Raw genomic sequence first — 261441 nt, forward strand, 5'->3', positions numbered from 1 at the left:
TGTTATGAAAAAGAAAACATCCTTGTTTTTTTCATGAAATACCCTAGTGTGTGTAATGAAATCTTTAAATGGTATGAGAGCAGAGGAATGTTCAGGATGTTAATCGTGCTAACTAGTGACATTGGGTGCTCTCCCTTTATATCACGTGAATAATATAAGCAAAAATTGACCAAAGAAAAGTCAAAAGTTAATGTCACCTTTGTCATCTTATTAACTTGAAGTCAAAAGGTTATAAGTTTTTTTTTTTTTACTTTGTTCCGTCTCCTAAAAATCGGAGTATCATTATAAGCATTGAACATATTTCAAGTCGACTAATCGCTTCATGTTGAATTTGGCCTTCTTCATGTTCGGATTATATCTTGGTCCTTAGTGAATGCCAATTAAATGTCGTTCAATGCTTATCATTGACAATTTATAACAAGTTTACAATAGAAATCCAAGAGATTTTGCATCTATAATGAATAAAAAAGATTACATTATCATTAAACAGACTGAATAGCCATTCTCTGAAGCATTGATTCTTCCAGTGATCAATGTGCACCATTTTCTGAAAATCACATAGGATTTATCTGACGTCCTAAAAGAGGTTGGCATTTTATAAGAATGATGAATGCCAAACTAACCATGGTAAGGGCTGCAAGTGAAAATTTACTGCGTCGCATATAACGAGAATGCCACTTGCCATTTAATTGTCGCTAGCGTTTTCAAGAATACTCAATATCCTGCATAAGCCACTAAAAAAGGACTAACATTTACTTTGTTTCAGTTATAAGGTATGGCTTGACTGGGATTTCATGGTTGTGACAAAGTGGGTTAAAAGTGTATCACAGGCATATTACACATCACAAGCCCTTCACCTCTGGGTAGTGAGTTAGCAATCACTTGTAAAGTCTGCCAGAATACTGACTGCTGTGTCAAAAGGTGTTTCTTCCCAGGTACTGAGACTTTTCTCCACCATCTAAACCTTGGACATCATCTACATGAACCCTAGCATGTTTATAAAAGGATCATCATAAACTAATCAAACCAAAGATTTGACTCCAATGGGTTAAAGGAAGGGAATTTGAACTCTAATTTATCAAAAGTTGTACATAAAATAAAACACAGTTTTCTTCTTTGGTTTATCATCTTGTATTTTGAATTCAGCTGATATAATTGTTGGTCATTGCACAAGGACAAATTATTTATATTGATATATGTAGTACTTATGTACAACATATATTAAATTCACTATAATGACAACAGTGATTATTAAACACTTAAAAAGCATAGACTAAAAAAATCCATATTTATTTCTCGGCGGAGTAAAGAAAATTTTTTCTTTCAACTGTTGTATTTTAGTATAAGACAATGTACTACCCGTATTTCTTTATGATAGCCCGTAATTACAAGTAATGTAGATTACTATTCGTAACGTAGCACTGCTTGCAATAGCTGAACCTCAGTAAAGTAAAGAATGCGGAGCTTTATCCTTCCAAACATCAATCTTGGAATGAATAAGAATCGGTTTGTCCGTAAATCTATAAAAAATAATTCTGACTTAATAACAATTGACAATATGTTTTCTTGAATTATTTCTGACCTTTTCATCTATTGGCAATTTAATTTATCACAAAAATTCATCTTTCTTTCTTTCATTATGATAATAAATAAAGTTTCCACGTCAGTTGAATAGAAGTATTTAATTCTAATTAATACCTGGAATATATAATTAAGCACTGTGCACCACACTATCGGCAGTAATACACATTTGGTTTGGTTTTACAAACAATCAGTTGTGTGCACAGAGTATGAAACTCCCTATCCTCTGCTCTGTAATAATGATTTATACAATTGTAAACATAAAAAAACTACCCAACAGCAAACTACAGTAGAAAGCACCAGTGATAGTAACAAGCCAAAAACATTATTAAATCTAGGATTCCTTGATAAGTACAGTCGGCATTAGGAAGTAATCTTAAAACAGATAATTGTATAGTAGGGCTATATCAATTAATAAACTGCGAATTAAACTACTTAAACGCGTTATTAAAAAATTTTTTTTTTTTTTCTGATATAAAGTTTGTGTCTAAATCTTAACCACGATTTCCAAGAATATTAAAATGGGATGTTAATGTTTACAATGTGATGTATATATTTATTACACCGTGTATATAACAGTAGGTAAATGTAAGTTGGATATGTTTGCATTATTACAAGGTATTCGGGAATTGTGTAAGAAGGAAAAACAAGCTTTGCTTTTTATCTCGACCAAACTAAATAGAAAAGGAACGTTTTTGAACAAACTAATTGCTCACAATTGTCATTCATAAGCATGGTCACTCCACAACTAGTCTACATATAAACAAGAACATGGTCTCTTTTAAATCACTTAATAAAATATATTTGGGAAAACTGAAGTGTAAGCAAGATATAAATAAATCAAGATTACATTATCTCATAAATATACTCAACCTCCGCCTATCTTACAAATGAATGAAAATAAATTTTATGTCATGATAAATATTCTCTCAACCCTAGATATTGTTTGAAAATATGAATACCTCAACATTGCGATGGTGCAAACAACTTATTATGTTTTAAATGTATGGGATAAAACAAAAAATGAGATTACAAAGATTACTTAAGGAAAAATGCCAAGATACAAAATTCTTTTTCATATCCCATTTTCATACAGCTTGACACAGGAAACAGTGTTATTTGTTTGGGGCACTCATGAAGGTGAGAGTAGCAGAAGGTGGAGTTGTCCATAAACAAAAACAAACTTTAACACTAAAGCATCATTCGGACAGATCGTCACCATACAAACGAAAACTACCATCATACATAAACCTGTAACCATTGAATATGTCACTATGACATACTTGGCCATAGTCGCCAGTCTATAAGAATGAATAATATATAAAGATATCTTTTAAACGACATCATGACTTTGTAACGATGACTGTTTAAAGCAGACAAAAAGTTTTAGAGTGCGACCACAACTGCTGTGTAGATACTTTTAGTGACACTAACACTATATAATCTTTAATCACCTAGTTTTGTTTTGAGAAGCCATGTGTTAATTTGTATTAGTGTCTTGTATTGACTTGGAAATACCAGTAGTATGTTCTTGCAATATTTTGGAGGATAATATTCTTCATTCTACTTCATACAGCACTTTCCCAAGGCCCCATTATTTATTAGACGCACAAATACACACCCCATACTATCCTATCATATCCTTTAACACAAAAATCAAAATGTGTTTGCATACTTATAATAATTAAACCAACACACTTACACATATTTCCATCTTTAAGTTTATTTCCTTCATCAGCTTTGAAAAGTTACTTCTTTAATAAATCAAACTATATTATATCTCACCGCAAAGTTTCTAAAAGTATAAAATAATTGATGAATTGTGTGTGTCCTTTAAATGGTTTTTTTTTCCAATAATTTTATGAGATACATGTATTACCTTACATCATTTAAGAATTAGTTATGGCATCAAAGAAATAGATATTAGAACTCATATTGTTTTACACTATAAGGGGAGGTAATTCTTACTTACACATAAATATCTTCTCCTCTGTCAACCCCTTAAAACAACATTCATCTAAATTACTTAAGTCTCAAGTTCTATCTGACGACATTAATCAGGAAAAATCATGCACTATTTCACATTTTTTGTTGAGATACAACCATCTTGTTGAAATATTGTTTGGGAGAATGAAAGACATGTCAATCATTCACATTTAATGAGATGCAAACAGCAGAGATCACAGCAACACAACATCTATCACACACTAAAGTCCATTTTTATATTTAGCAAAATTACATTTTTTTTTTTTCAAAGCTAGATCCACTTTGATTGATTCACAAAGCAGCACACAAATTCGAAATCGCATCCTTACATGACTTTTTTTTTTCGTTCATTCGCTTCATCCGTTCTATTAAATATACATACATAAATTTAAAACACATCACCACGTGTTGGTGGAATGATAAATCAAAAAAACCTCCTAGAAATGAACATGTTCTACATCATTCTCTCAGTCCATCACACACACACACCTTACAACGGTCATCGACATAGTCAAATTCTAAACAGTAAATAACTGTGTATTTTGATAAAGAAAATTAACCTTTTTTATTTTTCTTTTTCCCTTTTAGTACTGGCCTTTATTATTTTCTTTAAATATTCTGAGATCTTTTTTATTTCTAATTGTTAAAAATAGCCAAAAACATAAAAATATTATTGTATCAAAGTATTGTTAAAAAAATCATTGTTATTTTTCAAATTTGAATATTATTGGAAAATGGTAACCCTAGATAAGTATTTAATCTATCATACAAATACAGTAATTATTATATACATGAACATATTACTGAACTTTTTCTCGCTTTATTTTCATTTAGTTAAAATAAATAAATTAGTTATATTGCTGTCAAAATCCACAGGCATTCACTGGACCAATCTACTACTATGGTGGCCCTAAAATACCCGAGCAAATCCTACTCATATATCTTTCTGGAACTTCACAGTTGCATTGCTATTGACGTCAATACCAATAAAAACGCCACTTAAATCTTCATCTGTCTTTCTTACAAAATTCCTTCAAGGTCATTTGGACACAATACAGTTCTTATAGTCCCTGACTTAGAATGCTTGAATTAACCACTGTAATAGTTTATATCTGCAAAGAGAAGAAAAAAAAACAGGAGATAGTAGTTTTTGTTTCATAATAAAACAGATGAGTTTTAACATCAATAGGAACCATTCATCAACTATATTATATCAACATGACATATTGGTTAACATTCAATCCATGATAATCTGAAGAAATATACATACCATATTTCTTTCTTGTTTCTAATTACAGGATATTGAATAACAACAGATCTCCCTGTCCTTGAATGGGCAGACAAGTTCCCCTTGAAAATAAATTTATGTGTACATAAATACTCAAGAAATAAAATCATCATATGGTAAGATTAATTATTGGGTATTATTGGCCATGATGCGATGGAAATGGTAATATATAGTGGTAATTTAAAAATAATAATAATATGTAAATGCCTTGTAAATTTTGTGCTTATCCATCCTTGATCCTTTCTGAAAAAAGCTTTCCTTTTCATCATCAAGGGCAACCAGAAGAGGTCTCTTTATTTGTTACCCCATCCAGGACTAGCCACAGGAATGCCCTGAAGAACTCTGAGGTTTTTCTAGCAGGTGATGTAGTTCACATTTCCTAGAGGGGCTCAATCTTGTCTTGGTCAGCCTGCATCTACCATGTATCTGTAACAGAAGCGCTGATATACACAGCGTAAATTTATTCACTATCTCTGCCAGGATTTGAACTCAGGACTCCTCTGGGTTACTATCCGTCTGACTCAACTCAAACTGATCGAGCTAAAAGAGAAGGTCTCTCTATCCGAGCAGTATATTGCAGCTAGATATTCACCAGGGTTACACATCTGTTGAGATAAATGAGGTCTAATGAAAAGTTACCACACCCTCCCTTAATAAGATAATTATAGCTGTACATTATATTTAATCAATTATTCTTTGTACATGTATTTTAAAACAAGAAATTCAAGAGGGATCTTGGTGTACCACCAAAGATTGATCTATGTCTGAAAATACAAAGAGGGATCTTTAAATGCTTTTCAATTACAATTCTTATTTCTGCTTTTCAAACTTAAAAATATCATGTACAAGAATATCGGTCGCAAATTACAATAGGCAGAACTAGGGTCCTAGTGGTAACATTCATATGATATTTGAGAACCATCCCTTCAACATTTTATTTGAAATAGCGGTTACAAACTTGATTTATCATACCATGATGGCCACGGTGAGGAATCTTGGTTCGACCGATCATGTCCCAATATGCAATATTCGAACAACTGGGGTCCCTAGGGGTTTTTTATATACATATGAGAAAGATTCCTTCCGTGCTTTTAGCAATGGCGTAACAACTCTTATACTATCAAAATGCAAGATAGCTCCATGGCGGCCAATCTTGCTGACGATCAGTCCAATGCAATCTGACAAAATGGGGGCCTAGGGTGACCCTACATATGAAATGAGAAAAGAATAGCTGATTGGTAACAAACTTTAAATATCAAAAATCCATGATGGCTACTGGGGGACAATCTTGTTGTAAGGTCCCAAAATGCAAAGACTACTTGGCGTCCTACGGGTATAATATGAATTTTGAGAACAATCCTTCAATAATTTTTGAGAAATAGCTGTCTTATAACTAATCATCCTACGATGGTGCTGTCGCCATCTCTGTTGACCGTTTCAGTTGTAATATGCCTAGGGTGTATGTAATTGAACATTCATTCAATACTTCTGAGAATTAGCGTAAAAACTTTAAATATCAAAATCCAAGAATCGGCAATCTTGTTGATTAAATGCAATGATGCAAAAATAGGTTCTATGGGGGGGGATAAAATATGAAATTTTGAGAAAGGATTATCAGGAATGATATAGCGGGGTAAACAAACGAATCCAAATGGCTGCCTGGTGGCCATATTCTTGACCGACATCCCAAAATATTGCACAAACTAGAGGCTCTTAGCGGGAATACATATGATATTTGAGAAAGACTCCCCCTTCAGTGCTTTTGAGAAATAGCCCGCACAGGTAACACTTTAACTATCTAAATCAAAGAGGCTAATGGCGGCCATCTTGTTGACGATCTGTCCCCAAAATGCATTATGCACTCACAGCGTGTCCTAGGGGGAACCTACATATGTATTTGAAAGAAAGGTATTTCAGAGATTTAGCCGTAACAAACTTTAACTAATCCCAAGTTGGGAGGCGCGGTCGGCATCTTGTTGTCGAATCCCAACAAAAGACAATTGCACATAGGGTCCTAGGGGAACATACATGATGAAATTGAGAAAGATCCCTTCACTGAGAAACTAGCGGGTAACAATACTTTAACTTATCCAAGATGGCTATGGCGGCACTTCTTGTGACGGATCAGTCCCAAAATGCAATATGCACTTCTAGGCGTACTAGGGGAAATCCTACATATGAACTTGCATTCAGCTGATAATTAGCCGTAACAAACTAAACTACAAAATCCAAGATGGGGCTGGACGGCCTCTGTTTTTGACCGATCAGTCCCAAAAATGCAATTATGCAACTACTAGGGTTATAGGGAGGAAACTACATATGAAATCTTCGCGAAAGATCCCTTCGTATTTATGAGAAATAGCTAGGTTAACTAACTTTAATATCAAAATCCATGATGGCTGACCTGGAGGCACTTGTTGGAATCGTCCCAAAATTACAATAGTAGAGGTACGTAGGGAAGCTTACTTTATGGAAATTTGAGAAAGATCCTTCTGTACTTTTAGCGAAATAGCGGTAACAAGAATTGTTACACGGACGGACGGCACGGTACAGGACGGTAGGAAAGGTGGGAAACGGGACGGACGGACAGGACGAAGTGCGTTTTGATAGCCCAACATCTGATGTATGGTGGTTGGGCTATACAAAAAACTTAATGCCATTAAATCCATTAAAATTTAATTACAAAAATACTAAATAGATATTGCAGTGGTATACATGTTTACAATAACTTTTTTTTTGGATTTTGAAAGCATTTACTTACAGTGCTGAAGGAATTGCGAAGATGGGCATTTGTTTTAACTGGTGGTTTTTTTATACATTGTAATTCCTTCAGATTGCATTTGCAGGACGTAGCCTTTGTGGAAAATCATTTATCTCATTTGTAAATCCTATATTATCCTAATGTACTAAATATAATTAAAGCCTGAGGCCTACGCATTATTACGGCCTGTAGCCTCAAGATAGATTTACTATAGCTCAAAAGCTCTCTAAACCTGGCAGTTATGCGTTTAAACATTGTATTCCGTTATCAGTCAATACAGTAAAGAACTCACTGCGAGTCGCCACTATACTCACACAATAGCATTTACTCCTCTAGCAGTATCTTTCCCACATTGTTCTAAAAAAACGACGATGCTAGTGTCGACTGGTATTCATGCTTGGCCGGGTGGCCACACCAATATCCCAAAAGGCTGTGTGCATATGTGAAAAAAAAAAACAAGGTAGAGCTTCAGTCTTCGAGAAATAGGAAATAATTATAAAATGGAGTTCAAGCCCAAATTATGGAAATAACATTTCTTAGTACATTACCCATGAATTATTTCACATATAAAATATCTTTCAGGTAATTTTTTCAGAATGGAACAAATAAACTTGTCAGTTGTTGAGATATGCAACAAAAACAAAAGCAAACACAGCGCAAAAGCAGCATTTTAGTTTTTTTTTTTAAAATTCAATTCTCCTCAATGATCGACACACATTATGACAAAAATATATCATGCTGACCAACTGATACATGAGGCTATCATATATATCACCATTAGCTGTGTGGCATTTACTACCAGAACAAAAAGAAGAAAGCAAAGTGCAAATCATGATGGGGCAGAGGTGATATATTGTTTTACATAATAACAGATATTTGGCAGATTTAGAAAACAACTGAATGATCAAAGTACAAATTTGTACTTCATATAATACTTCATATGTATATAAAATCTTATTTAATAGCATCATTTAAAGATGCTCTCACCGCTGGCGACCCACAGAGCCATGGACAAATAAATGATTCATGATATTTGAATAAATAATTGGTGTTTTTAATGGTGTATAAAATACAACTGTATGTCTAATTAAACACAAAACATAATATAAAAAATAAATCATTTTGCCTTTGGTGCATTGCACAATCAGTACTACTTTTTTCATTCCAAATCCAAATAAGGATATAATGCCAACACGGAATTTTTTTTTGGGATGTGCAATTATTTTATTTTTGATATTTTTAACTTCAAGTAAAATGAGAAGCTCAAAAACTTTTCAAATGGTAGCTATATATATTTATATATAGTAATCTATAGTAATGGTTTAAAGTAACTAAATTTTCGTAACTGAAGAAAAATACATAATCGTCTGCTTCCTGTTTTTGATCGTGAAAAAAAATACCTATTTGGTCAGCGATTGAGCATCTTTAATATTACAATATTTAATGTTCATATTAAATAGTTTGCACACCGGCTGAAAAATCAAGTTAAAACCTGGACAACTTCCATAATTACCTTATTTTGTGTCGATGCCTTTGGTAATCTTCTTCATGTTTAAAGCCAACATTTGGAATCAATATCTTCACTAAACTGGCCAGACCTGAAATAGAAAATCATTAATTTATGATTAGATGGCAGATTGTTTTCGTCATATATAACAACAAGACCAAAAAGCCTTATGGTACTAAATATATACAATCTGTGCAATGTCACTGTTGTGACGTATAAATGTGACAATCAGGTTTATAATCACAAATTCTCAAAGATGGAAGATTAACGTTTGATTTATAGAATCAGTGTATGTATGTACTCCACAGCACAATTACGTAACATGAACAATGTGTATCTTCCCCATATAACATCTAGCTGTTAGATTCACGGGATACTTTCTAATCCTTCAACATTTTTTTTTCATTTGGGACCAGGCATATTTTTGTCACCCCTCAATTTACAGCAACAATGTATGATCCACTTAGAACACACAGGAGTTTGACGTTTCTGGTCCAATATTAAAAAGTACTATATTTAATATTATAAAAAATACCCTTTATAGTACCTATATATGTGTTTCTTATAAAGTATATAGGGTGTATTTATTTTTCTTATATTTCTTTCCTATATATCATTGACAGAACGTCAAACACGTGTGCTTTATAAGTGAGAACGGTCTCCCTATAGGTCTGGTGTGCTCTCTATATCATATGTGGTGTAAATGTGTTCGTTTTGGGGAGTATGTGGTACCTCCGTGCTGTCTTAGACCACATTGTTTCTGGGTTTGACTTTATAACACCATCAATGTGATTCACTGATTCAGAAGGCCTAAACTTTGGTTAAAAAAAAAGATGTAAAAAGTTACTGGCAAACTAGTGTAAATAACCTACAAGTTTCTATTTGTAAGGCCACCATTCTTTCTATGCTGTCAGATTTAATTTGCTTTGGTAAACGTTGATGTACGGTGTTCGGAGACGGGGAGGGGGGATGATAGAATGGTCAGGATTAGGAGGAACAACGAGACTGACTGTGAACTGATTCTACACATAATTGTGCATATACACAAACTCACCTATCTATAAAATTTTCTTATGTCCGTTTTTCCTTCCCTTTTCCAGGAATACTGTAGCCCTTCCAAAGAGATGTTTCACATATCTTCTTGCAGGACATGGGCTTGTATAACACTTGTCCTAGGTTTTCTGTGGACAATACGGCGAACATGCTTTGGTGTATTACTAGTTTTGTCCCGTCTCCTTCACTTAATTTCTAAATAAGAAGGACTAACAGACAGACATATAATCACATGATGTCTTTGATATTAACAGTGTTCATAGGGATTTATAAATATTACAAAATCGAATTTTAGTCACAAAACAAACGAACCTGGACGTTATATATTTTTATTAAACTCCAAAAACGATTTCAAAATCAAAAAACGATTATATTTTGATATCTTAATCCTCATACAGCAAGTATATTGCGGATTTTAAAAAGTTATGATATATTTATTACGTTTAATTTTATCGCATATTGAAATAAATAATCCAAAAATCTTTGATATAAAGTTTTTTATAACAGTTCAAGCTTATATAATATTCTTAAATTATTTTAGCAAAATGACGATGCATGTGTTTTCGACGCATTGCAGTCAGTACAACATCTATGTGGCCTATGTGACGATCGCCCGTCGCTCTCCCGGCCTTGACAAGCAAACACTTTCGTCCAGAGACAATGGAGTTACTATTTCGGTTTCCGTGATATTTGTTTTCACACATATGGTCTAGGGACTCGCAAAAACGCTAGACACCACCTGCCAAATGCTCGAATGATGAAAAACGCAGGAAAACAATGTGGTCTGTTTATTTCAAATTCGACAAGCTTTACTGAGCAGACAATAAGTTGGAGCTGCCACAGAGGCATAGCAGGTGTGTTAAAATATGCCTAGTTTTTTTTCTCGTTTTATTTAGACCTTTGTGTAGGTCTAAAGATAAAGAAAAGTCATAACCATATAATATATAAATAACAATATACACATCCTAATCAACTGCCAGTGGTGTTCAATCTACTAATAGCTTGTGTACATGTACCATGTACAGTAATGTTGGCAACGTATTTTTTTTTCGTTTATTTACTGTATTGTATCGAGTACTTTTTATTTATTTATTTATTTTGTAAAATTACAATACAAAGTTAAATCAGAAGTTGTAGGCCCTATGCTATAAGTAATGATTTAAATTTTAACAATGGATTTATAGGCCTACATTGTGACAAAAATATTATTGGACTTTCACTATAGATTTTAGAAAAAAACGAATAGAAGAAAATTCAAATATAAATAGAATTAGATCTACAAATAAAACCATTTTATTTGTTTGTGTTTCAAATTTGTATAAGGAAATAAGGAGTAAATGATTTTTTCGATGATATTAAATGCATGCAGTTTGATTTAATTTATTGTCACACTCTTAAAACAATAAGTTTGAACACAGAACATATTTTAGTTGGCATATTGTGATTTTTCTGAAGTAGATACATGTTATATATGTGCATTATAATTCAAATTCAAAAACTTCTTCTTGATAACCAATGCAAGAGGCCAATGCAGATACCATAGATAAATATGCATTCTAGGATTATAATTGAAATAAGTTAATTAGGTAAAAAAAAAAAATGATTGTTTAGGGTTACATTGAAGGGAAAAAGATAGGGTTGGTGGGTAGGGAGGAATTTTTTTTTAGTGTCTTTCACTCTAAAATCATTGCCAGAACCGGAGTCTGAGATAGAAATCCCTAATTTTTAATGTTTTTTTTTTAGAATAGTGGAAAAAATTAGGGTCAGGGGTAAAACAATAGGGTTGGTTGGGTAACCCTAAACAGACATTTTTTTTTTTTTTTTTTTTTGGCCTTAAAAAGGAAATTAACAGGGCATCCAGTAAAAACCTGCTGTTATTCTTTTTAATTAAGCAAGACTTTCAAGGCCCAGCTATAGGATTTGAATTGAAGGTAAAATGCTCATATGATCATGACAATGTAATTTTTTCCTAGTAATGACACTGCCTTCATTTATTGCATCATTGTGTAACCATTATTCCAACTACCTGGTAAGAGTAAAAAAAAAATATATCTTTTTCTCTTTTTTTTATTTTTAGAAACAGTTTCTACTTTGACTGTAACCTTGCTGTACCCAAATGAGGCTGTTGATCAGTTTGGTAACAAAGGGTTTTGGACATTAATTTATAACCAGGTAAATGTGCTATTATTCAGTTATTAAAAATGGAATGATATCTGAACAGACTAGACTAGCATTCTATAAGTATTATTGCCCCTTCCAGAGGGAACTGTTATATCTTTACTTTGGTTTGGGGGTTTTTAACATCTTAATTAGCAATCATTTATGGATGCATCAGTTTAGATGTTCGGGATATATAGCTGTAGATTACCAAGAGAAAAACTACCGACCTGCAATCAGTACCAGCTGCCCATATGAGATTCAAAATCACGAACTAAAGGCTTGTAGTAATATGTCAGGACATTTAACCACTGGTCCACCACAGTTCTTACAGACTATCAATTAATTACATATAAGGATAGAGTGATAGTGTCACTCAAAGCAAAGGGTAATATTTTGATATGGGCTGTTGTTGGAATGAACGTGATTTGTTTCATCTGTATCACAAAAAGATGCGAAGGGTTAAAGTTGTTGTTTTTATTTAAAAAAGGGGGTAATGTTTGTCGTTTGCCATTATGAATTAAAGTGTTTTGAATTGAGTTTGATAAGATGTGAAAGAATGTTATCATACTGATTGATAGTGCTTTTCAATAATACTATAACTGTCATATTATACATGCATCATCTGATATGATTCCTTTTACTGATATTTTCTCATTGTTTTCACAGGGATTTGAGGTGGTGATAAGAAATAGGAAATACTTTGCGTTTTCAATGTATAAACAGGATGGTAAAAATGTGACAAGTTTCTGTGATCAAACTTTAAATGGTTGGTCACATGACACGTCTGACAGAAACTGGGCATGTTATTCTGGAAAGAAGATGGAACAACTTAAGCCTAAATACCATACAATACTTCCACCAAAGTAAGTCAAAACAAATCACAGTTTTGTTTACATAATCTAACTTTAATCATGATACCTTGGTAGGGCTGCCGCGGTTCACCGGTCTATGGTTATGAAGATGTGATTATTGGTCAAATTTTCAGTTTTAATGATTTATCTATTAATTTTATTAATTTATCAGTCTAATTAATAAAATGATTTGATGATCTATTAATCTATTTTAAAGACCTCTGATTATTAAAGGTAAGAGTTGATTATGAAAGGGGAGATAATTCATAAACGTGCAATGCACTGTCTGTATCTTTATCTTCAATAACTTAAATTCTTATTGCTTCTGTTTCATGTTTTTATAGCACGTTCAATTAAAAAAGGAAAGGAAACTTTTTAACGTCAGTTAATTATATATAAGTAACATCTACTATAGTAGGTTGTTTCATTATATGATTTTACAAAGAGATTCCAAACCCTGACAGGATTATATAGATACCTGAGGGTTATGTAGGCAATCAATGCGTGACACGTGATACAGAATGAGTGAAATGAAGGGAGTTAACTCTGTTAACATTAGAATACTGATTAGTTGAACAGTTTAACATTGTTTTTAAGAATATTTGATTTGTTTTATGTTTTATAAGACTAGACTTGTCATTTGATTTGTTTTCAGACCTACACCAGTGTAGCGGGACTAGACTGGGTCAGTCCTACTCCAGTGTAGTGGGACTAGACTGGGTCAGTCCTACCCCAGTGTAGTGGGACTAGACTTGGTCAGTCCTACCCCAGTGTAGTGGGACTAGACTGGGTCAGTCCTACCCCAGTGTATTGGGACTAGACTGGGTCAGTCCTACCCCAGTGTAGTGGGACTAGACTGGGTCAGTCCTACCCCAGTGTAGTGGGACTAGACTGGGTCAGTCCTACCCCAGTGTAGCGGGACTAGACTGGGTCAGTCCTACCCCAGTGTAGTGGGACTAGACTGGGTCAGTCCTACCCCAGTGTATTGGGACAAGACTTGGTCAGTCCTACCCCAATGTAGCGCGGGACTAGACTGTGTGATGTCCTACCCCAGTGTAGTGGGACTAGACTAGACTAGTGTCCAGTCCTACCCCAGTTGTAAGTGGGACTAAACTAGGTCAGTCCTACCCCAATGGAGCAGGACTAATCTGTGTCAGTCCTACCCCTGTTTAGTGGGACTAGACTGTGTGGAGTCCTACCCCAGTGTAGCGGGACTAGACTGGGGTCCCTATCTCAGTGTACCGGGACAAGACTAGTCAGTTCTACTCCAGTGTAGTGGGACTAAACTGTGTCAGTTCTTCTCCTGTGTAGCGGGACTAGACTGGGTCAGTCCTACCCCAATGTAAGTGGGACTAGACTTGGTCTAGTCCTACCCCAATGTAGGGGGACTAGACTGGGTCAGTCCTAACCCAATGTAGCGGGACTAGACTGGGTCAGTCCTACCTCAGTGCATTGGAACACAAGACTGGGTCAAGTCCTACCCCAGTGACAAGTGGGACTAGACTGGGTCAGTCCTACCCAGTGTAGTGTGACTAAGACTTGGTCAGTCCTACTCCAGTGAGTCGTGGGAAATGGGATAGGGGGTCAGTCATACACCAGAGTTGTGGAAGTCTTGCTAGGGTGTCTGTCAGTTCCATATCCTAAGTTGTATTCGGGACTAGGACTGGGTGCATAGCTCCTATCCTCCTGTTGTAGTGGTGCTGGAATAAGACCCTAAGGTCGGTTATACTCCAGTAGTTGTTGGGGTCCTTGGGAATAGACTGTGGTCAATCCTAACTACAAGGAGTAGGTGGGAACAAGGAATATGTTGTCAGTCCTACCCACAGAGTAAGCGGGAACATAGACTGTGTCTGTCGCTAACCCAGAGTAAGTAGGGACATAGGACTGGGTAAGTCCTTACCCAAGTTGTAAGTAGGGAAGAGGTCTGGGTCAAGTCCATACCACCATAATGTTTATATGGGAAAAGGACTTGGGGTCACGTCAATACTCCTGTGATTGCGGGCACTTGATCTCGTGGTCCACAGGCACTACTACTGTGGTTGCAAAGGGGACTGTAAGGATTGTGTCTGTCCTTTACCCTGTTGTATTTCAGGACTTGACTTTGGGTCTGGGTGTTCCCCAAATGTCAAATTGGGAGAATGGACTTTACTGTGTCTATGTCCTACACAAGTTTTGGTCGGGGACATTGCCGGTGTCAAGTACCTACCACAATGTAGCGGGGGACTAGACTGAGGTCAATCCTTACTCCAGGGTGTTAACGGGAATTCAAGTCTGTGTGTCCAGTACTTACTCCACAGACAGTAGCAGACGACAAAGGACTAGGTCAGTTCATTACACAGTGTTTGTGGGAGTACATAGGATCTGTGTCTGTCCGACCCAAATTTGTAGCTGCGACTTAGGGGAATAATGTGAGTCCTACTCCCAGTTGGTTGGGGACTAGACTGGGTCAGTCCTACAACCTGCTGTATGGCGGACAAAGACTGGGGTCAGTCCTGTTCCCACCAGTGTATCAGGGGACAGAGAACAAGGTCAGTACGTACCACCAAATGTAGCACGGACCCTAATTATATGTGTCAGTCCTTCTCCCAAGTTTAGTTGGTGACTTAGACCTGTTGTGAGTCCTACACCCAGTTCTGATAGAGGGGGACTAGACCTGGGTCCTGTCATTTACTCCAGCTTGCTAAACGGCGACAAGCACTAACGTCCAGTATTCTAACTCCCAGTTGTAGTGGGTCTAGTCATGTGGTCAGTTTCTTCTCCAGTGTAAGTTAGCGGGCGACTCAGACTGGCGTCCAGGCACTACTAACCCCAGTGATAATGTGGGTTCTAGTCCTATGGGTTTACGTACATTACCCCAATGTAGGGGAGGGACTAGACTGGAGTCTGTCCCTACACCCCATGTAGCGAGGGGGACTAGACTGGGTCCAAGTCCTTACTCAAGTGCATTGGAAAAACAAGATGGGTCAGTCCTACCCATAAGTTGTAGTGGGACTGAGACTGGGGTTCAGTTCCTACCCACTAGTGTAGTGGGACTAGTACTTGGGTCAGTACCTACCCCTAGGTGTAATCAGGACAAGAATTTATGTGAGTTCCTGTCCCCACGGGGTATATGGAGTTTTATATAAAACCAATCAAACCCCATGTGTAGTGGGTCTAGAACTGGGTCAGTTCTACACCTGTGTAGTGGGATCTAGACTGGGTCAGTCCTACCCCAGTTGTATGTGTGGGACTAGACTGGGGTTCAGTCCCTACACCAGAGTAGCTGGTACTAGACTGGGTCCTGTCCTACCCTAAACAGTATATTCAGTGATCTGTTAGGGAACACCACACACTCACCTTGGTCATCTGTCATGGGGATATCATAATAGTGTTATATAGGGCACTTATGGCTATTACTTATTATTCTGTGTCTGACCTGTAGCAAATTAGGAACTAACACTGGAAATTCTACCAACAAGTTTACCATGTACTTAACTACACTTTAGGAGTCAAGTCTACACAAGTACTTTGGGACTAGAATGGGTCTTAAACAGTCCTAGGGTCTCCATAATACCAGTGTAGTGGGGACTAGACTGGAGTCAGTCCATTAACCCCAGAGTAGGCGGGACTAGTAATTGGTCAGTTGCCTACTCCAGAGTTAGAGGGACAAAAGTACAGGTCAGTGCCTACCCCAGAGTAGTGGGACTAGGAACTGGGGTCACTGGCCCAACCCCAGAGTAGTGGGACTAGAAGCTGGGTCAGTCCTACCCCAGTGTAACGGATTGACTAGACTGGGTCAGTCCTACCCAGTGTAAGTAAAGGGACAAGGGACTAGGTCAGTTCTACTCCAGTGTAGTGGGACCAGACTGTGTCAGTCCTACTCCAGTGTAGTGGGATAAAGACTATGTGAGTCCTACCCCAGTATAGCTGTGGACTAGACTCAGGGGTCAGTCCTACCCCAGTGTAACGGGACAAGACTGGGTCAGTCCTACCCCAGAGTAGTTGGGACTAGACTGGGTCAGTCCTACCCCAAATGTAGTGGGACTAGACAGGGGTCAAACCTACACCCAGTGTAGCGGGAATAGACTGTGTGAGTCCTACCCCAGTGTAGCGGGACTAGACAGGGGTCATGTCCTACCCCAGTGTAACAGGACAAGACTAGGTCAGTCCTACCCCAATGTAGCAGGAAACTAAACTGTGTGAGGGTCCTACCCCAGAGTATAGTCGGGATACTTACGACTGTGTGAGTGCCTACCCCAGTGTAGCGGGCACTAGAATCGGCGTCAGTCATAATGCTGTGTAACGGGGACACAGACATACTTCTTGTGTTTCTACTCCAGTGAGTAGTGGGACTAGACTGTAGTCAGATTCCTTCTTCCTAGTGTTTTCAGCATGGGACCTATAGAATGGGTCAGTCCTACCCCAGTGTAAGGTTGTGGACTTAGACTTGTTGATCAGGTTCCAATAACCCAATGATAGGGGCTACTAAGAACATGGGTATGTCCTTGTACCCCAATGTAGCCGGGGTACTAGACTGAGGGGGTGTGCAGTGATTCCTACCTCAGTGCAGATTGGGAACAAATGAATGGGGTCAGTTCCATACCCTATGAAGTAATTTGCGGGACTAGAGAATATCTAGTGGCAGAGTCCGTACTCCCATAATTTGGCCAAGTTAGTGGACTTGAGTCGTGGGTCAGTCATCTAACTCCAGTGTTATGGGGGACATAAGTATGGGTTCCATCGAGAAAAATTCCGCTATAACCTCTGTGGCGTGACGGTGGAGTTTACTTAAGATATAGACTTAACGTATGAAAATGACGGGGTGCATAGGTCTATAAAATACGGGGATCGGACCGTCGCCTGTCCAATATTACTGTACCTACAATTTTTAAGTAAATAGTATGTTTATTATATCACAATCACCTGTATTAGGATATGGTTAATATGGGTAATTGACTCTAAATACTGTCAGACCAGGATAATATCTATCATTAATTTGTGGTATGATGATACAATAGGTAGATCTTGCCGTATAGAAATGATCATAGGTATCAGAAAACATGGATAAATGGGACCATCCATTTGCCTAACGTAGCCCTTTGAAATTTCCGATTGAAAAATTTATGTCTCTAGCCGCCATGTAAGTATGTGTGCAGTAGATTTGTTTTGTCGGCGTTGATTGGCTCTCGAAAATTAATTGACCAATCAACGCCGAGAGAAAACAAATGTACTACACACATATCAAACTGACGGCTAGCAGACACACATTTTTTCAATCGGAAATTTCAAAAAAGGCTGTATTGAGCAAATGGATGGTATATAGATAAACACTAACATACCGGTAAGTTTGTTTTTTACCAAACTTTAATTCCTATGAAGCTGAAATGTTGATATGCAGTGGTTTTTGAGCTACCCATTAGAGCCCTGGCATGTTTATCGGAGGACACCACAGTGTCCGACCAGTTGAAATCTGGCTGTTTTCCGATGTTTCTGGATACCTAGTGACATTTATACGGCGTGATTTATATTGTATCATATACCAAATTAAAGATAAATTATCTGGCTGTCGATTGAGAGTATTCCTATTATCATATTCTATACGGTTGGATAATAAATCATACTTTTTCTGAAATTGGGTAGTGTTATATGGCCGGACGGACGATGATTAACCCCGAGCCGAGTTATAGACCTTGTTAGGAAATTTAGGCTTCTTATATTTAGAAACGAGCGTCACTGGTGCTCCTTATACCATAGTGGATATACATGAGTAGACATATAGGGGAACACGCACTGCTTCAACTGAGTCATACTTGTCGATGGGTGATTGTACAAAGTTTGGTGTTATCACTGGCCAATACACGTGCTTCTAAGTTAAGTCTGTTCGTGACCATAGAAAAGAGATCATATAGGGACATAAAATGTGGAATCTTACAAAAGTTACCGTTACTGCTACTTGTTATTACTACGATTGAGGTCAAAGTGCGAAAGACACAAAGTGTACTATTAGGGGACTAGCAACTGTGTCAGTCTTACCAAAGTGTATGTGGGAGACTAAGACTGGGTCAGTTCCTTACGAACCAGTGTGTAGTGGGGAGATTAGACTGTAATGGTCAGATTCAGGCTACCCCAGTGAGGTAGTGTGGGACTGAAGACTGGGTCAGTCCTACTCCAGAGTAGTGGGACAAGACTGGGTCAGTCCTACCCCAGAGTAGTGGGACTAGACTGGGTCAGTCCTACCCCAGAGTAGTGGGACTAGACTGGGTCAGTCCTACCCCAGTGTAACGGGACTAGACTGGGTCAGTCCTACCCCAGTGTAAAGGGACAAGACTAGGTCAGTTCTACTCCAGTGTAGTGGGACTAGACTGTGTCAGTCCTACTCCAGTGTAGTGGGATAAAGACTATGTGAGTCCTACCCCAGTGTAGCGGGACTAGACTGGGTCAATCCTACCCCAGTGTAACGGGACAAGACTATGTGAGTCCTACCATAGTGGGACTAGACTGGATCAGTTCTACCCCAATGCAGCGGGGACTAGACTGGGTCAAACCTACACCAGTGTAGCAGGACTAGACTGTGTGAGTCCTACCCCAGTGTAGCGGGACTAGACTGGGTCAGTCCTACTCCAGTGTAACGGGACAAGACTAGTTCAGTTCTACTCCAGTGTAGTGGGACTAGACTGTGTCAGTTCTTCTCCAGTGTAGCGGGACTAGACTGGGTCAGTCCTACCCCAGTGTAGTGGGACTAGACTTGGTCAGTCCTACCCCAATGTAGCGGGACTAGACTGGGTCAGTCCTACCCCAATGTAGCGGGACTAGACTTGGTCAGTCCTATCCCAGTGTAACGGGACAAGACTATGTGAGTCCTACCCCAGGGTATTGGAGATATATAAACAATCCAACCCCAGAGTAGTGGGTCTAGACTGGGTCAGTGCTACACCTGTGTAGTGGGACTAGACTGGGTCAGTCCTACCCCAGTGTAGTGGGACTAGACTGGGTCAGTCCTACACCAGTGTAGCGGGACTAGACTGGGTCTCTCCTACCCATGAGTAGTGGGACTAGACTGGGTCAGTCCTACACCAGTGTAGCGGGACTAGACTGGGTCTGTCCTACCCATGAGTAGTGGGACTAGACTGGGTCAGTCCTATTCCAGTGTAGTGGGACTAAACTGGGTCAGTCCTACTCCAGTGTAGTGGGACTAGCCTGGGTCAGTCCTACACCAGTATAGCGGGACAAAACTGGGTCAGTCCAACCCCAGTGTAGTGGGGACTAGACTGGGTCAGTCCTACCCCAGAGTAGTAGGACTAGACTGGGTCAGTCCTACACCAGTGTAGCTGGACTAAACTGTGTCAGTCCTACCCCAGAGTAGTGGGACTAGACTGGGTCAGTCCAACCCCAGTGTAGTGGGACTAGACTGGGTCAGTCCTACCCCAGAGTAGTAGGACTAGAATGGGTCAGTCCTACACCAGTGTAGCGGGACTAAACTGTGTCAGTCCTACCCCAGAGTAGTGGGACTAGACTGGGTCAGTCCTACCCCAGTGTAGCAGGACTAGACTGGGTCAGTCCTACCCTAATGTAGCAGGATTAGACTGGGTCAGTCCTACACCAGTGTAGCGGGACTAGACTGTGTCAGTCCTACCCCAGTGTAGCGGGACTAGACTAGGTCAGTCCTACACCAGTGTAGCGGGGCAAGACTGGGTCAGTCCAACCCCAGTGTAGGTGGACTAGACTGGGTCAGTCCTACACCAGTGTAGCGGAACAAAACTGTGTCAGTCCTACCCCAGAGTAGTGGGACTAGACTGGATCAGTCCTACCCCAGTGTAGCAGGACTAGACTGGGTCAGGCCTACCCCAATGTAGCAAGACTAGACTGGGTCAGTCCTACAGCAGTGTTGCGGGACTACACTGGGTCAGGCCTACCCCAGTGTAGCGGGACAAGACAATGTGAGTCCTTCCCCAGGGTATTGGAGCTAAACAATCCAACCCCAGATTTAAATGGAGCTGGAAGGGGTGTCAGAGTCCTATATCTTTTATATTAAAGTACAATGTAGGATTATTTTCTACTTCAAAATAAAAGCATTGCCACATTTGTTAATGTTTATTATAACCATTTGCTTTCTATACTCAGTGTTCTGTTCCATAAGCCAAATATTCCTCTTTATGATTAACAACATGGTGAAATTGATGCATATCATCAAATTACTTTATCCTACACGGAAAAATGTCTATATATAGTCACTGGCAGTATCTAGTTGCTGAGTATAGTTTGGCATTAACACTTGTATTAAGTGATTTGAAACCAAACTCTCCCCAATGGTGTATATTGTTTACCCTCTAAGGGAAAGTAGTGAGACAGTTATCTGTCAGGGTGTGATCAATAGTGTTTATAATCCATAATGTTTTTGTCACTACGTATCTGGAGTTTGTATGGGGAACTGTTGTGTAGAGAGAGACAGTAGCTTGAGGTAATAACAGATTATGTAGGGATTTGACATATGCATCAGTAATTTATTCAAACTGTGGTAGGTGAATATATTAACTATAAGGCATGTATCAAGTATGAAGTTGAACCTCATTAACTCGACATTCACCCCTGAAGACACATCTAGATTCTTCCAAATCAAGGACTTGAACAGTCCATTGTAAAATTTCAGGGGTGAATGAGTTACATGTAACTCAAACTTTTTAAACTCTATTTAGCACACAAGCAAGAAGTGCTCTACACTCTCCCTCTTAGTTGTAATTAGTTAACTTGATATTTATGAAACAATTTAACTATGGGACAAAGAAGTAATTCCAACCATGTGGACAAAAAAATTGTCGAATGTTGGAGACGATCTGCCCCTTTATCAAGATACACAAAATGAACACAATAACATATGATACATATACAGTAATACGGGACAATGAAAGTAGAATGAAAGTAGACAAATAAATAGCAGCAAAATGGAGCGCAATTAACCCTTTGGCAAGTGACAGCCGAAGACCGGATCTACCAAAATGTAGCCATGATGTTCAGCATGTTGGTTTCACCGCTCATATTGTAGCGTTCTGCCGAATATTTTTATTCAATTTTTTTAATACTTGAATGTTAATGTTCATGAACTTGTTGTAAAATGGAAATAACAATATTGAGTAGTCATGAAAGATGTTTGGTTCTAATACAGTCATTTGCCAAACAATGTTGAACCTTCCAAAACATACAGACTTTCACACACACAGCAGGGGAGGTTGTCCTCAAATTAGCTTAATTAGTTGTTGATGAAATCAATCAACCATGTACCTAATCAACATGTTATACTGTCATAGCAACAAATAGTAACAAACATCTAACGGATTACCTTCCCAGCTTATTTGTACAGAGTAGATGCTTTGTAAATCCTTGGGAAAGATATTTAAGTTTTTAGTTAACCCATTTGATCAAGTGTACCAGAAATCAGTATCATTATTTATTACCTTTTGGTAACATTATATTATGTTTTATCTGCTAGGATCCATGAAATTGCTTTTCTGCGTGGGAATGCATTGGAACCAGTGTGAAAAGGATCATGTTGGGCCTAGATTTCCACTATGGTAATGTATTAATTCTCCAGAATGCTTTCTAGGTCTTTAATTTGCTTTTACATCCCTATTTAAACAGCCAGTTTATTAACCATTGATTGATTGCATGTCACTATGAAATTTATGGACCTTTCGTGCACCTGGAGTATTACATGGTCATGATGATGACCTCTAGCTCTCAACTCTATGAGTTTTTCTGAACAATATTTTCTAATAAACCAATATATATATACAGGTATCTCAGCAAAAATGTACTGAACTTATATGATATAGTACATGTTTACATAGATACCTAGAGTAAACTTTGCTACGAACCTAGGGTTCCTGGTATTCAATATGGTCCATCTCAACCTAATTTTGATATGCTTCAATGGCTTATTTATCTAATAAATTAACTTTAATATAGTATTTATCTAATAAATTAACTTTAATATAGTTAATAAACTTAATTGATTTCTACTGGATATGTATTGTAACACCAAGGAAATTGAAATTAATTTTATCTGAATTATTTTCCAGTTGCCATATTATATGGATGACGATGTGAAGATGACCCAGAGTAATACTATTGTTAGGTATATCGCTGGCAAATACGATCTCCGTAAGTATCAACATTCACTATATGTACCTGGTATATATTAAGAGCTAATAGATTCACCTTCATTAGTATCAGTATTGACTGTCAGAGGTGCCATGGTGGCCCAGTGGTTAAGGTGTTCCAATATATTTCAACTAATCCTCGCTCTTTGGGGCTTGTGGTGGCCGTGTGGTTAAAGTTTAATTACTAACCCTCAACCTTTGGGGGCCATGGTGGCTGAGTGGTTAAGGCTTAATTACTAACTCTCAACCTTTGGGGGCCTTGATGGCTAAATGGTTAAGGTTTAATAACTAATTCTCAACCTTTGGGAGCCATGATGGCTAAGTGGTTAAGGCTTAATTACTAACTCTCAACCTTTGGGGGCTATGGTTGCTGAGTGGTTAAGGCTTAATTACTAACCCTCAACCTTTGGGGGCCATGGTGGCTGAGTGGTTAAGGCTTAATTACTAACTCTCAACCTTTGGGGGCCATGATGGCTAAGTGGTTAAGGTTTAATTACTAACTCTCAACCTTTGGAGGCTATGATGGCTAAGTGGTTAAGGTTTAATTACTAACTCTCAACCTTTTGGGGCCATGATGGCTAAGTGGTTAAGGCTAAATTACTTACTCTCAACCTTTGGGGGCCATGATGGCTAAGTGGTTAAGGTTTAATTACTAACTCTCAACCTTTGGGGGCCATGATGGCTGAGTGGTTAAGGCTTAATTACTAACTCTCAACCTTTGGGGGCCATGATGGCTAAGTGGTTAAGGTTTAATTACTAACTCTCAACCTTTGGGGGCCATGATGGCTAAGTGGTTAAGGTTTAATTACCAACTCTCAACCTTTGGGGGCCATGATGGCTGAGATGATTAAAGTTTAATTACTAACCCTCAACCTTTGGGGGCCATGGTGGCTGAGTGGTTAAGGTTTAATTACTAACCCTCAACCTTTGGGGGCCATGATGGCTAAGTGGTTAAGGTTTAATTACTAACCCTCAACCTTTGGGGGCCATGATGGCTAAGTGGTTAAGGTTTAATTATCTAACTCTCAACCTTTGGGGGCCATGATGGCTAAGTGGTTAAGGTTTAATTACTAACTCTGAACCTTTGGGGACCATGGTGGCTAAGGTTAAGGCTTAATTACTAACTCTCAACCTTTGGGGGCCATGGTGGCTAAGTGGTTAAGGTTTAATTACTAACCCTCAACCTTTGGGGGCCATGATGGCTAAGTGGTTAAGGTTTAATTACTAACCCTCAACCTTTGGGGGCCATGATGGCTAAGTGGTTAAAGTTTGATTACTAACCCTCAACCTTTGGGGGCCATGATGGCTAAGGTTAAGGCTTAATTACTAACCCTCAACCTTTGGGGGCCATGATGGCTGAGTGGTTAAGGTTAAAATTACTAACCCTCAACCTTTGGGGGCCATGGTGGCTGAGTGGTTAAGGTTTCATTACTAACCCTCAACCTTTTGGGGGCCATGAAGGCTGAGTGCACTTGGTTAAGGTTAAAATTACAAACTCTCAACCTTTAGGGGTTGTGGTGGCCGAGTGGTTAAAGTTTAAATACTAACCCTCAACCTTTGAGGGCCATGATGGCTAAGTGGTTAAGGTTAAAAATACTAACCCTCAACCATTGAGGGCCATGATGGCTGAGTGGTTAAGGTTAAAATTACTAACCCTCAACCATTGAGGGCCATGATGGCTAAGTGGTTAAGGTTAAAATTACTAACCCTCAACCATTGTGGGCCATGATGGCAAAGTGGTTAAGGTTAAAATTACTAACCCTCAACTTTTGGGGGCCACGATGGCTAAGTGGTTAAAGTTTGATTACTAACTCTCAACCTTTGGGGGCCATGGTGGTTAAGGTTAAGGCTTAATTACTAACCCTCAACCTTTGGGGGCCATGATGGCTGAGTGGTTAAGGTTAAAATTACTAACCCTCAACCTTTGGGGGTTGTGGTGGCCAAGTGGTTAAGGTTTCCTGACAAATTAATGCTTCAAACTTATGGAGAGCCCAAGGTGGCAAACTTGTTAGCTCACCTGGTCCAAAGGACCGAGGTGAGCTTATGGGATACCGCAGCGTCCGGCGTCCGGCGTCCGTCGTCCGTCGTCCGTCAACAATCGACTTCTTCTCCATAACCGCTGGTCGGATTTCAACAAAATTTGACTGGTAGCATCCTTATGGGCTACTAACTGAAAATTGTACAAATGATGGGGCTGACCCCCCGGGGGCCTGAGGGGCGGGGTCAAATGGGGTCAATTTGGCTATTTCCATATAAACGACTTCTTCTCTGAAACCAAGCATGGGATAGCACCCATAATGCAATGGTAGCATCCTTATAGGGTGGGGATTCAAAATTGTGCAAACGATGGGGCTGACCCCCCGGGGGCCTGAGGGGCGGGGTCAAATGGGGTCAATTTGGCTATTTCCATATAAACGACTTCTTCTCTGAAACTAAGCATGAGATAGCACTCATAATGCAATTGTAGTATCGTTATAGGGTGGGGATTCAAAATTGTACAAATGATGGGGCTGACCCCCTGGGGGCCTGAGGGGCGGGGTCAAAAGGGGTCAATTTGGCTATTTCCATATAAACGACTTCTTCTCTGAAACCAAGCATGGTATAGCACCCATAATGCAATGGTAGCATCCTTATAGGGTGGGGATTCCAAATTGTGCAAATGATGGGGCTGACCCCCCGGGGGCCCTGAGGGGCGGGGTCAAAAGGGGTCAATTTGGCTATTTCCATATAAACGACTTCTTCTCTGAAACTAAGCATGGTATAGCACCCATAATGCAATGGTAGCATCCTTATAGGGTGGGGATTCAAAATTGTGCAAATGATAGGGCTGACCCCCTGGGGGCCTGAGGAGCGGGGTCAAAAGGGGTCATTTTGGCTATTTCCATATAAATGACTTCTTCTCTGCAACTAAGCATGGTATAGCACCCATAATGCAATGGTAGCATCCTTGTAGGCTGGGGATTCCAAATTGAGCAAATGATAGGGCTGACCCCCGGGGGCCTGAGGGGCGGGGTCAAAAGTGGTCAATTTCCATATAAATGACTTTTTCTCTGCAACTTAACATGGGATTGCGCTCATAATGCAATGGTTACATCCTTATAGGGTTTGGATTCAAAATTTTGCAAATGATGGGGCTGAACCCCTGGGGGCCTGAAGGGGTCAATTTGGTTATTTCCATATAAACGACTTCTTCTCTGCAACTAAAAATGGAAGAGCACTTATAATGCAATGGTAGCATCCTAATAGGGTTGGGATTTGAAATTGTACAAATGATAGGGCTGACCACCGGGGCCTTAAACGGCAATAGATGCGAGGTCAAAAAGGTCAATTAGGCTACTATTTTCATATAAATTACTTTGTCTCTGAACCTATGTATTGGATAGCATATTTGTATGGTATCAATAGCATCATTGTATGGTTGTGATTCAAAATTAAACTTTGGGAGTCAATTTTGCTTATTTTTCTAATTGTCAGAGTATTGTGATAATTACTAACAAAAAACCAGGTGAGCGATACAGGCCCTCTGGGCCTCTTGTTAAAGGTATCCTGACATATTACCATTAACTGTCAATCTCCAGGAGGAGGATGGGGGCGACGGTGGCAGACTTGTTAAGGTATCCTGACATAAGCTGTCAATCCCCAGGAGGAGGATGGGGGCGACGGTGGCAGACTTGTAAAGGTATCCTGACATAAGCTGTCAATCCCCAGGAGGAGGATGGGGGCGACATAGGCAGACTTGTAAAGGTATCCCGACATAAGCTGTCAATCCCCAGGAGGAGGATGGGGGCGACGGTGGCAGACTTATTAAGGTATCCTGACATATTACCATTAGCCCTTAATCTCCAGGAGGAGGATGAGGGCGATGGTGGCAGACTTGTTCAGGTATCCTGACATATTACCATTAGCTGTCAAACTCCGAGGCGACGGTGGCAGAGTTGTTAAAGTATCCTGACATATTACCATTAGCCCTCAATCTCCAGGAGGAGGATGGGGGCGATGGTGGCAGACTTGTTAAGGTATCCTGACATATTACCATTAGCCCTCAATCTCCAGGAGGAGGATGGGGGCGACGGTGGCAGACTTGTTAAGGTATCCTGACATATTACCATTAGCCCTCAATCTCCAGGAGGAGGATGGGGGCGACGGTGGCAGACTTGTTAAGGTATCCTGACATATTACCATTAGCTGTCAATCTCCAGGAGGAGGATGGGGGCGACGGTGGCAGACTTGTTAAGGTATCCTGACATATTACCATTAGCCCTCAATCTCCAGGAGGAGGATGGGGGCGACGGTGGCAGACTTGTTAAGGTATCCTGACATATTACCATTAGCTGTCAATCTCCAGGAGGAGGATGGGGGCGACGGTGGCAGACTTGTAAAGGTATCCTGACATATTACCATTAACTGTCAATCTCCAGGAGGAGGATGGGGGCGACGGTGGCAGACTTGTAAAGGTATCCTGACATATTACCATTAGCCCTCACTCTAGGAGGAGGATGGGGGCAACGGTGGCAGACTTGTTCAGGGTATCCTGACATATTACCATTAGCCCTCAATCTCCAGGAGGAGGATGGGGGCGACAGTGGCAGACTTGTAAAGGTATCCTGACATATTACCATTAACTGTCAATCTCCAGGAGGAGGATGGGGGCGACGGTGGCAGACTTGTTAAGGTATCCTGACATATTACCATTAGCCCTCAATCTCCAGGAGGAGGATGGGGGCGACGGTGGCAGACTTGTTAAGGTATCCTGACATATTACCATTAGCCCTCAATCTCCAGGAGGAGGATGGGGGCGACGGTGGCAGACTTGTTAAGGTATCCTGACATATTACCATTAGCCCTCAATCTCCAGGAGGAGGATGGGGGCGACTGTGGCAGACTTGTTAAGGTGTCCTGACATATTACCATTAGCCCTCAATCTCCAGGAGGAGGATGGGGGCAATGGTGGCAGACTTGTTAAGGTATCCTGAAATATTACCATTAGCCCTCAATCTCCAGGAGGAGGATGGGGGCAATGGTGGCAGACTTGTTAAGGTATCCTGACATATTACCATTAGCCCTCAATCTCCAGGAGGAGGATGGGGGCGACGGTGGCAGACTTGTTAAGGTATCCTGACATATTACCATTAGCCCTCAATCTCCAGGAGGAGGATAGGGGGGCGACGGTGGCAGACTTGTTAAGGTATCCTGACATATTACCATTAGCTGTCAATCTCCAGGAGGAGGATGGGGGCGACGGTGGCAGACTTGTTCAGGTATCCTTACATATTACCATTAGCCCTCAATCTCCAGGAGGAGGATGGGGGCGACGGTGGCAGACTTGTTCAGGTATCCTGAAATATTACCATTAGCCCTCAATCTATAGGAGGAGGATGGGGGCGACGGTGGCAGACTTGTTAAGGTATCCTGACATATTACCATTAGCCCTCAATCTCCAGGAGGAGGATGGGGGCGACGGTGGCAGACTTGTTCAGGTATCCTGAAATATTACCATTAGCCCTCAATCTATAGGAGGAGGATGGGGGTGACGGTAGCAGACTTGTGAAGATATCCTTACATTTTTGTTCTTCATCATTAGAATTTTAAAATATGTCATGAATTATTTTTTTAGTGGGAAAGACTAAAGAAGAAAAGGTAAAATGTGACTTGATGTTGGAAAATGCTATGGACTTCAGAAATGGAACTGTTCGCCTTTGTTATAATCCAGACTATGTAAGTTAATACTATCATAGATAATAGAATTCACAGTTCTCCTCATTTAGATAAGTAATTAGTAATACATATTAGCAGTAATCATATTTCAGTGCTTCTCGCATCAAAAACATTACACTACAATATGATTGTGCTTATTGAATTTTCTGTAAAATTGAATATGTAACCCTGGTGAATACTCTGAATATATTTGGCTGAGCATTAAGAAAAGTGAAACCAGAGATTCCAAATTTAATACCTAACGATGGCAATGATTAAAATGAAAAAATCTGTGCTCTGTCACATTAATTTTATTATGCTATGTACTGATATTATTACACTACCAGGTCTTATCACTCCCAGGAAATTTTAGATACCAGATTAGATGATTAAATGCTGATTTTCATAACACAGGTTGTCTTATACTTCATGGTGTCGCCCTAATTACCACACAGTCGTTAACTATATCATTATGCTACAAGTCAATACCGTGAAATAACCCTTCATTTTTTATACAGATTGACACGAGAATCTTGTATTTATTTGATGTTGTAAATGTAACTCCATTTTAGGCCAGAAATACAAATGTTCATTCATATATAATTGTTATTGATAAACTCTGAATTTTGTTTTAGGGACATCGTAAGCTTTTAATGTACATGTTGATCCATATAAACTACCTCTTTGTTAAAACTATCCTTGTTTTCCAGGATAACCTGAAAGATGCCTACTTTGAGAGACTTATGAAAGTTGTCTTTCCGGGTTTTGAGAAATTTCTGGGTGACAAATCCTGGTTTGCTCATGGAGAAGAGGTATACTAGCTAGATTAAGAGTAGTTTACATATAACAAATGTGTTTATTGGCATTTACTGAGAAATCTTTAATAAATTTGACCTTTTGATATATATATGAATAATTTAAGAAAGTGCAGATTGATACTTTCATCTCTTCAGCTTTATCTCTTTCTGTCGGTAATACCTATAAAATGCTTGTACATGTATATGAAATATATATCAATATGTGCTGTGAATATTGAAGTGAGGAAACTCCCATGTGATAGCTTAGAAAATTGATGTAGATCTTTGACATATTTACTGCAGTATTATATACATGTATGAACCATTATACATTTCATATGTATTGTATTTAGACTGTCAGACATGCAGATATATTTTTATGGTACAGTTAAACCTCTGTATCAAGACAACCTGCTTAATAAGACTACTTTCTGATGGCCCAATGCAAATGGCTTTTATACATTGTACCATTGGACCCATGTGTAAAGACCAGCTGACTATAAAGATGACTTTCCTTGTTCTTTGGGAAATATTTATAGACAGATTTGATTTGAGTGTATACAGTAATATCAATGAATGCCATGAAAAGTATAAAAATAACATAATTCATATAAGTTATTTTACCTTCAGGTAACGGCATGTGATTTCCCAATGTACGAACTTCTGGACCAGCATCTCCTTATGAAGCCTGGCTGTCTCGATGAGTTTCCCAAATTGACGGCTTTCCATAAACGATTCGCAGAGCTACCAAAGATCAAGGCTTATTTAGAGAACCCCAGTTATAAACCTATGCCAGTCAATAACAAGGTGGCTAAGTTTAGGTAGACAGACTGAACCAACAGCTCAGAAATATTACAGTCTCTTACAATTCATATATATTTCTCCTTTTGTGGAACTGTATTTTTGTTTCATTTTCTTGCAGACATGTGGTGATATGTTTGCCATATCATTAATATGGGTATAATCAAAAGTCAATGTTATGCTTATTGTACACGTCAACCATTCCTTATATATATATATATATACACTGTACCGTATTTATCAGGCAATAAATGCATTCTCTATATCAGCACTATGAATTTAACAACGAATTTTTTCTAGTCCTGTAATTATGCACGTCATACGTATGATCTACATGTATATCAGGGATAAATGACTCTTTAGTGTTATTTTTTGAAAAATACGGTACTTAACTTGTTATATATTACTGTATAACTGCACGGTAAACCGGCCAATTTTCGCTATGACTAATATTCGTGTTTTTATACTGCACAACTTTTTTTCTAATTTCGCGATCGAGGCGTATAATGTTCTACATTACCTTTGTTTGAAAACTGTGGCAATATATTTTCTCAATTTATTATTGTCCACAAAATACACGAAATTTAATAGCTCACGAAAATATGTTGGTTTACGCGAACTGTTTGTTGGCAGAGCTTAAACTATTTAACAAGGTGCTAACTTGTCTTGTTCATTACCGCAGAGGTTTGTACATTTTACTTGTGCTTGGGTTGCAGGGAAATATTCAGTTTGTAGTTTTTATATTATTTTGATTAGACAATGTTTGATTTTAGTCTTTACATAGAGTGATGTCACAAAGTAAATTTATTTGTTAGTAATATCTTGACAGTGGTTGTAAGAGGAACTTTATTGTACATGTATTCAGATCCTTGGTTGTAAAATTATTGTATTTAGTATTTGGATCAGCAGTTGTTATTGTTTTACGAGATACATTATACATGTATTTGATTTAAATTCCTGTGCTCATATAAAATGAAATGTTCCAATCTCGACCAAGTGTGCACATTACAGGTTAACAACAACGATTTGCCTGTATTAATACATATTAATTTTACCAGACATGTATTTCAATGACCAAATAAATTTGTTTCAGAAGCCTATTTGGCAACTAGATGTTTTCAAAATACTGCTTACAACTGCACATGAGTTATGGTTTCACAGAATGTTTTCGGTTTTTTTCAGTTTTCTTTAGTTTTGATGATGAACTATTTTTTGGATTCATAAAAGCTTAACACTGTCTGTTACCAGAATTTAATAAAGTTGTTATGAAAAGAAAACATCCTTGTTTTTTTCATGAAATACCCTAGTGTGTGTAATGAAATTTAAATGGTATGAGAGCAGAGGAATGTTCAGGATGTTAAGTGCTAACTAGTGACATTGGGTGCTCTCCCTTTATATCGTGAATAATATAAGCAAAAATTGACCAAAGAAAGTCAAAAGTTAATGTCACCTTTGTCATCTTATTAACTTGAAGTCAAAAGGTTAGAAGTTTTTTTACTTTGTTCCGTCTCTAAAAATCGGTGTCTCATTAAGCATTGAACATCTTTCTGTCGACTAATGCTTCATGTTGAATTTGCCTCTTCAGTTGGCATTTATATTGGCTGTGAATGCCAATTAAATGTCGTTCAATGCTTATATTGACATTTTATAACAAGTTTACAATGAAATCCAGAGATTTTGCATCTATAATGAATAAAAAGTTTCATTATCATTAAAAGACGGAATAGCCATTCGAGCAGTAATCTTCCGTGATCACTGGCACATTTCTGACATCACTAGGATATATATGACGTCATAAAAAGTGGTTGCCATTTTATAGACTGATGAATGCCAACTTCACATGGTAAGGCTGCAGTGAAAATGTACATATACAGATATGCACATGCCATTTAAATGTCGCTAGCATTTTCATGAATACTCATTATCCTGAATAAGCCTCATAAAAAGGATACATTTACTTGTTTCAGTTATAGGCATATTGCATGACTGGGTTCATGGTGTGCCAAGTGGTTAAAATGTCCAGGCATATTACCACAAGCCCTTCACCTCTGGGTCGTGAGTTTGAATCACATGTGTTGCCAGATACTGACTGCTGGTCAAAGGTGTTTCTCCAGGTACTGAGACTTTTCTCCACCATCTAAACCTTGGACATCCTTACATGACCCTAGCTGTTAAAAGGCCATTAAACTAATCAAACCAAAGATTGACTCCATGGATTAAAGGGAAGGAACTCTAATTTATCAAAAGTGTACATAAAATAAACACAGTTATTTTTGTTATATCTTGTATTTTGATCTGCTGATAACTGTTGAATGCACAAGACAAATATATATATATATGTAGTACTATGTACACAATATAAATTCACATAATGACAACAGTGAGTATTAACACTAAAGCATAGACAAAAATCATATTTATTTTCTCATTAAATAAATTATTTCTTCACTGTTGTATTTAGTATAAGACATGTACCCTATACTTATATAGCGTAATACAAGTAATATATTACTATCTAACGTAGCACTGTATGCATAGCTGACATCAGTAAGTAAAGAATGCGGAGCCTTATCCTTCAAACATCACAAGGAATGAATAGAACAAGTCTGTCATAAATCTATAAAAAAAAATTCTGACTTACAATTGACAATATTTCTTGAATTATTCTGACCTTTTCATCTTATGGATTAATTTATCACAAAATTCATCTTTCTTTTTTCATTATGATACTAAATAAGTTCCACGTCAGTTGAATAGAAGTATTAATTCTAATGAATCCCTGGAATATTAATAAGCACTGTGCACACACTAGCGGCAGTAATACACATTTGTTTGTTACAACCATCAGTGTGTGCACAGAGAATGAAATCCCATCTTGGCTCTGTAATACTGTTTATACCTTGTAAACATAAAAATAGCCCAACAGCAAACTACAGTAGAAGCACCAGTGATAGTAACAAGCCAAAAACATGATTAAATCTAGGATTCAAAGATAGTACATCTGCATTAGAATTAATCTTAAACAGATATTTTATAGTAGGCCTATATCAATTAAACCTGCAATTAAATACTTAAAGCGTTATTAAAAATTACTGATAAAAGTTTTGTCTAAATCTCAAACATGATTTCAAGAATATTAAAATGGATGTTCATGTTACAATGTGTGTAAATATATATACACAGTGTATATACCATAGGTATATGTAAGTTGGATATGTTTGCATTATTACAAGGTTTGAATTGTGTAGAAGGAAAACAAGCTTGCTTTTTACTTGACCAACATAATAGAAAAGAAGTTTTGAACACATAATGCAAAATGACATTATAATCAGGTCACCCAAAATAGCTCATATGAACAAGAACATTGTATTTTTAATTCATAATAATTATATTTGGGAAAACTGAAGTGTAATCAGATATATATAAATCAAGATACATTATCACATAAATATCTAAACACGCCTTACTTACAAATGAATGAAAATAAATTTTATGTCATGATAAATATTCTCTCACCCTAGAAATGTATGAAATATAATCCACATCATAGCCATGGTCAAACAACATATTATGTTTAATGTATGATAAACACAAAAAATGAGTTTCAAATTACTAAGGAAAAATGCAAGAAAAAATTCTTTTCATATCCCATTTTCATACAGCTGACACAGGAAACAGTTTTAATTGTTTGGCCTCATGAAGGTGAGAGTAGCAGAAGTGTCATAACAAAACAACTTTAACATACAGCATCGGACAGTGTCAACATACAAACAGAAAATACCATCTTACATAAACCTGTAACCATTAAATATGTAATTGACATATTGGCATATCGCAGCTTTAAGCAGAATTTTATAAATATATCTTTGACACGAATCATGACTTTGTCACGATGAATGTTAAAGCAACAAAAGTTTTAGGTGTGACACTTTTAGTGACACTAACAATATATAATCTATAATCACCTAGTTTGGTTTGAGAACATAGTATACTATCTTAGTGTCTTGTAATGATTTGACATACCAGTAGTACTGTCATGACTATATTGAGGATACTATACTTTATACCTATACAGCACTTTCCCAATGCCCATTATTATTAGCCACAAATCACACCCCATACTATCCTATCATATCTGTACCACAAAATCAAATTGTGTTGCATATCTTATAATAAACCACATACACATATTTCCATCTTTAAGTTATTTCCTTCATCAGCTTTGAAAAGTTACTTCTTTAATACATCAAATTATATTATAACCCACGGCAAGTTTTAAAAGTATAAAATAATTGATGAATTGTGTGTTTTATATTGTTTTTTCCAATAATTTATAGAAACATGAACCTTACATCATTTAAGAATTAGTATGGCATCAAAGAAATAGATATAGAACTCATATTGCACTATAAGGGGAGGTAATTCTACATACACATAAATATCATCTCCCTGTCAACCCCTTAAACAACATTCTAAATTACTTAAGTCTCAAGTTCTTCTGACGACTTAATTCAGAAAAATCATGACTATTTCACATTTTTGTTGAGATACAACCATCTTGTTAAATATTGTTTGGGAGAATGAAGACATATCAATCATTCACATTTAATGAGATGCAAACAGCAGAGATCACAACATCTATCACACACTTAAGTCCTTTTTATATTTAGCAAAATTACATTTTTTTTCAAAGCTAAATCCACTTTGATTGATTCACACAAATTGAAATCCATCCTTACATGAATTTTTTTTTCGTCATTCATCCGTTCTATTAAATATACATACATAAATTTAAACACATCAACGTGTTGGTGGAATGATAAATCAAGAAAAACCTCCTAGAAATGTTCTACATCATTCTCTCAGTCCATCACACACACACCTTACACCGGTCATCGACATAGTCAAATTCTAACAGTAAATAACTGTGTATTTTGATAAAGAAAATTAACCTTTTTTCTTTTTCCCTTTCAGTACTGGCCTTTATTATTTTCTTTAAATATTCTAGATCTTTTTATTTCTAATTGTTAAAAATAGCCAAAACATAAAATAACTTGTATCAAAGTATTGTTAAAAAAATTATTGGTTATTTTTCAAATTTGAATATTATTGGAAAAGGTACCCTAGATAAGTATTTAATCTATCATACAAATACATGTATTATTATATACATGAACATATTACTGAACTTTCGCTTTATTTTCATTTAGTTAAAATAAATAAATTAGTTATATTGCTTCAAAATCCACAGGCATTCACTGACCAATCTACTACTATGCCCTAAAATTCCGAGCAATCCTCCTCATATATCTTTCTGGAACTTCACAGTTGCATTGCTATTGACGTCAATACCAATAAAACGCCACTTAAATCTTCATCTGTCTTTCTTACAAAATTCCTTCAAGTCTTTGGCACACAATACAGTTCTTATCGTCCTGACTTAGAATGCTGAATTAACCACTGTAATGTTATATCTGCAAAGAGAAAAAAAAAGGAGATAGTTTTTGTTTCATAATAAAACAGATGAGTTAACATCAATAGAACCATCAACTATATTATATCAACATTCATATTGGTTAACATTCAATCCATTAATCTGAAGAAATATACATACCAATATTTTCTTTTTCTTTACAGGATATTGAATAACAACAGATCTCCCTGTCTTGAATTGCAGACAAGTTCCTGAAAATAAATTTATGTGTACATAAATAATCAAGAAATAAAATCTCATATGGAAGATTAATTATTGGCCATGATGTGATGGAAATGGTATTATAGTGGTAATTTAAAAATAATAATTATATGTAAATGCTTTGTAACTTTTGTGCTTACATCCTTTCTATAAGCTCCTTTTCATCAAGGGCACCAGAGAGGTCTCTTTTGTTACCCAGGACTAGCACAGGAATGCCCTGAAGCTGAGGTTTGTCTAGCAGGTGATGTAGTTCATTCCTAGAGGGCTCAATCTTGTCTTGGTCAGCTGCATCTACCATGTATCTGTAACAGAGCGCACGGTAAATTTATTCACTATCTCTGCCAGGATTTGAATTCAGGACCTCTGGGTTACTAGTCTGACACTCAACTGATCGAGCTAAAGAGAAGGTCTCTCTAGCCGAGCAGTATATTGCAGCTAGTATTCACCAGGGTTACACATCTGTTGAGATAAATGAGGTCTAATGAAAAGTTACCTCCCCTTATTTGTAATATAGTGTACATTATATTCATTATCAAATATTCTTTGTACATGTATTTTTAAAAAATACAAAAACTTAATGCAATTAAATCCCATTAAAATTAATTACAAAATATCTCCTACAATATATATAGTGGTATACATGTTTACCAAAAACATTTTATTTGAAATTTGAATGCATTACATACAGTGCTGGAAGGAATTTCGAAAATGGCATTTGTATTAACTGGTGGTTTTTATATACATTTGTAATTCCTTCAGCTTGCATTGCAGCTATACAAAATGAATAGCTCCTCGCTAATCATTATCTCTGTTTTTTTAAATAATGGAACTGTGAAACAGTTACCTCCCTTTGTCAAATATGATTATATACTATTATCAATGTACTAAATAATTAACAGCCTGAGCCAATGCATGGTTATGTAAGGACGGCCTGTCGCCTCTCATGTACGCATTATATCAAGATTACTATAGCTAAAGCTCTAAACTGGCAGTTATGCTTTAAACATTATATTCCATTATCAGTGGATACAGTAAAGAACTCGCTGTATACTCACACAATAGCATTTACTCCTCTACAGTATCTTTCCCACATTGTTCTAAAACGAGGCTGGCCACCAATATCCCAAAGCTGTGTGCATATGTGAAAAAAAAAAAAAAAACAAGGTAGAGCTTCAGCCCAAATAGGGAAATAATTAATTTCTTATCATTAGTACATTACCATGAATTATTTCACATATAAAATTTTTCAGGTAATTTTTCAGATGAACAAATAAACTTGTCATTGTTGCAGCATTTTTTTAAAATTCAATTCTCTCAATGATCGAAACAAATGACAACAATATAAAGCTGACACTGATACATGAGCTATCATATATCACCATTAGCTTGTGGCATTTACAGAAAAAAAAGAAAGCAAGGCAATCATGATGGGGCAGCATATAGTGTTTTCATAATAACAGATTTGGCAGATTTGAACAACTGAATGATCAAAGTACAAATTTGTACTTCATATAATACTTCATATGTACATAAAATTTATTTAATAGCATCATTTAAAGATGCTCCACCGCTGACAGAGCATAAATGATATTCATCATTTGAATAATAATTTGTGTTTAATGGTGTATATACAACTGTATGTCTAATTAACACAAAACATAATATAAAAAATAAATCATTTTGCCTTTGGTGCATGCACAATCAGTACTTCATTCCAAATAGGATTTAATGCCACGGAATTTTTGGGATGCAATTATTTATTTTTGATATTTTTAACTTCAAGTAAAATGAGAAGCTCAAAACTTTTCAATGGTAGCTATATATATATATATATATATAGTAATGGTTTAAAGTAAGTAACTTTTGTAACTGAAGAAAAATACTAAATCCTCTGCTCCTGTTTTTGATAGTGAAAAAAAAAATACTAATTGTCAGCGATTGAGCATCTACAACTTAAAGTTCAATTAAATAGTTCACACCGGATAAAAAAATCTGTTATACCTGACAACTTCATAATTACCTTAATTGTGACGTTGCCTTTGGTAATCTTCCTCATGTTAAAGCCAACAGTTGGAATCATATCTTCACTAAACTGGCCAGACTGAAATAGAAATCATTAATTTATGATTAGATGGCAAATCGTTTCATATAGAACACAAGACAAAAGCTTATGTATAAATATATATACTATGTGCACTGTTGAGACTATAATGTGACTATCAGTTTATAATCACAATCATAAAGCTGAAGATTCAAGTTTGATTCCTAGTCAGGGTTTGTACTCCACATCACAATTACTGTACAGAAATGTGTATCTTCTCCATATAACATCTAGCTGTAGATTCAGGGTACTTCAAAATCCTCAACTTTTTTTTTATTTGGGCCCGGCATATTATTTCACCCCTCACATTTACAGCTACAATGTATGATCACTTAGAACACAGAAGTTTGACGTTCTGTCAATAATATAAAGTAATATATATATAAAAAAAAATACCCTTATATACTACAGTTGTTACGGCAGTAGCGGATCACTTTGCATAAAATCGCTGCAATTTTCGTTCACAAAACTTTTCATAACATAAACCATATATTTTCATAAAGAACATTTAAATGTCTATCAGATGTTAATAAAAAGAATTCATAGGACTGATCATGCAAAACGAAATACGCAAAATAAAACCTACCGAAAATTCGGCTATAGCGTATCAGTACGGCTATAACGGATCACGCCCCCTGGAGGGCCTCTCTGTCATGATTTAAGCGACAAGGGTCGTCTCAAAACCTAATTTTAAAGAGTAGTTATGACTGTGAACCGTTATTATAATTGCAAACTCGCTAAAACTGCAACCGGTCTTCATATGACAATCCTGAAAGGACGCATACAACGAGCAGCCAAACAGATGCGTGAGTACATTGAACAGCTTATATATGTGTTTTTATATAGTATATAGGGGTATTTATTTTTCTTATATTTCTTACTATGTATTATTGACAGAACGTCAAACTCGTGTGCTAAGAAGTTAGAACGGTCTCCCTATAGGTCTGTGTGCTCTCTATATCAGTATGTGGTGTAATGTGTTCGTTTTGGGAGGTTGTGGTACCTCCGTGCTGTTTAGACCACATTGTTCTGTGTTTGACTTTTAACACCATCATGTGATTCACTGATACAGAAGGCATAACTTTGGTTAAAAAAGATGTAAAAAGATTCCAGACTAGTGTAAATAAAATACAATATCTATTTGTAAGCCACCATTCTTTTCATGCTGTCAGATTTAATTTGCTTTGGTAAACGTTGTGTACGGTGTTAGGAGACGGGGGAGGGGGGATATAGAATGGTCAGGAGGTGGAACAAGAGACGACTGTAAACTGTCAAACACAAAATTGTGACTATACTCACCGCTATAACATTTACAAATGTCGTTTTCCCGGAATACTGTAGCCCTACCAAAGTAAGTTCCATCTCTTCTTTCCAGAACAGGCTTTTAAACCAGTCTAGAATTCTGTGGAAAAACGCGAACATCTTTGTGTATTTCTGTTTTGTCGTCTTCCTTATTTTCTATGAGGACATACAGACAGACATATAATCACATGATGTGATATCATCGTTCATGGTTTATAAATATTACAAATCGGATTAGTCACAAACAAACGAACCAGACGTTATATTTTATTAATCAAACGATTCTAACGTTTTATAAGATATCAAAATCCACACAAGATATGTTTACATTTTAAAAGTTATGATATTGTTACGTTTACTTTTATGATATTGATAAATAAATCGAAAATGTTTTTTAACTGTTCCGCTTTAATTCTAAATGATTTTGCAAAATGACGATCATGTGTTTTCGACCATAGCAGTCGACAACAACTTTGCACATGACATCGACTCGCCTCCCGGCTTGACAAGCAACACTTACGTCCAGAACAATGGAGTCTATGTGGTTTCTGTTATTTTTCACAATATGGTTAGGGACTGCAAACGCAGACACACCTGCCAACTGCACGTATGATGATATACGCGGAACTTGGATGTTTCAAATCGGACAAGCTGACAGCACAAATAAGTTGGACTGCACAGTGATGCCAGGTTGTTAAAATATGCCTAGTTTTTTTCCCGTTTTATTTGACTTTGTGTAGGTCTAAAGTAAAGAAAAGTCACACCAATAATATATAAATAACAATATCACACTCTAATCAATGCCATTGGTGTTCACTCTATTAATAGCTAGTGTACATGTACAAGTACAGTACATGTTGGCAACGTATTTTTTTTCGTTTATTTACTGTATTGTATCGAGTACTTTTTATTTATTTATTTATTTTGTAAAATTACAATACAAAGTTAAATCAGAAGTTGTAGGCCCTATGCTATAAGTAATGATTTAAATTTTAACAATGGATTATAGGCCTACATTGTGACAAAAATATTATTGGACTTATAGATTTTAGAAAAAAACGAATAGAAGAAAATTCAAATATAAATAGAATTAGATCTACAAATAAAACCATTTTATTTGTTTGTGTTTCAAATTTGTATAAGGAAATAAGGAGTAAATGATTTTTTCGATGATATTAAATGCATGCAGTTTGATTTAATTTATTGTCACACTCTTAAAACAATAAGTTTGAACACAGAACATATTTTAGTTGGCATATTGTGATTTTTCTGAAGTAGATACATGTTATATATGTGCATTATAATTCAAATTCAAAAACTTCTTCTTGATAACCAATGCAAGAGGCCAATGCAGATACCATAGATAAATATGCATTCTAGGATTATAATTGAAATAAGTTAATTAGGTAAAAAAAAAAAAATGATTGTTTAGGGTTACATTGAAGGGAAAAAGATAGGGTTGGTGGGTAGGGAGGAATTTTTTTTTAGTGTCTTTCACTCTAAAATCATTGCCAGAACCGGAGTCTGAGATAGAAATCCCTAATTTTTAATGTTTTTTTTTTAGAATAGTGGAAAAAATTAGGGTCAGGGGTAAAACAATAGGGTTGGTTGGGTAACCCTAAACAGACATTTTTTTTTTTTTTTTTTTTTGGCCTTAAAAAGGAAATTAACAGGGCATCCAGTAAAAACCTGCTGTTATTCTTTTTAATTAAGCAAGACTTTCAAGGCCCAGCTATAGGATTTGAATTGAAGGTAAAATGCTCATATGATCATGACAATGTAATTTTTTCCTAGTAATGACACTGCCTTCATTTATTGCATCATTGTGTAACCATTATTCCAACTACCTGGTAAGAGTAAAAAAAAAATATATCTTTTTCTCTTTTTTTTTATTTTTAGAAACAGTTTCTACTTTGACTGTAACCTTGCTGTACCCAAATGAGGCTGTTGATCAGTTTGGTAACAAAGGGTTTTGGACATTAATTTATAACCAGGTAAATGTGCTATTATTCAGTTATTAAAAATGGAATGATATCTGAACAGACTAGACTAGCATTCTATAAGTATTATTGCCCCTTCCAGAGGGAACTGTTATATCTTTACTTTGGTTTGGGGGTTTTTAACATCTTAATTAGCAATCATTTATGGATGCATCAGTTTAGATGTTCGGGATATATAGCTGTAGATTACCAAGAGAAAAACTACCGACCTGCAATCAGTACCAGCTGCCCATATGAGATTCAAAATCACGAACTAAAGGCTTGTAGTAATATGTCAGGACATTTAACCACTGGTCCACCACAGTTCTTACAGACTATCAATTAATTACATATAAGGATAGAGTGATAGTGTCACTCAAAGCAAAGGGTAATATTTTGATATGGGCTGTTGTTGGAATGAACGTGATTTGTTTCATCTGTATCACAAAAAGATGCGAAGGGTTAAAGTTAATGTTTTTATTTAAAAAAGGGGGTAATGTTTGTCATTTGCCACTATGAATTAAAGTGTTTTGAATTGAGTTTGATAAGATGTGAAAGAATGTTATCATACTGATTGATAGTGCTTTTCAATAATACTATAACTGTCATATTATACATGCATCATCTGATATGATTCCTTTTACTGATATTTTCTCATTGTTTTCACAGGGATTTGAGGTGGTGATAAGAAATAGGAAATACTTTGCGTTTTCAATGTATAAACAGGATGGTAAAAATGTGACAAGTTTCTGTGATCAAACTTTAAATGGTTGGTCACATGACACGTCTGACAGAAACTGGGCATGTTATTCTGGAAAGAAGATGGAACAACTTAAGCCAAAATACCATACAATACTTCCACCAAAGTAAGTCAAAACAAATCACAGTTTTGTTTACATAATCTAACTTTAATCATGATACCTTGGTGTCTATGGTTATGAAGATGTGATTATTGGTCAAATTTTCAGTTTTAATGATTTATCTATTAATTTTATTAATTTATCAGTCTAATTAATAAAATGATTTGATGATCTATTAATCTATTTTAAAGACCTCTGATTATTAAAGGTAAGAGTTGATTATGAAAGGGGAGATAATTCATAAACGTGCAATGCACTGTCCTGTATCTTCAATAACTTAAATTCTTAATGCTTTTGTTTCATGTTTTTATAGCACGTTCAATTAAAAAAGGAAAGGAAACTTTTTAACGTCAGTTAATTATATATAAGTGCATCTAGCTATATAGGTTGTTCTCATTATATGATTTTACAAAGAGATTCCAAACCCTGAAGGATTATATAGATACCTGAGGTTATGTAGGCAATCAATGCGTGACACGTGATACAGAATGAGTGAAATGAAGGGAGTTAACTCTGTTAAATTAGAATACTGATTAGTTGAACAGTTTAATATTGTTTTATAAGAATGATTTGATTTGTTTTGACAGTGATCAGTTGATATTTCTATGTAGACATCAGTGACAATATTATGGTCACAAGGATGATGATATCAATAGCCTCATGTACGTCACTGTGACATTGTTAGTTAATAAGTACACACAGAGCTCTTAATAAGCTCTTCCAAAAACATCAGTACGTAGACATTGGTGACGATATCATGGTCACAAAGATGATGGCATTACTACATGTAGCCTGATTTACGTGTTGGTTGATGAGTACAAACAGAACCCTTAGCTAGCTAGCTCTTCCAAAGACAAAGCTAGTTTAGACTTGTGTTTGATCGCTTATTTCAGTTCCATCTGAGGTCTGCGTTAATATGAACAAAAGTTAAATGGACATCATCGACCATTATCACTGTTCATGTTAGTTTTCTATATTTACCAACACAAGATGGTTCTTTTTCAGAGTTGAGGGAGGAAAATACTATACCACTGACCATGACATGTTGTACAACATCAATTCTAAACAAAGTTCATGGAAAGCCGGTGCTTATCCACACTTTGAAAAAATGACCATGGATGAAATCATTAGGATGGCAGGTGGGAGAAAGTCAAGAATTCATGGGTAAGTGTTGCTGAGTAAGAGTCAAAGTACATATACCTCATAAACAAATTATGAACAAATTCTGATGTGTGAGCAATCTTTATCTATTTGAGAACTTATAGATATTGCCCATGCTAAAATTGCAAGTAAGTTCCATTACCATAAGACTAAATGGAATAATTTAAAGAAATATGAACTCTAACAGTAACAATAAGCATTCATAATTATTATATATGTTATTTGTGTAAGTAAAGACAGATTCCAAGGAGAGTTTTTGTATTTGTACAATGAGAAATGAAAATTTCTGTAAAACCTATGATTTGTAATGTAATGCCTAATATTTGGTTTTACCCCAAAAAAGTCTGGACCATGTTTGAACTGACAAAATTGTAACCAAGGTTTTAATTCTATGTAAATTAAAGGCAACCAAGAGCTACACGGCCAACAGATAAAGATTTAAAGAGCACCACTGGATATCCAGAGTCATTTGATTGGAGGGATCACATGGGACAAGACTTTGTTTCTCCAATTAGGAATCAAGGTATTTGTTTAAAAGGGGACATGTCTTTGTAAACAAAACAATTTTAGCGATCTTAAAATGTATTTACAATTAACCATTATTTATGAGGGGAGATAACTCTAATTCATCTTGATTTTTGAAACTCTGAAATGTTGATTAATTAGGGCTTTAGTTTCATTGAAGAAAAAATTATGATAAAAGTATTTTTCAAGTGACTATGATTTTAGTTATATACAATCATGTTTTGGCTAGCGTTAACTTAATGGGAATGTACAATACTTGGATAAAAATATTGTATTTAATTGAGAGTTTGTTCAAGTGACATTGAACTTGTTTACAGAATCGTGTGGCAGTTGTTATGCCTTTTCCTCGATGGGAATGCACGAGGCCCGTGTACGTGTTATCACCAATAATACACAGCAGCCGGTCTTCTCTCCACAAGATATCGTAGACTGTAGCGAGTACTCACAAGGTATGGATTGATGTCTAGATGTCTATCACCTTCCTAACTCTATTGATCATAGTTATTTTAAAGGATTGTAAATTGTTGTTCTGACATATATATTGGTATTTTAAAATTATATGTGAATTATATGTGAATATGATAAGCAAATATGTTTAACATACAATTTCCAGTGTGAAAAATAAATGTGTCGTAACAATATTAATTTGCATCATTATCGACTTCTGAGATATCTTTTCATAAATAATAACTTTATACTGTAGCAAAATGCTGTTGTTTCCTTATATCATAAACAACACACTGTTTCTAATTTCTGTTCCCTTTGTAGTATGTAGATTATATTTTGTATGCTGATACAAAATTTGATGTTACTTTTCCTGTTTGTGTCTGTTGATAAGGCTGTGAAGGAGGGTTCCCTTACCTGATTGCTGGAAAGTATGCAGAAGACTTTGGTATTGTCCCCGAGTCCTGTAATCCTTACAATGGAAAGGACTCATCCGTGTGCCATACAAAGACCTCCTGTACACGGATGTATGCTACCGATTACAGCTATGTAGGGGGATATTACGGAGGGTGAGTAGGAATTATCTCTATGTCAAAGGTTCATCAAAGTAATATTCTGTTGTGTCTGTAGCAATAAATGAAAAATATAAGACTGGAACCGTTCTTTATGAATCTTTAAAGATGCTCTACCACTGACAAATGGTATTTTTTCACTATCAAAAACAGGAGCAGACGATTAGTATTTTTGTTCAGTAACAAAAGTTTCTTACTTTAGACCATTACCACCATTGAAAAGTTTGAGCTTCTAATTTTACTTCAAGTTAAAAATAATTATGAAAAACAATTAATTGCCTCCCGAAAAAATTTCATGGCACTATATCCTATATGGAATGAAGTACTGATTGCGCATGCACCAAAGGCAAAAAATAAATTTCATTTTATTTTTTGTGTTAATTAGCCATATATATACACGATTAAACACCAATTATTACCAGTTAACTTAACTGCATTTGTATTAGTTAACAACCTCTGCATTACAGATGTAACGAGTACGCCATGATAAATGCGCTGGTGAAGAACGGCCCGATGTCAGTTTCGTTTATGGTGTACAACGACTTCCTGCACTACAAGAGTGGCGTCTACCACTACACACAACTGGAGAACAGCTTTAACCCATTCGAGATCACCAACCACGCTGTACTGCTGGTGGGGTATGGGTCAGTCGAGGAGACAGGCGAGAAATACTGGATAGTGAAAAATAGCTGGGGTCCAACCTGGGGCGAGAGTGGATACTTCAGAATTAAGAGGGGCAATGATGAATGTGCTATAGAAAGTATAGCTGTAGAGTCGACTCCTATTGTATAGATTTACAGGTGTCTCTCTTGATACAATCAAACTTACTTATTTTACAACCGATTTGGCGAAATTATATCAAAATCTTTCAAATAGAGTTAAAAAAACTTGGATTATGTTTGTGAGTAAAATAGTGAGTGATAGAGTGTATTATCCACAAAACCATCCAGGAAAATAAGATTTTATATGTATGTATTGTTATGTGTAACATTTTCAGTCATTTAATCACCAGAAGTCATTGGTCCATCTTCAAATAGTTTGTCCCAATTATTTTGTGTGATAGACAACAATGCATGTGATACGTACTTGTTAGATAAATTAACACAAATAATCAACACCGCCCCCCCCCCCCCCTCCCTCTTAGGACGTGATTCCTGTTGTTTGTTGATTATTTATGTACAGTATAACTTGCCTTAGCGACTACCTCTGTATAAAGACCACCTGGCTATAAAGACCATTTTCCCTCTGTCTCTTGGGTGGTCTCTATATAGACAGGTTTGACTGTTGATATATTTAGAGAATTTATTTTGATATTTGTGATAATGATGAGTCCTCCATAGACATTAATGTTGACAACCTTTTCCATTCCTTTATAAACATGCATGGTTGTTGCTGCATAAACTTTGTATTACTGTATACATGTTCTTTGATATGATGTTAAGTGTGTTTTGTAAGAAACAGAAATACAGTTGAAAAACTGTAGTCTGGATCCAACAGCAGATTTTGATAAAAAAATGGGGGTTATTTAGAGTCTTACATGTAGAGCTATAACACTTAACCAGCCTTTAGGCATGATATCATTACATTATCAGGGATTGGCAGTATGAAATTAGTCAACTGTGGTTTTGTTATACATGTGTGTAGTACATGCAACATTCAACTTGATTTTGGATCATAAAAGCAATTTTGATCTCTAAAAACCCAATCAAGTGCTTGTGAGATAAATCCCAAATAAACATTGTGTCATAAACCTGATTTCTGTTATATGGATATACATTGTAATAGAATATTTTATAATGGAAAATTAACTTCTTACAATATTTATTGATTTACAAATGTTGTTATTGACTATATTTTCTATAATATTTTTCAATGTATCAAATAGCTTACTACATGTACACGTATGAATAAGTGCTATGCAAAAAGTCTTACATATTATAAAATTGAAAAACTGTTGATTTTTATATTAATCTATATTGTCACATGCGACTATTGATAAAGTTTATAAAACCAATAAATTCACAATAATTTGATTAACACATTTATGTTCTTTTATTTATTTATTAACTCAAAGTGATATCTGCAATGGTATAGAGGATACATGGTTGGTATCTTACAGTACAAGATTTATTTTGGTGCGAGACTTAGGAAAGTCCAAATGAACAAGCTTTCCCTTCATCTCAGTATCTGTGTCCAGCAACAAAACAATACTTTGATTTGGTTCCGTTTATTTGGTTTAACGCCTATCAACAACGAGAGTTAATTGTTGATGTGCCAGATTTGGGAGGTAGAGGAAAGCAGAGTACTTGAAGAAAAATCACCAACCAGTGGTGAGTACCTGGCAACTGTCCAACAAGGGATTCAAACTCATGACCTAGAGGTGAAGGAAAATGTATAATTAACTACAGCCATGCGACATGGCAGACAGTAGGGGAATGACATGTAGACTGAACAAGAAACTATAGGTAAAGATAATATATAGCCCGATATACTCTGGCTCTGACACCAGATTTAGACTGGTTTAAACCAGACGGTTTCAATCATCTACCGGTTTCAATCATAATATCGTTTGGTGTCAGGGCTTTTGAAGAAAAAACATTTGACCTGTCTTTGAAGCTTAATGTACGATCTCTCAGGATGTTTCATAGTTGTTTCATTGTTATATGCGTTTGTTTGATAATTCACACCAAGAAAGATACCATAGGAATCTACAGAATATTTCAATATATCAACAGAAACATATTTTACGAGTATTTTACGAGTCAAATACTAGCATGTCGTAATTAAAAAATAATCACCAAGAAAAGATGTAATCCTGCGATAAAGAAATTCCGCTATTACTTACTGTATCTTTCTGCAGATTCAATTTTTACCGAAAATATCGTCCCCACAGAAATTACTTGCTTTGCTATATTTTTAATTAATACACGGTTGGTAGCCACAATAGTGCACATTTAAACACGAATAACACCAATTTATCTAAATTTCGCTTACAACGAGAATTCGCGAAAATTAATGCTGCAAAAATATTTCCAAATATAGGAAGTCGCCGCGAAAAAGTCGTTATGTATTAAAACACGAAATTAAGCCGGGAAAAGTCTCCAGTCTTTAAAACGCGAAATTAAGCTGGGAAAAGTCTTGAGTATTTAAAACGCGGATTTAAGCTGGGAAAAGTCGAGTCTTTAAAACGCGGAATTAAGCCGAGAAAAGTCTTGAGTCTTTAAAACGAGGAATTAAGCCGAGAAAAGTCTTGAGTCTTTAAAACGAGGAATTAAGCCGGGAAAAGTCTTCTGTCTTAAAAACGCGGAATTATGCCGGGAAAAGTCTAGAGTCTTTAAAACGCAGAATTAAACTAGGAAAAGTCAGTCTTTAAAACGCGAAATTAAACCGAGAAAAGTCGAGTCTATAAAACGCAGGAATTAAGCCGGGAAAAGTCTTCCGTCTTAAAAACGCGGAATTAAGCCGAGAAAAGTCTTGAGTCTTTAAAACGAGGAATTAAGCCGGGAAAAGTCTTGAGTCTTTAAAACGAGGAATTAAGCCGGGAAAAGTCTTCAGTCTTTAAAACGCGAAATTAAGCTGGGAAAAGTCTTGAGTATTTAAAACGCGGATTTAAGCTGGGAAAAGTCGAGTCTTTAAAACGCGGAATTAAGCCGAGAAAAGTCTTGAGTCTTTAAAACGAGGAATTAAGCCGGGAAAAGTCTTCTGTCTTAAAAACGCGGAATTATGCCGGGAAAAGTCTAGAGTCTTTAAAACGCAGAATTAAACTAGGAAAAGTCAGTCTTTAAAACGCGAAATTAAACCGAGAAAAGTCGAGTCTATAAAACGCAGGAATTAAGCCGGGAAAAGTCTTCCGTCTTAAAAACGCGGAATTAAGCCGGAAAAAGTCTTAAGTCTTTAAACGCCGTATCTTTAGCCGGGAAAAGTATTGAGTCTTTAAAAACGCGGAATTAAGCCGGGAAAAGTCGAGTCTTTAAAACGTGGAATTAAGCCGGAAATAGTCTGGAGTCTTTAAAACGCAGAATTAAACTGGGAAATGTACCGAGTCTTTCAAACGCGAAATTAAACCGAGAAAAGTGGAGTCTTTAAAACGCGTAATTAAGCTAGGAAAAGTCTTGAGTCTTTAAAACACGGAATTTTGGAGTCTTTAAAACGTGAAATGTCGAGAAAAAGTCGTTAGGCATAAAAACGCGAAATGTCGTGAAAAAAATTGTAGGCCCCAAAACGCGAAATTAGGTCGCCGGGACTTTACACTATAATATGCTATAAACATTTACATATATTAATATGCTATAAACATTTACATATATTAATATATGTGTATTTATACAGCGCTGTAGAATTGGTCGCAAATCCCAGAATGAATACATGCAGGGTGTGTTATGTGAATATCCGATCTTAACAAGTTAATCGTCTTTGAAATGCAAAAACACAGGTTTAATCGACAATTTAAAGTACACCTCGCTGTGAAATGGCTTGTGTATTTAAATAGTAAGAAGGCCGTAATCTTAGCATTTGTTCCACTAACACAATAAATATCCCGGCCAATTTGTACAAGTGATTATATTTAATAATACATAATCGTATTATAATATTGTCCACTACAGTCGTTCACATTTTATTGGTCAAGGCGAGAGCAAATTATTCTACAGACACTGTTACCGGTAGTAGGCTAGACTAAAGTACATGTATTTACATAAACAAAAAGGCATGTATTGATATTTAGGAGTGAAAAGAATATGACCATTTCATGCTGTTTGGATATCAATGCGCTTAACACATTTTTAAGCTTCATTTTTGTAAGAGGAAAACATATCAAGTACTGATTGACTCAGAATATCTTCAAAAATTTGATCTTTTGAGTTGGTCTTAACGGAAAAAGTTAACCTGTTTTAAATGCATCTTATTATCAGCTTCCATTAGAAAGCATTTGTCGGCGACATACGTGTTCAAATTCTGCGTTTCTTATTACTTGTTGTCTTACAAGCTTACTGTGGCGGAGGTTCCCTACAAGAACCACATAATTAGATTGGCCCGGCCGAGGTCTTAATACTTTTAATCCGTGTAACGTTAGGACTTCGCACCTCTCACATATATAAGATATATTGGTATCCTAGACCTTGACATATACCATGGACAGTCCGTGAAAATGTGGCCGAATCGCCGCCAAAACCCGCGGGCCCTACCAAGTATATCCGCCGGATATCATTTCCAGGGATACATTGGGGACATCAGGAGCCTGGCCAGGAGAACGCTTCCAAGAAACCCACCAAATAATCTACTGAGTTTCTTCGACGGTTCTGTAACCTCTGTATCATGCTCGGAATTGACCTTATCGCCCGCCAATCTGCTAAAGGATTCAAAATATCCACACACTATTCCGGGAGGGTTTCGAAGTGATGAGGACGGAGGCGAACTGGATGTTCTCCGGGACGGATCCGAACGATCAGCTTTCCAATATTTCCCATTGTCAGCACGAGTTGCATTACATAATGTTGTACCTCCGCCTCCAGCCACGGACACACCCAAACGCAGATGCACCAAGACCAAGATGGTTTTGGGAGTGTCTTTATACTTAGCTCTGATCGTCCTTGTTCTCATCATCACTGTTGCCATTCTGGCGTCGTCTTTGTCATCCGCCGCCGCCGGGGTATGTATATAAAGACAAATACTGGAAACTAATTTTATAGATAAGCATGTCATGCTAAACATGCACGGGTTATAATTCAACTTAATTTTCAGATCTAATTGCATAACCCAGTGAATCTTTATGTTTTATTTAGATAAATTTTGTAACGCTCTGAGATTTATCATATTTTGCCGAAGTGAAAATCTAACCGGTCCATGTTTTGTCTTTGATCTCCGAGTATATAATGTTCTCATATCGTCTTTCTTATTATTCCAAGCCAGCCTCATCCGTAAGTGCAATATCCGAGAGTACAACAGTTCCCGGTGATCCTCCGTTATCTACCCCAGTTTTACCCGGTGTGACCAGCCTACCTAACACAGCCCCTCCTATGTCATCAGTGACCTCAACACCCTCATCTGATACTACCCCGAAACATTCATCTGTACAAACCACCACTCCAGTTGTTCAGACGACAGCCATTGCATCAATCACGTCCACGGCGGTAAAGTCTACGGCGATGACAAAACCAACGACAACTGTAAAACAACTAACCACCACGGAAGCAACAGTAACAACGGAATTAACAACGGTCACCAAGCATAAAACGACGATACAAACAACAACGAAAGCGCCAAAAATCACAACACAAACAACTTATACTACTACAACCACGACAACACCAACAACCACAACACCAAAAACAACAACAACACCAATAACAACCACAACACCAGAAACAACAACACCACCAATAATAACCACAACACCATCAACCACGACAACATCCACTACAACACCAACAACCACTACAACAACAACAACCACTACAACACCAACCACTACAACACCAACAACCACCACAGCATCTACTACAACACCAATAACTACCACAACACCAATAACTACCACAACACCAACACCCACTACTACACCAACCACTACAACACTAACAACCACTACAACACCAACAACCACTACAACACCAACAACCACAATACCAACAACTACTACTACACCAACAACTACAACACCAACAACTACAACACCAACCACTACAACACCAACCACTACAACACCAACAACCACTACAACACCAACAACTACAACACCAACCACTACAACACCAACCACTACAACACTAACAACCACTACAACACCAACCACTACAGCACCAACAACTAAAATAACACCATCAACCTATACAACACCAACAAGCACTACAACAACCACTACAACGCCAACCACTACAACACCAACAACCACTACGACCACAAAGTCACAAATATCGACAACTACTAAGCCCATAACCACTCCAGTACCTGTATGCGAGACAAGTCAGTGCTTCTCTGTGGGGTACGAGATGTGGTCTATGATTGATGTGAACTCTGACCCCTGTGATGATTTTTACACCTTCGCGTGCGGCCAGTGGATTCGCTCCCGCCAGGATCTGATCAGTGATGGATACGTCGACCCATCCGACACAGCGTACATCAACCCTGTCGACAGGAATAATCTATACCCTAAACTCCGAAGTAAGTAGAACACGTTCTTACATGTTTCTGTCCAGCTGAAACTCTGCAACGGAAGCACTGACAGACTACTCTTTCAGAACTATTGTCATTCAGAACTCACATCAACTGAAATATTTAACATCTAGCGATCCTTCCAATGTCGACGCTACAGTGGTCCGTTCATAATTGATAGTGATTATGCCTCACAAAGATAGTAATGATTCATACAAACTCCTTTTTCTAATCATGTTTTTTATCGATGCCTTATCTACACTATGAAGTCATGTATGTTTAAAGCCTCTTTATAATCCTTTTTACTGGCGCTCCTGAAATTAAGGATAGGGTTGTGTGATTTCTTAATCCAACATCTACTGAACACAATCCGGATGATTTGACATGATTACTTTTAATTCATCATTTTAGGACTGCTTGAAGATCCTTTGGAGCCGTCGATTGACAGCGTCTTTGCGAGGGCTACCAAACAACTGTACATGGCATGCATGTCGTCCAGTACTGTCACAAGTGATGAAGGTCTGTACTTATTTAGTGTATGTTTTACTACACAGACCTCATATGATATAAGGCTCAAATGATATTAAATAATGAAGATGAAACACCATTTTTCATGTATAAACTCACTTCTTCTTTACAACATGAAGGTTTTAAGTAATATATGAACTAGAAACAATGGTACCACTTAATTAGTGAAGTTAATCTCTCTTTTACAATATGCCACATAAGTTGATTTTTTACTTTTGATTGTAGTAATAAATACATCTTATTAACATTTCCCGCTGTACTATATTATGTGTTATTATATGCATTCATTACATATCCTATTTGTTAATTGGCTTCTAGGTTGTTGTATTGTAAATCACTAGTAATGTTCCTCGTCACAACGTCGATGAAGATCCTGATGTATCGCAACTCTGTTAATATTTAGTAATTGCTCTACCTTTTACACGACTGACTGACTTGGCATCTGCAACACACCTTTCATACTTCACAAAGTCCTCCACAAACAAATAACATTCCATCCACAAGGCCCATCCTCGACAATCACGGTCGTTATGTCTACCCTGGAACTATATGGCATATCGAAACTGAATTTACTTCAGAAGAAAACAAAAGTGACCGATCACATGCTAACAGAGACGCTACCTTTGAATGTAACAGTGAACGACCTCCAACTTCAATCCATACAGTGTACCGTTATTTAATTTTTCGATGTACATCAACGGGCCAAATAATCTGTCACATCTGTTGTCGCACACAGAGTCTTTGATTCAGTGTTGCGGTGTTATAGTTCAGGGTGGATGTAACGACAATGATCCATTATCCTTGGAATATCGATGATGTATCAGGACCTAAAACCAGTATTGCAATGATGCAAATATTTCAGAGCTTACAAATTCTTTCACATCGTTTCGTGTTATTATCCCACAGCCCTGACGGAGTTGCACAAGATTTTGGACCCCCTAGGACTGGACGAGACATTGACGACCGTACTCAGTCTGGAAGCTCTACAGAGATCTGCTGTGACGTCATTTGGTGTCGGAGCTCTGTTTGGTTCCTCTCTCCAGCAGGGGGTCATTGACGGGGTCAATACCCACATATTACAGGTACGTCAAACGAACTTGGTAGGGGTATCTATACAAAAAGCTTATGTCTTGTATCAGACTCTTTAGAGTGTGAAGAGAAATTAACATCATCCGCATAATTGATCTTAATCGTCATGCTTCCACCTCCTAGTTTAATGAACTAGAATTTATTTATCTTATAATTTTAAGTTGGAGCCGCCGACTCTGTACTTTACAGCAGAACAATATCAGAATCCAGTCCCACAGAACAAGGTAAGCCAAACTGCAAGAGTAACTACTTGTCTAAACATCAAGATGAAATAAACAGTTACTAGTGCATATTGCAACTACATGTAGTATTTAATCCGTCCCAAGCGATTTTCTTGTCATCCTAAGGCCAACTATGCATTGTATTGCACCAGTTGCTTCAAATGTCCTTCATTTGGAAATAAATAAAGAATAATACAAAGACAACATAGCAAAGTCAACAACACTCATATTGAAATTATCACTGTTCTTCTGAATTATGTGATGTTTATGTATTTCTATGGGAACTATGAAAACTATATGTTTCTCTACTAGATATTTGTTGCTGTCCTAGGTCCTACAGAACTACATTATACGCGTAGCACAAGCCTTGAATGTGTACTTCACTCCTTTGTCTGATTATGGCGACTATGATTACTTACTTGATCTGAAGAGACGTAGGAAACGGTCATATCACCATACTTATGATGTCGACGACGACGAGATATACGATGATTACAGTGACGACTTTGAAGTAAATAAGGGTAGACGACTTCTACAGGATGGTGGTGAGTTTACATATGAAGTACATAAGGGTAGACGACTTCTACTGGATGGTGGTGAGTTTACATATGAAGTACATAAGGGTAGACGACTTCTACAGGATGGTGGTGAGTTTACATATGAAGTACATAAGGGTAGACGACTTCTACTGGATGGTGGTGAGTTTACATATGAAGTACATAAGGGTAGACGACTTCTACAGGATGGTGGTGAGTTTACATATGAAGTACATAAGGGTAGACGACTTCTACTGGATGGTGGTGAGTTTACATATGAAGTACATAAGGGTAGACGACTTCTACAGGATGGTGGTGAGTTTACATATGAAGTACATAAGGGTAGACGACTTCTACTGGATGGTGGTGAGTTTACATATGAAGTACATAAGGGTAAACGACTTCTACAGGATGGTGGTGAGTTTACATATGAAGTACATAAGGGTAGACGACTTCTACTGGATGGTGGTGAGTTTACATATGGAGTACATAAGGGTAGATGACTTCTACAGGATGGTGGTGAGTTTACATATGTAGTTCATAAGGGTAGACGACTTCTACTGGATGGTGGTGAGTTTACATATGAAGTACATAAGGGTAGACAACTTCTACAGAATGGTGGTGAGTTTACATATGAAGTTCATAAGGGTAGACGACTTCTACAGGATGGTGGTGAGTTTACATATGAAGTACATAAGGGTAGACGACTTCTACTGGATGGTGGTGAGTTTACATATGAAGTACATAAGGGTAGACGACTTCTACAGGATGGTGGTGAGTTAACATATGAAGTACATAAGGTTAGACGACTTCTACAGGATAGTGGTGAGTTTACATATGAAGTACATAAGGGTAGACGACTTCTACAGGATGGTGGTGAGTTTACATATGAAGTACATAAGGGTAGACGACTTCTACAGGATGGTGGTGAGTTTACATATGAAGTACATAAGGGTAGACGACTTCTACAGGATGGTGGTGAGTTTACATATGAAGTTCATAAGGGTAGACGACTTCTACAGGATGGAGGTGAGTTTACATATGAAGTACATAAGGGTAGACGACTTCTACAGGATGGTGGTGAGTTTATATATGAAGTTCATAAGGGTAGGCGACTTCTACAGGATGGTGGTGAGTTTACATATGAAGTTCATAAGGGTAGGCGACTTCTACAGGATGGTGGTGAGTTTATATATGAAGTACATAAGGGTAGACGACTTCTACTGGATGGTGGTGAGTTTACATATGAAGTTCATAAGGGTAGGCGACTTCTACAGGATGGTGGTGAGTTTATATATGAAGTACATAAGGGTAGACGACTTCTATAGGATGGTGGTGAGTTTACATATGAAGTACATAAGGGTAGACGACTTCTACAGGATGGTGGTGAGTTTACATATGAAGTACATAAGGGTAGACGACTTCTACTGGATGGTGGTGAGTTTACATATGGAGCACATGAGGGTAGATTACTTCTACAGGATGGTGGTGAGTTTACATATGAAGTACATAAGGGTAGGCGACTTCTACAGGATGGTGGTGAGTTTATATATGAAGTACATAAGGGTAGACGACTTCTATAGGATGGTGGTGAGTTTACATATGAAATACATAAGGGTAGACGACTTCTATAGGATGGTGGTGAGTTTACATATGAAGTACATAAGGGTAGACGACTTCTACAGGATGGTGGTGAGTTTACATATGAAGTACATAAGGTCAGACGACTTCTACTGGATGGTGGTGAGTTTACATATGGAGTACATAAGGGTAGATGACTTCTACAGGATGGTGGTGAGTTTACATATGTAGTTCATAAGGGTAGGCGACTTCTACAGGATGGTGGTGAGTTTATATATGAAGTACATAAGGGTAGACGACTTCTATAGGATGGTGGTGAGTTTACATATGAAGTACATAAGGGTAGACGACTTCTACATGATGGTGGTGAGTTTACATATGAAGTACATAAGGGTAGACGACTTCTACAGGATGGCGGTGAGTTTACATATGAAGTACATAAGGGTAGACGACTTCTATAGGATGGTGGTGAGTTTACATATGGAGTACATAAGGGTAGACGACTTCTACATGATGGTGGTGAGTTTACATATGAAGTACATAAGGGTAGACGACTTCTATAGGATGGTGGTGAGTTTACATATGAAGTACATAAGGGTAGACGACTTCTATAGGATGGTGGTGAGTTTACATATGGAGTACATAAGGGTAGACGACTTCTACAGGATGGTGGTGAGTTTACATATGAAGTACATAAGGGTAGACGACTTCTACATGATGGTGGTGAGTTTACATATGGAGTACATAAGGGTAGACGACTTCTACAGGATGGTGGTGAGTTTACATATGAAGTACATAAGGGTAGACGACTTCTACATGATGGTGGTGAGTTTACATATGAAGTACATAAGGGTAGACGACTTCTATAGGATGGTGGTGAGTTTACATATGAAGTACATAAGGGTAGACGACTTCTACTGGATGGTGGTGAGTTTACATATGAAGTACATAAGGGTAGACGACTTCTACATGATGGTGGTGAGTTTACATATGGAGTACATAAGGGTAGACGACTTCTACATGATGGTGGTGAGTTTACATATGGAGTACATAAGGGTAGACGACTTCTACATGATGGTGGTGAGTTTACATATGAAGTACATAAGGGTAGACGACTTCTACAGGATGGTGGTGAGTTTACATATGAAGTACATAAGGGTAGACGACTTCTACAGGATGGTGGTGAGTTTACATATGGAGTACATAAGGGTAGATGACTTCTACAGGATGGTGGTGAGTTTACATACGAAGTACATAAGGGTAGACGACTTCTACATGATGGTGGTGAGTTTACATATGAAGTACATAAGGGTAGACGACTTCTACAGGATGGTGGTGAGTTTACATATGGAGTACATAAGGGTAGATGACTTCTACAGGATGGTGGTGAGTTTACATATGAAGTACATAAGGGTAGACGACTTCTACATGATGGTGGTGAGTTTACATATGAAGTACATAAGGGTAGACGACTTCTACATGATGGTGGTGAGTTTACATATGAAGTACATAAGGGTAGACGACTTCTATAGGATGGTGGTGAGTTTACATATGGAGTACATAAGGGTAGATGACTTCTACAGGATAGTGGTGAGTTTACATATGAAGTACATAAGGGTAGACGACTTCTACAGGATGGTGGTGAGTTTACATATGAAGTACATAAGGGTAGACGACTTCTACAGAATGGTGGTGAGTTAACATATGAAGTACATAAGGGTAGACGACTTCTACAGGATGGTGGTGAGTTTACATATGAAGTACATAAGGGTAGACGACTTCTACAGGATGGTGGTGAGTTTACATATGAAGTACATAAGGGTAGACGACTTCTACAGGATGGTGGTGAGTTTACATATGAAGTACATAAGGGTAGACGACTTCTACAGGATGGTGGTGAGTTTACATATGAAGTACATAAGGGTAGACGACTTCTACAGGATGGTGGTGAGTTTACATATGAAGTTCATAAGGGTAGACGACTTCTACTGGATGGTGGTGAGTTTACATACGAAGTACATAAGGGTAGACGACTTCTACAGGATGGTGGTGAGTTTACATATGAAGTACATAAGGGTAGAAGACTTCTACAGGATGGTGGTGAGTTTACATATGAAGTAAATAAGGGTAGACGACTTCTACAGGATGATGGTGAGTTTACATATGAAGTACATAAGGGTAGACGACTTCTACAGGATGGTGGTGAGTTTACATATGACGTACATAAAGGTAGACGACTTCTACAGGATGGGGGTGAGTTTACATACGAAGTACATAAGGGTAGACGACTTCTACAGGATGGTGGTGAGTTTACATATGAAGTACATAAGGGTAGACGACTTCTACAGGATGGGGGTGAGTTTACATACGAAGTACATAAGGGTAGACGACTTCTACAGGATGGTGGTGAGTTTACATATGAAGTAAATAAGGGTAGACGACTTCTACAGGATGGGAGTGAGTTTACATATGAAGTACATAAGGGTAGACGACTTCTACAGGATGGTGGTGAGTTTACATATGAAGTACATAAGGGTAGACGACTTCTACAGGATGGTGGTGAGTTTACATATGAAGTACATAAGGGTAGACGACTTCTACAGGATGGGGGTGAGTTTACATATGAAGTAAATAAGGGTAGACGACTTCTACAGGATGGTGGTGAGTTTACATATGAAGTACATAAGGGTAGACGACTTCTACAGGATGGTGGTGAGTTTACATATGAAGTACATAAGGGTAGACGACTTCTACAGGATGGTGGTGAGTTTACATATGAAGTACATAAGGGTAGACGACTTCTACAGGATGGTGGTGAGTTTACATACGAAGTACATAAGGGTAGACGACTTCTACAGGATGGGGGTGAGTTTACATATGAAGTACATAAGGGTAGACGACTTCTACAGTTTGGAGTGAGTTTATATACACAAATCGTTGTAACAACAAAGCCTTCGCAGCATGCATATCATTTGTCTTTAACGTCTACAAATCAAGCTGAAAGATCGTGTATGTCTAGTCTATCATAAGTGTGTCCCAGTTGTTACCGAAAGCAAGCTGAGACTATTTGAGAAAGAATTGTACAGGTTAATCTGAAATGGATACTAAAGTGCCACATCTAGACATGTTTGTTTTCAATGTTTACTACTCTCTCCCGTATTGTTCTGTATTTATTACTGCCAAATCCAACTTGTAATTTCTCCGTCTTTTATTTTTTCTAGATAGGGATTGGATTCCGTTTTTATGTTAACCATGCTTGTATGGAGCAATTCCTCTAAGAATATATTCTATGGGGCGCGTTAGCATGTTTACATTTGACATCCATCATTTTTAACAAAAATGAAAGCGCTGCACGTCGCCCCGGTCGGGATATTTTTTCCCGTTTCTTTATACACATGTTCATTTAAAAAATGTTTGTATCATATATAAATATAAAACATATATGTATTGTTTACATTTTCCCAAATTCTATGAAAAACAGCAATATACACGTAATGTTACGTCAAAATGTAAACAAAGCCATGTGTTTCTTTAAAAAAAAAGTAGCCCCTTTAAGTTGCATAGAACATTTTTATACGCAAGTTCAAAGTTCAATGTTACCATGCAGTTATGGAAAACAAAATCGGCTAGTACTTGCGTATAGTGAACAAGCCTAGCAAGTGTAAATATATAATCATGCGTTGATTAAACTATAGATCTATAACAACGAGGTTCCATTTGCTAGTTTTCATCTGAAGAAGTGTTTTCATGTTCATGATCTTCTTGATGTAGCCTTTTTCCTTATTTGATCTTTGAGCCTTGTTGTGCCACTTCTTGAAGGTTATTTTGTCTTCAACACTCTACGTTACTTGTTGCAGTAGATAACACAATTGCGTCGTTATAATTGTTACATCAAACTGTTTACAGATCATTTCATCTTGTTCTTGTCTTGTTGCTTATATTTGAAAATAAAACAAAATAATTCTGATCTGTCTAAAGCAAAAGATTAAACATCCCTGATATGATATTCCAGTTTACTCTTAAAATCATTTTACTGTTTGCTTGGTTAAAAAAAAACTTTTAATGGGATGTTCATAGATTCAGTGTCCTCCATTTTGATCTCCTTACGTAATGCTCTACTTTTTTGCTTCTTTCGTTGACTAAGATCCTACATGATTATACAATTATTAGCGTAGTCGAGACAAGGATTATCAACCAATTTACGTTGTCTGAATCCACCTGTAGTTGAAAAGTACAAACATATCATTTAATTTATATTTAAATAAATAAGTTCATTTTTTCTTACTCGGATTCAATGGTCATTGTATCCATTGCCATCAAGAAGATCGCCAATGGTTGGCGTCCGTTAATTATTCGCCTTTTCCACTACGTACATACGGTATATTTCGCACCACGAATCCGTCTATTCATGATATGAGATTAGATGTAATATGATATTCTTCCATAAGTCCGTGTACGTATACCATATCTGTCTCAGCGAGTGCAACTTTTCCAATACATTTTGATGGTGAGGTTTGTCGTTGAAGCAAACACTGCTTATTCTGTTGGACCATTAATTCTGTCCCTTTACTTTTTTTCTAAAACTATACATATATCAATATTTTGTTAATAAATGTCCTTGCTTAGTCATTTCGATAACGTTTTTATGCTGTTATTTGTTATTAGCAATAACTATAGAAGTATGTGATCCCAACTAATAATTATAACAAATATTTAAACTTTCAACCGAATTTGATATGCACAATAATCAGTTCTGACTTATTTCCACCGTAATTGTTTTTATTTATTGTTTAGTCTCAGTACCGTATTTAATAATTGTACATTCTTTAACCCTACCTTTGCTAAATTCCTTTATATATAACTGTGTAGGGACGACTGATGACCTGTACAGTAGACTCACGGCTTTACTCACTACCACTGTGGATATTGAGAGGAAGCTAGCCACAGTAAGTAACGCCATGCTAATACCACCAGGGGCCAGCAGCACTCGGTATCAAGGGAGGATGGTAAATTGTACTAGAAAAAAAACAACTAAATACTTTTACATATACCACAGTGTTAAAGTATTATTAAAACAGCTGAACATTAGTCAGTTATTGTGTTCTATTATTATTAAAGTCTAGGTTCTCATATACTAGATATAAAAAGGTTTGGTTCCTTCAGCTCAAAAAAACTAATATTGTAATTTGTTTTCCTTATTCATCATCAAATTAATTTTTGAACCTAAATTTCAATCTGGATTTCAAAATTCATGTAATTGATATTTAGGAATAATTAATTATGTCAGAAAATATGTTTACTTTAAAATTGATAATTAACCAGCCAATCAGCGGCAGGGTCAAAATTCTATCCTGGGCTCAATCTTCTATACACAGGGGCCATTTCGAAGATCTATTTTTCATTTAGGTGATTGTTCCCTACTATACCCGATACACAGCTCAAGACGAATAAATTCTTCTGTGTTACACCTGTTATATTATAATTTACATGTGTATAATAGTTAATTGATTAAGGTAAAGATGCTCCACCGCCGACAGAGCATAAATGATATTCATCATTTGAACAATAATTAGTGTTTAATCGTGTATACATAAGTCTAATTAACACAAAAAAAATAATATAAAATAATTTATTTTGCTTTTGGGTCATGCGCAAACAGTACTTCATTCCATATAGGATATAGTGCCACGGAATTTTTTCGTGATGCAATTAATTATTTTTTTTATATTTTTAACTTGAAGTAAAATTAGAAGCTCAAACTTTTCAACGGCGGTAATGGTGTAAAGAAAGTAACTTTTATAACTGAAGAAAAATACTAAATCGTCTGCTGCTGTTTTTGATAGTGAAAAAATACCATTTGTCAGCGGTGGAGCATCTTTAAGATAATATATTCTGTAATGTAGATGGGTGTATCAGGGTCGGTTGAATGACACACAAAGCCCTTCTTAACAAAGGGGACATGCATATGAATATTATGCAATGCAGAATGTTCTTAATTGTTAAATAAAGGCCAGATTAACTCGATCCAGCTTGCTTCAGATGTAAGACATGTCTTTCTTCTATATGTAAAACCAGACTCAAGATACGGTCAACAGGTTAAACAATTAAATCCTGTTCAATTTATTGGATTTTTCATCCAAAACATAATAACGATATGTGTATGGATGGAAATGCAAATGGCCTAATTAGGTAACCATTCAAATGAACATAACTTAGTTGATAATGGGGACGTATAGAACAAACTTAGTTATAAGTACTTTGCAAGCACACCTTCCTCAGTTCAAAACCATGTATCATGAAGAGGTCGAAATCGTGCAGGTTCTATAGATAACAAAACTATTTGCAATGTTAAAATTTGTCACATGTATTTCACTTATGGCAATTTTTGTATATGTACCATAATATTAAATATAAACACACCTTGTAATGACATTAAGACACCAAAACTATACAGGTTATTAGCCAAGATTCCTCACCGACCGTACAGTTTACCATTGAGACATTGTCTGCACGGCTCCCAAACATCCAGTGGACTGAAGCTACCGGAGTCACTTTATCTGACCAGGTTCTCATCAAACACTATGGTTACTTCGAAATCATAGACGGAATCGTGAGAGACACGGACAAAGATGTGATTAAATTCTTCATCTGGATACAGGTCAGCCCTTTTGAACTCAATTTTATCAACATATCTTAGTTAAAATTCTCCGTAGAAAAAAATATTTCAAAGGTTAAGGGAAAATCTTAAGGACATTTCCTTCAGTGTTGCTTTCCAGATTTTATATGGAAACAGGTTAGCTGTTATATGAGTTCAGACGATATTTCATATGGATACAAATTAAATTTTACATGGAAACAAATGCATGGTTTCATATTGACATAATGTATATGTTTTTGACGTAACAGATTTCTTTTGACGTTTACTTTTTACCATCAATCAAGTCAATAGCAAAATAATATGAAAGTAGCACATGATACTCTTTGTGCAAGAATTATAACGTATATACATTAAACAGATTCTGTTGTCCGGGATATGGAAGCTCCTTCCTTCTACGCTCCGAGTATCCCTGGACGGCCTGGGAGGACGGAGGGAGCGGAACTATAGCTGGTCAGACTGTATAGACTTCACCATAGATCTGTTATCACGAGAACTTCATACCGTCTATACCGACATGTATTTCCAAGAAATCATTCAGTCAGAGGAATATCTAGCTTCGTTGGTGGGAAACATTACATCTTCTCTTGAACAAGCCACGTCTCAATCCAGTGTTCTGTCCGACAGCACGAAGATGGTCGCTACTGAAATCCTCGGTGTTATTTCCACCAAAATGTCCAAAGTGGAAGAGGTCCGTGATGTTAACGTTCTGATGTCCAACGTACAAGTAAACTTCACTTTTCTACAGCTCGGACATAGGTACAGGGTGCGTTCTTATAGACGTGACGTCACGGATAAATTGCATACGGAAGTGACGTCACAGGAGCCTTTCTGGTACACGTCACAGCCTTACTACGACAAGAACATGGATTCTTTAGGCAAGTAATCCGAAACTGTAATATCCTAATGATGTCATCCTAAGCACTAAGATTTCTGCTATGAATTTTCTTGGTAGTATTAATCATAGAACAAAGTAACATTACAATTGTATCTTTATGACAGGTAGACGTTATGTAGTTTCCCAGTACCTTACCCTATGGATAAATTAAGCCTAACTAATCTTTTTATAAACATATTATGATATTAAAAAACTTGTTTGAAATGCACATGATGCATATTTTTTTCTTTACTATGTATTTGACAAGAAGGGGATATATCTTTGTTTTTCGAGGAATGAGGGGTATTTGACGAATAACAATTCGAGCTATCCGGGGTTTCGTTACATATATGGGAACATGATCAGGACCATACAATCATTTCGTCGAATATAGGGAGAATTTGAGGAAGACTAGGTCGAGGGGTTATACTATAATTGTATATTTTCTATATGTGTATGTTTTAATAATCCTAATACTACATTGTTTCATTAACGTAAACATTATTGTTTAAATATCAACGCAAATAATTACGCAAATAATTCATATTTTATCGTAATACACCCATTATTATTAAACCTTTGTATTCTTACTTAATATATTTCTGTTTATCAGTTCTGCCAACAGCTCTCACGGCTCAGGAACTACCACAGAAGCCACAGTTCTTTGTGTACAGTACTCTGGGCCGACAGATAGCCACCGAGCTTCTTATACCAATTTACAGTACGTAGTTGTATCGTGTGATAGAATTCTTCAAATAATATAGAACATAACATTTAAGAAGTCTCCTTCTTTAGTATATAAGACCAGTCCGTCAATACTGACGTTTTGTGGTGGTCTGGGGTTAGGACCCAGTGGTAATATACAGTGAAGGGTTTTTACTTACGTTACTTACTGTAAATGTACAATTTTAAGCAATAAACCTATTTTCCGCAAATTTCGCGCTTGAAATGCTGCACTAAAACACAATTGCTTTAACTGTACATTTTCTAAATATTTTCTGTAAATCGTATTTTTCCGTATAATAAGTACGTTTATATTAATTACAGTGTATCAGAAAGAAAAAAATAACTATTAATATTCGAAACAGTTCAATTTTCATTAATTTTTATAGCTAAATCACCTGAAATTACCTTGTAATCTCTTGATCTATCTTGATAAAAATGTAAATGATCCTTCGAGTTATTACCAAATTACCTAGCGGTGTACGTTCCTCCTATAATTGTCTAATGCCCAGTGCCCATACAACAAAAACATTTATAGCACAAGCGAGATAACCACCTAAAAATGTTACCAAACCAAAAACAACGTTTTTTAACAAACAAAAACTAACAGAAAAAAAAAGAGGAAAAAAAACACAGAAAAAAAAGCAAAAAAATATTGTTTGAGCGGTGTAAATAGTTTGTTCCATTAGTCCCATACAAATTTCCGTTCCAAACACCGTTTCAAGATGACCATATTTCAGGTACATGTATGTCCACTTCAAAGGATGAACAGTTGTGTTGCTATGCTGAATTGTAGTATGTCATTGTGATGACACTATCTGGTGCCTTAATCAACAATATCGTCTGACATCGAGTTCAATATTAATTTCATCCATCAAATCCTTTTTGAGCATCCATAATAACACCAGGACATCTGCTGTGCTGTCTTTAGATTATAAAGTGCTTTGCCACTTACGAAGAAGTTAATTTCGTTAACACATTCTTGTAAATCTGTATTTTGGGTATGCAAACTTTTAGAAAATCATGACTCAACTCAAGCGATATTGTTAAAATAAATCAATAATGTTATGGTATTAGTATATTGATATCGTCCGAGAGGAGACACAAGTTAGCAGAATTTATGTATATCTTATATATCAGTTTTCGTTTTAATTTATTTTTTATGGACATCTTAATTCACTTCTTGAAAATAAACAAAAAACAACAAATACAACAAAAAATATATTATTAATAATAAAAAAGAACAAGAATAAAAGAAAAATATGTGTTTTATGGGCACTTTACTTCCTTACAAATGAATTTAAAATTGAAAACAAAAAAGACTAAATGAAAAGAAAGCTTCTGAAATCAATTGGACTTTCCCCATATTCACTACAAAGGTCTTTTAATTCAGTAAAGGGAAATTCGGAAATCTTTCATTTGTTTGCATATAAATTGTCCATTCTGTGTCTATTTTTTTCTGTTTCATGAATTGCACTTTTTTTTAGATAATATGAATGTCACAAACATGACCTTGACCTGGTGGGATGACGTATCTATATTAAATTTTGAGGACGTTATGACGTGCTTCTCTAATGGAGTCGCTGATATAGGGACCGTAAGTTTTTTATGTAGATAAAGTACTTCGTTTGTGTAAAACATGTCATTAATGTAAGTAATTGTAAACACCTGTATTCAGTGATATATTCTTGGGTGATAGTGGAATGTGGCTGGTAAGGTTGTCACACACATTTATATCCTCTTGGTTTATATCTTTGTCATTATACTATGATGAACTAATTGGACAATACTGAAAATTAAAATTTGTGAAAGAGAAAAAAGGTTAAATGAACTTCTTCAAGTCTATATAAGTACATGTACTACTACATTTCTGAGCCTCAAATGCATCCTCCAAAACCCTACGGACATTCACACATTGCACACATAGCATGCCGTCCTTAAACCTTATAAACAATACCAAATATTCAATATTGCACTTCACAGCCCATTTGCTGAGAATCACACTTGACTGTTGTGAATAAGGTTATTAATTGATCTGTGATTTCTCCATTTTGCAGATGAACACAGACGCTATCACAAGTCTGATCGCTAAAACCCATTCAGCTTTAAATATAACGATGAAGGTTTGTAGCGACATTAACTACAGTATACCTGTTCTGTAATGTCTTAATACATAGTTAAATATATTTTTTACTGGATACTGTATGTCCATGATACAGGTATTGTGTCCATTGACGAAGACAGACTATCTGTAACAAAAGGTAAATGTATTTTAAAGTGCTCGGCATTACTATGTCAATATTTTGTTTGCATAGCTCTGTTGCAAATATTCGCAAAATTGTGGATTTTATTTTATATGATTTCCTAAGAGAAAGTTTTTAGACTAATTGTATTTTTGATAACTTCGAAATTCCATTGTGGTAAGCATGCGTCAGTGAATACCTGATGATTTATTTTCCGATCGAGATAAGCACATCAATAGCTAATAGTTATATAGTATGATTGTTTCTTTTATTACGGCAGGGGTATGACTGGAAGACATTGTCCAACAGCTACCGTGTCCCGATGTTAGACTACGTTTCAGAACAGCTACAATACATAGCGTTTGCCCAGGTATGTGTAGTCTTTATTGTACCACATACTTAGTAATCTAACAATTGTGAATAACTAGGTATCAATTACTGAATAATCCAAAACCATCTGATCAATTCTTTTTATGTACATAGGTAATATTATCATCATCTGTTGAGATTTGCGTCCAACTAACTATACATACAAGTCCTTACAATGGCTTTGTCTTAACCCAAAACAAGGTATATATCTTCCAAAACAAACTTTAAAGCATTAACAACATCAACACACATTTATTATACATACAAAAGAGACGTCAAGAACCGCGATATTGGATAAAGTGCATTGTTGTAATGTAAAGCATTGTCTACCTGTGGTTTCAATGGAATATTTCAAAATGTGACAAACAGTTTGCGATCAACTTCGAGGACGAAAAGATCATGGGAGGTAGCTATATAGCTCTCTACCACATTTTATCTCAAAGAGTTGTACAAAAGAAAAACAATCTTTAAGCAAACGTTTACTTAAAAAATGTGTGTCACATAGTTTGTGTCACCTGCTCGATATCCTTTGATGATTTATGCACTGATTACCTACATATATGTATGAGATAAAGTCGTAATCTTTTCCTCCTTTGTATACATATTGTAAATAAAGCTACATCATATTGAAGATGTTTACATGTACAGTTCATGTTAAAGATATTTACAGTTTCTATCGGAGATATTCTACATAGCTTTTCAATTAATTTGTATAAAAAACAGACGGACATTACGGGAGCTATTTATAAAACCTAAATGATACACACGTACATAGTGACAGGGGGATGGAACAGTTCCTGTTATGCATTTGTATACTATCCAGAGGAGTGCCGTGATACATGTATCTGTGTTGAATGTGACTAGTATTCATCTACTCCGGTTACTAGCCGACAGTATTTAAATATATCCGGAATACACAAGTAGATATTATAAATTGTATATGCACTCCAAAACACTCACTATGTTTACTTTAACAGTCGCCTGTTTCCGTTGTACATAGTGAACACAATACATAGTAAATTGTAATTGATCATAAGCGGAGCATCCTGTTGACAATCATATTGTTCATCCTCCGAACTGCTTTCACTTCCCTGTTTCTTTAGATCATTTACTGTGTGCTCTTGGTTCATGACCCATAGTTTTCATACGACCTTGCTTGTAGTTTTCCTCCTCTTAATCGTTGAATGGGTGTTTCTGAAATGTTCAAGTGGCACTTATGATCACTGTTCTCTGAATCAGTTTCACTTTCTGATAGCTCCAGTATGCTTTTTGGTTCATTTGTAACAAATCGAATGATTTCTTGTCTTTAATAGATCGCCCTTTTTGGTACTCTCCAAACTTTATTGTTCCGCAATCTTCCCATTCTCTTGGATCTCCAAGGTTCTGTTATGTTTCAAACTGTTTTGATATATTGGACGTGGTGTGAATTGATCAACAGATGGTTTTTAATACCATTTTTTTTAATATGACAGAAAAAAAATCTATATATAATTAAACCTACAAAACAAGTGTATACAATTAACAATCGCATGATTCATGGTCTTTCTAAAATTGTCCGTTTTTGTTGTTCTCCAAACCAAAGTTATTGATTTATAAATCCTCCCAATAGTTAGTCTCTTTGTTCAATAATTATGTAGTTTGACACACGTTAGACAAAGTTCTATTAAGTTTCAAACTGTTTTGAACTTGACTCGTGTTGACGTACAGATGGTTTTAATATCATTAATGGTTTGCCCCTTAGACAGAAAAAATATACATGATCAAACCTATGTACAAGACACGTGTATACAAGTGTAGCTAAATAATCCATGAATGATGTCTTAAGTATTTTAAAAACGTGTTTATTTGAATGTTGAATTATTCATTGCGGCATGTGCTTGACTGCAGAGTTTAATATTGCCGTATGCATTTTCAGGAAGCTAACAAATGAAGATGTCATTTTGTTTTTGTATTTGTTTTTGTACATTTGTATATTAGTTATGGAACGTGTTAAATGTAATCATCGTATACAGCTAGTGTTCTATAGTGTGCTCTTGATCTTGCGTTCTTCTTGGAATTAACTACGTATGTATACGCCCGTGATAGTATATGGTACTGGCGTAAAACAATAGATATCGCTAGTTCTGTGTTATTTCTGGATATACGACCTTTCAAGCCGGATATATGACACTTTACATCACGTGGGCTTACCTATAAGGGCATTGAGGTATATAGGGTGGCATTTATATATCTGCGTGACTCTCTTACTATCATGGGTCACTGCATCTCTCGACTTCTAAATAGCCAAAAAAGCGTCTGAATGCGGATATAGTCAAGCGTCGTGCGATTCAGACACGCCTATATCTGGGAAACATCTTGTCTGTGCAATAAGGGGGATTTCCTGTGAACTGCTACTTCCTTGTCTGAAAAACCAACACAAATATACATATACATATCATGTTTCTATATATGCAGTATATGATGCATTTTGTGTAACACAAGATTTGATAAACAAGATTTTATAAACAAGTACTCTCTCATGCAATGTAAAGTAATTTTGCAAACCTTTGTTGAAGTGTAACAAGCTACCATATCTTTTCAGAGTTATGCTCCTTTCGTATAAGCCTACAGTTCAGTTCTTTATCATTTGACCATCACTACTGGGATTTCAAAGAAACTTGGTTGGAATAAACCTGTTAATACAAATATAGAATGGCCACCATGCAGTCTCTAGAATATTGAAAAAAAATCACTGAACTATAACTTGATCATATCTTTGTCTCTACTACAACTCTGATTCTAGAGCTTCAAATTAGGGAGAGATAATATAGTAAAGAGCTGAGAAAGTCTTAACGACTTAGGGACTGTTGGCCAGTCTATTCCGTATATAGAATGAGTTACTACCCTGCCTGTTTATCAGAGATATGCCCCTAAGTTTTAAAATGGTCGACCGACTTGTGAGGGTGGGTTAAACTTTAATCTCTTGGCCCTAATAGAGAATGAAAGGATTCTGATAAGATTATGAAACGCCGTCCGAAGCGTGTACTATATATCAGTGAACACTAGACATGATGGTTGGTGAAAGTCAACAATCGAACTCTAAGTCCGTAACGAACATAAAGAAAAGTTGATACAAAAGGCAAAATTATTCCAGGATAAAAGAGCATGTAGGATGTTTTTGAAATATTGCCAAAAGCATGAAGAACAATCAAACTATTAACCAAAATTAATAAGAAAGAATTTTACCCTAAATATGATGAATATATTAAATGATTTAAAAAAAATCATCGAACGAACTATCAATGTATGAGAAGTATGAGAAAACTTGTTGTACGTTGTCGAAAAGAATTTTTACAAAAAGCAAAAAAAAAAAAAAAAAAAAAAAAAAACCATAACGTCCACAACGAACTTAAATAAAAGTATTTTACAAAATATCGAAAGATCAACAAGAGAATGGAAACCCACTATCGGAATTCAGAACCACTATATGAGTTTTATACACGTATAATATGTAAATCGTTATTAAAATAGTCTCCTAACTACCTTTCCGAAACAAACATAAAAGTTTCTTAAAATAACAGTAAAAGTATATCAGTGACCTAAAATGAGGTTTAACACCCAAACAAATGCAGGATTTCCTGTGTAACTAATATTACTTTAGTAACAATAAAGATTAATTTCCTGTTTGTCATCTGGCGCAGTGATAATCAAATAATACGCGGTAATTAGGACGACGGTTGGAAACATAAGACTATCCGCGTTATGAAAATCAACATGTGATTTATTTTAATTGAATTATTCAAAATGTAATGTTAAGTGTAGTATTTACGGTTAATTAATAACTTTTGCGATTCTACAAAATTATTAATATTATTTTACATTCCAATTAAAAAAAAATAAATAAATAAACGCCGTTTCGGTTTAGGTATATATCCTTTAATTAATGATTGCTGGCCTTATGTAAGGTACAAGTTGTTTGACCAACTTTAATCATGTTTATGTCTCGTCAATCAATATCTGTACTCAATGTTTATTGTCCGTTTCGCCATTTTGTTTGTACCAAACAAAGTTAATGCTTGTTTAGTGAAATGAATACCAGCACACGAGGAAACATCAGCAGTAAAACTAGTGACGGGAAATTTAGTTTCTGTGAATGAGGAAGAATTTTTTTATTTCTTCTATACACATATAACGATCTATAACCACTTATTACTTATATTTATATTTTGCAATGACATCATCCAAAAATAAACATTTTTATCATAAACGATTACAAAAATAACAATACAACATATGATAATCTATAAGAGTAAATATTGATACCAGCACGATGTTTATAATAAATAAATAAGCAAGCAATTAAGTTTGATTTAAAATATGATATACTGTGATTTTCCTCTCAGACAGATATGTAAAATGTCATAATCTTACGCTATTTTGGAATATACAAAGGGTACATAAGAGAATATATTTTGCAAAATGTTAAACTCAACAAGGCAATATACCTGAGATATGTATGATATACTGTATAATTAATATTCATATTTCAGAACTTCTGTGAAATCCAAAGCACGGAATCTGGTCAGGTGTCGAGGAAAGTGTAAGTACCAATAATGAAGTTATCATAACTTGTCTCAGTGAAATGTTATTGCGAAGCGCTGCTGCAGACAGCTATAATCTAAGTGTACCAGTGTCGAGTTTTAATTGATAAATGATCCATGTTCGTTTGAATATGTGAATTCAAACATAAACTGTTGCAATAAATTGAATATTATGTATGGCAAGTTGGATATCTTTCTTCTTCAAATAAAGCCTATCACATGGTTTAAATGGTTTCATTTTTCAATTTATTAAAATTACATAATGTTTCAGTTTTTTTTAATTTAAACTTAATACATTTTTCTTAACTGAAACAATGTTCCACTTAATGGTTGATAAGTAGTTTCCAATCAATCCGACGTTTTATTCTCTAACATTTTGTTACGTGATCCCCATCATCACCAACATAATTATGAATATATAATATAGAAGGCAGTTGTGAAATACTGGAATTGAACACTTAAAAAAATGAAAAATAAATAAGATTGTATTTTGGTGAGACGTGTTAAGATACCTGGGGAAAACTCTAAATGCAAGCAATATCTGCAATACAAAAATTATAGAAAACTCATGATCAGAAGATTCAATAGCGATATTAAGATAACTAAGAAAGTTATTCTTTAAAAATTTATAGTTAAAAAGGGTTAGATTATGCAACAGATATTCCACACTTAAGTTTGAAGATTTCTTTGAAAATTTTACAATGGGACTAGTTTTTGGAATATCAGAGTTTGAAAAATGTTATTTGTTATTGTTAAAGAATTATCAACAGGCTATTTACTCTTCTTAACATATACCAATACATCTCAAATTAAGCTGATATTGTTTAAACAAAGAGGTTATGATAATAACACCATTAACAATCGATTTATACATGTATCTATGGCTCGAAATAAACAAAAAAAATTTTTTACATTTATAAAGATGAAATGGAAAAGATTTATAAACTCACTTTAAAGACCCGAACCAGTTTTTAACTTCAATGATAACAATATAAAATAAATCTAATGCTTACTACCAAAACATTCTTATTAACAATTGACTAATTGGACAACACTCTATGTACATTTAAAAAAAACCCATTATATTTGGACGACTGTGAAAAAGTATCCAACAATCGAACTAAAAATGACTATGGATTACTATAATCGATATAAATTTAGGTACCAAGGTGTAAGATTCGAAAAACAGGAATATGCTTTTGGCAAACACGATACAAAATATACAGTACTAGATTTCATATTGAAAATTTACAACTTCTAGTGAAAAAATACTGTTACACCTCGAACAAACGGTCTAAAACTCGTAACAAATGAACTAGGAGCTCACGAGATTATAATATCTGATACTAGTATAAAGTGTTAATTAGACTAAAAGTAGTTGCAGATAATTAATAAGTTAATTAATAAGTCAAATATTGAAATTTAAATTTAAAACATATCTGTGACTTATAAGATTACCCATTTCGTCTTTTTCATCTCTACACAAAGTAGTAAACTGCCACATGATCTTTTGAAATCAGCTAGTGTTTCGGCATAAAAGTGGGAATATGAGACGTCTTAATCTCAATGCCGAGTGATGTTTTCTAAAGTGCTGATGAGCTATTTTTGTTTTTGTAAGTTATCGTAAACTACTACAATTATTAAAGTTATTCGACTTATTTAACATTTCCAGGGTTAACGATGCCATCAGCAATACATTTGGATTTTCCGATCACTTCGGCTGTTTTTCACCATTTCTAATGGACCGACAAAACAAATGTTCGGTGTTTGGGTGATGAGATCCATATGGACCTGTCATGGACACTACGTGTGATTCTAAGACAGAGCACGCCAGACAACGTCACCTGAAATTTCGTGACGGTACACGTGTCTGATATCGTCACTTGTGGCTTTTGGTTTTGTGACTGCATCATAAGACATCAACAGTCACGTAATTTTGTGACTGCATAAGACATAAAATGGCACGTGACTTTGTGATGCATCATAAGACATGAAATGTCACGTGGTTTCGTAACACTACATCATACATATGTAAGACATCAAATATCTAGTGATTTTGTGACTGCATAAGACATAAATGGCACGTGACTTTGTGCTACATCATAAGACATCAAATGTCACGTTATTTTGTGACTGCATACCGAACATCAACTATCATGTGATTTTGTGACTTCATAAGACACAATGTCTTTGCGACTATTGGCAGCGTCAAGTCGTGTGTGGAAGTTTAAAGAGACAGCAGGACTGGTTTTGTGACGGTGGATTATGACGTTCTCATTAAAATCTTCAGATAATAAGTTGTCATTTGGAAATTATTTAAGAAGTGTAAATTACACATTTATTCTGATAAATGTATACGTCTGAGTGTGTCAAGTGGTGGTACGTATGGGGTGTTATAAGATATAATAGGCATTGTTTGTATAGAATCATTTCGTTTGTTGTTTACTTCAGCTATTGGTTGTACTTATGTCTTTTTATGATAAGGTTTTCTGGCTTTTCTCCAGTGTCAATGTACAAGGGAAACGGGAGTAAGCCTGTACTATATATATTACATTGTAATAAATACATGGATTATCAGACTGCGGAGTTGTGTTGGTTGTCGCGACATTGTTTTATTATTGTTAGTCATAATCAGTACAATGTCCAATGGTGCTGTGTACTTAAAAGTTATATGTGTCATAACTGACGACAATTCTGTCTTGTTGTCTTCTTTATCTATTGAAAACCATAAGATTTGATGCAGTATGTTTTGAAAATTATTCAAATGGTCAGAAAAAAATGTATGATATCTTATTAACACGTAATTTATGCATTGTGAAAGTTCTTGTTTTATGCCTTATTCAGGTCTACATGAAAACATACCTGCAGAAGTCACTTTCCAATTCCCAATAACACTGTAGAAATATAAAATGATATTGTAAACCACAACGTGACTTCATGTTATGACCGTAAGAACCCATTTCATTGCATTGTAGACTTAAACACATTTGTATAATGATTTTGGCAGTTGTCAAAATTTGGCAGTAGTCAAAATTCATTTTCAACTCTTCTTTGTACATGTAAAATGAACACCGATGATATGTAAGTATTGTATTTCTTTAGTGGTGTATACCATATTAAATGCTGTTCTTAATAATTGGTGAGAGTACGAAACTTATGGCAGATTTAACTTTAAAATGTTTTTTTTTTAACTTAGGCATTTGACTTTTGAAAACGTAAACTAGTCTGCTGTAAATCAATTAATAATGTTGATAAATAATATATTATACATTTAATTTTAAAGCATACTGGAAGAGATTTCACAAAAATCCAAATGATTTTGAAAAAGATTATATCTGTAATGCACGTTATAGTCATATATCATTTCTGATGTTTTAATAGATGAAATTGTTGTTTATTTACATCAGCTGGTTTAGAGTACATGTAAATGTCAGATACGAACTCGAATGAAAGCGACCGTACACCATATCTATTTATCAAATAAAACTGCATGCATACATGTACAGTAATTGTTAGCTTGCTTGTCACAACATGCAAACAAAGTTAAAGTCATACATTTCTAAAATTGATAGAACTGTCTTACTTTCCGCATCGGTTCGAAAGAAATTAGAAGAAACTTTGTTCTTAGGCCTTATTAGGCCTACACATTTACCCATAACATCGGGTCAAAGTACTGTTAGTTACTGAGGACGTACGTCTCTGAAATGTCAACTCTTATCATACAAACGAAACGAGTTTATATTGTCACATGATACGGTACTTTAACACTTTGAAGCTTATTTTTTCGTTTTGTACGTATATAACTTACATTGTATTTCCACATGAAATTAATATAATTTCTATATCCTATCATGGAATCAGTGACGTACATAAATATTATACAAGTAGTCTGGAGTGACTTTCAAAATAACTACAAGTAGTCTGGAGTGACTTTAAAATAACAAATAAAATTTTGGGTTTAACCACATGATAACGCACAGTGGCATATATGTATAAGTATGCGATGGTTTAAATTCAATGATCCGTTAGGCCTATTGATTCTGTCTATATGAAAGATAATCTAAACAAGCTTCTGTGTGACTAAGATCCTGTCACTTTCAGGTCGATACCGTCTACCCAATACACGTGAGGTGCTCTGTCTTCCTGATCCAGGTAAGTCTGATAGATAAGTAATCAAAACACATATATAACCACCATTGTTACATTATCAGTCGTCCACTGTCTATAATAAACGTGTTTAAAAGTAGTCTTGATACGTGTAGATCTCCTAAACGCTTGAACGTTACACAATATCAACAGCAAAGTTTCGAATACGCAAACAGGCCTACATTAATGAAGCTAAGATGACAGATTTAGGGCAACTGCAGTTTAATACTAGATAATAAAAGATGAAGATGATGAAAAACGCATTTAAATCGTGCTACAATTAATGTATCTGATCGTAAATTGAAGGGTATGTTTCTAACAGGATGCAACAAAATCCCTCTCTAATCTATGAACATGTAGCACGATTCACGCACGTTTTGCCATCTTGGATTTTTTTAAATTTTTTTAATTTTCAAACAGTTTACACAGTATATATAAATGGACACCAACACACAAACACTTGCATACGCACTCACTCACAAAACTTAAAAAATCAAGTTGTACGTTATGATACATCATATATAAAACATTACATAGCATGCCATGGTGTTAGGACCTACCCTGCAAGTAATAAGCATGTATGTGTACTAACATGACACAATACACACACATGCATGCAAACTTACATACATACGTGCATGCATGCATAGGTACATGCATACAAACATACTCTAACAACACATGTGTACACAAGCATACACATCTACATATGCACATATGTACCTATACATGCATATGATATATACACTACTGCATGATGTGCATGTATACATAATGCAAAACATATGTGTACATATATATGCATAAGCGTCATGGCAGTGGCATTGCATAACACACAAATACTTAGCATACCAGAACATATATAGCACCATAACATATATACATTTACACTTATAGATATATCCATAAAAACATTTTGTAAATATATTCACAACTATCTTCAGAGTGGTCGGGTCAATTGCAAAGTCTTTTCATGTAAATGGACAATTCAGTTTAAGAGAACATAAAAATTTGCATATATTTATTATATATAACAAACCAGTTCTAATGGAAATTACATTATTTGGTTTTACTGTGATGTGCCAGAAAAGCCCACTGTAGTGAAATGTATGTGAAATGATTACACATTGTGGGCGGACGTCTTGTATGTCGAACCCTAGCCCTTGCTAGTGTAGTAAAGAAAGTTTTGTCTAGAACTACTCAAATCACTCTTACAGTAGTGTGTTAACGTTATTAGCTGCATAATCTCGTCTTAATGTAATTTCACCAACTCCACAGTGGCTATATGTAATGTATTTTATTAATGTACGTGACTTTCGCTGCAGTATGGGTACAGCATACATGTTTTACCTGCTTAATCGTATTGATCAACGATTTGGAATGTCAACGGTATCAATCTTAATACTGAACAATGTCGTGGTACATTTGTATTTGTCAATATTTCTTGTTATATGTTTCATAAGAAATATAGAACAATACATTTATGTCATGTTTTGCTTTGTGGCTATGTAACATAATTAGTCTCATTGCATTGTCCCTTTAACTATTTAGGAGATAAAAGAAAGAACCAAAATATCTAAGCTCTCTTACGTGCAGTGAGTCGTGCACGATTTCGATTAGAATCAAATATATATTTGATAAGTTCGTGTTTTAAGATTATTGGGTCAAGGTCAAAGTCACTGTTATTGTTTGAAGAAAAAATAAAAGTTGTAAATGTGTATGTATACATAATCAAATATCTTGATAAGTTCAAGTTTCAGAGTAATCGGGTTAAGTAAAACTTCTCTGTAGAAGTATTTAGATAAAAAAATAAACAAAAAAACAATTTCGTTTTAATATGAATCTTAGAATCCACTGATAATAAAGAATCAAAATATTTTGATAGGTTCGAGTTTTAGTGATTGGGTCAAAGTCGGGTTTAGAGCCACCCTTACCCTTTCAATGAAAACATTTATGTATAGAATATTTTACAGCGCTTATTTTGGCTCAATGTTTTTATTGAATATCACTATTATATAATATACTCATCACATGGAAAGAGATTCAAAGATATCGGAGACGTTTGAGTTGTAGGGTTATCACCTGAATTGAAATTCAAAAGATATACGTGTATAGTTTTGAATTTGAATGATCGTAATGGAAATATAAACAATAAACTGTTACCAGATTGGACATACAGTTGATATATATGCATCCCATTCATCAGAAAGGTAAATACATGTATTCATGGCGCCCTAACGGGCGCCATTCTATTTATCTTCCTTCCAGATGGGGTTCATATCCACTGTATGTGATTGTCCAATCTGGTAACAGTTTATTGCTTAAATGTATTACATATATATAGAGAGAAAATATCTTTAGAGCCAAACGCCTGTGGTACAAGCTTAAGATCGGATCAAGGTCAAGAATTACAGTATTTCATAAAAGAAAGCAATGCCAACGCTCTCACAGCTTTATTTCTTCATTGATTTCCACCTACATTTACTTTACGTTGATATACAGAATCAAAACGTCTTGGACAGGTTCTATAGTCACCGAGTCAAAGGTCACTGTTACTATTTTTGTCTTATTAAGTCATGGTCACAATCTTCTCTGTTTTTTCGTCAGTGTTATCTTACGTAGGTTTTATTACAGCAAGTGTTCTTAATCAATTTTCATCAAAATCAATTTATGAATCGACCGATAGGGGAGCAAGTTTAGCATTATGACTGCACGTCCCAGAGTTTACAACGTAGTATGTAATTGATTTCTGGATAAGAGATCGGTGACAAATTGTATTTTTGTTATTTTGAACCCGGATCTGTCAGCAAACTTTACAACTCCACAGTCTGCACAACCACGCATCTTTCATGTTTGACATTAGATATGATTAATGTTACGCAAGACCGTGTTACTAATGCGCGCACTATAGACTCAAACTGTTTTTAATTCATTAGCATATTTCTCATAAATATTCCTGATTCATTTGTGAATTTCTTAAAGAAAAATGATCAGCCCAGTTTTACATTAAAAAACACAAAATGTTGAATATTCATTGTCGCTAGTGAAAACTTCCTTGAGGTGGAATACCTAACGATAGTTAATGTCGCTAAAGTTTTATCAACTAAAACATACATGTATTTCTCTCATACCTACTCGTGTATGTCGTGTACATGTATTTCTCTCATACCTACTCGTGTATGTCGCCTGAGGCTGTATTGCAATGGCTATCCATGCAATAAAGCCTCATGACGTCACAGCGTTAAAAATACTATTTTTTGGGTAAACTTTTAACAACATTTTTCAGAAACTAAGCTGGATTTACTTTAAAAGATAGACACAATAGGAATTGAGTTGAAATTATCACTCAATTTTCATATATGGAGAATTGCCTTGCAGTCCCGTTTTCTTTCGAATTGATTTCAAAATGGCGGAAAATCACAGTAATAAAATTGCAATAAAACGTCGAGGTATGAGAGAAAAATACTCTTTCATACATGGATATGAAGGATAGGGATATTTTACCTGACAAGCCTTGGGTTTTACAACATTTTGTGACCCTCGGGAAGAATATCCCTATACTTCATATCCACATATGAAAGAGTCTTAATATATATATTAATTGTTGGTTAAATCTCGTACCAGGTCCCTGTGGTTCTTATGAATGTCCTTATTTTAGTCGTATAAATGGATGTACGATTTATAATGTAATTATATCACATATGCAAATAAAAACAAAACTTTTTCCTTAAAACAATCGGATACAAAGTAAGATAGTTCATGGCATAAATACACTAGAATAAATGCGTTAAGTTAAATTAAATTTAAAAATCAATCATTAAAGATGTTCCACCGCTGACAAATGGTATTTTTTCACTATCAAAAACAGGAGCAGACAATTTAGTATTTTTCTTCTGTTACAAAAGTTACTTACTTTACACCATTACCACAATTGAAAAGTTTGAGCCTCTAATTTCTTCAAGTTAAAAATATGAAAAATAATTAATTGCATCCCGTAAAAAATTACGTGGCACTATATTCTATATGAAATGAAGTACTGATTGCGCATGCACCAAAGGCGAAATAAATTATTTTATATTATGTTTTGTGTTAATTAGACATATATATACACAATTAAACACAAATTATTCTCGAATGACTAATATCATTATGCTCTCTCGGCGGTGGAGCATCTTTAATGTACAATATACTTTATTCTTTTTCTGCCAAGGTTACTAGTTCGTGGCGATATGACGGAGGGACACTTACTTAGCGGTTCCCGCTTTGATCTGTACGTGAAAGCGTCAAGTGATGGGACTGGTCTTGGAGACTGTCCGTTTTGCCAGTATGTGCTGATGTATGCCAAAGCTTTAGGCATCGGGGACGGCAAGTTCAATGTACATTACATCGACACTGGGAATAAACCCGAATCGTTCACCAAGCTCAACGACAAGGGCACCGTGCCGGTTCTGGTAGACAACCACAAAAAGCAGACACTTACAGATTCCACGGAGATCGCAAAATATCTACGGGAACAGTTTCCTGGCAACGATCCACTCTCTGGTTACAGTGGACCAGACAGAGCTTTCTTTGGTGCTGTTCTTCCTAAACTCGCCAAGCTGTTGAAAAACAAGGATGAAAATCACGATTCTGAACAATGTAAGGCTGAACTCATTGATCAGCTTAAAACAATAAACGACTACCTGGAGCAAGCCTCTCCTGACAGAAAGGGTAGTTACATTGCCGGCAAGCACGTGAGTGAGCTAGATTGTGTATTTATGCCAAGGTTGCGCCATCTGGTGGTGGCGGGTGGGCACTATGAAGGTGTCGGTATCGAGGGTTTTTTGGCTTTGAGGGATTATTTTGACAGTGCAATGTCCTGTAGTGAATTCACGTCCACGTGTTGTGAAGAGCAGGAGATCGTCAAGGGCTGGGCACGTCACCGAAAATAGGATGCCTGGGCACGTCACCGAAAATAGGATGCTTGGGCACGTCACCGAAAATAGGATGCTTGGGCACGTCACCGAAAATAGGATGCCTGGGCGTGTCACCGAAAATAGGATGCTTGGTCGCGTTACCGGAAAAGGATGCCTGGTCACATCACCAGAAATAGGATTCTACATAAGCGTCAGAAATCTGGGAATTTGACGTGAGAACGTGACCGAAAATGACAAATGAAGTAGAACCATTAATAGGAAACCATTTTTCATTTATTCTTGTAACTTGCACTATGGTAGGCCGATATGCAATACAGCGTCTAGAGGACTCGAGAACGCAGTTGAGCATACATAATGACTGTGTATTGAGGTGGTCGGCTTAAATTGATGTTTATTACTTAGAATTAACTGTAACACTTGATTAAACTGTTTTATATAGATTAACAGCTTTATTGTCTGTGTTTGTATTCAGACAAACGACTGTCTCCTGCCAGTATAAGTTTGTTCCATATCACATTGGAAATAGGATCCCACAGAGAATCGTTAATGAGAAAAGATTTTGTATTTATTCCTTCAACAGGTGTAGGCTGATATATGCAACATCTTAAATAGCTGAACCACAGGGACTTGTAACGTAGGTTGTGAGAAAGTCTGTTGTGTATACATGTGTACTAGGCCTATATACTATATAAAATGACCTTTTATATAGTATATAGGCCTAGTACACATGTATACACAACAGACTTTCTCACAGCCTACGTTGCAAGTCCCTGTGAGCTGAACATACAAAATTAATTACTATTGACGAGGTGGTCGGCTTTAATTGACGTTAAAATTTATTAGAACAAGACCCCTATGGTCTTAGGGCACTCTGGTGGGCCCATAATTATATAATATGTAACTTATTATTAGATCCCGAAGTTTAGGCACACGACTACATATGTTACAACTGTCTTGTCTACATTAAAGTCTCTTTCCAAAACTCAAAACATATTTTCCATTGGTGATAAGAGTCTTTTTAGATGTGACGTCATCTGGACATTATTTAGGCCTTTCCGAAATAAAATAAAAATCTCTTAGAAACAATAATGATATAAGAAAATATATATTGATGTCTAAGATGAGGTTACAATACCGAACAAATATCAGATTTCCTGCGTAATATCATGTTAACAGTGAAGATTCATTTCACTGGTTTTTTTTTCGTTTGGCACAGTGAAAGTCTAACACGCAGTAATTAGAACGACGACGGGGAACATAAAACGACCTGCGTTATGAAAATAAACATTTGAATATATATATCTTCATTAAATTGTTCAGAAGGTGATGTTAAATGCAATACATAAGTGCTGGGCTTATTACTTTTGCCACTCTACAAAATTGATTGACAATCTTGTTTTACATTCCCATTTTTAGATAAAGGGAATTTCGGAAAGGTAGTGGGCCTTTAATTAATAATTAGCCGGAATGTCTCATACGTAATACAAGGTACACTGTACACACACAGAAGGAGTTGGTGCATTTTAATACTATGTTAAGTTACGCAACTCGTATGGATAATTTCACAAAACATCACCAGAAACAGGGGCCAACAAACGGCCCAAATGGTATACACGACTTCTTCCCTGAAAGCTATGGATGGATCTGGCTACCAGACTCGAGAATAGTCAAAACATCATTAAACTTTGACTTGGTAATTTTGTCTCTGCGACACGTCTGATTCTAGATAAAGAATGTAGGGTTCAATTTACATGTAAGTTGGTTGTAACGAGTTTAATTCATGATCACCGTATACTATTTATACTAATATTTTATCAGTTCTGAGACAACCACCATTGTTGAAAAACTCTAGTGACAATTTTCGTGATTTCTGATGAGAATAGGTAAATTTTCCACTTCGTGTTGACGAACAAAATACGACATCTTTCCTGATAAGTAATCAACTTTTCTTGATTTGGTCGAATATAGTCGGAAGTAGATAGAGGAGAGTGGGGATAGTTGAGCCATTTTATGCATTTTAAAGCTCTTCGGAAAAAGAACACCGGGAAATATATCTATTTAATTCTATCTACAATTTGTAGGTATGATATCTTTATCCGTAGGAAAATCACAAAGAGACTAGCAGTCCCAGATTTGACCTGACCCCAAGTTTTAAACCAGGGGATATACTCTGAGAAATCTTATCAAGAACTTCGGTCTGGTGGCAGTCCCCGGGCCTGTGGTCCTGGATTAGAATTCTGAATCTTTAGAAGGCGGAACTTTTTTCTTTCTTTTTTTTTGCAAACAGCATCGATGTGTTTTGAATAAGCGTACAGTGTGAGCGTTCTCCCAAAAATTGCATTTTTTTCATAACCAATGTAATTGACATCAATGCTTGTAATTAATTTAATAATCTAGGCCTATTCGATAAAAATACATGTATGTTTAAATGTACCATTCTGGTGATTTTTCAAGGGATTCTTTTTCCAAAACAATACGCAATGTCAATATCTCTATTGTGACGTCACGATAACGTTGGGGGTTCGCAGCGTTCTCGGATTTTGTTTCATAGTTGTACATGATGTATGCAAAAAAAAAAAAAAGGTTTTGGCCAATCAGAAAGCCAGATTTAGTATAAAAACAAAGAAAAGTAATTTTAGTGGTATGAAAAAAAAATCGATTGATGTCACTATTTTTTTAACTTCATCTGGGCATGAAAGAAATTTTTGCAAACTGCGCGTAGCGGATTCTCATAAAAGTTTGCACACAAAATTTATTTCAAAACCAAATGGAGTTAGAAAATAATGACATCAATGCCTATAATAAATTTTTCAGACTATTTGATAAAATAAAATACGTTTAAACGTACATGTAAGATTCTTTTGATTTTCCAATGGATTATTTTTTCTAAATCAATACGCAACGTCGATGTCTCTATTGTGACGTCATGATTACGTCGGTTTTTGCGCATTCTCGGATTTTTCTTCATGTTATATCTTTTCGCCAAAAAAGACGTAAAAACAAATTTAAAATATTCGTCTTTCAGAGAGTCGTACGGTGGCGACGAAAAGTTTCGAAAAGTCAAACACGAAAAGACGAAAGTGAAGCACTTAATTAGCGCTTTTAATTTTCGTCTTTTCGCCTTCAAAAATCTCGTCTTTTCGCCCCGAAAAGACGAAAGAAAATTGAAGCACGCTAATTAGCGCCTTAAATTTCGTCTTTTCGCCTTTTTCGTCTTTTCGCCTTTTCTCTCCGAAAAATTACAAATTTCAAATATTCTTTTTCATCTTTTCGCCTTTACGACGGAAAATTACAATTTAATACTTTGTCATCTTTCATAATGTACGGAGATTATAATGTAATGTACAATTATGATGAAGACCATGTCATGTATGTAGTCAAAATGTCTTTTCAAATAATATACAGTACATTGTACCTACTGATTGACTGTTATAATTAACTGTACTTGAGCAATTTCTTGTTACAGTCCTTCCTTTAAACTCAAATCTTCACGAGTTGTCTTTCATAAAAATATTTTGTTAACAAGTTGATCCGTGGTTCAAACGCTTTCAAATATTACCCGCCGACAATTTTTTTTTCAAGTTGTGTAGGGAAGGCGACTCCTGTAAGTACTATGTTTAGCATCTTAAGTTCATTATGTCCTAACATATACATGATAAGCGTAATTGCTAAATAGGGCGATTAGAACACAAAAAAATAAGATATTAATTCATTTTAGAAAATGTATCAATCACGCTAAAAGATTTGCGGAATGATGAATCTGTTAGTGGCACGTGGCATATGCCACGTTAGCTGCAATATTGTAGCTCAAAAGACTTTTAGACAGAAAATGGTGTCGTCTTTAGAGCTCCAATTGATGCCTATTACTGCTAATGGAGCAAATTAATGATCAGGCAAACCATTATAAAAAGTTTGTTGGCATTTTATCGTACTTGTTTGATATCGCCAACCTACTAGGCAATAAAACTGAACCACATAAAATATCAAATTCTCATCGAGGCATTATTTTTTTACATAATACATATGGAGGTCTTTCTGAAGGGTATTTATACGGCAAGTCCACAAATTGTGAATTTGACGTCTTGTGAGCGGTACGGTAGATATTAAGAATGGTAGTTATGTTTGTTTTGGACAAAAATAATATGTAAATGCATGTATACGCATAAAATAATTGGAAACCTACAAAAAAGTATAGAAAACTGTGCCCGAGTGATTTTCGGAGGCAGTGCTCCACTACGACACATAGGGACCAATTCGTACCCGGCCGAAAGGTATAGTTGGCCGGGTACGTATATTCGTTCTAATGCCATGTGTGAGAAATCTACGTAACTGCTGTAAACATACATGTTGACTTATGTTTTAAAACTTCTAATCTTAGTTATTGATGAAGATACTTGTAATACTATCAATTTAATAAATCGATTTTTAAACTACTTTGATGCTTCCGTATTGAACAATTAAGTCAATATTTAGATAAAAAGATTTAATAAATGACTTCGCCAGCAATGGAAAATTAATAAATCGATTTTAAACTACTTTGATGCTTCCGTATTGAACAATTAAGTCAATATTTAGATAAAAAGATTTCAAAATGACTTCCACACCGGACCGGAAGACGAAAAGACGAAATTTAAGGTTTGTTAATTTTCGTCTTTTCGGGGCGAAAAGACGAAAACACGAAATTTAAGCTTTGTTAATTTTCGTCTTTTTGTGGCGAAAAGACGAAAAGACGAGATTTTTGAAGGCGAAAAGACGAGAATTAAAGTCGCTAATTAGCGTGTATCACTTTCGTCTTTTCGTGTTTGAGTTTTCGTCTTTTCGCCACGAAAAGACGAAATTTAAATTTGTTAAATTTCGTCTTTTCGGGGCGAAATTTAAATTTGTTAAATTTCGTCTTTTCGGGGCGAAAAGACGAAATTTAAGGTTTCTTAATTTTCGTCTTTTCGCCCCGAAAAGGCGAAAAACACGAAAAGACGAAATGGCACAAATCAGCCACCGTAGAGTCGGATTTAGTATGAAAAATAATAAAAATAATTATTCAAAAGTACATACATGTAGGTTTCAGTAATACACATACAGTATACGTACATACATGTAGGTTTCAGTATTATACATACAGTAATTTATAAAACCTACATGTATGTACTGTATGTGTAATACTGAAACCCCGTATTATATACATGTAACTATAAATTGCAGGGTACTGTACTCTTGCTTTGAAAAATATTTTGTAATTGATTTTTGTGGTGAACTTACGGACCATCAGTTTTATTTATCATCCATGACCACTATAGGAATAATATATATGATTTTTATAGTCATCTAGGTAGCAGGATCGTGAAGTCGTATTTCGTTGAAATTCACTTTCCCAATTCCAATTTAAATATCGCATATACATGTGATTTTATTTTGGCTCTCGTAAACTACAACATGTACAGTGCTTCAATCACGTACCAAATTTACACCGTTCACAAACTTTCCAAAATTACTTTCACTGACTGCAAATTGTTCTAGCTAGTATGCCTAATATTAAATACGGAAATTGCCTGCCCTAGTTAATAGTAATACATTTTATTATAACTTCGCGCTAAATTCTAATATACCAGGTCTTCGTTTTCTAGTCAAATTTTGTCACAGAAATGGTTTTCCCCCCTGTGTTTCAACTAGCTCAAGGACTCACACTTACAATGTTACATGTATGTGTATACAACTTTAAAGTGAATAGTCGGGCAAAGAAAACCAGTCTAAATGCGTTCATTGGCCTTCCAAAAGTTCTCACATATTAATACGACGGTCAAGTTCTGCTTAGTTTACCAGTTCTGACCATTAAAGCAAAGAAAAGTTGAAAGCATTGAAAGCGAGGCTACGTGGAAATGTAACCACGGACATAGTGAGCCGGGAGGACGTTTTAGAATTTCCATACTTTAAAATCAATTTCTTCGTACGCAGACAGATTTTGACGAGAGATTTTATTTTTCCATTTCATAAGAAATTATACCGGATACATTCACACCATTTTTACCGACTTCAGCTATCCTTGCCCGACTGTTCAACGTATACTATATTTATTTGTAACAGTTAAGGAAACGTGTATAATTTGACCAACAAAATTAAGTGTACGTAGTGAACGTGGTATCCCAGCACCGGTCATCGTATAGACTTATAGGGATGTGATTTAGTGGAGCATAACATATAGATATAGGGTATAAAAGCGGTAGGGCTAGTTAACACATGTGTAGGCCTACAGCATAGGACAGTAACTTTTCAAACAAGAGGATGTTTCCTTCTCAGTAACTTAATAGGCTAGGGTAAAGAGCTCGACTGATCACGATAAAATCATATGTGTGAACATATGTGTGTGTGTGTGTGTGTTTTTGTGACAGAAATAGGTACATGTACTACAGTCTTACAAATGAAATATTAACACAACAAGAGGTGTTGGTCTGGTGCACAAGTTTAGGCGTCGACCCGGAAATGTGTGAACGGTATATTATTTTGACTCCCGACCGACAGATGTCGCCCGCTTTAGCAAACCAGGAAGTTTTTTCACGACAATTTTGGGAAACACTTTCGGAGAATTCTCTAATGGCGAAAGTATAGTTTGTTAAGGTAAGACCCAAAAAGTGTATTGTGTGTATATGGCAGATACATTTTCATCCACACGGCGACAAGGTAAGTAACAAAATATAAAAAACTTAGCCAAAGGGAAACTGTATCAAGCGCACGTATACTGTGCAATCTGGCGACACATATTATGATATATTGACAGGTGACATCAGTATCACTGATTAGTGACATCAGTATCATTGATTAGTGACATCAGTATCATTGATTAGTGACATCAGTATCATTGATTAGTGACATCAGTATCATTGATTAGTGACATCAGTATTACATTGATTAGTGACATCAGTATCATTGATTAGTGACATCAGTATCATTGATTAGTGACATCAGTATCATTGATTAATGACATCAGTATCATTGATTAGTGACATCAGTATCACATTGATTAGTGACATCAGTATCACATTGATTAGTGACATCAGTATCATTGATTAGCGACATCAGTATCATTGATCAGTGACATCAGTATCATTGATTAATGACATCAGTATCATTGATTAGTGACATCAGTATCACATTGATTAGTGACATCAGTATCATTGATTAGTGACATCAGTATCATTGATTAGTGACATCAGTATCACATTGATTAGTGACATCAGTATCATTGATTAGTGACATCAGTATCACATTGATTAGTGACATCAGTATCATTGATTAGTGACATCAGTATCACATTGATTAGTGACATCAATATCATTGATTAGTGACATCAGTATCACATTGATTAGTGACATCAGTATCACATTGATTAGTGACATCAGTATCACATTGATTAGTGACATCGGTATCATTGATTAGTGACATCAGTATCACATTGATTAGTGACATCAGTATCATTGATTAGTGACATCAGTATCATTGATTAGTGACATCAGTATCACATTGATTAGTGACATCAGTATCATTGATTAGTGACATCAGTATCATTGATTAGTGACATCAGTATCACATTGATTAATGACATCAGTATCACATTGATTAATGACATCAGTATCACATTGATTAGTGACATCAGTATCATTGATTAGTGACATCAGTAACACATTGATTAGTGACATCAGTAACACATTGATTAGTGACATCGGTATCATTGATTAGTGACATCAGTATCATTGATTAGTGACATCAGTATCACATTGATTAATGACATCAGTATCACATTGATTAGTGACATCAGTATCACATTGATTAATGACATCAGTATCACATTGATTAGTGACATCAGTATCATTGATTAGTGACATCAGTATCATTGATTAGTGACATCAGTATCATTGATTAGTGACATCAGTATCACATTGATTAGTGACATCAGTATCACATTGATTAATGACATCAGTATCATTGATTAGTGACATCAGTATCACACTGATTAGTGACATCAGTATCATTGATTAGTGACATCAGTATCACATTGATAAGTGACATCAGTATCATTGATTAATGACATCAGTATCATTGATTAGTGACATCAGTATCATTGATTAGTGACATCAGTAACACATTGATTAGTGACATCAGAATCATTGATTAGTGACATCAGTATCATTGATTAGTGACATCGGTATCATTGATTAGTGACATCAGTATCACATTGATTAGCGACATCAGTATCACACTGATTAGTGACATCAGTATCATTGATTAGTGACATCAGTATCACATTGATTAGTGACATCAGTATCACATTGATTAGTGACATCAGTATCATTGATTAATGACATCAGTATTATTGATTAGTGACATCGGTATCACATTGATTAGTGACATCAGTATCACATTGATTAGTGACATCAGTATCACATTGATTAGTGACATCAGTATCACATTGATTAGTGACATCAGTATCATTGATTAGTGACATCAGTATCACATTGATTAGTGACATCAGTATCATTGATTAGTGACATCAGTATCACATTGATTAGTGACATCAGTATCATTGATTAGTGACATCAGTATCACATTGATTAGTGACATCAGTATCACATTGATTAGTGACATAAATATCATTGATTAGTGACATCAGTATCATTGATTAATGACATCAGTATTACATTGATTAGTGACATCAGTATCATTGATTAGTGACATCAGTATCACACTGATTAGTGACATCAGTATCATGGATTAGTGACATCAGTATCATTGATTAGTGACATCAGTATCACATTGATTAGTGACATCAGTATCACACTGATTAGTGACATCAGTATCATGGATTAGTGACATCAGTATCATTGATTAGTGACATCAGTATCATTGATTAGTGACATCAGTATCACATTGATTAGTGACATCAGTATCATTGATTAGTGACATCAGTATCATTGATTAATGACATCAGTATCATTGATTAGTGACATCAGTATCATATTGATTTGTGACATCAGTATCATTGATTAGTGACATCAGTATCACATTGATTAGTGACATCAGTATCACATTGATTAGTGACATCAGTATCATTGATTAGTGACATCAGTATCACATTGATTAGTGACATCAGTATCACATTGATTAGTGACATCAGTATCATTGATTAGTGACATCAGTATCATTGATTAGTGACATCAGTATCACATTGATTAGTGACAACAGTATCACATTGATTAGTGACATCAGTATCATTGATTAGTGACATAAATATCATTGATTAATGACATCAGTATCATTGATTAGTGACATCAGTATCATTGATTATTGACATCAGTATCACATTGATTAGTGACAACAGTATCACATTGATTAGTGACATCAGTATCACATTGATTAGTGACATCAGTATCACATTGATTAGTGACATCAGTATCATTGATTAGTGACATAAATATCACATTGATTAATGACATCAGTATCATTGATTAGTGACATCAGTATCATTGATTAGTGACATCAGTATCACATTGATTAGTGACATCAGTATCATTGATTAGTGACATCAGTATCATTGATTAGTGACATCAGTATCACATTGATTAATGACATCAGTATCATTGATTATTGACATCAGTATCATTGATTAGTGACATCAGTATCATTGATTAGTGACATCAGTATCATTGATTAGTGACATCAGTATCATTGATTAATGACATCAGTATTACATTGATTAGTGACATCAGTATCATTGATTAGTGACATCAGTATCACACTGATTAGTGACATCAGTATCATGGATTAGTGACATCAGTATCATTGATTAGTGACATCAGTATCACATTGATTAGTGACATCAGTATCACACTGATTAGTGACATCAGTATCATGGATTAGTGACATCAGTATCATTGATTAGTGACATCAGTATCATTGATTAGTGACATCAGTATCACATTGATTAGTGACATCAGTATCATTGATTAGTGACATCAGTATCATTGATTAATGACATCAGTATCATTGATTAGTGACATCAGTATCACATTGATTTGTGACATCAGTATCATTGATTAGTGACATCAGTATCACATTGATTAGTGACATCAGTATCACATTGATTAGTGACATCAGTATCATTGATTAGTGACATCAGTATCACATTGATTGATTAGTGACATCAGTATCATTGATTAGTGACATCAGTATCATTGATTAGTGACATCAGTATCACATTGATTAGTGACAACAGTATCACATTGATTAGTGACATCAGTATCATTGATTAGTGACATAAATATCATTGATTAATGACATCAGTATCATTGATTAGTGACATCAGTATCATTGATTATTGACATCAGTATCACATTGATTAGTGACAACAGTATCACATTGATTAGTGACATCAGTATCACATTGATTAGTGACATCAGTATCACATTGATTAGTGACATCAGTATCATTGATTAGTGACATAAATATCATTGATTAATGACATCAGTATCATTGATTAGTGACATCAGTATCATTGATTAGTGACATCAGTATCACATTGATTAGTGACATCAGTATCATTGATTAGTGACATCAGTATCATTGATTAGTGACATCAGTATCACATTGATTAATGACATCAGTATCATTGATTATTGACATCAGTATCATTGATTAGTGACATCAGTATCATTGATTAGTGACATCAGTATCATTGATTAGTGACATCAGTATCATTGATTAGTGACATCAGTATCACATTGATTAATGACATCAGTATCATTGATTATTGACATCAGTATCATTGATTAGTGACATCAGTATCACATTGATTAATGACATCAGTATCACATTGATTAGTGACGTCAGTATCATTGATTATTGACATCAGTATCATTGATTAGTGACATCAGTATCATTGATTAGTGACATCAGTATCATTGATTAGTGACATCAGTATCATTGATTAGTGACATCAGTATCACATTGATTAGTGACATCAGTATCATTGATTAGTGACATAAATATCATTGATTAGTGACATCAGTATCATTGATTAGTGACATCAGTATCACATTGATTAATGACATCAGTATCATTGATTAGTGACATCAGTATCATTGATTAGTGACATCAGTATCATTGATTAGTGACATCAGTATCATTGATTAGTGACATCAGTATCACATTGATTAGTGACATCAGTATCATTGATTAGTGACATCAGTATCATTGATTAGTGACATCAGTATCACATTGATTAGTGACATAAATATCATTGATTAGTGACATAAATATCATTGATTAGTGACATCAGTATCATTGATTAGTGACATCAGTATCACATTGATTAGTGAGATAAATATCATTGATTAGGCATTCCCTTATTTTTTCAATATTTTAAGCACCCTGTATATCACAGAAGGCAACGGTGGGGAAAATATGAATAATGCTAGAAAATGAAGTACATGAGGAAATAAACATTGCCCTCTCATTTTACACGCTGATAACATGTTAGCAATGTCCTAGCTTTACCAGGAAGGAAGAACACTTAAGTTAAAGGCCATATTGCTTTCACAGAATACATATTAGGTAGCAAGGCTAGAAGTTGTTCTAGTGGTACCCCAGTATTTACCTGTGTTATCAAATGTTTGTAGTGTTAACCTGGTATCTATAAAATTGTAAGTAAATTCTTTTGTTATATTAGGATACATTCCACACATATCCATATATAATACTTAAAATTATATGTGCTGTAAATTTTCATACTCATGAATCAAGAAAAGCTTGAAATAAGTAATTTACAGTGTACCACCAAAAGTTAACAAGGTATAACGTTAAAGATAATGACTCATGATTAATATATTATTGCTTATAAAATATATCAAGGCTCTTGAATAATTGTGACTTTGACCTTGATGTATTTGGGTTTTAATTTCAACTGTGGGGCGCTGGGGATTATGTCATGCTTTGCGGCTCCGTGTTATTAACTCATTTTGGGTGTTTACGCATTAAAAAAAAATTCAAGTTGGACCAGGAAAACCGTTTATCAACGATGATGTACTCCACAAGATGGAACAGCCATTTTGACGTGATCAGCTGATGTTAACTTGTCAACATTAGTAATGGTCATGACTTCACTTTGGCTTGATCAGTTTATATAGTAGAAGTGACATGGTGAATGTAAATATTGATGGGTATTACAATATCATGATGTTGTTTTTATTTTTTCAGATTTTCGGCAAATTATCTTACTGGAGCTGAAAGGCATACAGTACAGTATGGATAGCAATGTCATCATCATCTGGTGAAGTGGACCTTTTAATGCAGCTTTAAAGCAGGATGCTCATCTTTGTCTGTAAAAACGTCATCCTAAATGTGAAAACTAAATATCACTCAATTACAGGCGTACATACAAAGTATCTAAACTGAGAATTTGTCGTGAAATTTGGTTATCGTAAGTGAACGGTTTTGTTATAGATCATGGCATGTTCTTGGTTCAGGACAAGTTTAGCTGTGTTCATCCTGTATGTTGAGTTTGTTTGCTGTATTAGAAGATTTATACCTACAACATCTGATACCTCAGAGTTTACCAAGATAGCGGTGGACAGTACTGGTGAAAATGTCTATGTCGGTGGGAAAAACATCCTATATCATCTGAACGCTGACCTCACGGAACAGAGAGGATTCATTGAAACTGGGCCAAAGAGAGACTCAAAGATTTGTAGGAAAGACCAGGTGGATATCAATGATGAGAACTGTGATATTGACAAATATAATGATTATATCAAGTTGTTACAGGTGTATGAGCCTAATATACTTGTGACATGTAGTACGCTGTTCCTCGGGCGATGTGTAGGTAGAGACCTCCAGAACATCTCTAGCCTTGTCTATGTTAGTACCGCCTATGTGGTTGTAAACACTGAGGAAGCAGACCCTACTGAAGGTGTAATAGTTAGGGTCGATACGAAACCTGTCCTCATCATCGGCAAATCTTATGTTCAAACATCAGACTATCTGGAAAACAATGAGAAAGTACGAAATATTCTTTATGCAGGACAACTGGACAAGGATGATTTTATGGTGTCAGCCAATTTCAATGAAAATGATAAAAAATTTAGTATTGAAGCCAAAAAAAATGAATATGCATTTGTTGTGAAAGGAATCTTTTATATGAGTAGTTCTAATTCTGTGTACACACTCATGCAGATAATTACAAAAGCAACAAAGAGAGCAGTGTCTAAGGTTTCTAAAATGTGTGCTAATGTTACAGCAGCACCAAACACCTATCAAGACATTCCGATAGAGTGTAATGGTTTCTCATATATCCAGGATGGAACTGTGGTTCAACATGACCAGGGCCAAGTGCTTGTGGCACTCTTTTCAGAAACAGAGGATGTCACTGCCTCCACACCATGTGCTGTATGTGTTTACACAGAGGACGAACTACTGGAAGGATTCAGAGAGTCACGGATAAGGGCTCCATCATGTGGTAATCCAAAGGAATATCCAACAGATTACCTAAAGACTAGCAATGACAGACAGTGTCCAAACTGTATGGTAAGGAAAATATCTATGGGTGAAGAAGAGGCATCAATGATTTAGGCAGTTTAATGTTCACTCAGTGATAAGCAAAATATTTTTGCTTGAAAATACCTTAGGCCCAATTGCATTATCTATTCAAAACATCCAATTTTTCTGGGCTTATAGTAATTTCAGAGGTCAAAGATCAAACAGCAAAAATTGAAACTTCAATCGAACCAAATATTCCACACCACATCAAAGTTGATTATGTTTTAACTACATATGTATAGCTTATGTTTGGGTTTTTTTCGCCATGCAGGCTGATAAATCAAAAGGATCGGAAACAAAAAATACTGTTGCCCAATTAATAATTTTGCTATGTTTATTGTGAGACCTCTGTTCCATACAATTCCATATTATTATTTTATTTTTAGGACCCTCAGGGACTGTGTGGTCAATTAAACGAGACTAATTATTGCAGTGCCGTTAATAGCAATACTTTTTCTAACATGGTTGGAGTGGTACCCCTGAAGAAGACGCCATTGTATCATGAGAGAGGCCTAACAAGTGTTGGTGCAGGTTTCAGAAATGATCTTACAACTATCCTGGTGGGCACACAGTCAGGAACTCTTCGGAAGGTAAATCAAGTCATCATTGAGCTTTTATACATTTTTTGCTTCAATCTGATTAAAACACATATCCTTATAACCACTCTGTTCAATAGAGGATCTGACAATATCCCATAAGGGGTCACGTCCAGATGACCTTTACACCACGTGTACTTCAGAACAAATGCAGTTTCTACACCTTGCAACATCAATTGAAAACGTCTTTTCGCCCCAGTATACATACCGATACAATTAGCTTTGTTGTGCACTTCAGGCGAGATGACTACATACACGAAAATAATTTGGACAGCTTTTTCAAACTATTTCATCCCCAGTCAAGATTCTGGCAGTGCCAATTTGATTAGCCATTTCAAAAGGTCATCTTGACGTGACCCCTAATGGGATGTTCTCAGATCCTCTTATCCAATGGATCTGTATTTTAATCAGATTGTTTTTGCTTCCTCTGGCTTTGACTTATAAACTAAGTTGTATAAGCCAAGTCTCATTTATTAATTGAGAAAAATACAACCAAATTACTGTATAAGACCCAGGGCGCTTAAAACATTGACAAAAAATAAGGGTGCACTTATTAGAACCAAATTTGGACCAGCCTGTCATTAAAAATAATATTGCAGATTAAGCCATAAATAAATTTGCAAAATAAATCAGATGAAGAAGCCTAAACAATTGTCATATTTTCAGTCTGTATTTGATTTGAGGTACGATAAATTGAGATTTCAACAAAGGGATGGGGGTGCTTATTGGTTCGAAGGCAAACAGCTATTTCAGCATACCAAAAATGAAGCTAAAGTAACAAAGCTTACTAACAGCAACACCAGCAAAGGATTCTGGTCTTTCACCAAATCACTTTTTTGGGAAAAAAATCTTGTCACTTAATTCCATCTTTGAACAAAAACAATAACACATGTATCAACAATAAAGAAAAAGCAGAAGTATTCACTGACCAAAGTGCAAGCAATATACAATACGCCTATTCCGGGATACAAGGAACTCTTCTGGGTGGGAGGTAGAAAACGTTGATTTGGTCATGTGACTGCGAAAAATTTAGGGCAGAGAATACCAATGTCATGGCGGTGACACTTTTAGGGCAGAGAATACCAATGTCCGGGTAAAGGTCATAGTCGGTAATACTTGCTCGATAACGGAACTAAGATAAACTGTTATGTTCTGTGTTTCTTATTTGTTATTGATTTTTGGGAAAATGCACCAAGGTAAGTTATGAAATATTTGTGAGTGAGACGTCAGATACCGCTGATTTCCAACTGTTCAATTTTCGTGCATATTTAGATTAAATTTAATACAATATGTTCCCATAATTAATGTTAATTGTTCTATCATGATATGTAATTTTCCACCCGTGTTCAATCATTACATATGCCGCCATTTTGTTTCAAATGTGCCCTTAATTAAGTCACATGGTGATGAAAGTCACATGACTAAACTGACTGAATGTTGTATCCCGGAATCGGTGTATTAATGTTGAAAAATCAGTAAAACCTCCCAACAATAAACATGTGGTAATTCCTTGATTATAAATCATTATAGGAGCATTTGTCATGGCCGGTGCCTTGTCCGTATGTCAACATTTCCTTAGATTGCTACTAGTCATAGAGTTCTACATGGATTGTAACCAAATTTGGCCAGAAACATTCTTGGGAGAAGGGGAACAGTTGGTGTTTGGGTAAATTTTTGCTCTAACCTCTAGGGGCAAGAGGGGCAGGCCCAATAGAGAAAATAGAGGTAAATCTTTTAAATTGATACTAGTGATAGAGTTCTACATGGATTGTAACCAAATTTGGCCAGAAACATTCTTGGGGGAAGGGGGACCGGAGTGTGTATAAATTTTGGCTCTGGAGAACAAAGGATGGGGCCAATTGGAAAATTAAAGGTAAGTATTATTTGGCATTATACAAACCAGGTGGGTGATACGTACAGGCCCTCTGGGCCTCTTGTTTACACCCCCAGCCCCAGCCCCATTTTTCCCTTCCATTTTCTCTCTTTTCTCTTTTGTTTGTTTTTGTTATAGAATGTTTGTGCGTGTGTGTGTGTTATTCTAATGTATTATCTTGTATATAACGTATTGTCATATGTGTTGAGGAGAGCATCTAGTAGCCCTAGGGCTGTTTGCAATCCTGGTAAAACAAATATGAAAATAAGAACATATCTACCAATTAATAATTGAGCCATGAAATTATCAATGTTGACACAATAATTGTTTCATTGGGACGCCTGTAAATCCGCTGGTCAAGTACTGACTCCAGGTTGTAAGTGGGTTGTGTTGTAGCGCTTAGTTCCTCTCGAGGGATCACACAGTACTGGTGACAGTGTCAACTGTATTTTCGACTGTATTGTACTTTAAGGTCAACTTCTCCACGAATATAAGTGCCAACAAAATAGTAAAATTTTGTAATCCACGAAAATTGAGCGCAACCAAAATAAATGATTTCACAGACTATTACATCAATAGACCAAATTATGATCTTGTTTAACCCATATAAAAAACTTAGAGACATGCAATAAAAACTGGATTTACATATACGTAAAATATACGTACATATATGTAAAAAGAATGGTTTTCTATGATGCACTGTATACCAAATATAAGGTACGTAATAAGTGTTTCCAGTGTCATAAATCAAAATCTCCACACACACCCTTCACTACGGTGAATATTTTATGGGAATTGGTCCTATTTTATGTAACACTATACAGACAATCATAGTAATGCCATTTTCATGTTTTCTGCTTATAAACCTTTACCTCAATACATTATGTATATTGATTATTATTGATATTCATGATTTCAACAAAAGATAAAGTCATTTGTGTTTACTGTCATCAGAATGTGTTTTATGTTTTAGTCTAAAACTTAAATTAAAAGAAAAAAATATATGACCAATGAGAAATCGTGTTGCAACCAACATTAAATTGTTCATATATTTTTAAGATATCTTATATAATTTGAATGTATTTGACAACTTTGCATCATGAATTACCATGCTTGACTTTTAGATTCAAAGACTTGGCCACTTGATTCAAGCTTCTGACGCATCCTGACACCAGATTTGAAGACAATGATAAATTTCTGGCCTCTCAATTCAGATCTTAAGATTAATTTTTAGTAAAATCATGTTATAAAGGTAACCATTGTGGGACTCTCAGATTAAAAAAAAGTCTGAAGCATATGTAGATCAACATATCCAGGCCATGTGGTTAAGAATTGTTCCAATATTTTACAATAAGCCCTCCTGTGACCCCTAAGTTTCAAACTCGAAACCTGTGTACATGTAGGGCACTTACTAAGGTACTGACTGTAGGTTTGTGGGTTTTCTCTGGATATTCCGACTTTTCTTCACTTCCTAAGCCTGGCACATCCTTAAATGACCCTGGCCTTTAGGCCATTAAGCCAACATATCAAACCAAAAATATTCGATTGTTTTCAAATTATTACTGTTATAAAATGGTAACAATTAGTTAGTTTTCATGTCATCAAAAAAAAAAAAAAAAAATAGATTAAAACCATTTTCATTCCACTCCTACAGCTATACCTGAAGTCACCTGATAACATCCGTGTTTTGACAACAATGGGATCTGTGAACATGCCTATCAAAGACATAATAACAACTAGACAGAACAAGACCTACCTCCTGACAAAGTACAGTGTAAGTGTGTACCTGGTCATCAGATACAGTGTAAGTGTGTACCTGGTCATCAGATACAGTGTAAGTGTGTACCTGGTCATCAGATACAGTGTAAGTGTGTACCTGGTCATCAGATACAGTGTAAGTGTGTACCTGGTCATCAGATACAGTGTAAGTGTGTACCTGGTCATCAGATACAGTGTAAGTGTGTACCTGGTCACCAGATACAGTGTAAGTGTGTACCTAGTCATCAGATACAGTGTAAGTGTGTACCTAGTCACTAGATACAGTGTAAGTGTGTACCTGGTCATCAGATACAGTGTAAGTGTGTACCTGGTCATCAGATACAGTGTAAGTGTGTACCTGGTCACCAGATACAGTGTAAGTGTGTACCTGGTCATCAGATACAGTGTAAGTGTGTACCTAGTCACTAGATACAGTGTAAGTGTGTACCTAGTCATCAGATATAGTGTAAGTGTGTACCTGGTCATCAGATACAGTGTAAGTATGTACCTGGTCATCAGATACAGTGTAAGTATGTACCTGGTCACCAGATACAGTGTAAGTATGTACCTGGTCACCAGATACAGTGTAAGTATGTACCTGGTCACCAGATACAGTGTAAGTATGTACCTGGTCACTAGATACAGTGTAAGTGTGTACCTAGTCACTAGATACAGTGTAAGTGTGTACCTGGTCACCAGATACAGTGTAAGTGTGTACCTGGTCATCAGATACAGTGTAAGTGTGTACCTGGTCACCAGATACAGTGTAAGTGTGTACCTGGTCATCAGATACAGTGTAAGTGTGTACCTAGTCACCAGATACAGTGTAAGTGTGTACCTGGTCATCAGATACAGTGTAAGTGTGTACATCAGATACAGTGTAAGTGTGTACCTGGTCACCAGATACAGTGTAAGTGTGTACCTGGTCATCAGATACAGTGTAAGTGTGTACCTAGTCACTAGATACAGTGTAAGTGTGTACCTGGTCATCAGATACAGTGTAAGTGTGTACCTGGTCACCAGATACAGTGTAAGTGTGTACCTGGTCACCAGATACAGTGAGTGTGTCTTCACCAGATACAGTGTAAGTGTGTACCTGGTCCCAGATACAGTGTAAGTGTGTGTGTCTACTCACCAGATACAGTGTAAGTGTGTACCTGGTCACCAGATACAGTGTAATGTGTACCTGGTCACCAGATACAGTTAAGTGTGTACCTACTCACCAGATACAGTGTAAGTGTGTACCTGGTCACCAGATACAGTGTAAGTGTGTACCTGGTCACCAGATACAGTGTAAGTGTGTACCTGTCACCAGATACAGTGTAAGTGTGTACCTGGTCACCAGATACAGTGTAAGTGTGTACCTGGTCACAGATACAGTGTAAGTGTGTACCTGGTCACCAGATACAGTGTAGTGTGTCTATCACCAGATACAGTGTAAGTGTGTACCTGGTCACAGATACAGTGTAAGTGTGTACCTGGTCACCAGATACAGTGTAAGTGTGTACCTACTCACCAGATACAGTGTAAGTGTGTACCTGGTCACCAGATACAGTGTAAGTGTGTACCTGGTCACCAGATACAGTGTAAGTGTGTACCTACTCACCAGATACAGTGTAAGTGTGTACCTGGTCACCAGATACAGTGTAAGTGTGTACCTGGTCACCAGATACAGTGTAAGTGTGTACTGTGTCACCAGATACAGTGTAAGTGTGTACCTGGTCACCAGATACAGTGTAAGTGTGTACCTGGTCACCAGATACAGTGTAAGTGTGTACCTGTCACCAGATACAGTGTAAGTGTGTACCTGGTCACCAGATACAGTGTAAGTGTGTACCTGGTCACCAGATACAGTGTAAGTGTGTACCTGGTCACCAGATACAGTGTAAGTGTGTACCTGGTCACCAGATACAGTGTAAGTGTGTACCTGGTCACCAGATACAGTGTAAGTGTGTACCTGGTCACCAGATACAGTGTAAGTGTGTACCTGGTCACCAGATACAGTGTAAGTGTGTACCTGGTCACACCAGATACAGTGTAAGTGTGTACCTGGTCACCAGATACAGTGTAAGTGTGTCTTCACAATACAGTGTAAGTGTGTACCTACTCACCAGATACAGTGTAAGTGTGTGTACCTGGTCACCAGATACAGTGTAAGTGTGTACCTGGTCACCAGACATACAGTGTAAGTGTGTACCTGGTCACCAGATACAGTGTAAGTGTGTACCTGGTCACCAGATACAGTGTAAGTGTGTACCTGGTCACCAGATACAGTGTAAGTGTGTACCTGGTCACCAGATACAGTGTAAGTGTGTACCTGGTCACCAGATACAGTGTAAGTGTGTACCTACTCACCAGATACAGTGTAAGTGTGTACCTGGTCACCAGATACAGTGTAAGTGTGTACCTAGTCACCAGATACAGTGTAAGTGTGTACCTGGTCACCAGATACAGTGTAAGTGTGTACCTGGTCACCAGATACAGTGTAAGTGTGTACCTGGTCACCAGATACAGTGTAAGTGTGTACCTGGTCACCAGATACAGTGTAAGTGTGTACCTGGTCACCAGATACAGTGTAAGTGTGTACCTGGTCACCAGATACAGTGTAAGTGTGTACCTGGTCACCAGATACAGTGTAAGTGTGTACCTGGTCACCAGATACAGTGTAAGTATGTACTACTGGTCACCAGATACAGTGTAAGTGTGTACCTGGTCACCAGATACAGTGTAAGTGTGTACCTGGTCACCAGATACAGTGTAAGTGTGTACCTGGTCACCAGATACAGTGTAATTGTCTGTGTACAGTGTAACTGGTCACCAAGATACAGTGTAAGTGTGTACCTGGTCACCAGATACAGTGTAAGTGTGTACCTGGTCACCAGATACAGTGTAAGTGTGTACTCACCAGATACAGTGTAAGTGTGTACCTGGTCACCAGATACAGTGTAAGTGTGTACCTGGTCACCAGATACAGTGTAAGTGTGTACCTGGTCACCAGATACAGTGTAAGTGTGTACCTGGTCACCAGATACAGTGTAAGTGTGTACCTGGTCACCAGATACAGTGTAAGTGTGTACCTGGTCACCAGATACAGTGTAAGTGTGTACCTGGTCACCAGATACAGTGTAAGTGTGTACCTGCTCACCAGATACAGTGTAAGTGTGTACCTGGTCACCAGATACAGTGTAAGTGTGTACCTGGTCACCAGATACAGTGTAAGTGTGTACCTGGTCACCAGATACAGTGTAAGTGTGTACCTGTCACCAGATACAGTGTAAGTGTGTACCTGGTCACCAGATACAGTGTAAGTGTGTACCTGGTCACCAGATACAGTGTAAGTGTGTACCTGGTCACCAGATACAGTGTAAGTGTGTACCTGGTCACCAGATACAGTGTAAGTGTGTACCTGGTCACCAGATACAGTGTAAGTGTGTACCTAGTCACCAGATACAGTGTAAGTGTGTACCTAGTCACCAGATACAGTGTAAGTGTGTACCTGGTCATCAGATACAGTGTAAGTGTGTACCTGGTCACCAGATACAGTGTAAGTGTGTACCTGGTCACCAGATACAGTGTAAGTGTGTACCTGTGTACCTGGTCACCAGATACAGTGTAAGTGTGTACCTGGTCACCAGATACAGTGTAAGTGTGTACCTGGTCACCAGATACAGTGTAAGTGTGTACCTGGTCACCAGATACAGTGTAAGTGTGTACCTGGTCACCAGATACAGTGTAAGTGTGTACCTGGTCACCAGATACAGTGTGTCACCAGATACAGTGTAAGTGTGTACCTGGTCACCAGATACAGTGTAAGTGTGTACCTGGTCACCAGATACAGTGTAAGTGTGTACCTGGTCACCAGATACAGTGTAAGTGTGTACCTGGTCACCAGATACAGTGTAAGTGTGTACCTGGTCACCAGATACAGTGTAAGTGTGTACCTGGTCACCAGATACAGTGTAAGTGTGTACCTGGTCACCAGATACAGTGTAAGTGTGTACCTGGTCACCAGATACAGTGTAAGTGTGTGTACCTGGTCACCAGATACAGTGTAAGTGTGTACCTGGTCACCAGATACAGTGTAAGTGTGTACCTGGTCACCAGATACAGTGTAAGTGTGTACCTGGTCACCAGATACAGTGTAAGTGTGTACCTGGTCACCAGATACAGTGTAAGTGTGTACCTGGTCACCAGATACAGTGTAAGTGTGTACCTGGTCACCAGATACAGTGTAAGTGTGTACCTGGTCACCAGATACAGTGTAAGTGTGTACCTGGTCACCAGATACAGTGTAAGTGTGTACCTGGTCACCAGATACAGTGTAAGTGTGTACCTGGTCACCAGATACAGTGTAAGTGTGTACCTGGTCACCAGATACAGTGTAAGTGTGTACCTGGTCACCAGATACAGTGTAAGTGTGTACCTGGTCACCAGATACAGTGTAAGTGTGTACCTGGTCACCAGTAGTACAGTGTAAGTGTGTACCTGGTCACCAGATACAGTGTAAGTGTGTACGTACTCTGTCACCAGATACAGTGTAAGTGTGTACCTGGTCACCAGATACAGTGTAAGTGTGTACCTGGTCACCAGATACAGTGTAAGTGTGTACCTGGTCACCAGATACAGTGTAAGTGTGTACCTACTCACCAGATACAGTGTAAGTGTGTACCTGGTCACCAGATACAGTGTAAGTGTGTACCTGGTCACCAGATACAGTGTAAGTGTGTACCTGGTCACCAGATACAGTGTAAGTGTGTACCTGGTCACCAGATACAGTGTAAGTGTGTACCTACTCATCAGATACAGTGTAAGTGTGTACCTGGTCACCAGATACAGTGTAAGTGTGTACCTGGTCACCAGATACAGTGTAAGTGTGTACCTAGTCACCAGATACAGTGTAAGTGTGTACCTGGTCACAGATACAGTGTAAGTGTGTACCTGGTCACCAGATACAGTGTAAGTGTGTACCTAGTCACCAGATACAGTGTAAGTGTGTACCTGGTCACCAGATACAGTGTAAGTGTGTACCTGGTCACCAGATACAGTGTAAGTGTGTATCTAGTCACCAGATACAGACAGTGTGTATCTGGTCACCAGATACAGTGTAAGTGTGTACCTGGTCACCAGATACAGTGTAAGTGTGTACCTGTCACCAGATACAGTGTAAGTGTGTACTGGTCACCAGATACAGTGTAAGTGTGTACCTGGTCACCAGATACAGTGTAAGTGTATACCTGGTCACCAGATACAGTGTAAGGTGTACCTACTCTTCAGATACAGTGTAAGTGTGTACCTGATCACCAGATACAGTGTAAGTGTGTACCTGGTCACCAGATACAGTGTAAGTGTGTACCTACTCACCAGATACAGTGTAAGTATGTACCTGGTCACCAGATACAGTGTAAGTGTGTACCTAGTCACTAGATACAGTGTAAGTGTGTAGCTGGTCACCAGATACATTGTTAGTGTGTCTACTCACCAGATACAGTGTAAGTGTGTACCTGGTCACCAGATACAGTGCAAGTGTGTACCTACTTAACAGATACAGAGTAAGTGTGTTCCTGATCACCAGATACAGTGTAAGTGTGTACCTGGTCACCGAATACAGTGCAAGTATGTACCTACTTAACAGATACAGAGTAAGTGTGTTCCTGATCACCAGATACAGTGTAAGTGTGTACCTGGTCACCAGATACAGTGTAAGTGTGTACCTACTCACCAGATACAGTGTAAGTATGTACCTAGTCACCAGATACAGTGTAAGTGTGTACCTAGTCACCAGATACAGTGTAAGTGTGTACCTGGTCACCAGATACAGTGTAAGTGTGTACCTGGTCACCAGATACAGTGTAAGTGTGTACCTAGTCACCAGATACAGTGTAAGTGTGTACCTGGTCACCAGATACAGTGTAAGTGTGTACCTGGTCACCAGATACAGTGTTAGTGTGTCTACTCACCAGATATAGTGTAAGTGTGTACCTGGTCACTAGATACAGTGTAAGTGTGTACTTGGTCACCAGATACAGTGTAAGTGTGTACCTGGTCACCAGATACAGTGTAAGTGTGTACCTACTCACCAGATACAGTGTAAGTATGTACCTAGTCACCAGATACAGTGTAAGTGTGTACCTAGTCACTAGATACAGTGTAAGTGTGTAGCTGGTCACCAGATACAGTGTTAGTGTGTCTACTCACCAGATATAGTGTAAGTGTGTACCAGGTCACCAAATACAGTGCAAGTGTGTACCTACTTAACAGATACAGAGTAAGTGTGTTCCTGATCACCAGATACAGTGTAAGTGTGTACCTGGTCACCGAATACAGTGTAAGTGTGTACCTACTTAACAGATACAGAGTAAGTGTGTTCCTGATCACCAGATACAGTGTAAGTGTGTACCTGGTCACCGAATACAGTGTAAGTGTGTACCTACTCACCAAATACAGTGTAAGTGTGTACCTAGTCACTAGATACAGTGTTAGTGTATACCTGATCACCAGATACAGTGTAAGTGTGTACCTGGTCACCGAATACAGTGTAAGTGTGTACCTACTCACCAAATACAGTGTAAGTGTGTACCTGGTCACCAGATACAGTGTAAGTGTGTACCTGGTCACCAGATACAGTGTTAGTGTGTCTACTCACCAGATATAGTGTAAGTGTGTACCTGGTCACTAGATACAGTGTAAGTATGTACTTGGTCACCAGATACAGTGTAAGTGTGTACCTGGTCACTAGATACAGTGTAAGTATGTACTTGGTCACCAGATACAGTGTAAGTGTGTACCTGGTCACCAGATACAGTGTAAGTGTGTACCTAGCATTTTTTTGCTCAATTTTCATTGGAAACGAGTCAAACTTTGTTAAAAATTTGAGCCTGAGATAGTATTTTATCATCATATCCATATTGGACCTGGTCTGCCCACTAGGGATAGTGAAGTGGGGCCAAAATGAGGTCAAATAGGCTAAAACTTCAAAAAAAAATATTCTAAAATTCTGGAAATGGTAGAATCAAATACTTTTTATAGATGGAATGGTCTTAAAGTGTTTTATAAAAATTGTGTGATTTATTTGACCCTACATGGGTCTCACCTATCCCCAGGGGAGGGGGTCAAGTTTACTTTTGTTTATATAGAAAAAACACATTTATAAACATTATTTGCTCAATTTTCAAAGGAAATGAGACAAACTTGATTAGAATTATTAGCCAGAGATATAGCATTTTAACATCTATATCAGTCCTCGCTGACCCCATGGGGGACCAGACGGGCGGAGCCAAAAAGGGTCAAAATGACAAAAATTTCAAAAAATCTTCTTCTGAGTTCTCAGGTTTGATGGAACCAAATTTTCATCATTGATTAAAAAGTCAAATCTATAAAATCACTGACCAACTTCAATGGCCAGTATATAGTGTTTATATGTCTTTGTTTCATTCTATATCTGAACTCAGGTGACAGTTAAAGCTCTTGTTATGTTATAGGTGGGTGTAGTGGATGATCATGGAGCCTGTACAGGGAATACTTGTGGGGATTGTATGAAGAATGAACACAGTAAATGTGGCTGGTGTGTCCTACCAACAGGACGGTAATTATCAACTCTTTCTACCTGTTACCTGTTACCTCTTCTTAGACACCGTAGTTAGCTGGTTCCAGCTAGTTGTGGCGCGTTTTGTTCATTTACTAGATTATTGTCCGGTTGTGCCATATAAAAACTGGGGTAAAATTTACATGGTACTGAATTCCAGTGAGTGTTCAGTCGGTTTTTAAACGAGTTTAGAGTAGGGGCTTCTACTACGAAGTTTGGAAGGGAGTTCCACAAATCTACCACTCGCCGACTAAATATACTTTGTGTGACTTTAGTCCTGCTCTGTTTTTTAAAGAGTTTTAAACTATTACCTCTAGTACTAGCTGAAGACATTGTAAATAGCTTGTTTTTATCTAGTTTATCTATTCCATTCAGCATTTTATAGACTTCGATCACATTGTTCCTTTTAGGTCTATATTCTAAGGTGGGAAGTCCCAACTTTTTAAGTCTTGAATGGTATAGTAGATTTTCAATAGAGTGAATTCTTTTAGTGGCTCTTCGTTGGACGTTTTCAAGAGCGATCTGATCTTTTTTTAGCAGTGGAGACCATACCTGGGTTGCATATTCTAAGTTAGGTCTAATTAGGCTTTTGTACAGGGTTAAGAACATAGTCATATCTATATAGACAAATGTCCTGAATATTAGCCCCAGTATGCGATTTTCTTTGTTAACTGCTTGACTAACATGCTGACTAAATTTAAGTTTGTTGTCGAAAAGTACACCTAAATCTTTCTCACACTGTACCTTCTCTATTTGTTCATTTTGTGGGAAGGAATAATGCGTGTCTTGTTCTAGATTACCTATATTGAGGTGTTTGCATTTTTTAGTGTTCAAGGCCATTTTCCAGTCTCTAGTCCAAGTGACTACACTGTCTTATAAGTTTGCTTGAAGTTCTTGAGACTCGGTAGGGTTATTGTCGTTTCTGAAAATTTTAGAGTCGTCAGCAAATAATTTTATTGTGCTATGTTGGACCACTTCGGGTAGGTCATTGATATATATAATAAATAGAACAGGACCTAAGACACTACCTTGTGGTACACCACTAGTCACATCCACTAGTCCAGAAGTTTCACCATGAATAACAACTCGTTGTTGTAGGTTGGATAAGAAGTCTTCTATCCACTTCAGTACTTTTCCAGTGATACCGTAACCCTTTAGTTTTTTAAGTAGATGTTTGTGAGGGACTTTATGGAAAGCTTTACTGAAGTCAATATAAATTGAATCGACATTACTCCCTTTGTCTATGGCTTCTGCCCAGTGTTCAAGGACCTCCAATAGGTTGGTAGTACACGATTTACCAGATCTAAAGCCATGTTGATGTTCTGTGAAGAGATGATTCCTGTCTATATGATCTACGAGCTTGTCCCTAATGATTCTTTGGAGAATTTTGCCTGGGATTGAAGTCAGACTTATTGGACGGTAGTTCTCCACTTTGTTGTGATTCCCACTCTTGTATAAAGGAGTCACATTTGCAATTCGCCAGTCGTCTGGAATTTTTCCTTCGTCTAAAGATTTCCTGAATATAATTTCCAAGGGTTGTGATATTTCATTTGAAGTTTCAACAAGAAGTTTAGGATGAAAGATGTCAGGCCCTGGAGATTTATTAGGGTTTCATTTCTTTATAAAGAATTTCTAATAAGTATATGGACTAATAAACATTTATATCATATTTTTAAAAATTTCATTGGGGTATGAATAAATTTATTTGCAAACAAAATCTATTATATATCTCAATGAAATCATCAATTAATTGATTTTTCAGACTATTAACAAAATAGAATATACATGTACTTAAATGTATGATTCTATTGAATTACAAATCCTGTATGCAACATTAACGTCTCTATTGTGATCGTCACAATCACATGTATGAAAAAAAGAATTGACCAATCAGAAAGTATGAAAAAAATTAATAATTGACTTTTGCAGTCATCAAATTACCTGCTAATTTCTCATTAATCATACCTGTGATTGTAGCTATGGCCTCATTTATCATACACATCTCTACAACGTTTATTTATGTCTTTATTCTTCTGACCTAGCTGTACACAGAAGAATGACTGTGACCGGGAATTCTGGCTGCCCTCTGTTGCTGGAGAATGTTTGACAGTTCAAACAGATCCTCCTGGCATCAAAAGCTCTTTTAGTGGATCTCAAGATGTAAGAATTTTATGTTTTGTTAAAAAACTTATTATCCCCCGCCCAACGAAGTTGGCGGGGGATATACTATAAGACTCTTTCATATGTGGATATGAAGGATAGGGATATTCTACCCGAGAGTCACAAAATGTAGTAAAACCCGAGGCTTGCCGAGGGTTTTGCAACATTTTGTGATCCCGAGGGTAGAATATCCCTATCCTTCATATCCACTTATGAAAGAGTATTTTTCTTTCATACCACGACGTTTTACTGCAATTTTACAACTATAATATCCAGCCATTTTGAAATAAATTCGAAGAAATCCACGACTGGAAGTCAATTTCCATACATGAAATATTACGTGATATTTTCAACACAAATTCCGTTGCTTGCATCTTTTATAGTAAAACCAGTCAATTTTGTGAAAAAAATGTTAAAATTTTACCGAGGAAATAGAGATTTTGTTGACGCCGTGACGTCACGAGGCTTTATTGCATGGGTAGCCATGCAATACAGCCTCAGGCGACATGAGTGTATTGCCCTAGACCAGCCAGTATTACACGTGTAGGTATGAAAGAAAAATGGGTTCCGTCTGTCCGTCCGTACGAATGGTTTCCGGAGCATAACTCTAAAACCAGTAGAGATATTTCCACGAAACTTCATACACAAATTGGTCTTATGGTCTAGTAGTGCCTTTTGCTATTTTAAGGTTTTTACTTTTTGTACTTTTTTCTGTAACCATGGAAACATTGCTGAAAATGGCAGATTTTTGTGTAAGATTCGTTTCCGGAGCACAACTCTAAAACCAGCAGAGATATTTCCATGAAACTTCATAGACACATTGTTCTTATGGTCTAGTAGTGCCTTTTGCTATTTTTAGGTTTTCATTTTTTGCACTTTTTCCGTAACCATGGAAACATTGCTGAAAATATCATATTTTTGTACCAGGTTCGTTTCCGGAGCATAACCCTAAAACCATGCAGGAGAGATATTTCCTCGAAACTTCATAGACACATTGTTCTTATGGTCTAGTAGTGCCTTTTGCTATTTTAAGGTTTTTACTTTCTGTACTTTTTTCTGTAACCATGGAAACATTGCTGAAAATGGCAGATTTTTGTGTAAGAATCGTTTCCGGAGCACAACTCTAAAACCAGCAGAGATATTTCCATGAAACTTCATAGACACATTGTTCTTATGGTCTAGTAGTGCCTTTTGCTATTTTTAGGTTTTCATTTTTTGCACTTTTTCCGTAACCATGGAAACATTGCTGAAAATATCATATTTTTGTACCAGGTTCGTTTCAGTAGCATAACTGGAAAACCGGTTGAGATATATGCACGGAACTCCATATGCACATTAGTCTTATGGTCTAGTAGTGCCTTTTGCTATTTTAAGGTTTTCACTTTTTGTACTTTTTTCTGTAACCATGGAAACATTGCTGAAAATGGCAGATTTTTGTGTAAGAATCGTTTCCGGAGCACAACTCATGAATGAGACATTTTCATGAAACTTCAGACACATTCTTTTTATGGTCTAGTAGTACCTTTTGCTATTTTTAGGTTTTCAGTTTTTGCACTTTTTCCGTTACCATGGAAACATTGCTGAAAATATCATGGTAAATGGTAAATGTTACTTTGCAAAACTCCACCCATCTTTGTGTATATAGTCTAATATAAATGTCAAGGCTGTATACCTGATTCAACAATTGCAGCCCCGCTCTACTTGAATTATACTCCATCTTTCTTTAGCTCAACTTCCTTCTTCCTGTTTTTTTTTCATTCACATAAGTCTCCACAATCAAACTTACTTCAGCTTTGATATCTCCATTGGCGGGGGATCTGAATGACTATGTCCTTGTATTAATTTTAATTACTATATTTAAATCACCTTTCCAACAATGGTCTGTCATCCATCTGTCCTTCCATCTGTCGATGAACAAGTTAACACTTTTTCTTAGAAAGTACAGGGGTCTTTCTTCAATTTCATGCGTAGGTTTCCCTTGGACGCTTGTTGTGCAATAATATTGCATTGAATAAATAAGACAATAAGATGGTCATTTAATAATTTATGTTTTTAGCTGACCTGCCCAAAGGGCAAGTGAGCTTATGCTGTGGTGCGGCGTCCATCGTCCGTCCATCCGTCTGTCCAACGTCATCTTTTCCATTAAAACAATTTCTTCACCAAAACTTGGAGACATGAGTCCTGAAAATTGACTTATAGCATGCTGGGATGAAGGGCTACCAAGTTTGTTCAAATGAATGACCTTGACCTTCATTCAAGGTAACGGGTCATATAGGTGAAAATATTTAACAGACTTCTTCTTAAATAACCAATGCAAGAGGCCTAGAGACCCGGTATTGGGTCTGTGACATGCTGGCAGGAAGTGCTACCAAGTCTGTTCAAATGAATGATCTTGACCTTTATTAAAGGTCACAGGTCAAATAGGCTGAAATATCTTGATACAACTTCTGCTTAACAACCAAGAGGCCTAGAGACCTGATATTTGGCATGTGGCATGCTGGGATGAAGGGCTACAAAATTTGTTCAAATGAACGACCTTGACGTTCATTAAAGGTCACGGGTCATATAGGATAAATCTTCAAATGCTTTCTTCTGAATAACCAAGAGGCCTAGGGGCCTCTAACGTGCTGGGGCATGATTTAAATTCTTTTTTTTTTTTTTGTAATTTTTTATTTTTTCAAATTTTGTAACACATTATACATGACAAACGAGGACACTTTCATTCTTCACATACACACACATACACCTTATACTATCAAATATACACACAGAGAGACGAAAGACAAAAACAACACAAAAGAAAAACAAAGAGAAAGGAATGAAAGATAGAGAGATAGAGGAAAAAAAAAGATAGATAAAGGGGAGGGATAGACAGAGAGATGGTATTTAGAGTGGCACGTACAGTAAGTGAAGATCGAAGAAGTAAAAAGTTATATCGGCAAAACCAAAAAATGACAATAATGAAAAAATAAATAATTAAAAACAAAGAACAAAAAAAATCTAAATATATAAAAAAAAAAAAAAAAAAAAAAAAATTGTATACTTCAAGATGAGGTGTACGAATAAAAGATTAAAGTTTAGCTATTTTTTCCCATTTTTTCCAGTCTTTCTCAAATTTAATTTTTGCTCTTTCTCCTTGGCTGTAAGCTATATATTTCTGAGTATTATAATAATCTTTTAAAATATTGACAAGACTATTAGTACTGAGTGACTTATGGAGACATCTCATTCTATAAATATACTGTTTTATAACTAGCAGAATTTCATTGTCAGCTTTGAAGGAAATGCAGTTGGAGGAATGTAGACCAAAAATAAAAGTTTGTTTATTGAAACCAAAAGGAATGAATAAAACATCAAGTAGAGCTGTGAAACAATCTAAAAGATTTTGTACTTCTTTACACTCCCATAAGATATGAGTTATTGTTTCATTTTCAGAATTACATAAATTACAGTAAGGAGAAACAGAAAGATGTGCTTTAAAAAGAAATGTGTTTGTTGTTAAGATGTGGTGATTTATTCTGAACTGTAGCCACTGTAACTTTGTATTCTTAGTAATATGGAATGGAATTTTGTAAATTTTAGACCAAGTTGCATCATCAAGATCAAAGTCTTTGTTCCACTTAACTTTACAACAAGGCACAGCTTCGTTATGTATTAAAATATTATAAAAATCTTTAGTACCTTTTCTTTCCTTTAGAAAATATTCAACGCTAATTGGTACAAATGGATACTGAAGTTTTGATTGAGGAATTACAGCCGATGATAAGAACTTTTTAACAGCCGATATGATACTATGATAATGAAGAAAGTTGGTATTTACATTGTACCTGTGAAGAAACTCATTGAAAGTGTAAAAACTCTTTGTAGTACTGTCTCTTAATAGATCATTGATTGTAATAACATTTTTTTCAAAAAGATTTTTATCATAAATGAACTTCTTATCAACAGTTATATTTTTATTAAACCAAATAGGGGTTTTCAGAATAGATACCTCTGTAGTAATGTTCTTATCATTCATCTTGATCAGTGCATTCCATGCTTTAAAAACATCAATCCAAAATTTATTGGACATTTTTTTCTGGCAAATTTGTAAATATTCATTTCCACCATTAACTAAAATATCTACATTTACCAAACTCTTAAAAACAATTTGCCATTTAGCTGTAGTTTGAAAAAATCTTCGAATCCAACCAAGTTTTAAAGAACACAAGTAAGCTTTCAAATTAATCATTTTCAGGCCACCATTTAAAAAATCTTTAATAATTACATCCCTTTTAACTTTATCAACCTTGCTGTTCCATAAAAATTCAAAGATAGTGGTATTCAGTTTTGAGATAAATGATTCATCAGGATTTGGCAATGCCATAAACAAATGATTAAATTGTGAAATCAGTAAGGATTTGATTATCTGAATTCGTCCTATTGGAGTAAGTGATCTTCTTTTCCAAGTTTGTATCAAAGACTTCAGTTTTATCAATTTTTTGTCATAATTCATTTTTGGCATCTCATGTAAGTTAACATGGAAGTCAATACCTAATAGAGTAAATCTCTGTTTGCCCCACTGTAAGTTCAACTCTGGGAGATAAGTGTCTTCAGAGAATTTCTTACTGCCAATCCAAATTACATTTGTTTGAGAGACATTCATTTTTAATCCAGATATTCGTTTATAAAAATTAAGTTCAGTAATGGATTCTTTTAGTGATTGTTCTGAACCATCAAGAGCGAGAGAAGAATCATCAGCATATTGTGACAGAAGAAGAGGACAATTATTAATTTCAATACCTTTGATATTACTATTCTGTCTTAATCTTAAAGCTAAAATTTCAGCACAAAGGATAAAAATGTAAGGTGCAATAGGGTCCCCCTGCCGACAGCCTCTTTGTACCTTAAAAAAAGTTGAAAGATTTCCACCCTGATTGATTGTTGCACTAACATTACTATGGAAAACTTTTACCCAATTTATAATATCTGAGCCAAAACCAAAAAATTTAAAGACCTTTTCAATGAAATTCCAAGACACTGAATCAAAAGCTTTCTCAAAATCAATTAACTAAAGCATTCAAGAACTATTTTTTCTTCTGTGAATTGCATTAAATCATAAATCAGCCTTGTGTTTTCCCCAATAAAATGTCCAGCAAGAAAACCAGTTTGATCTTTATCTATAATCTTATCTAATACAGTTTTTATTCTACGAGTTATTGTACCTGAGGCAATTTTATAGACAACAGTGAGCAGAGTGATAGGTCTCCAGTTTTTGATGAAGTGTCTTGGTTTATCTCCCTTAGGTATACAAGTTATAATTCCACGTCGTTGAGAAATAGAAAATTCACCATCATAAAACCCAGAATTGATTGATCTAACAACAAAGTTACCTAAAAATTTCCAAAAACATTTAAAAAATTCAACTGTAAAACCATCAATACCAGGACTTTTGTTATTTTTCATATTTTTCAAAGTTACCCCTGCTTCGTGTAAAGTAATTAATCCTTCCAATTTTTCTGAGTCATTTTTATTAATTTTGCAAACATCATAATCTTTAAATACATCATTCAAATCAATATCTTCCAAATCAAAATCAGGGCTATAGAGATTTTTATAAAAATTTTGAACCTCATGTAGAATTTCTTCTTGCTGTGTAATAACCTTTCCATCATCCAATTGAAGTTTTGGTATTATTTTAGAAGTGAAGTTCCTATTTTCTAAGTTAAAAAAATAATTTGTGGGTTTTTCACCTTCCTCAATCCATTTAGCTTTAGATCTTATTAGACTGCCCTTAACTTTTTGTTCTCTTATTTTCTCGAATTCTTTCTTTTTTGCTTCAAGCTGAACTAAATTAATATTATTTTCCTGCTCAAGTTTCATGATATCATTCTTAAGTTCATCTTCAATCAAATTTTTCTGTTTTTTCAAGTGAGATGAGTATGATATTGTTTTACCCCTAATGTGTGCAAGCAGAATCTCAAGAAAAGTAGGATCAGAAATAGAAAGTTGAATATTCTTATCTTCTATAATGTTGATGTTATCTAAGTTATAAACTGGAAGACAAAACATTGTCTTATACTCTGTAATACACTCTTTTACTAATTCTAGATAGTTCAAATCTTGTAATAAACTATTATTGAATTTCCAAACACCTTTTCCTGCCTTAAAATCTGTTAGTTTTAGAGATATACTAGGGAAAGAGTGGTCTGACCTGTAGCCAGGCTCAATATTTGACTTAACTACACTGGAGAGAAGATTATCTGAAATGAGGAAAAAGTCAAGACGAGCCTGTTTAAGCGGATTACTTTTTCTCCATGTGTATCTTTTCAAGTTTTCATGATGCTCCCTATAAATATCAATAAGTGCAAAATTCTCTATAATTTACAATACCTTATCTCTGGCATCATAATTATTAATTTTCTTATAGCTATTATCATAATCTTTTTCTGGATCTAAAACCAAATTGAAATCTCCACAGACAAAAACATCGTTATTTCCAAATTCTTCTATAGTTTCAGTCAAAATATTATAAAAATCTGGATTGTCATCATTGGGACCATACAAGCTGATAAGTGTGACGTTATGAGATTCTAATTGAATTTCAATTACTAAAAAATTACCATCAGGCTCACCCCCTTTCTTCACTTTGATAACTTTGAACTCAAAATTGTTCCTAAACAAAATGGCCACACCCCTGGAATTGGATTTAAAGGAATTAAAGAAACACTGAAAACCCCATTCATTTCTAATAACATTTTCATTTTCTTTTGTGAAATGTGTGTCCTGTAAACATATAATATTAGTTTTCAAAACTCTAAAATAAGAGAAAAGATATTTGCGTTTTAGTTTTTCACCTAAACGACGACAATTTGCCGATATAATAGAAATATTATTATTTGTCATAATGGAAATAGTATGGAGTGAAATAATTGAAGTGAGATAGTACATGTGCCGACTCGAAAAGATAGGAAAGGAGCGGAAAGGAAAAATGTGTAGATAGAAAGAGAGAACATTTAAAACAAATAAACATAAGGTCACGATACTCGTGAACACTGTCAACCAGCACACGTACCCTCGAAGACATACCAATACAGTAATACTGTTATAATAGAATATAAACATGCACGAATCTGCAATAATCTCATACGGGAAGTAAATAACAGTAGTATAAGTGATAGATCCATATCCGACCTCAAGATCCGGAATTATATCAGTATATATATAAAATATGAAGCAACACATGTATACATTGTCTTAGTTTTCTAGTAAGTTAAAAGGTTGCCGAACTGTTGAAATTATTGAAAAGATTTAATCACTTGCAGCAGTAATATTATCATATTACATATAGAGTATGTTATAGTAGTTAAGCACGTAGAAAATCTACATGTACGAAAAATTTAATAAATAAATATATTAAACATAGAACAGATCAAGTAGTAATGCAGTCATATACAAGTATGAAAATCGATATAAATTAATAAAAAAAATAAATGAATGAAAAAATAAATAAATAAATAAATAAATAAACTCTTACCTGTAGTATGGAAATATTTAAATCCCCAAAATCACTTTCAATCATAACACTGACACACAAAAACGAAGAATTAACACACAGAAAAAAAACCTCATAATAGTTAAAATTTCGGTATAATCCAGGAAAAAAAATCCTGGTGGCACCATAGTGCCTTGTCACTTTACCGAAATATCAAAAAGCACATTGTCCTAGAAATTGGAGTCATTCATCAGGTAATCCTCTGTGAGTGGGGTGTCAAACAATAGTTTTCTCTTTTTACCATTGATAAGAATAGCAAAAAGTTTCCCATCCGTGCTATAGGTATTCTTCACACATGAAAGTTTGTAGGCAACATGGAGTATCCTCTGATTGGCTCTGGTGAGATCCTCAAACACCGTAAACTTCGATTTCTTCAGTTTGGAACGGGCTTTGATCACTTCCATCTTCTTACGTCGCCGAACAAACTTGACGATAGTGTTCCTAGGTTTGTCACTCTTGAAGCGTCCCAGTCTGTGGGCAATGTTGATGTCATCTTTACTTATCTGGACGTCCAGTTTCTCCTTTACAAATTTTACAATGATATAATGATATAAATTCTTATTCACTCTCCTATTTGTTAAGTATGAACCATGATTACCAGATAGCAGGTGAGCGATTCGGGCCCATTGAGCTCTTGTTTACTATTCTCAGAAAGCATTGAAGGTATTTGTCAGAAATTTCATATGTATTTAAGGCTCGGCTTGGTTTCTAGTTGCTATTGTATTTTGAGACCGATCAGTCAACCCACACTTGTACAGCAAGCTATACCACTAAACAAAAGACAAACATGAATTTTGAGTCAGTATTGTTACGAATGAGAAAACAAGGAAGATTCTGAAATTGTCACACATCTTTTTTAACAGCAGTTTGTTCTGCAAGCAATGATCAGAGTATAGCAACATGAGCCTCATTCGATGATGGATGATGTTAACAAATTGTGACGTAACAATGAAGGTTGGGTCAAAGTCTCGACCAATCTAAAGACTGGAAGGTGGTATTTCACTAGTGGAATATCAATATAATTATCAAACACCCAGTACATTTATACTATGGTCTGAGATTGGAATAACACAACGTATTGTGTTAGAAAATTATAACCCTTACTGTATATGGGTTATTCCCCTTTATTGAAAATATATATATATATTGTGAGAATATTAAGGGGAGATGTATTGTTGTTTTTCTGACCTGCAACAACAGCAATTATATGCCCTTGTGGGTATGTAGCACTATGTACTGATATATTACATAATGTTTTTAGCCAAATATAGCTAGTTTGTGTATTTCCCTATAGGTGGAAGTGATCCTCAAACCTCCTATACCTATCAATGTCAGTGACTGGCAGTGTCAGTACGGCAGCACAGAGTGTAAACCTGGTGGCATTCCATGTAATGGAACCCTGTCCATAGATGACTCGGTTATGAGATGTAAAATTACGACCAGAGGAGGTAATCTACTTTCCTTTTCATTTCAACAAAAATTGACAAGCTGTTAATTATCTTTGATAATATTATACACCAAGAAATTTATTCAAAATGCAAACTCTAAACTCAGTTTTTATTTTCCATTTGTGACCCTGGTTCTCTCATGTTAAAAAAGAATATTATCTACCAGTAAACCATGATTAAAAATTTACACACACATGTTATAGCAACTGGTACTTCTGAGGTCATTTATACAATAACTCTCGCTTTTTTCTCTCTCATACATGTACTACCTCCTTAATTTATATACATGTATATAAGAAATAAAAACAACAACAACTGACTAGTTATGAGAGCTCTAATTAGCCCCATCAGGCATCCCATGAAGAGCAGTGGTAGCGCTAGGAAAGACAGATTTGTTTTGATATTCCTTTTAACCCCACCATCATCAGATACCAGGTATCTGTAAACAAAAAATAATGCTTATTGGTCATGGCCACCAGAGGGCCAAAATTGACACTCATCCTTTCACAAGTAGATTCCTCTATGACCCTATTAGTTGTGCATATTGCATTTTGGGATTGATCGGTCAATAAGATGTGGGCCAGGTAGCCATCTTTGATTTTGATAATTGAAGTTTGTTACCGGTATTTCTCAGAAAGTGCTGAAGGGATTCTTCTCAAATTTCTCATGTAGGTTCCCCTAGGGCCCTAGTTGTGCATATTGCCTTTTGGTATCGTTCATTGAACGAGATAGCCGACAGGACGCCATCTTGGATTTTAACAATCGAAGTTTGTTACCGCTATTTCTTAGAAAGTACTGAAGGGATCTGTCTCAAATTGCATGTGCAGGTTCCCCTAGGGGTCTAGTTGTGCATATTGCTTTTTGGGACCAATCGATGAACAAATTGGCCAACAGGCCGCTATCTTGGATTTTGATAGTTGAAGCTTGTTACCACTATTTCTCAGAAAGTGCTGAAGTGATCTGTCTCAAATTGTATATGTAGGTTCTCCTAGGACCTTTGTTGTGCATATTGCATTTTCGGACTGATTGGTAAAAAAAATGGCCGACAGGTAGCCATCTTGGATTTTGATAATTGAAGTTTGTTACGGTTATATATCTCAAAAAGTACTCAAAGAATCTTTCTCAAATTTCATATGTAGTAATATGTAGTAAAAGTTGGAAAAGCAGAGAAAAGATCCCTCCTTCGTTTGTCGGACATAGATCTTCCTTAGGTGGGTGCCAAGATCCCTCTACGATCTCTTGTTAGTATTTAAAATAAATTGCTGCAGTGCATATGGTAAGAGCAGACTTTCAAATACAATCGGAAATTATTATCATATAAAATATTACACTTTGATTATACTGTTTTAATAGTCTAGACTACAGTATTTGAAATTAAATTATCAATTGTTTATTATTGTTTTGATTGATTATTATATATAATATTGATTGTTTGTTGTAGCTTTTGTAAATGCAATTAACAGAAAAGCAGATTTTAAGATTGTTAAGAAAAGTTCACCAAGTACAGTGTTGGCTGAAGGCTTTACATTTCTTTTCTTTCTTTGTGAAAGTGGATTCAGCACGTAAGTGTAATTTCTTCTTAGAAAATATACATGAATAGATCCTTACAACTAAGATATTTAAACTCAAACGAAATGCTTTGCAGAATTGAAAATCAACTTTCCTCATCGAAAGTATATACAAAGCTTGCATAGATATGTTCCTATGCCAATACAAATTAATATTGTACATACATATATATTTGTAATTTTGTAAATAAACACTAATTGTATACTGTACTGTGATATTATGATTTATGTTTAATTTTGACTGTTTAAAATAAATATTTAGAAAAAAAACCTCATTAGAATGACATCAAGGTTATATGAAACTTCACTATGTCCTGTCTGTATTTACCTTCCCTACCAAAAAACTGGCAGGGAAATACCATGAAATCTGGCTAAAATTGCAAATAATCATGAATTTCTGTGAAAAACTATGAGAAATATATGAACAAGGTGTGTTTACCAACATTAAAAAATAATATTTACAGTTTACACTGACATGGATTCAATAACCATGCTTTCTAGTATTATCATTATCAGTGTATAATGATAGTACAACATGTGCGGATATTCTATTGTTACTGGAATTGTCGCTGGCGTAGCAACATGGGGTCATGACTCCACTTTTTGTGGGAACATATGAATGACCTGATTCCAATCAGCTTATAATTCAATCAAATTAGTTGACGATGACGGGAGAGGGGGAAATATGGGTATTTTAATAAAAAAATATGCAACTGTCGCGAGAATGAGTAATATTCATATGCGAGAAAAACTGTAAATATAAGGAATATATTTTGATTTTGTTGAGGTTATGGGGGTATAATGATAATGGAGCCTGTATAAATTTACACGTACTCCATTATCATAAATTACCCTCATAACCTCAACAGAATAAAATTATATTCCTTAAATAAAATATAGATCTGAACTATAATCTTACCAGCTATTTTAAAGAATGTCAACTTCAAAATTGGCGCAGGCTGAACTCTTTCCAATTCGTCGGTACAATATCCGGAATAAAAACCGTTTTGTATGTTAGTGCCTGACTTGATCACATGATCAAAAAGGGGAGTAACTATTTATTTATTTCCACTTTGAAGCAAATATTGCATTCGAGACATACAGACGATAAGTCATTCATGAATCACAACTGTTTAATTAGGTCATCTGACTCCATCTTGGATTTTTCGGGTCGATCCAAAATCCAAGATGGCCCCCACAGCCGCCATCTTGAAAAAACATTTTGAATTTCTTCTCAAGTTCTACCGGTGCAAATTGGCTGAAACTTGCATGAAATGATCCTGACATGGTCCCGACAAAGTGTTGTTATTTTTCGGGTCGATCCGAAATCCAAGATGGCCGCCACAGCCGCCATCTTGAAAACACATTTTTAACTTCTTCTCAAGTTCTACGAGTAGGATTTGGCTGAAACTTGCATGAAATGATCCTGACATGGTCCCGACAAAGTGTTGTTATTTTTCAAGTCGATCTGAAATCCAAGATGGCCCCCACAGCCGCCATCTTGAAAACACATTTTGAATTTCTTCTCAAGTTCTACCGGTGCAAATTGGCTGAAACTTGCATGAAATGATCCTGACATGGTCCCGACAAAGTGTTGTTAATTTTCGGGTCGATCCGAAATCCAAGATGGCCGCCACAGCCGCCATCTTGAAAACACATTTTTAACTTCTTCTCAAGTTCTACTGGTGGGATTTGGCTGAAACTTGCATGAAATGATCCTGACATGGTCCCGACAAAGTGTTGTTATTTTTCGGGTCAATCCAAAATCAAAGATGGCCGCCACAGCCGCCATCTTGAAAACACATTTTGAACTTCTTCTCAAGTTGTACCGGTGGGATTTGGCTGAAACTTGCATGAAATGATCCTAACATGGTCCCGACAACGTGTTGTATTTTTCGGGTCAATCCAAAATCAAAGATGGCCGCCACAGCCGCCATTTTGAAAACACATTTTGAACTTCTTCTCAAGTTCTAATGGTGCGATTTGGCTGAAACTTGCATGAAATGATCCTGACAAGGTCCCGACAAAGTGTTGTTACATCTCTGGTTGATCCCAAATCGAAGATGGCTACCATGACACTATATCTAATTAATTTCCTATATGATTATTGCCAAGTTAGTCAGATGACCGTTTAGGCCCTTGGGCCTCTTGTTATCAGAGATAATCGGGGTGTGTGTATTTTTCTTCCGTCCGTATTTATAACCAGGACTTACCCTAGTCTAAATCTATTCCACTTCATGTCTGCCTGTAGTATAGTACACTCTGTGTCTACTTGTAGTCTTAATCTAGTGCACTCTGTCTACCAGTAGTCTAAACCTAGTTCACTCTGTGTCTATATGTAGTCTAAACCTAGTGCACTCTGTGTCTACCTGTAGTCTAAACCTAGTGCACTATGTGTCTACCTGTAGTCTAAATCTAGTGCACTGTGTGTCTACCTGTAGTCTAAACCTAGTGCACTCTGTGTCTACCAGTAGTCTAAACCTAGTTCACTCTGTGTCTATATGTAGTCTAAACCTAGTGCACTCTGTGTCTACCTGTAGTCTAAATCTAGTGCACTGTGTGTCTACCTGTAGTCTAAACTAGTGCACTGTGTGTCTACCTGTAGTCTAAACCTAGTGCACTCTGTGTCTACCTGTAGTCTAAACCTAGTGCACTTGTGTCTACCTGTAGTCTAAACCTAGTGCACTCTGTGTCTACCTGTAGTCTAAACCTAGTGCACTTGTGTCTACCTGTAGTCTAAACCTAGTGCACTTGTGTCTACCTGTAGTCTAAACCTAGTGCACTCTGTGTCTACATGTAGTCTAAATCTAGTGCACTGTGTGTCTACCTGTAGTCTAAACTAGTGCACTGTGTGTCTACCTGTAGTCTAAACCTAGTGCACTCTGTGTCTTCTTGTTGCTCACACTGTGTGCACAATTTGTAACTTTTAATCTGCTACTAACTGTTATTTATCTATTGTTGAAATAACAAGGATTAGGTTTAAATATGGTCTGCAGCATCCTTGATTGAAATGGAACCAATTTTGTATAAAGCACTTGTCTTGGCCCCTGGGACTATAGGCTAAATTGATTGGAAATTAATACAGCAAACTAAGAAATATAAACATTTAAACTGTACTCCTACTTAACAAGTCAGGTAAGCTCTACAGTCCCTTTGGGTCTTTTGTATGGAGTTACTATCCTTGATACCCAGGATAAGTGGACTTTTGTAAAGAATATATGTCAATGTCTTCTGATCTTATCTTGAAGGTGCCTTGATTGTCTCGGAGATAAAACTAAAGGACGATGTCATTGGCTCACCACTGAGGCTAGGTGTGTTAATAATCCGGAAAGTCAAAATACCATATCATATCAGGTAAGATGTACAATATATCTTTATATCTATATTTTGCTTGCAATATATATACATATTAACTACAAGGACTAAAAGTATTGATGTATTAAATTCTTATAAATTGTCTGCATACAGTAGTATTGACAATTTCAAACAACACTTATAAAGCAGTTCTGTCTGTGATATGTGTATTACAACAGTATTAACTAGTAAGCCTCATTTCAGAATGTTCATTCAAAACTTAATTAAGCAGTGCAAAACCATGTCACCAATATAAAGCACATCGAAATTTATTCTCACACTGGTCAGAGGTCAGTGCATGACCCAGTATCTTCATTGAGAAATGATCAGACAAGTGATTGGAGTTTACTAGTCTCATTGAGGGGGAGCAAAGTAAAAATGTAAATATTTACCAATAAATCAAATGAGATGGCTTTAATGAGCTTATTATATTAAATGTTATACTTATAGAAGTAAATGGAACAGCAGGGCTAAACAGGTTTACTTATAGTATAGGATGAAATATATATTTTTCATTGAAGTATTTGTTCCAGAATTTTCATTTGATACATTATTCCCATATGTATAAATTGTGTTACAATTATGTGAATATGTCGCAAAATACTTGGATTGCTAATCCCAATCTCATTTCTGTAACATTAATACATATATAATACATAGCCATTCTTTTGAACCTTGATCAATTAAGCTAACTGAAACTGTTGAGTGAAATCCACTCTTTCAATAGTTATAGACTGTACTTTAATTGTTTCATTATATATCTTGGTTGATTAAAGATAGGAATACAGTTTAATAAATTAAAGTTTTTCTCATTTTGTAACTGTGAATAATTTCTCATTACGGTATGTAGCTTAAATGGTCAAGAGGGCTGGCTAATTGTGCATGAGCTTCAATATATAAGTATGCCTTATATGGCAGCATCTGTTGTCCTTCGATCTGTCTGTTGTCCATCTGTCCGTTGTCCATCTGTCTGTGTCTATCTGTCTGTTGTCCTTAAATCTGTCTGTTGTCCATCTGTAAGTTGTCTTTCTGTCTGTTGTCCATCTGTCTGTTGTCCTTCTGTCTGTTGTCCTTAAATCTGTCTGTTGTCCATCTGCCTGTTGTCCATTTGTCTGTTGTCCATCTGTCTGTTGTCCATCTGCCTGTTGTCCATTTGTCTGTTGTCCATCTGTCTGGTGTCCATCTGTCTGTTGTCCATCTGTCTGTTGTCCTTAAATATGTCTGTTGTCTTTAAATTTGTCTGTTGTCTGTTGTCCATCTGTCTGTTGTCCATCTGCCTGTTGTCCATCTGTCTGTTGTCCATCTGTCTGGTGTCCATCTGTCTGTTGTCCATCTGTCTGTTGTCCTTAAATCTGTCTGTTGTCTTTAAATTTGTCTGTTGTCCATCTGTCTGTTGTCCATCTGTCTGTTGTCCATCTGTCTGTTGTCCTTAAATCTGTCTGTTGTCCATCTGTCAGTTGTCTTTCTGTCTGTTGTCCATAGGTTTGTTGTCCTTCTGTCTGTTGTCCATCTGTCTATTGTCAATCTGTCTGTTGTCCTTAAATCTGTCTATTGTCCATCCGTCTGTTGTCCTTATGTCTGTTGTCCATCTGTCTGTTGTTCTTCTGTCTGTTGTCAATCTGTCTGTTGTCCATCTGTCTGTTGTCCTTATGTCTGTTGTCCATCTGACTGTTGTCCATCTATCTGTTGTCCATCTGTCTGTTGTCCATCTGTCTGTTGTCCTTATGTCTGTTGTCCATCTGCCTGTTGTCCTTATGTCTGTTGTCCATCTGTCTGTGTCTATCTGTTTGTTGTCCATCTGAATGTTGTCAATCTGTCTGTTGTCCTTATGTCAGTTGTCCATTTGTCTGTTGTCCTAATGTCAGTTCTCCACCTGTCTGTTGTCTGTCTGTGTCCATCTGTCTGTGTCCATTTGTCTGTTGTCCTAATGTCAGTTCTCCACCTGTCTGTTGTCCGTCTGTCTGTGTCCATGTGTCTATTGCCCATGTGGCTGTTGTCCATCTGTCTGTGTCTATCTGTCTGTTGTCCTTCTTTCTGTGTCAATCTGTCTGTTGTCAATCTGTCTGTTGTCAATCTGTCTGTTGTTCTTATGTCAGTTGTCAATCTGTCTGTTGTCCTTATGTCAATTGTCAATCTGTCTGTTGTCCATCTGTCTGTGTCCATCTGTCTGTTGTCCATCTGTCTGTTGTCCTTCTGTCTGTTGTTCTTAAATCTGTCTGTTGTCCATCTGTCTGTTGTCCTTAAATCTGTCTGTCGTCCATCTGTCAGTTGTCTTTCTGTCTGTTGTCCTTCTGTCTGTTGTCAATTGCATCTGTCTGTTTTCCTTAAATCTGTCTGTTGTCCATCTATCTGTTGTCCATCTGTCTGTTGTCCATCTGTCAATTGTCCATCTGTCTGTTGTCCATCTGTCTGTTGTCCATCTGTCTGTTGTCCATCTGTCTGTTGTCCTTCTGTCTGTTGTCCTTAAATCTGTCTGTTGTCCATCTGTCTGTTGTCCTTCTGTCTGTTGTCCTTAAATCTGTCTGTTGTCCTTCTGTCTGTTGTCCATCTGTCTGTTGTCCTTCTGTCTGTTGTCCATCTGTCTGTTGTCAATCTGTCTGTTGTCCTTAAATCTGTCTGTTGTCCATCTGTCTGTTGTCCTTCTGTCTGTTGTCCATCTGTCTGTTGTCCATCTGTCTGTTGTCCATCTGTCTGTTGTCCTTAAATCTGTCTGTTGTCCATCTGTCTGTTGTCCTTCTGTCTGTTGTCCATCTGTCTGTTGTCCATCTGTCTGTTGTCAATTGCATCTGTCTGTTGTCAATCTGTCTGTTGTCCTGAAATCTGTCTGTTGTCCATCTGTCTGTTGTCCATCTTCTGTTGTCCATCTGTCTGTTATCCATCTGTCTGTGTCCATCTGTCTGTTGCTTTAAATCTGTCTGTTGTCCATCTGTCTGTTGTCCTTATGTCTGTTGACAATCTGTCTGTTTTCCATCTGGCTGTTGTCATCTGCCTGTTGTCTGTCTGTCTGTTGTCCATCTGTCTGTGTCCATCTGTCTGTTGCTTTAAATCTGTCTGTTGTCCATCTGTCTGTTGTCCTTATGTCTGTTGTCAATCTGTCTGTTTTCCATCTGTCTGTTGTCAATCTGTCTGTTGTCTGTCTGTCTGTTGTCAATCTGTCTGTTGTCCTTATGTCGTTGTCAATCTGTGTCTGTCTTTGTCATTGTAATCTGTCTGTTGTCCACTGTCTGTTGTCCATCTATCTGTTGTATCTCTGTCTGTTGTCCATCTGTCTGTTGTCCATCTGTCTGTTGTCATCTGTCTGTTGTCCATCTGTCTGTTGTCAATCTGTCTGTTGTCCTTATGTCAGTTGTCAATCTGTCTGTTGTCCTTATGTCAATTGTCAATCTGTCTGTTGTCCATTGTCTGTTGTCCTGTCTGTCCATCTGTCTGTGTCATCTGTCTGTTGTATTGTCTGTTGTCAATCTGTCTGTTGTCCATCTGTCTGTTGTCCAATCTGTCTGTTGTCCTTGTCTTGTCCATCTGTCTGTTGTCCATCTGTCTGTGTCCATCTGTCTGTTGTCTTTCTGTCTGTTGTCCATCTGTCTGTTGTCCTTAATCTGTCTGTTGTCCATCTGTCTGTTGTCCTTCTGTCTGTTGTCAATCTGTCTGTTGTCCATCTGTCTGTTGTCCATCTGTCTGTTGTCCATCTGTCTGTTGTCCATCTGTCTGTTGTACTGTCTGTTGTCATCTGTCTGTTGTCCTTATCTGTCTGTTGTCATCTGTCTGTTGTCCATCTGTCTGTGTCATCTGTCTGTTGTCCATCTGTCTGTTGTCTCTGTCTGTTGTTATCTGTTGTCCATCTGTCTGTTGTCCTTATGTCTGTTGTAATCTGTCTGTTGTCTGTCTGTCTGTTGTCAATCTGTCTGTTGTCCTTATGTCAGTTGTCAATCTGTGTGTTGTCCTTATGTCAATTGTCAATCTGTCTGTTGTCCTCTGTCTGTTGTCCTTGTTGTCCATCTGTTGTCCATCTGTCTGTTGTCCTTCTGTCTGTTGTCCTTAAATCTGTCTGTTGTCCATCTGTCTGTTGTCCTTCTGTCTGTTGTCCTTAAATCTGTCTGTTGTCCATCTGTCTGTTGTCCTTAAATCTGTCTGTTGTCCATCTGTCTGTTGTCTTCTGTCTGTTGTCCTTAAATTGTCTGTTGTCCATCTGTCTGTTGTCCTTAAATCTGTCTGTTGTCCATCTGTCTGTTGTCTTTCTGTCTGTTGTCCATCTGTCTGTTGTCCATCTGTCTGTTGTCCATCTGTCTGTTGCTTTAAATCTGTCTGTTGTCCATCTGTCTGTTGTCCTTATGTCTGTTGTCAATCTGTCTGTTTTCCATCTGTCTGTTGTCAATCTGTCTGTTGTCTGTCTGTCTGTTGTCAATCTGTCTGTTGTCCTTATGTCAGTTGTCAATCTGTGTGTTGTCCTTATGTCAATTGTCAATCTGTCTGTTGTCCATCTGTCTGTTGTCCTGAAATCTGTCTGTTGTCCATCTGTCTGTTGTCCTTCTGTCTGTTGTCCTTAAATCTGTCTTTTGTCCATCTGTCTGTTGTCCTTCTGTCTGTTGTCCTTAAATCTGTCTGTTGTCCATCTGTCTGTTGTCCTTAAATCTGTCTGTTGTCCATCTGTCAGTTGTCTTTCTGTCTGTTGTCCATCTGTCTGTTGTCCTATCTGTCTGTTGTCAATTGCATCTGTCTGTTGTCAATCTGTCTGTTGTCCTGAAATCTGTCTGTTGTCCATCTGTCTGTTGTCCATCTATCTGTTGTCCATCTGTCTGTTGTCCATCTGTCAGTTGTCCATCTGTCTTTTGTCCTTAAATCTGTCTGTTGTCCATCTGTCTGTTGTCCTTTGTCTGTTGTCTCTGTCTGTTTTCCATCTGTCTGTTGTCCATCTGTCTGTTGTCCATCTGTCTGTTGTCCATCTGTCTGTTGTCCATCTGTCTGTTGTCCATCTGTCTGTTGTCCATCTGTCTGTTGTCCTTCTGTCTGTTGTCCATCTGTCTGTGTTTCTGTCTGTTGTCCATCTGTCTGTTGTCCTTCTGTCTGTTGTCCATCTGTCTGTTGTCCTTCTGTCTGTTGTCCTAATCTGTCTGTTGTCCATCTGTCTGTTGTCCATCTGTCTGTTGTCCATCTGTCTGTTGTCCTTATGTCTGTTGTCAATCTGTCTGTTGTCCATCTGTCTGTTGTCCATCTGTCTGTTGTCCATCTGTCTGTTGTCAATCTGTCTGTTGTCCTATCTGTCTGTTGTCCTGTCTGTCTGTCTGTCTTCTGTCTGTTGTATCTGTCTGTTGTCCTTCTGTCTGTTGTCCATGTCTGTTGTCTCTGTCTGTTGTCCATCTGTCTGTTGTGTTGTCTGTCTGTTGTCCATCTGTCTGTTGTCCATCTGTCTGTTGTCCATCTGTCTGTTGTCCGTCTGTCTGTTGTCCTGTCTGTCTGTTGTCTGTCTGTCTGTTGTCCATCTGTCTGTTGTCCATCTGTCTGTTGTCCATCTGTCTGTTGTCTGTCTGTCTGTTGTCTGTCTGTCTGTTGTCAATCTGTCTGTTGTCCATCTGTCTGTTGTCCTTATGTCTGTTGTCAATCTGTCTGTTGTCCATCTGTCTGTTGTCCATCTGTCTGTTGTCAATCTGTCTGTTGTCCATCTGTCTGTTGTCAATCTGTCTGTTGTCCATCTGTCTGTTGTCCATCTGTCTGTTGTCCTTTCGTGTCCATTTGTCTGTTGTCCTAATGTCAGTTCTCCACCTGTCTGTTGTCTGTCTGTGTCCATCTGTCTGTGTCCATTTGTCTGTTGTCCTAATGTCAGTTCTCCACCTGTCTGTTGTCCGTCTGTCTGTGTCCATGTGTCTATTGCCCATGTGGCTGTTGTCCATCTGTCTGTGTCTATCTGTCTGTTGTCCTTCTGTCTGTGTCAATCTGTCTGTTGTCAATCTGTCTGTTGTCAATCTGTCTGTTGTTCTTATGTCAGTTGCCAATCTGTCTGTTGTCCTTATGTCAATTGTCAATCTGTCTGTTGTCCATCTGTCTGTGTCCATCTGTCTGTTGTCCATCTGTCTGTTGTCCTTCTGTCTGTTGTTCTTAAATCTGTCTGTTGTCCATCTGTCTGTTGTCCTTAAATCTGTCTGTCGTCCATCTGTCAGTTGTCTTTCTGTCTGTTGTCCTTCTGTCTGTTGTCAATTGCATTCTGTCTGTTTTCCTTAAATCTGTCTGTTGTCCATCTGTCTGTTGTCCATCTGTCTGTTGTCCATCTGTCTGTTGTCCATCTGTCTGTTGTCCATCTGTCTGTTGTCCATCTGTCTGTGTCCATCTGTCTGTTGTCCTTAAATCTGTCTGTTGTCCATCTGTCTGTTGTCCTTATGTCTGTTGTCAATCTGACTGTTTCCATCTGTCTGTTGTCAATCTGTCTGTTGTCCTTAAATCTGTCTGTTGTCTGTCTGTCTGTTGTCCATCTGTCTGTTGTCCATCTGTCTGTTGTCCATCTGTCTGTTGTCCATCTGTCTGTTGTCCTTCTGTCTGTTGTTCTTAAATCTGTCTGTTGTCCATCTGTCTGTTGTCCTTAAATCTGTCTGTCGTCCATCTGTCAGTTGTCTTTCTGTCTGTTGTCGATCTGTCTGTTGTCCTTCTGTCTGTTGTCAATTGCATCTGTCTGTTGTCAATCTGTCTGTTGTCCTGAAATCTGTCTGTTGTCCTTGCATCTGTCTGTTGTCCATCTGTCTGTTGTCCATCTGTCTGTTGTCCATCTGTCTGTTGTCCATCTGTCTGTTGTCCATCTGTCTGTTGTCCATCTGTCTGTTGTCCATCTGTCTGTCTGTTGTCCATCTGTCTGTTGTCCTAATGTCTGTTGTCATCTGCTGTTGTCCTCTGTTGTCTGTCTGTCTGTTGTCCATCTGTCTGTCTGTTGTCCTTATGTCTGTTGTCCTTATGTCTGTCTGTTGTCCATCTGTCTGTTGTCCTAATGTCAGTTGTCCATCTGTCTGTTAACCATCTGTCTGTGTCAATCTGTCTCTTGTCAATCTGTCTGTTGTCAATCTGTCTGTTGTCCTTATGTCAGTTGTCAATCTGTGTGTTGTCCTTATGTCAATTGTAAATCTGTCTGTTGTCCATCTGTCTGTTGTCCATCTATCTGTTGTCCATCTGTCTGTTGTCCATCTGTCTGTGTCCATCTGTCTGTTGCTTTAAATCTGTCTGTTGTCCATCTGTCTGTTGTCCTTATGTCTGTTGTCAATCTGTCTGTTTTCCATCTGTCTGTTGTCAATCTGTCTGTTGTCTGTCTGTCTGTTGTCAATCTGTCTGTTGTCCTTATGTCAGTTGTCAATCTTGTGTGTTGTCCTTATGTCAATTGTCAATCTGTCTGTTGTCCATCTGTCTGTGTCCATCTGTCTATTGTCCATCTGTCTGTTGTCCTTCTGTCTGTTGTCCTTAAATCTGTCTTTTGTCCATCTGTCTGTTGTCCTTCTGTCTGTTGTCCTTAAATCTGTCTGTTGTCCATCTGTCTGTTGTCCTTAAATCTGTCTGTCGTCCATCTGTCAGTTGTCTTTCTGTCTGTTGTCCATCTGTCTGTTGTCCATCTGTCTGTGTCCATCTGTCTGTTGCTTTAAATCTGTCTGTTGTCCATCTGTCTGTTGTCCTTATGTCTGTTGTCAATCTGTCTGTTTTCCATCTGTCTGTTGTCAATCTGTCTGTTGTCTGTCTGTCTGTTGTCAATCTGTCTGTTGTCCTTATGTCAGTTGTCAATCTGTGTGTTGTCCTTATGTCAATTGTCAATCTGTCTGTTGTCCATCTGTCTGTGTTCCATCTGTCTGTTGTCCATCTGTCTGTTGTCCTTCTGTCTGTTGTCCTTAAATCTGTCTTTTGTCCATCTGTCTGTTGTCCTTCTGTCTGTTGTCCTTAAATCTGTCTGTTGTCCATCTGTCTGTTGTCCTTAAATCTGTCTGTCGTCCATCTGTCAGTTGTCTTTCTGTCTGTTGTCCATCTGTTTGTTGTCCTTCTGTCTGTTGTCAATTGCATCTGTCTGTTGTCAATCTGTCTGTTGTCCTGAAATCTGTCTGTTGTCCATCTGTCTGTTGTCCATCTATCTGTTGTCCATCTGTCTGTTGTCCATCTGTCTGTGTCCATCTGTCTGTTGTCCTTAAATCTGTCTGTTGTCCATCTGTCTGTTGTCCTTATGTCTGTTGTCAATCTGTCTGTTTTCCATCTGTCTGTTGTCAATATGTCTGTTGTCCTTAAATCTGTCTGTTGTCCTTATGTCTGTTGTCCATCTGTCTGTTGTCTGTCTGTCTGTTGTCAATCTGTCTGTTGTCTGTCTGTCTGTTGTCCATCTGTCTGTTGTCCTTATGTCTGTTGTCCATCTGTCTGTGTCCATCTGTCTGTTGTCCATCTGTCTGTTGTCCTTCTGTCTGTTGTCCTTAAATCTGTCTGTTGTCCATCTGTCTGTTGTCCTTAAATCTGTCTGTCGTCCATCTGTCAGTTGTCTTTCTGTTTGTTGTCAATCTGTCTGTTGTCCTTATGTCTGTCGTCAATCTGTCTGTTTTCCATCTGTCTGTTGTCAATTTGTCTGTTGTCCTTAAATCTGTCTGTTGTCCATCTGTCTGTTGTCCTTATGTCTGTTGTCCTTATGTCTGTTGTCCATCTGTCTGTTGTCCTTATGTCTGTTGTCCTTATGTCTGTTGTCCATCTGTCTGTTGTCCATCTGTCTGTGTCCATATGTCTGTTGTCCGTCTGTCTGTTGTCTGTCTGTCTGTTGTCTGTCTGTCTGTTGTCCATCGTTCTGTTGTCCATCTGTCTGTTGTCCGTCTGTCTGTTGTCTGTCTGTCTGTTGTCCATTTGTCTGTTGTCCTTATGTCTGTTGTCCATCTGTCTGTTGTCTGTCTGTCTGTTGTCCATCTATCTGTTGTCCATCAGTCTGTTGTCCATCTGAATGTTGTCAATCTGTGTGTTGTCCTTATGTCTGTTGTCCATCTGTCTGTTGTCCATCAGTCTGTTGTCCATCTGAATGTTGTCAATCTGTCTGTTGTCCTTTTGTCAGTTTTCCATCTGTTTGTTGTCCATCTGTCTGTTGTCCATCCGTTTGTCCTTCTGTTGTTTGTCTGTCTGTTGTTAGTCAACTTTTTTATCTAAAACTTAATCCATTGGCTTGGGACTAGACTGGGGACTAGTCTCTAGAATATTGAAAAAATCACTAAAGTTTGGCTTGATTATATTTGCCATTACTACATGTCGATTCTAGAGTTTCAAACTAGGGGGAGATAATCTAGTAAAGAACTTTGCTGAGAAAGTTTTATCCACAGTTAAAGGTCTGGTTGCTTGAGTCAAGTCTGGAATAGCCCCTAAAAAAAGTTGTTTTTGGTATTTGGGTCACAAAAAGTTTGGTGGTTAGCTGTCAGGGAGTCACTGTTGTTTGTTTAAAGACAAGACTTTGGTTACAGTGTCTATTAGTGTCTATATCCCTCCTGCTTTCTCAACACGGGCTTCCTGGGACCAGATACGGTGGAGTCGCTTAATTCAAGTTATGGATATAGGGATATGTGCATGCTCTCCCTTACAGAAAGCTTAAGTGTGCAGCAATATTGCTGCAGTATAGCAGCTATATTGCAGCACACTGATCTGTGTGCAGCAAGTTACTGCAGCAATTGAGCAGGTTAGTGCAGCTAGCCGCACCGTTCTGGCACTATTGCCGCACTAACATTTTGTTGCAGCTATATTGCCACAATATTGCGGCTTTTGTGCAAGAAACTTTTCTTTAAAAACCTGTGTGCAGCAATAGTGCTGCAAATTGTACTAGAAGCATCCTACACAGAAAACTTTAGGAAGGTTGCCGCAATATTGCAGCAATATTGCTGCTATATTGCCGCAGTATAACAAAGAATTATGGGTACTCCCATAATCCTTTGCTAAAGGTTAAAATCAGTTGACCTTCAATTCAAACATTGATTCAAGAGGCTGTGGTGTATAAAGGACAGAGGTAATGGAAACTTCTTCCATTATGATAAGTTACCAGTGGATGTAGTCTGATAGTGTCATTGGATTTGATAAGGTTTATTGGTGAAATTTAAGCAATATAATTGTTTTTATTGGTTTATAGTCATTTCATGTCACAAACAAACTCATTTGCATAAGTATGTATTGCAGCAATATTGCAGCAATATTGCCGCAATATTGCTGCAATATTGCTGCAATATTGCTGCAACTGTGTGCCAGAGGCCTTATATTTCTGTAAGGGCTATCATACATTGCTGTTTTTACTTTTGTTATAATAGCAAACACATCAGTTATACTGGATTTCGGTTGATTACTGGATGGAAACATGAGGCAATTCCCAGTCTGTAATCTATATCTGAAACAATATACCTCCAGGTTGTGGGTAGGGGTATCAGTTGGTCTCCTGGAAGACAGTTCTAGTTTAAAACACATAAAAGAACTTTAACCTGCCAGGTGAGCAATACAGATCATCTGGGCCTCTTGTTTATCAGGCAATGCATAAATGTGTGACGATGACATATATCACATAAACAATTGAAACGTACAGAGATATGACCTTAAAATATACAATACACAAAAAAATTAATCTATATACATGTTTGTTATTTTTTAGGATCGGGATAAACTATGTCCAAGACTTTTGGAGGAGCCAATCAAGCTGCCAGTAAATAGACAGACAAATGTTTTAATTCATGCCGAAAATCTACCAGCCACCAGTATGGTAACAACAGTAGCTTTTCTTAATCAAATTAAAATTGTAGGAGTTTGATGTTTCTATGAATGCAATGCAAAATGTTGAAAATTTCCCATGAAAGTGCCACAGTATACCTGTGCTCAGTTGGTGTATTATTACGAATCGACAGCATCCAAGTCCAGACTCGATCCTCCCCTGGTAATATTCATTGACTAAAATGAAAGTGATTATGTCAATAACTAATGCACCACAAAATGATGGACCAGGTACCTAATGGCTCATGCTTGTTCCTGAATAGATATAAACTTATTATAAACAAATAGTCTTTTTAAACTTCAGCTAGATTGAAAGGCTGTACAAAACACTGACGATAGATGCTTGATTCCATAAATACATCAATCAGTCTGAACACAAGTGGAAGATCAAATGTTGACCGTCCTCGCCAAAGTAAAAACTTTCACAAATTTATTTGGATCGGGAAATTTGTGAAAGTATGTTTACAGTATATAGGGACGGAGTTCTGACGTTTAATTAGATTTACAGGGTCTTATAATAATATAAAAAGATAAAACAGCAGAAAAATTCAGACTAAACTAAATAACGTTTCACTTTGTGCTTATAAGACAGAGTACAGATTTAACAATATTCAACAAAAATCAAGTTAGCATTATCTCATTTTGAGAGGGTATACAGTACAAAGATTTTTTTAGGTCACCTTAGACGAAGTCTCAAGTGACCTATTCTAATCGCCTTTTGTCCATCGTCGTGCGTCGTCCGTCGTGATCCGTCCATCCGTCGTGTGTTCGTAAACAATTTACATTTTCGACTTCTTCTCAAAATCTGCTGAAGCATTTTCAATGAAACTTTGCAGAAACCTTCTAAGGCATAAGGCCAATCAAAATTGTGGATGATATTATCCACATTAAAAGGGGTAAAATTGACTAAAATTTCATAAAACTTCTTCTCCACTCACAGATGTGGTAGACTCAAATACTCTTCATAGATAGATAGGTCTCAAGGCCTTCTACAAAAGTTGTGAAATATATAACCCTGGGGTCTCAGCTTTCCTCTTGGGGAGGGGGTTAAGTTTACTATAGTTTGTATAGTGAAAACACATTTTGGAGCATTATTTGGCCATTTATAATAGGAAATTAGTCAAATGTTGTCAGAATTATCCCTATGAGATGGCCATTAAATCCTATTAACAAATTTTGAATGACTGACCCGCTGGGACCTTAGGGGCGGGGCCAAAAGGGGTCAATAGGCTAAAACTATTCGATCTTTTTCTTAAATTCTGGAACTGGTAGAATCAAATACTCTTCATACGAGGGGTGTTCCAAAATTATTGATACTTCGGTGATTTCTCTTTGATAGAAGTAATTCTGATCATTTTACTTTGCCCTGACCCTTGAACTACTCCCCCTCTGCATTTATGCATCGTTTCAACCGATCGATCCACTTTTGGAAACAGTTTTCGTACTCTTGAATTGGTATACTCATAAGATACTGGTAAATGGCAGAGCCAAGGGCATTTCTTGATTTATATTTTGTTCCAGAAAGGTGAAATTTTAGTTTGGGGAACAAGAAAAGTCACAGGGGGCCAAGTCTGTTGAATATGCAGGGTGGGGGAGGACAGTGACCTTTTCTGCCTTCAAAAACTCCGTTACAATGCGCGCCTTGTGTGCTGGCGCATTATCATGTAAGAGCCTGAGGTACTTCAAACCTGTCTGTGGGCGGTGGCGTTTGTAGACTTTCTTAAGTTTTCGAAGTACTACTTCTCTATAATACTTCGCTGTGACAGTTTTGCCTTTTGGAACAGGGATTTGAATGATTGGACCCTTGTTATTAAAGAATATGACATACAAAACCTTCCTCATGGTGCGTATTCTTTAAGCAATGCTAGGGCGCCTGGCATTTTTGCTTGCCCAGATTCGATTAGAGCATTTTCTTTTGGGTTCGAAAAAATACACCCATGTTTCATCACCTGTGACCAAATTATCAAAAGCCTTTTTGCTGTATTTTGGGTATTTCTTCAATAAGGATTTGGCCTTGTCAACCTGAGGGACCTCTTTTGGTTGTCAGTTAGTAAATGGGTTATCCACCTGGCATTGATCTTGCCCAGCTTAAGATGTTTCTTTAAAATGCAATGAATACGTGCTAAAGACAAGCCTGTCATTTTAGCTAACTGCCGGACAGTGTACCTTGCATCTTTTTCAAGGATTTGCTGAATTAGTTCAATGTTATGCTTTGTTGTTGTTGTTGCAGGGCGACCTATGTGGGCAGCATCTTTAAGCTGCTGGTGTCCCGACTTAAATCGAGCAACCCACCTACAAATAGTCATATATGACATTTGACCCTTCCCATATATATCACATACCTCATGATGAATATCCACCGGCTTTAAGCCAAGGAGAGACCTACCTTTAATATAGGCCCTAATTTCAATTACGTTTTCAACTCTCTTGCCAACCATGTTTGTATAGAGTGTAACGAGTGCGCTACAAAACATTGTACACAGCACCAAGGTCAGTGTAATTGTGAGCGAGATATTTACCTATATCACGCTTCAGATATCACACTATCGCCACGAGGTAGTTTTAAGCCCATTTAGCACGATTTCCACGAGATATTGCGCAAGTAACATTAATTTCAGAACATCCCTCTTAGATGGAAAGGTCTTCAAGTCCTTTTACAAAAATTGTGAATTATATGACCCTGGGGTCTCGTGTTTCCCCCTGTAGCAAATACACATTTATGAACATTATTTGCTTTGTTTTCATAGGAAATAAGTCAAACTTGGTTAGAATTATTAGTCTGAGATAGTATTTTTAACATCATATCCATATTGGTCCTGGCCGACCCCCAGGGCCCAGAGGGGCGGGGCAAAAAAGGGTCAAATTAGCTAATTTTTCAAAAATCTTTCTTCTGAATTCACAGATTTGATGGAACCAAATACTCTTCATAGGTTGAAAGGTCTTAAGGCCCTTTACAAAACGTGTGAATTTCATGGTCCTTGGATCTCAGATTTTCCCCTGGGGAAGGAGTCAAATTTACCATAGTTTATATAGGAAAAACACATTTATGAACATTATTTGCTCAGTTTTATTGGGAAATGAGTCAAACTGGGTTAGAATTATTAGCCTGAAATAGCATAATACCGTATCCATATTGGTCCTGGCTGACCTCCAGGGACCAGAGAGTCGGGGTCAAAATTTCAAAAATCTTCTTCTGAATTCACAGGTTTGATGGAACTAAATAATCTTCTTAGATTAAAAAGTGAAATTTATAAAATCACTGACATTGACTGACTTCTAGTTTGGTTTTGTTGTTTAACATTAGCAAAACAAATTGGATTTTTAAGCATAAGGTTTGGTAACATAATACACTAACTATCAAAATAAAAAACAAAAAATAAAAATTCTAATACGAAGGTTCATCTTTAAAGTTTATTCTAATTCGTAAATCCTTTTTGTTTGAACCAACTTTGCAATGCTGTTTCTGTATCAGCACTCAGGTGACCGTCAAGGCCTCTTGGGCCTCTTGTATGAAAGTGAGCTGTAGAAATTGTAAGTACAATAAAATAAAGAGTTCTGTGTGATACTGCAGGAAATAACACAATGTCTTAAAGGCAAAAATGATATGTTATTCTAGTATGTAAAATAAATATGTAATTAGTAAATAATTATTGATTTGCTTTTCCATCAACTGTCCCTGAACTGTTAGATGTGACAGGTCCTATGTGCCTCTTACTGTGTTTTTCTGTAATGGCATTTTTTTTTACTTTTGATAATACAGTCAATGTACAGATGTTCAATCACTGATGTAAATGGTACTGTTGTCAACGTCACCAGCAAGAACATCACTTGTGAGATAAAGGTAAGTCAATACATTAATGTAACTATTGATCAGTCTCGATCATCTCAATTCTAAACATACACCTTGAGATTCTTTAAGGACTTAAAGGATTTATCCCTTATAGCTGTAAACCTGACTACTTCTCTCCCCTTTAATGCAGAGGCAATACATAATTAGATCATCCCATTTCCAATACAGGGATGTCGAGATTCCAAAACCACCTAGGTAAAGTACAATTTACCATTGATAATTAGTCACACCTTCCAGTGATTATGACGTTAATTTTTATGTGATTTTTGTGACATCATGGTAAGGTGAGACTTATATATAATCACATAAATATTGAGGTAAAAATTAAACATTTTTCAGTTTTATGAATTTCAAGGTTGCTGGAAACCAACTGATTTCCATATCGAATTGATTATTACATATTTCACAGAAGAAGGACTATTGCAAAGTTCTTCAAATCCCATGTAAGGTAAAATCGTAATAGTCTATATATCTATGTTGTGAAATTGAATTATCGTAAATAAGTCATTGAAGTGTTTGCCTCTTGCGGAAGCTAAAGGCTCTGGGGTCTGTCCCCTGGCCGATACACACAATAGGCTAAAAGTTAAAAGTGGTGGTTTCCCCTCCTACCTGGTACCCCCATAAAGGCAATGGGACGTTTGGTTTGCCTGTTAATGTCAGTATGTATAATGTGACCAGTGTAGAGGTCATTCTTTCCCTCTCTGATAGTTTAATTCCCCGGAGAAAGAATAGGTTAGATGATCCTCCCCCCTACTTATCTTTTTACTCCAGGAAAGGATTGCCTAACTGATTCTGACATACCTTACATTAGTATAGGAGATGGGAGGGTGACATCCCTAACATTACTATAGGAGATGGGAGGGTGACATCCCTATCATTAGTATAGGAGATGGGAGGGTGACATCCCTAACATTAGTATAGGAGATGGGAGGGTGACATCCCTAACATTAGTATAGGAGATGGGAGGGTGACATCCCTAACATTAGTATAGGAGATGAGAGGAGGGTGACATCCCTATCATTAGTATAGGAGATGGGAGGGTGACATCCCTAACATTAGTATAGGAGATGGGAGGGTGACATCCCTAACATTAGTATAGGAGATGGGAGGGTGACATCCCTAACATTAGTATAGGAGATGGGAGGGTGACATCCCTAACATTAGTATAGGAGATGGGAGGGTGACATCCCTAACATTAGTATAGGAGATGGGAGGGTGACATCCCTAACATTAGTATAGGAGATGGGAGGGTGACATCCCTAACATTAGTATAGGAGATGGGAGGGTGACATCCCTAACATTAGTATAAGAGATGAGAGGGTGACATCCCTAACATTAGTATAGGAGATGGGAGGGTGACATCCCTAACATTAGTATAAGAGATGAGAGGGTGACATCCCTAACATTAGTATAGGAGATGAGAGGAGGGTGACATCCCTATCATTAGTATAGGAGATGGGAGGGTGACATCCCTAACATTAGTATAGGAGATGGGAGGGTGACATCCCTAACATTAGTATAGGAGATGGGAGGTGACATCCCTAACATTAGTATAGGAGATGGGAGGGTGACATCCCTAACATTAGTATAGGAGATGGGAGGGTGACATCCCTAACATTAGTATAGGAGATGGGAGGGTGACATCCCTAACATTAGTATAGGAGATGGGAGGGTGACATCCCTAACATTAGTATAGGAGATGGGAGGGTGACATCCCTAACATTAGTATAGGAGATGAGAGGAGGGTGACATCCCTAACATAAGTATAGGAGATGGGAGGGTGACATCCCTAACATTAGTATAGGAGATGGGAGGGTGACATCCCTAACATTAGTATAGGACATGGGAGGGCAGGTGACATCCCTAACATTAGTATAGGAGATGGGAGGGTGACATCCCTAACATTAGTATAGGAGATGGGAGGGTGACATCCCTAACATTAGTATAGATAGGAGATGGGAGGGTGACATCCCTAACATTAGTATAGGAGATGGGAGGGTGACATCCCTAACATTAGTATAGGAGATGGGAGGGTGACATCCCTAACATTAGTATAGGAGATGGGAGGGTGACATCCCTAACATTAGTATAGGAGATGGGAGGGTGACATCCCTAACATTAGTATAGGAGATGGGAGGGGTGACATCCCTAACATTAGTATAGGAGATGGGAGGGTGACATCCCTAACATTAGTATAGGAGATGGGAGGGTGACATCCCTAACATTAGTATAGGAGATGGGAGGGTGACATCCCTAACATTAGTATAGAGAGATGGGAGGGTGACATCCCTATCATTAGTATATATAGTGAGATGGGAGGAGGGTGACATCCCTAACATTAGTATAGGAGATGGGAGGGTGACATCCCTAACATTAGTATAGGAGATGGGAGGGTGACATCCCTAACATTAGTATAGGAGATGGGAGGGTGACATCCCTAACATTAGTATAGGAGATGGGAGGGTGACATCCCTAACATTAGTATAGGAGATGGGAGGGTGACATCCCTAACATTAGTATAGGAGATGGGAGGGTGACATCCCTAACATTAGTATAGGAGATGGGAGGGTGACATCCCTAACATTAGTATAGGAGATGGGAGGGTGACATCCCTAACATTAGTATAGGAGATGGGAGGGTGACATCCCTAACATTAGTATAGGAGATGGGAGGGTGACATCCCTAACATTAGTATAGGAGATGGGAGGGTGACATCCCTAACATTAGTATAGGAGATGGGAGGGTGACATCCCTAACATTAGTATAGGAGATGGGAGGGTGACATCCCTAACATTAGTATAGGAGATGGGAGGGTGACATCCCTAACATTAGTATAGGAGATGGGAGGGTGTGACATCTCTAACATTAGTATAGGAGATGGGAGGGTGACATCCCTAACATTAGTATAGGAGATGGGAGGGTGACATCCCTAACATTAGTATAGGAGATGGGAGGGTGACATCCCTAACATTAGTATAGGAGAGGAGGGTGACATCCCTAACATTAGTATAGGAGATGGGAGGGTGACATCCCTAACATTAGTATAGAGAGATGGGAGGGTGACATCCCTAACATTAGTATAGGAGATGGGAGGGTGACATCCCTAACATTAGTATAGGAGATGGGAGGGTGACATCCCTAACATTAGTATAGGAGATGGGAGGGTGACATCCCTAACATTAGTATAGGAGATGGGAGGGTGACATCCCTAACATTAGTATAGAGAGATGGGAGGGTGACATCCCTAACATTAGTATAGAGATGGGAGGGTGACATCCCTAACATTAGTATAGGAGATGGGAGGGTGACATCCCTAACATTAGTATAGGAGATGGGAGGGTGACATCCCTAACATTAGTATAGGAGATGGGAGGGTGACATATCACTAACATTAGTATAGGAGATGGGAGGGTGACATCCCTAACATTAGTATAGGAGATGGGAGGGTGACATTCCTAACATTAGTATAGGAGATGGAAGGGTGACATCCCTAACATATAGTATAGGAGATGGGAGGGTGACATCCCTAACATTAGTATAGGAGATGGGAGGGTGACATCTCTAACATTAGTATAGGAGATGGGAGGGTGACATCCCTAACATTAGTATAGGAGATGGGAGGGTGACATCCCTAACATTAGTATAGGAGATGGGAGGGTGACATCCCTAACATTAGTATAGGAGATGGGAGGGTGACATCCCTAACATTAGTATAGGAGATGGGAGGGTGACATCCCTCATTAGTATAGGATATGGGAGGTTGACATCTCTAACATTAGTATAGGAGATGTGAGGGTGACATCCCTAACATTAGTATAGGAGATGGGAGGGTGACATCCCTAACATTAGTATAAGAGATGGGAGGGTGACATCCCTAACATTAGTATAGGAGATGGGAGGGTGACATCCCTAACATTAGTATAGGAGATGGGAGGGTGACATCCCTAACATTAGTATAGGAGATGGGAGGGTGACATCCCTAACATTAGTATAGGAGATGGGAGGGTGACATCCCTAACATTAGTATAGGAGATGGGAGGGTGACATCCCTAACATTAGTATAGGAGATGGGAGGGTGACATCCCTAACATTAGTATAGGAGATGGGAGGGTGACATCCCTAACATTAGTATAGGAGATGGGAGGGTGACATCCCTAACATTAGTATAGGAGATGGGAGGGTGACATCCCTAACATTAGTATAGGAGATGGGAGGGTGACATCCCTAACATTAGTAGTATAGGAGATGGGAGGGTGACATCCCTAACATTAGTATAGGAGATGGGAGGGTGACATCCCTAACATTAGTATAGGAGATGGGAGGGTGACATCCCTAACATTTAGTATAGGGAGATGGGAGGGTGACATCCCTACTAACATTAGTATAGGAGATGGGAGGGTGACATCCCTAACATTAGTATAGGAGATGGGAGGGTGACATCCCTAACATTAGTATAGGAGATGGGAGGGTGACATCCCTAACATTAGTATAGGAGATGGGAGGGTGACATCCCTAACATTAGTATAGGAGATGGGAGGGTGACATCCCTAACATTAGTATAGGAGATGGGAGGGTGACATCCCTAACATTAGTATAGGAGATTGGAGGGTGACATCCCTAACATTAGTATAGGAGATGGGAGGGTGACATCCCTAACATTAGTATAGGAGATGGGAGGGTGACATCCCTAACATTAGTATAGGAGATGGGAGGGTGACATCCCTAACATTAGTATAGGAGATGGGAGGGTGACATCCCTAACATTAGTATAGGAGATGGGAGGGTGACATCCCTAACATTAGTATAGGAGATGGGAGGGTGACATCCCTAACATTAGTATAGGAGATGGGAGGGTGACATCCCTAACATTAGTATAGGAGATGGGAGGGTGACATCCCTAACATTAGTATAGGAGATGGGAGGGTGACATCCCTAACATTAGTATAGGAGATGGGAGGGTGACATCCCTAACATTAGTATAGGAGATGGGAGGGTGACATCCCTAACATTAGTATAGGAGATGGGAGGGTGACATCCCTAACATTAGTATAGGAGATGGGAGGGTGACATCCCTAACATTAGTATAGGAGATGGGAGGGTGACATCCCTAACATTAGTATAGGAGATGGGAGGGTGACATCCCTAACATTAGTATAGGAGATGGGAGGGTGACATCCCTAACATTAGTATAGGAGATGGGAGGGTGACATCCCTAACATTAGTATAGGAGATTGGGGGTGACATCCCTAACATTAGTATAGGAGATGGGAGGGTGACATCCCTAACATTAGTATAGGAGATGGGAGGGTGACATCCCTAACATTAGTATAGGAGATGGGAGGGTGACATCCCTAACATTAGTATAGAGAGATGGGAGGGTGACATCCCTAACATTAGTATAGGAGATGGGAGGGTGACATCCCTAACATTAGTATAGGAGATGGGAGGGTGACATCCCTAACATTAGTATAGGAGATGGGAGGGTGACATCCCTAACATTAGTATAGGAGATGGGAGGGTGACATCCCTAACATTAGTATAGGAGATGGGAGGGTGACATCCCTAACATTAGTATAGGAGATGGGAGGGTGACATCCCTAACATTAGTATAGGAGATGGGAGGGTGACATCCCTAACATTAGTATAGGAGATGGGAGGGTGACATCCCTAACATTAGTATAGGAGATGGGAGGGTGACATCCCTAACATTAGTATAGGAGATGGGAGGGTGACATCCCTAACATTAGTATAGGAGATGGGAGGGTGACATCCCTAACATTAGTATAGGAGATGGGAGGGTGACATCCCTAACATTAGTATAGGAGATGGGAGGGTGACATCCCTAACATTAGTATAGGAGATGGGAGGGTGACATCCCTAACATTAGTATAGGAGATGGGAGGGTGACATCCCTAACATTAGTATAGGAGATGGGAGGGTGACATCCCTAACATTAGTATAAGAGATGGGAGGGTGACATCCCTAACATTAGTATAGGAGATGGGAGGGTGACATCCCTAACATTAGTATAGGAGATGGGAGGGTGACATCCCTAACATTAGTATAGGAGATGGGAGGGTGACATCCCTAACATTAGTATAGGAGATGGGAGGGTGACATCCCTAACATTAGTATAGGAGATGGGAGGAGGGTGACATCCCTAACATTAGTATAGGAGATGGGAGGGTGACATCCCTAACATTAGTATAGGAGATGGGAGGGTGACATCCCTAACATTAGTATAGGAGATGGGAGGGTGACATCCCTAACATTAGTATAGGAGATGGGAGGGTGACATCCCTAACATTAGTATAGGAGATGGGAGGGTGACATCCCTAACATTAGTATAGGAGATGGGATGGTGACATCCCTAACATTAGTATAGGAGATGGGAGGGTGACATCCCTAACATTAGTATAGGAGATGGGAGGGTGACATCCCTAACATTAGTATAGGAGATGGGAGGGTGACATCCCTAACATTAGTATAGGAGATGGGAGGGTGACATCCCTATCATTAGTATAGGAGATGGGAGGGTGACATCCCTAACATTAGTATAGGAGATATGAGGGTGACATCCCTAACATTAGTATAGGAGATGGGAGGGTGACATCCCTAACATTAGTATAGGAGATGGGAGGGTGACATCCCTAACATTAGTATAGGAGATGGGAGGGTGACATCCCTAACATTAGTATAGGAGATGGGAGGGTGACATCCCTAACATTAGTATAGGAGATGGGAGGGTGACATCCCTAACATTAGTATAGGAGATGGGAGGGTGACATCCCTAACATTAGTATAGGAGATGGGAGGGCAGGTGACATCCCTAACATTAGTATAGGAGATGGGAGGGTGACATTCCTAACATTAGTATAGGAGATGGGAGGGTGACATTCCTAACATTAGTATAGGAGATGGGAGGGTGACATCCCTAACATTAGTATAGGAGATGGGAGGGTGACATCCCTAACATTAGTATAGGAGATGGGAGGGTGACATCCCTAACATTAGTATAGGAGATGGGAGGGTGACATCCCTAACATTAGTATAGGAGATGGGAGGGTGACATCCCTAACATTAGTATAGGAGATGGGAGGGTGACATCCCTAACATTAGTATAGGAGATGGGAGGGTGACATCCCTAACATTAGTATAGGAGATGGGAGGGTGACATCCCTAACATTAGTATAGGAGATGGGAGGGTGACATCCCTAACATTTAGTATAGGAGATGGGAGGGTGACATCCCTAACATTAGTATAGGAGATGGGAGGGTGACATCCCTAACATTAGTATAGGAGATGGGAGGGTGACATCCCTAACATTAGTATAGGAGATGGGAGGGTGACATCCCTAACATTAGTATAGGAGATGGGAGGGTGACATCCCTAACATTAGTATAGGAGATGGGAGGGTGACATCCCTAACATTAGTATAGGAGATGGGAGGGTGACATCCCTAACATTAGTATAGGAGATGGGAGGGTGACATCCCTAACATTAGTATAGGAGATGGGAGGGTGACATCCCTAACATTAGTATAGGAGATGGGAGGGTGACATCCCTAACATTAGTATAGGAGATGGGAGGGTGACATCCCTAACATTAGTATAGGAGATGGGAGGGTGACATCCCTAACATTAGTATAGGAGATGGGAGGGTGACATCTCTAACATTAGTATCAGAGATGGGAGGGTGACATCCCTAACATTAGTATAGGAGATGGGAGGGTGACATCCCTAACATTAGTATAGGAGATGGGAGGGTGACATCCCTAACATTAGTATAGGAGATGGGAGGGTGACATCCCTAACATTAGTATAGGAGATGGGAGGGTGACATCCCTAACATTAGTATAGGAGATGAGAGGGTGACATCCCTAACATTAGTATAGGAGATGGGAGGGTGACATCCCTAACATTAGTATAGGAGATGGGAGGGTGACATCCCTAACATTAGTATAGGAGATGGGAGGGTGACATCCCTAACATTAGTATAGGAGATGGGAGGGTGACATTCCTAACATTAGTATAGGAGATGGGAGGGTGACATCCCTAACATTAGTATAGGAGATGGGAGGGTGACATCCCTACTAACATTAGTATAGGAGATGGGAGGGTGACATCCCTAACATTAGTATAGGAGATGGGAGGGTGACATCCCTAACATTAGTATAGGAGATGGGAGGGTGACATCCCTAACATTAGTATAGGAGATGGGAGGGTGACATCCCTAACATTAGTATAGGAGATGGGAGGGTGACATCCCTAACATTAGTATAGGAGATGGGAGGGTGACATCCCTAACATTAGTATAGGAGATGGGAGGGTGACATCCCTAACATTAGTATAGGAGATGGGAGGGTGACATCCCTAACATTAGTATAGGAGATGGGAGGGTGACATCCCTAACATTAGTATAGGAGATGGAGGGGGTGGAGGGTGACATCCCTAACATTAGTATAGGAGATGGGAGGGTGACATCCCTAACATTAGTATAGGAGATGGGAGGGTGACATCCCTAACATTAGTATAGGAGATGGGAGGGTGACATCCCTAACATTAGTATAGGAGATGGGAGGGTGACATCCCTAACATTAGTATAGGAGATGGGAGGTGACATCCCTAACATTAGTATAGGAGATGGGAGGGTGACATCCCTAACATTAGTATAGGAGATGGGAGGGTGACATCCCTAACATTAGTATAGGAGATGGGAGGGTGACATCCCTAACATTAGTATAGGAGATGGGAGGGTGACATCCCTAACATTAGTATAGGAGATGGGAGGGTGACATCCCTAACATTAGTATAGGAGATGGGAGGGTGACATCCCTAACATTAGTATAGGAGATGGGAGGGTGACATCCCTAACATTAGTATAGGAGATGGGAGGGTGACATCCCTAACATTAGTATAGGAGATGGGAGGGTGACATCCCTAACATTAGTATAGGAGATGGGAGGGTGACATCCCTAACATTAGTATAGGAGATGGGAGGGTGACATCCCTAACATTAGTATAGGAGATGGGAGGGTGACATCCCTAACATTAGTATAGGAGATGGGAGGGTGACATCCCTAACATTAGTATAGGAGATGGGAGGGTGACATCCCTAACATTAGTATAGGAGATGGGAGGGTGACATCCCTAACATTAGTATAGGAGATGGGAGGGTGACATCCCTACTAACATTAGTATAGGAGATGGGAGGGTGACATCCCTAACATTAGTATAGGAGATGGGAGGGTGACATCCCTAACATTAGTATAGGAGATGGGAGGGTGACATCCCTAACATTAGTATAGGAGATGGGAGGGTGACATCCCTAACATTAGTATAGGAGATGGGAGGGTGACATCCCTAACATTAGTATAGGAGATGGGAGGGTGACATCCCTAACATTAGTATAGGAGATGGGAGGGTGACATCCCTAACATTAGTATAGGAGATGGGAGGGTGACATCCCTAACATTAGTATAGGAGATGGGAGGGTGACATCCCTAACATTAGTATAGGAGATGGGAGGGTGACATCCCTAACATTAGTATAGGAGATGGGAGGGTGACATCCCTAACATTAGTATAGGAGATGGGAGGGTGACATCCCTAACATTAGTATAGGAGATGGGAGGGTGACATCCCTAACATTAGTATAGGAGATGGGAGGGTGACATCCCTAACATTAGTATAGGAGATGGGAGGGTGACATCCCTAACATTAGTATAGGAGATGGGAGGGTGACATCCCTAACATTAGTATAGGAGATGGGAGGGTGACATCCCTAACATTAGTATAGGAGATGGGAGGGTGACATCCCTAACATTAGTATAGGAGATGGGAGGGTGACATCCCTAACATTAGTATAGGAGATGGGAGGGTGACATCCCTAACATTAGTATAGGAGATGGGAGGGTGACATCCCTAACATTAGTATAGGAGATGGGAGGGTGACATCCCTAACATTAGTATAGGAGATGGGAGGGTGACATCCCTAACATTAGTATAGGAGATGGGAGGGTGACATCCCTAACATTAGTATAGGAGATGGGAGGGTGACATCCCTAACATTAGTATAGGAGATGGGAGGGTGACATCCCTAACATTAGTATAGGAGATGGGAGGGTGACATCTCTAACATTAGTATCAGAGATGGGAGGGTGACATCCCTAACATTAGTATAGGAGATGGGAGGGTGACATCCCTAACATTAGTATAGGAGATGGGAGGGTGACATCCCTAACATTAGTATAGGAGATGGGAGGGTGACATCCCTAACATTAGTATAGGAGATGGGAGGGTGACATCCCTAACATTAGTATAGGAGATGGGAGGGTGACATCCCTAACATTAGTATAGGAGATGGGAGGGTGACATCCCTAACATTAGTATAGGAGATGGGAGGGTGACATCCCTACTAACATTAGTATAGGAGATGGGAGGGTGACATCCCTAACATTAGTATAGGAGATGGGAGGGTGACATCCCTAACATTAGTATAGGAGATGGGAGGGTGACATCCCTAACATTAGTATAGGAGATGGGAGGGTGACATCCCTAACATTAGTATAGGAGATGGGAGATGGACATCCCTAACATTAGTATAGGAGATGGAAGGGTGACATCCCTAACATTAGTATAGGAGATGGGAGGGTGACATCCCTAACATTAGTATAGGAGATGGGAGGGTGACATCCCTAACATTAGTATAGGAGATGGGAGGGTGGCATCCCTAACACTAGTATAGGAGATGGGAGGGTGACATCCCTAACATTAGTATAGGAGATGGGAGGGTGACATCCCTAACATTAGTATAGGAGATGGGAGGGTGGCATCCCTAACACTAGTATAGGAGATGGGAGGGGGACATCCCTATCATTAGTATAGGAGATGGGATGGTGACATCCCTAACATTAGTATAGGAGATGGGAGGGTGACATCCCTAACATTAGTATAGGAGATGGGAGGGTGACATCCCTAACATTAGTATAGGAGATGGGAGGGTGACATCCCTAACATTAGTATAGGAGAGGGTAGCGTGACATCCCTAACATTAGTATAGGAGATGGGAGGGTGACATCTCTCACATTAATATAGGAGATGGGAGGGTGACATCTCTAACATTAGTATAGGAGATGGGAGGGTGACATCCCTAACATTAGTATAGGAGATGGGAGGGTGACATCCCTAACATTAGTATAGGAGATGGGAGGGTGACATCCCTAACATTAGTATAGGAGATGGGAGGGTGACATCCCTATCATTAGTATAGGAGATTGGAGGATGACTTCCCTAATTTAATGAAACATGCTATATGATTAAAATTAAGGGACATGACCTTGGAAGTACCTTGATAGTAAAACCAAAGAAAAACATGAGGTACCCGCTCCCCCTACAGTTTATAGCTTATGATTAGTGAACATTAAATGATCCAGAGCTGGTTCCACATTGTTTATTGTTTATTACAGATAGACAAGGATGGACCAGTAAAAATTTACTACCATGGTGCAGAAATTGATAATCCTTCTAATGTGAGCGCGAAAGGTAAGAGCAGAAATTGATAATCCTTCTAATGTCAGTGTGAAAGGTAAGAGCAGAAATTGATAATCCTTCTAATGTCAGCGCGAAAGGTAAGAGCAGAAATTGATAACCCTTCTAATGTCAGCGCGAAAGGTAAGAGCAGAAATTGATAACCCTTCTAATGTCAGCGCGAAAGGTAAGAGCAGAAATTGATAATGCTTCTAATGTCAGCGTGAAAGGTAAGAGCAGAAATTGATAATCCTTCTAATGTCAGCGCGAAAGGTAAGAGCAGAAATTGATAACCCTTCTAATGTGAGCGCGAAAGGTAAGAGCAGAAATTGATAACCCTTCTAATGTCAGGGCGAAAGGTAAGAGCAGAAATTGATAACCCTTCTAATGTGAGCGCAAAAGGTAAGAGCAGAAATTGATAACCCTTCTAATGTCAGGGCGAAAGGTAAGAGCAGAAATTGATAACCCTTCTAATGTGAGCGCGAAAGGTAAGAGCAGAAATTGATAACCCTTCTAATGTCAGCGTGAAAGGTAAGAGCAGAAATTGATAACCCTTCTAATGTCAGCGCGAAAGGTAAGAGCAGAAATTGATAACCCTTCTAATGTCAGCGCGAAAGGTAAGAGCAGAAATTGATAACCCTTCTAATGTCAGCGCGAAAGGTAAGAGCAGAAATTGATAACCCTTCTAATGTCAGCGCGAAAGGTAAGAGCAGAAATTGATAACCCTTCTAATGTCAGCGCGAAAGGTAAGAGCAGAAATTGATAACCCTTCTAATGTCAGCGCGAAAGGTAAGAGCAGAAATTGATAACCCTTCTAATGTCAGCGCGAAAGGTAAGAGCAGCTCTGTAAAATATGTATGTCCCAAATGATTTATAGTAATGAATAATCCAATCTAATCCAAATTAGACTTATTAATCTCCACTATATATCTAAAAGAGCAAGTCCAACACGGTAGTTCCTTCAAGTAAGCTGATATTTTAATCAGATAGGTGTTGACAATGTTTCGACTCGAAGGGAACTGTCCTCCCTTCCCTGGATTATAAGTGAGGCCTCTGTATTCTTTTGGATCCACGGCCGGTTCCATCAAGAATTTCTACATTTTCCATAACCCAGGACGTTGTGCCTCCACCCCCTGTATAGTGATAATCTCCACTATATATGTTGATGTATGATGCTGTACGATGCTGTACAATGTTGTACAATGTGCGATGCGCTCCAATACAAGTTTTATTGTGAGGCCCTGACCAGAAGTTGATTGAAGTATTAAAACGACTGTTCTAAGATTCACATAGAGTTCTTAATTAATTGCCAGTTTACCATTGTGAGGCCCTGACCAGAGTTGAAGCATAAATGACCGTTAAGATTCATAGGAGTTTCTTAATCTATCGCTAGTGAACATTGTGAGAGCCAGCCTGTCCATGAGTTGAATCTTGAATGACCATGTTGTAAATTCCAAAGATTCATAGGAATATTTCTTAATCTGTCGCCGGTGAACATTGTGACTCCCTGCCAGGAGTTGAATCTTGAATGATCCTTGTAAATTGCAAAGATTCATAGGAGTTGCTTAATCTATTACCAGTGAAAAATTGTGAAGCCCTGTCAATAAGTTTAATCTTGAATGACCATGTTGTAAATTCCAAAGATTCATAGGAATATTTCTTAATCTATCGCCGGTGAACATTGTGACTCCCTGGCAGGAGTTGAATCTTGAATGATCGTTGTAAATTCCAAAGATTCATAGGAGAGGAGATTTCTAATAACTATCGCCTGTGAACATTGTGATGCCCTGCCAGGAGATGAATCTTGAATGATCTTTATAAATTCCAAAGATTCTTTGGAATTTCTTAATCTATTGCCAGTGAAAAATTGTGAAGCCCTGTCAATGAGTTGAATCTTGAATGACCATGTTGTAATTTCCAAAGATTTATAGGAATTTTTTAATCTATTGCCAGTGAATATTGTTAGGCCCTGCCAGGAGTTGAATCTTGAATGATCGTTATAAAGTCTTAAGATTCTGATTAGGAATTTCTTTATCTATCACCAGTGAAAAATTGTGAGACCCTGTCAGGAGTTGAATCTTGAATGACCACTTTGTAAATTCCAAAGATTTATAGGCATTTCTTAATCTATCGCCAGTGTACAATTGTGAGGCCCTGACCAGGAGTTGCAGTTCTTGCCAGTACCTGTTCAAAGAAGATTACTACTGTAGCTGGAACTTCAGTACTAATAGATGTCAGTACAGCACCAACAGAAATGGCAATACGAGCCAGTGTCCCCCTCCACAGGTCACCCAGGTAAGACTGGATCATGTATAATTTTCTCAACATGTTAAGCATCTGAAAAACTCTTGTCAATTTCCATTTTTAGGTCATCTGACCGCTGTCCGCCGTGCGTTAACATTTCACATTTTGAACTTGTTAAGTTCTACCGGTGCGATTTGGCTGAAACTTGCATGAAATGATACTAACATGGTCCCGACAAAGTGTTGTTATTTTTCGGGTCGATCTGATATCCAAGATGGCCGCCACAGCCGCCATCTTGAAAACACATTTTGAACTTCTTCTCAAGTTGTACCGGTGCGATTTGGCTGAAACTTGCATGAAATGATACTAACATGGTCCCGACAAAGTGTTGTTATTTTTCGGGTCGATCTGATATCCAAGATGGCCGCCACAGCCGCCATCTTGAAAACACATTTTGAACTTCTCAAGTTCTACCAGTGTGATTTGGCTGAAACTTGCATGAAATGATCCTGACATGTTCCCGACAAAGTGTTGTTATTTTTCGGGTCGATCCGAAATCCAAGATGGCCGCCACAGCCGCCATCTTGAAAACACATTTTGAACTTCTTCTCAAGTTCTACCGGTGCGATTTGGCTGAAACTTGCATGAAATGATACTAACATGGTCCCCACAAAGTGTTGTTATTTTTCGGGTCGATCCGAAATCCAAGATGGCTACCATGACACTATATCTAATTAATTTCCTATATGTTAAGGCCCTTGGGCCTCTTGTTTGAAATAAAATTTGTTGAAAGAAATTGAAAATAATCCTGACATGGTCTCGATCCTGACAAAGCGACAACATTTATCAAATAGAAGACAAACACAAAATTGATATTTACCACGACTAAATTTTAATTGAAAATATTCAATCAATATTCAATCAATAACAAAACCTACATTTGAATACTTAGCCTTAAATGGTATATTAAACTATATCTGAATACTTTTAACCTACTAAAAAATGGCAGAAGTTGGCCAAGGCTTCAACATGAGAATTAAAAACAGCTAATATTAAAATGGAAACTGGGAACAGGAAATTCCACCAAATAGAAGCTGATGTATATGATAGACTTAGAAATTATATATCGGCATTTTCTGTTGCTCCAAGTGAAACACCGCCTTACACGGAACAATTAATTCCACGACAAAGTTCAGATAATCATTGCTACCGCAATCTGTCACAAACCAATCGCTGATGCCCTGGAATAATTATCACTGCACTTTGGGTCATGCTGAAGCCTCGACGACGAATCTTAACACAGGAAGTGATGAGCTGAAAAATACAAATTAAAAAACCGACAGCAGAAATGCAAGATAACAATCAGCATGCTAGCACTAGATAAACGGGTGGGAAGGGTGGGTTTTTCTCCAAACAATCTATGGGATCAAATATTGTGCACCTTCCCTGTATGTAAAATGGATTAAAAAGGATTTATCTACCTCCCAATTGGAGAGTTCACAGTTATAGAAGTACAGGGGGCATAACTCTAATGTCTTCATCCGATAAATTGAACTAATTGAGATCACCATTAGTTCTTTCTTTATCAAATAGAAGACAAACACAAAATTGATATTTACCACGACTAAATTTTAATTGAAAATATTCAATCAATATTCAATCAATAACAAAACCTACATTTGAATACTTAGCCTTAAATGGTATATTAAACTATATCTGAATACTTTTAACCTACAAAAAAATGGCAGAAGTTGGCCAAGGCTTCAACATGAGAATTAAAAACAGCTAATATAAAAATGGAAACTGGGAACAGGAAATTCCATTAAATAGAAGTTGATGTATATGATAGACTTAGAAATTATATATCGGCATTTTCTGTTGCTCCAAGTGAAACACCGCCAAATGACAACATTAGATGTTGTCACCGCCAACAGAAATGCGTTACAGTCAGGACAATTCCAAGTAAAATGGTCAAAATATAAATAAATTTGCTGCAAGGGCAAAGCCATATCAAAAATTGGCTCAATAAGAAATGTTAAAATAATAAGATGCACCATACAAATAAGTGCCAAAATAACAAATATGAGGAAGAGCAGATGTCAAAATGAGCCAATTGCTCTGCTGGAAGCGTAACCAAACAAATGTATGCACAAAAGTTATGCAAATCGCATAAAAGAGGACACCGACCCAACCGAAATTTGGGCGTATTAGGGCGACCACAAATAAAACCAGCAATATCAAACTCTTCCTCCAAAATACACCGTTAAGGCCCTTTGGGCCTCTTGTTTGTACATTTATATCAGCGTTGACATTTTCACATCTTACTTCCATCTCTTATATTTAGATCTGTACAAAAAAAAAAACGCTTCTTGACCATCATCTGATTACTGGTGAAGATATGTACATGTATAGAGATAAAGAAAGACAACTGGCCCAATACCAGAATCTACGAAATTCAACCTAATACAAAAAATGTACTGAATATCATTTCACTTTATTTTAATCCATTTCAGAATCTTGCCTGAGGTGTGAGCAATATATATGTTCATTTAAAGAACTCTTTTCTTGATTATTTATATTTTCACTGCAGTCTCACTATGTAACCTTACTATAAGCACAGTTGACATTCATATAGTCTATGAACTTCAACTGCTTATTATGACCTCATTATCATTGTGACGTCACAATTGCCGTACCAGCGATCACAGAAAGCGACTGTTTGAATGGCTGTTCCATCCTTGAAGATAACGAATGATTTATCCATTATAGATGTAATATCCCTTGGGATTTTATCATAAAATTGAAACCAAATGTTAATATAAGCATTAAACTCTTTCAGTTGGCATTCATATTGGCTATGAATACCAACTGAAAGACGTTCAATGTTTAAATATTTACATTCCATGTTCCATTCGCCTATATAACACTAGTATACCAAATTGTAGTATATGAGAATATGTCTGCAATTTACAGTGATGAGGTCTCTGTGTAGGAATACAAACAATGTAAACAAACATGGCCGCCAGTAAACAATAAACAAAGCTAGTAGCCTATCATCACATAGGATTTGTATTCGAAATAATTAAACTTTAAATTAAAAATGTTAGCATTAATGAAATTAAAATGAAAATCAAGACGAAAACATTTAAAATTGCAGTAATTACTATTTGGACGCTTTCCAAATACCAAATTAATTAAAACGTCATAAAAACATCGTCCAGCGTCTTAGAACGTCGTCTGCTACTGTGTCCAGAACACTGGAGGAAATTAAAAACTAGTCTACTTTGATTGGAAAACACAAGGAAAAATACAGCATGCCCGGGCTTGAGTTGAGAGTTTTTCAAGGTACCTGGCATGGTAAGCTTTTGACTGTTTGAAGTAGAATTACACCGTGTAATTTTGAGCTTAAACTGATGGAATGTTCAACTTAATTTAAGAATAATCAATCGTTTGAGCTTTACACAGCATAAAAATGTACTCAGCAATAGTGACGTGCCTTCCGAAAACAGAAATTAAATTGTAGTGTTGTGAATTTTGATGATTAAATGGGGATAACTCTTACTGAGTACAATAGACTCTACATCACTGCGAACGTCTTGGGGGAGGCACTCGGCATGGTATTATGCCGAAGCTAGGCTAGACCGAAGAAAAACGACGACAGTACTAATGAGAACCAACTTTATCACAAGAACTCATTGATTAATATCGACAGATATCTGACAGACTGATAGAAACATAAAGAGTTCATAAAAGCGAAACCAGGCACACTCAATATCCTACAAAACTATCATAGAAAAGTCAGATTTAAATAAGATTTCATCTTACCTTTCTAGTGGCACAAAATCCCATTATCCTTCGTAAAAATATGTGGTTTAAATAAATCACTTAGTCTCACGCGGAATAGAATTCCATCATCAGATGAATCACCTCAGCAGCGTCCTTCCCCAACCGCTGATTCGGAACCACATCACTACTATAGAAGTGTATCTACATTGCGCGATATTAAAGGGACAATTCACTCAGGCTAATTCTTTTACATAACCAAGAAGCAAAATATGGCATAAACGTATTGTTCTGCATTTCTTATGAAACATATCATATAAAATATTGACAAATTCCATGTCTTTGTTTTATTTTAATTAATATCGTTGAAATATCAAATCGTTGATCAATATGATGAAGCAGGTACAATATGGACGCTGTACCCATACCCGAGCCAAAGTCACGCACGTTAAACAAATAAACAACATAACCACTGAGAAGGTGATAAAATCATTTTTTAGGCAAGACAATTCACCTAATAAGGTAAACACACTACTGTCAGAGCGATTTGAGCAGTTCTAGACAAAAGTTGCATTACTCTACGAGCAAGGGACAGGGTTCGGCATACAAGAAGTTCGACCACAATGTGTAATGGCGGACAGCGAGCGAGTTTGAACATCTACACACATGTCACAACCATGGGCTTTTCAGACATATCACAGTAAAACCGACTGATTTAATTTCCTTTGAACTGGGTTTTTTTCCGATATATGTACATATTTTAATGTTCTCTTAGACTGAATTGTCCCTTTAACTGTCACGTCAAGAGATAAAATGTTTAGATATTTTAAAAGTGTATGTTATTTTGTAGATTTTTAGGTATTATTGCTAAAATAAAGTTTGATGTGGTATAAAATGCATTTTTGATTATTTTATTTATGATACCATGGGGAACTATATTATATCTGGAAAATATCCGCTGTTCCGGTATTTGTACCTGCTGACGTCAGCGATGTGACGAGCGGCAAATTTAAATGCATTATTAACGACGTTTCTTCAAAAAATAGTTGAATGTAAATATAAGCAATAAACAGTTACCAAATTGTATTATATAGTCAATATGAATACAATTTGGGTGACAGATAAATTGAATGTCGCCCATTAGGGCGACATGATTATTTATCTGTCACCCAAATTGTATTCATATTGACTATATACTACAATTTGGTAACTGTTTATTGCTTAACAAGTATATACTTTTTTTACCAGATTTTGCCGTTGAATGGAACTATACGTGGAAACACATCTTTAACTATTAATGGTACAGAGTTTGGAAGCAGTCAACACGACATCAACATAACAGTATCAGAAAAACAGTGTGTGATTTACGACTCCGGCTTCTTTCCAAAGCAATGGTAATTGTTAAAGATGCTCCACCGCCGATAGTGCGTAAATAACACTTATCATTTGAGCAATAATTGGTGTTTATTTGTGTATATATATGTCTAATTAACACCAAAAATGATATGAAATAATTATATTATGGGAGCGCAATTGTATTTCATATTTTTATCTTGAATAAAATTTGAAGTTCAAATTTTTTGTCAAACGATCTCCTTCTCAAAGTTCTACTTTAACCTGTAGGCCACTCTAGAGAACAATTAAGTCATTGTCTTCGTATTTGACCTCTCTATGCATGAATGAAATTTATAAGGTCATCCATTTAAACAAACCTGATATGTCTCCATACACAGGATGCTTGTAATGCAGGCTTTTGACTTATTAAGATCCCCATGCAGGTCCTGTTCTTTGTTATTAAGAGCAATTACTGATCAAATCAGTACTAATGGTCTCTGTGCTGTCACGAAAATGAATCGCAAGTAAATGCACCCTTGATATTCCAGGGGTTTCTATCACTGTCACCTGGCATATGGAGATATCTATGAAGTAAAACTACTGATTTTGTTAACATGTTTTTCGTGTATTTTACAGGGTGAAATGTTACACTGGGAGTGTATCCAAGGAAACCATTGGTGGTGAAGTAGTGATCACTAGAAATGGGAAAGCGTTTAACACCAATGCCAAATTTGATTATGTGGTAATTATTCTTTTACATTTTTCTCAACCATCTGTAATGAAAGGAAGCTTCAATTCCACTTTCAGCTAACACATCTAACTATCTGTTGACAATAGATGATCTATTGAAATGATTGTTTTAGGTCCCAAAAGTACTTACCATATATCCTACGAGTGGGATCAAGGCTGGCGGCAGGATACTGACCATAAAAGGTGTAAAACTACACGCGGGAAACCTTGATCGAGGGATCGTGACTCTGTGGAATCGACAGGGAGCTATACAATGTCCCATGTGTGTGGTATACCTGTTTTCACTCTTTATCTGAAATTTAGGGGCTTTAATTCACACAATTGTTAATACATACAGTAAAATACAGTTATAATGAACCTCTGGGAACCAATGAAATCACTTTGTTATAACGAACAATCTGGGAACCAATGGAATCACTTAGTTATAACAAACAATTTGGGAACCAATGGAATCACTTAGTTATAACAAACAATTTGGGAACCAATGGAATCACTTAGTTATAACAAACAATTTGGGAACCAATGAAATCACTTTGTTATAACGAACAATCTGGGAACCAATGGAATCACTTTGTTATAACAAACAATCTGGGAACCAATGGAATCACTTAGTTATAACAAACAATTTGGGAACCAATGGAATCACTTAGTTATAACAAACAATTTGGGAACCAATGAAATCACTTTGTTATAACGAACAATCTGGGAACCAATGGAATCACTTAGTTATAACAAACAATTTGGGAACCAATGGAATCACTTAGTTATAACAAACAATTCGGGAACCAATGAAATCACTTTGTTATAACAAACAATCTGGGAACCAATAAAATCACTTCATTACAACGAGCCTTTGGAAAACAATGAAATCATTTTGTTACAAGCATTGTTTGTTATACACATATAACAGACATCTCATATAGGAACCTTGATGGAGAATGAAAATTACAACGTTATAACCATGAATTTGTTGTAGGCGTGTTTGGTATAGATGTGTTTTACTGTATCTGTTTTGTCTCTTATGTATAAGATTGTCTTCTGTAAATACTAGCTATTCTGCATGTGCATATAACAGAGTTAACTGTCCTTGCTGGTGCATGGGAATTATTGATTGTAATGTAATGTATTTGTGAGCGTAACATCATATTTCTCTGAGAAAACAAAAAATTAGTGCTCATAAAATAATGATGTCACCATTGATACCTAACCACAAGGGAGATAACTCTGCAATATGCAACGAGTTTTAATCCCAATGAAATTATAAAATTTTGTCTCCTATAGAAAATGACCCCAACAAAAAGATATATATATAATTATTTGTATATTCTGCACATTATGATATAGTATTAATATTCCATATTTGCATATTACAGTTATCTGCCCTTGCAGGTAGGTATATATGTATTGTGACGTGTGTATATGAGCACAATTAATATAATATTTTTCAATGAAAGCAACACGAGCTTTGCTCACAAAATCAATATGTCGCAATCCATGCCTATACCTGCAAGAGCAGATATAACTCTGACGTAATTGTGTATTGCATGTATTTTACACGGAAATCTTTCTCATTTTGTTTTAAAGTTTGAAAAGTCCAGGAGATTGACGAATGAATGATTACTTTACTTTGTGTAATTAATGGTAAAATTTGATTACAGTCTTCACCACCCCAGTATACTGATACACACCAATGTTAACGAGTTACTGTGTGCCATGGACAAGTACTCCGGTCCAGTACCCTGGGTCCTGACTGACATCTCTGTTACCTTTGATGATGTCTTCAATTTGACTTCAAAAGTCAACTTCACATACGTGGACAATCCCAGTGTTAATATAACACGCAACGAGGCAATTAAGAGGTAAGTATAATGTAGTTATTATGTAACATTTTACTATAAACTTTATTCATTTTAGATCCATTGTGAAACAATCTCTCATAACTTAACAAATCGTACGCCTGCGTGCAAGGGGTCTTAGAGCAGGAGGAATCAACCCATAGTGCCTGGAGAAAAACCCATATGATCGTAAAGATGACCCAGGACCTTAATTTCAGGGATCGAACATTAGCCAGATAGATGAAAGGCAAATAGGGAAATGAATATGCCTGTAATCTTTTGAAAGTAATTGTTCTATATATACAGAACTTTTGGAGGGCAGTGTATATATATGTACCTAGAGTATGATATTGATATTTCATCAGGGGCATACAGCCAGGATTGAAACATTGTGGATACCATTTTAGTTACTGTCGAGCTAAGCACCCCTCTGCAGCAAATAATATACATCTTCTCTGTAGCGAGTTTTTGGTATTTTGATAGCAAAACTTTCATTGTCATAGACAAGTGAAATGTTCATTTATTTTGGAAGTAATTTTTTGAAGAATAACCTGTAAAGATTAAATGATACTAATAGATTATATCTTTGATATGTCATCAAATGTGTTAAGTATAATAGATTATTCTACATGTTTGGTTTGTTTTACAGTGGTGGTGTCCAAATGAACATCACTGGAGAGAGATTTAAGGCTGTCAGTGTAATCAAGATAGGACAGGTAAGATATGTCAGGGTAGGACAGGTGAGATATGTCAGGGTAGGACAGGTGAGATATGTCAGGGTAGGACATGTGAGATATGTCAGGGTAGGACAGGTGAGATATATCAGAGAAGGACAGGTAAGATATGTCAAAGTAGGACAGGTGAGATATGTCAAGGTAGGACAGGTAAGATATGTAAAGGTAGGACAGGTAGGATATATCAGAGAAGACAGGTAAGATATGTCAGGGTAGGACAGGTGAGATATGTCAAGGTAGGACAGGTAAGATAGGTAAGATATGTAAAGGTAGAACAGGTAGGATATATCAGAGTAGGACAGTTGAGATAAGTCAGGGTTGGACAGGTGAGATATGTCAGGGTAGGACAGGTGAGATATGTCAGGATAGGACAGGTAAGATATATCAGGGTAGGACAGGTAAGATATATCAGGTTAGGTCAGGTAGGATATATCAGGATAGGACAGGTAAGATATGTAAAGGTAGAACAGGTAGGATATATCAGAGTAGGACAGGTGAGATATGTCAGGGTTGGACAGGTGAGATATGTCAGGGTAGGACAGGTAAGATACTTAAAGGTAGAACAGGTAGGATATATCAGAGTAGGACAGGTGAGATATGTCAGGGTTGGACAGGTGAGATATGTCAGGGTAGGACAGGTAAGATATATCAGAGTAGGACAGGTAAGATATATCAGGTTAGGTCAGGTAGGATATATCAGGATAGGACAGGTAAGATATATCAGGGTAGGACTGATGAATATGTCAGGGTAGGACTGGTAAGATATATCAGGGTAGGACAGGTGAGATATGTCAAGGTAGGACAGGTAAGATATGTAAAGGTAGAACAGGTAGGATATATCAGAGTAGGACAGGTGAGATATGTCAGGGTTGGACAGGTGAGATATGTCAGGGTAGGACAGGTGAGATATGTCAGGTTAGGTCAGGTAGGATATATCAGGATAGGACAGGTAAGATATATCAGGGTAGGACTGATGAATATGTCAGGGTAGGACAGGTAAGATATATCAGGGTAGGACAGGTAAGATATATTAGAGTAGGACAGGTAAGATATGTCAGGGTAGGACAGGTAAGATATGTAAAGGCAGGACAGGTAAGATATGTCATGATAGGACAGGTCAGATAGATCAGGGTAGCAAAGGTAGGATAGATCAAGGTAGGACAGGTAAGATATACCAGGGACGGACAGGTGAATATGTCAGGGTAGGACAGGTAAGGTAGGTCAGGGTAGGACCTCTAAGATATATCAGGGTAGGACAGGTAAGATATATCATGGTAGGACTGATGAATATGTCAGGGTAGGACAGGTAAGATATATCAAGATAGGACAGGTAAGACATATCAGCGTAGGACAGGTAAGATATATCAAGATAGGACAGGTAAGACATATCAGTGTAGGACAGGTAAGGTAGGTCAGGTTAGGACAGGTAAGATATATCAGCGTAGGACAGGTAAGATATATCAAGGTAGGACTGATGAATATGTCAGGGTAGGACTGGTAAGATAAATCAGGGTAGGACAGGAAAGGACTGGTAAGATATATCAGGGTAGGACAGGTAAGATATATCAAGGTAGGACTGATGAATATGTCAGGGTAGGACTGGAAAAATATATTAGGGTAGGACAGGTAAGATATATCAGGGTAGGACAGGAAAGGACTGGTAAGATATATCAGGGTAGGACAGGTAAGATATATCAAGGTAGGACTGATGAATATGTCAGGGTAGGACTGGAAAGATATATCAGGGTAGGACAGGTAAGATAAATCAGGGTAGGACAGTAAAGGACTGGTAAAATATATCAAGGTAGGACTGATGAATATGTCAGGGTAGGACTGGTAAGATATATCAGGGTAGGACAGGAAAGTCAAATCTGGGTTGGATAGGTAGACAATTAGTATATCAGTGTAGGAGCTCCACTTTAGACCACATCACTATATATAGCTACTCTGACAACGACCTACCAGTGGTCGTTCCGCCTCCATTATCTCTATTTTCTTAAATGAACATTATAGATATATGATCAAATTGATGAAAACAACATATCTTAAAAAATAAATAAAAGTTGTCATTTTTATTTTTCAAATCAAACTGCATCTATAACATTTAACAATCGGAACTATATCTGCGGTCATCCTGACTACTGTAGTTACCCAACTTAGCAACCAACATCGTTTTAAATTTGATGTTAAGTAGACATATTTATGTAAATATATAGGTATATGTCTGTATCCCATTGTGTTCATACTACCTTTAATGCAATATTTTACTTTATTTGTTCTAATTGTATGACTCCATAACTATTTTGTGTTTTATTGAAGGAACCTTGCCAAGTGATCAATGATAACAATATCAGATGTCCTGTTCCTCAGTACAATTCATCCCTGGCGAGCAGACGTCGCCGTCGCTCCACAGACACATGTCCCTGCTATCAGTTCTCCACTATACACATGGACAACTTTGAGTATGACTTCCGTATGGTGTTCCAAGAAGACCCGGTCATTCTGCCATTTGGTGATACTGTGCACTACTCACCGGGAGCCTCTATTACAATTGAGGTATTTTTCATATTTGATACCCTAGTGGTTACTATCATTGTCATTATATCTTCCCCTGGAATACATAGCAAAACTGAAGGCAACAGAAGACACAGGTAGAGTTGTCCACATCAAAGAAATCAAGTGGTTAACTGTTTGGCTTTGAGTTTGGGTAGTAGGGCTCTCAGTAATCTTCAAAGGATGTCTCTGCAGACCTGTAATAGGTCTGTTAATTTCTTTTGAACAGTCTTGAGTTTTACTATGAGATAGTCCTGGGGTGGATATAACATCAGTGATAGTAATCCCTGGATCCATCAGGGATGAGGTATTTGTGTTAGTATACTTCAGTGTAATTTGTCTAAACCGGATATCACCAGGACCAGCACAATCCCAAGAAAAAATTTAACGGAATCCCAATTTGGACAGTATCATTAAGCCAAGGTTCCAGATTATACAGGTTTTTATTACTATGATTTATGAAAGAAAAGTGCAAGACAATAGAGTAGGAATACACAGGCATTTGGATTTGAGCGGTTTAGACAAGTTATACTCTCTGTTGTAGGTGCCATTATGCAACAAAGTAATGATTTATTTTTGGATCAAATGTTGCCTATATGATGGCCTATTTTATATTTGCATATTTCAGAGTTGTCTGCCCTTACGGGTAAATATTGATTGTGATGTCATGTGTTTGTGAGTACAGCGTCATTTGGTCAGGAAAAAAATATGCGAAACATTTGATGTCACAATGGATACCTTAAACCACAAGGGAGGTAACTCTTTAATATGCAAATACAGAATATCTGACCATCACATATCACTTTATTTAACATCAAATGAAAGAGAGTGATAAAACAGCAACCCTTCAATGACATCGTCTATATTGCTTATTCTGCAACTCAATGCAATCCATATCCAGCCAAAGAAATTGATAAAAACATTTTCCTGAATTATTAGATGTTTAGGTTATAAGATTGTGTTTATCTTTAGAGGAGGGTGGGGTTGGGGTCACCCTTAGAGGAGAATGGGGGTGGGGTCACCGTTAGAGGAGAGTGGGAGTGGGGTCACTGTTAGAGGAGGGTGGGGTCACTATTAGAGGAGAGTGGGGGTGGGGTCACTATTAGAGGAGAGTGGGGGTGGGGTCACTGTCAGAGGAGGTTGGGAGTGGGGTCACCGTTAGAGGAGAGTGGGGGTGGGGTCACCGTTAGAGGAGAGTGAGGTAAATGTTAGAGGAGAGTGGGGGTGGGGTCACCGTTAGAGGAGAGTGGGGGTGGGGTCACCGTTAGAGGAGGGTGGAGGTGGGGTCACCGTTAGAGGAGGGTGGGAATGGGGTCACCGTTAGAAGAGGGTGGGGTGGGGTCACCGTTAGAGGAGGGTGGGGGCGGGGTCACCGTTAGAGGAGGGTAGGGTTGGGGTCACTGTTAGAGGAAGGTGGGGGTGGAGTCACCGTTAGAGGAGGGTGAGGTAAACGTTAGAGGAGGGTGGAGGTGGGGTCATGGTTAAAAGAGGGTGAGGGTGGGGTCACGGTTAGAGGAGAGTGGAGGTGGGGTCAGCGTTAGAGGAGGGTGGGGGTGGGGTCACCGTTAGAGGGAGGTAGGGGTGGGGGTCACCATTAGAGGAGAGTGGGGGTGGAGTCACCGTAAGAGGAGGAGGTTGGGGCGGGGCCACGGTTAGAGGAGTGTGGGGGGTGGGGTCACCGTTAGAGGAGAGTGGGGGTGGGGTCACCGTTAGAGGAGAGTGGGAGTGGGGTCACCGTTAGAGGAGAGTGGGGGTGGGGTCACTGTTAGAGGAGGTTGGGAGTGGGGTCACTGTTAGAGGAGAGTGGGGGTGGGGTCACAGTTAGAGGAGGGTGGGGGTGGGTTCACCGTTAGAGGAGGGTGGGGGTGGGGTCACCGTTAGAGGAGAGGTAGGGTGTGGGGTCACCATTAGAGGAGAGTGGGGGGGTGGGGGGGTCACTGTAGAGGAGAGTGGGGGGGGGGTCACCGTTAGAGGAGAGTGGGGTGGGGTCACCTGTTAGAGGAAGAGTGGGGGTGGGGTCACTGTTAGAGGAGAGTGGGGGTGGGGTCACTGTTAGAGGAGGTTGGGAGTGGGGTCACTGTTAGAGGAGAGTGGGGTTGGGGTCACAGTTAGAGGAGGGTGGGGGTGGGTTCACCGTTAGAGGAGGGTGGGGGTGGGGTCACCGTTAGAGGAGGGTAGGGGTGGGGTCACTGTTAAAGGAGGGTGGGGGTGGGGTCACCGTTAGAGGAGGGTGAGGTAAACGTTAGAGGAGGGTGGAGGTGGGGTCATGGTTAAAAGAGGGTGAGTGTGGGGTCACGGTTAGAGGAGAGTGGAGGTGGGGTCAGCGTTAGAGGAGGGTGGGGGTGGGGTCACCGTTAGAGGGAGGTAGGGGTGGGGTCACCATTAGAGGAGAGTGGGGGTGGGTGGGAGGTGGGTGGGTCACCGTAAGAGGAGAGTGGGACGGGGCCACGGTTAGAGGAGGTGGGGGTGGGGTCACCGTTAGAGGAGAGTGGGGGTGGGGTCACCGTTAGAGGAGAGTGGGGGTGGGGTCACCGTTAGAGGAGAGTGGGGGTGGGGTCACCGTTAGAGGAGGTGGGGTGGGGGTCATAGAGGAGAGTGGGGTCACTGTTAGAGGAAGGTGGGGGTGGGGTCACCGTTAGAGGAGAGTGGGGGTGGGATCACTGTTAGAGGAGGTTGGGAGTGGGGTCACTGTTAGAGGAGAGTGGGGTTGGGGTCACAGTTATGGAGGGTGGGGGGTGGGGTCACCGTTTGAGGAGGGTGGGGGTGGGGTCACCGTTAGAGGAGGGTGAAGGTGGGGTCACCGTTAGAGGAGGGTAGGGGTGGGATCACCTTTAGAGGAAGGTGCGTTGGGGTCACCGTTAGAGGAGGATGGGATAGGGTCACTGTTATAACAATATGACTTATAGAAAAATAAAAATTAAAGTTATATACGCCATAAAAAGTGAATTATGATTGAAATATTTTTTATATTTCTGTACTTATACGAACTGTAATATTTACCTGTAGGGAAGGGACTTGTTACGAGGTGCCATAGAATCGGACTACCAGGTGCTTGTCCAGTCCGCCCTGTCAAAAACCGTCAAGATCAATCCTAACGGCACACGTCTGACCTTTGAACCACCTGACTTCCTATCCGAGGGCAATGAATATCAGGTGGAGGTAAGCCAATTTTTGTGATGTAGAACTGGCTGAATCAGTTATAGGGATCACCGTTTAGGTATATTAGAACTGGATGAATCAGTTGGGGATCAGGTTTGGTATTGTAAGGTAGAACTGGCTGAATCAAGTGTTTGGGGATCATCAATCATAGGCTTGTAAGGTAGAACTGGCTGAATCAAGTGTTTGGGGATCGCCAATCATAGGCTTGTGAGGTAGAACTGGCTGAATCAAGTGTTTGGGGATCGCCAGTCATAGGCTTGTGAGGTAGAACTGGCTGAATCAAGTGTTTGGGGATCGCCAATCATAGGCTTGTGAGGTAGAACTGGCTGAATCAAGTGTTTGGGGATCGCCAGTCATAGGCTTGTGAGGTAGAACTGGCTGAATCAAGTGTTTGGGGATCGCCAATCATAGGCTTGTGAGGTAGAACTGGCTGAATCAAGTGTTTGGGGATCGACCAGTCATTGGCTTGTGAGGTAGAACTGGCTGAATCAAGTGTTTGGGGATCACTAGTCATAGGTTTGTAAGGTAGAACTGGCTGAATCAAGTGTTTGGGGATAGCCAGTCATTGGCTTTGTGAGGTAGAACTGGCTGAATCAAGTGTTTAGGGATCGCCATCAATCATAGGCTTGTGAGGTAGAACTGGCTGAATCAAGTGTTTGGGGATCGCCAATCATAGGCTTGTGAGGTAGAACTGGCTGAATCAAGTGTTTGGGATCATCAATCATAGTGCTTGTGGAGGTAGAACTGGCTGAATCAAGTGTTTGGGGATCGCCAATCATAGGCTTGTGAGGTGAACTGGCTGAATCAAGATCGACAATCATAGGCTTGTGAGGCTAGAGAAACTGGCTGAATCAAGTGTTTGGGATATCGATCACTAGGTGAAATCATAGGTGAATTGTTTGGGGATCGCATCATGGCTTGTGAGGTAGAATGGCTGAATCAAGTGTTTGGGGATAGCCAGTCATAGGCTTTGTGAGGTAGAACTGGCTGAATCAAGTGTTTGGGGATCGCCACTATCATTGGCTTGTGAGGTAGAACTGGCTGAATCAAGTGTTTGGGGATAGCCAGTCATTGGCTTGTGAGGTAGAACTGCTGAATCAAGTGTTTGGGGATCACTAGTCATAGGTTTGTGAGGTAGAACTGGCTGAATCAAGTGTTTGGGGATAGCCAGTCATTGGCTTGTGAGGTAGAACTGGCTGAATCAAGTGTTTGGGGATCACTAGTCATAGGTTTGTAAGGGTAGAACTGGCTGAATCAAGTGTTTGGGGGATAGCCAGTCATTGGCTTGTGAGGTAGAACTGGCTGAATCAGTGTTTGGGATCAATCAAGTGTCTTGGGGGATCTGGCCAATCAAGTGTTTGGATAGGCATTTGTGAGGTAGAACTGGCTGAATCAAGTGTTTGGGGATCGCCAATCATAGGCTTGTGAGGTAGAACTGGCTGAATCAAGTGTTTGGGGATCGCCAATCATAGGCTTGTGAGGTAGAAACTGGCTGAATCAAGTGTTTAGGTTTAGGTTGTAAGGATAGAAACTGGCGGAATCAGTGTTTTAGGGATCGCCGTCATAGGCTTGTGGAGGTAGAACTGTCTGAATCAAGTGTTTTAGGGATCGTACCACAATCATAGGCTTGTGAGGTAGAACTGGCTGAATCAAGTGTTTGGGGATCGCCAATCATAGGCTTGTGAGGTAGAACTGGCTGAATCAAGTGTTTGGGGATCACCAGTCATAGGCTTGTAAGGTAGAACTGGCTGAATCAAGTGTTTGGGGATCGCCAATCATAGGCTTGTGAGGTAGAACTGGCTGAATCAAGTGTTTCAGGGGATCGACAGCTCATAGGCTTGTGAGGTAGAACTGGCTGAATCAAGTGTTTGGGGATCGCCAGTCATAGGCTTGTGAGGTAGAACTGGCTGAATCAAGTGTTTTAGGGATGCCAATCATAGGGCTTGTGAGGTTAGAACTGGCTGAACTCTCAAGTGTTTGGGGATCCCAGTTTCATAGGCTTGTGTAAGTAGAGAACTTGGCTGAATCAAGTGTTTGGGGATCACCAATCATAGGCTTGTGAGGTAGAAACAAGGCTTGAATCAAGTGTTTGGGGATCGCCAATCATAGGCTTGTGAGGTAGAACTGGCTGAATCAAGTGTTTAGGGATCGCCAGTCATAGGCTTGTGAGGTAGAACTGGGGCTGAATCAAGTGTTTGGGGATCACTAGTCATAGGTTTGTAAGGTATGAACTGGCTGAATCTCAAGATGATTTTGGTGGAATCTCCCAGTCATTTGGCTTGTGAGGTAGAACTGGCAGAATCAAGAGTGTTTGGGGATCGCCATTCATTAGGCTTTGTGAGGTAGAACTGGTATGAATCAATTGTTTTGGGGATTAAGCCAAGTTCATCTGGCTTGTTAGGTAGAACCTGAGTGATGAAATCAAGTGTTTGGGAATCGCAAATCATAGGCTTGTGATGGGTAGAACTGGCTGAATCAAGTGTTTAGGGGATCGCCAGTCATAGGCTTGTGAGAGGTGTAGAACTGGCTTGAATTCAAGTCAAGTGTTGGGGATCGCCAGTCATACCTTTGGCTGATCAAGTTGTGAGGTTAGTTTGAAACTGGCTGAAACAAGTGTTTAGGGATCGCCAGTCAATTGGCTTGTGAGGATAGAACTGGCTGAAATCAAGTGTTTGGGGATCGCCAGTCATTGGCTTGTGAGGTAGAACTGGCTGAATCAAGTGTTTAGGGATCGCCAGTCATAGGCTTGTGAGGTAGAACTGGCTGAATCAAGTGTTTAGGGATCGCCAGTCATAGGCTTGTGAGGTAGAACTGGCTGAATCAAGTGTTTAGGGATCGCCAGTCATAGGCTTGTGAGGTAGAACTGGCTGAATCAAGTGTTTGGGGATCGCCAGTCATTGGCTTGTGTAGGTAGCTGAACTGGATGGAATCTATCAAGTGTGAGGTTTAGGGCTCGAATCCAAGTAGCAGTTGGGGCTTGTGATAGTTTGTAGAACTGGCTGAATCAAGTGTTTGGGGATCACCAGTCATAGGCTTGTGAGGTAGAACTGGCTGAATCAAGTGTTTGGGGATCGCCAATCATAGGCTTGTGAGGTAGAACTGGCTGAATCAAGTGTTTAGGGATCGCCAATCATAGGCTTGTGAGGTAGAACTGGCTGAATCAAGTGTTTGGGGACCACCAGTCATAGGTTTGTAAGGTAGAACTGGCTGAATCAAGTGTTTGGGGATCACCAATCATAGGCTTGTGAGAGGTAGAAATGGCTGAATCAAGTGTTTAGGGATCAGCCAGTTAGATAGGCTTGTGAGGTAAAGACAAACTGGCTGAAATCAAGTGTTTAGGGATCGACAGTAGTCATAGGTTTGTGAGGTAGAAACTGGCTGAATCAAGTGTTTTGGGGATCACCAAGTCATAGGCTTGTGAGGGTAGAACTGGCTTAATCAAGTGTGAACTGTTTAGGGATCAGAACAATCAGTCCATAGGCTTGTGAGGTAAGAACTGGCTTAGGGATCGCCAGTCATAGCTTGTGAGGTAGCTGACTGAATCATGTTTTTTGGGGATTCGCCAGGTCCATTGCTGTTATGAGTAAGGTGTTTCAAGTGTTTAGGGATCGACAATCATTGGGTTTGTGAGAACTGCTTATAAGTGTTTGGGGGATCGTACAATCATAGGCTTGTGAGTAGAACTGGCTGAATCAAGTGTTTAGGGATCACCAATCATAGGCTTGTGAGCGTAGAACTGGCTGAATCAAGTGTAGAACTGGGGATCGTTTGGGGACCACCACATAGTCATGTAAGATAGAACTGGCTGAATCAGTGTTTGGGGTACCAATCATACTTGAACTGGCTTAATCGAGTGTTTAGGGATCGCCAGATCGAATGGCAATCTGGCCTCTTGTGAGGGTTGGAACTGGCTGAATCAAGTGTTTGGGGATCGCCAGTCATTGGCTTGTGAGGTAGAACTGGCTGAATCAAGTGTTTAGGGATCGCCAGTCATAGGCTTGTGAGGTAGAACTGGCTGAATCAAGTGTTTGGGGATCGACAATCATAGGCTTGTGAGGTAGAACTGGCTGAATCAAGTGTTTAGGGATCGCCAGTCATTGGCTTGTGAGGTAGTAGAACTGGCTGAATCAAAGTGTTTAGGGATCGCCCAGAACAGTTCATGGCTTAATCAGAGGCTTGTGAGGTAGAACTGGGAAACTGATATCAAGTGTTTGGGGATCGACAAATCATGGGCTTGTGAGGTAGAACTGGCTGAATCAAGTGTTTGGGGATCGACAATCATAGGCTTGTGAGGTAGAACTGGCTGAATCAAGTGTTTTGGGGATCGACAATCATGGGTTTGTGAGGTAGAACTGGCTGAATCAAGTGTTTAGGGATCGACAATCATGGGCCTGCTTAAAGATACTTTTCATGACATTATTATTCTCTCTACTTCAGTAATGTTTCAGGAATTTAGCAAGACTTATACTATGATTCTCAACAGCCATGATTGATTTAAGTTGGTGATTTGAAATATTTCATGTAATATTACTCATACTGTCATGCTTGACATATTTAAATCCTCCATTTTCATGTAATGAAATTATTATTCTTGTTAAAATTGATCTCATCTTCAGGTAATGGTTGGTTCAAGGCTTCGACAACATATTGGTGTTATTTACTACCAGCAGGATTTTACAATCACTTACATCGTGTCAGGACTTGGTGGCCTAGTTTTTGCCCTGTTGCTTATTATCGGCTTTTGTTGCTATCGTAACCGTCGGAAGGACAGTCAGCTGTCTAAGCTCCAGAACAACATGCTGGAAATGGAAGACAACATCAGAATCACTAGCAGAGAAGGTACAGACATCTTCTTCAGAATAAATATAGCGGTTTCAAGATCCCAAGACAACGTTGGTAGAATACAATTTACTTTTCAAAAGTTCCATCTTCCTCTGAATGTGATGTTTGTGATGTCATAATCACTTGAAGGTGGGACTAATTGATGGGAAATGGCACTTTAACCATGTCGTTTTGGGATCTCAAAACCCCAGTATTCTTTTATATCATTATAATTATCATCATTTGTATTGCTTGCTTGGATTGATAATTGAATAATATGCTTTATAAGTACAGTGAAACCTTGCTTAAAATCGCTTTATTGTTCAGTGATAACATGAGAAACTTTGCCTTCCCAAACTGTCTGGATTAAATAATTTATGAATTTTTTCAAACTGCTGCGACGCTTTTCAATAAGGCTGTAATCAAATCTGTTTTCTAATATTTCCGTCCATATTGTAAGTTTTTTATAGACTTAGTGTTATTATGGGTTCACTGTATCTGGTTTTATAGACTTAGTGTTATTATGGGTTCACTGTATCTGGTTTTATAGACTTAGTGTTATTATGGGTTCACTGTATCTGGTTTTATAGACTTAGTGTTATTATGGGTTCACTGTATCTGGTTTTATAGACTTAGTGTTATTATGGGTTCACTGTATCTGGTTTTATAGACTTAGTGTTATTATGGGTTCACTGTATCTGGTTTTATAGACTTAGTGTTATTATGGGTTCACTGTATCTGGTTTTATAGACTTAGTGTTATTATGGGTTCACTGTATCTGGTTTTATAGACTTAGTGTTATTATGGGTTCACTGTATCTGGTTTTATAGACTTAGTGTTATTATGGGTTCACTGTATCTGGTTTTATTTGATTACATGTCTGGGGTATGGGTTCACTGTATCTCGGGTTATCATAGACTTGTCCCAATTATGACTTACACTGTATTTTCACTATGTAAACTCCCTTGATTTAAGATTTCAGAAATAAAAGTATGTGAAACTATCATATAATAACTAATATTCTCAGTGTGCGATAATCTTTATGCTGGTGTAAATGACTGCCTAAATGGTTTTGGACTTCAGTGTTTTGCTGACCTTGCAGATGGATAAATGCAGGATATCAAAGGAGATTTTGTGGCGACTGGGCATTCCCTATTTTGACTACCGCACACACTATGCCCTTTTACCGTCCATACACTGTTCCCGCAAGCTGAAAGACTGGCGCATGATCAACTTCCACTAGTGCAGATGTGATCTTGACTTAGTGTTATTATGGTTCAATGTATCTGGTTTTACTAGAATTAGTGTTCCCCTATGGTTCACTGTATCTGGTTTTATAGATTAGTGTATTATGGTTTTCACTGTATCTGGGTTAAGTGTTTGTTTACTTGGGTATTAATTTCCGATAGGTTGGAGAACTTACTAGTGGTCATGTCATATAATCTTAAATACTTTAGTTTTCAACTGTTGTTAAATCTTGAATTTAGATCTAAGGAATAAAAGTGATGTGTCTTATTATAGCATTCCCTACTTAATAAGGAAGACAACATTTCAGGTGCGATAATCATTGAGCTGCTGTGTGATAAATGGTTTTGTACCTTCAGTGTTTGCTGACACTGCAGTATTGCACCGTATGACTGGACCACCTGTGTCTGTTTATGTGTCTATTGAGGCTATGGTGATGTGTGTCTTATATACCTTCTGTTTTACACACCGGTGTCTATTGAGGCTATGGTGATGTGTCTTATATACCTTCTGTTTTACACACCTGTGTCTATTGAGGCTATGGTGATGTGTCTTATATACCTTCCACACCTGTGTATTGAGGCTATGGTGATGTGTGTTTATATACCTTGTGTCTATTGAGGCTATGGTGATGTGTCTTATATACCTTCTGTTTTTACACACCTGTGTCTATTGAGGCTATGGTGATGTGTGTGATATACCTTCTGTTTTACACACCTGTGTCTATTGAGGCTATGGTGATGTGTCTGATATACCTTCTGTTTTACACACCTGTGTCTAATGAGGCTATATGGTGATGTGTCTATTGATTGTTTCCTTATATACCTTCTTGTTTTACACACCTGTGTCTATTGAGGCTATGGTGATGTGTGTGATATACCTTCTGTTTTACACACCTTGGTGTCTATTGAGGCTATGGTGATGTATCTTATATACCTTCTGTTTAAGACACCTGTGTCTATTGAGGCTATGGTGATGTGTCTTATATACCTTCTGTTTTACACACCTGTGTCTATTGAGGCTATGGTGATGTGTGTGATATACCTTCTGTTTTACACACCTTGTGTCTATTGAGGCTATGGTGATGTGTCTTATATACCTTCTGTTTTACACACCTGTGTCTAATGAGGCTATGGTGATGTGTCTTATATACCTTCTGTTTTAAACACCTTGTCTATTGAGGCTATGGTGATGTGTGTGATATACCTTCTGTTTTACACACCTGTGTCTATTGAGGCTTGGTGATGTGTGGATATACCTTCAGTTTTGTGTGAGGCTATGGTGTGTGATATACCTTCTGTTTTATACACACCTGTGTCTATTGATAGGCTATGGTGATGTGTCTTATATACCTTCTGTTTTACACACCTGTGTCTATTGAGGCTATGGTGATGTGTCTTATATACCTTCTGTTTTACACACCTGTGTCTATTGAGGCTATGGTGATGTGTCTTATATACCTTCTGTTTTACACACCTGTGTCTATTGAGGCTATGGTGATGTGTGTGATATACCTTCTGTTTTACACACCTGTGTCTATTGAGGCTATGGTGATGTATCTTGTTTTATATACCTATTGGGCTATAGTGATGTTGATATACCTTCTGTTTTACACACCTGTGTCTATTGAGGCTATGGTGATGTGTCTTATATACCTTCTGTTTTAACACACCTGTGTCTATTAAGGCTATGGTGATGTGTGTGATATACCTTCTGTTTTACACACCTGTGTCTATTGAGGCTATGGTGATGTGTGTGATATACCTTCTGTTTTACACACCTGTGTCTATTGAGGCTATGGTGATGTGTCTTATATACCTTCTGTTTTACACACCTGTGTCTAATGAGGCTATGGTGATGTGTCTTATATACCTTCTGTTTTACACACCTGTGTCTATTGAGGCTATGGTGATGTGTGTGATATACCTTCTGTTTTACACACCGGTGTCTATTGAGGCTATGGTGATGTATCTTATATACCTTCTGTTTTAGACACCTGTGTCTATTGAGGCTATGGTGATGTGTGTGATATACCTTCTGTTTTACACACTGGTGTCTATTGAGGCTATGGTGATGTGTCTTATATACCTTCTGTTTTACACACCGGTGTCTATTGAGGCTATGGTGATGTGTCTTATATACCTTCTGTTTTACACACCTGTGTCTATTGAGGCTATGGTGATGTGTGTGATATACCTTCTGTTTTACACACCGGTGTCTATTGAGGCTATGGTGATGTGTCTTATATACCTTCTGTTTTACACACCTGTGTCTATTGAGGCTATGGTGATGTGTCTTATATACCTTCTGTTTTACACACCGGTGTCTTGAGGCTATTGAGGCTATGGTGATGTGTCTTATATACCTTCTGTTTTACACACCTGTGTCTATTGAGGCTATGGTGATGTGTCTTATATACCTTCTGTTTTACACACCTGTGTCTATTGAGGCTATGGTGATGTGTGTGATATACCTTCTGTTTTACACACCTGTGTCTATTGAGGCTATGGTGATGTGTCTTATATACCTTCTGTTTTACACACCTGTGTCTATTGAGGCTATGGTGATGTGTCTTATATACCTTCTGTTTTACACACCTGTGTCTATTGAGGCTATGGTGATGTGTCTTATATACCTTCTGTTTTACACACCTGTGTCTGTTTAACGACGGTTCTTGAGGCTATGGTGATGTGTGTGATATACCTTCTGTTTTAGACACCGGTGTCTATTGAGGCTATGGTGATGTGTCTTATATACCTTCTGTTTTACACACCTGTGTCTATTGAGGCTATGGTGATGTGTGTGATATACCTTCTGTTTTACACACCTGTGTCTATTGAGGCTATGGTGATGTGTCTTATATACCTTCTGTTTTACACACCTGTGTCTATTGAGGCTATGGTGATGTGTCTTATATACCTTCTGTTTTACACACCTGTGTCTATTGAGGCTATGGTGATGTGTGGTGATATACCTTCTGTTTTACACACCGGTGTCTATTGAGGCTATGGTGATGTGTCTTATATACCTTCTGTTTTACACACCTGTGTCTATTGAGGCTATGGTGATGTGTGTGATATACCTTCTATTTTATACACCTGTGTCTTATGAGGCTATGGTGATGTGTGTGATATACCTTCTGTTTTACACACCTGTGTCTATTGAAGCTATGGTGATGTGTCTTATATACCTTCTGTTTTACACACCTGTGTCTAATGAGGCTATGGTGATGTGTCTTATATACCTTCTGTTTTACACACCTGTGTCTATTGAGGCTATGGTGATGTGTGTTATATACCTTCTGTTTTACACACCTGTGTCTATTGAGGCTATGGTGATGTGTCTTATATACCTTCTGTTTTACACACCTGTGTCTATTGAGGCTATGGTGATGTGTCTTATATACCTTCTGTTTTACACACCTGTGTCTATTGAGGCTATGGTGATGTGTCTTATATACCTTCTGTTTTACACACCTGTGTCTATTGAGGCTATGGTGATGTGTGTGGATATACCTTCTGTTTTACACACCGGTGTCTATTGAGGCTATGGTGATGTGTGTGATATACCTTCTGTTTTACACACCTGTGTCTATTGAGGCTATGGTGATGTGTGTGATATACCTTCTGTTTTACACACCTGTGTCTATTGAGGCTATGGTGATGTGTGTGATATACCTTCTGTTTAGACACCTGTGTCTATTGAGGCTATGGTGATGTGTGTCTTATACCTTCTGTTTTGACACCTGTGTCTATTGAGGCTATGGTGATGTGTCTTGATATACCTTCTGTTTTACACACCTGTGTCTATTGAGGCTATGGTGATGTGTCTTATATACCTTCTGTTTTACACACCTGTGTCTATTGAGGCTATGGTGATGTGTCTTATATACCTTCTGTTTTAGACACCTGTGTCTATTGAGGCTATGGTGATGTGTGTCTTGATATACCTTCTGTTTTACACACCTGTGTCTATTGAGGCTATGGTGATGTGTGTATATACCTTCTGTTTTACACACCTGTGTCTATTGAGGCTATGGTGATGTGTTGATATACCTTCTGTTTTACACACCTGTGTCTATTGAGGCTATGGTGATGTGTGTGATATACCTTCTGTTTTACACACCTGTGTCTATTGAGGCTATGGTGATGTGTGTTATATACCTTCTGTTTTACACACCTGTGTCTATTGAGGCTATGGTGATGTGTGTGATATACCTTCTGTTTTACACACCTGTGTCTATTGAGGCTATGGTGATGTGTCTTATATACCTTCTGTTTTACACACCTGTGTCTATTGAGGCTATGGTGATGTGTCTGATATACCTTCTGTTTTACACACCTGTGTCTATTGAGGCTATGGTGATGTGTGTGATATACCTTCTGTTTTACACACCTGTGTCTATTGAGGCTATGGTGATGTGTCTTATATACCTTCTGTTTTACACACCTGTGTCTATTGAGGCTATGGTGATGTGTGTGAATACCTTTATACCTTCTGTTATTTTTACACACCTGTGTCTATTGAGGCTATGGTGATGTGTGTGATATACCTTCTGTTTTACACACCTGTGTCTATTGAGGCTATGGTGATGTGTGTTATATACCTTCTGTTTTACACACCTGTGTCTATTGAGGCTATGGTGATGTGTGTCTTATATACCTTCTGTTTTACACACCTGTGTCTATTGAGGCTATGGTGATGTGTGTGATATACCTTCTGTTTTACACACCTGTGTCTATTGAGGCTATGGTGATGTGTCTTATATACCTTCTGTTTTACACACCTGTGTCTATTGAGGCTATGGTGATGTGTGTGATATACCTTCTGTTTTACACACCTGTGTCTATTGAGGCTATGGTGATGTGTGTGATATACCTTCTGTTTTACACACCTGTGTCTATTGAGGCTATGGTGATGTGTGTGATATACCTTCTGTTTTACACACCTGTGTCTATTGAGGCTATGGTGATGTGTCTTATATACCTTCTGTTTTACACACCTGTGTCTATTGAGGCTATGGTGATGTGTGTGATATACCTTCTGTTTTAGACACCTGTGTCTATTGAGGCTATGGTGATGTGTCTTATATACCTTCTGTTTTACACACCTGTGTCTATTGAGGCTATGGTGATGTGTCTTATATACCTTCTGTTTTACACACCTGTGTCTATTGAGGCTATGGTGATGTGTGTGATATACCTTCTGTTTTACACACCTGTGTCTATTGAGGCTATGGTGATGTGTCTTATATACCTTCTGTTTTACACACCTGTGTCTATTGAGGCTATGGTGATGTGTCTTATATACCTTCTGTTTTAGACACCTGTGTCTATTGAGGCTATGGTGATGTGTCTTATATACCTTCTGTTTTATACACCTGTGTCTAATGAGGCTATGGTGATGTGTCTTATATACCTTCTGTTTTACACACCTGTGTCTATTGAGGCTATGGTGATGTGTGTGATATACCTTCTGTTTTACACACCTGTGTCTATTGAGGCTATGGTGATGTGTGTGATATACCTTCTGTTTTACACACCTGTGTCTATTGAGGCTATGGTGATGTGTCTTATATACCTTCTGTTTTACACACCTGTGTCTATTGAGGCTATGGTGATGTGTGTGATATACCTTCTGTTTTACACACCTGTGTCTATTGAGGCTATGGTGATGTGTGTGATATACCTTCTGTTTTACACACCTGTGTCTATTGAGGCTATGGTGATGTGTGTGATATACCTTCTGTTTTACACACCTGTGTCTATTGAGGCTATGGTGATGTGTCTTATATACCTTCTGTTTTACACACCTGTGTCTATTGAGGCTATGGTGATGTGTGTGATATACCTTCTGTTTTACACACCTGTGTCTATTGAGGCTATGGTGATGTGTGTGATATACCTTCTGTTTTACACACCTGTGTCTATTGAGGCTATGGTGATGTGTGTGATATACCTTCTGTTTTACACACCTGTGTCTATTGAGGCTATGGTGATGTGTGTGATATACCTTCTGTTTTACACACCTGTGTCTATTGAGGCTATGGTGATGTGTGTGATATACCTTCTGTTTTACACACCTGTGTCTATTGAGGCTATGGTGATGTGTCTTATATACCTTCTGTTTTACACACCTGTGTCTATTGAGGCTATGGTGATGTGTGTGATATACCTTCTGTTTTACACACCTGTGTCTATTGAGGCTATGGTGATGTGTCTTATATACCTTCTGTTTTACACACCTGTGTCTAATGAGGCTATGGTGATGTGTCTTATATACCTTCTGTTTTACACACCTGTGTCTATTGAGGCTATGGTGATGTGTGTGATATACCTTCTGTTTTACACACCTGTGTCTATTGAGGCTATGGTGATGTGTCTTATATACCTTCTGTTTTACACACCTGTGTCTATTGAGGTTATGGTGATGTGTCTGATATACCTTCTGTTTTACACACCTGTGTCTATTGAGGCTATGGTGATGTGTGTGATATACCTTCTGTTTTACACACCTGTGTCTATTGAGGCTATGGTGATGTGTGTGATATACCTTCTGTTTTACACACCTGTGTCTATTGAGGTTATGGTGATGTGTGTGATATACCTTCTGTTTTACACACCTGTGTCTATTGAGGCTATGGTGATGTGTCTTATATACCTTCTGTTTTACACACCTGTGTCTATTGAGGCTATGGTGATGTGTCTTATATACCTTCTGTTTTACACACCTGTGTCTATTGAGGCTATGGTGATGTGTCTTATATACCTTCTGTTTTACACACCTGTGTCTATTGAGGTTATGGTGATGTGTGTGATATACCTTCTGTATTACACACCTGTGTCTATTGAGGTTATGGTGATGTGTGTGATATACCTTCTGTTTTACACACCTGTGTCTATTGAGGTTATGGTGATGTGTGTGATATACCTTCTGTTTTACACACCTGTGTCTATTGAGGTTATGGTGATGTGTGTGATATACCTTCTGTTTTACACACCTGTGTCTATTGAGGCTATGGTGATGTGTCTTATATACCTTCTGTTTTACACACCTGTGTCTATTGAGGCTATGGTGATGTGTGTGATATACCTTCTGTTTTACACACCTGTGTCTAATGAGGCTATGGTGATGTGTGTGATATACCTTCTGTTTTACACACCTGTGTCTATTGAGGCTATGGTGATGTGTGTGATATACCTTCTGTTTTACACACCTGTGTCTATTGAGGCTATGGTGATGTGTCTTATATACCTTCTGTTTTACACACCTGTGTCTATTGAGGCTATGGTGATGTGTCTTATATACCTTCTGTTTTACACACCTGTGTCTATTGAGGCTATGGTGATGTGTGTGATATACCTTCTGTTTTACACACCTGTGTCTATTGAGGCTATGGTGATGTGTGTGATATACCTTCTGTTTTACACACCTGTGTCTATTGAGGCTATGGTGATGTGTGTGATATACCTTCTGTTTTACACACCTGTGTCTATTGAGGCTATGGTGATGTGTCTTATATACCTTCTGTTTTACACACCTGTGTCTATTGAGGCTATGGTGATGTGTGTGATATACCTTCTGTTTTACACACCTTTGTCTAATGAGGCTATGGTGATGTGTCTTATATACCTTCTGTTTTACACACCTGTGTCTATTGAGGCTATGGTGATGTGTGTGATATACCTTCTGTTTTACACACCTGTGTCTATTGAGGCTATGGTGATGTGTCTTATATACCTTCTGTTTTACACACCTGTGTCTATTGAGGCTATGGTGATGTATCATATATACCTTCTGTTTTACACACCTGTGTCTATTGAGGCTATGGTGATGTGTCTTATATACCTTCTGTTTTACACACCTGTGTCTATTGAGGCTATGGTGATGTGTGTGATATACCTTCTGTTTTACACACCTGTGTCTATTGAGGCTATGGTGATGTGTGTGATATACCTTCTGTTTTACACACCTGTGTCTATTGAGGCTATGGTGATGTGTGTGATATACCTTCTGTTTTACACACCTGTGTCTATTGAGGCTATGGTGATGTGTGTGATATACCTTCTGTTTTACACACCTGTGTCTATTGAGGCTATGGTGATGTGTGTGATATACCTTCTGTTTTACACACCTGTGTCTATTGAGGCTATGGTGATGTGTGTGATATACCTTCTGTTTTACACACCTGTGTCTATTGAGGTTATGGTGATGTGTGTGATATACCTTCTGTTTTACACACCTGTGTCTATTGAGGCTATGGTGATGTGTCTTATATACCTTCTGTTTTAGACACCTGTGTCTATTGAGGCTATGGTGATGTGTCTTATATACCTTCTGTTTTAGACACCTGTGTCTATTGAGGCTATGGTGATGTGTCTTATATACCTTCTGTTTTACACACCTGTGTCTATTGAGGCTATGGTGATGTGTGTGATATACCTTCTGTTTTACACACCTGTGTCTATTGAGGCTATGGTGATGTGTCTTATATACCTTCTGTTTTACACACCTGTGTCTATTGAGGCTATGGTGATGTGTGTGATATACCTTCTGTATTACACACCTGTGTCTATTGAGGCTATGGTGATGTGTGTGATATACCTTCTGTTTTACACACCTGTGTCTATTGAGGTTATGGTGATGTGTGTGATATACCTTCTGTTTTACACACCGGTGTCTATTGAGGTTATGGTGATGTGTGTGATATACCTTCTGTTTTACACACCTGTGTCTATTGAGGCTATGGTGATGTGTGTGATATACCTTCTGTTTTACACACCTGTGTCTATTGAGGCTATGGTGATGTGTGTGATATACCTTCTGTTTTACACACCTGTGTCTATTGAGGCTATGGTGATGTGTGTGATATACCTTCTGTTTTACACACCTGTGTCTAATGAGGCTATGGTGATGTGTGTGATATACCTTCTGTATTACACACCTGTGTCTAATGAGGCTATGGTGATGTGTGTGATATACCTTCTGTATTACACACCTGTGTCTATTAGGGCTATGGTGATGTGTCTGTTTACATGCAGCTATACATCTGAAGGCTGAGAACTGAAAATTGGTTTAATTGGAAAGTCTGACTCCTCATTTAGACTGGAAACTCCTGAATCTTTGATTTTGAAATTCAAATATTTTATGTAAAATTTTCTCGAGAGCGGATACATTTGTAAACCATGCCACTTATTTTATGGGCATAGTAAGTACATTTTGTACAGGTATTATTATATATATAAACTCCCAATCTATTTGCAGATGCTCCTCCCTACAGAATCTGTAAGACCTGTACAAACTTGTAAACCAGAATAATTCATTAAACCTTGTACATTTGTATACAATCTGTGTTGGCGTCAAGTCAGACTTTCACAGCTTACCTTATTGTGTATTGTATTATCTCATCCACTGCTTTCCATAAGGAACCTTCTCCACAACTTTAAGAGTTTTCATGGATTAGAATTTAATTTAGAAGACGATGATTTGTAGTTATATATCATGTATTCTGTATTTGCATATCAGTGATATATTAGCCCTTTCATGAATTTTTTTTATGAATTATTACATCATATTTTGAGAGCTTAAAGGGACAATTCAGTGAAACCAAATTTTTCCTACCTAACCATAAAGCGAGTTATAACATAAAACTAGTACCGGTATTCTTTTAATTGTGAAAAATAAATGAAAAAAAATAATGACAAATTCCATGTTATTGTTAAGCAATTAATTGTTTAGCCTACTCCACTGTTGCAAGTTCAGGTTTGGCCTACAGAATGTAGTTCCACCAATGTATTTATTCAGTATTTGCACATCATAGAGTTATCTGTCCTTGCAAGTAGGTAATGTTTGTGACATCATGTGTTTACAGAGAAAATGATGTGAATTTCATTCACAAAATAATGACATCACAATCAATAACTACCTGTATGGGAGGTAACTCTATAATGTGTAAAACTAGAATTGTCAGAGAACAAGGTATTTTACTCACTGATCACGTGGTGGGCAGATCACAGTGATAACTAGGTCAACTTTCATTATAACAGGTTTATTTCCTATGTAAATCAAAATTTCAATGCAATGAATTGTCTGTTTATCAGTTTTTTTACAGAAGGAAAGACAAAAAATTCTGTTCACAATCAAATGATATCACACCTTGATTATAAGGACAGATAACTCTGTATAAATATTCTCAGACTGAATAAAACACTAGTAATATCCTACCTGATCTGTAACAATGACCTAGTGTACCAACATATTTCCTATAAACCTGCATGATAATTAATATTATAAATGTATTATCCCACCATCTACACCTATAACCTATATGATTACACGGTTAGCCCATTCTTCATCCTATCTAACATGGGCAGCTCTGCAGATCTATTTCTGTTTTCCTCAATGTGTGTCATTCCTTGATCATATCTGTTTTTTCAAGGTCAAATTATTCCATCAAGTTAACATTTCACTACATGCAAGTTTTTAGACTGATTGGGAAACCTCACTGTTAAGCAAAGTGAAGTACATTTTTTAATATTCTATGGAAAAACCGATTATCAACTCTGCTTGTCAGGAGTTTGACTGCTTCCAAAGTAGCAGTAAGCTTACTGAATGGTTAGTGCATTATATTTTAAGGCTAACAGGATCAAAAACCCTTGTGAAATTTTCAGAATTATTAGAGTAATCAGGCCTACTAGTTCCATCAAGTATACAATGTCATGTACTATTTAACCTGTCTACAAAGACCACCAAATTAGGAAAAAAATGTCTTTATACACAGGTCAAACTGTTGACCATTTAGGACCTTGAAAAGTGATCTTATTAAGTAGTCTTTATACAGAGGTGGTGCCTAAGGCAAGGTTTTCCTGCATTTTACTACTAGGCTGGCTGCATGTATGGGTACAGTGTGACGGAATGCTTGGTCTGGTCATTTTACTACTAGGCTGGCTGCATGTATGAGTACAGTGTGACGGAATGCTTGGTCTGGTCGCCATCATCTGCTACCATATGTATGGTACTATATGTTGTCCAACTAGCCGTTATGGTCTACTAAAGACAGCTGATAGTTTAGTCACAATTAAAAGCAAAGACAAGGATATCAAATAGATCTATTTAAGTCGACTCTTTTTTTAAAAACTTACTGACAGTAATATAACCCAGTCTGGTTAATGTTATGATGTCCTGTAACCTGTAATTCCAATGAAGCATCACTGTTGGTAATCAACTACATGTATGTATAACCACAGGTTTACAATGCGCAACAAAAAAAAAAACTAAAAATACAGTATTTTTAGCCCACTATTCAAATCGCCTTTCGTCCGTGGTCCGTCGTCCGTCCATCCTTCCGTCCTTCCGTCCGTCCGTTAACAATTCTTGTTACCGCTGTTTCTCAAAAAGTGAAGAAGGGATCTTTCTCAAATTTCATATACAGGTTCCCCTAGGACCCTAGTTGTGCATATTGCATTTTGGGACCAATCAGTGAACAAGATGGCCGACAGGCGGCCATGTTGGATTTTGATAGTTAAAGTTTGTAACCGCTATTTCTCAAAAAGCACTTAAGGGATCTTTCTCAAATTTCATATGTAGGTTCTCCTAGGACCCTAGTTGTGCATATTGCATTTTGGGACCGATCGGTCAACAAGATGGCCGACAGGTGGCCATCTTGGATTTTGATAGTTAAAGTTTGTTACCGCTATTTCTCAAAAAGTGAAGAAGGGATCTTTCTCAAATTTCATATACAGGTTCCCCTAGGACCCTAGTTGTGCATATTGCATTTTGGGACCGATCGGTCAACAGTCGGCCATCTTGGATTTTGATAGTTAAAGTTTGTTACCGCTATTTCTCAAAAAGTGCAGAAGGGATCTTTCTCAAATTTAATATGTAGGTTCCCCTAGGACCCTAGTTGTGCATATTGCATTTTGGGACCAATCGGTCAACAAGATGGCCGACAGTCGGCCATCTTGGATTTTGATAGTTGAAGTTTGTTACCGCTATTTCTAAAAAAGTGCAGAAGGGATCTTTCTCAAATTGCATATACAGGTTCCCCTAGGACCCTAGTTGTGCATATTGCATTTTGGGACCGATCAGTCAACAAGATGGTCGACAGGTGGCCATCTTGGATTTTGATAGTTAAAGTTTGTTACCGCTATTTCTCAAAAAGTGAAGAAGGGATCTTTCTCAAATTTCATATACAGGTTCCCCTAGGACCCTAGTTGTGCATATTGCATTTTGGGACCGATCGGTCAACAGTCGGCCATCTTGGATTTTGATAGTTAAAGTTTGTTACCGCTATTTCTCAAAAAGTGCAGAAGGGATCTTTCTCAAATTTAATATGTAGGTTCCCCTAGGACCCTAGTTGTGCATATTGCATTTTGGGACCAATCGGTCAACAAGATGGCCGACAGTCGGCCATCTTGGATTTTGATAGTTGAAGTTTGTTACCGCTATTTCTAAAAAAGTGCAGAAGGGATCTTTCTCAAATTGCATATACAGGTTCCCCTAGGACCCTAGTTGTGCATATTGCATTCTGGGACCGATCGGTCAACAAGATGGTCGACAGGTGGCCATCTTTGATTTTGATAGTTAAAGTTTGTTACCGCTATTTCTCAAAAAGTGAAGAAGGGATCTTTCTCAAATTTCATATACAGGTTCCCCTAGGACCCTAGTTGTGCATATTGCATTTTGGGACCGATCGGTCAACAGTCGGCCATCTTGGATTTTGATAGTTAAAGTTTGTTACCGCTATTTCTCAAAAAGTGCAGAAGGGATCTTTCTCAAATTTAATATGTAGGTTCCCCTAGGACCCTAGTTGTGCATATTGCATTTTGGGACCAATCGGTCAACAAGATGGCCGACAGTCGGCCATCTTGGATTTTGATAGTTGAAGTTTGTTACCGCTATTTCTAAAAAAGTGCAGAAGGGATCTTTCTCAAATTGCATATACAGGTTCCCCTAGGACCCTAGTTGTGCATATTGCATTTTGGGACCGATCAGTCAACAAGATGGTCGACAGGTGGCCATCTTGGATTTTGATAGTTAAAGTTTGTTACCGCTATTTCTCAAAAAGTGCAAAAGGGATCTTTCTCAAATTTCATATACAGGTTCCCCTAGGACCCTAGTTATGCATATTTTATTTTGGGACCGATCGGTGAACAGGATGGCCGACAGGCGGCCATCTTGGATTTTGATAGTTACAAGTTGTGAACGCTATTTCTCAAAAAGTGCAGAAGGGATCTTTCTCAAATTTCATATACAGGTTCCCCTAGGACCCTAGTTGTGCATATTTCATTTTGGGACCGATTGGTCAACAAGATGGCCGTCAGGCGGCCATCTTGGATTTTGATAGTTAAAGTTTGTTACCGCTATTTCTCAAAAAGTGCTGAAGGGATCTTTCTCAAATTTCATATACAGGTTCCCCTAGGACCCTAGTTGTGCATATTGCATTTTGGGACCGATCGGTCAACAAGATGGCCGACAGGTGGCCATCTTGGATTTTGATACTTAAAGTTTGTTACCGCTATTTCTTGGAAAGCACTATAGCGATCTGTCTCAAATTTTATATATAGTTTGTTTGAAAAAGTTTGAAAAGCAGGGAAAAGATCCCTCTTTCCATTGTCAGACATAGATCATTCTTTGGTGGGCGCCAAGATCCCTCTGGGATCTCTTGTGATAGTTAAAGTTTGTTACCGCTATTTCTCAAAAAGTGCTGAAGGGATCTTTCTCAAATTTCATATGTAGGTTCCCCTAGGACCCTAGTTGTGCATATTGCATTTTGGGACCGATCGGTCAACAAGATGGCCGACAGTCGGCCATCTTGGATTTTGATAGTTAAAGTTTGTTAACGCTATTTCTCAAAAATTTCTCCCTCTGGGATCTCTTGTTTAGTATTTTTTTCTTTTTTTGGCACGTCAAAAACCTGTGGTATAACTTAATGAAGCCTGTGGATGGTGTGGGCCTGTAACATTCTGGGATAAAAAAAATCAAAGCTCTTTAATTTTGTTGATTATAAGGGTGAAATGATTTGAATGTTTTATCCGTATTGACTATGCTGTATATAGTGAGGTACATATGTATGTTAGCGTATGTTCCTTTTTGAGAATCTTAGGGTTTTTTTTTGTTAAAGAGTAGTAGAATCTTAGATTTTTTTTTTTGTTAAAGAGTAGTACTAATTAAGTTAAATAATTTGAATGATTTTCATCACTTACTAAAAAACCACAGTACACAAAGCCTCTAGCAAGATCACATGTCACAAATCATATTAGAAATATTAGTTGAACAAAGGTAAAACCTTGAAATAGATAATTATGTTAACTAACTAAGCTGGTTATTTAAACATGGGTCAAAATTTTGGTGATATTAAAGAAAAAACGAGAAAATTAAATTTTAGCAGTTTAAAAGTTTTGCTATATGACTTTTAGGGCAAATATGTCTCAACCATTTCCCAATAGTTCACGGATAAAAAAATTCACGATCATTGCGATGGCCCATTTAATTCTGAAAATATCATACCCATGAAAATAACAGGCTAAACAATAAGTCACCAACATCAGGTTATTTTAAACTGTAGAATAAGTGAGTAATATTTGGCCTTACATGTAGGTGAGCTCCAAGGCTTATTTGGTTGTCTATGTTTGTGTGTTCTTGGCTTTTTTCATTTTAAAATTGTGCTTATACAAGTTTGAACTGCTGAACACTGTGCTGTAAACATTAGCCTATCATTTCCTAGTTTGTTTGTTTGTGGTGTTAAACTGTAAACCAATAGAAGTGAGTGATAGGTTTTAATTTGTACAAATGGTTAGCCTCCATCTCTTTAATATAATACAGAGTTATCTCCCGTGCGTTAAGGTATTTATTGTGACGTCATTTATTATGTTGTGAGCGAAATTAACCCACATCGGTTTCCTTGAAAAATTATGACGTTACGCCCGCAAACACATGACGTCACAATCAATACCCACCCGCAAGGGCAGATAACTCTGTTATGAGATCTTAGCAGAACATGGGTGTATATCCCTTTGTTGAGCAAACAATTCTTATGAAATTCTTCTACATTTTTTATGTTAATTAACATATTACAATTCATCTTAGGCGCACAACTCTCTGTGATATTGTCAAAGCTCAGCTTAAATCTTATTTACAATGATAACCATTTTCTTAGAACTACCACTCAGATTCTTTTTTCCCTCATACCAAGTAGTCAAAGTTTTTTTTAATGGTGTCACCAACAATTTTCCTCTACATCTACAAAACATAACATGTTTTACTGACAGAAATATGGCTAACTTTATCCTGAGGAACATATTGTGGTTTTAGGAAAGGATCGAGCTCTGATTTACGATCATTTAGTTGCTGTTGTAATACGCCATGGTGTGGTTCCACCAATTAAAGTTCATTTTTACAACATACAGTGCTTTTACAATTTTAATAAGATATTCTCTTTTAGCAACTTACTTTTGTCCCAAATTATTACTTTTATCAATTGCAGATTACATTTATATAACTCCCATGAAAATATTTTGAAAGAGAAAAGATGAGTCTTTGTTATCTTCCCACAGCGTCCGGTGGAAGACCTGGCAAAAATAGCTCCAAAAGGAATAATGGCCTTCGGGGAACTGTTGAAGAACAAGTTCTTTCTTCAGTCTCTGATTGGTACTCTGGAGCGACAGAATAAATTCAGCATGCAAGAAAAGTAAGTCTTAATTTATTATAGGGATTCTCTAAACAATGTGCAAGAAAAGTAAGTCTTAATTATTATAAGGATTCCCTAAACACCTATCAAACAGGCCCCATAGTATCATCCTGTATGTTTCAGTTTGTTCCAATGCATGACCTTGGTCTTTATGGTAAAATATTTAAACAACTTAATCTCATCAATAAGTAATTTGTCCACAGACCTAATATTGCACCTGTAGCATGCTAGGGTCATCTGGCAACCAAGTTTGTTCCAATGAATGACCTTGTCCTTTATTTAAGGTCACAGATAATCCCTGTATGATTGATTTTATTCAGATTTTTTAACTAAATATGATGAGGTCTTGGGATCTATTTTGGGTTTCAATGTCACTTGATTTTTACAGGACAGACTTTTTATCGCTTTTGACCTTGATTTTACCCGGCAGAATTTTCATCGCTTTTGACCTTGATTTTACAGGGCAGAATTTTCATCACTTTTGACTTTGATTTTTACAGGGCAGAATTTTCATCACTTTTGACTTTGATTTTTATAGGGCGGAATTTTCATCGCTTTTGACTTTGATTTTACCGGGCAGAATTTTTATCACTTTTGACATTATTTTTTGTAGGGCGGAATTTTCATCGCTTTTGACCTTGATTTTAATTGGAAAGATGTCCTACCTATCAGAGTAAGTAAAAGAGTTCTGATTTAAGATAAAAGAGTTCTGATTTAAGATAAAAGAGTTCTGATTTAAGATAAAAGAGTTCTGATTTAAGATAAAAGAGTTCTGATTTAAGATAAAAGGGTTTTATTTACATAATTATGGTACTATTAAATATAACCATGTATTTACACTTTCATTGCAGCATCACTAGATTAACCTAGGTTGGCATTCGATCATCAGTCTATGAACTGCCATCCACTTATTATGACATCATTGTCATTGTGACGATGCAATTGTCAATTGTGACCAATCACAAAAGATTGCTGTTCAATTGTGACCAATCACAAAAGATTGCTGTTCAAATGGCTGTTCTGTTTTTGATGATAATGAATACTCTATCCATTATAGATGCAAGATATCTTGAGATTTCATCATTTAATTGTTATCAATTGTAATTATAAGCACTGAAAATAAATATGAGGGTTTCAAAATCCAAAAATGATGTAGGTAAAGTACAATGAACTGTTGATTAGTCCCATCTTTCAGTGATTATTTTTGTGACATCATTTTTTTACGTGATTGTTTTGACATTATAATCACTGGAATGTAGGACTATTCCACGGCAAATCGTACTTTACTCACATCATTTTGGGATTTCAAAACCTCTGTATTGTAAAGGAAAGCTTAAATCTATTGATGAAAAAATATAATTATATAAAAATGAATCTACATGAACACATATCCCATTTTATCTTAATTCCAGAGTAATTGAGGAATTGCTGAAGAAACTTATTGCTGGTGCCACCCGTAAGCAACATCGAGTTCTGTTTAGGAGGTAAGATTTTGTGTTTAATGTATCACCAATATCATTATCTTTATTCACTACCAGGTGAGTTCTCTCACTAATGGATAAAAAAAAGCAGAACTATTAGTCCTAAAGTATGAATTGTTTCCAAATGACATCAATGTCGTAAGTATAGTTTGCTATGCAATCATTAGGTTATATTTGTCTTTGTAATGGTATAGACTGGATCTTCTGTTACTGACAATCAATACGTACACATAATCCTCCTTACTCGACAGGGTTATCTGTTTGTTGCTATTATAACAGAACTGAGTTTTTGACAAGCCTATCTTATCTCGAATTGAAAATTGAGATACCTTATCTAACACTGGGACTTTAAGATACCAAAACGATGTTGGTAATTAAAAGTACAATTTATTCTCAGTTAGTCCCACCTTTTTGTGATTGTATATGTTACAAAAATCACATCATGATGTATTAAATATGGAATAAAACTAAAAATGATATGCTTTACAGAAAAACATTTTCTGACTGAATATACATGGAGTCAAATAAGAAGGGTCAGGATTTACATTTTTGAATAAGAATAGATTTGTATGTGATGTTTCAGGTCGGACTCCATTACCCAGAAGCTGCTGTCTGATTGGTTGGCCCTGTCACTGTTTCCTTACCTGAAGGTACAGTTTATTACCAGTCTGAGGTTGATGAACTTCCGGATGAATATGGCCCCATTTTCTCTATACTCCATGGTTTTATGGTGGAGAGGGTTCCTAACTCTGTACAAATTAAGTTCAGAAACCTCTAATGTTTTATTTGAAAAAAAAAAAAAACATTTCCTTTAAAGCTCACCTGGCCTGAAGGGCCTGTGAGCTCATGTCTTGGCACAGCGTCCATCCGTCGTCATTCTGTTGTCCGTCCTTCAACATTTCCTTTAAATCGCTACTAGTCATAGAGTTCTTCATGGTTTCGGACCAAATTTGGTGGAAGTGAAATTTTGTATAATTTTTGGCTCTGACCCCTCGGGGGCAGAAGGGGCGGGGCCCAATAGGGGAAATATTGAGGTGAATCCTTTAAATCGCTACTAGTCACAGAGTTCCACATGGAATGTACCCATGCAAATTGGACCACGAATATCCTTGAAGGAAGGGGAACAGAGTTTGTATAAATTTTGGCTCAGACCCCCCCTTGGGCAAGAGGGGCATGGCCCAATAGGGAAAATAGAGGTAAATTCTTTAAATTGCTACTAGTCATAGAGTTTTACATATAATGTAACTAAATTTGGCCAGGAATATCCTTGTGGAAAAGGGGAACAGATTTTGTATAAATTTTGGCTCAGACTGACTCTCTGGAGCAGAAAGAGTTAGACCCAATAGGGAAATTAGAGTTGAATCTTTAAATTCCTTCAGAAAAGAAACATTACATGATCCTGTATTCAGAACATTACTTGGCATTACAAACCAAGTGAGCAATACAGGTCCTTTGGGCCACTTGTCATCAATTTTGAAAACAAATTATCATTTTATAAGTAACTTTAAATGGCTGGAATGTAAACATGTGCGGTGTTTAGAGTGGGAGGAAAATGGAGTGCCCTCTTGATCGGGCAGGTGACCACTGACCTTTTCACATCCATGCCAGGATCAAAACTCAACTGGCTAGGTGAAGGGCGAGTGACTTGCCCACTGATCACTATTGTTTATATCTATGACAGGGAGGTGGTGGCCAGCAGTTGTTTATGCTCTACAAGGCCACACAGACAGTGATGGAGAAAGGCCCTATAGATGCTGTAACATTGGAAGCCAAGGAAACATTAGCTGAGGAACGCCTTCTCAAGATGGACCTAACTTATGAACCTTTGGTAAGTTTATTTTGTCTGACCTTTTCTTACGAGCTCTTAGTAAAACCTATCTTACCTGTTCTGTCTGATCTTTTTATGAAAACTTTGTATTTTACCTGTAACTGTCTGACCTACTAAGATTTACCTGTAACTGTCTGACCTACTTTACAAGCCCTTAGTAAGATTTACCTGTTCTGCAAGACCTTCATAAGAAACTTTTGTATTTTCCCTATAACTCTTTGACCTACTGTTCTGTCTGACTTATTGCACTATTATATATAATAATTATCAAACATATTTTACGATTTGTTTATATTGCCTTATAGACTTTACAAGTGGATTTAAATGGTAAAAGGGAACATCGTTATGAAGTCACTGTGCTGGACTGTGATACCATTACCCAAGTCAAGGCCAAATGTATGTTTAAAATTTACAAAAACAAGGCAGCTTCTGAACTTCAGTTCTCTCCTGAGGAGCTCATTCTTGGTAAGTGATGTAATACCACAAATGAAATAAAGACAAAAACTGAGCTACAGTTGGCGTGAGTTTAACAAAAATGTACAACAGAGGACTTAGAAATAGTATTAGTCCACACCAGATGAATGTAGAATCAAATCCAGCTTAGTCTCTTTTCACTCCTGAAGACACATTTGCACTTTACTTATTAAACAGCTACATGTAGAACATGTACAGTTCATTTGAGATATGAGTGGTGATTGTCCTCAGTTCCAGGAGCCAAAATTGATCAAGATTAGAGTATATGGTGTGTGTTTGTTGTTTGTAATACAGAAACAAAGCTTTCGTTTTTAGGGTCATCTGACCCTAAAGGTCAAGATGACCTCATATGTAGTAATTTGTGTCTGTCAACTGTGCGCTATGCACTGTGCATATTAACATTTTTCAATTCACTCAACGACTTCTTCTCAATAACCGACAGGCCCAGGGGTACTCATATTGGCTTATATTAGGCCCTGCAGCATGCTGGCTTTATTAAAGCGCTACAAATCTGTGCAAATTCTTGACATTAACCTAAAAGCCCTAGATACTGATATATGTGCATAAACAACTTTTCACTTCTAGAACGACATATTGGGCCTTCTCAATAAAAGTGAACCGTTTTACAGGCTTCCAGGGTACTCATATTAAAGGGCCCTGCAGCATGCTGGCTCTGATAAAGCTGCTTGCTACAAAAAATTGTGTTCAAATGAATGACATTAACCTTACAGGATAAAGGTACACAGCTCTGAGAACTCAAAAATTTTCTAAGATGTATGTTAAATGATGCTTTCCTTCTCCCTTAGGCTAAAAGAAATCAACAATTTTTGGAATAATAGGAGTACTGATATTTGGGTATGTTAGCAATGCATACCAGAAAATGGAAGAAAAATTAAACTTACATTATTTTTAATAATATACGAGATATTCATAATTTTCAGGTGTGCTTGTTTTTGACGCTATTGTCACGCCCTTCATATAAATAACGAAAGAAGCGGAACAAAGTTGACAAAGATACCTTAGATTTCAATTTGGATTTCTTGCGTTTGATTCAATTTTGCTTTGTTCCCGAACATTCCAGTGAGTCCACAAGTGACGTCACAAATCACGGAAATACACATCATTTCACACGGTAGTATAAAAGGAGTTCACACTTAATTCTGGTTTAATAATGCATCTTTTCTTGTTTCAAAGAAAAGCAGGCTATTTTGCTTTCGTTTTGAATACCACATCTTTTGTTTGTATAAATTTCACCTACAATACAAGTTTTAACCGAGATGACTGAGCTATCTCATGTTTGACGTTGGAAATATTGCAATGTATGGAATCGCTACCCACGATGGCCTCTCAAGGTCGTGGAACAATGGGGGTAATCGGTTGGATATTAAATCTAGATATTATTTTCCTGTTATTCCGGAGGACCGTAAAATAGTCTTCTTTATGATGTTTTAAAAATATATGACGTTTCAAAGTGTATCTGTTAATAAAATTAGGTTAGCTCTTTTTTATTGTCAATATTGTTATATATAATGTTATGATTATTAATGTTTAAACTCATTTTTTTAACCTTCTCAGTGACGTCACTTATAATAAGGACGTGAAGAAACGACAGAGTATAAACAACATGTAATGCGATTAATATTTCCCCACTTATTCCTCGGTTTAATTGATTGAGCCATTTTAGCAAAATGAGCTAATAACAGGCAATTCTTATGGCACCTCTTTTGTTTGTATAATGAAAAGTATACATTATTTAGCAAAACATTTTTGACAAAATCATTCGGCAATAAACATCCATTCATATAGAAACAGATTATGGTATTAATACAAGTTTGTTGCAAAGGCCGTACTTTTGGTTGACTTCTTCTCAAGTTCTACCAGTGCATTTGGCTTAATCTAAAACTTGCCTGAAATGATCCTGACATTGTCCTGTTCACCACAGCCAGCTGTCCCACATGCTCCACTGCCAGCCCATTTTGAAAGAAGGTTAAGGTCATTCACTTAACAAACTTTCTTTAGATGCTTCAGAGTTTGTATAAAATTACTAAAATTTGATGTGTATATTGAATTAAATAAAAATTAATAAAGCTAAAATAAAATATTTCAGAATGGCATGCTGGGAAGGGCGGTAGACTGGTGCTGAACGACATAGATCGTACGAGTATAAAGCGTGAAGGGTACGTTTGTCGGAACACTTTACGCCATTACAACGTCAAAAATGGAAGCTGTATGGCCCTCCTTATCTCTGATGAGCCAATGGATCAAGAGGTTTTCCGTGAGTTTTAAGTCCTGAAGTATACATGTATATTGCATGGATTTCTTTGTATTTGTTCCTCTCCCTCTATATATATATACATGTATATACAGTGTATATGCATGGCATAGGTTACAAAATAAAGTGTCTTAACAGCAGAAAAGGACTTTAATATAATATATATGTAATGATATATAATTTATGTATTTTGAACACCAGTAAGTACAACTTCACTATGACCAATGTGTGTTGTACATCATTTAAATGGGAGGTAACTTTAGTTAATGCTTTAGTAAAGGGTTATGCAGCAAAAAAATCTGGTTTCATGGTTATTTAAGCATTGTTCAAAGTTTGTTGTCATAATCTGATTTTCATCAGTTCTTTTATCTGTGCAATATTTTTGTTTTAACAGCAAATTCTGAGTCCGCTTCGATTAATGACGTACTGCTTGGTGAACAGAGTGTGACGAGCTACATGAGTATGTCGCCGGAGAAACAGTGGCACATTGTCAGTATATAATTAACCCATGTGGTATCAACATTCCTATCTATTAATAAAAACCTTTTAACAATATATCTGTCCATATTAGAAATTAGAAAACAACAACTCCTGACTCTTACTTCTATAACCAATAAAAGTACTGGTCCCAAATTAAAATAAACCCCCGAAGAAAAACATTTGCTCATTTGTTGTATATATTAATAAAGTTACATTTGCACTGAAAAATTTTCTGATCTATCAGAGGTACTTACAGTAACTTACCATGAATACTGATAAAGAGAAATAAGGGGAGGTAAATCTGATATGTTAGAATGACTGAAAAATGATAAATGAAATAATATATGTGGTAGGAAAGAATTCCTACCTATGTAAGCTAAAACTCTTATCATCAAAAATTTAAAAACATGAAAGAAAATGAAATAAACAGCATAAAAACAAAAAAACATCCTCACCAAGCATACTTATACCTATAACAAAATTGATTACTAAATCTTATGGAGGCAGACACATTTATGTCCTAAAGATATTTCTAGTTCATATCCTCATATACTTCATTGTTTCTGTCATGGTATCAGAACAGATCACAATGGATATCAGACAGATAATAGGATTATTATTTATATAAAGCACTTTGGATTAATAGATGTACTATTAATATCAATTTTGTATTTTAGATATTTAATGAATTTTTTTTCAAGGCTTGATGAAATAAGGAAATGTTGTAAAATATTTTAAAATTTAATTTTACGTTAGATTTTTCTGGTTTTCTCATAGATAAGAAATATTTGAATCTGTAACACTTACTACAGTAGTCTCACCCTTTATAATAGTCTAAATACATAAATAAATTTCTTAGTGATGAATATACATGACATACAGTCAAACCTGTTTATAAAGACCACCCCAAGGATAGAGAATGCATTGTCTTTTTATACACAGATTGAATTATGTTGAAGGCCTTTTAGAACCTTAAAACATTTTACAAGGCAGATGGTCTTATACCCAAGTCAGATTGTATTACAATTGACCACAAGAGACCCCACAAAGGTGGTCATATTTAATGGATAAGTAGGTGGTCTTTATATAGAGGTGGTCACTCAGGCTGTAATAAAAAAATAGTAGTATAATTGTCTACATATTTTTTTTCCTGTTTTGTATATCAGTCATTCCCTGAGGAAGATGAGAAAGAGAGAGGGACACATTTACACATACAGGAGTTGTACCTGAACAGACTTCTTCACACAAAGGTAGGAAATATAGTCTGGGCTCATACAGTCAACGTACAGCGCAACAAGTCAGTCATTAGTCTGGCCTCATACAGAGTCAATGTACAGCACAACAAATCAGTCATTAGTCTGGGCTCATACAGAGTCAACTTACAGCACAACAAATCAGTCATTAGTCTGGGCTCATACAGAATCAACATTCAGCACAACAAATCAGTCATTGGTCTGGGCTCATACAAAGTCAACGTACAGCGCAACAAAACAGTCATTAGTCTGGGCTCATACAGAGTCAGAGTCTCAGCGAACACCATGACAAATCAGTCATTAGTCTGGGCTCATACAGAGTCAGAGTCTCAGCGAACACCATGACAAATCAGTCATTAGTCTGGGCTCATACAGAATCAACATTCAGCACAACAAATCAGTCATTGGTCTGGGCTCATACAGAGTCAACATACAGCGCAACAAATCAGTCATTAGTCTGGGCTCATACAAAGTCAGAGTCTCAACATTCAGCGCAACAAATCAGTCATTAGTCTGGGCTCATACAGAGTCAACATTCAGCACAACAAATCAGTCATTGGTCTGGGCTCATACAAAGTCAGAGTTCAACGTACAGCGCACAACAAATCAGTCATTAGTCTGGGCTCATACAGAGTCAACATACAGCACAACAATTCAGTCATTAGTCTGGGCTCATACAGAGTCAACATTCAGCACAAAAAATCAGTCATTAGTCTGGGCTCATACAGTCAACATTCAGCACAACAAATCAGTCATATTGTCAGCACAACAATTCAGTCAGTTTAGTCTGGGCTCATACAGAGTCAACATTCAGCACAACAAAATTCAGTCATTAGTCTGGGCTCATACAAAGTCAACATTACAGCACAACAAATCAGTCATTAGTCTGGGCTCATACAAAGTCAACATTCAGCACAACAAATCAGTCATTAGTCTGGGCTCATACAGAGTCAACATACAGCGCAACAAATCAGTCATTAGTCTGGGCTCATACAAAGTCAACATTCAGCACAACAAATCAGTCATTAGTCTGGCTCATACAGAATCAACATTCAGCACAACAAATCAGTCATTAGTCTGGGCTCATACAAAGTCAGAGTCTCAACATACAGCACAACAAATCAGTCATTAGTCTGGGCTCATACAGAGTCAACATACAGCGCAACAAATCAGTCATTAGTCTGGGCTCATACAAAGTCAGAGTCTCAGCGCAACAAACGTTATATTAGTCTGGGCTACATACAGAAGTCATTACATACAGCAAACAATTCAGTCATTAGTCTGGGCTATACAGTTCAACGTACAGCACAACAAAATCAGTCATCAACAAATTCAGTCATTAGTCTGGGCTCATACAGAGTCAACATACAGCACAACAAATCAGTCATTAGTCTGGGCTCATACAGAGTCAACATTCAGCACAACAAATCAGTCATTAGTCTGGGCTCATACAGAGTCAACATTCAGCACAACAAATCAGTCATTAGTCTGGGCTCATACAGAGTCAACATTCAGCACAACAAATCAGTCATTAGTCTGGGCTCATACAGAGTCAACATTCAGCACAACAAATCAGTCATTAGTCTGGGCTCATACAAAGTCAACATTACAGCACAACAAATCAGTCATTAGTCTGGCTCATACAGAAGTCAACGTTACAAGCACAACACATCAGTCATTAGTCTAGGCTCATACAGAATCAACATACAGCGCAACAAATCAGTCATTTAGTCTGGTCTCCACATACAAAGTCAGAGTCTCAACGTACACATTCAGCACAACAAATCAGTCATTAGTCTAGGCACATACAGAGTCAACATACAGCGCAACAAATCAGTCATTAGTCTGGGCTCATACAAAGTCAGAGTCTCAACATACAGCGCAACAAATCAGTTATAGTGGTCTGGCCTCATACAGAGTCATCATACGGCAAAACAATTCAGTCATTAGTCTGGGCTCATACAGAGTCAACATACAGCACAACAAATCAGTCATTAGTCTGGGCTCATACAGAGTCAACATTCAGCACAACAAATCAGTCATTAGTCTGGGCTCATACAGAGTCAACATTCAGCACAACAAATCAGTCATTAGTCTGGGCTCATACAAAGTCAACATTCAGCACACAACAAATCAGTCATTAGTATGGGCTCATACAGAATCAACATTCAGCACAACAAATCAGTCATTAGTCTGGGCTCATACAAAGTCAACATTCAGCACAACAAATCAGTCATTGGTCTGGGCTCATACAGAGTCAACATACAGCACAACAATTCAGTCATTAGTCTGGGCTCATACAGAGTCAACATTCAGCACAAAAAATCAGTCATTAGTCTGGGCTCATACAGAGTCAACATTCAGCACAACAAATCAGTCATTAGTCTGGGCTCATACAGAGTTTCAACGTATAGCGCGACAGAAGTGATTAAAAGTGGAGTTCAATGGGTGGCTGAGTGGTTAAGATGACCCAACATATTAACACAAGCACTACCATCTATGGCTCACAAGTTTGCATTCCATGTGGAGTAGTTGCCACATTCTGACCTCTAGTCTTTCTCCAGGTGCTCAGGCTTTCTTGTACCATCAAACCTGGCACATCCTTCCACAACCCTAGCTGTTTAAAGGATGTAAACTAAACAAACCAAAGGCTCGGTCAAAAGTATTTATATTATCTTGATTTGTGATTCATAAATATATATATTTCTGATTTGAGGTCTGTCCTGTATTCTACATTGGAGATTTATTTCCTCGCCATTACACTATTGTTTGATGTTGTAGCTGAAACTTGTGGACTACATCATTACACTATTGATTTGATGTTGTAGTGCTGAAGCTTGTGGACTATATCATTACACTATTGGTGATCATTACACTATTGGTTTGATGTTGTAGCTGAAGCTTGTGGACTATATCATTACACTATTGGTGATCATTACACTATTGGTTTGATGTTGTAGCTGAAGCTTGTGGACTATATCATTACACTATTGATTTGATGTTGTAGCTGAAGCTTGTGGACTATATCATTACACTATTGATTTGATGTTGTAGCTGAAGCTTGTGGACTATATCATTACACTATTGATTTGATGTTGTAGCTGAAGCTTGTGGACTATATCAATGCTGTGTTTGAGAATGTGCTGGATGAAAATCGTGTGCCCCCGGTTGTTTGTTACCTGTTTAAGAGGTTTGAGGAATTGGCAAAGGAGCAAAATGTCGACCCAGAAGTTGTGTCCTACTGGAAGAGTGAATGGTATATATACATCCAACTGTTTATATATCTGAAAAGTTAAAAGAATCTATCGTATTTTTCGGAATGTTAGTTGCAATTTTTTTCTCTGAAAATCGAGAGTGCTGCCTATACACAAGTGCAACTTACGTAATGGCAGAGTAACGATCAGAAATATTACCAAATCCATTTATTGATCAAGATATTTATATTTCCTTGTGAGTATCATTTATTTAGAATTCATACAACTTTACAGATAGTTTTAATTATCCTAATCAATCAGAAATCATTACGGAACGGTACTTCAGTAGAGATTGATTGATATACAGTGGGTATATTAACATGCATGTAGTAACATGTGGGTGACTTCTGAGATCGTATGATATACATTATATATGGTAGACCTTTTGAGTGTGACTTATGCATGTACTATAAAAGAAAATGTATGATATAATTCAAACAAAAGATCTCTGTTTGTAGTATATAGTATAAATCTATATTAAAATTATACACTATTATAATTCAGTCTGAAGTCTTATACATTGTACACTGCAATGGAACTTTCTGCTGTTATAGTATGGTAAAATCTAAATACATCAATTGCATTTTGTATAGCAAAGTAACTACTGTATAATGTTGACTTCAACTAATTGACATTATACATTTTTCATTGACATGCTATTCTCTCATTGACATTCAGTATCTCATTGACAAATTATCTTTCTCATTGGCATACTTTCTTTGATTATCTTTCTCTGATTGACATACAGTCTGATTGACATACCATCTGATTGACATTCTGTCTCTCATTGACATACACAGATTTGCCTTTGATTGACATAATGATTTACATACTCATGTCTTTGGTTGACACACTGTTGTCACACTCCTGTCTTTTGATTGACATACTGATTTATATTCACCCTCTTTGATGAACCTACTGATTGCTACATTATTTTCTTTGATTGACATACTGATTGTCAAACTCTGTCTTTGATTTACAGACTGATTGCCACAATGTTATCTTTGAATGACATGCTGATTGACATAGTTTGTCTTCAATGGATATACTGATTTACATACTGTCTTCGATTAATACTCCAATTGATATACTCTGTCTTTCTTGACATACTAATTGAAAATACTCCCACATTGATTAGACCTACTGATTGCCTCATCCTTGTCTTTGATATGACATACTTCTTTGATTGACATACTGATTGTTGCCTCATCCTTGTCTGATTGCCTCATCCTTGTCTTTGATTGACATACTGATTGCCACATCCTGTCTTTGATTGACATACTGATTGCCACATCCTTGTCTTTGATTGACATACTGATTGCCACATCCTTGTCTTTGATTGACATACTGATTGCCACACTGTCTCTTAATTTGATCGACATGCTGAAAGACATATCCTGTCTTTGATTGACATACTGATTGACATACTTTTGTCTTTGATTGACGTACTCTGTTTTGCTTGACATACTGATTGCCACAATTCTGTCTTTTGATTGACATACTCTGTCTTTGATTAATACACTGATTGACATACTCTGTCTTTCATTGACATACTTATTGACATACTCATTCATTGATTGACAAACTGATTGGCACATCTTGTCTTTGATTGACCTACTGATTGCCACATCTTGTCTTTGATTGGCATACTGATTGCCACATCTTGTCTTTGATTGACATACTGATTGCCACACTCTTGTCTTTGATTGGCATACCGTTTGACATATTTAGTCTTTTATTGACACACTTTTTGACATACTGTCTTTGATTGACACACTCTTGTCTTTTACATTTACATGCTGATTGACATAATCTTTCTTTGATAAACATACTAATTGCCATATTCTTGTCTTTGATTGACATGCTGATTGAGATACTCCCTCATTGATTGACCTACTGATTGCCACATTCTTGTCTTTCATTGACAGCTATGCTATGAGAATGTGGTCGTTCTGGATAAGCCATCCAGATCTGTTGTTTGACATTGTGATGGCGAAGCATGTCATTCCTTGTCTGGATGTCATCAAGTCCGTCTTTAGTGATGTCTTCTCCCGAACTTCGTCCAAACTTACCAAAGTAAGTCCTACTGATCTTCCTCACGATTGCGTAACAAACCTAATAGTGTCAGTTTTAAAAATGGACTTAACCCTGCTCAAAGAAACAAACAATTACTTTACCATAATCAAAATGAGGACTTGATAACCAAGATATTCATTAATGAAAAAATAGGTTTGTCTTTTTTAAATCAAACACATAATTGTAATGTGTGTTTTGAGTTATGTTGTAATTTAATTACATTTTACTTATTTCAGGATTCTTCCTCTGCCAAACTTTTGTTTGCAAGTGAAGTTCCAAAATACCAGGAGAGGATGAAGAGGTTTTATGAAAAACTTGGAACAAGCTTAGAACCTGTCACAAAACAGCAGTTTGGGGTTCTGATGGAGGAAATATCTCAGGTTTGTTACAAGTCCTTAGGGTAAAAGTCTCAACTGTTCAGGGTCACAGTGGGTAAAAGTCCCCAGGAAAAACAGTCCCGACGGTCTATAGTGTCACAGTGGGTAAAGGTCTCCAGGGTAACAGTCCTGACTGTCTACAGGGTCACAGTAGGTAAAGGTCTCCAGGGTAACAGTCCCGACGGTCTATAGGGTCACAGTAGGTAAAGGTCTCCAGGGTAACAGTCCTGACAGTCTACAGGGTCACAGTAGGTAAAGGTCTCCAGGGTAACAGTCCTGACAGTCTACAGGGTCACAGTAGGTAAAGGTCTCCAGGGTAACAGTCCTGACAGTCTATAGGGTCACAGTAGGTAAAGGTCTCCAGGGTAACAGTCCTGACAGTCTATAGGGTCACAGTGGGTAAAGGTCTCCAGGGTAACAGTCCTGACAGTCTACGGGTCACAGTGGGTAAAGGTCTCCAGGGTAACAGTCCTGACAGTCTACAGGGTCACAGTGGGTAAAGGTCTAAAGGTCTCAGGGTAACAGTTCTGACAGTCTACAGGGTCACAGTGGGTAAAGGTCTCCAGGGTAACAGTCCTGGGTAACAGTCCTGACAGTCTACAGGGTGACAGTAGGTAAAGGTCTCAAGGGTAACAGTCCTGACAGTCTATAGGGTCACAGTAGGTAAAGGTCTCCAGGGTAACAGTCCTGACAGTCTACAGGGTCACAGTAGGTAAAGGTCTCCAAGGTAACAGTCTACAGGGTCAGTGGGTAAAGGTCTCCAAGGTAACAGTCCAGACAGTCTACAGGGTCACAGTAGGTAAAGGTCTCCAGGGTAACAGTCCAGACAGTCTACAGGGTCACAGTAGGTAAAGGTCTCAAGGTTAACAGTCCTGACAGTATACAGGGTCACAGTAGGTAAAGGTCTCTAGGGTAAACAGTCCTGACAGTCTACAGGGTCAGTGGTAAAGGTCTCCAGGTAACAGTCCTGACAGTCTACAGGGTACAGTAGGTAAAGGTCTCAGGGTAACAGTCCTGACAGTCTACAGGGTGACAGTAGGTAAGGTAGGTCAAGGTCTCAGGATTAACAGTCCTGACAGTACTACAGGGTCAGTCAGGTAAAGGTCATCGGGTAAAAGGTCAGTAGACTACAGGGTCCAGGTAAAGGTCTCAGGGTAACAGTCCAGACAGTCTACAGGGTCACAGTAAATAAAGGTCTCCAGGGTAACAGTCCAGACAGTATACAGGGTCACAGTACATAAAGGTCTCTAGGGTATCAGTCCTGACAGTCTACAGAGTAACATGTTCTAGGGTAATGAAATTATTTGTTATTTCAGGAACAACAAAAGAAAATACGAGTGAAGAAACTTCCAGCTTTGAAGAAGCTGTTCTCCATGGTAAAGAAATATTCAGATGAAGTAAGTATCAACATGATAATAAACGTCATATATCATTGTGTGGTTTCATGAAAAAATTCATACTTTCTGCAAAAGTCATGAGAAATTACATGGCCTAGGGAGGTTTTGAAAATATCACTGATACATGTATGTCTGCAGAAAGATTATATTACTATATTAGAGAGATTGGCAACTTAGCCATTTTTATGATCGGCAGATGTACCTCTGTATTTGCTTAGGGGTTTTTAAATATACTCTTAAAAAGTTGATACAAGAGAATAACTTTGATATGTTACAAAAGTTCAGTAAATTTCAAATGGTTTGAGTACGATTTATGGAAGAAAAAATAATATTTTATTTAGTTACTTATAAAACAAAATGCACTTCCGGTTTGAATGTCTGATTTTCAAAAAAAAAAATAACAGGTAACGTTGGTCATTTTCATGCTTTCAAGAATCATATTTTGAAATCATATTAATCGGGAAAACTGGTCATATCAAACCATGATAGAATGTTTAAACTTTGTATTGATGCAGACATATCATGTTTAATAGAATACACATAAAATTAGATAGCCAAGGGAAAATGCCTATAAACCGGAGGTCCTGTTGCCTGTCAACAAAAACATGTCTGTCAGAAGAAAAACAAATTGGTTGAAATTTCTGTTATTTTCTGGGATGATAGATAAATGTACAGGAATATATTGAAATGATAGAGTTTTGTTCATATGTAATCATCGTACCAGTCATTGGCCTACGCTAAATATTTCTACATAAATTATTTAAAAGCCTCCTACAGCAAAAGAAAATGCATGTACACAAAAATTTCATGTTATAAATTACACATATGTATACAGTACTTGACTCAAAAAAGTACTTCAAATGCAGGGGATTTGATCATGAGATCCCAAAACAACATGGGTAAAGTTTGCCATCGATTAATCCTACCAACCGATGATTATGATGTCATAGTTTGATGTGATTTTTGTGACGTCAATATCACCGTAAGGTGAAACTAATCGCCAGTAAATCGTACTTTACCCATGGCATTTTAGGATCTCAAAACTCCCATATATATCCTCTAGTACATTAATTTGAGTTTGTATGAATAAAAATATTTGCATCATTTTGTCAAGAGACTTCGGCACGAATGAAAATGTTTTGGGGTTATTTGATAAAAAATATTTATCACATAACTGGCCCCTCTAGCCATGTCATACGGCCTTGTCATAAATATTGTAAGATACATGTGTAATAACACTATTGTGAGGTCACAGGTAGTTCTGACGTCATAATCTTTATAAGACGTTGCAAGATTGTTTCAGGAGACGGAAACGTCACATTTGAACCAGATTTCTACTGTTTATATAGAGACAAAATTAAAAAGTTTCATTTATATATCTATTAATAAAAGTTATGTGATAAATAGAATCTTACACTGGTGACTATGTAATATGAAATTTATCAAACTCGTTACATAATTTGATATGCCACTCGCCTAAAGGCTCGTGGCTTATCAAATAATTTAACATGTTTGATAAATTTCATATTACATAGCCACTCATGTAAGATCCTCTATGTATAAAATATAATACAAAAGTAATACACTGTTGTCAGTAAGAGTCCTTTATTGTGAATTTCTGTATTCTCGAGTATGTAAAAAATGATGATGACAAACATTGTACACTAAATAAAATGTACGGTAGTGCTTTAAATGTGGGATTCATATTTTCAGTTTTATTTATGGAGCGTGTAGGATATAATTTTTTGGCACACCAATTCCTAATATTGGAATAGTTGCAGATCAGTTAAGTTTTAATTTTGTCGGTATTAAGAATATATTCTTTGCAATTATTCTTAAATATAATCAATGGAGAGCAGAATCATTTTGGAATGGGTATACACAGTTGTCAATGGCTATAAATTTTGAAAAGAAAAATCCGACGATGATGTACTTCATTCTGCACAATGGTATAGCGTATTCGAAATATTTGGCTAAGTGTTTTACTTTGAAATTCACTGTTTTAAGTCAAATCGCACAAATATAGAAAAAAAAATAAACCCCAGTAAAATTTACATGTTATGCAGTATGTAAAAATAAAGAGGTGAACAGTCGTTTTCCTACCTAGTGAAACATCATGTGTGTATTACAAGAAACTCAAAAGGACAACATTGCTTTATAAACTTTTTATAAATCATAGAAATGTAATGTTCTCATGGCTTGTTTGATATTTTTACAGATTATTTCAGACCTGGAAGAAGCCAGAGAAACCAGTGATCTGAAATTGGCAGAAAAGTATGATACTGTTGTTCAGCAAATTGATTCTGAAATTGTGTGACTTAAAAAAACGGCAGGAAAACTATATTCCGGAACTCATGTAGTCAATATGTAACTGTTGAGAAAACAAATCAGTTTTAGGAGAGAAGCTTGAAGGAATGATTTGCCCAGAGTGATTTCATGTGATGAATTTGTGGATTTATAGAACACCTGTTGACAGGGTATTTTAAACCAAAGAAATGGATCAAGTCATTTGCCTTCCTGAAGACATGTGAACAAGGCCTGCGGAGTACCTCCTGGATAGAAGTTATATAACATAGCATTATTCATATGATTCCCAGTCTTATACTACAGATGTCTAACCAAAATGTACATCTTTGAATGTCTTTAAATGTTTACATGCCTGAGTTGTTTATCATCATTCACTTCATATTTCAATATATCATAGTTCATGGAGATATAAGGAAATGAAGAGCAAGCCTTGTGGCTTTTTAATCAATTTAGCCGATATTATTTGAAGAATGATCTAGATGACCATAGTTGTATAATTGTACATAGATGATCACACAATTCCATTCCATTGACTGTTAAATATGCATGTGAACCTTTTGTTTTTAAAGTCAGTATTTCCAGGACAATAACTATCATAATTGTGTAAGCTAGAGTGTTACCAAGTGTTGCTTACACAGAGATTTGTTCCATTGTATTTTATCATTGTTTCACAAAGCTTCGTAATTTACGAACGTTCGTAAATATTTTAGAAAAAGATGTAGGAATCCTCGCTCCTACTTGCATGAATTTCTGGTGAATCTAAAATAAGGTATGTTAAATTCTTTGCAAATGTAGGAATGATTTGTGCCATTTATTGAAAAAATAGTGTTTAAAATCAAGTGTTGAGAAATATGTTACTAAAAATATGTAATCTTTCTTGAAATGTGCATTTAAATTGAAATAAACTTGAACTGCATTTATTCATCACATGGCATAAAAAATATATATATATTTTGTGATGTCACCTCTGATTGGCGGATACCTCTGTCCGTAGAATGATAGAATGAGGGAATGATGCACAATGTATTTAATGTCATTCTTAAGAAGGTTTGTAAACCTAATGGTGACAGCAAATGGCTTTACAGAGTGTGTGTGCTCTTAGGTATGTACGAAGAATGTTGGCTTTTTTGCTATAATCTTTATTTGCCCCCTTCACGCATTCAAGGAAGAGGCGCCGGATCAGGCGCGTACATATGTAGCTATCATAGACTACTGTGCAGACCCGTGCATCCAAATCAGTTCTTTTTTACAAAATCTATGAGAACTCATTTCTTTTACCTGAAATGAAATATAAAATCAAAGATAGTTATGACAAACTTTTATGTACTTACTATTTTATTTTGACTCCATTATAAGATATGTCAAAAAGCATAGACTAGACTATTTGAATCAAACGTTAGCATGATTTTTGTCTATCATACTCTAATGAAATGGCTAGTATAGGCTACAATTGTAGTAATAATTTACTAGAGTGTCAATTAAGTAGTCGAGGTTTTCTTCACTAGTGTAATGATCCAACTTTATGCAAATTACACTTGCAATATAAAAGTAAGTACATTGTAACTTCGTTCTCAGAATACCAGGAAATCGTTAGAGAGAGGTTTGATACCTAATCATAATTCACTTGGGAGAGAGTAATGGGGTTCAACAGGGAGTAAGGTTTGCCCTGAATATCTCTATAGAACAACAATGACACACAGAAACAAGGGGATCATACCTATATTATGTGAACCAATGTGCATTGTACATGCTAGCTCATACATCATCTGTCTGTCTGAACGAGGGGGGAGGACACTTTTATACACTTTGCCGTGACTTTTTTTAACATATACATAACATATATTGCTGCATTTCATTCTTATATTATAATTTTTGTAAAGTGGTGTTTGAAGAAATCCAAATGTACTTACCCAAAACACATATGGCCTACATGTATGTTGGACTGGCATTCAGTACATATTCATATTTAACAACTAAGTTTTTAGTACATGTACTATGCAGGCTTGTATCATAAACAACGCCAATATCGCTTCGAAATTTTTTGTTAAAATAACATCAGGATGTGGGTCACACATATTTTGGTAACAAGTTTACTTTGTATAGCTAAAATATATGCATGCATCTGCACATGGTCTGTACGTGTTGTAAATTGAAAGAGATATCCATGCATTCCGGTTGGGCCTACTACTATAAATATATATTGCTGGACTGTCCGCATGATATATTTGTTTTTCTTTCTTTTTTACATATGTCAAAAAATGTTATAAAATTCATTATTCTATAAGCAATTAATATATCCCTTGTAAATGTTCGCTAAAATCTTTGTCCATCTCCATCACACAGGTTCTTATTTTGTACTGATGACGTCAAAGTTGTAATGTACCAGACTGCGATTTCCGTTGAAAATATTTGCTGATTTTGTGGAATCAATAAATAACTTATTTGGGTACGTAATGAATTATAAAATGAATTATTTTGACCAGTGTTTTCTTGTCTTTTATGGTATGTATAATAAATTGCTATTTTTGGTTATTTTATGTTAGAATTTGTTTAAGTTTTATGTGTAGTGCACAGGGTACCTGTTCCATGTATTTATTCTACGAGAAAATCGCTTTTAGAGTGTATTTCTTTCTATATAATTGGTCAGACATAAAATAGAAATAATCAACTACTAAACCTGCGACATATAAGCATTATTTTTTTCTACTTATCAATATTTTGAAACTCAATGTTCTTCATGTGATTTCTGCTTCGGCGATTACACCACCTGAAGTCAACAATTTAAAAATGCTCGGAATTAGACTAAATTGGCACAATTTTTTAACTCACTGAAAGAGAGAGTGGACGTTGCTAAATGAAGTTTTTCTTAGAGCAAAAGTTCTGCGTTTTTATCTGTAGTTTTACAACATGTAAATAGTATTGCGATAGATCCACAAATGAAGGTGATATGACGAGTTTTCCAACACTGACATGAAAATGCATAGAAGTTACAACAGGGTAGAGTTGGCGTAAAGTTACGCAAGATTTTTGACGTAACTTACGAAGGTAGTTATGAAGTTTTGTGAAATGCTTAGTAATTCGTAAATATGACTTACGCAAAAGTTACGAAAATTCGTAAGTTACGAAGCTTTTTGAAACAGTACCCAGATTGATAATTGATAAGTTTTTAAGGTAACAAGTTGGTTGTTTTGATGGTTTGATGTGTATCAATATATATTCAAAAGCATTTATTTTTAGAATAGAGAAAAACCCATCATTATCAGTTTTCAGAAAATTAAATTTGATTGGTTAATTTAACAATTCTTTAATGTATTACCTGAAGCATTCTTTGATTGGCTAATTTTAAAATTCTTTGTTTGATTTAAACCATTCTTTGATTGGTTTATTTTAAAAGAAAATGTTTTTGATTCAGGTTAAATGAAGAATTCTTTGATTGGTTAACTTAAAGCATCCTTTGATTGGTTAAAAGAATTCTTTGATTGGTTAAACTAAAAACAGTCTTAAAATCAGCTGTTACATGGCTATGTACTATGTACTATACCTGATTTTCAATAAATAGGTAATGGCAATTTTCACCACTTTGGTTGTATCCCAATTGTTCAATATGGAGAAAATAGCACAATATACACTGTAGACAATCATGTAAGTCAGGTTGGTTCTATAGTCATATTTTAAGAGGTCTTCATTAAACAGATATAGAAGTTGTACAGAAATGTAACTGAAATATTTTAAACTTTCTGAAGTTTACAAAATACGTTATACATTAAAAGACTAAAGATAGTTGATATAAATGAGGTGGCTATATAGATAGAGGCTTATATTGGTGTACAGGTTGAGGACATATGTTATATTGTTACCATAGAACTTTAAAATGTGATAGTAGTATATGGATTCTATATATAAGATTGTATCTATATATGTGTATATAAAAAACACAACTTTTGATATGTTGTGTGATGTTTAAATTCCTTTGAGATAAATGTATGAAAGTAAGCCTAGATGTGCTATTGTGTCTAACTGTTAAATGAATTCAGTGTATATGTATTCTTTTCCCAGAATCAAAGAATATGTATCCATCAGTTTAATACAGTTTCATATTTCCTATACCTGTATAATGATATGTTAACTAATTAATACCTGAAGTTGCATAATGGACTGATCTGGTGTTTGAATTAGAAGAGCCTTAATTTGTCTTTGGGATGAGTGAGTGAATTATTTGACTGTTTTATCTTTTGTTAATTATATGCATTGTGTTTCATAACATGTACCATGAGTATTAAGTTTTTGGTAATTTTGATAAGAAAACGTTGTTTGTATTGAAGGAATGGTGCTCTGCCTATTGGTATTGATCTTGTATATATGTAATAGGTTTAGTAGACCGTCATTACTCAGTTTTATCACATAATCCGCCTCAAATCCAGAGATTTTGCCTGGGTAATATTTTTGCATATGTCACTAGTGTATAACCTGGAGCTATTTTCATTGGATGGAAATTCATTGTGACATCAGACAGAAAAACAATAAAATGATGTCAGAAAAATGACATGATGTCAGGATTATGAGAAGAAGTTGACAAAATGGCGGCCTCCGATGGATTTTCGAAATACATTTTGATGTGAAATTCTTTGCAATAAAGGTTTTTGTAGTTATGTGATTAAAAACTATCTTAAATTTGTGTTCATTTCATATGAGATTTTATGAAACTCGTCTTGTCTGCGAGCCTTGGTGAGAAAAAAATAAAAACTTCTTAGACTTTAATAAAATCTCATATGAAATGACCATTTCTGTTAGATCCTATATTTATTGCATTCAACAATTGTAATAGTTGTTTCCTTTGTCTTATTGTATTTTCTACTGTTAAGTGTATATCATATGACCATGTTTGTGCTATATGTGTGTCTGGATAAGGGGCGGAGTGCCTTGAAAATTTGACAATCTTATTTGTCCACACGTTTAGGATAACTTCTTCGCCCTAATAAATCAAATATACCAGGTAAGACATCCAGTTATAGACGTTCAGAGTGGCCAAACCAAGCCGATGTTGGTCATCAGACTTCTCAAAGAGGCCAAACAGGTCCATGGTGGCATCAGACTCCAAGGTTCTCAAAGAGGCCAAACAGGTCCATGGTGGCATCAGACTTCAAGGTTCTCAAAGAGGCCAAACAGCTCCATGGTGACATCAGACTTCAAGGTTCTCAAATAGGCCAAACAGGTCCATGGTGGCATCAGACTTCAAGGTTCTCAAAGAGGCCTAAACAGGTCCATGGTGGCATCAGCCTTCAAAGTTCTCAAAGAGGCCAAACAGCTCCATGGTGGCATCAGACTTCAAGGTTCTCAAATAGGCCAAACAGATCCATGGAGGCATCAGCCTTCAAGGTTCCCAAAGAGGCCAAACAGCTCCATGGTTGCATCAACCTTCAAAGTTCTCAAAGAGGCCAAACAGCTCGATGGTGGCATCAGACTTCAAGGTTCTCAAATAGGCCAAACAGGTCCATGGTGGCATCAGCCTTCAAGGTTCTCAAAGAGGCCAAACAGCTCCATGGTGACATCAGACTTCAAGGTTCTCAAAGAGGTCAGTTAGTAGATGTATGGGTTCAAAAAAGAAAAAAGACTGTACACAGTGTAATTAGTGTCTGTATAATAGTCAGGTATAAGCTACAAGAGCCATATAGCACTAACTGTTTTCTTGTGTTTTGGAACATATACTTTCTCGCATTCATTGAAAACATTCTGAAGACTTTTCAATCATATATAACGTCATTAAGTGTAAAGAATTTCATGAAGCGATGGTTGTTATCTATGGTTATCTATTTAGAGTTTATAGATAATATAACCGTCTGGCTGTGCATATCCAATCAAAATGACCACCACATACCAATCTTGATAGATGTAATTGAAGTGGATACGATATCATGTTTGTTCTGAAGAAAACATTCCATGACAATTAGTAAAATAGGGTTTGTTTTTTGGTTTTTTTTTTTTGGGGGGGGGGGGGGGGGGGGGGAGGGGCTGATTGCAGGAAAGATAATTCAACTTAATCAAAATAAAAATGTATTTATAAATATATATCCTGAATCAAATGGATGTAAAGTGCGGTCATGTTTGATTTATTGAATGTCGTGTAAAGTAAAAGTAAACGTGTATCTCCTTGTGCAACTTTACAAAATTAATGACATAATACAGAACCATCAGAGTTCTATTATTTTTACCAAGTAGACTATAATTGCCAACGGTGTTGATGGTTATCTTTGTGTACATGTAAGATGATGATCTGAAAAGCAATGTGAACAACTGTGGATGAGTGATGCCTAATTTGGTTATAAAATGCTTTGATCCACGAAAAGTTCATTGGTATAGAGTTATTGTGATAGAATGTAACATTCCATGGTAATCAATTTCACTTTGTTTGTTTAATATATATTTTGTTAATTGTTTATTCGTTTTCCAAAATAATATTTTGCTTTCAAATACATGCAATGTATATCTTTTGAAATAAATATATAAATATATATACTACATGTAATACTGTTGTTTGTCGTGTTTCACACTGATACGTCTACACTCGGAGCTAATATATATTGCGTCCTTCATCGCTACCCATACAGGCAACTTCCGTGTCTGAAATGGTTTCTCGGCCTCCTTTGTAGAAATGTGCTGAACACTTTCACTGTATTTCCATTGTATGTGAGCGTTCAATTTTTTAAGAAAACAAAAGAGTGCTAATAAATTAAAACATATTTTTGTTATATGAAGACTTTCAGTATTATTGAAAATAGAATTATTTTATTTGCATAAAAACATAAGTATACTGCGGACCATTAATGATTATTCATTTTAAACGCGTTTATGATGAGAAATAGTTCTATTTTCGTTGTATACCGGTATACAGATACGAAATATTGAACATATATGGTCGAATGTTATATAAAGTTTAAATGGCAACCATCATCCTTTACGCGTTTTTAACATTTTGAATGTTTGGTCATTTTTCCGAGACAACAGCCTAGACTTTATTGTCTAACGGGAAAGCACATGACATATAATTAGATGAGGTTATGACCGGAGACATGCACTTCCAATCCAAAGCGCTTCTGGACCTATCTGAAGGGAAAGTGTCAGAACACTCAAGGCGTTGCTCCGCTTAGGAAAGTATATGAGTTTCTCTAGAGCTACGCGGAGAATAAGGTAGAAATACTGAATGAACAGTTCAAGTCAGTAATCACTAAGGAGGACATTTCATCAATACTAGATAATGGGCCCAGTTCTCGCCCATGTATCCCAAATTCACTGTGAGCGAAAATGGAGTTATCAGACTGCTTCAAAACATATATATCCTAAAGGCCTCGGGACTCAGATGCAATACCAGCTAGATACGCATACCCCCGATCATGACATTTCTCTACCAGAAGTCTATCGACAGTAGTATCATCTCAGATGATTGGCGAGATGCATCCATCATACCTACATGTATCTTTAAGAAAGGCGATAACTACAGGGCATCTAACTATCGACCAGTATCCCTGACATAGATACCATGTAAGATATTGAAACATATCGTCCATAGCCAGGTGATGTACCACTTTGACAGAAACTCCATCCTATTGGATTCCTAATCCAAACATTCCTGCGAGACCCAGCTTGTTAACACCATCAACGACATAGACAGAACCACAGATGAAGGCGGAATGGTAGACATCGTCCTGTTAGACTTTGCAAAAGCCTTCGATAAAGTACCCCATGAACGCCAGCTTTACAAGTTAGCTTTCTATGGAGTAAGCGGAAAGACACTAGGATTGATACAAAACTTCCTTAGTAAACCGGACACAACGTGTACTACTTGATTGCCGTACATTAACAACACCATCTGTGACATCTGGAGTGCCACAAGCGATAGTTCTTGGACCGCTGTTATTCCTAGTCTTTATAAACGATCTACCAGAGACAACATGTTCCAAAGTCAAGCTTTACGCTGATGGCAGCATCCTATATCGTGAGATCAAGTTCGAGGCAGATGCGAGATTGGTGCAGCAGGACCTGTTATCTTTGGAACATCAGGCAAAATAAGGACTGGCAGATGATTTTCAATGCAGACAAATGTGTGGTGTTTAGTATTACCCGGAAAAGGAAACAAATCAAAACCAACTGCGCCTCCCATGGCCATGTTCTAGAGGAAGTAGAATCCAGTTACATATAGTACATATAATGTACTTGGGAGTTACAGTCAGCAAAGACCTTAAGTGGAACACATATTTCGATATGATAACTTCAAAGGCAAACAGAACCATCGGTTTCCTTCGTCACAACATGAGGGGATGTAAAACATCAGCACAGTCCAGATCCTATTAGACACTGGTAAAGCCAGCACTTGAATATGCCTCGTCAGTCTGGGACCCTCTAACAACCACCCAAATCAATCAGCTTGAATCAGTCCAACGTAGAGCGGCTAGATTTACCACCGAAACTACAAAAATAGAGAGCCGGGCATGATGACATCATTGCTACAGCAGCTGGACTGGGAATTACTATCAATCACGAGGTCTAATATTCGACATATACTGATGTACAAGATTAACCACCATTTAGTAGCTATCCCATCACAACACTACCTAGTACAGAGTGACCTTAGGACTAGGGGAGGGTATGCCATCCGTATACCATCATCTTGGAGAGATGGCTGCAAAACGTTTTCCCTAAAACCATCCGAGACTAGAATAGACTTCCAGAATCTTTCGGCAAGCAACCATTCTGGACGGATTTCGCAACAAACTAGGCATTCTACCACCAGCATGATGATTTTTAATTGTAAATACATCTATCTACTGTGGATTTTTAGCCTTTGCCAGCCGCATACCGCAGAGTATAACACTATTTGAAGAGTCAAACTCTATACATGGAAGAAAAAGAAGAAGGAGGAGGAGGGAAAATGAGGTAGCAATCTTCACTCGATTTCAAAAGAAGGTAACTTCGCATGAAGACATCTCTACACAGTAAAATGATGTGCTGAATATTAACACGGTTCGGTTGTGGGGACATTATAGTCATCATGACATTTGATAAGTATATGGGTTTACGTTATGGAGACAACGACAAAGCACAACTTACTCACAGATTCATCTACATGGAAGAATCAGTCCTGTTTGTACATGCAGGTGGGTTCGTCTTGCCGTTAAACGTCAGTTTGAGGTGAATTGTGTAAGAAATCCCTCTTCTTGCAATAGGTTTTTCTCAACGGTTTGCGTTTCCTAGAACTTGTCCATTATCAAAAATAGCCTTGCATCCTTGTAAGACGGAGGTGGTGAAATCATATATGAGTGCAGTTGCATTTACAATGAGGTCGATATTATTGTAATCCTGTTTCGAAGACGTTTGTTTTTGTTGTTGAAAGGGAGTAGGTCGATGCAAGTAATTTATCTCGCGTTAAACCATAAAGAATCCTTACTTACCTATACTGATTTATATATAGACTATATTTACCGTTTGGAATCAAGTGGTTTCCCTTACCCCCATACAAACACAAAGGAGGTGGTGTCAAACTTGGTAAATTGTCAGGATAGTCCCGGAATCAAGTGTTTCCCTTACCCCCATACAAACACAAAGGAGGTGGTGTCAAACTTGGTAAATTGTCAGGATAGTCCCGGAATCAAGTGTTTCCCTTACCCCCATACAAACACAAAGGAGGTGGTGTCAAACTTGGTAAATTGTCAGGATAGTCCCGGAATCAAGTGTTTCCCTTACCCCCATACAAACACAAAGGAGGTGGTGTCAAACTTGGTAAATTGTCAGGATAGTCCCGGAATCAAGTGTTTCCCTTACCCCCATACAAACACAAAGGAGGTGGTGTCAAACTTGGTAAATTGTCAGGATAGTCCCGGAATCAAGTGTTTCCCTTACCCCCATACAAACACAAAGGAGGTGGTGTCAAACTTGGCAAATTGTCAGGATAGTCCCGGAATCAAGTGTTTCCCTTACTCCCATACAAACACAAAGGAGGTGGTGTCAAACTTGATAAATTGTCAGGATAGTCCCGGAATCAAGTGTTTCTCTTACCCCCATACAAACACAAAGGAGGTGGTGTCAAACTTGGTAAATTGTCAGGATAGTCCCGGAATCAAGTGTTTCCCTTACCCCCCATACAAACACAAAGGAGGTGGTGTCAAACTTGGTAAATTGTCAGGATAGTCCCGGAATCAAGTGTTTCCCTTACCCCCATACAAACACAAAGGAGGTGGTGTCAAACTTGGTAAATTGTCAGGATAGTCCCGGAATCAAGTGTTTCCCTTACCCCCATACAAACACAAAGGAGGTGGTGTCAAACTTGGTAAATTGTCAGGATAGTCCCGGAATCAAGTGTTTCCCTTACCCCCATACAAACACAAAGGAGGTGGTGTCAAACTTGGTAAATTGTCAGGATGGTCCCCATGTGATACTCTTGCTTTATTTTCTGTACTGGGACCCAACCAGCAGTCGTGACGCAACAGTAATCGTGATGCAACAGTAGTCGTGACGGAACAGTAGTCGTGGTTGTGTGCATTCTACTGTGCGTCCAGAATTCCGAATGTCTAAAACTTTACAGTAATAATTATGTTTTATCACAATCGTTAACAATACTATACCTATATATAGAAACGTTGATTGAAATTGGCAACATAAAATGAAACATGGTTACCATTAAATTCTTCATTTAATCAATATTATACAATTCATCAACTTACAGCTTCGCTACATAGTTTTCACAAATTACCAAAGATTCACACCATTCACCACACACACTCATCATAGAACAGTTTACACATTGGCCTTGCTGATGCGGATGTTGCCGAAGAGGTTGCTGAAGGCATCGCAGAATGGTTCGCACAGACACCTGATGAAGGTAGTGTATATCCCGCGAGTGGCCTCCAGACCCAAATGGCAGCCCTTCACACACGGCGTCACGCACCAAATGTTACCGAAACTGATCCCGGCGAACTTGAGGCCACAGAGGACGGAGATAGGGATACCACATAGTGTGGTCAGGATGAGGTAACACAAGTCCTTGCTGAAGTTGAAGGAGCGTGCCGACTTCTCCCACACGCTGTCCAGGGACAACAGGCTGGGCGGTTCACCAATCACATCATCGAAGTCGATCTGAATACAAAACAATCAGTTTTAGGGTAACTTATTCACAAAGAGTTCTAAACTTCACAAATGATTAATGAAAAATTGTTCCAGATTTGTTGATTTCATACTCATTTAGTCCAAGGTCTCACTTAAATATCATTGCTGAGCCATTGCGCAACCGACAATGTAGATGTAGAATCAAGTTGGAGGAAGCACAGGGATCTGAGAATTAGTTACAGATTATATAATCATGGACCCATTAGAGTGCCCTAACACAATTTTTAGACGTTTTAGAGGTCTAGATAAAAAAAAAACACGGGAAAACGTAGTTACGGTGGTCACATGACGTTCTCGGCAAGGACGTTACAATGTCGGCTAACTTCGGATTAGTTGGACCCACCTAGCGATGTTTAAAGCCACACTATACGTAACTATCAACAAAAATTCAAGTTAAATTCGACTCCGATATTGTTAGTATTTGTAGATGTAGTTAAAATTAAGATATATTAAAGAATATTCATAATGTTTTTTTGATAACTTTGGTACAGCAGTTGTTGAAAGTCGATACATGTAAACATGCCTTCATTTTAAACTGGTCGCCATAGAAGTTACGAGTATTGCCGAACGGAAGTCGGAAAGTTCATGACCCGTTTTCGGAAGAGTTCGGACAGACGTTACGTAGTTACAGTAGTCACATGACGTTCTCGGCAAAGACGTTACATTGTCGGCTAACTTCGGCTTGTTTGACTAAGTGGGACCCACCTAGCGATAGTTAATATTTATTTGATTTTTAAAGAAATATTACGAATCATTATCGCTCATCTTGACTTCGATTTAGTCCTGTCTATGCATGATTTACAACAGGATTTTTTTTCAACATTCTTCTAAATCAAGAAAAAACTAAGAAAGATACGGATATTGGGCCTTTAATATTTATTTGATTTGTATCAAAATATTCCGAATCATAATCGCTCATCTTGACTTCGATTTAGTTCTGTCGCTGCATATCAGCTAGGAAGTGACCATAATCATGATATGTAACTAAATAACATTGTAAATCCAGCAAAGAGGATCCATAAGGAGCCTGTGCTAGAAAACATCATTAAGAATCATTAAGAATAGGCTGAGGCTTGTAGCCGTTGATTTTAAACGGAACTAGTCCGTGTTGTTTACAAGATTTTATCCATGAAAAAACGGTCTTCTTACACTTTTAGATACAATAAAATTTTAGATGTGCTTAGAGTAAGAACTGTTAAATATAGTAGCGACAATTTTAGGTTTTTAGCAGCTACAACTTGGAATTCTGTACCTAATTGTCTCAGATCAATAACGGACAAGACCAAACTAACTGAGGGATACTTACTAGTGTATGAGTGTTCAACTTCTTTGGATCCCGAGGGTAAAGGTCGTCCAGTTGCTGGTCCGCCATCGGAACCTATACAACAAATAATCCCATACCAACAGTGACTAGAATGAGTTTAAACTAAAATTTACTAATTTATTTGTAAAGAAATGAACGAAAACATTTATATTTTTTAACGCACGGTACGATGTCATGGCAAAATATTGCTTGAAAATTCGTCTGTGATCATACAAATACACATGCGAGAATGGGTAGGCCTACTTGGCGAGAATGGATCGTTGGCCAGCCTATTCGAGAAAAAATCGGTGACGCACAGAACGTCAAGCTCATGTGGTTAAAAACACCCAGACAGGCTAGTTGGCGTGGACAGTTGTAAGGCCAAGCCTGTCGGACATGTGACTATACATAAAAGTGAAACTGTACATAATGGTATCATCTGCAAAGAGCCTAATTGACCCAGAGCTCGGTCCTCGGTACGAAAAATAGCTTTCCATCCTGGGAAATGCCTCGTCCTCACTGTCACTAAAATCACCAAACCCACCATCAACCCATATGCATTCACGGTCAAGAACTAGAGCATGTGACTGAGGCGAAATACTTGGTTGTCACCATTAATTCAGATATAAAGTGGGACACCCATATTAACAACATCAGTGAAAAAGCTATTTCCACCCTTGGCTTCCTGAGGCGGAACCTCAAAGTATCATCGTGTTCCATCAACGAAATGGCCCATAAGTCCCTGGTCCGCTCTCAGGTTGAATATGCTAGAGCAGTAGGGACCCCTATTTAAAGAAAGATATAGACTAGATAAGGTGGAAATGGTACAGCGCCAAGCTGCCCGTTTTGTCTCCAACAGCTTCCATAACATATCTAGTGTCGGAGATATGTTGGAAGTACTAAACTGGCGCAGTCTCGAAGATCGCCGTAAAGACGCGAGAATGACCATGATGTTTAAGATCACCCACTAGAAGGTTGCTATTACAAAAAGCACATCATTCCAATCAAAAGACCCACAAGACACAACCACCACTTATCATTCCAATTAATATCATGCAGAACAACTTCCAGAAAAGAATCTTTTTCCCAAGAACAAGAAAAGAATGGAACCACCAAGGAAGTGATTGCGCATGCGCCAGGTACAGAAGTGTTCTCCAGTGCTTGAAAGAAAAAAATGTCATTATCGGTGCAAAATCATCTTTTATTTCCACCATCCAGTCTTCAATATGGTCTAAGGTCGTCAATGAACTTTCAATCAACGATCCTGTGCATTGTTATTTTGCATGGAACATAGATGAGCCTATATAACGGTGATACAAAAAACCCACACAGAAGTCCAATCATGACTGCCGGCGCCATCTTTGAAATGTTGGTTATTTAGTGTAAAAATTTTCTGTCTGGATATGGGTTGTGGGGATTGTCAACCATCTACTGTAAGTAGAAAACCTTCTTTATCTTGTTCAGTTTTTTCGTTGTAGTATGTACAAATGAGTTTGTCAAAATTAGATAAAACTATCGAGAAACTCGGGAGAGAACTTTTGACGGACGGTGGAGACACCAACATCAAACCAATCCTTATATCTGATAGTAAAGGGTTTTCCCTGAGAAATTCTTATATTGGGGCACGCTTTCCGCTCGAGCTTTGGTGTATCCCGGGCGCTAGGACCAAGGACCTCGTCGACCTGATAAGCGAAAGACTTTCCAAAGCTGTGTGTAGGCACAAATCAATAATATTGTATTTATGGTCAGGAACATGTGACATTGGCTCCAAATCTGGCAAATACATTTGTCTACGTGAACCAAACTCTGACATAGTCGTAAATACAATAGTGGACGAGTACCATAGGGCAATTTCCCTAACAGAAACATACGGTAACAAAGTGTCATTATGTCTAATAGATTGCCCCACTTTTAGTGCCGCGACATGGAATCTATCCAAGGGACTACCAAATGATCCCGATGATTTATCGACAGATGACAAAGAAATAACCAGACAAGTTCGGCTATTAAATACGTACATCGAACAAATCAATCTTAGTAATAACCAAACGAACCTGTTCCTGTACAGTCATATGGTTAATAGTCGAAAATCATCAAAACGGCAAAAAACCAGGTACTCGATAAATATAAAACTCCTGCGAGATGGTGTTCACCCGGGCGTGAAGTTGGCGACTGTTTGGACCAACAAGATTTTGTGTCACGCTCTTAATATCAAACAAGACAAGCTCAATGAGCAATCCGTCACATGTATAATACCTACAAAGCCAGAAGATGTACTTGTTCTTGGTGTGAGCTCGGAGGAGGACTGTGACTTTTAACTAACGTCCACTGATAGGAGTTGATGACAGTAGTTTTGTTTTTCTGTACACACTGCAATCCATAACTGGAAAGTTTTGAGTAGGTGGGTAATACCCGCCACCATTATATTGCATTATATTACATTATATTATATTATATTGAAAACTGAAATTAATACTTTTGTGAGTGCATTATTTGTCAAACTAACCAGTCATTACTCTATATGTCTAACTATGTACCAGCTTTAGATAAATCGAGATAAAGGATTGTGACCTTATTTAACTCTATACATCTATATATTGTATATTATTCGTGTGTAGGTGGGTTTACCTGTCACCACGTTACTCCCTGCTTGTTGTATATATATAACTGACTTGGATACCTTAAGTCACTTTCTATTCCTCTCTATTAAATAATAAGGTAAATGAGTGTACTACATAAATAGCACATTGATAATCGATACTCTTGCATAAGGAATATTTTGACATACTAATCTGTAAACATGGTGACACCCAAAATGAGTTAATAATGTACATGTTCCACTAAGTAGGTGGGAAATACCCGCCACTCACTGATTACGACCTATTTTTGTATTCTTGTATTTGCTTGTTTATAGTTTACATAAATATTTTACAAGTATACACAAATTTATACATACTAGGACTGTGCTGTATCAGTATCTGTTGTAGGTGGGGTTACCTGCCACCCCTTACTGTGACCAGATCTCTGTATGGATTTTTGTACTATCAGTAACCATAGTTAATGTCCAATGTTTTTGGAGACCATTACACATGAAGTGTAGGTAGGTTTCGACCTGCCACAATCAAGTGCTAATTACTAATTACTACTTTATTTAAATCTGTAATATTCGACATCCTGATCAACATATTTGTGGTTTTTTGTCTCTCATCAGTCCAACAACAGTACCTGTTTGTCAATATCTATATAATAGCCTAAAACATGAGTTGGTGAGGATTAACTCGTCACTCTGCTAGTCAAATACAGTTAATATTAATACTTACATTCACAAACATGACGGACAAACAATCAGCTTTACCAGTGAGACCGGTGGACACAAAAACAGATAAACAAAATCCCAAAAGGGCACGACAAGGCTCTGAGAATGAAATATGTGGGCGCTGTGATTCAAGGCTTGATACCAACTCAAAAGCTCTTCGCTGTTATCTATGTGAACAGTATTTTTGTCAGCGTTGTTCGGGTATCTCAGATAATATGTACAGTTGTATAGTAAATGGTGAACTTGAAAATTTCCTTTGGACGTGCTCAACATGTGCCAGGTTACAACCAACATTGATAGGGATGGGTTCAGACCTAAGGAAACTCTGTGACAATACCAATCACCGTTTCAACAAAATTGAGTCTCGTTTGGATAAACTTGAAATAGACCATAAGGATCAATTTGAATCTGGAATGAATAGTATCAAAGAAACTGTGACATCAGACATTACAAGAGATTTCAAAACACAGATACAAGAGTTAGTTGATGAACGTCACAAAGAGTTAGAGGAGCGCAAGAACAAGAGACTAAATATCATACTGTTCAATGTCCCGGAAAAGACTGACCAGAACAACATGGACAGGAAAACCAATGACCAGAAGGATATAGACGATCTGACACAAAGCCTAATCGGTAAAAACATCAAACTTACCACTCAATTCAGAATGGGAAAGTACAATTCTGCCAAGACCCGACCTCTTCTTATAGTAATGATAGAAAAGTCAGAGAAGAAGGCACTCCTTGAAAATGCTCGACATATATCGGATAAGGCTCCGACTCGTTTGAAAAAGGTTATCCTGAAAAGTGACCAAACTAAAACACAGCGAGAAGAAAGAAAGAAAAAGAGAGAAGAAATAGGAGCACCTAAACACCCTCCCTCTAATAGTGCTGAAACAATACCAAAAGATATAGAACTGTTTACACCGAGACGTCAATCTAAAGGCACTCAAGGTAGAGAAAGACTAAACCTACAGTCAAGCAACACAACAAAGGGGCCCAGGACTACACTTCCAAATATACCTCATCTCCCTAAAGGAGTTATTACCAAAGAATCCTTAGACACTATATCCATCAGCCCTATAGATCCAACTATGGCGACAAGTCTCTCTAACCATGATACCTCAATGTCAGATGATCTATACTCGCAAGAGACACTACTAGATCATAGAGATGACGTAACCTTCCCATATATGGAAACATCAACCTTCGGGGACACAACAGGAAACACTACAGTAACTGAGGTCACAGATGATGAACCAACATCACCAACAGTAGAGAGGGCATAGGAAACAGATTTTACCCATTTTAACCGCTACCAAGGATTGGCAAACCTTAAAGTTTTATACAGTAATGTGGACACGTTAACACTATCAAAGAAAACTGAACTGGAAGTAGCAATTAAAGAAAAAAAACCGGACATAATATGTGTAACGAAAATATATCCAAAATATTCCCTTGATGTCGTCAACAACCAGTCATATTCTATCGATAACTACAGTGTTCATTTTGGAAAATCTTCAAACAAGAGAGGTGTGGCCATTTATATTAGATCATCTATTACCCATGACGCAGTAGACATTAATACCACCTTCGACGAATATGTTATTTGTAGAATAAACCTAAGAAGAGGAGATAATTTAGCCATATGTTGTATTTATAGAAGCCCTAGCAGTAATGAAGATAACAACAATAAACTAGTAAATCTACTGGAAAGCATCTCTAATGGTAACTTCTCTCACATATTACTGGTGGGTGATTTCAACTGTAAAGAAATCGACTGGAATACCAACACAACCTCTGTAGGTGATGTACATATCGCCACGAGGTTGTTGGAGGTAACAAGGGACTGCTTTTACACCCAACATGTCAAAAGACCGACAAGAATTAGGAAGAACCAGATTCCATCTTTACTCGACCTCATCCTAACAAATGAAGAAGGAATGATTACAAACATCAAGTTCAATCCAGGTCTAGGCAAAAGTGATCACCTAATGTTAGAATTTGACATTTTATGCTATGCTGAAATCCTGGAACAAAACATCGATAAACGCAACTTTCTTAAAGGTAATTACGTATCTATTAACAAAGAGTTGGCTGAACACGCATCAGAAGATACTACAAATATGGATGCGAATGAAAATTGGACACACCTTATGAATATTTTATCTACCAGTATTGAAAAACATGTACCATTATACAAGAGGCGATCCAATGATATCCGCAAACCATATATCAATAAAGATGCAATATCTGCTGTAAAGAAGAAACACCAAGAATGGACAAAGTATCTCCACTGCAAAACAGAAAACAACTATCAATCATACAAAATTGCCAGGAACAAAGCCACAAGACTGTTGCGATTATCACAAAGATCTTACGAAAAATCCATAGCTGAAAACATAAAGGATAGCCCAAAACTCTTCTGGAACTATGTCAGATCAAAAAACTAAGACAAAATCTACCATCACCAGAGTCAATTATCCAAATGGAGACCTAACAGAAACAGATAAAGAAACAGCCGAAGTTATGAACGATTTTTTTTGTCAGTGTATTTGTGGAAGACGGGAATACCAATTTACCCCCGTTACCCAGGAGGAATATAACGAGTCCACTGATAGATTTTGAAATCACGGAGGAAATAGTACTAAAGGCACTATCTAAGCAAAAACCAAATAAATCACCTGGTCCGGACGGAATTCACCCGAAACTTCTACTAGAAACAAAGGACATCATAGTAAAGCCTTTAACCTCACTTTTCAAAAAATCAATTGAAGAAAGTGTAGTGCCAAAACAATGGACCACAGCAAATGTTTGCCCAATACACAAGAAAGGATCAACAAAGGATCCAAATAACTATCGTCCTATTAGTCTGTCATCTGTACCCTGTAAAATCTTGCAGAGGATAATACGTGACAATATCATGGACCACCTAAAGATCAACAATTTACTGTCACCAGAACAACATGGATTTACGCCAGGCAAGTCTTGCACGACACAGCTCCTGGAGGTATTAGAACACTGGACACAGGCCCTTGACAACAACAACAACGTCGATGTTATTTATTTGGATTTTAGTAAAGCCTTTGACAAAGTGTCCCATAGACTCCTCATATACAAATTAAAATCCTATGGAATTGGAGGCAAAATTCTGTCATGGATTCAACAATTTCTGTCAGGACTACAACAAAAGGTTATTATAAATGGAACAAGCTCCAAAACCAAAAAAGTAAAAAGCGGTGTACCTCAAGGAAGTGTACTCGGACCCATACTATTTCTAATTTATGTCAATGACATCCCAGAGATAGTGAATTGTGTTACCAAACTATTCGCGGATGATACCAAATTGTATTCAAAAATCAACACATTACAGGACTGTGAAGAGCTACAGACAAATATTGACAGGATCTCCGATTGGACTGACCTCTGGTTAATGAAACTAAATAAAGAAAAATGCAAGCATATGGAAATTGGGAATATCCCCATTAACAGACAATACACCATAAAGGACGGCGACAGCAGAATAAGACTTGGGAAAACCAACAGTGAAAAAGATCTGGGAGTCACAATAGATAATACCCTGAAGTTTACAAATCAAGTGAATAAAGCTTCAACAAAGGGAAACCAAATCATGGGTATCATTTTTAGAACTTTCACTTATCTAGACAACCAAACTTTTAAAACACTGTATAAGACTCTGGTTAGACCTCATTTGGAATACTGTTCTGTCGTTTGGTCTCCCTGGATTAAAAAAGATATAAAAACCATCGAAAACGTCCAACGAAGAGGCACAAAAAGACTAGTAAACCTCAAAGATCTCTCCTATCCGGACCGATTGAAGACCCTGGGTATCCCAACACTGGAATATAGAAGACTGAGGGCCGATATGGTGGAGACCTTCAAAATTATCAACAAAATCGATATTGTTACTAGTGAGAACATGTGTACTGCAATGAGACACACAGGTACAAGAGGTCATAATAAAAAACTCTACAAGAAACCCTTTCGTCTCAACTCGGCAAGAAATGTTTTCAGTAACAGGATAGTGGAGTCCTGGAATTCTCTCCCTGTTGATGTGGTCAATGCTGAAAACCTGAATATTTTCAAAAATAGGCTAAACAAGCACTGGAAAAACCACGTCACGAAGTTTTCACCATCAACCTAGGAAAGACATTATATTATACTTAAACCTAGGACATGCTATTAAGGATTTAAGCAATCTTTTTAATATTTTACCATTATTGTAAATATCACTATACATCTTTACAAGCCGTTTGTGGCTTTCCAATGATGTTGGACTGATGAGAAACTGATGAGAAACACCTCCCTACACAAATTATATCTTCTGAAACTGTACCCTCATTCAAATCCGCAATCTCAAAACACAAATATTAATTTCCAGTTCCCACATCAGTTCACGCACCAAAACCACTCGACATAATCTTCACCATGTTGAAGTAGGTCGATAACCGGTAGAAGTAGAGAAAAGGACAGTGATTTTTTAAAAACTAGATTCTAGCTACAAGAACGTCACTAAAAATAGAAAAAAACAAGATGGAACAAAATAAAAGAGAGAGAGAGAGAGAGAGAGAGAAAGGAAGAGAAGGTGTATTATAAACGCCGTCTACAAGAAAAATGCGCGCACCAATGAAGTAATTAGAAATATCGAGCTCGTCTATAGCGGTCTTCTTACATGTACGCACGACCGACAACATTACGAACAGTACGTACGAACAGTTACACTTAAATTAGTACATGAAATCGTCAGTTTGTATTTACTTGCGATTCAGACTTATGGTATTAAAACCACATGATCAATTATTTTTCATCAAAATCTTTAGCGTTTTATAGGTATATTGAATACTTACCACTTATACGTAGTTCACTTGAGGCTGACACTGCAGTGACGTGCGACTGCTTTTGAACTGACGCCTGGATCTGAACAAGACGTGATGACGTCACAATGTTATAACGTCATTATCAATGACGTCGACCGCAGAAGTGAACATATTACGCGCGCAATAATGTCTTGTTCATACTTCTCTTGGTTGGTTGGTCCTCCAATGCAAATGTTACCCATATACAGCGATAAAAAAGGTGTTGGAAAACATGGTTGTATTGAAGAAATTGTTTAATTGTCCTGGAGTGAACAACATTTGATAGGAGACTATTCCAAGTATTCACTACTCTCTGGGTGAGCGAGTGTTTTCTCAAGTACAGCCTTGAATGTTCTTTGTACACTTTCAAATCATGTCCACGGGTACTTGATCATAATGACATTGGTTGATTGAAAGCAAATCTACGACTTCCTTGTCGTATTTTCCAGTAAGTATTTTGTACATTTCAATCATATCCCCACTTGTATACTAACGTTGGAAGTTGGAGTTTAAGCAAACGTTCTGTATATGACAAAACTGAGACCTGTCACTATCTTTGTTGCTCGATCGGCGTTGAACGTATTCTATTGTTGTTACATGCTTTTCAAAATACGGACACCAAGCATGAACAACATATTCAATATGAGGCCTAACTAATGCCGTGTATAAAAGTTTAAAACTGTGCTGGTCTATATATTCCATTGTCCTCCGCAATACTCCCATGATTGAATTTGCTTTGTTGACCTTTTCACATATATGCTTGTCAAAGGTAAGTTTATCATCTATGGTGACACCAATTAATATCCTTCTCCAAGTCAACAAATTTTAAAAATTAGTAGTTTTCCTTCAGTCTGTAATCTGTATCCATATTTAGTTACATTTGATTATCCCAATCGCATCATTATTATCGCAGTATTATCGGTATTCCGTCAGACTTTATGATCAAATGTAGACACCGTGAATTTAAACACTGAGGCCCAAGAGACCTTGACGGTCACCTGAGTGCTGCTACAGAAACAGCATTGCAAAGTTGGTTCAAATCTATAAAAAATATTTACGAATTAAAATAAACTTTAAAGTTTAACTTTCGTATTAGAATTTTTATTTTTTGTTTTTCATTTTGATAGTTAGTGTATTATGTTACCAAACCTTATGATTAAAATTCCAATTCGCTTTGCCAACGTTAAACAACAAAACCAAATTAGAAGTCAGTCAGTGTCAGTGATTTTATAAATTTCACTTTTTAATCTATGGAGATTATTTGGTTCCATCAAACCTGTTAATTCAGAAGAAGATTTTTGAAATTTTAGCCATTTTGACCGATTTTGGCCCCGTCCCTCAGGTCCCTGTACTGTAAACTTTTAGTGTTAACTTAATCCATTTATGATGTTTTAAACGTGTAACTTAACACCAATATCGGTGTAAAAGACGATAACACCGTTCCTGGTGTAAAGTTAATCCAAACAATGAAAAGTGTATTGTTTACCCAAATTTGGTGTAACTTAAATCCAAAGTTGGTGTAAGTGTGCAACGTTACACCAAAATGGTGTAACTTTACACCAAATTCTCACTTGAAAGTGTAACGTTACACCCCGATGGTGTTACTTTACACCAAATTTTCACTTGAAAGGGTAACCTTACACACCACAGCGGTGTTACTTTACACCAGATCTCCGTTTGAAGTGTTACCTACTTTACACCAGATCCTAACTTGAAAGTGTAACCTTACACCACAGTGGTGTTACTATACACCAAAACCCAATTTGAAAGGGTAATCAAATGCAGTTACATTGTATTATGACTCTCTAATGAATTTACATATTTTTTTAAAAATCTACACAATCAATAGATATTAGATAACAACAATTTTGGAACCATATATACACTTGACAAACAGGAATATACAATGTATTTCATACCTAAAAATTTGCAACGACATATTGATATAAATAAATTTAACTCTTTGTTGTTTCATTGTTATACTTCATGAAAGTTGGCATGCGGGTAGCCTAAAAAACCGGGAGCCATTGCAAAATGTACATACTTCCGGTTGTTTTTCCAAGACGGCCGCCATTTTCGTGGGTAAAACTTAGCAAATTAATGAAATAGCATGCTGCGCATCTCAATAAAAACATGAAACTTGGCGTGTTAGTAGCCAAGACTACCAAACTAATATTAAAAGCGGAAACCATTAAAATAGTACCTATTTCCGGTAATTCTAAGATGGCAGCCAATTAAATATGCGAAACTATGAGAATTAATACAAAATACGCTGAACGTTTTAATAAACAAAATAAACTTGGCATCTTAATAGCAAGACTACCAAAATGAAATTAAAATCAGGAGCCATTGCAAAATAGGCCTACTTCCGGCTTTCTTTTCAAGATGGCCGTCATTTTTGTAGGCGGAACTTAGAGAAATAACGAAATAACAGACTGCAAGATTTGATAAAAACATATTTATTGGCATGTGAGTATCCAAAACATTCAAAAGAAGATTTAAACCGGGAGCCACTAAAAAAAGTACCTACTTCCGGTAATTTCAAGATGGCCGCCTCATTAACAGTTGAACAGTACAGTGACATGTATAACACGGTATTTTCATAAAAATCATATGTATAGTTTTTATCAGTGACACAACTTACATATATAGTTAAAATCTATTCATTATTTTATTCCATTACTGCTATTTTTTAAATGGCGACTATGTGAAAGTCGAAATATAGATACAAGATAATAATGAAGTATTGATACGTTTACACTATTTGAATTTTTATTCGCAATTCAAGTAACAAAAGTAAATTACATATAACTGAAAACAAAGAATAAATTAACAGATAACAGAAACCATTTCTGGTCGCTTCCTAATATTAACGCTTGGTTGTAATATCGAAAGATCATAGTACATTCAAAATGATATATAATGTATTCATTGAAGAAGTTGGACAGAACTTTAACAACTTTGAAATGAGTATGATGGTTATTAAGCAAACTCTGGTTTTCAATATTCATTTGCATTAATTATATTACAGGAAACTATTCCGTCTTTACATATTACAGAGTTAGCTCCCTTGCGGGTAGGTTACGTTATTTTGTGAGCGCAGTTCACGTCGTTTTCTCCGAAAAAAAGTATGACGTAACGCTTGCAAATACTTGACATCAATTGTCACCTACCGGAAGGACAGATACTTATGTAACATGCAAACACAGAATACTTGCCCAAATCAAACAATGAAAATGACAGCATTTGATATAACCGGAAGTGCTTTTAATAGCTTAATTATTTTTGGTAAAACAATGTGTTTTGGTTTCATAATCTAAAATGCTACCATGTGTATGCAACGTGAATATTGCGAAAGTGATGCGGTACCAGCGATGGTCGGATTTAATTTGAATATTTGATAACATATCGTGTATGTCGATCACAATTCCACTATAAATACTCTAACTGTCTAGCGCTTTGTTTATCTCTCAACTACACGTGGTTTTTTTTTAATAAAACCGGAAGCGATGGTGATGGCTGCCATTTGCTCTACTAAATGTACTGCGGCCATTACAAATGTGTAAAATAGAAGGGTCTCGGAAGTATTTCATTGTGCGGAGTTGTTTTAAATTTCATAAATGGGATGTGACATTGGGGTAGTGAAGTACATAAGATCCAAAAGAAAAGGTATGTGTACGTTTTCCTGGCATTGCATGGACGATATAATATTATTAGAAATATGCAGGTGACGTAACGTAGACCAAATCTGTCCTACGATTTCACATTTTTAAGAGGTACCGCGAGCTGACTATATATTAGGCCAAAAAAAAATGATTAAAAAAGCCTAATAATATAGGTAGGTTTAGCGGACTAAGTTTCGCATACAAAAATGGTGGCTATCTTGAAAAATACCGGAAGTAGACACTTTTTGGATGGCTCCCGCCCTTATTCTCTTTAAAATAGTCATAACTACTTGCATGCAAAAGTTCGTGCTTGTATCACAAAAATGCACGATTTTCCAATTTTTTGGCCATATGCCGCTCTACTGTATGTTATTTGGAGAACGAGAACACACCGATACTAGAGATACAGGTCACGTCGACAGGTATACTATCCGATATACATTTGCATGTGATATAACAATATGTCTACGTGGAATCTTGTGTCGTTTGTTGTGCTGACAACGCTCGCTGCAAACTCTAATGGTAACGTCATACGATAATTTCTTGAATTATAGAGACATTTTTTAGTGTGTATGACAATGTTATTAATAGTAGTTAATATCTTATCATTACATTATCAAAATGTTCTGGCAAACTGAAAATAATCGCTCATGACATGTGACGAATTCCCAGCATTTCTCTATGGGCATTTGATATTGTGTTGAAACACTTTTTTTGACAGCAAGAGCGAAATTCTTTAATATAAATATTTCTATTGAAATTAATTTCGCTTAGTTTGGTTTTGTTCAATAATTTCCACAATTTCGACAAAAATACTTACTTTCATGTACGTGTCCAGATATGCTATGTGAATGGTAGCCATGCAAATAACACATGTATTTATGAAATATATTCTCATATGTTTACTACCAATATCATCATTTTTGTAAATTGGATAAATACCAAAATTTCACATGTTGAAATCATTCCGGTCGGATGACGTTACACCCCCCTCCCCCCCCCCCTCCAACTCGAGTGATATCACACATCCTCCCAATTTTCGTATTTTGCCTTTCTCGCTGATATTCATTGTCCATATTTTACAAAGAAACATATTTTAACGTAAACAGACGTTATATGTTGAGTACTAAGTTGTAATGCTAAACATGTCAAAGTTGACGATGACAGTAATGACGCCACAAAACTGACGAGATAAAACTGAGTTAAATTATATTCTTTGTGTTAAATTGTTAGTCGTTCCTGTCAAGCTATTTGGTGAAATTTAGATTTTTCCATTTACAATTTAAATTTGGTAATACTGTTGGGATTTTCAACAAGAGATCCCAGAGGGATATTGGCGCCCACCAAAGACTGATCTATGTCTGACAATTGAAAGTGGGATCTTTTCTCTTTCCCTTCCGTAATTCATATAGTGCTTTAGATATATCAGTAACAATATTTTAATTGTCAAAATCCAAGATGGCGGCATGTCGGCCATCTTGTTGACCGATCGGTACAAAATGCGATATTCACAACTAGGGCTCTAGGGGTATCTACAAATGAAATTTAAGACAGATCTTTCAGTACTCTCTGAGATATAGCGGTAACAAGAATTATTTTTTATGCGTTCGTCCGTCCGTTAGCAATTCTTGCTACCGCTATTTCTCAGAAAGTACTGAAGAGATCCAGATTCAAGTTTCCATAGCGCTCTAATTGTGTATAGTCAATTTTGGGACCGATTAGTCAACAAAATGGCCGACCGGCCGCCACCTTGTATCATGATAGTTGAAGTTTGTTATCGGTTTCTTTTCCGAAAGATCGAAAGGATTTGTCTCATATTTCAACTGTAGGTGTCCCCTAGGGCCGTTGTTGTGCATATTCCATTTTCAGGACCGATCATTCAATAATATTTTAAGTTATTACCACTATTTTCAGAAATACAGAAGGGCTCATTCTCAAATGTCTGTGATTAAGTGTAGAATGAAACTTGTCTCATTTTTTTAATGAAAACTTCTAAGGCTCGTTACATAAAATCTTATATAAAACAAACACTTATTTATCATACATGTACCGTGATAAAGCCATACCAAAATTATGGCACTAATGTACAACTTCGGTACTACCAATTTGACTTTATTACAATGATATGATATTATTTATATTTTTAAGTGTTGGTAAGAGCAGACTGTCCGGATGGGTGGGTGAAACACCAGGAGTCATGTCACTTCTTCAGCCACGACAGACTGTCATGGCCGGGCGCAATCGTAAGTTGGTGTTACAGTCGTGTTCACGTGGACATTTATTGATTTCATAATTTGTATTTTATGCTAGAGATTACCCATATCGTGTATACAACCGTCTGACAGTATTTGATATAATTATGTAATGCGGATATTTTAGTTCGTTTATTAATGGAATATTTACATATAACGATGGCACGCATGTATCAAAGTACAGTAGGCCTTGATGGCTCTTTTTTAAAGTTTGTAAACGCAGAAACGTGTGATTGCAGATAAACTGCGCGTTCTTTTTACAGATTCATGACAGATGTACTGAACTGAATAAAATTTTATGACATCTTATTATGAATAAAAAAGGAAATGTGGTTGACAAATGCAATAACTTGGGTCCGCTCATCCTCGACATTCCAGGGGTTCCGATCACTTACGATCTCTACACCCTGGACTATCTCATAGTCAAATGACTAATTTACCTGTTCTACTCTGTTGCCTCCAGTTTTACTATGAGATAACCCAGGGATGTAGAGTTCTTAAGTGGTCGGAACCCCTGGACTATCGAGGATGGGGTCCGCCATCTTGGAACCAAGTGGAATGGAACGCACGGAATGTACGAAGTCTCCAAGTCCATCAGACAAGTGCCTTGAAAATATTTATTGAAACAAGCTTCTGTAATACCGACCCAGTAAAGGCTATTCCTAACTAGACACAAGGTGTGGTTGAACCATGGTGTCCTTACTCATCATGTAGCATTCTCAGCTATGTACTGATGGCGTTGTTTTCTATGTATGGCGATGCATTAACTCCTTTGGTTAAGGTCTTTATAGTAACCTCCAATGCGTTCTCTATACAAGGAAGTCGAGTCATTTCCATCAGCGTCGGTGTTGTTGAATCATGGTTGGCCAAGGTCGCAACTCGTCGTTGAGATGTAATATCCAGTTTGTCGGACGTGCGCACGTATAGGACAGCGGGCTGTTGTCTGTTATGACCGTGCAGGGGTATTCAAAAAGGTAATCCGCGAATTTCTCGGTTGCTGCCCACTTCAGCACAGAAAAAAACCAACTCCATTCGATGTGCTGGATATCGTCTCTCCATTTTGGATAACCTAAGATTGACATATGCAATAACTCAGTCATACTGCTGGTAGAGAACAGCTCCTGATTCGAATTCAGAGGCATCTGAGTGGAGGATAAATGGTTGTTTGAAGTCGGGATAACTTACTATGAAAGGGCCGTACAAGAATTCTTAAAGCTTTGATTTGATTGAGGTTTACGGCCCATCGACAACTAAGGTCATTTAGGGCCAAACTACAGGGCAGGCATTAGTACCAGGATATAAGTTTACAATGACTGTATCTAAAAAATCAGGATAAGAAAAAGGCAAGTAAAACTAAAACAAAATTGTAAATGTTGATTTAATAAAAAGAGTTACACAGGATAAAATAGTTTTGGCTAAAACACATGAGAAAATTCATGCCCAATGTTGACGAAACGATGATATGAATATAAGATGAGATGAGAAAACGTTCAAATTTTGTTTAAAATGCCGATCTCTTTGAGATACCTGAAAATACGATTATGTCTCACGGCGTGAAACAAAGTGTACATGTCGGAGACATCATAGTACTTAGCTGCTTTATCGGCCTTTTCATTCCCCTTTATACCCACATGGCTGGGAATCCAGAGATAAATAATTTGGGTTTTAGAAGACAATCGAAATGTTCGGATCAAAAGATTTTGGATTAATGTGTTTCTAGGGTTTCTTGATTCTTAAAGCCCCGAAAATGTCTTGTCTTCTTTCTGTTCTCATTTCCCAGACTTAAGAGTTTTATTCTTTGTCTTAGCGCTCTTCATTTTTTTTTTTTTTTTTTTTTTGTGGTTGACGGTGTCATTAAACATGGGCTGTCCTGAAGAAATTCTCTTTCAAACGGCTAGAATAACCGATAAATCCACCAAGAAAGCTAGATCGAGACGTTGTCATGGTGTCATTTTCCCCACCTTTTCCGGGTCCACCTCTAGCCCATGTTCAGATATGATACGCCCAACATATCTGGCACTCCAATGACAGAATGAACACCCGTCCAGCGCAAGCTTCATTCCGCACTCATATCTGTTGAATAATCTAGATCAATCCTATATGGATGGTCTTCAAATGTCTTAAAATATGAATACATTGCACGATATCAATGTAGACCAATCAATACTTGGAAAGAATACCGATCAAAGCTTCTTCCATCAGCCTCTGGTAGGTAGCAGATAGCTAGGAACAAGGCTAAACGACATCCACGTGTACTCATAGAAGCCCTAGAGTTCGGCAGTAAATGCAGTGTGATCCTTATGTTCTGAATGGATCTCCACTTGCTGACTCAATGTCAAATGAAGATACTTTTTCCTGCTAAGTTGAACACTATCTTATCAAATTGAGACAATGCATAATGCATAAACATAATTCATTCCACAAAGAGACGGAGCTTTCCATTCTTATTTCTGCCCTACAGATAGCTATAGCCTATATAGGGCGTTAGAAGTGTACCAGCTGCCCCTATTGCATGATCGTTAAAAGCGTACTTGTAACACTCCCTTCATTACAGGTCGTGTGTAAATTAATTGGCGGATACCTAGCCGAAGTTCAGGACGATTCCGAAAAAAACTTTCTAGACACAACGGTCGATCAACAAAATGGTAAGGTCTATTATTATATTTTATCTTCCAGAATAAATATAACCGCATTTTGGCCATAATAACGGTACTAAAATTCAGATAGTTTCATAAATGATATAAATGATTTTTGTTTGTTTACATACAAAAACTGGCTCTCTGATTTGCCGATACTTTTTTGCATTTAAGCATTGCTGTTATACAATTTGCAAACAAAATGTTTCTCATACCACAATGAAATTAAAAAAAATACTGACATCAATTCTTTGAAAATATAACGCCAATGATATTGGAATATTATATTCGTCTTCGAAATGGTAAGAAACATGTCATTATTTCATTGTGTATTTTCCGTAGAGCACTATTGGATTGGGGCGCATGATGCGGTACAGGAAGGCTCATTTGTTTGGGCGACTTCCCGACAACCAATATCGGTTAATCATTTCGTCCATTCTCCGGATAACTACAAGAATAATGAGGGATGTATCGAAATCGATAGCGATGGCAACTGGAACGACAACGACTGCATGACTACATTTCGTTACATCTGCGAACGCCCGTAAGTTCATTACGTTTGTGAAAGTCGTAAATATGTTATTACGTGTGTGTGAACATGTGTAAGTGTTTTGATATCATTACGACTGTGGACGTTAGTGTTTTGATATCATTACGACTGTGGACGTTAGTGTTTTGATATCATTACGGCTGTGGACGTTAGTATTTTGATATCATTACGGCTGTGGACGTTAGTATTTTGATATCATTACGACTGTGGACGTTAGTATTTTGATATCATTACGGCTGTGGACGTTAGTATTTTGATATCATTACGACTGTGGACGTTAGTGTTTTGATATCATTACGACTGTGGACGTTAGTGTTTTGATATCATTACGACTGTGGACGTTAGTGTTTTGATATCATTACGACTGTGGACGTTAGTGTTTTGATATCATTACGACTGTGGACGTTAGTGTTTTGATATCATTACGACTGTGGACGTTAGTGTTTTGATATCATTACGACTGTGGACGTTAGTGTTTTGATATCATTACGGCTGTGGACGTTAGTGTTTTGATATCATTACGACTGTGGACGTTAGTGTTTTGATATCATTACGACTGTGGACGTTAGTATTTTGATATCATTACGACTGTGGACGTTAGTGTTTTGATATCATTACGACTGTGGACGTTAGTGTTTTGATATCATTACGACTGTGGACGTTAGTGTTTTGATATCATTACGCTGTGGACGTTAGTGTTTTGATATCATTACGACTGTGGACGTTAGTGTTTTGATATCATTACGACTGTGGACGTTAGTGTTTTGATATCATTACGGCTGTGGACGTTAGTGTTTTGATATCATTACGACTGTGGACGTTAGTGTTTTGATATCATTACGACTGTGGACGTTAGTGTTTTGATATCATTACGGCTTGTGGACGTTAGTGTTTTGATATCACGACTGTGGACGTTTAGTATTTTGATATCATTACGGCTGTGGACGTTAGATATCATTATTTTGTTTTTGATATCGTTATTTCGACTGTTGGACGTTAGTATTTTGATATTTGAATAAAATTTACGGCTGTGGACGTTAGTATTTTGATATCATTACGTCTGTGGACGTTTGTATTTTTGATATCATTACGACTGTGGACGTTTAGTGTTTTAGTCTCATTACGCTGTGGACGTTAGTATTTTGATATCCATTACGGCTGTGGACCGTAAGTTGTGTTTGATATCATTACGAACTGTGGACGGTTTAGTGTTTTTGATATTCATTACGACTGTGGACGTAGTATTTTGACTATTATTACGGACTGTGGTGTGTTAGTGTTTTGATATCATTACAACTGTGGACGTTAGTACTTTTGATATCATTACGACTGTTGGACGTTAGTGTTTTGATATCATTATTACGCTATGGACGTTTGTGTTTTGATATCATTACGACTGTGGATCGTTAGTGTTTTGATATCATTACGACTGTGGACGTTAGTGTTTTGATATCATTACGATGTGGACGTAAGGTATTATGATATCATTACTGTGGACGTTAGTTGTTGATTTCATTACGGACTGTGGACGTTAGTGTTTTGATATCATTTTACTAGTGGGGACGTTAGTGTTTTGATGTGTCATTACGGCTGTGGACCGTTAGTGTTTGATATTAGTTCGTTTTCGACTGTGGACTGTGTTTTGTTATCATTACGGTAGTAGTGTTTTGATATCATTACGGCTGTGGACGTTAGTGTTTTGATATCATTACGACTGTGGACGTTAGTGTATTTTGATATCATTACGGCTGTGGACGTTAGTGTTTTGATATCATTACGGCTGTGGACGTTAGTGTTTGATATCATTACGGCTGTGGACGTTAGTGTTTTGATATCATTACGGCTGTGGACGTTAGTGTTTTGATATCATTACGGCTGTGGACGTTAGTGTTTTGATATATCATTACTGTGGTCGTTAGTATTTGATACATGGTTGGACGTTAGTGTTTTGATATCATTACGACTGTGGACGTTAGTGTTTTGATATCATTACGACTGTGGACGTAAGTGTTATGATATTCATTACGGACTGTGGACGTTAGTGTTTTGATATCATTACGACTGTGGACGTTAGTATTTTGATATGGACATTAGTGTTTGTATCATTGTGACTGTCGTTAGTATTTTGATATCATTACGGACTGTGGACGTTAGTATTTTGATATCATTACGGCTGTGGACGTTAGTATTTTGATATCATTACGGCTGTGGACGTTAGTATTTTTGATATCATTACGGCTGTGGACGTTAGTATTTTGATATCATTACGGCTGTGGACGTTAGTATTTTGATATCATTACGGCTGTGGACGTTAGTATTTTGATATCATTACGACTGTGGACGTTAGTGTTTTGATATCATTACGACTGTGGACGTTAGTATTTTGATATCATTACGACTGTGGACGTTAGTATTTTGATATCAAATTACGGACAGTGGACGTTAGTATTTTGATATCATTACGGCTTTGGACGTTAGTATTTTGATATCAGTACGGCTGTGGACGTTAGTATTTTGATATCATTACGGCTGTGGACGTTAGTATTTTGATATCATTACGGCTGTGGACGTTAGTATTTTGATATCATTACGGCTGTGGACGTTAGTATTTTGATATTCGATGGACGTTCATTATGATGTACGGCTGTGGACGTTAGTATTTTGATATCATTACGCTGTGGACGTTAGTTTTGGATAGTTTTGATATCATTACGGCTGTGGACGTTAGTATTTTGATATCATTACGGCTGTGGACGTTAGTATTTTGATATCATTACGGCTGTGGACGTTAGTATTTTGATATCATTACGGCTGTGGACGTTAGTATTTTGATATCATTACGACTGTGGACGTTAGTATTTTGATATCATTACGGCTGTGGACGTTAGTATTTTGATATCATTACGGCTGTGGACGTTAGTATTTTGATATCATTACGACTGTGGACGTTAGTATTTTGATATCATTACGGCTGTGGACGTTAGTGTTTTGATATCATTACGGCTTTGTTGATATCATTACGACGTGGACGTTAGTGTTTTGATATCATTACGGCTGTGGACGTTAGTATTTTGATATCATTACGGCTGTGGACGTTAGTATTTTGATACGGTATCATTAATTCGACTGTGGACGTTAGTATTTTGATATCATTATGGCTGTGGACGTTAGTATTTTGATATCACTACGGCTGTGGGACGTTAGTGTTTTTGATATCATTACGGCTGTGGACGTTAGTATTTTGATATCATTACGGCTGTGGACGTTTAGTATTTTGATATCATTACGGCTGTGGACGTTAGTGTTTTGATATCATTACGACTGTGGACGTTAGTGTTTTGATATCATTACGACTGTGGACGTTAGTGTTTTGATATCATTACGACTGTGGACGTTAGTGTTTTGATATCATTACGACTGTGGACGTTAGTGTGTTTGATATCATTACGGCTGTGGACGTTAGTATTTTGATATCATTACGGCTGTGGACGTTAGTATTTTGATATCATTACGGCTGTGGACGTTAGTATTTTGATATAATTAGGACTGTGGACGTTAGTATTTTGATATCATTACGGCTGACATGGACGTAATATTTTGATATCATTACGGCTGTGGACGTTAGTATTTTGATATCATTACGGCTGTGGACGTTAGTATTTTGATATCATTACGGCTGTGGACGTTAGTATTTTGATATCATTACGGCTGTGGACGTTAGTATTTTGATATCATTTACGACTGTGGACGTTAGTGTTTTTGATATCATTACGACTGTGGACGTTAGTATTTTGATATCATTACGACTGTGGACGTTAGTATTTTTGATATCATTACGGCTGTGGACGTTAGTATTTTGATATCATTACGGCTGTGACGTTAGTGATTTTTGATATCGTTACCGACTGTGGACGTTAGTATTTTGATATCATTACGGGCTGTGGACGTTAGTAATTTTGATATCATTACGGCTGTGGACGTTAGTATTTTGATATCATTACGACTGTGGACGTTAGTGTTTTGATATCATTACGGCTTGTGGACGTTAGTATTTTGATATCATTACGATTGTGGACGTTAGTGTTTTGATAAAATTACGGCTGTGGACGTTAGTATTTTGATATCATTCGGCTGTGGACGTTTGTCAATTTTTTGATATCACTACGGCTGTGGACGTTAGTATTTTGATATCATTCCGACTGTGGACGTTAGTATTTTGATATCATTAATGGCTGTGGACGTTAGTATTTTGATATCACAAACGGCTGTGGACGTTAGTATTTTGATATCATTCCGACTGTGGACGTTAGTTTTTGATATCATTACGACTGTGGACGTTAGTGTTTTGATATCATTTACGGCTGTGGACGTTAGTATTTTGATATCATTACGACTGTGGACGTTAGTATTTTGATATCATTACGACTGTGGACGTTAGGCTGTTTTGATATCATTACGACTGTGGACGTTAGTATTTTGATATCATTACGGCTGTGGACGTTAGTGAGTTTTGATATCATTACGGCTGTGGACGTTAGTTTTTTGATATCTATTACGACTGTGGACGTTAGTGTTTTGATATCATTACGACTGTGGACGTTATTATGTTTTGATATCATTACGACTGTGGATATCATTACGGACTGTGGACGTTAGTTTTTTGATATCATTACGACTGTGGACGTTAGTATTTTGATATCATTACGACCTGTGGACGTTAGTGTTTTGATATCATTACGACTGTGGACGTTTGTATGTTTGATATCATTACGACTGTGGACGTTAGTATTTTGATATCATTACGACTGTGGACGTTAGTGTTTTGATATCGTTACGATGTGGGACGTTAGTGTTTTGATATCATTACGACTGTGGACGTTAGTATTTTGATAATCATTACGACTGTGGACGTTAGTGTTTTGATATCATTACGACTGTGGACGTTAGTGTGTTGATATCATTACGGCTGTGGACGTTAGTGTTTTGATGTCATTACGACTGTGGACGTTAGTGTTTTGATATCTTTACACGACTGTGGACGTTGAGTGTTTTGATATCATTACGACTGTGGACGTTAGTGTTTTGATATCTTTACGACTGTGGACGTTAGTGTTTTGATATCATTACGACTGTGGACGTTAGTGTTTTGATATCATTACGACTGTGGACGTTAGTATTTTGATATCATTACGACTGTGGACGTTAGTGTTTTGATATCATTACGACTGTGGACGTTAGTGTTTTGATGTCATTACGACTGTGGAGGACGTTAGTGTTTTGATATCATTTACGACTGTGGACGTTAGTGTTTTGATATCATTACGGACTGTGGACGTTAGTGTTTTGATATCATTACGACTGTGGACGTTAGTGTTTTGATATCATTACGAATGTGGACGTTAGTGTTTGATATCATTACGGCTGTGGACGTTAGTGTTTTTGATATAATTACGGCTGTGGACGTTAGTAATTTTTGATATCATTTCCGACTGTGGACGTTAGTGTTTTGATATCATTACGAACTGTGGACGTTAGGTTTGATTATCATTACGACTGTAGGACGTTAGTGGTTGTTTTGATATCATTACGACTGTGGACGTTAGTGTTTTGATATCATTACGACTGTTGGACGTTAGTGTTTTGACTTATAATTATACGACTGTGGGGACGTTAGTGTTTTGATATCATTAGACTGTGGACGTTAGTGTTTTGATATCATTACAACTGTGGACGTTAGTGTTTTGATATCATTACGACTGTGGACGTTAGATGTTGTTTTGATATCATAGTACGACTGTTGGACGTTAGTGGATTTTGGATATCATTACGACTGTGGACGTTAGTGTTTTGATATCATTACAGACTGTGGACGTTAGTGTTTTGATATCATTACGAACTGTGGACGTTAGTGTATTTTTGCATATACCTGACTACCAGTGTGTGACGTTAGTGTTTTGATATCACTTACGACTTAGTGTGACGTTCAGTGTTTTGATATCATACGGCTGTGGACTGTTAGTGTTTTGATATCTGTATCGGCAGTGGACTGTTAGTGTTTTGATATCGTAACGACTCGGAACGTTAGTGATTTTTGATATGAATTACGGCTGTGGACGTTAGTATTTTGATATCATTACGGTTGTGACGTTAGTATTTTGATATCATACGACTGTGACGTTAGTGTGTGATATCATTACGACTGTGTGACGTTAGTGTTTTGATATCATTACGGCTGGGACGTTGTGTCTTGAGTACGTTAGTGTAGTGTATTTGGACGTTAGTATGATTCATTACGGCTGTGGACGTTTAGTGTTACGGATAGTGACGTTAGTCATGTTTTACGACTGTGGACGTTAGATATCATTTACAGACCTGTTGGACGTTAGTATTTGATACGAGTGTGGTGACTGTAGTGACGTGTGTTGATATCATTACCCATGGACCGTGTGACGTTCCATGTTAGTGTGTTGTGGACTGTGTATGTACGTTAGTGTTGGTGGACTGTGTAGTGTACGTGTTTTGATATCATTACTGTAGTGACGTTAGTGTTGGTGGACTGTAGTGATTAGTGTTGAGTGAGACTGTAGTAGTAACGTTAGTGTTGTGGACTGTGTTTGTGACGTTAGTGTTTTAAGATGGACTCCATGTTAGTAGTACGTTAGTGTTGATGAGATATGGACTGACTATCATGTACTGTGTGACGTTAGTATATTTTGGTGATATCATGTAGTGACGTTAGTGTTTTGATGGATTACCAATGTACTGTAAGTGGACGTTAGTGTTTTGATATATACATTAGTGATGTGGACTGTATGTTTGATATCATTACGACTGTGTGACGTTAGTGTTTTTGACTCCAGTGACGTTAGTGTTGGTGGACTGTATAGTGACGTTAGTGTTGGTTGACTCATGGAGTAGTGACGTTAGTGTTGGTGATCTGTGTGTAGACGTTAGTGTTTTGATATCATTACCAATGTGTTGTGTAGGGAGACGTTAGTGGTGGAGTAGTAACATATTAGTGATGGTGGACTGTATTAGTGTTTGATATCATGACTGTAGTGACGTTAGTGTAGTGATATCGTTAGTGTTGACGTGTAGTGTTAGTGTTGGATGTGTTTGAGTGACGTTAGTGTTGTGGATGTAGTGACGTTAGTGTTGGGACTCCATGTATCAGTTACCAATTGACGTTAGTATTTTGTGATCCATGACGTTAGTGTTTGATATCATTACTGTGTAGTGACGTTATGTTGGATATCATTAGTGACTTGACTGTCATGTTTTTATCTCATTACCAATGACCGTGTGGGACTGTTAGTGACGTTAGTAAGGTGGATATTATATTCATTACGTGACTGTTATGTGGACTGTAGTGACGTTAGTGTTGATGTAGACTCATTAGTGTAACTTAGTATGACGTTGTGTTGGTGTGACTGTAGTGATATCATTAGTGTTGACTGTATGAGGAGACTTATGTGTGTACTAGTAACATGACGTTAGTGTTTTGATATCATTACGGACAATGACGTGTGTTGGATGACTCATTAGACTTGTGGACTGTTAACATATTATATTGTATGACTGTATGTTTGATTACGTGTTGTAAGTGGACTGTGTGACGTTAGTGTATCATTACGGACTGTCCATGACGTTAGTGTTGATATCATTACTCAATGGACTGTAGGAGACTTATGTGTTGGTGGACGTTAGTGTAACATATATATATGATGTGTGACGTTAGTGTTTTGATATCATTTAATGTTGGGTGGACTGTAAGTGACTCCAGTGTTAGTAGTAACATGATATTAGTGATGTGACTGTCAGTGACGTTTTGATATCATTACCAATGACTGTGTAACGTTAGTGTTGGTTGACTATCACGTTAGTGTTGACTGTGTAACGTTAGATGTTGACTGTAGTGACGTTATCATTACTGTGTGACGTTAGTGTTCCATGTTGTGTAGTGACGTTATATGTTGGTGACTGTAGTGACGTTAGTGTTGGTGACTTATCATTAGACTGTGTAAGGGAGACTGTGTAGTGTGTTAGTGTATGTTTGATATCATAGTGACGTTAGTGTTGACTGTGACGTTAGTGTTGATGACTGTAGTGTTTAGTGTTGGTGGACTGTAGTGACGTTAGTATTTGACCATGTGGACGTGTTTAGTATGTTTTGATATCATTACTCACTGTAGTGACGTGTAGAGGAGACTCATGTACGTTAGTGTTGGTGGACATATATTTTGATGGTGACTGTGTCGTTAGTGTTTGATATCATTTACTGTAGTGACGTTAGTGTTGAGGAGACTCCATGTTAGTAGTGGACGTTAGTGTATTTGATGACTGTCATGTTTGATATCATTTGGTGGACTGTATTAGTGTTGGTGGATGTGTAGTGATTAGTGTGGACTGTAGTGACGTTAGTGTTTTGGACTGTGACATTAGTGTGGTGGGACTGTGTTAGTATGTTAGTTTTGGTGGACTGTATGACGTTAGTGTTGGAGGACTGTGTGACGTTAGTGTTATGGACTGTATATTACCATGACCGTGTACTGTGTTTGATGACTTGACGTGTTGTGGACTGTTAGTAACATATTAGTGTGACTGGATGTTTGTATCATTACCAATGGACCGTGTAGTGGACGTTAGTGTTAGGACTGTAGTGACGTTAGTGTTGGTGGATATCATTACGGTGGACTGTGTGACGTAGGTGTTTTGATGGGTGGACATTGTTGTATTGGACTTAGTGACGTTAGTGTTGATGGACTGTGACATGTTTGTGTTGGTGTTAGTGACGTTGATACGTTAGTTAACATATATATACGTTAGTGTTTTGATATCATTACGAATGACGTTAGTGTTGGTTGATGTTAGTGACGTTACATGTTGGTGGACTGTAGTGACGTTTGATGTCATTACCCTGACTGTGTAGTGACGTTAGTGTATATATATACTGACTGTCCATGACGTTAGTGTTTTGATATCATTACGGTGTGGACGTTGTAAGTAGGTTGATACTCCATGTTAGTAACATTAGTGTATGGACTGTGTAGTGATTTGTATCATGGACTGTAAGACGTCCAGTTTAGTGACATATATATGTTGACGTTATGTTTGTGGACATGTAATGACCGTGTAGTGTAAGTTGGAGACTCCATGTTAGTGACGTAGTATATATGATCCATGACTGTCGTTAGTGTTTGATATCATTACTGTGTGACGTGTAGTGTTGGTGGACTCCATGTTAGTGTACGTTAGTAACATATATATATGATCCGTGGATGTAGTGACTGTGTGTTTTGATATCATTACCAATGACTGTAGTGACGTTAGTGTTGGTAGACTGTAGTGACGTGTGTTGGTGGACTTGTAGTGACGTTAGTGTTAGGTGGACTGTAGTGACGTTAGTGTTGGTGGACTGTAGTGACGTTAGTGTTGGTGTCATGTGTGATATCGTTAGTGTTGGTGGACTGTGTAAGAGGAGTACTTGTTAGTAGTGTTGGTGGATGTATGACCATGACGTTAGTGTTGGTGGATGTAGTGACGTTAGTGTTTTGGACTGTTAGTGACGTTAACATTACGGACTGTGGACGTTAGTGTTTGATATCATTACGTAATGACGTTAGTGTTGGTGGACTTGTAGTCATTTTGGTGGACTGTAGTGACGTTAGTGTTGGTTATGATATCTTACGTAGTGACGTTAGTGTTGATATCATTACGACTGTGTAGTGACGTTAGTGTTGGTGGACTGTGTTAGTGACGTTAGTGTTGGTGGACTGTAGTATATGTTATGACTGGTGGACTGTAGTGTTAGTGTATGTTATGGACTGTAGTGACGTTAGTGTTTGATGGTGGACTGTAAGTGAGTAGTTGTTAGACGTTAGTATTTTGATATTATGGACTGTAGTGATCGTTTAGTGTTGTGATGTATACGTTAGTGTTGTTGATATGTATTACGTTGTGTAAGTGGAGACTTAGTGATGTTATGTGTTGGTTACGACTGTAGTGACGTTAGTGTGTTTGATATCATTACGACTGAGTGTGTGTGGACGTTAGTAGTTTTGATATATTAGTGACGTTAGTGTGATGGTGACTGTAGTGACGTTAGTGTATCATTACTGTGTAGTGACGTTAGTGTTGGTGACTGTGTTAGTGATTAGTGTTGGTGGACTGTATATGACGTTAGTGTTTTGATATCATTACGTTAGTGTTGTGGACTGTTAGTGACGTTTGTTATGTGTGTAGTGACGTTATATATGTTTATGTGTCACTGTGACTGTGACGTTAGTGTTGGTGGACTGTGTAGTGACGTTAGTGTTGGTGGACTGTTAGTGACTGTGTTGGACGTTAGTGACTTAGTTTGATACTGTACTGACATTACGTGTTGGTGGACTGTGTAGTGACGTTAGTGTTGGTGACTGTGTGACGTTAGTGTTGGTGGACTGTGTTGACGTTAGTGTTGGTGACTGTGTAGGACGTTAGTGTTGGTGACTGTAGTGACGTTATGTTGGTGGACTGTGACGTTAGTGTTTTGTATGACGTTAGTGTTACGACTGTAGTGACGTTAGTGTTGGATATGTAGTGACGTTAGTGTTGGGACGTACGTTTAGTGTTGGTGGACTGTAGTGACGTTGATGTCATTACGACTGTAGTGACGTTAGTGTTGGTGGACTGTGTAGTTACGTTATGTTGGTGACTGTAGTGACGTTATATCATTGGACTGTAGTGACGTTAGTGTTGGTTTGACATGTTAGTAGACGTTATGTTGGTGGACTGTTTGACGTTAGTGACCGTTGGTGGACTGTTACGTAGTGACGTTAGTATATTGATTGGTGGACTGTCGTTAGTGTTTGATATCATTACCCAATGACGTTAGTGTTGGTGGACTGTTAGTGACGTTATATGTATATGGACTGTAGTGACGTTAGTGTTTTGATATCATTGACGTTAGTGTTGTGGACTGTAGTGACGTTAGTTTGATACTGTAGTGACGTTAGTGTTGGTGGACTGTGACGTTAGTGTTTGATATCATCACCTCAATGACGTGTGTGGTGGACTGTGTTAGTGACGTTAGTTTTGATGGACTGTATGACGTTAGTTTGATTGGTTACGGACTGTGTGACGTTAGTGTTGGTATTACGGACTGTGGACGACGTTAGTGTTGGTGATATCATTACGTTAGTGTTGGTGGACTGTAGTGACGTTAGTGTTGGTGGGCTGTGGACGTGTGTGTTGGACGTTACGTGTGTGGTGGACTGTGTAGTGACGTTAGTGTTGGTGATACTGTAGTGACGTTAGTGTTTGATATGGACTGTGTAGTGACGTTGGAGTGGACTGTTAGTATATCATTACGTTGTGGACTGTTGTGACGTTTGTGTTGGTGGACTGTAGTGACGTTAGTGTTGGTGGACTGTGTAGTGACGTTAGTGTTGGTGGACTGTAGTGACGTTAGTGTTGGTGGACTGTAGTGACGTTAGTGTTGGTGGACTGTAGTGACGTTAGTGTTGGTGGACTGTAGTGACGTTAGTGTTGGTGGACTGTAGTGACGTTAGTATGGACTGTAGTGACGTTAGTGTTGGTGGACGTGTAGTGATTTTGATATCATTACGACTGTAGTGACGTTAGTGTTGGTGGACTGTAGTGACGTTAGTGTTGGATGGACTGTAGTGACGTTAGTGTACTGTAGTGACGTTAGTGAGGTGGACTGTTAGTAGTGACGTTATAGTGTTGATGGACTGTAGTGACGTTAGTGTTGGTGGACTGTTAGTGACGTTACGTGTTGGTGACTGTAGTGACGTTAGTGTTGATGGATCATTACGACGTGAGTGTTGTAAGAGGAGTTGACGTTAGTGTTGGTGGACTTACGTAGTGACGTTAGTGTTTGATATCATTACGACTGTGTGACGTTAGTGTTGGTGAGACTGTAGTGATTAGTGTAACTGGTGGACGTAGTGAGTGTGTTGTGACATGTAGTGACGTTAGTGTGTGGACTGTGGACTGTTGGTTACTGTAGTGACGTTATGTATGGTGGACGACTGTGTGACGTTAGTGTTTTGATATCATTACTAGTGACGTTAGTGTGTTGGTGGACATGTTAGTGACGTTAGTGTTGGTGATGTCATTACGTTGTGTTGGTGGACTGTAGTGACGTTAGTGTTGGTGGACTGTTAGTGACGTTAGTGTTGTGACTGTATTGACGTTAGTGTTGGTGGACTTAGGACTGTGGACGTTAGTGTTGGTGATATCTGTAGTGACGTTAGTGTTTACGTGGACTGTAGTGACGTTAGTGTTGATGGACTGTGTAGTGACGTTAGTGTTTTGATGGATCATAGTGACGTTAGTGTTTGATATCTGTACCCAATGACGTTAGTGTTGGTGGACTGTAAGTGACGTCGTTGGTGGACTGTAGTGACGTTTGTTGGTGGACTGTGTGACGTTAGTGTTGGTGGACTGTATGACGTTAGTGTGGGACGTGTAGTGACGTTGTTGGTTGGACTGTAGTGACGTTATGTTGGACTGTTTTGATATCATTACGGACTGTGGTGACGTTAGTGTTTTGACTGTAGTGACGTTAGTGTTGGTGGACGTTAGTGACGTTAGTGTTGGTGGACTGTAGTGACGTTAGTGTTGGTGGACTGTGTAGTGACGTTAGTGTTGGTGGACTGTAGTGACGTTAGTGTTGGTGGACTGTAGTGACGTTAGTGTTGGTGGACTGTAGTGACGTTAGTGTTGGTGGACTGTAGTGACGTTAGTGTTGAAACCGTAAACCATCTCTGTATAATATTGTATATATAATTAAATTGTGTTTTGAATTTAGCTGCTGGTTTCTCCTTTCTGTTATTCGTTCATCATTGTAACAGAATTGGGGGCTCGTCCGGGATCGATATTCAATTTGTGAAATCTAACTTTGAAAAATTAATTAAGAAATTTTCAAAATTTGTGTACAAACTTTGAGTTTACATTTGAAACCAACAGCTAGATAAATATGACTACTATGCAGGTAGAACAGTTTGTTAAAGCGCCATCCCTGGAAGTTCTTTTGCAAGTTAGTAAGAAGGATTTACTGTTATTGGGTAAACATTTAGGCCTTACTATCAAAACTAATTTGAGGAAAGCTGAAATTAGGAATGTAATTATAAGATATTTTGTTGACAATGACAAATTTGACTCTAGTGCATTAGATAGTATAGAGGAAACAGTCAGCTCAGAAATTCAAATTAGACAAATGGAACTTGAACATGAAATGAAACTAAGACAAATGGAAATAGAAAAAGAGTTAAGAGAAAAAGAAATTGAAAGAGAATTAAAAGAAAAAGAGATTGAGAGAGATCAGATGTTAGAGCTAGAGAAGCAGAAAATTCAAGCTGAAACAGAACTTAGAATGAAAGAATTAGAGCTAGCTTCTCAAGACAGTTCAAGTAATCTAACTTTTAGGGGTTTACAAGGAAACAGAGGTTTTGATGTCAGTAGAAACATTAGGTTAGTTCCTCCTTTTCAAGAGAAAGAAGTTGACAAGTATTTTCTGCATTTTGAGAAAATAGCTGATAGTATGAAATGGCCTGAAGATAAGCTTACAATGCTTCTTCAAAGTGTCTTGATTGGTAAAGCTAGAGACATTTATTCTTCTTTATCTGTAGATGAGATTTCAAATTACCAAGTAGTCAAGAAAGCTATTTTGAAAGCTTATGAGTTAGTTCCTGAGGCTTACCGCCAGAAATTTCGAAACTCGAGAAAGAGAGATGAACAAACTCATGTAGAATTTGCCAGAGAAAAGGAACAATTATTTAATAGGTGGTGTGATTCTAAAGAAATTGATGAGGATTTCGGTAAATTGAGGCAATTATTGTTGATAGAGGAGTTTAAACGTTGTGTCCACACAAACATAAAAACTCATTTAGATGAGAGAAAAGTTGAAACCCTTAGTGAAGCAGCTACAATGGCTGATGATTACGCTCTCACCCACAAAGGCTCATTTGTTAAAAACAGTTCTCAAGACAAAAACAGTACCACAGGTACTAGTAAATTTGGTCAGCCTAGGAACCCAACCTTTAGTGGCCCTTCCAACGACAAACCTAAATTAGGTGATAAAACTAAGTCTGCTTCTAAAACAGATGATAGGGTAGGTGTGGGGTCTCCTTCTGGTCCTGTTTGTAATTACTGCAAGAAAGTAGGGCATACTATGTCTGAATGTTATTCTCTCCAGCGTAAGGAGCAAAGGCGTAAACAGTCAGTTCCTTCTGTGTTAGCTATGTCAAAGCCTAGTCAGAAACTTAGTGATATTGTGGAAGATTCTAAAGTGTCTGTTGAGATTAAGAGCTCAGAGTCTGATAGTGTCTTGGAGAAGTACTCTCCCTTCATTTCTGAAGGTTTTGTTTCACTTACTAGTGATATTACCAACTTGAAACCTGTGAAGATTTTGCGAGATACTGGGGCTTCTCATTCTTTGATATTAGATGGCGTAGTGCCTTTGTCTGAGGAGACCTCATCTGGTAGTAGTGTTTTGCTTCAAGGTGTAGAGTTAGGTTTTGTTAATGTGCCTCTCCATTGTGTTTATTTAAAGTCAGACTTGGTTACTGGGCCTGTCACCATTGGTGTTAGACCGGAACTTCCCATAGAGGGCGTGTCGCTCATTTTAGGCAATGACTTGGCTGGAGAGAAAGTTAGGGTAGATCCCTTAGTGTCCAGTATTCCAGATAAAACAGATGATGCTGAGTCTATTCAACAGGAATTTCCTGGTATTTTCCCTTCTTGTGCTGTAACTCGTTCAATGAGTAAGAAGGTTTCTGATGTTGCAGTAGTTGAGGATCATTATAGTCCAGGGTTAGGTGACACTTTCTTGGCTCATGATATAGAGGATGTCGGGAGCAAGTGTGATCTTTTGAGCAATCCTGTAGACTTTGATAGTGATAGAGTTGTTCCTAACAAGGGTACTTCTTTGTCTGACATGATGAGTAAATCATCTTTGTCTAGAGAGGAGCTTATAGTAGAACAGGAAAAAGATCCTGAAATCTCCTTATTGTGTAATCGGGCTTTGAGTGAGGAAGAGGCTGAGAAAGTCCCGGTTTGTTACTTCCGTCAGTCAGGTGTGTTGATGCGCAAGTGGCGCCCCCCTGATGTGTCTCCCGAGGAAGACTGGAAGGTTGTCAATCAAATAGTTGTCCCACCGAGGTATAGGCAAGATATTCTAAGTTTGTCTCATGACGTACCTATGGCAGGGCATCTAGGTGTGACCAAGACTTATAACAGGATCTTAGATCACTTCTTTTGGCCCAAGTTGAAACGGGATGTGGCTGATTTTTGTAGGTCTTGTCATACTTGTCAGGTGGTAGGGAAACCTAATCAGAAAATCCCTGTTGCACCTTTGCACCCCATTCCAGCATTTGAGGAACCATTTAGTAGAGTCATTATAGACTGTGTAGGTCCTCTACCCAAAACTAAGTCTGGGAATGAGTATCTTTTAACTATTATGTGTGCTTCCACACGCTTTCCTGAAGCCATTCCACTCAGAAATATTAAGGCCCCTAACATAGTCAAGGCTTTGGTTAAATTCTTTACATTGGTTGGTCTTCCAAAAGCTGTCCAATCGGACCAAGGTTCGAATTTCATGTCTGGTATTTTTCAACAAGTCATGTACCAGCTCCAGATCAAGCAGTATAAGTCTAGTGCTTATCATCCAGAGTCTCAGGGTGCTTTAGAACGTTTTCATCAGACATTGAAGAATATGATGAGATCTTATTGTTTTGAAAACAAAAGAGATTGGGACGAAGGTATACACATGTTGTTGTTTGGCGTTAGAGAATCTGTACAAGAATCTCTTGGCTTCAGTCCCTTTGAACTTGTGTTTGGACATACTGTACGTGGTCCTTTGAAAATTTTGAAAGACAAAATTTTGGACGAAGATTCTAAAGTTAATCTCTTAGAGTATGTGTCTAACTTTAAGCAAAGGTTGACAAGGGCATGTGAACTGGCAAAAGAAAATTTGGCCGTTACTCAAACCAAAATGAAAACATGGTATGATAAAGATGCCCGTGCAAGAAGTTTTGATCCAGGTGACAAAATTTTGGCTCTATTACCAATACCGGGTCAGCCTTTGCAAGCTAGATATTTTGGACCTTATGTTGTTGAGAAAAAGGTCGATGATGTTAACTACATTGTACAAACTCCAGGGAGGCGCAAGAAAACTCAATTATGTCATGTTAATATGCTTAAGGAATATGTAGATAGAGAAGAGAGCAAGACCTCTCAACCTATTGCTACTTTGGCCTCTGTACCATCACAAAGTGAAAGTACAGCTGATATTTGTAAATTAGACTTAGATGGTGGTGTACAAGATGTAGGTTTAGACTGTGGTGTTAAGTTACGGAATTCAGATGTGCTCGCGAACTTGGACAAGAAACTGTGTCATCTATCAGAAAAGGAACGCAATGAACTGAAAGATTTGATACTTGAGTTTAAACATTTGTTTCCGGATACACCAGGCAAAACAGATGCTATCTATCACGACGTGGATGTAGGCGATGCGCCACCTGTCAAGCAACATCCTTACCGTGTCAATCCTTTGAAAGAAGAACACTTAAAGAAAGAAATTCAATACATGTTGGACAATGATATTATTGAACCAAGCAAAAGTGAATGGAGCTCTCCATGTGTTCTGGTGCCAAAGCCAGACAAGACATACCGGTTCTGTACTGACTTCAGAAAAGTAAACTCTGTCAGTAAAACAGACTCTTATCCAATTCCAAGGATTGACTCATGTATTGACAAAGTTGGCAAAGCCAAGTACGTAAGCAAGTTTGACCTGTTGAAAGGATATTGGCAGGTGCCATTAACAGAAAGAGCTAAAGAAGTGTCGGCATTTGTAACCTCGCAAGGTTTGTACCAGTACAAAGTTATGCCATTTGGTATGAAGAATGCCCCGGCAACATTTCAACGTCTTCTTAACAGCGTGATATCAGACCTGGAAGGCTGTGATGGATACATTGATGACGTCATCAACTACCACGACACGTGGGAAGACCATCTACGCGGGATTCGTGAATTCTTCGAAAGACTCACTACCATGAAATTGACTGTAAACTTATTGAAATGTGAATTTTGTCATGCAACTGTTGAATTTTTAGGCCATGTTGTAGGACAGGGGCAGGTTAAACCTGTTCAGGCCAAAGTAGAATCAATTATAGATTTTCCAACTCCTGGAGGCAAGAGAGAGCTGATGAGGTTTCTTGGTATGGCTGGATACTACAGAAAATTTTGTCAAAATTTCTCTGTTATAGCAGCTCCACTTACTGCTTTGTTAAAGAAAAATGTCAAATTTGTCTGGTCAGACGAATGTAAGTCTGCCTTTGAGAAATTGAAAGCCATACTATCAAACTCACCAGTTCTGACTGCTCCAGATTTTAATAAACAGTTTAAACTGTTTGTTGACGCCAGCGATGTAGGTGTTGGTGCTGTTTTGATGCAAGAAGGTACTGAACAAATTGACCATCCAATTTGTTATTTCTCGAAAAAGTTTGACAAACACCAGAGAAATTATTCCACCATTGAGAAAGAATGTTTAGCATTGATTTTGGCCTTAAACCAATTTGATGTGTATCTATGCACTACAGTTGTGCCTGTGTTGGTCTTCACCGACCACAACCCTTTGACATTCATTGGGAAAATGAAAAACAAAAATCAAAGAATTCTCAGGTGGAGTTTGACTTTGCAAGAGTACAATCTTGACATCAAACATATCAAAGGGAAAGACAATATTCTAGCTGATGCTTTATCAAGGATTTAAATATTACTTGATATGTCAAGAAAGTTTCCTTTTCAAGAAAACTTTCTTTTCTTTAAGGAGGGGTGTGTTATGTATGACACTAAATACATGTAGTTATGAGATAAGGGAGATAACTCCTATAGCTTTTTTTATCAATACATCCTATGAAGGTCATATCATTGATTTAGGTTATAGAACTTTCTAGAATATAATCATGTATAAACAAATATGTTTGTAAACATGTTGATGTTAAGTAGAGATCTAGAATGATCTATTTCCAGAAAGTTATGTGTGTTTACTTGTTTACTGTTTTTAGTTAGATATTTCTAGAAGTAGAAGGTTCTCCAATATTCTTGAATTACGGTTTAGCTATATATACTCCAGCTGTCCAAGGCTAATCAGAACTGTAATGAGACCTGTAATAAGACATATCAAGAATTGTACAGCGCCATATAAGATTCTATTGGGAGAGCTATTGTGACTTTATCTGTGGATTATTACAACACTTTGTGTGGATTTATTCATATTGCCTGGAACTTTACAAATCATCGGTGGACATTCAATTTCCTTGTGGATTTGTGATTATTGTTAATTTGAAACCTGGAAGGATCAAGGATTATACCAGGACATTCGCATACAGATAAGTAACACTTTAAATCATCGTACTACTCTTGTACCACCACCAATAACTTTAGACATTGTAAACCATCTCTGTAAAATATTGTATATATAATTAAATTGTGTTTTGAATTTAGCTGCTGGTTTCTCCTTTCTGTTATTCGTTCATGTAACAGAATTGGGGGCTCGTCCGGGATCGATATTCAATTTGTGAAATCTAACTTTGAAAAATTAATTAAGAAATTTTCAAAATTTGTGTACAAACTTTGAGTTTACATTTGAAACCAACAGCTAGATAAATATGACTACTATGCAGGTAGAACAGTTTGTTAAAGCGCCATCCCTGGAAGTTCTTTTGCAAGTTAGTAAGAAGGATTTACTGTTATTGGGTAAACATTTAGGCCTTACTATCAAAACTAATTTGAGGAAAGCTGAAATTAGGAATGTAATTATAAGATATTTTGTTGACAATGACAAATTTGACTCTAGTGCATTAGATAGTATAGAGGAAACAGTCAGCTCAGAAATTCAAATTAGACAAATGGAACTTGAACATGAAATGAAACTAAGACAAATGGAAATAGAAAAAGAGTTAAGAGAAAAAGAAATTGAAAGAGAATTAAAAGAAAAAGAGATTGAGAGAGATCAGATGTTAGAGCTAGAGAAGCAGAAAATTCAAGCTGAAACAGAACTTAGAATGAAAGAATTAGAGCTAGCTTCTCAAGACAGTTCAAGTAATCTAACTTTTAGGGGTTTACAAGGAAACAGAGGTTTTGATGTCAGTAGAAACATTAGGTTAGTTCCTCCTTTTCAAGAGAAAGAAGTTGACAAGTATTTTCTGCATTTTGAGAAAATAGCTGATAGTATGAAATGGCCTGAAGATAAGCTTACAATGCTTCTTCAAAGTGTCTTGATTGGTAAAGCTAGAGACATTTATTCTTCTTTATCTGTAGATGAGATTTCAAATTACCAAGTAGTCAAGAAAGCTATTTTGAAAGCTTATGAGTTAGTTCCTGAGGCTTACCGCCAGAAATTTCGAAACTCGAGAAAGAGAGATGAACAAACTCATGTAGAATTTGCCAGAGAAAAGGAACAATTATTTAATAGGTGGTGTGATTCTAAAGAAATTGATGAGGATTTCGGTAAATTGAGGCAATTATTGTTGATAGAGGAGTTTAAACGTTGTGTCCACACAAACATAAAAACTCATTTAGATGAGAGAAAAGTTGAAACCCTTAGTGAAGCAGCTACAATGGCTGATGATTACGCTCTCACCCACAAAGGCTCATTTGTTAAAAACAGTTCTCAAGACAAAAACAGTACCACAGGTACTAGTAAATTTGGTCAGCCTAGGAACCCAACCTTTAGTGGCCCTTCCAACGACAAACCTAAATTAGGTGATAAAACTAAGTCTGCTTCTAAAACAGATGATAGGGTAGGTGTGGGGTCTCCTTCTGGTCCTGTTTGTAATTACTGCAAGAAAGTAGGGCATACTATGTCTGAATGTTATTCTCTCCAGCGTAAGGAGCAAAGGCGTAAACAGTCAGTTCCTTCTGTGTTAGCTATGTCAAAGCCTAGTCAGAAACTTAGTGATATTGTGGAAGATTCTAAAGTGTCTGTTGAGATTAAGAGCTCAGAGTCTGATAGTGTCTTGGAGAAGTACTCTCCCTTCATTTCTGAAGGTTTTGTTTCACTTACTAGTGATATTACCAACTTGAAACCTGTGAAGATTTTGCGAGATACTGGGGCTTCTCATTCTTTGATATTAGATGGCGTAGTGCCTTTGTCTGAGGAGACCTCATCTGGTAGTAGTGTTTTGCTTCAAGGTGTAGAGTTAGGTTTTGTTAATGTGCCTCTCCATTGTGTTTATTTAAAGTCAGACTTGGTTACTGGGCCTGTCACCATTGGTGTTAGACCGGAACTTCCCATAGAGGGCGTGTCGCTCATTTTAGGCAATGACTTGGCTGGAGAGAAAGTTAGGGTAGATCCCTTAGTGTCCAGTATTCCAGATAAAACAGATGATGCTGAGTCTATTCAACAGGAATTTCCTGGTATTTTCCCTTCTTGTGCTGTAACTCGTTCAATGAGTAAGAAGGTTTCTGATGTTGCAGTAGTTGAGGATCATTATAGTCCAGGGTTAGGTGACACTTTCTTGGCTCATGATATAGAGGATGTCGGGAGCAAGTGTGATCTTTTGAGCAATCCTGTAGACTTTGATAGTGATAGAGTTGTTCCTAACAAGGGTACTTCTTTGTCTGACATGATGAGTAAATCATCTTTGTCTAGAGAGGAGCTTATAGTAGAACAGGAAAAAGATCCTGAAATCTCCTTATTGTGTAATCGGGCTTTGAGTGAGGAAGAGGCTGAGAAAGTCCCGGTTTGTTACTTCCGTCAGTCAGGTGTGTTGATGCGCAAGTGGCGCCCACCTGATGTGTCTCCCGAGGAAGACTGGAAGGTTGTCAATCAAATAGTTGTCCCACCGAGGTATAGGCAAGATATTCTAAGTTTGTCTCATGACATACCTATGGCAGGGCATCTAGGTGTGACCAAGACTTATAACAGGATCTTAGATCACTTCTTTTGGCCCAAGTTGAAACGGGATGTGGCTGATTTTTGTAGGTCTTGTCATACTTGTCAGGTGGTAGGGAAACCTAATCAGAAAATCCCTGTTGCACCTTTGCACCCCATTCCAGCATTTGAGGAACCATTTAGTAGAGTCATTATAGACTGTGTAGGTCCTCTACCCAAAACTAAGTCTGGGAATGAGTATCTTTTAACTATTATGTGTGCTTCCACACGCTTTCCTGAAGCCATTCCACTAAGAAATATTAAGGCACCTAACATAGTCAAGGCTTTGGTTAAATTCTTTACATTGGTTGGTCTTCCAAAAGCTGTCCAATCGGACCAAGGTTCGAATTTCATGTCTGGTATTTTTCAACAAGTCATGTACCAGCTCCAGATCAAGCAGTATAAGTCTAGTGCTTATCATCCAGAGTCTCAGGGTGCTTTAGAACGTTTTCATCAGACATTGAAGAATATGATGAGATCTTATTGTTTTGAAAACAAAAGAGATTGGGACGAAGGTATACACATGTTGTTGTTTGGCGTTAGAGAATCTGTACAAGAATCTCTTGGCTTCAGTCCCTTTGAACTTGTGTTTGGACATACTGTACGTGGTCCTTTGAAAATTTTGAAAGACAAAATTTTGGACGAAGATTCTAAAGTTAATCTCTTAGAGTATGTGTCTAACTTTAAGCAAAGGTTGACAAGGGCATGTGAACTGGCAAAAGAAAATTTGGCCGTTACTCAAACCAAAATGAAAACATGGTATGATAAAGATGCCCGTGCAAGAAGTTTTGATCCAGGTGACAAAATTTTGGCTCTATTACCAATACCGGGTCAGCCTTTGCAAGCTAGATATTTTGGACCTTATGTTGTTGAGAAAAAGGTCGATGATGTTAACTACATTGTACAAACTCCAGGGAGGCGCAAGAAAACTCAATTATGTCATGTTAATATGCTTAAGGAATATGTAGATAGAGAAGAGAGCAAGACCTCTCAACCTATTGCTACTTTGGCCTCTGTACCATCACAAAGTGAAAGTACAGCTGATATTTGTAAATTAGACTTAGATGGTGGTGTACAAGATGTAGGTTTAGACTGTGGTGTTAAGTTACGGAATTCAGATGTGCTCGCGAACTTGGACAAGAAACTGTGTCATCTATCAGAAAAGGAACGCAATGAACTGAAAGATTTGATACTTGAGTTTAAACATTTGTTTCCGGATACACCAGGCAAAACAGATGCTATCTATCACGACGTGGATGTAGGCGATGCGCCACCTGTCAAGCAACATCCTTACCGTGTCAATCCTTTGAAAGAAGAACACTTAAAGAAAGAAATTCAATACATGTTGGACAATGATATTATTGAACCAAGCAAAAGTGAATGGAGCTCTCCATGTGTTCTGGTGCCAAAGCCAGACAAGACATACCGGTTCTGTACTGACTTCAGAAAAGTAAACTCTGTCAGTAAAACAGACTCTTATCCAATTCCAAGGATTGACTCATGTATTGACAAAGTTGGCAAAGCCAAGTACGTAAGCAAGTTTGACCTGTTGAAAGGATATTGGCAGGTGCCATTAACAGAAAGAGCTAAAGAAGTGTCGGCATTTGTAACCTCGCAAGGTTTGTACCAGTACAAAGTTATGCCATTTGGTATGAAGAATGCCCCGGCAACATTTCAACGTCTTCTTAACAGCGTGATATCAGACCTGGAAGGCTGTGATGGATACATTGATGACGTCATCAACTACCACGACACGTGGGAAGACCATCTACGCGGGATTCGTGAATTCTTCGAAAGACTCACTACCATGAAATTGACTGTAAACTTATTGAAATGTGAATTTTGTCATGCAACTGTTGAATTTTTAGGCCATGTTGTAGGACAGGGGCAGGTTAAACCTGTTCAGGCCAAAGTAGAATCAATTATAGATTTTCCAACTCCTGGAAGCAAGAGAGAGCTGATGAGATTTCTTGGTATGGCTGGATACTACAGAAAATTTTGTCAAAATTTCTCTGTTATAGCAGCTCCACTTACTGCTTTGTTAAAGAAAAATGTCAAATTTGTCTGGTCAGACGAATGTAAGTCTGCCTTTGAGAAATTGAAAGCCATACTATCAAACTCACCAGTTCTGACTGCTCCAGATTTTAATAAACAGTTTAAACTGTTTGTTGACGCCAGCGATGTAGGTGTTGGTGCTGTTTTGATGCAAGAAGGTACTGAACAAATTGACCATCCAATTTGTTATTTCTCGAAAAAGTTTGACAAACACCAGAGAAATTATTCCACCATTGAGAAAGAATGTTTAGCATTGATTTTGGCCTTAAACCAATTTGATGTGTATCTATGCACTACAGTTGTGCCTGTGTTGGTCTTCACCGACCACAACCCTTTGACATTCATTGGGAAAATGAAAAACAAAAATCAAAGAATTCTCAGGTGGAGTTTGACTTTGCAAGAGTACAATCTTGACATCAAACATATCAAAGGGAAAGACAATATTCTAGCTGATGCTTTATCAAGGATTTAAATATTACTTGATATGTCAAGAAAGTTTCCTTTTCAAGAAAACTTTCTTTTCTTTAAGGAGGGGGTGTGTTATGTATGACACTAAATACATGTAGTTATGAGATAAGGGAGATAACTCCTATAGCTTTTTTTATCAATACATCCTATGAAGGTCATATCATTGATTTAGGTTATAGAACTTTCTAGAATATAATCATGTATAAACAAATATGTTTGTAAACATGTTGATTTTAAGTAGAGATCTAGAATGATCTATTTCCAGAAAGTTATGTGTGTTTACTTGTTTACTGTTTTTAGTTAGATATTTCTAGAAGTAGAAGGTTCTCCAATATTCTTGAATTACGGTTTAGCTATATATACTCCAGCTGTCCAAGGCTAATCAGAACTGTAATGAGACCTGTAATAAGACATATCAAGAATTGTACAGCGCCATATAAGATTCTATTGGGAGAGCTATTGTGACTTTATCTGTGGATTATTACAACACTTTGTGTGGATTTTTTTCTATTGCCTGGAACTTTACAAATCATCGGTGGACATTCAATTTCCTTGTGGATTTGTGATTATTGTTAATTTGAAACCTGGAAGGATCAAGGATTATACCAGGACATTCGCATACAGATAAGTAACACGTTAAATCATCGTACTAGTCTTGTACCACCACCAATTACTTTAGATATCGTAAACCATCTCTGTATAATATTGTATATATAATTAAATTGTGTTTTGAATTTAGCTGCTGGTTTCTCCTTTCTGTTATTCGTTCATGTAACAAAAGACGATAATTAATTGTTTTTTATGAATATGTTCAAGTGTTAAGTGAATTTGTGGGATTATATATACTCAAAGCTTGAAAATCTTTGTCTGTTTAAAGTTAAAGTTTGGAATCTGTATGTCAGTGAAAACTCTAAGTCAGAAAATCTGTGTCAGTGAAAACTCTAAGTCAGAAAATCTGTGTCAGTGAAAACTCTAAGTCAGAAAATCTGTGTCAGTGAAAACTCTAAGTCAGAAAATCTGACTCTGTCAATATTACAAAGTTCAGAAATCTGTGTCACAGTCGGAATATTTTTCCAATTCTCTAAAATCCAACTGGATATAGAATAGGATTTTACAGACTGGGATTTTTGCTTCTTAGAATCCGATCAGATATTGCACACAGAATCCGTGTCCGATCGGATTTTTGGTAAATTTTTAAGAATCCGATTGGATACCAATCGGAATTTCTGTTTTTCCGATCAGAATCCGATTCTGAATTTCGTACAGGATTCCATGCCAAACTCTAGGACAAGTAGCGATTTAAAGGATTTACCTCTATTTCCCCTATTGGGCCCCACCCCTCCTGCCCCCAGGGGGCCAGAGCCAAAATTTATACAAGTTCTGTTCCCCTTCCCCCAAGGATGTTTGTGGCCAAATTTGGTTACAATTCATGCAGAACTCTATGACTAGTAGCGATTTAAAGGATTTACCTCTATTTCCCCTATTGGGCCCCGCCCCTCCTGCCCCTGGGGGATCAGAGCCAAAATTTATACAAGTTCTGTTCCCCTTCCCCCAAGGATGTTTGTGGCCAAATTTGGTTACATTCCATTCAGAACTCTATGACTAGTAGCGATTTAAAGGATTTACCTCTATTTCCCCTATTGGGCCCCGCCCCTCCTGCCCCTGGGTGATCAGAGCCAAAATTTATACAAGTACTGTTCCCCTTCCCCCAAGGATGTTTGTGGCTGATTTTGGTTACATTCCATGCCAAACTCTAGGACAAGTAGCGATTTAAAGGATTTACCTCTATTTCCCCTATTGGGCCCCGCCCCTCCTGCCCCCGGGGGATCATAGCCAAAATTTATACAAGTTCTGTTCCCCTTCCCCCAAGGATGTTTGTGGCCAAATTTGGTTACATTCCATTCAGAACTCTATGACAAGTAGCGATTTAAAGGATTTACCTCTATTTCCCCTATTGGGCCCCGCCCCTCCTGCCCCCGGGGGGCCAGAGCCAAAATTTATACAAGTTCTGTTCCCCTTCCCCCAAGGATGTTTGTGGCCAAATTTGGTTCTAATCCATGCAGGACTCTATGACTAGTAGCGATTTAAAGGATTTACCTCTACTTCCCCTATTGGGCCCCGCCCCTCCTGCCCCTGGGGGATCAGAGCCAAAATTTATACAAGTACTGTTCCCCTTCCCCCAAGGATGTTTGTGGCTGATTTTGGTTACAATCCATGCCAAACTCTAGGACAAGTAGCGATTTAAAGGATTTACCTCTATTTCCCCTATTGGGCCCCGCCCCTCCTGCCCCTGGGGGGCCAGAGCCAAAATTTATACAAGTTCTGTTCCCCTTCCCCCAAGGATGTTTGTGGCCAAATTTGGTTCCAATCCATGCAGAACTCTATGACTAGTAGCGATTTAAAGGATTTACCTCTATTTCCCCTATTGGGCCCCGCCCCTCCTGCCCCTGGGGGATCAGAGCCAAAATTTATACAAGTTCTGTTCCCCCTCCCCCAAGGATGTTTGTGGCCAAATTTGGTTACAATCCATGCAGAACTCTAGGACAAGTAGCGATTTATAGGAAATGTTGACGGACGGACGGACGGACGGACGGACGACGGACGACGGACGACGGACGACGGACGCCGCGCCATGACATAAGCTCACCGGCCCTTCGAAGTCTTGTTATAACGAAATAATTAAGCATGCATGTAACGAGCATTTTAATGGCTGAACGATTAGTGTGACATGTATAATCTCCGAGATAAAAATGACTTTGCTAATAACTATTTTTTGTTGGTACATTCAGTGATTTTTGTTTCATTTCCATAGTATAAAAATCTATTGAATTCTTAAATATCAAGTACAAGTCTTAAATATATAATTGTTGAAGATATTCACAACAGAATTAGTCTATTTGAACACATTTGGTAATCCTCGGAAAAAATAGCAGTTTCCAGAACATCTTTGTTGGCAAGACGTTTCTTTAAATAAACTTAACTTGAAAGCAGTAAATTCCCTAATAATATCGGTCTTCTTAGCATGAGCCGGATTTCTTACTTATGGGATGAAATTTCACTGAAAGTCTTGCTCATATTGATATATTTCCCCTGGTTGTTAAAGCGTCTATGGTATTACATGTCATGCAGTTGAGTTTCGCTCTCTCAAATAAAGTAAACTAAAGCAGAATAAACATTCTCGCAATAATTGTTTATACCAATTTAAGAAAAATGGCAGAATAAATGCCATATGAATGCATCAAAATCAATTACCCTTTTTAAGAGGGTAAATTTCAGAAGAAAACACATCAAATATTCAAAACCCTTTTTTTATTTTCAATTGCAATGAGATTCTCCCAAGCTTAAGTAAAGAAAAGAATGAAGCAGCCATTACATTGTACATACAACATGTACCAGAGTTTGTGACATGTAATAATAACAGTAATACTGGAGATAAAGGAACACAATGGTATTCATCAGATGGAGACCTTATAACTACAATGCAGTGATACAGGGAGTTACCATACATGTCACCTAAATATCCTTTTGCAGACTTTGTAGATCATTTATAGTTACTCTCTTATAATTATAAACAATCTTCTATCTTACAGTTTGAGATAACATGCTTAAACATATTTAATACTAAACAGGGATGTTAAACGATTTTTTGTAAGCAATCAAAATTAAATTTTTTATCACTGTTGAAGAAATCAATGTTTTTGATCGAAGCAAACAAAATTAACATGCTTGTAGCTACAAGAAACGCTTTGAGAATGTTTAAGATTGATAAAATAAACCAAGCTATATCAGATTAACCAAAGTACATTGATTTCATCGTAAATGTGGATATTTTGGATGAGATCATCTTTTGGCTTTTTGACGTTTGACTACGTATTTACTTGCTTCAATGTTAGAATTTTTTATCGTTGAGGAGTCTATGGGATGAAAGGACTGCTGAAACAAGTAAATCTTCAGATTTGTTATAAGAGATAAGAGTTAAGCACCAATTACAGAACACAGGAAGATCCCATATTAACATCCCAAAATTCAATCAGCCTAGATCGATAAAAAACGCCAAAATTTCCCGATGCCAAATTATCCCACTTTCCAACACATGTATTGTATTCTGTAAAACCGTAAAACAACCAATACAAGAGATCCCAGAGGGATCTTGGCGCCCACCAAAGAATGATCTGGGTCTGACAATGGAAAGAGGGATCTTTTCCCTGCTTTTCAAACTTTTTCAAACACACTATATATAAAATTTGAGACAGATCGCTATAGTACTTTCTAAGAAATAGCGATAACAAACTTTAAGTATCAAAATCCAAGATGGCCACCTGTCGGCCATCTTGTTCACCGATCGGTCCCAAAATGCAATATGCACAACAAGGGTCCTAGGGGAACCTGTATATGAAATTTGAGAAAGATCCCTTCAGCACTTTTTGAGAAATAGCGGTAACAAACTTCAACTATCAAAATCCAAGATG

At 37.6% G+C, this 261441-nt stretch overlaps 9 protein-coding genes across 10 annotated transcripts; 7 read left to right on the forward strand and 2 right to left on the reverse strand.

Annotated features, from left to right (window-relative positions):
- The first annotated feature begins 10721 nt into the window (after positions 1-10721).
- Positions 10722-31889, forward strand: LOC138305000 (glutathione S-transferase Mu 5-like). The gene is made up of 8 exons (XM_069245416.1): positions 10722-10853; positions 13003-13199; positions 13405-13421; positions 13843-13907; positions 23240-23321; positions 28935-29035; positions 29725-29826; positions 30442-31889. Exons 1-8 carry the CDS (start codon positions 10722-10724, stop codon positions 30634-30636), a joined length of 891 nt encoding a protein of 296 aa, XP_069101517.1. The 3' UTR covers positions 30637-31889.
- A 990-nt stretch (positions 31890-32879) lies between these two features.
- LOC138336326 (ADP-ribosylation factor-like protein 8A) lies at positions 32880-39909 on the reverse strand. The gene is made up of 6 exons (XM_069285768.1): positions 39708-39909; positions 38328-38408; positions 37363-37436; positions 36448-36609; positions 36227-36297; positions 32880-36086 (listed from the first exon to the last, which is right to left on the reverse strand). Exons 1-6 carry the CDS (start codon positions 39828-39830, stop codon positions 36040-36042), a joined length of 558 nt encoding a protein of 185 aa, XP_069141869.1. The 5' UTR covers positions 39831-39909; the 3' UTR covers positions 32880-36039.
- Positions 39910-40146: 237 nt separating this feature from the next.
- LOC138336327 (dipeptidyl peptidase 1-like) lies at positions 40147-47292 on the forward strand. The gene is made up of 8 exons (XM_069285769.1): positions 40147-40400; positions 41610-41704; positions 42359-42555; positions 43555-43713; positions 44115-44233; positions 44553-44684; positions 45074-45248; positions 45719-47292. The coding sequence occupies exons 1-8, from the start codon at positions 40241-40243 to the stop codon at positions 46041-46043; spliced, it is 1362 nt and encodes a 453-aa protein (XP_069141870.1). The 5' UTR covers positions 40147-40240; the 3' UTR covers positions 46044-47292.
- Positions 47293-50375: 3083 nt separating this feature from the next.
- LOC138336329 (uncharacterized) lies at positions 50376-74381 on the forward strand. Its single transcript, XM_069285772.1, has 15 exons — positions 50376-50898; positions 51159-52409; positions 52812-52919; positions 53835-54010; positions 54179-54241; positions 54570-54783; positions 61225-61301; positions 62810-63013; positions 63372-63888; positions 64501-64608; positions 66098-66207; positions 66668-66733; positions 67134-67223; positions 71752-71801; positions 73475-74381. The coding sequence occupies exons 1-15, from the start codon at positions 50784-50786 to the stop codon at positions 73575-73577; spliced, it is 3252 nt and encodes a 1083-aa protein (XP_069141873.1). The 5' UTR covers positions 50376-50783; the 3' UTR covers positions 73578-74381.
- A 5796-nt stretch (positions 74382-80177) lies between these two features.
- LOC138305001 (uncharacterized) lies at positions 80178-80879 on the forward strand. The gene has a single exon (XM_069245417.1). The coding sequence runs from the start codon at positions 80178-80180 to the stop codon at positions 80877-80879; it is 702 nt and encodes a 233-aa protein (XP_069101518.1).
- A 6243-nt stretch (positions 80880-87122) lies between these two features.
- LOC138305002 (plexin-A4-like) lies at positions 87123-170736 on the forward strand. The gene is made up of 22 exons (XM_069245418.1): positions 87123-87536; positions 93105-94430; positions 94829-95032; positions 98566-98685; positions 106148-106251; positions 108294-108411; positions 117240-117393; positions 118835-118955; positions 122210-122315; positions 132919-133026; positions 136795-136875; positions 148352-148427; positions 150550-150707; positions 155688-155833; positions 156411-156516; positions 156638-156786; positions 158183-158383; positions 159009-159075; positions 161413-161649; positions 164653-164805; positions 169422-169644; positions 170654-170736. Exons 2-22 carry the CDS (start codon positions 93354-93356, stop codon positions 170734-170736), a joined length of 3792 nt encoding a protein of 1263 aa, XP_069101519.1. The 5' UTR covers positions 87123-87536; positions 93105-93353.
- Positions 170737-180120: 9384 nt separating this feature from the next.
- Positions 180121-210274, forward strand: LOC138336343 (plexin-A4-like). 2 transcript variants are annotated; one of them, XR_011210414.1, is made up of 16 exons: positions 180121-180156; positions 186426-186559; positions 187173-187232; positions 187972-188043; positions 188624-188690; positions 189722-189868; positions 190174-190333; positions 192450-192617; positions 193009-193103; positions 194261-194344; positions 197449-197603; positions 199530-199677; positions 199914-200057; positions 201371-201451; positions 203670-208949; positions 208996-210274. XR_011210414.1 is itself a non-coding variant. In XM_069285784.1 (15 exons), the coding sequence occupies exons 1-15, from the start codon at positions 180136-180138 to the stop codon at positions 203766-203768; spliced, it is 1635 nt and encodes a 544-aa protein (XP_069141885.1). In that variant the 5' UTR covers positions 180121-180135; the 3' UTR covers positions 203769-210274. The 2 variants fall into 2 exon arrangements, 1 of the variants encoding a protein (XP_069141885.1); XM_069285784.1 differs by having other exon boundaries at positions 203670-210274.
- Positions 210275-214420: 4146 nt separating this feature from the next.
- On the reverse strand, positions 214421-224516 carry LOC138336524 (caveolin-3-like). The gene is made up of 3 exons (XM_069286037.1): positions 224397-224516; positions 216219-216290; positions 214421-214882 (listed from the first exon to the last, which is right to left on the reverse strand). The coding sequence occupies exons 2-3, from the start codon at positions 216282-216284 to the stop codon at positions 214544-214546; spliced, it is 405 nt and encodes a 134-aa protein (XP_069142138.1). The 5' UTR covers positions 216285-216290; positions 224397-224516; the 3' UTR covers positions 214421-214543.
- A 3950-nt stretch (positions 224517-228466) lies between these two features.
- Positions 228467-233506, forward strand: LOC138336453 (asialoglycoprotein receptor 2-like). The gene is made up of 4 exons (XM_069285960.1): positions 228467-228592; positions 230219-230313; positions 232877-232967; positions 233301-233506. Exons 1-4 carry the CDS (start codon positions 228532-228534, stop codon positions 233504-233506), a joined length of 453 nt encoding a protein of 150 aa, XP_069142061.1. The 5' UTR covers positions 228467-228531.
- The last annotated feature ends 27935 nt before the right edge of the window (positions 233507-261441 follow it).

This window comes from Argopecten irradians, chromosome 12 (assembly GCF_041381155.1).
Source record: "Argopecten irradians isolate NY chromosome 12, Ai_NY, whole genome shotgun sequence".
NCBI classification, from domain to species: domain Eukaryota; kingdom Metazoa; phylum Mollusca; class Bivalvia; order Pectinida; family Pectinidae; genus Argopecten; species Argopecten irradians.

What these genes read in the sequence shown, in the direction of transcription:
- LOC138305001 (XM_069245417.1), top strand. Translation starts at nt 80,178, where the DNA reads ATGACGGAGGGACACTTACTTAGCGGTTCCCGCTTTGATCTGTACGTG.
- LOC138305000 (XM_069245416.1), top strand. Translation starts at nt 10,722, where the DNA reads ATGACGATGCATGTGTTTTCGACGCATTGCAGTCAGTACAACATCTAT. An exon ending in CGCTGGCAAATACGATCTCC is followed by an intron (nt 23,322 to 28,934) that starts GTAAGTATCAAC and finishes TTATTTTTTTAG; the next exon opens with TGGGAAAGACTAAAGAAGAA. An exon ending in TTTGTTATAATCCAGACTAT is followed by an intron (nt 29,036 to 29,724) that starts GTAAGTTAATAC and finishes CTTGTTTTCCAG; the next exon opens with GATAACCTGAAAGATGCCTA.
- LOC138336326 (XM_069285768.1), bottom strand. Translation starts at nt 39,830, where the DNA reads ATGTTCGCGTTTTTCCACAGAATTCTAGACTGGTTTAAAAGCCTGTTC. An exon ending in AAGGCAACGTCACAATTAAG is followed by an intron (nt 37,437 to 38,327) that starts GTAATTATGAAG and finishes ATATGCACACAG; the next exon opens with CTTTGGGATATTGGTGGCCA. An exon ending in AGAGGAGTAAATGCTATTGT is followed by an intron (nt 36,610 to 37,362) that starts GTGAGTATACAG and finishes GCTCTGTTACAG; the next exon opens with ATACATGGTAGATGCAGCTG.
- LOC138336327 (XM_069285769.1), top strand. Translation starts at nt 40,241, where the DNA reads ATGGAGTCTATGTGGTTTCTGTTATTTTTCACAATATGGTTAGGGACT. An exon ending in CATACAATACTTCCACCAAA is followed by an intron (nt 42,556 to 43,554) that starts GTAAGTCAAAAC and finishes GTTCTTTTTCAG; the next exon opens with AGTTGAGGGAGGAAAATACT. An exon ending in TTCTCCAATTAGGAATCAAG is followed by an intron (nt 44,234 to 44,552) that starts GTATTTGTTTAA and finishes ACTTGTTTACAG; the next exon opens with AATCGTGTGGCAGTTGTTAT.
- LOC138336453 (XM_069285960.1), top strand. Translation starts at nt 228,532, where the DNA reads ATGTCTACGTGGAATCTTGTGTCGTTTGTTGTGCTGACAACGCTCGCT. An exon ending in GCTCGCTGCAAACTCTAATG is followed by an intron (nt 228,593 to 230,218) that starts GTAACGTCATAC and finishes TATATTTTTAAG; the next exon opens with TGTTGGTAAGAGCAGACTGT. An exon ending in AACGGTCGATCAACAAAATG is followed by an intron (nt 232,968 to 233,300) that starts GTAAGGTCTATT and finishes TATTTTCCGTAG; the next exon opens with AGCACTATTGGATTGGGGCG.
- LOC138336343 (XM_069285784.1), top strand. Translation starts at nt 180,136, where the DNA reads ATGCTCCTCCCTACAGAATCT. An exon ending in ACCTAACTTATGAACCTTTG is followed by an intron (nt 189,869 to 190,173) that starts GTAAGTTTATTT and finishes ATTGCCTTATAG; the next exon opens with ACTTTACAAGTGGATTTAAA. An exon ending in ACAGACTTCTTCACACAAAG is followed by an intron (nt 194,345 to 197,448) that starts GTAGGAAATATA and finishes TTGATGTTGTAG; the next exon opens with CTGAAGCTTGTGGACTATAT.
- LOC138305002 (XM_069245418.1), top strand. Translation starts at nt 93,354, where the DNA reads ATGGCATGTTCTTGGTTCAGGACAAGTTTAGCTGTGTTCATCCTGTAT. An exon ending in ATGCCAAATTTGATTATGTG is followed by an intron (nt 156,517 to 156,637) that starts GTAATTATTCTT and finishes TGATTGTTTTAG; the next exon opens with GTCCCAAAAGTACTTACCAT. An exon ending in GTGTAATCAAGATAGGACAG is followed by an intron (nt 159,076 to 161,412) that starts GTAAGATATGTC and finishes GTTTTATTGAAG; the next exon opens with GAACCTTGCCAAGTGATCAA.
- LOC138336329 (XM_069285772.1), top strand. Translation starts at nt 50,784, where the DNA reads ATGCACCAAGACCAAGATGGTTTTGGGAGTGTCTTTATACTTAGCTCT. An exon ending in TGTCATCCGCCGCCGCCGGG is followed by an intron (nt 50,899 to 51,158) that starts GTATGTATATAA and finishes ATTCCAAGCCAG; the next exon opens with CCTCATCCGTAAGTGCAATA. An exon ending in TACTGTCACAAGTGATGAAG is followed by an intron (nt 52,920 to 53,834) that starts GTCTGTACTTAT and finishes ATTATCCCACAG; the next exon opens with CCCTGACGGAGTTGCACAAG.
- LOC138336524 (XM_069286037.1), bottom strand. Translation starts at nt 216,284, where the DNA reads ATGGCGGACCAGCAACTGGACGACCTTTACCCTCGGGATCCAAAGAAG. An exon ending in AGTTGAACACTCATACACTA is followed by an intron (nt 214,883 to 216,218) that starts GTAAGTATCCCT and finishes TTTTGTATTCAG; the next exon opens with ATCGACTTCGATGATGTGAT.